The 241,983-nt window shown below is 44.3% G+C and overlaps 1 protein-coding gene and 1 pseudogene across 4 annotated transcripts; both read right to left on the reverse strand.

The window, feature by feature from the left end:
• Window positions 1–6,621: 6,621 nt before the first annotated feature.
• On the reverse strand, window positions 6,622–77,928 carry LOC142776217 (exonuclease mut-7 homolog; annotated as a pseudogene).
• A 130-nt stretch (window positions 77,929–78,058) lies between these two features.
• LOC119162132 (exonuclease mut-7 homolog) lies at window positions 78,059–229,547 on the reverse strand. 4 transcript variants are annotated; one of them, XM_075879471.1, is made up of 20 exons: window positions 229,198–229,510; window positions 221,619–221,849; window positions 214,085–214,276; window positions 200,979–201,032; window positions 200,778–200,917; window positions 200,607–200,704; window positions 200,411–200,484; window positions 200,292–200,330; window positions 193,952–194,115; window positions 183,791–183,932; window positions 183,661–183,722; window positions 182,850–182,986; window positions 182,670–182,770; window positions 163,814–163,982; window positions 162,666–162,820; window positions 153,101–153,142; window positions 110,619–110,813; window positions 97,854–97,907; window positions 97,560–97,691; window positions 78,059–78,627 (listed from the first exon to the last, which is right to left on the reverse strand). In XM_075879471.1, exons 2-20 carry the CDS (start codon window positions 221,829–221,831, stop codon window positions 78,277–78,279), a joined length of 2,514 nt encoding a protein of 837 aa, XP_075735586.1. In that variant the 5' UTR covers window positions 221,832–221,849; window positions 229,198–229,510; the 3' UTR covers window positions 78,059–78,276. The 4 variants fall into 4 exon arrangements, with proteins under 4 accessions (XP_075735586.1, XP_075735587.1, XP_075735588.1 ...); XM_075879472.1 differs by lacking the exon at window positions 153,101–153,142 and having other exon boundaries at window positions 229,198–229,511; XM_075879473.1 differs by lacking the exon at window positions 110,619–110,813 and having other exon boundaries at window positions 229,198–229,509.
• Window positions 229,548–241,983: the final 12,436 nt, after the last annotated feature.

Raw genomic sequence — 241,983 nt, forward strand, 5'->3', positions numbered from 1 at the left:
AACTGCACAGTAGTTAATATAAACTCATTCTGTGGGTGCATGTGTCCTGTTTTCTAGCATCCTTCTCGGTGTTTAATCAGCCACTTCCTGTGTCGAGCTGTGACACTGTTTCCTCAGCACTCGTCTTGTGCGCTTTTTACCAGTGTCCTTTGTGCTTGAGCGGCACGTTGCATGCAAGGAGTTGTTTGCCCTTCTTCGTGAGACTTTCCAATTTCTTGCTATCGCATTTACTGCTTCGCCCTCAGCACGAAAGTTCTTCTTTCACGAGCATTTTTGCAAAATGGGACCATGCGAGCCCACGCCCCAGTGCTGCTTCAGAAATGGAAAGCCTGACAGGTTGACACACCAATTTACTACATTTAGGAAATCCCGATGTCGATGCGCGAGTGCACTGCTCACGAAATTTGAGGATTTTCAAGGATGGCAAAACATTCCAGGACTTTTAGGGGCCTTGGAAAGGCATTTTTCAAATTCAAGGATTTTGAAGGGCCTGTAGGCACCCTGGAACATACCTGCCAAGTTCAAGGATTCTGAATCCGGGAGATTTCTGCAAAGGGGGGGGGGGGAGGGGCACCAACAAAAACCAAGGACAAAGAAACAAACAAACATTACAAAAAACAAAAAGGGGTGGGAGGGGGTTCTCAATTACAAGCGCCAACATCAGCGTTGCAGTCTTATAGTGACTAGGAGTAGCCGAACATATGAGAGTAGAGTTTTTCACTAAGGTGAGAGTCTCAAAAAGATCAACACAACTAGCAAAATCTGTTTCGGTCAAAACGACTCGCGTGTGTCTTCCTGGCACATGTGTGAACGGACGGGACAGTGCAGCTGGCTGCCGCAAAAGCGCGGGTCAAAGCTTTGATCACTACTAGATTTTTTGACAGCAACGCCAAAATGTGTCTGGCCCCTTTTTATTGTGATAGCTTTTATATGGACAGTCCAGGCTGTTTTTTTTTGCCGTCGTCACCGCCGTGATCCTTCACTGTATATGTATACGTATCTATATATACGAACACTCGAATAAAAAAAGCCGCCCACGCTTTGCGCCGGGTTCGTCGGGATGCGCCGATGCCTGCTTATCTCTCGCGTGTACTTTGCCCTATGGATGGGGGGGGGGGGGGTAGGGGGGTAGATGCCTGTGCGCGCACGCTTATCCTTTGGTGGGGGAATCATGTGTGCCTTCGCCTTTCACTGAAACATAAGCATTAGTTGCCAGGCCCACAAAGTAACTTTGGTCGCTGCACAGGCCCCTTTTGCGAAAACAGCGTGCTTTTCATACACAGTGAGGTATAACGACTGGGACACTTAATTTGTACTCATCGGTACCTGTGATCATAGCTAGGCATATTCACTCATGAGTACACTCACTCACACTGTGGGTATGAGTGTGAGTACTGATGAGTGGGAGTAGGAGTGAGTAGAACGTGAGTACTCATCAGTATGAATAAGACTTTCAGTGTGAGAAGAACTGAATATGAATGTGAGTGAGTACTCATGAGTGTGAGTAAGAGTGAGTATAAACGTGAATGGGTATTCTGAGTGTGAGCAGGAGTGAATATGAACGTGAGTGAGTACTCTGAGTGTGAGTAGGTGTGAGTAGGAACGTGAAAGAGTACACTGAGTGTGAGTAGGAGAGAGTATGAACTTGAGTGCGTATTGTGAGTGTGAGTATGAGTGAGTATGAACGTGAGTGAGTGTTGTGAGTGAGTAGGAGTGAGTACGAATTTGAGTGAGTACTCATGAGTGTGAGTAGAATCGAGTTTGAATGGGAGTGAGTACTCATCGTGTCAGTATCCGTGAGTATGAACGTGAGTGAGTATTCATGTGTGTGAGTAGGAATGAGTGTGAGTAGGAGCGAGTAATAACGTGACTACTCTTGAGTTTGAGTAGAAGCAAGTGTGAACGTGAGTGAGTACTTATAATTTTCTTCGTTCAGCGAACTGGGAGCGCAGAGAAAAACACAAAGGACGAAGCGAGGAACCACACAACACTTGTTGTGTGGTTCCTCGCTTCGTCCTTTGTGTTTTTCTCTGCGCTCCCAGTTCGCTGAACGAAGAAAATGAATTACCAACTGGCCCACATTTTGATCCTTTTGAGTACTTATAAGTGTGAGTAGGTAGAAGTGAGTTTGAACATGAGGGAGTACTCATGAATGTGAGTATTCATTAGTATCAATGTGAGTGAGTATTCATGAGTGTGATTAGCAGCGAGTGAGAGCTCATGAGTGTGAGTGTGAGTGAGTGCAGACGTGAGTGAGGGCCTATGATCTTGAGTAGGCGTCAGTACGAAAGTGAGTAACTACGAGTCCTAATTGAGGTGCACGAACAAATGTACGGAGACACCTGGACATGACGCACTGCGTCCAAATGTCTTCCTTTTGTACTTCAATTTTTCATGCACCTCAGTTAAAATGAATTACCAACTCGCCCAGCAGCCCGTTCTTGTCTATGAGTGTGAGTAGCCGTGAGTCCTGAACAATTAGTTTGAGTAGGCGTGAGTATGAACATAACTGTGAGTAGGCGTGAATACGAACATGAGTGAGTACTCATGAGTGCAAGTAGTCATGAGTATGAACATGAGTGAGGGTCTATGAGTGTGAGCTGGCGTGAGTATGAACATGAGTGAGGGCCTACACTGTGAGTAGTCATGAGTACGCAATGAGTGAGTACTCATCAGCGTGAGTAGTCATGAGTATGAACGTTAGTGAGGGCTTAGAGTGCGAGTTGGCGTGAGTTTGAACGTGAGTGGGTACTCATGAGTGTGAGTAGGAGTTAGAATGAACGTCAGCGAGTACTCTGAGTACGAGTACAATACCTGTCACACGTAGCACCATAAGTGCACTTTGAGCGAGTACACTTAGCCCCGAGTGTCATTTGCCCGAAGTCACACAAGCACGTTTAGTGTTACTCACTCTAAAGTACACCTGCCGAAAAGTGCATTCCCTAAGCTCACTTTACAGCGACGGCTGCGATGAAGTGTGTATCCCCGGTACCAGTGGCTTGTACAAAAAGACGCTGTTGCCTAAAGCAGCCCTCATACTATATTTAAACAATTGTCTTTGTTATAATGGATACTGTTATGTATAAAAACAAGTAATAAAATACAACAATAACCTCGCTACTTTCACCATCGGGCTGTTTGCGGCCATGTCTGCTAGGAGGATGCGGCAGCTCATTCACAGCAATGGCTGCACCCGTTGCGTTATTTACTTCCAGGTACACTTGCACATGTGTAGGTGAGTTGTTCTCTGTAGTCATTTAAGATGGCATGTGCCACGGGTCCTACTTCCACGAAGACAGTGTGGTCCGACGATGAGACACAGGGGCAAAAATTAACAAATATACGTTGTGCTGAATTCGTCAATCGCCAGTGCCATCACCTCCAAAGTACACTTCGCTTTCTCGTGTGGCAGTGAACCACCAATATGACACTTTGTGAGCGTAAGTACACTCGCTCAAAGTGCACTTAAGTTGCCACATGTGACAGGGGTATAAGTGAGTATGAACATGAGTGAGTATTCTGCGTGTGAGAAAGAGAGAGTATGAACGTGAGCGAGTACTCATGAGTGTGAGTATAAGTGTGAACGTGTGAATACTCATGAGTGTGAGTATAAGTGTGAACGTGAGTACTTATAGGTATGAGTAGGAGTGAATATGAACGTGAGTGAGTACTCTGCGTTTGAGAAAGAGGAAGTATGAACGTGAGTGAGTACTCATGAGTGTGAGTAGGAGTGAGTATGAACGTGAGTGAGTACTTTCAGTGTGAGAAGGAGTAGGAACTTGAGTGAGTACTCAGAGTGTAAGTAAGAGTACGAATATCCCCACTAATCACTTCCTAATCACTAATCACTTCCTAATCACTTCCTAAGCCCAACAAACATTTGAGTCCTAAGCCATGTTGCATGCTGTCATCCATCCAATTTTAATCTTGCAACAAACTGATATTCTAGATATGCAAACTGTGTGTGTGTGTGTGTGTGTGTGTGTGTGTGTGTGTGTGTGTGTGTGTGTGTGTGTGTGTGTGTGTTTGTGCGTGCGTGTGTGTGTGTGTGTGTGTGTGTGTGTGTGTGTGTGTGTGTGTGTAACTGGTACTCTAAAAAAATAAGCTCTGCAATTTTGATATGCCAAAGGCATATTCCAGTGGGAGACCATCAATTAATGCTAACCAACCAGGGTTCTTCAATGAATATCTAAACCTATGTACATAGGTGTTTTACCATACTGCATTGAACCAAATGTAGCCATTACAGCTCGGACTTTTAACTGCTAGCTTAGCATTTCAAGAGCTTAGCCGCTAGGCTACCACTGCAGGTCACGAAGAAGCTGCATTTCTCGAATAACACATTGACATGGTAGCACCTACATTAGATTGAAATTCGTTTACCTGATGGACAGACACACTTACATGGCTAGCAAAATGGCTAACCAGGACCAGCATTCATCATTTACCTGCTGGGCACAAGGTGGCAGTGGTGTTACCAGCTCAAATAACTGGAGGGAATAGCAAGATAAAAAAAAAGAAGAGAAGGGGAGGGCATAAGGGGGACAAACCATAAGGAGAGTGCATCGAGACCTTAGCATAATGACTCTAGAGTATAAAAATTGAGATATTCACTAGTGGAAAACAGATTTCCATTTATCTTCAATAGCTTAACACAGATCACATAGCCTCAAAGCAGCAGCAGCTTCTTGAAGCAATAAAAATATCACAGGCAAAAGCAGACTCAAGGCCATCTGGTGGGAGCCCTGCTGTATCTATTACTACCAGGCCCTGTGCTGTTAAAAAAGAGCTGAAACGGGTATCTATTTGAAGATTCACTGCATGTGGTTCACAGTCAGCTTTTGTCACATGCTTAGTAAACTCTATACATTCTTCAGACTACATGACTTTTCCTTGTGGATGATTGAGAGGTATGTTACTTTTAATAAAAAATTTCTTTATTAAATAAAATGAATCAAAAGAATGTCCCACAGATTTTGAATTCTCTAATATATTCCTGATTAGCATATACTGTCAGAAAAATACAAACAGCTGTGTATATCCTAGTACTTTTGATCATGCTTCATAACCTACCAAGAAAAAAAAGTAGTGCATTTACATTTCTATAGTCACGGTCCAGTTTACTGTTCTTCGTGGAACATGGAAACTGACGGCCAGAAAACAAGCAGTAGAACCAATCCAAAATGCAAATACCTTTGATTGATATGTGGCGATTTAACGTCCCAAAACCACCATATGATTATGAGAGACGCCGAAATGGAGGGCTCCGGAAATTTTGACCACCTGGGGTTCTTTAACAAGCACCCAAATCTGAGCACACAGGCCTACAACATGCCCCATCGGAAATGCAGCCACCACAGCCGGGATTCAAACCCGCGACCTGTGGGTCAGCAGCCGAGTACTTTAGCCACTAGACCATCGCGGCGGGGCCAAAATGATAATACTGCTTTCACAATTCATGCCGTCTTATAAAATGTAACACCAGCAGTCGCTCTCAGTGTGCACATTAGCATGTATGAAATTGGCACAGCCAACACCAGCTGCATTGTTCAGTGCATAAAAAAAGAAACATATGGTCACACAAACTATTGTGCTCACTATACAGAGCTGTAAATGATCCTACGCAATGAGCAGCTGTGTGCTTGAAACGTACAGCAATGCAGCCCAGCCTGCACCAATTGCTGCTTGCTACCATACACATGCCTCACCACCCTAACCTGAAGCAAGAATTGTTACGGAAGAGTTCGTCACCAAGCACAATGTTGTGCCTGAAACCCCGACAAAAAGCTCAGCAACATACTTTCACAGCAAACAACAGCTGTCCACACTATAACTGGCACCGATTCAATCCACTTTCCATCAATACATCGCAACCCTCCACAACACCCTCATTATGTTGCTGTTCCTAAAACCAAACAAAACAAAAAAACAATTGAGGAGAAACGAGTTTAGCAGTACTAATCATCCAACGAAGCACAAGTGAAAAGAATTTTCTCATAAATTGAAGGTAATGACATGCTAGTCAGCTCTTCCACCCTGAAGAGCTATGACAGATCACACGGCTGATGTGAATTGAAACAATGTGAAAAAATACTTGCAGCTGTTCACATTCAAAATGCATAGCTACCTAATGTTTCTCAAACTGCTTGCATTTATTTTTCACTTATTTGTATGTTTTTGTTTTTATGTTTCCCGTTGCTCCTGTTGCTTAGTGGCACACAGTGGCCGTATTGCTAGCAGAGTCTGCAACTACGCTTCACAAATGACTCTACTCGCAAGATAACTATTCAATGCATTGAATGCTGCACATTCACAAAATACTGGAAGGGACTTTTTTATATAATAATTTAGGCTGTAGATAAGAGAACTGTATGAATTTAATGCAAGTGAATGTGAAGATGAATGCTGATGGCAGCAACTAGCCACAAGTTTACAAGCGCTCACTTGGAAGACATGTCATTAAGGAAGAGTTCATAGTTCAACAAAGCATGCCTTTCCTTAAAGCAAGCTTTCATCTTCTAGAATGCAATGAAGGTTGGCCATTTCCTACACGTGCCTATTTCTTAACATCATCCTATACGTAAGCAGCATTGATTTGAGAATAAGAGCAAGAAAAACAGGTCAGTAGTGGAACAGTTTATTTCACATTATGTGCACAAAGTTATAACTGTGGATAGATGAAAGATGCAAATATATGTACCTGGAGAGGAAACTGAGATGGATCTCTCAAACCTGTGAGCCTAGTAGGCAGCTCAAAGGCACGACAAAGGAATGCACCAGGAGTCTACATGTAATCACAGCTACATTCCATCAGAACATCTAGGTGCTAATGAACAATTTTAACTCCCTAAAGACTTCTCAAATAACAACAAAACCATGAGCACCACCAAATTTTGTCACCCCTGTCACACAAACGCACACTGAAAACTTCGTAACATCCACTAGTTTATAGCACTATATATCACAATACTTCCAAGCAGCAACAAACAACTGACCAGCACATTAATGCTTCTGCTCAATGCGTGTTCTCAACAGTTAGGGTGCACATATTGAACACGAAAACTACAGCCTTGAAGGGGTATGCACTTCAATGTTAACAATGTACACAGGCATACTATCTAATGCTTCCCTCTAAAAAAATAGAGAGATGCATTGTCAACTTGAGCCTCCATTAGGCAACTCTAGCAGTCCACCTCTAAACAATGCTGATGACGAGTATTTGTACAATTAATATCAAGTGTATTAATGCAGCAAGAAACTACTGAAGATAATTGTTCATAAGAACAGTGCAAAAAACTTCAGGTTAAAGTAAGGCCCTTCAGACTGTAAGAAAATTGCTGTGTTCACCTAATGCCCCGTCAGAAGGGAAAAAACAAGACAGTGCCTGCAGTGCAGTGCAAATAATGGCAGAATTTCCTCGCACAAAACTATAAGGAATGTTACAATTGATCTACAAATATGTAACACTCCACACTATAAAGAGTTTTTTTTTTCGTGCCGACAACTACATTTAGTGCGCCAACATCATATTGACGCGAAGAACCCAACATCAACACGTACAGCAAAAAATAGAGTGTTCATTTAGCATTCATTCATCATAGGTGAGCTAAGAATTGCTACTAGGGCACAGTATGATCGAAGGGCAGAAGCCTTCACAAATACTCTTAAATTTGTACTCATCAGTGACACTTTGTTCTATTAGCCAAGTGTGTGTGAGAAAAAGTGAAAAGACCCAGCTTTTCATTCATGGCAGCATACAACGCAGCCCAGTAAATAACGAGGCTGCTTTTGTCAATTTTCAGGGTGAGAGGAGGCAAGTATTACTGCACACGCATGATAACAGAATTTTTAGTAAGTTCCATAGCAGCAATTTACATGCAAATCTGAGCTTGCATAATATGAGGAGTATATACACGCTGAACATTTTCTATTAAAAATAAATATTAGAACATAAGAAAAGCAGCGGACTTTACCCCAAAGCAACATACACTGACTTTATTAAACCCATTTCTCTGTCTGACCTGCATGTTTGAATCATGCCAGTCTAGTGTTGGCCAGCCATGCCAACTTAAACAGAAATTTAGATGTTCTTGAGATGTTTCACGTGGAACATACAACACAGAAAATCTAAGGAAAACACAGTCCAATGATTTTGCAGTGGAGTCCTCGCAGTAGCAGGCAAAAAAAATTCTAACGCTTGCCAGTCTTGGTTTTGAAACCATGTGTCCTGGGTACCTGAGATTTATACTTTTGTCGCCTGCGTCGGCGCGGATGAGCTCCTTCCTGAGCATCTTTCGCCTGTTCAAGAAGCTGCTCCATGTTGATGTTTCCATTATCAGCCCTCTTGCAAAGCTCTTCATAAACTTGAAGCAAGCAGAAAGCATCCAATACTGTATGGGAAGAAAAAAAGGTTCACGAGTTAAATTTTTGTAAAACTTTATAGGTGATAGAGTACATACCGTAAATACCCGCGTAAAATACGAGGTTTTTTCCAAATATTAGCGTTCTAAATTTCCGCTTCGTACTATGAGCGGATCCGAACGAAAGCTTGCTCAAAAAACAAAATTGTGCATGAAGTTTTGGTGTCGTAAATGCCGCATGGCTACAGCTCCGTTTTGTCTATGAGTGGCTACGGCTTGGCTTTTTATCTTCACGCCCTCGCGTGTTAAAAGTGAGCACGAGTGCCATTTCTCTCTTTGTTGTTGAGTGTTTTGGGCGCTTGGACAGCGGACGGGCGGACGTGTGTACCTCGTTGTTCTGTGCCTCACTTTGCAAAGGTGCAACATGCCAGGGCACTGAAACCAGTACTCGGCTGCATTCAAAAGAAAGGTCACCGCACCTGCCGAGGAAATTGGCAACAGTGCGGCCGGATGACAGTTTGGAGTCACCGAGGGAAGTGTCCATGGATGGCGACGACAGAAAGAAGCGCTTTTTGCGTGCAGCGGAAATCGAAAAAGCTTTCGTAAACCAAAGAAGGGGGCCTTCCCAGAGATTGAACTCTCACTGACAGAGTTCGTTCGACAGCAGCGAGCAGCGCACTTGCCAGTCAGCATGGAGCTGATGCAGATGAAAGCGAGGAAGCTGGTGAGAGAAAAGGGGATGTTGAGCTCGGACTTCAAAGCCAGCAAGCACAAGTGCCGAGCCGGATTTTCCCTGCGCCGGCGAACCTCCATTTCTCAGAAGCTCCTTGAAGCCTTTGAAAAGCTTCTTATATCATTTCAACGCCATGTGATTACGATGCGCCGCTCGCAGATCTTTCAGCTGGGACAAATGGGCAATGCTGATCAAACGCCACGCTATGCAAATGTATCGTGGACACTTGGGCAAACATCCCAGAGGACCTTGTGCGTCCATCCTTCAAGAAGTGCGGCATCTATAATGCCCTCAATGACACAGAAGACGAGCACCTAATGGACAATTTGTCCAACAAGGAAATGTCCGAGGAAAGCGCAGTTGAAGACGACAGCAATTGATATTGCGGATGTGTGCTCAATAAATGTGTTTTCGGTTATCTTCCTTACATCGTTTTATACGCGGGTACAAATTTTTTTTTCATTTCGCGCCTCTAAAATTTGGCCTCGTATTATATTCGGGTTCGTATTAGATGCAGGTATTTACGGTACTTCCAATGTACTGAGAGACTGGCCCACAATAACTTGCCACTCTCTAGCAAACAAAATAGCAATAATATTAGTGCACTTATCTGAGGGCACTTTAAAGGGGCACTGAAATTAATTTTCAAGCTCGAGGTATGCTTACCGAGCAATCAAATGAAGATATTTTTGATCAATATGGAATCACATTTTTCACCTGAATGTTATTCTACTGTGACACATTCAGTGTGGCGCATATCATCCTGAGCGACAATACACTACTAGTGGTGATGTCGATGATCTGAGTGTTTTTAATGTGGTGCCGACCGACGCCGCTGCCTAAAAACGCTCTCACTCTTCAAGCCTAATCTTTGTCACGCCACTTTGAATGATTTCATTGAATTACAAGACACAAGCAACCAAGAAAATTCAGGCAAATGGACAGACCATGACTCGACGAGCGCTCGTCAGTCCATGTGTCGGGAAACAGATGTGAGCTGAAGTTGAGTTGTTGACAACGACATTGACAGTCTTACTGACTGCCCTCAGTTTTCAAGACTTTTCAAGTGTTTTCCAGATTGGTAGACACTCTGAATTATTAACGATGCTAAAAAAGCACCCAAATGACAGCGCTCGAATTTTGCACTACAGAGTATGGGCAACGTCAAGTGAATTTTTTTTAAATTATGTTTGGTCGTACGTCACTGAATGGAACAACCCATATTGTCAAGGTCAGCCAATCGCCTGGATGGATATGTAATCATGAAATAGATTTCATGTTCAAGAAATGGAATAAAAAAAGAAAAAGGCTACAGTTATGCAAACTGAACTAGAAAACCTAATTCTCTGTTTGACTTGCATGTTTGGATCATGCCAGTCTAGTGTGGCCAGCCAGGTCAATTAAACAGAAAAGTAGATGGTCTTGAATCAAAGGTCCTGCAATCAATATATACTCACCAGCATATATAATCTGAGACAGTCTCAGTGGCCTGTTTTCCCAATCTGAGCATTGTTCATTCTTGTTCAGTGGAAGACCCAGAAGTGTATGGGTCAACTCTGACAAACCCTTGTATCCAGGCACTTTGGGCACCTTGGGTTCCATCAAGGATGGCCAATCACATCGTAACTAAATGGGAATTAAGGAGCAAGTTGAAGCAACAGCACTGGTATGCCTTTGCTTCCCAATACAAATAAGTGAAACTAACATTATTAAAATTATTATTATCATGATTTCCGAGAGATGGTTTAGTGGAGTTCTCTGAAAATTTTGATCACATGGAGTCAGTCGAGTATCATAGCCATTAGAGCATCGTGGTGGGTACAAATAACCATAACTAAAGCTAACACAGCTGGTAAAAAGCGAATTACGTGACAGGTCCAGTAGCTCAGATTAGTACTTTCCACAAACATTTCCAATAAAAAGAATATATTAAGCAACCTCTTATAAACACATACCATATCCATTTGCCATAGAATAAGAATCAGTTAAACATCTACAGTAAAAAATGTCTCAACAGTCCTATCAGGCATGAAAATACACACCATCTGTACCCCCGCAAATAGAAAACTCTGCAATCAAGCAACGAGACCATACTGGCTTGCCAAATGTGGATAAAAAAACTTGTGCTCTGCGTGCAGATTTCAGACAACATACCATAAAATGCAACAGTGCTCAGCTAAAACTGTTCACAGTCTAGCTCACGCTTCTGATCTGGGGAAGTTTCTCATGACGGCTTGTCACCATTCACCTAACCAGTCATACAGCTTAGGCTCCTGGATCTAACCAGCTCTCCGTCCGAACTGTTGTCTGCATTTATTGCATTCAAGTTACAATTTCTCGGCAACTGAGCTGGCAGCCACTTGCTTATGGTCACTATACCTGCATTACTTTATACACTGTTCATGTCTTAAAATACCTCTATCATGCCCTAATCTTTCAGCTATTGCCATTATCCACTAATGATAAAGAGAGATGACAAGCAACAGGAATTATACAGATAAAAATATTACACACCCGAAAAATAGCCGAATTTTTTATACCAGAACATGCCACATGTGTGTGTTTTCACACTGTCATCCTCCTCATTGTCTTTGTACTAGAGCCGTTTTACTACACTTGCACCCATTTCAAATCCACACTTATCACAGCTGAAAATAATCTTAACTTTCAGGTTCAGCTGCCAGTCCGATGCAGCCAGGCTTACAGTTCCCGTTAACTGCTCTACCAAACAGCCCAATGGGTCCAAGCCTGGAACCCCCAGAGTAAGAAACCCCCGCTCGTAACACCACCTCCAGTGCAGGAAAGCCCACACCCTACCAAGCTTCCTACTACTGTTTTACTGCGGAAACAAGCCTAGTTGGGCTTTTATGGCACATTCCCTACACTCACGCAGTAAGAAAGCGCTCAACGCCCACCATGGATTTTATGACTATCTAGTGAGCGCTGTTTGCCATTATGTACACTTTTCACCGCCATGAGCACAGAGCATAAGTTGCAGCTTTTAGACATCCTGCAATTCCCCTCCTATTGCCCAAGATGCACCTCAAGAAGGTGGGGGAGAGCTTCTGTTTAATATTGTAGCAACACCCTAGCTGATTTACTAAGGCTCCTGCCCGTACCCACACCTTCGATCCACGATAGTCTTGAATTCTTTTCAGTAAAATAAAAACTCTGGTAAGCTGGTATTGCTTCTTGATAACTTGGGGTGGCGCCGAAAATGCAGGAAACAAAAAGGAGGACGCATGACAACGCACTAAAGTTTATTCAGATAAAACCTTTAAAAGCAGTTAAACCAGATAAACACAAAAGAATCGACATACAAAAGATTAAAGATACAAGCACTCAGTGCAATAAGCTCGCACATTGTTCAAGAAATACTATCTTTGCCTCGTGCACATTAATAGATGGGTGACAAATGCAATATGGCCCCTCTCACCCACTACCGAAAGGCTCTATCTCCCTCTGAGTGCCACCGGTATATTTGTACATCACAGAAATCTTTGCTCATATAAAGGCTTGTAGTTGTCTTCTTTACATTGCTTGCAGTGAAATGCCAGATGCCTGAACAGCCTGCGAATCAAGGAACTGCTGCGCTCCCCAAGACGCACAATGAGGCACCTTCCAGTTTGCCTAGTACATATATGCCTGGGCAAAGGCGTCCTCATATGACCTTTTGCTTGTGTGCAGTTTTCCTTTTTTCGCACCACCCCAAGCCATCACGGACGTTCGAAAGTTCAAGCTGAGAGCTGGAACTTTAGAAACGAACTTTAGAGCTGGAACTGTGCTCTGGCTTTTCACAAGCTGGATAACAGAAATTCATAAATTACCCCACAAGAAACAGACATCGAACTCTGGCAAGAAATGCAATTTCATACTAGTACCCCTGACACATGTGGCAACTTAAGCGCACTTCGAGCGAGTACACTTCGCCACTAGTGTCATTTGCGTGCTGCCACACGCGCAAATGACATGCGCAAGTGACACGACAGCGTGCAAATTTGCAGCGCGCTGCCGCTACGAAGTGCACTTGCATCGTCGCTGCGAAGTACACTTGCCGGCAAATGTGTTACCCAAACTCACTTCACTGCAATGAAGTGTGTAGCCTCGGTACCTGTGGATTGCACAGAAATATGATGCTGCCTAAAGCGGCGCTCATACTATCTTTAAACCATTGTTTTAGTAATAAGGAATACTGCTGTATATTAAAGCAAGTCATAATACAGCAAAAAAGCTCACTACTTTTGCTCTCGAGCACTTTGCGGCCTCGTCCACCTGAAGGATGTGGCAGCACATGCTATGCAATGGCTCCATTCGACGTGTTTACTTCTTTGCACACTTGCACGTGTAGGCGAATCGTTCTCTGGTCATTTACGATGGCACGTGCCACTGGTGCTACTTTCACGAAGACTATGTCGTTTGCCGATGAGACACGGGCTCAAGAATAACAAATATATGTTGCCCTACAAATCCGCCGATTGCCACTGCCATCATTTCCAATGTACACTTCGTTTTCTTGTGCAGCAGCCAAACGCCAAAAAGACGCTTTGTGAGCGCAAGTACACCCGCTCAAAGTGCACTTAAGTTGCCACATGTGAGAGGGGTATAAGACCACTATCACATTGAATTGTAGCTGCTTACTGAAATAAGCCTTTTACTGACACTCTAAGCCTTTTTATTATCCTTCTTGCTAGCCATTATCCTTTCTGCTTTATGCTAGCCAGTAACGCGTGGATCAGCACCTAGCCAGCAGGCAATGGGTCGCAGAAGCTTGCTACGAACCTCTGGCATGGTCGTGCCAAGCACAGAGTAACACTACACTATTCATCACTATTCATGCACAATCTTAAGTATCTAGCTCTTTAGAACAGAATGAAATACATTTTTGTGAATAATAAATCGCAGATATCCCAGCAGACATCAACATCTAGCACCACAGCGAGCTGGTGCAGGAATTTCAACGTGTCATAGCCACCAGTTTCCATTTCTTGCCTCCTTTGGTGGTGTGAAAAAGTAATCTAGTAAATTAGAACAGAAACTACAGTAAACTTGAAGGGACCGCGATCATTTGTTCGTCTCATCATCTTAAGTATCTGGCTCTTTAGAATACAATGTAATAAATTTTTGTGAAAAAGGAATTACAGATATCCCAGCAGACATCAACATCTGGCACCACAGCGACTTCAACGTGTCATAGCCACCAGTTTCCATTTCTTACCCTTTTTGGTGCTGTGGAAAAGTAATCTAGTAAAATACAACACAAACTACAGTAAACTTGAAGGGACCACAATCAATTGTTCGTCTCATCAGAAGTGTCCCCAAAAACCCATATGTTTACATGCCAAGTAAGGCCAAATATGTTGTTTGTAAACCACTGAATTAAGTGTACTTTTTTTAATGGGGAGGAAAAGAACAAGAAAGTGCATTTATTGGCTCAGCCTGATAAAAACTGTGCTTTCAAGCAGAGTATTTTGACTAATCTAACTTATACTTTTGGTGGTGTGGAAAAGTAATCTAGTAAAATACCACAAAAACTACAGTAAACGTGAAGGAACCACGATAATTTTTTTGTCTTATCTGAAGTGCCCCCCAAAACAAATAAGCTATAAGCTAACATGCAAAGTAAACCCAAATATATTGCTTAAAAAATACTGAATTAAGTGTACTTATAATGGGGAGGAAAGGAATAAGAAAGAGCATTTATTTGCTAAGCCTGCTAAAAACCTTTCTTTCAAGCAGAGTATTTAGAGTAATCTAACTGCTCCTCGATTTCATGGGTTTGAAATAAATGTGCTCATGAGTAAATTACTATCACATTTTGACAATAAAGGTGTAGCAAAACCGTACTTTGATGGGTTAGAAAAAAGAAAAAGGGAGAGACAAGCACAATTTTCCTTTAAAGAATGGAAGATTTATTCTTTTAGATGTTCACCTTCTGAGGGGTTGTTTAATACCCGTGCCACACGGGCAGAAAAAATGGCATTTACCTCCTAATGCCTTCAGATCAAATGTCATTTGCCAAAATGTCATTCGTCACTTAATGCCATCGCCAGAACTCATTCAACTGAAAAATGCGTACTCTCAACAGCACAGCTGATGAAGTAATTGTACAAAACGACATTTGATTCGACTAGAAGAAAACTTTTTGCGTATTTTATTTACACTAATCACTTAAACTTATCCTTAAAAACTTATCTTCAGCTGGTAGACACTGTAAAATACATGCGACAGGCTTCATTTTTTTTTTTTTTAAGCTGTGGATATGACTAGCTTTGGCTTCAGTTGCTACACGGTCAGTTGCAACGTCGTAAAACAAAGTAACGAACGAAATCTAACGGAAGCGTAATATGCTTATTTATACATTTATTTATTATCTGATGTGTATGAAGCTTGTAAGCGCTTGTTAATTTTTTTATTGCTGCTCACCCAATGCTCACGAGGAAGGTGCTGCAATCGAAATCATCAAGTCAAATGTCATTTGCTTTGGGTGTGTAGCAGCGCTGCCGAAAAAAATTTCATTCGGGAGCTGAATGCCTTCGCTAACGAATGTCATTTTCTAGGCCCGTGTGGCACAGGCATTACTGGCTTTCTGGCACTTTGGATACGTCTCCATCGCATATCACTAACTTGACAAAGTCAACATACGCCAAATTGCTTATGAAAGTGTGCAAGCTTTTCTTTAAGGTTCGGATATTTTCTTATTTTCAGCCAGCAGTAACTTTTCCTAAACAACATGCAGCTGAACATCCTCGTTTACATTACTCCCGATCACAAGCCTCGGACGGACGGACGAATGGACGGACGGACACACGCACACACACACACACACACAGAAAAAAAGACCAACGCCGCTATATTTAAAGTGCAAAATGATCTTCCTTTCCCGTGCACTTTCATATCGAAATGGCACATCACAAATTGCTGCATTTAAGTGGGAACAGATACCACACGCACAGCCTCTATGCAAATTTATGCAAACTGACCATAACAAGTGCTCAGGAGCCACTGAGTGACGGCAATAATGCATCTGAGTCCTGTGATGGGAGTGCTAATGCTATATATGTGGTTTCCGTTTCATGTGATTATGATGTACCGACTACCGTACTTACTCGCATAATCAGCCCACTCACATAATAACCCCCCCTTGGTCCTTGAAAAATTGAAAAAAAATTTAATGTATTTGTTCATCATAATTTGGTATGATAGCCATGCCATTGACGATTAAAACGAACCATTATATCTCAAAATGACAATGCAGTAAAAGACAGTTTCGCAATCATGCTAAACAATTCCGAGCAGCGAGAGTACGGATGATGTCAATCAAAATTTTAAAGTAGCACCCTTCGAGACAAAGCGCCCTCAATTGAGAGAAACCTCATTGCTGATAGCGCCACGCAAGCAACGAGGCAGAAAAACAAAGCAAAAACAAAGCGCGCAGCAAAAAACCATGCAAAGGCCATGCAAAGTGCTATCGCACCGACCGCGCCAACGGAGCGTCGTGCCCCCACAAACCTCTACCGCAACGTTTGTGCACCACCATTTGACGCTGAGAGTTTGCTGTGGGGTTGTCATTGTGAACTCAGTAAAGACACCTGCTGTGCAGAGCGTGCTTGGCCGGTATGCTAGCCACATGGCTGTTTACAAAGAGCATGCGCTGGAGCATGGGAACCGAGCGGCTGAACAACACTTCGGCGTCGATCCGTGCGGTTTCGTTATGGGAGAAAACAAAAAGAGCTTCAGGCTACAAAAAAGATTTCTCCTGCATTTCACGGGCCAAAACAAGAAAAGCCACCATGCAAAAGTTTTGCTGTTATAACTCCTGTGACTATTTTAAACTGTGTAGTTAATAGCCCCAACTGTTCTGAAAAAAAGAAGGGGGGGGGGGGATTTCCTTACGGAAGTAAATATGGTATCTTTGTACCCATTATCACTCATTTGTTTGATTTTTTGCCCCACTTTTTTTTGTATTTTCCCCCTGTAGCCAAAGCCAAGCTCTTGTGTTCTGTTCTCTACTGTATTCCTGTTAGGAAACTGAAAAACACGAGGAGAATACGAAAGAACAAATGCTTTTGTTGCTTTCTTTGCTGATAAAGCCGGCCCTTTTTCCACCTACAAGCTAGGGATGGGGGAGATACCAGCTTCCTGCGCTGATATTTCTTTTCCACTTATCTCGCTTCCTCCTTTCACACTGCATTTCTTAGGATTTGCTTTGAGTAATTGTGCCAGGAAGCTTTTTTTTGTTTCCCCTTCTCTTGTTTACTTGAATGCCCCCACCCAGACTATAAATGTTCGTTGTGCAGAAAGTTCCGTCGTGGGTCGCTGTGAAGAGGCCTGTTTTGTGGTTAGTCTTAAGCAGACTTTTTTTGCATTGAGTCTATGGGAAACCAAACAAACACATTCATGTTGTTCGTCTTTAAGGGAGTTCACTGTATTTTGATCTGTACTGTCCCGTTAAGACTGTGCTGTATTTGAATCTGGGCTGAGCAGAGATACTTGAAAAAGTATTCCAGAACACAAACCCCGGCCACAACGGCTTGCTGCAAGCGGCTGCTAAACATGTGCCACAGGCGCACCCATGATTATCGTTCTCTTTTACCTATGATAGGTGTGGTCAAGGCCGCCACTCCCATAAGCCTTAGTTCTAGAAGAAAACATATGTGAAGAAAAAGATGTGGATGCTAGACTATGCCCCAAGTCAATGCGTACAATGCGTACAGAATTGTGTACAAAGCACCTCAAATGGTCAAGATCACACACATACATATATACAGTGACGAAAGTGGCATTTTGAATTTTGGAGCAGGTTACGGAGCAAAAAAAAATAATGCTTTGGAGCAGCCATAAGTGTTTTTGGAGCAGAAAAAAGTGCTAGTTTGAAGGAACTACTGATGTTTTTGGAGCAGATGGCAAAATTTTTCAAACAACTCCTGTAGTGTAAAGCATCATCTAAGTTTCTTATAAATATGAATACTAATCAAATATAATGCACATGCAATAATAACTTGAAGTTGCACAAAACAAATAATTAAGCAGACGAATGGTCAAATAACACGAAGTAAGAAGAGCTACCTATATTTTACCAATACTTGTGGTAGACATCATACAAAAGCAATAAAGCTGAGTGCCAAATTACAAAAGCAGCTATAGGAACCTGCAACTATTAACAAAAGAGCAGTTTAGAATCGGTATGAGTAGTGTATGTTATTTTTATATTTCCCTAAAACAGCCGGTCTTAAAATTTCTAAAGTGAAATAAGCTAAATGAGCTTACTTTAAATGCCAGTTCCTGAGATATAGTAAATGAGTTCAAAGCTGATAAAGTAGTAAATGTAATCAGTGACACATCAAAGTCATCACAGCAGCAGTTAGTAATTATTATAATGCTGAACTGATATCACCCACTATTAAAAATAATATGCTTGTCAGCTATATATATCCACAGTGTTAGTACAAGTCAGGTTGTTTGACTGATTGATATGTGGGGTTGAACGTCCCAAAACCACCATATGATTATGAGAGGCGCCATAGTGGAGAGCTCCGGAAATTTCGACCACCTGGGGTTCTTTATTGTGCACCCAAATCTGAGCACACGGGCCTACAACACTTCCGCCAACATCGAACATGCAGCCGCCGCAGCCTGGATTCGATCCCACGACCTGGAGGTCAGCAGCCGAGTATCTTAGCCACTAGACCACCGCAGCGGGGCCAAGTAGCATTGTCAATACGACAGTATACAGCCAGTGCTCATTTTTCTTTAGGCTTGCAGGATGGTCACGCGATTGAAGTTCACTGTTTTTTGTTTGCAGGTTTGGAGAAGTTACTGACAAAAATCACTGTTCGGAGCAGCACTTCCATCACTGTATATATATATATATATATATATATTTAACCTGAATATTAAGTAATGAAAAACCCTTCAGGATTAGTGAAAAATCCAAACCTATGAACCGCAAACACTGCTATGAACAGCTCAGCCAAATTTTGTAGACAAGTACGAAATGTAGAAAATACAAGTGAAACGCGAAGCTGCCAATCTCTTAAATGCCCTCTACATGCAGAGGCCCATCTTCACTCTTTCAGAAGCAGCTCATGTTGGCTTCATTGCATCATCAGAACAGGTTCCTGCTATTGACTGACAGTGTGCACACATTAAGAGCGACATTTGCATCGGTTGAACTTCTTGCCACAGGGTGTTGCCATGTGTCGACACTGCCTCTATATAACACTAAAATCGCACAGTAGCAACATTAGCACTTATCGAGATCACACAGAAAGTAGCAAATGCATTTCATGATGCACACTCAAGTTCATGACACGAGCTGACATAAGCTTCTTGCGTGTCTGCCATCCCTCACCATTGTAGCTACCAGCACACTAATTGCGACTATAGAAGAAAGTGCTTAAAGCATGTGACAAATCCTTGTAACGCCTCTTGTTCTTAACACACCAGAAAAAAATTTTCAGCAATCGGTTCACAATGCAATGTGCTCGTACTGAGGTAATTTGATGATCACTTTGAAAGGAGGTTAAAGACCTCCTTCACACTGATTCTCAAATAACCTAAGATTACACTACCAAGAAATTGGACAATACCCACTGGGCTCACAAACTGCGAGGCTGATGACAACAATGCAGAGGAAGGTGATCTTTTGATGCTCTTTAAGAGGCCCTGCAACACTTTTTGAGCATAGTCGAAAAATGCTGCCGATCGGTAGTAGAAGCTCTGGACAGCACGCGAGCCAAATATTATAGGGCAGCATGCGGCCTGGACTTCACAATAAATTATCAGTTAGCTAAATATTGCTTTCTCTTCTCTCGACAAATCATGCCATAAGACCAAAAACCACTCATAATAACCCCATCTATCAGCCATTGGCAGATTTGAACATGGCGCGCCCGGTCGTTACAGAAATCGCCGCGGGAAGCCGTCATTTGTCCACGCATGCGCACGGGATCGCAATGAAAAGCCACGTGTTCAAAGAAAAAAAAAGAAGGAAAAAAGTGCTCAAGGTCACGAGGCGCTCATGATGTTTTTTGATTGGTCTTCCCATCCCTCCCCGCTTAGCTTCCAGCGCTTTCTTTGGGACGAGAAAAGAGAGAATGCGAGTGGAGCATTAGACAAATCTTTAACTCCACTCGTACTTGACGGATCCTTAAAATATTTGCAGTGTTGAATTTGTGTGGCAATATCCTAGTGAATTAATTCCATGGTTACTGAAGAAAGTGTTTCAGGGCCCCTTCAGGTTACTTATCGAATTTGCTTCTGCATATAACGCAACCCTATTTGGCTGAGATAATTGCGAGAGCCTCATCTAAAGAATTTTTTTTAATGTAATATCTAAGTAGCATACACTAAACACTTTCCAAGAGCATACCACCCAATGCAGTCGTATTACATGGTATATTGTGCATTTAATGATCTGATATCGGTGCATCCTCACCTTTTCTGCAAAGCTGCACAGGTCCACAATATTCTGAACCTTCCCTTCTGGGAACTTGATGGTCTCAGCCAGCAACTTGAGGTCTTCAGCAATGCCAAAACCTAAACACGAGAAAGTTCAGATACTATAGAAAGGCACAGGCACTACACATGTTCACATTCAATACTATATATTGCTTACCTAGCTTCAGTATTTCATTTGATCCCAACACATCCGTGTACAACTGGCCCCATTGCTCTTCTGACAAGATTTCAGACAACTTCAGCATATCCAAGACAAACACATTGTCCCACACTGCCAACTGGATCAAGGACAGCCTAAGAAAGGTAAGTAGAATGAGTAAGCTTAAACACGCCGCCATAAAGCAGTGAGAACAAGCTTTGCAATATAAAAGGTCATGCCATATTCACTGGGTTACAGAAGCCAGCATTATGTAAGTTTCAATGCTGGTGACAATAAAGTTGTATTCCTCAGTTTCAATGAAGATGACAAAGCACTGCAATAAAATGTTTAACCAGTTCATATGCAAAAACTAATATTGCAGCAGTGGAGCACACAATCACAAGGCAGGACTTTTAAACAGCCGGAGGACCGATGCACCACAGCTGATGACCTCCGCGACTAAACAAATAGCCCCTGTTATGCCCTTGGCAATGTTCTCTGAAGGCAGGGTGAGATCACCAGCTGTCAGACTCAATTACGACCTGAAGTGCATGCACACTGGTGAAGGTTTACCTGCATCCGGCTTTGAGGAAGAAACACTGCACACTTTTAAAGCTGCTTACAACCATATAGCTCAAACCACTGATGAATAATACACACTATTTAATGGCAGTGATAAGAACGCACTGGTCTTCACAGTTGTGATGTTCATTTCAAAGCATTGCTTTCACAGGTTACTGGCAGTTTATGCAAAATTTCAAGATTCCATATTATAAAGCCTGAAAATCCACTTCGCCATACACTTCTTGAGTATATTGACAGTACAAACCTTGCAGGTGTCAGTCCCATAGTTGGCTTCCACACTGCATTAATGCCAACGACAATATACCTCTGCAAAATATACAACACACAAAGACTCAGATGAGCATACCAAACGAAATGAAAGTGCAGATGTTTACCTTAATAATCTCAATGCAATTTTCAAGGCCATCTGCGGTATCCACCATTTCCACATCCCAAAGCTCAAGCCTAAAAGGCAAGTATTTTGAGGGGTCATCTTGATCACGGTAAGAGTTCCAAGACTCTATCAATTCCTGCACCCTAGGAGGAGAAAAATGTATATATGTATATCAGAGAAAGTCTCAACCTGGGTGATGCTGGGCCACGTCTTACTTGTACTATGTCAAACAAATCGGTTAATGAAACTTGCAAGAAAGAGTAGTCTAGTCAGTTTAGAGCAACCATTGGAGCAGGCAAAAGTTTCTTTAGAACAGATTTACAGCAGAAGGAACTCAGTATCCGAGAAGGTATGGAACTGAGAGAAGTAGTGCTTTGGAGCAAATTTGGTTGGGAACTTGGAAATAACTTGGAGTAGCACAACAGAGAGCAGCCACCAATCTCAGCACAAAAGAATGTCATTTGCCAGTGAAGTCGCATGAATGCGATATGCTGGTTGGACTGGGTATTACATTCTTTTGCCCATCGACAATGACATTGACAGTTTAAATGACATTTCCTCACAGATACATGAGCACAGATGTTCACGTATCTCAATGTTATTCAGATTCAGATGAAATTCAGATGTTATTTACAGCTAATGGTGCATCTGTGTCTAAAAGGCCCAGTCTCAACTGTAGCGCCAAGAATACAGTTTCTACGCGCATTCGTCTGCCACCACAATATGCCAGTTTCATATTCAAAACACACAAAAAGTGCTATAACATGGACAAGCGCCAGCACTTTGTGTAGGATGCAAGGCAAGTGGGTATTTACGTTTAGCATACAGATATGAGACTTCTTAGGAATCATCACATAAACATTTGCACATCCAAATTTCATATACATACAACCTAGTCTATACCTGTAGTGGTTAAAGTGGATGTCTGTCATTTGTGGCAGCAGTCATACATTGGCTACATTGTTAATACTGTATGTAATAAAAAGTGCATTGGTGAAAGCAGAGAAAAGTGGGCTACTTGCGGCTATCCTGGAAAAACTGTTCATAGGTTTTGAATATTTCAGGTCATAAAATGCTCCACTGATGTGTAGGCAAGTGGAACAGCGAATTTAGGCAGTATTAGCACAACCTGCCCTTATATGAGTGCAGCGAGGCATGAACAGAATTATAGTAAAATTGTGCAGTTGCACCATTGCTGGGCTTGATGTCTCAAACCACCAGACAGGCTGACAGATGTCCTAGTGAAGGGAAAGATTGATTGATATGTGGGGTTTAACGTCCCAAAACCACCATATGATTATGAGAGACGCCGTAGTGGAGGGCTCCGGAAATTTAGACCACCTGGGGTTCTTTAACGTGCACCCAAATCTGAGCACACGGGCCTCCTTCATTTCCGCCTCCATCGGAAATGCAGCCGCCGCAGCCGGGATTCGAACCCGCGACCTGCGGATCAGCAGCCGAGTACTTTAGCCACTAGACCACCGTGGCGGGGCAAGTGAAGGGAAAGCTCAAGATAAGTTGTGCAACAGCCGAAATATAATTTGAGCAATTTTTGGAACAGCAAAATTTTAATGTTGAAGCACTAAAATTCAAACTTGAAGTAGGTCACCGAAAAAAAACGCCTTTTTTTATCACGAAAGATCAAATTTTGAGCAGTATAAAAAAAGGGTTAGATTTAGAAAAAAAATGTATGAACCATTAAACATCCTCTAAACCGTGGAGAGTGAACATGAGCACTACTATTTCAATAAAAGTATTGGAACCAACCCACCAAGCAAACAATGATAAAGTCCACAATAGCATTTTCCGCGCCTGTCAAATTCTTTGACAGACTCCAAGAATTCAAATGTAGATCCGCAGGTTGGCAACCTTAAAATTCAGGAAAGTTATCAAACTGAGGTGTAGGGGTGGCGAAAAAAACTGGCTCATTTTGTTAGTTTTTTTTAAGGCTGCAGAAATGTCCTACACTGCTTCAAATAATTGCTCGAAACCTTTAGATGTCAGTGATCATACCAGTGCTCGCAATTATGTTGCGTACACACACACACAAGTATTTGAACAAAATGTGCTGTGTCCCTTGACTTCACTCTAAAAAATCAGAGTTGAAAAAGCGTCTTTTTAACCCACAACACTAATCATCTGGCTTGCTTGACCTTTCTTTCTTGAAAACTCGGCGCTGGCCACTTTCCTATCAACAAAGCTATGTCATGCTGATAAAGCGCATGTTATTTGTGACCTGCAAGTGCCCGGTACACAGCAATAGTGCAAGCAAAGAAACGAAAGATAGATGTCGATTCTTGTTGTGGGACAAAAAGACTTCCTTTGTACTCGATATTTTCTTTTAGTGGAGTACTTAAAGCCCCTTCCAAATAATACACTTTTCAGCATGGCAGTGGTGTACTGTGAAGAAGGTGGCTCAAGCAACATGCATGGGTTAGCTCAAGCAACATTCTACATGGGTTAGAACAAGGCCAAAAAATTTACAAATCGCTATAGCATGTTATCATTACGAATAGCATTGTCATAAGCGGGAACTTCTTCATCGTTTTATTCATGATGGGGTTAGGTTTAGGGCACAATTTCACTGCTCTCTTGCAAGGCATGGTGACCAGATCAAGTAACAAGGGCGCGCACCTGTTGGCCTAGCGACGGAACCAGATATATATTGCCAAAACGGCGCAGCTTCAAGACTGAAAAATGTTTAATGTGCCGTTGCTATGGCAACCACCGCGGTAGCTAGCAACGCCAGCATTTGCAGCATGTAGAGTTTGTTAGCACGCGAGAAACGCGAAATACGCTTCTAGCTTTACTAGCTGCATTCGCTGACTAGGAAATTCATGTGTCCCGTGAAGCGTTCATGGTGCAGTCAGCGGGGACCCATGGGCGAATGGAGTTGTTAGTTTTTATCTGATCGATTGCGTCTCGAGAGAATCCTGACCTAATGAATACATATTGCATTATCGTTTTAAAGTTAGGGACCGTGTGCTTGGATTGGCAGATGAGGCCTAACTGCAGGTGGCCAACATGGCCTCCATTTATCGCTAAGTTAGTGCAGCTAAAAAATTATGAGGCTGGTCAGGCATTTTAGTGCAGCGTGGTGCAATTTCAGTAAATTTCATGGTTATGGCGCAGCTCGGCACCAAAATGTGGAATTGCGTCAAACTGTGGTAATTAGCAAAGCTGTTGCATGCCTGTAATTAAGCTTCAATCCTTTGGTATTCTATTAGTCAAACCTCATTAATATGTACCCATATTAAACATACTAACTGTTAAAATGTAGTTGAATCCCAAATCGAGTCCCATAGAGACTAGTGCGTTCACTGGCCGCTTAAGCCATAGTGGCTTGTTCTATGTCTACTGGCGCACAGGGATAACTTTTTCTGTTAATTGCCCTGCTGAACTTTACAATGCAACAATGTGCCGCAAACGGTTTTCTATCGTTTCAAGAAGTGCAGAGATTGGTCAATTATTAGGGAATATTTAAAATCCATAGCGCCATCCGTCGATTATGTAAGCTCGATCCACCATGTCCTGTTGGGCACGAAAATGAAACCATTCTCATATCACAGCCTTGATAATGCCAGGAACAAGTAGGAATAATTTTAATCAAATTTATCAGTTACTTAAACAAAAAAGAACATACCTATGCACATTTGCTTCGTCAACAAGATCGCTACCTTTGGAAGTAACCAGCACATGCAAAAGTGCCCTACAACCCCATTTCTTATTTCTCTGTGGAATATAATTGCTTGACTGCAACATGGCTACACTTACAGAACAATGTAGTAAGATATACACGTGTTTTAAAACAGACACCGACATCGCGCCCGCACCAGAGAGCATGGTTGTTTAACATAGCTTGTCGGTGCTGCAGATAGATGAAAGCAAGGACTCAATTATTGGCACATAAGCACATAAATCAGCAGAACCACAGATGCTGCTGAGTGTGTTTGTAGTAAATTTGTGCCACCACACGAGCCCCGATAGCAAAATTCACACATCCATTTCTTGGCAAGCTTCGCAAAGCAGTGTACAGCCACCTTCCGTGGGTTAAAAAACAGTCCACATGCCTCGCACGCCTCTTCTGCCCTTCACCTGATACCCTTCACTTTGATGTTTTTTCTTCTGCTTCCTTCGGTCAGCACGTGCTGCCAAGGAGCGCTCAGTTACCAAGCCATAGATGTTCTCTGGCCATACTATAGATGGAGCTATTTGTTTTGTATATTGTCGTACTCATTTTTCCGCTGATTGCAGACACTTATATGTTTGTATGCTGTTTGCAGTAGCATGCAATGCACAACAATGCACGCCTCCAGGACATGCAAAAGCAAGGAGCATATTTTAAAAGGATAAGTCAATGAATTTATTATTTGATATGTGGGGTTTACAGCCCCAAAACCACCTATGGTTATGAGAGATGCTGTAGAGGAGGGCTCCGGAAATTTCGACCACCTGGGGTTCTTTACCATGCAACCTAGTCTGAGCACACGGGCCTACAACATAAGATAAGTCAATGAACACACACACATAGCATTAAAAAGAAAACGGAAAGACAACGCTAAATCCACGCGATGGGTTATGAGTAAACGGCATTACAAACAACCAGTGTGTAATAAAACAGCGTTACATGGGACTCTTTCTTGGTATTGATGAATGCCACCGGACATACATCGTCAAAATGTAGTGGCACTGTCATCAGGCATTTGGTGGTTTGGTTTCGCGTGGCAGGCAAAAACCGCTGCCCCTACAGCAGTTGCTGCTGCGTTTTCGCTGGTGCGTATGCCGTTTGTCATTGTGCAAAAAAGAAAAAACTGACCAGCTGTCATGGTAATTTGGTGGGAAGGCGTAGGAAAGATAGAATTTGATTTTCCAGTTTTCCGTTTACGAAGACCGTCGTAAGAAATTAGCCACACCTACAAAACATGATGGAGAATTTGTCTTTCACGCCAGTTCTGTTTGTTTTAAGGGTACTTAGCAAAACGATCAGCTCAGCCAAGTGCGTCATTGTAGTGTGTCGCAACTAATTTTTTGGAATAAACCTGGTGTGGGGGCATAGCATGTACAATGTCGTTTTTCATGAAAGAGAACATGCGAGTGTGTGGCCTGCACTCTGCTGCCATTGCATATAGCGCTATCAACCAACTAAAAATAGCATGTTGGCTTTTGGCGTCATCTATATGAAAACAAACGAACGAGCCATGGCCGTTAGACAAGTGCTGCTAAATAACGTTCCCACGCCGGTCTGATAACGGGCGGTGCAGCCGAAAATGAATTCGCTTCCTTCAGACAGTTGATGGTGCTCTAGACTGCCCTTGCAGAGCGCAGGCCACGTGCTCAGGTGTTCCCTTTCATAAAGAACAACAGTGCACTTTTATCTCAAAACACGTTATCATTACGAATAGCATTGTCATAAGCGGGAACTTCTTCACGGTTTTCATAGCCAACAATGCTGCCGGGTTTTCATAGTCGAAATTGCTGCCGAAGTCTTAGGTGCTTTTCCCGACATTTTCACCTCTGTTGCAACTCGCAAAAAACAGCACCCGCGAAACTTGCCAAGTCTGTTTATAGGCTGTACGCATTTCATGGTCTCGTTTAGAATGTACAAAGGTAGCCGCAGACTTGACACTTACATAGCCACATTATTCACAGCATGCAGTTGAAGCACTATCGCAGCGGCATTCCATATAAGAGTGTTATGGAGATCACCATTTTCGTTTGTATAAGTAACTTGGTTGGCACACTTGCAATAAGCAAGCACTTAATGTAACGGTTCGTAACTATGTAAATTTTTTACTTCGCACAATTTCATACCGTACTAAAAGCCTTCAAAACTGCTAAACTGGGTCAGTTGTTCTAGCATCACTCTACAAAAACGTACACATGCAACCTAGACTGCTGCAACGTCAACAACATTTCACGTATGAGTCGCCTTTGCACCGTGAAGATACTTGACGTTTTGATTAGATTCTCGAAGCTAGAGCTCCCCATCGACATCGCTCGTATGTTCATTTCGAGTCCCCTATACAACCACTGTAACCACGGCAATTTCCTCTCTTGCAGGCTAATAAGACAGATTAGCCTGATTAGCCGCCACTTGTATACAAGCGGGAGGTGCCCCGACTCATGGTACCTAAAGGCAGCTTTTGCACCTGCTGTGCCAGCTGTCGTTTTATCATAGAGGGCGGTAGTGAGCTTGGACTGGCATGGCTGGGCGGAGCTAACATGCCGCGACTTCACTACAAGGGCTCCCCAGTATGTAGACATCACCTACAGCTGTTTACAAACATGGAATAAATAGGTCTATACAGCTGAAACTTGCTGTCACTATTTTTGTTTGGTTTGCAGCAATCCCTTCATGAACATGTCCATTCCTTGTTTATCTTGAAGGCATTTGGTGGTTGACACATGCTATTGACACATGCTATTGCGAAGGGGTGTAGACATACCAATAGGTCGAGGAATGCAGCAACGCGTTGCGCAAGTGACGCAGAAAAAAAAATTTCTATATCTGAAGTGCATTATAATCGTAGGAGAGAATACAATGGAGATGTATTGCTGCGCAAGGTCTTCTGAGGGACACTCCTTGAACGCCTACCTCATATCAGCAACAGACGCCACTAGAGAACTCATGCTTGGCTTTGAGAAGCGATGGGCCTTGCGCAGCTGCTGTCCGGATGAGTTCTGAAGCACCCAGAACTCCGATATTGCGTTCTTGTCAATTTGTAGCAACACAATCAAGTTTACTGACCGTACGGCGCTGGATGACGAAAGAAAAAGCCGTACTTTTAAGGTACGAAACTTTCGCCAACGAGAGTAGCTCAGTCTCTCTGTGGCCTATCCTTATGAAGACACTAGCAGACGATTGCGCAACAACACGCAAGAAAATATTGTGGACATGCCCACTGTTGCCACAGCACTAAGCATCATGATTATCCCCTATTCCGACTCTGCACAACTGCAGCGGCGCCTTTGTGGGTAATCATCGGGAAAGAACAAAGGCGTGTGCAGGATTGCACAATCATACAACGCGCACAATCATACACACACTGTACTATTCGAGAAGCTAGAAGGTGTTAAATAGGATATAATAGGGCTCAGTGAGGTTAGGAGGACAGATGAGGCCTATACGATGCTACAGAATGGGCACGTCCTTTGCTATCGGGGCTTGGCAGACAGAAGAGAGCTGCGAGTGGGGTTCCTAATTCACAGAAACATAGCTGGCAACATCGAGGAATACTATAGCATTAATGAAAGGGTGGTAGGTATCGTAATTAAACTGAATAAAATATACAAGATGAAGGTAGTACACGCTTACGCGCCTACATCCAGCCATGATGACGCTTCAGTTGAAAGCTTCTATGAAGACGTAGAATCGGCAATGAGTAAAGTAAAGACACAGTATACTATAGTGATGGGCGACTTTAATGCAAAGGTAGGGAAGAAGCAGGCTGGAGACCAGGCAATAGGAGATTATGGCATCGGTACTAGAAACGCCAGAGGAGAGCTACTAGTAGAATTCGCAGAACGCAATAATTTACGGATTTTGAATACCTTCTACCGAAAACGAGAAAACCGCAAGTGGACATGGAGGAGCCCTAATGGTGAAAATAAGCACGAAATAGACTTTATAATGAGTGCACACCCAGGAATCGTGCAGGATATGGAAGTGGTTGGCAAGGTACGATGCAGTGACCATATAATGGTACGGTCTCGAATTCGCCTAGACTTGAAGAACAAACGACAGAAACTGATACGCAAGAAGCCAATCAATGAGCTAGCACTGAGAGGGAAAGTACAGGAATTCAGAGTGTCGCTGCAGAACAGGTACTCGGCTCTTAGTGAGGAAACCAACCTTAGCGTAGATACAATTAATGATAATCTGACGAGTATAATTACGGAGTGTGCAGTGGAAGTTGGAGGCAGGGTAGTTAGACAGGACACTGGCAAGCTTTCCCAGGAAACGAAGAACCTAATTAAGAAGCGTCAAATCATGAAAGTGTCAAGTACAACAGACAAAATAGAACTGGCAGAGCTTCCGAAGTTTATTAATAGACGTAAGGTATGCGATGTAAGAAGGTATAACGTGGAGAGAATTGAACACGCTCTGAAAAACGGAGGAATCGTCAAAGCAGTGAAGAGGAAACTTGGGATAGGCAAAAGTCGGATGTATGCACTAAGGGACAAACAAGGCAAAATAACTACCAATATGGATAGGATAGTTAAAATAGCGGAGGAGTTTTACAGATATCTGTACAGTAGCCGAGACAACCACGACCTTAATACTATAAGAACTAGCAGTAACCCAGATGACACCCCACCAGTAACGATAGAAGAAATCAGAAAAGCTTTGGAGAACATGCAAAGAGGCAAAGCTGCTGGTGAGGATCAGGTAACATCAGATCTGCTGAAAGATGGAGGACAGATTTTGTTAGAAAAACTAGCCACCCTGTTTACGAGGTGTCTCCTGACAGGAAGAGTACCAGAGTCTTGGAAGAACGCTAACATCATCTTAATACATAAGAAAGAAGATGACAAGGACTTAAAGAATTACAGGCCGATCAGCTTGCTCTCTGTAGTATACAAGCTATTTACAAAGGTAATTGCTAACAGAGTAAAGAAAACATTAGAATTCGATCAACCAAAAGAACAAGCAGGATTTCGAACAGGCTACTCAACAATTGACCACATTCATACTATCAATCAGGTAATAGAGAAATGCTCAAAGTATAACCAACCACTATACATAGCCTTCATAGATTACGAGAAGGCTAGAGAAATGCTCAGAGTATAACCAACCACTATACATAGCCTTCATAGATTAAGAGAAAGCGTTTGATTCAGTAGAAATATCAGCCGTCATGCAGACACTGTGGAATCAGGGCGTAGATGAAGTGTATATAAACATTCTGGAAGAAATCTACAGGCGATCAACTGCTACCATAGTGCTTCATAAAGAAAGCAACAGAATACTAATCAAGAAGGGTGTAAGGCAGGGGGGACACAATCTCCCCAATGCTATTTACCGCATGCTTACAGGAGGTTTTCAGAAGCCTAGAATGGGAACAGTTAGGTATAAGAGTTAATGGAGAATACCTTAGTAACCTGCGCTTCGCCGATGACATTGCATTGCTGAGTAACTCAGGGGACGAAATGCAACTCATGATTACGGAGTTAGACAACGAGAGCAGAAAGGTGGGTCTTAAAATTAATCTGCAGAAAACGAAAGTAATGTACAACAACCTCGGAAAGGAGCAGTGCTTCGAGATAGGTAATAGTCCACTTGAAGTTGTAAAAGACTACGTCTACTTAGGGCGGGTAATAACCGCAGAGCCGAACCACGAGATTGAAGTAACAAGAAGAATAAGAATGGGGTGGAGCACATTCGGCAAGCACTCTCAAGTTATGACAGGTAGATTGCCACTATCCCTCAAGAGGAAGGTATATAACAGCTGTATCTTGCCGGTACTTAGCTACGGAGCAGAAACCTGGAGACTTACAAAGAGGGTTCAGCTTAAATTGAGGACGACGCAGCGAGCAATGGAAAAAAAATGGTAGGTGTAACCTTAAGAGACAAGAAGAGAGCAGAGGGGATTAGGCGACAAACGGGAGTTAAGGATATCATAGTTGAAATAAAGAAGAGGAAATGGACATGGGCCGGGCATGTAGCGCGTAGACAGGATAACCGCTGGTCATTAAGGATAACTAACTGGATTCCCAAAGAAGGGAAGCGGGTTAGGGGGAGACAGAAGGTTAGGTGGACAGATGAGATTAAGAAGTTTGCGAGTATAAATTGGCAGCAGCAAGCACAGGACCGGTTAACTGGCGGAACATGGGAGAGGTCTTTGTCCTGCAGTGGACGTAGTAAGGCTGATGATGATGATGATGATGATGATGATGACACACAACGCATTGGCAGAAACGAAAGCAGCTTGCTAGTGCGAAGTTGAACGTTGTGGGTCACGAACACTGAGAAACTTCGCTGTATTTTTGCTGGCACTGTTGCCCCATACTGCACGCTACTATCAGGGGAGGGCTCAAACACGTCTACATTTTCTGTCAGGACCACTGGAGCATCACAGTGAGTGCATCCCTTGCAAAAAGCTTGTCATCACTGTGTTAGCCCAACAAGCTACTCGCCACATATGTGCATGCTGAGTTGAAGTGGACGTATCCGACAGTAGGCGACACACCAGTCACAGCATATGTAGAGTAGGCAAAACACTGCACGCAACTAGCCAGTAGACATCGGCTGTCAGAGAACTGCATCACGTTAAAAATTTTTTTTAACATACACTTTTTGATACATATGCAGATCTTGGTATGCATGTATCGGGAACAGCCAATTATATCCATTCTGCCACAATCGGATGATGATAACGCCAAAGCATATTGATCTCTCCTTGTGGCGAAATATAGCACAATGCCGTTTTTGTGACCTCCACGATTAGCTACGGAAATGCGCCGTGGCCAATCGCGGAGTCCACACTATTTTACCATTTTTTTTATTGGAAATGACATCATTTTTCCTAAAATTTCAGGCAAGATTCGCAAAATCGAAAGCACAGTCGAAATTTATAATTTTTTTTGAAAAAATCAGAAGAGTTGGCAGGTATTCCACTGTGTCACTCACTGCATATCCCAGACCGCGCTGTATAGCTTCGAATGGTTTTAGACATCGCCACCGCATTCTATAGAACTCTTGTGCATGACACCAGAATATTTTCTGAACTTTGGCAAAAAGAAAGAAACAACTTTGAAAATGGCGCGGTAGGCAATATTTGCTGTGCCACTGTACTTATATTTCTTTGTTGGCGACGACGGCGCACATCAAAAGATGCGAATTTGTACTTTGTAACGCCGCATTCCCCGGCAGGTACGTATTAACGAGGTTTCACTACAATAGGTATTTAAGACATTTCCATTACAGAAAGTACACCTGTGTTCAAGCATTTTACCCCCATTGAAATGCAGCTACTGAGGCCATCAATCGAACCCACACTATTGAGCATAACAGTGCGACACTATCTCTATCACAGTAGACTCCCAGAAGAGAAAAATTCATTAGATGAAACTGCTGCTAAAATGAAGGAATTGTCTCGGATATTATTGCTTTCATACACAATTGCAACTCTCATGTTCATCTCTCAGTAAAGGAACTCTTGTGGAATAGAACATATTTTGCCGGAATCTGCTGGTTTTGTTTCCTGAGTATACTGTATACAGTTTGCACCTTCGCATTCAATTTACTCTCACATTACATAGTTGTTGTATTCCAAAATACCTCAGTCAACTGTATACACACGCTGCCAAGGACCAGCTGACCAATTGATTTACAATGATAGTGTGCCGATAAAAAATTGTATAGGAGAAAATACATTGAAAAGAATGCACGCCCAGGGGTGCAACAGCTAAGATAGAATTTGGAGCAATTTTTTGAGCAATTTTTGGAGCACTAAAATCTGAATTTGGAGCAGCTAACCAGGAAAAAAAATCTTTTTATCATGAAAGACCAAACTTGAAGCAGAAATAAAAAATAGTTCTATATATAGAATGAAAATGCACGTACAAAGCATTCAACACACCTAAATTGTGCAGAGTGAACATGAGCACTGCTTTTTCAATAAAAAGTGGTACTCTGAATTACCCCACTGAGCCACCAATGAAGTTCACAGTAGCATTTGCAATGCCTATCGAATTCAATGACAGATTCTGCAGATTCATATGTGGCTCTGGCAAGCTGGTGGCCTTAAAATTTGGAAGATTCCTAAAACCCAATAGGGGTGGCAAAAAAAATTGGTGCACATGAACTTTTTTTTCTAGAGCAGCAGAAATGTCATCCGCTGCTCCAAATGAGTGCCAGTAACTTTTATAAACGTCAGCGATCATACTAGTACTCAAAATTATGCAGTGCATACATGCATGAGTAATTGCACAAAATATGCTGTCCCATAACTAGCACTAACAGCCCTTCCCTAATCATATTACACCTTTCTGCAGAACACCAGTGTGTCCGCAATACGCCAGTGTACTGCGGCAAAGGTGGCTTAGGCAGCGATCTGCACGGGTCAGAACAAGGCCAAGCAATTGCTGAACCACTACACCAGCCTCCACTTTTTTTTCCTCTCACAGTGGGGTTAGGTTTAGGGTACATCTTCAACTGGCTCGCAAGGTGCATTTAACCAGATAAAGTAACAACAGCGCGCGCTCGTTGGCCCAGCGATGGCGTTGGGTATCTATTCTTGGGTGAACGCAACTTGAAGCCAGAAAATTTGTTGATGTGTTGTGACAACCATTGACAACCATTGACAACCATTGTGGTAGCTGGCAATGATGGCGTTAGCGGCCCTTCAGCTTTGTTCGTGCACGAAAACATGGCATACGTTCCCCACATGCCATAACCACGTTTGCCAACTCAAAAATTCATATTTCCTGCGATGAATTCATGGTTACAACACATTTTTCTTTGGCTTGAAGTTCTGTCGCCCAGCCGCTGTGGTAAGCCGATTGATGAGGGCGGGGCATTGCTTCTTAATCAAGTGTCCTCACCTAACGAGTATACAACTTACACCGTGATTTAATGTTACGGTCTGCCCACTTGGCTTGCTTAGTGATGCAAAGTGCAGGTGGCTAATGTGGTGTCTATTTTTTGTCGAAATTAGCGCAACTGAGAAAATTTTGAGGCTGCTTGAGCATTTCGGTGCAGCGCGGCACAGTTTCAGCAAATTTCATGGTTTTGGTGCAGCTCAGCGCAACAATGGAGAATAGTATCAATCGGGCGTAATTGGTGGAGCTATTGCACCTTCTGCATGCCAACAACAAGAAGGAATGGATTCCAAGCCACTAACTTCTCCGGTCCACACTGCATCATGAAGGATCGGATAGCTCGTGGCCATTGACGGTCAGGTACACAAAGCTTTACAGCAAAGTTGAGTGCACGTGCATAGTCGTTCACAAACAGCAATTCATTCAGGAGGTCACGCTGCAAACTGGAATTAGTGCCAACAACTTCCTGCAGAAAAAGAAATGAAACACCTGGTTGGAACCTTATTTTAAGAAAAAAGCAATTGGATACACTGGGTGCACGATTTCAAAAACATCCCATAGCAGACCTTTCAAATAAACAGCAGCCTGCATACACATACAGCTAAAGGGCCTTGCAGTACTTTCTGAGCAGAAAACACAGCCTAATTAGGTTGGAATATACGGCACTTCTTTTAAAAATACTGCAGCACGAAAAAAAACAAACTAAACAAGATGACTAAGATGAGCGCTCATCTTCCAAGAATGTTTACTTGGAATTACCACATATATGCACGCAGTTCAGCACAATACATCAACCTCAGCACATGCACAATCACCAGCTCTTTAATGAAAACTAGTGCAGCACAAACGCAACAATTCCAGTTTTTTAATCTGGAAGTGTTGTCACGGCATTAGTAAAGCCCCTCCACGTGTTTTCCACCAGCTAGATTCAGTAGCGCCAACTCCTTCTCCTCTCCCTTTACACCTGTCCTCTGACGAGCGGAAGCGGATGTGTCGCCATGATGTTTGCGCACGTTTTTCGGTTCATGACCAACCTCACAGCTAGCCTAAAGCCCCTTCACCGCGTCTACCTAGCTGGTGAAAAATGCATGGAGGGGCTTTAGGCTAGCCCTACCACGGATAGGGTGGAGGAAGGAAAGCTCACACCACTTGACATGCCCACCTCGCCTCATTCATGCTGTCCCACTGCTTGGCCATCGACCCCATCGGGCAGCTTCGTGCGCAGCAGCAAGGTGACATTCCTCGCGAGCTTAACTCGAGACAACACTTGTGGAACGAAGAAAATTTTGAACGAAAAAATTTTTGAATGAAGAAATTTTGAAGAACACTCTCACGTGTTCAGAAACAAGGTGGAAAGAAAAAAGTGGAAGGAAGTTGCTCAGTAACTGCCTTTCAGAAGCTCCAGAACTGGAGATAGTGGAACAATGCTTGGCGCTAGAGCTGGGTTCTCAAACAGAGAAGGGTAATAGATGGCAATATGGATAGGATTGCTGTTAGAGCAGTCAAGAGCCTGGTAGGTTTGCTGTGGCAGCTAGGGTGGTCGAGGGCTCTTCGTCTAAAATTATGCATTTGTTTAATTATGGTCAGGCAAAGAAAGATGCTCTCACGCATAAAGGCATTGTTTAAAGCGCCTGTCTAAAGGCGCAGGAAGGTAATGATTAATGTTTGGATGGAGCCCTTGCTGCGCGAACTCCGTTAAACGTCTGGTTGGTCTCAAGGGGGTTTTAGAGACGCGTAGAACCAAACAGGCGTCAGTGCGTCCTTAGTGCATCGGCTCTGTCCGCGAGGGACAACTTAATATCACTTGGCTTGGGACGCTGTAACATAAGCCTCAAGTCGAATGACCGGTTCACTTTGGAGAATGGATTTATACAGCTTTTAAATACTCAAGCAGTTTCTTTTTTTTTCTTCAAATGTGTTAGATAGAATTTCAGTTGCTATAGTCGTGTGTGCTCATTCACTGCTTTTGTGAAATTTATGGTTTATGAGACTACATAGACATCAAAGTATGGTGCACGTTGCTGCAGTGAAGTGTTGGTGACGTCCACTGAAGCGTGTGTGACGTGTGGTGTAGACTTGGTGATGTGCAGTGCGCTCTTGTCATCGAAAAGTTTTCGCACAGCAAAAATTCGAAAAGCAGGGGGCCGTTGTCAGGGATGACAAGAAAAACGGCGGAAAAAAAGATGCACGGCACGCAGACAAGAGATTGCAAGGCGGGCGCGTGCAGAGAAAGAACGTTGGTGCGGGTGACAGAAAAGACAGCGGATGTTCAATGCAGCCCGAGTCCTACCCCAGGACTGCAACACGTCGAGAGTCGCCCGAGTTTTCACCTCCGCAAGCTGCCGTCGTCGTGGATCTGGTCGTCCACCTGACAGGTGGTGTAGCTAGTAGCCGGAACAAGTCAGCATCACGCCGCCGACGCGTCTGCAAGCCTTGGCTTACAGACACCCGTCTGCCACGTCGATGGTGCACGGGCCAGAATGATGTGGGACGTGCCTGGAGTATCTACCGGCATCACTTCAATCCTTGGAAACGACGCCCGTGTTCTTCACCTCGGAGTGCCATATTTTACACCAGTGGAGACACCAGTACAACCGAACATCCAAGTATCGATCACATGCCAGTACCGACGGTCAGGGTGAGGAACGGTAGCGTGTAAGCGCAACCAATGCTCACCGCAAGCGGCTGACACTGGGAGTCGAGTTGAGCCGGTAGTTGACACGCGGGCGAGGATACATTAGAGGCGTACGTAGGTCCTGGCCATGCTAGAACTAGAATAGGACGTGTGCATTATTGTGGTTTGGGACACTATCGGTAACTTTATTCTTCTGTGTGTAATTATTTATGTCTGTGCGAGTGTGCAATGAAGGTCATGTTCTTGTGCCACACAGATTGTGTTCCCATTCATGTGTTCATTCCGCTGGCACAAACAAAACGAGCCGAGCGACTTCTTGACAAACATGGAAACATGCATTTTTCACGATGTTAGCGTGCTCTCTTGACCTCCCAAGTGAAAAGGTAAAGACTTGCGTAGGGCAATCCCTATGTGTACGGCCTGCTCTCATTCTCTGGGCGCACGCCCGCGAAAAGAAGGAAGAGCAAAGCTCATCTTGAAATTTTATCAATTTTCACGGCGCGTAGTGTTGTGAATTTCGGTAGATGTGATCGTGAGCGCCCGATTCATTGCACTCATCAGCTTAAAATTGTCAAACCTGGTGAGTGGCCCTTCAAGAGGAAATGAACAATGTGGGATGTAGTGAGATGAATGGGCCCGACCTTAAAAGTCGCCTTTTTGTTTGTGTAGATTTGATCAACGGCTTTTCCATACCGTTCCAGAAGGAAGATATTGATTACTAGGATTTTTTTTTGCTTTGCTTGATCAGCAATGGTCAAGCAGCAGATGCTTGACCATTTTTTTAGCCTGGGCACACTTTGTTTACCGCTACCTTGATAGAATGATCAAACATCCACCACTGCTATGTTAAGCATATTACTTTTGTTACAGGGCCACTACAGGTAAAAACGGCAAAAGCGCAGTTCCAGCCTGGCACTCTGTTGAGCCAAGTTCAAAGTTTCTTGGAATCGCACCCACCATGTCGTGAAAATGTGACAAAATGGGACCACCTGGCTTTAAAATAAGGTCACCTTCATATTTTTTCCCCCACAAAACTACATTTCAACAAGAATCTGGTTTCCCCTGAAGGCACCACCATGCATCCTTGCAGAATAATGAGAAAAATGGGGCCATTGGATGGCATGGTTGCTCAGGTGAAACAGGATCATGATTACTCCCACACAGTCCACCTCCGTGTGAATGAACCATGGGCACCTTGTTTCCTCAAGTGCCTCTCCTCTAGCAATAAATTATGCATAAAAAATGTAGGTGTGGGATTCTACCAAAGGCAAACGTTGGCTAATATTTTGGAATGGCGAGTACAATGTCACTACCTTTATGGGTTCAATCAGCATGCACTATTTTTCAATTCTAGCTGGCTTACTACTTAGGCAGAAGCTTGGGTGCACAAGTTCCTTTATTCCTAGAGCAGTTGAGACCCCACAAGCTACAGCAATAATCTAGTTAGCTAAAACACTTAAAATGAGTACAAGCAAGCTAAATTAGACAGAAACTGTCGACTGCTACAATCTTGGGCAACAGGGAATCATTGGGGCTGCTAAGTTATGCGCAGGTAACTGGCTACTAACCAACAAATAACCACTATCCTTCGATGTTCATCAGAATCTATATTTAACAAAACGACGCTTCATCACTCACAGGAGCAGTGAACTGTACACTTACACAAACCATCTCCCGCCAACTTCGTTCTGAGTAGTCATCCTGGAACCATAAGACTAATGCTTAGCCCACTGAACAGACAGAGAAGGCACTGATGTACTGGAATGATCAAACAGGCTCACCTCGATGTATTTCTTAAAAAACAAGTATCTCAGCGCATTCTTACTTCTCTTGTAATGAACATGAGGACAAGTTTCTGTGAAGGTAACAAGAAGCCATAAACAACACATCACTTACACAATTTCTCACAGCCAGAGAGAGCAAAAAAGCACAACGGTGGTAAAACAGAAAAAATGACCAAGTCCGTACTTACCACCAGGCAGACCATACTGCTTTAGCAGCCTTGATATGATTTTTTCCAATGTCTTAGGATGGTTCCTATCCCTGCTGATCATCTTCCCATTCAAGTTGCTGAAAAAAAAACTGTTTCAGGCCAAGATCAATACAATGCAAGTAATGAGAGCAGGTGAAATGTGACCTACCTTATTACACCATGAGCCAGATTCCCATCATGGTATAAATTGTCCAGGAATATCAATAATTCCTTCTGAAGCTCAGGTTGGCCTTCCAGGTAGCTCTCAAGCAAGGCCATTTTGTCCATGAGAAAAAGGGGAATTGGTATCTATACAGTGAAAACAGGTTCAGTAGAAAACAAACAACCAAATATGTATACAGTACTTACGTCTTCAAGGGTGAAGTATCCGTGCAGTTTCAGGCTATCAACAACAATGCTTGCCTGAAACAAAGGCATTTCGCCAACTTAAACCAAGTGCTTAAAACAAGGCCTCATTAAACTCAAGGGGTAACACAGCTTTCCACCATTACATAGCCCCAATTTTTTTTTAAATTACTTGAGGTGAATGTGAAAACATTATGTACTCCACAAAAAGGAAACTATGATGAGTGTCCAACATTCCATCCGGCATCATTCGATAATAACAAAACCCCCATGAGAAAGTTTCAGTGCGATTTGAGGCTCGCACCCAAACAAAAAACTGGCTTCACCCAATTCAAAAAGTGAGCTGACAAATGTTCCAAACCAACACGGTGCCCTTCAAAAATGAGCTCCATCCGGCACCAATACTGACTTGGCGCGATTTGTGTATCGTTGCAAATAAAGGGCACTGTCATCGCATCATCACACAGCCTGAGCACAAAGTACTCATGCGGTGTGACAATGCAATGCAAAACAAACGTCAGAATTCCAAGGATGTGAAGGAGTTACACGTGTAACCACTGCCTCCCGCATACCACGCCAGAGTGTTTAGGAACCTTCACGAATATTGTAGATTGTTCTGATAAAGCTTAAGCGCATAATGAGAACAGTACAGCTGATTTTAGAACCAGTACAGCTTATTTTAGAACTATCGCGGCCACCAACAATAAAGCTAGAACCTTCATTTCCACACATAAAATACAGACCCACCTTACCACAGATCGTATCACAGCACCTCTACCAGATGTCAAGTGGTTGTAACGGTTATGATGATGGCACTCAAACAACTAAACGCACTGATATGATTGATATGTAAAGTTTAACTTCCCCAAACCACCATATTATTATGAGAGACGCCGTAGTGGAGGGCTCTGGAAATTTCGACCGAAATCTGAGCACACAAGCCTACAGCATTTTCACATCTATCAAAAGTGCAGCTGCCAGAGCCATGATTCAAACGCACGACCTGCGGGTCAGCAGCCACGTACCTCAGCCACTAGACCACCGCGGCAAGCCAGAAACTAAACACAAAACTCTTTATTGGGCGAACCTGAGCCAAAAAACAAAATACAAGCAATACAGACTGTACCACAGTCTCCTCTACTTTAAAATGCCTGGCACATCGCCCACACTCCTTTTGTTCGCCTAGACCCACTGTGCTTTCCAGACTTTCTGCAAGGTGGCACCACCTCGACACTAAGGTAATCCATCACAGACAGACACTGTGCCAGTCGCTTGAAAGAGGTTTGAGTACGTGACTGTCAGTATCTTTTGCACTTATGGATAAGTCCCATACCTGCCATATATTTTAGGCAAAGTTTATGAACCTCTTTCTCCATAACTATATAAGCTACACTAATTAGTTTACTATCATTGGGATCGTGAGCTGTTCCTTTTCTTACTGAAGCACATTTGGGCCTGAAAATTGTAATGCACTTTTTTTGTAAATTTCTTACTTCAGATTTATATATCACTTCATAATAGCTATTAGATGTGTCGCAGAAGAGCAGTTTCTCACACAACAATAATTCTGCTTTGGCATATTTTGTAATAGGTTATCTAAACACGGGCCAAAATCTATGATTCTAGATACTGCCGTTGCTGAGAAAAAGGAACATAAGTACAAGGAAAGTATGTTCTGAGATATTCGCATTTTAAGTTGAAAATCTGCATTAAATGAAAAGCACGAGATTAACAGCAAATTGACGGACCCGTTCAACAAGCGCCAGCCAAATACTCATCACCAATATTTTTTTCTTTCCTTTTTGTGTCAAAACGTTTTGCCTGGCGAGCCTCCTTTATCCCCTGCTATGCAACCCTGTCAGTAAAGTACTGTCTAAGTACTGTCGACGCAGGTCAAAAGTGCATAGGCCGTGCACTTGCAGCGCCCTGGCAAAATTCCAAAAGAATTCAGCACATTCGCATGGGCTATAACGTCATAATTAAAGTGAGCACAGCAGAAAGAGTGCATACCGTATCTACTCACATAATTGGCGCACTCGCATAAGAGATGCACCCCTAGTTTGGTTGCATAAAATTAATTTTTTTTTATTCTGCGCATAATAGGTGCACCCCAAACTTGGTTGTGATCAGAAACGATTCTACCCCCCCGCAGTACAGTTGGAACGCGGTCCCCGTACCCTGAATAAAAAAGGCAAATCAACCAGCAAATGAAAAAATTCAAAGTGCAACAACCTAACCAATGTGTTTTTCAAAATAAAACATGAAAAAAAAGCGTCTATGAGCAAAAAAAAACGGTTGTTCCACCAACTACTGATACCCCCCAAGTCACCCCGCTCTTTGGAGGTCACGTGTACAATGCCGGGGGCTTGATCGCCATCACCACCATCAGAGAAAAAGAAAGAATTGCCATTTTTCAAGCAGTGTACGTATGTTGTGGTCGTGTATTCAACTTTGGTTCCACCATGGGAAAGTACTCAAGCTACATGGCTGGAAACTGGAGGCAGTGCTGTAAGCGCTGGAGCACGGCAACATGGCTCCAAGCATGCATTTCGGTGTTGGAGAAACCAGTATTCGGTACTGGAGGGATCGAGAAGAAAAACTTAAGGTGACGAAAAAAAACACGAAGCGCTTTCCGAGGTGCCAAGACCGGAAGGTATCCGAACGTCGAAGAGCAACTGGTCCGGCAGATACGAGAGCCATGACAAGACAGCTGCGCGGTGTCATTGGATATTGTAGATTGAGGCACACGCCCGAGCACAGCGCATCGAATAAAAAGAGTTCAAAGCCAGCTTTGGGGATGGACAACTCGTTTCATGAGGCGCCATGGCCTCGCACAGCGAAGGCAGACCACCTTGCCAGCGCTTGCCCGCAGCATATGTGGACAAACTGGTCAACTTCCACCGTTTCGTTGTAAAGCTCCGACAGCAGAAAGACTTCATTTTGTCCCAGATCGGCAACACTGATCAGACCCCTCATTGCTTTGATATGGCGCAGAGCACCAGTGTCTGGTACTGTTAAACGGCGATGCACCATAATGCTGGTGGTGACAGCAGATGGGCACAAGCTGCCGCCTTAAGTTATTTTAAACTGTAAGACGCTCCCAAAGGCAAATTTCCCTCAAGGCATCTACGTCAGGGTCCAGGAAAAAGGCTGGATGAGCGCGGAACTCATGGTGGATTGGGTGAAAACAGCCTGGGGTCGGCGGTCGGGTGGTCTGTTGTTCCCGTCCATGCTTGTCCTTGACAGTTTTCGGGGGCACCTAGTAGACCGCGTACGAGATAAGATAAAGGAGCTGCGCACAGATCTTACAGTGATTCCGGGCGGCCTCACATTGATACTGCAGCCTTTTGACGTGTCCTTAAATAAGCCTTTCAAGAACAATGTTCGAAGGCTGTACACCACCTGGATGGCTGGAGGACAACATCAGCTAACTCCATGTGGTAAGATTAAGAGGCTGCCTGTGGAAAGGCTGTGCACTGGATCGTGGAGGCGTGGCAGACGATCTACGACGAAGTCATCAGGAAAAGCTTCAAGAAGACAGGTATCTCGAGCACACTTGATGCGAGTCATTGATATGATATGTGAGGTTTAATGTCCCAAAACCACCATATGATTATGAGAGACGCCGTAGTGCAGGACTCCGGAAATTTCGACCACCTGGGGTTTTTTAACGTGCACCCAAATCTGAGCACACGGGCCTACAACATTTCCGCCTCCATTGGAAATGCAGCTGCCGCAGCCGGGATACTTGATGCGAGTCAGGATGACATGTTGTGGGGTGCGTATGATTCGGACACCAAAAACGAATCCCTGCTCTGCGAGGATGAATGTGTGCTCTCCTACTCTCGACTCCGAATAGATAAAAGGAGGAACACATCGGGCTTTTGTGTAAATAAATTTTACATGCGAGTGTGCAGTGGACGGCTCTCGCTTAATCATTAAAAGGTGTATAGGTATGTTTGTTTTATGCTGAATTAATTGGTAAACGATAAAGTCGCCTTTCACTTGAGAAATGTGCAGATTTAAAGGACGAGAACCAAGTCGAAAAAATTTTTGAAAATTTTACCCCTCCTGATTGGCGCACCCCTAACTTCGAGCCGGATTTTCCTAAAAGAAAGTGTGCCTAATATGTGAGTAAGTACAGTATTTACAATGTTTGGTGCCCAAGAAAAATGTGTTTTTTTTCTTTGTTTTTGAGCCTCTACTTTACGTTAAATGAACGCCTCTCAAATTCGTGTAATAAAATGCGGTTGGCTCACAAAAATGAAGGTCAGTCCATTCCAGGCGTTTTGCGAGCCAACCGCAACAGACTGACCTGACTTTTGTCTATGAGGACAGATCTCTCACACAAATTTCGATTTCCGGTAGATTTCATGGCAACCGTACAAACGGAAGAAACAGTTGAAATCTGGGAGTGTCCCGGACAGTGCGTGAGACTTAGCAGGTATGTCATGATAACACCAATACATACTGTTCTCTCCTGGTGGCGGAATATAACACAATGCCGTTTTTGTTGTTTCCGAAACTAGCTACTGCAATGCGTCATAGCCAATCGCGGAGGCCACGCTATTTTACCAATTTTATTTTATCGGAAATTAAATATTTTCTGTAAAGATTCAGACAAGATTTGTTTAAATCGTAAGTACAGTAAAAATTTGTATATTTTATGGGAAAATTGGACAAGTTGGCACCTGCCAGGCATCTCAAAGTAGAAAGAGGCAGTGGTTGTACATTGATAGAGGCAATCACAGCATCAGTAGTCAGTAATCTGATCAGTGCCGGTAAGGCATGTACCAGCGCTGATAAGGAATGTCTGCATTTATACAAGTGGCATTGAAGGTTACCGCAGTAGAGGCGCTGTAAAACTGCAAGAACAACAAATGAACTGAAGTGGAGTCTCAACATCATGCGTTATGCTTTAAAGGAGAGAAACTTTCTTCAGGCAGGCCAAGTCCATGTGTGCTCTATACATCAAGCTAAGGCCAAAATGCTATATTGCCTATGCCAACCACAGGAAAACCATGCACAGTAAATCATAAAGCAGGGGGGGAGGGGTCTAACTCTTATGAAGCATTCTTGCACGCACAACAGCTCACGCTTGCTCACCTCACTAAAACGCTTCCTGAGCAACAGATCTTGCCAATGTTTATGTACTTCACGCTGTTTTCTTCAAGCTTGTAGATATCACATACAAGAGGAATCAGATAGTGGTTTGTCTGCTTTAACACTGCCAGCAGAGCCAGACGCTTTATGTCATCAGTAAGGAAGGCAGCATACACCTCTTTGTGCTAACTCAGCTGAAAGTGAAAGAAAAATGTGTGAAAGTACAGCAAACTCTTTCAGACTATTTACACCACTCTTTTCACAGCCCGATACTTCCTAGTCATAATTATACAAAGCCATCTGAGATTACAGTAAAAAAATCGGACATTGAAGTTATTCAGCTGAAATGTCGTTTCCATTTCTCTGAACAGTCTACCTACAGAAGTGCGCCTAGCTGGCCTGGTTGGTACATGGTTAAAACTGAAACAGCGCTGGACGATCGTCACAAACGGTTCATCTGTCATTCTTTCACCATGCCGTGTCCATCACTGTTAACACCTAAGACCCCACGGTGACTACTATGTTGTCATTGAAACAAGGCCACATTATCTAGTTATAATTGCTTTATCACACTTCATGTAGTTAAAGGCCAAGCCCTATAGAGTTCCTGCAGATTTTTAAAAGAAAACTGCAGACTTAAAAAAAGCTTGGGAGAATATTACAGCAGTGCATACAAGTTAAATTTGATTACACACAGAGGATAGTATTTTCACTTATTCAGTGATGGTCCAGGCAGTTTAGCATTTAAAGCAATTAGTTAAAGAGAAGAAAGCATGTTTTGTAGTGCATTAAGAGAAGAACTCTTTTGGAGCAGGACATGCATAAGTTTTTGGTGAATGTTCTTTAAGTGCACGTACATGAAATGCAGTTGTAATGTTAATTAACATGGAGACAAAGACTACATTCAAAGCAGCCATTAATGAAGGTCTTAGCACGAATCCTGATATTTATAGATCGATATGTGGGGTTTAACGTCCCAAAACCACCATATGAATATGAGAGACGCCGTAGTGAAGGGCTCCGAAAATTTCGACCACCTGGGGTTCTTTAACGGGCACCCAAATCTGAGCACATGGGCCAACATTTCCGCCTCTATCGGAAATGCAGCCACCGCAGCCGGGATTCGATCCCACGACCTGGCGATCAGCTTTCGAGTACCTTAGCCACTAGACCACTGTGGCAGGGCTACAGTCCACTGCACTAACCTTGCGTGTGTTAGTGATTATGGTCTGAACATTTCGTCTTTTCTTCTTGCCTTCAAAATAAGCTTCTGCTGAGAGTGAGCGCCCGTCTCGTGTGCTTCTTCCTGTCTGTCGTCTTACTTACTCATGAGGGCCACACGAAATTCATCGTGAACAACGACCAACCAACCCGCTTCGCAAAAAGAAAAAAACACATGTTTCTAAGTATTTCTCACGGCGATGTCCTTGCAAAGCAAACATAAGTGTGCACAGGGTTACCCGTCAAGAAAAGGGGAGGGGGGCGTTTGTAAGGTTTGTTGCAGCGCCGCCCCCTTTGTATTGAGTGAATGCGGCAGGACTTTGCGTCCCCCTCCACTCCCCGTGTGCACGCCTATGAGAACAAACATTTTTAACGTTTGCGCCGACAACGAAAGCACTGAAAGCTGACATCGATACGTCACCAACAAGTGCATGCCCAAGGCCAAAAGTAAACGTATCAGTAGGTAAAAAACAAAACAAAATGGTGATGATCATTAATCTAGATGAGATCGGAGGACGAAGAAGGGGAGCTATGGAGATGAACTCTACCGTTATTTTTGAAGATGTCACCAACATTTTCAAAGTATGTTTGGCAATGAACTCCGCATACAGTTCCCACGTGTTCACTGACAGTATGGGCACCGCATACGCGGATGTCATTACCGTTTGGCAACACGTTTCCCTTGGGATTGCAAGTTCACTCGTCCGGTTTATACAAGGTCTGATCATTCTTACGAGGAAGGTGTTTCATGACGGTATCATTCGAGCAGCAACAGTTGACATTTATTCTAAAGGCAGAGCCGCGATTGCTGCTGTTGGCACTATCTTGACAGGAATCAGCAGTGCTGCACTCCAAATGCAAAAAGAGCGCTTTCTGGTGTTCACAATATCAGATCCAGTTAGCTGCCAGCCTTCATTTGTATGACATTACAATTTGTTTCTAAAGCATTCATCAATTGTTTGACCTTTGCAGTGAAACTGTTTTTAGGGGCAAAGCTCTTAGGGCATGGGTCTGTACATCCCACGGGATTTGTTCGTGATGTACATAGCCACCGGTTGCCCCATACCTGCTCTAGAGAGGGTATGTGCTACCGGTGGCGGTACTTGTATGTGGAACTAGATTATGGTACTTGTAGCTGATGATGCTTGTATGTGATAAAATTTAAACATAGTACAGTACAAGAATGCACCATTCATACTCGGTGATTTAAACGTTGATATCGCAGGCACGACCAATAATTGACTTATCCAACATGTGGCTTCTAGATATGCACTCACATAGCTGCCAAGTTCAAGGATTCTGAATCTGGGAGATTTCCACAACAGGGTGGAGTGGGGGGGGGGGACAATAAACAACATAGCATTAAAAACAAAAGGGGGTGAGAGGGGGGTGGGGATCGCAAACGCGACATTAGAGTCGCGGTCTTATCGTGGCTAGGAGTGGCCGAACACACGAGGGTAGAGTTTTTCATTAAGGTGAGAGTCTTAAAAGATCAACACAACTAGCAGAATCTATTTCAGTCAAAACACCTCGGGTGTGAATTCCTAGGACACAGGTGAACGGACAAGATGGCCCAGCTGGCTGTCGCACAAGCGCGGGTCGAAGCTTTGCTTACTGCTAGATTCTTTTGACAGGAACGCCAAAACACGTCTGGCCCCTTTTTATTGCAATGGCAATTATATGGACCGTCCAGGCTGTTTTTTTGCCGTCGCCACCGCCGCTGTCCTTAACCTTATATGTATACGTATCTATATATATGAACACTCAAAGAAAAAAATCCACCTGATGAGTGCTTATCTCACGTGTACTTTGCCCCATGGATGAATGAATGCCTGTGCGCGCACACTTATCTTTTGGTAGGGGAATCGTGTGCCTTCGGCTCTCTTACTAAAATAAAAGCGTTAGTTGCCGGGCCCACAAAGGTCACTTCGGTCTCTGCACAAGCACCTTTTGCGAAAAAAGCGCGCTTTTGGTACACAGCGAGGTATAGCAAGTGGGACACTTGTTAGTTTGTACTCATCTGCACCAGTGATTACGTGTCGTGCATCGTTTTTGTTCAAACAGCGCGTTACGTGTCGAGCGGTAAACGCAGTTAGTTCGCTCTCGTCTAGCGTGCACGTTTCAATCTGCTTGCTGTTCTCAGCGTTACATTCCAAGTTGTTGCTGTCACATTTATTGCTTCGCCCTTGCGGCAAAACTGCAACTTTTATTTTTTACGTATTTACTGCCTTTAACCTACCACCGCGTACCCTCGGAGCTCGCAGATCGCGTTGCCGGGACCGCGGTTTTGTGCGCGGTGGTTGCGGCAAACGGTAATTCATTTTACAATACCCATGCGCTTGGCTGCGCACACCCCTTCAAAACTAAGTCTTTTAATGTCATCTACAAGACCATCTGCCGCAGGTTTGTCCGCAGAGTTTGCGGATAGCAGCGTTGCTTTGACTGGTTGAGCGCACACTTTCGGGGTATTGACAGTTACGTCGTGGCCATACATGATCGTGCCAAGAGCGACCGCGGTTTCGTCCACGGCGGCTGTGGCAACGACAATCGCACGCACTGTAGTGCGCCTGTCAGACGCGTACATCCGAAGCTTCGAGTTATCTGCTCTCGGCCTTTTTTCAACGGTTTATGTACTAAAGTTCATATCACTCGCCGAAATTAGGAAATCTGTTCAGAACAATCGAATTGAGGCCCAATGAACATCGTAAAATTTGGCTGAATTCATATCTGCCGCGGTTTCGCATCGCTGAGATTATACTGTATGTCTACATAAACGCCTCTTAAACTCCTTTATGATAAAATGGGGTAGGTTCGAAAAGCCTGAAGCGGATTTAGCTGCTTTTTTGTCAATGCAGCCAGATGAGGCACAGAAATTTCGATTTCCGGGAGATTTTCATGACAACCGTACAACTGGAGAAAACTGTCAAAATCCGGGAGTCTCCCGACCAATCCGGGAGACTTGGCAGGTATGCACTCAGATGAATATTGTATGACCATATTGTATGAGGAAAAGAGAGAAAGCACTTGAAGCGGAAAATCTGCTCATACTTTGAAAAATTTTTTAATTTTTCCCACAGTTGATTCGAGAAGCAATAAGCATTTCTTAATAGAGCTATTTGATGCTTACCCAAAAAAAAAGTGTTTCTGGGCACCCTTTATGCAGTAAAATCTTTAGTAATTCAACACTCATTATTTGGAAAATCTGATCATTCAGACATATTCTCCGGCCCTGGCCAGCATATATATTGTTTGCTGGAATCAAACTTTTATTAGGTTGTAATTGACCACTACCTGACTTATTGGATGATCCTAGGAGAGCGCAACAAATAGGTGGCTCAAAAAAAGTGGCATTTGCAGACAATTGGAACACAGTGGAAAAGTCTGCACCACCATCATCACTATGAACTTTTGGTTGCCAGCTGGTAAATAGTGCAATAAAAACACTATATCTGCAAAAATATTGAGAACAAAGAAAATTCAGAATCTACATTTTAAAGGAAAATAACTCAGGAATAATATAAAAAACAAATATTGCACAAAACATTTCTATTCACATGGATGAACAAAATCAGAACCGAGGTACTGCTTTGTTGCTCAAGCCATGCGGCGAAGTATTGTTTTTCGTGAGACACAAGTGGACTCACACACATTTCAAAGTACATTTTTTGTTTTCTTAGGATACGAGCTTCCAGGTGTTCCAGTACAGATGGATGCCCCTGATGAGAATAATCCCTTCACAAATCAGATAACTAATAAACTTGGCTATTTCGTCTAGCGTAACCTCTTTCCATAAGCCACCTCGCTCCGCTAAGGTTGGCATTCCTATTTATGCATCCGAAAATTTTTAGCATTTTGCACATCATACTACAAAAAGAACAATATCACGCGCAGTTCTGCAATTATTCGCGCCGCTTCGTAGTCAGGGCCAAAATGTGCTTTGGGAACCTTCTTGTCGTTAGGAGAAGCTCTGCAGCTGGCACCAACACACCGCGCCCCAGCGAAGCGTGTACCTCGCACGTAACCAACGTAGCTATAAGATTGTGCACAAAGGTACACGAAGGCAGCTACACACTTGCGGCGAAAGAGACAACTTGAGCCCGTAAGCAAAACAAACCCATGAACGTCTGTCGATGTCCGAGGCTACCCAGAACATCATGTCCATAAAATATGAAGCTGACGTGTTCTCAACGTCGAACTCTAGGCTCGTCGTCACTCAGTTCAGGTGGGATTGCAAGACAGTTTAGAGTGGCGCGTGTGTTTTTCGGTGCTCATATGCACGCGTGACGATTACGCTATAGGAGTGACTACAGTCACTATATTCGACCCTGTGTCTGACATAACGATACAAGAAAAACCAAAGCTGCTGGAAACTGCATGAGAAGGCCATCTAGACACTTTAAATATTCAGCGGACTATCAAAAAAAATTTTCTAGAATAAATTTTCCTCGACTCCTAGCAACAGCTGTTAATTAAATACCTGGCAGAAATTTCTGGCAATTATTATTACTAAACACTATCAAATCACAAACTGACACTTTCATTCAATATTTGGCTAGCAAGGGTTCCTTTCACTACAGAACTTAGATGTCACTGCAGTATAATCACGAAGGGCATGCACTTTTTTTCAATTTCGCCAGCCTAGTCCACTTTTCCAACAATACAAGCACAGTGGTTTGTGCAAAGATCTGTCAAAAATCACTATGTTTTCCAAACGCGCAAACTTGAACAGATTCTGACAGCTGAGTGACTGGACTAACTACTAAAAAGTGCTGAGTGCACTGGAAGCAAACTTAACATGCCGAAATCGATAATGCGAAGCGTCGATCACTGGTGATGGATTCGAATAGGCGTGGTAACAAAAAGTTAAACTGTCTAAAAAGCACAGTGATGACCATTCATTCTACCAAGACAGACAAAGTTTAAATAAAGTAATAGAATCATACAAGAACAGCTTTCACATACCCATTCCTGGAACTCATTCATTATAGTGACGGCCAGTCCGTTCGGCCGATTCTTATGGAAGTCTGAGGCTGCTCGCATTAATGAAAATGCGCATTCAAAGCAATTTTGTGCTTTGTCAAAGTAGGTTTGCAAGACTTTTACGAAAGCTCCTGTCTTCCTATTCATGGCAGAATGCCAGAGCGATTCTAAACGCTCTGGCCACATTGGATCCATGGTTGCTGACCACTAAACCTGAAAGAAATGGAGAAAAAAAAAGCAACACATTTTATACAGACTTCAAACAAAGTTTAAAATAATTAAGGACTTTTAGTGCCTCGGGCTGTTTCGTGAGCACTGAGAGATGGGCAGAAAGCTTTCAAGTGGGCTGTAGTGCTCTCTCATACTTGACTGCTCTACCTTATATATATATATATATATATATATATATATATATATATATATATATATATATATATATATATATATATATACACGGCCGTAGTCCTTGGATCACGCGCGAAATACTCCATCTAAAACGCAAGATAAAACGCCTGTCACGCTCAAAAACACAACCATGTAGTGCTGCTCTGACGAGCCTCCGCGCCGAACTGCGCAACAAGATTAAAAGCTCCAAATTTCATTTCTTCAACGTAAAAATGCACAACTTTCTCACAACCAATCCAAGAAAATTTTGGATGCACCTCTCCGACAAAAAAGTGAAAGTGACAAAAATTAAAACCAAGGACGCGGACGTGACTGATGCCAGCTGCATTGCGACAACATTTAACGACTACTTCTCTTCTGTTTTTTTGCGAACGGGTGACACCCCTCCTGATTTCCACGCAAACAATCTCGAACTGCCAGACTTGATTATAACAGATGAAGGCATCTTGTCAGCTCTACTTCATCTTGACACAAAAAAAATCGGCTGGGCCGGATGAAATACCTAATGCTTTTCTTTATCGGTACGCCGAGTGGTGTTCCAAATACTTAGGCTTAATATTTAGGGAAAGCCTGTTACAAGGCGAAGTTCCAGTAGATTGGAAGAAGGGTAAATTGGTACCCATTCATAAATCAGGTGATAAATATGACGTGAAAAACTACCGCCCTATTTCGTTGTTATGTACAGCCGGCAAGGTTATGGAACACTTCTTTTTCAAACACTTAAGTTCATTTCTGGAGAGTAACCATTTTTTTTCCCAAATCAACACGGTTTCCGGCAAGGCTTTTCAACCACCACACAGTTAATTCACACTACTGATGACTTTCTAAATACACTTGACAAAGGCGGACAAATTGATGCGATTTTTTTAGACTTCAAAAAAGCTTTCGACCGAGTTTCCCATTCCCATTTGATGTTTAAAATTCGCCGAATCCTAACCAATGAAAGAATTTTTCGATGGCTTGATTGTTATCTATCCCACCGACACCAACACGTTCGGATAGCAGATAAAAAATCTTCTTCCGCTCCCGTGCATTCTGGGGTACCGCAGGGCTCTGTCCTAGGACCACTTTTATTTTTAGTTTATCTAAATGACATGTCCTCCGAATCTACTGTGCAGTGTCGTTTTTTCGCGGATGACTGCGTTGCGTACCTGCCCATTTAATCAAGAACAGATCACGCCACCCTAAATGAATACTTATCGGTTATTACAGCATGGTGTAACTCCTGGAAAAGGAGCCTCAACATAGCAAAGTGCGTCAAGATGACCATAACACGTAAAAAAAACCCTCGGAATTCACTTACATGTTAAACAACACTGCTATAACAACCTTTAACCAGTACAAATACCTTGGTCTGACAATCACTTCTAATTTGAGCTGGAAAACTCATATCGAAGGTATAACATCAGCAGCACTGCGGCGATTGTGGTTCTTAAAGCATCGCATGAGGCACTGCACCAGCAAAACAAAACTAGTCGCTTACACTACATTGGTACGCCCATTGTTGGAATATGCTGACGTTGTATGGGACCCTCACACGCAAACAGAAATATATTTACTAGAACGAGTCCAAAATAAATCCCTTCGGTTTATTTACCACGCGTACAGTAGACACTCTTCAGTCACTGAACTCCGTAATAGATCCGCTCTTCCCACGTTGGAGTCCCGTAGAAAGCTACATCGCTTAAAATTCCTTTATAACATAGTCAACGGACACTCAGGACTCGCCTTTAACACTTACATGCAGTAGAATACATCGCGAAAAACTCGGAACAATCATGATAACACCATAGTGGTGCCGCTTACAAAAACAGATTCTCGGCGATATTCATTCTTTCCACGAACTATTTCCGACTGGAATGAACTACGTCATGACGTCACCAGCATCGCAGCGCACGACGCATTCTTATCAACTGCCACTGCCTGTTTGTAGTAAAAGCTGTCTGGTCGTATGTGCAGATTTCAATTCTTCTAATGATGTTTTTTACACTTCGTGTTAGGAACAAAATTTGGATTGTATTTTCGATACCGCTCTTGTGTTGCTCCTGTAACCCGAGTATTCATGTTCCACGCAAACCTGTTATGTGGTGATTTTATTTCTGCGCCATGAAGTGTAGTGTTATATGTGGCTGCAAGTATGAAAGTTTGTATCACTCCTGCCTTGGCCACCAAGAGGTTGCTGGCAGTATGCAATATATATATATATATATATATATATATATATATATATATATATATATATATATATATATATATATATATATATACAGACACAAAGAAAGGAAGGTAAAGGAGATGCATGAAAACATTGAGATCAGAACTTAACAGAAAAAATACATGCTCTGAACGATTAGGCTGAATAAAGTGCTGCAGTTTAATTACATTAGAAAGATGCAGAACACTATTATACCAATGGCAGAAATGTATTGCACACGCATTAACATATCTGTAAATAATACAACTGAAAGTAAAAATGAACGTAATACCTAAGCACGATGTGTAACTATATGGTATAACCATAGTGATGCGGCTAGAAGACCTCTACAACATTCCACAAGAAAATGTAGCATGAGAAGGCGAGACTGATCAATTCGAAAACGCAAGTTTTTTTTTTTTTTCAAAATTGTATATTTTTCGTTTTCATTTGCTTTCAAAGGTTTAGTTTCTTTACTTTCATGACGAAAATCTCAATATGGTAATTAAACTTGAAGTAGGTTAAAATCTCCTACAAAGAGCCCAAGGTGGCTACTAAAAACTAAGACATTTTGTCTAAAGGTTCTTGGTAATTTTCTCTCGGCTGCTTGCTGTTGCATTTCGCATGAGGAGTTCACAAAAGCCAGATCATAAGAATAACCACGATTGCCAAGTTCTCATAATAGAAGAAATCATCTTAAAAATTTATATATTTCACATAGGTGCGCTTTCACTTTTACGTTTAAAATGCATTTTTCTCAAGATGCATTTTTGGGCAACTTCTCTAGTTTAGTGAAGTGAGGTATTGGGCTAGTTGGTTTTTCATTATTAGAAAACTGCTATACAATTACTGCGAAATACAAAGGTCGGAAGGAAACTTGAAACGAAATTTGGGAAGTCTTTCAGATATCGGACCAGGAAAGCGCATGTGTCAGTTCAAGCTCTATTTTTTTAAGCCCGACAGAAATCGAATTCATCAGAAGCCAGATACAGCAATTGTATCAGTCTACTCGAAAAAAAACTTTGAGTTATCGCCACATCTCAAAATTGTAATCATCGCACGTGCAGCAACTAAGGACACTTCAGCGAAATTGCCGCCTCGCCTACCCCCAATCTCTCATCGAAAACCGATCTTTTCCTTTCCAGAAAGCCTTCTTTCGTTAAAGCCTTTTTTTCAATAAATTCAGTTGACAGTTTGCACTTTTAGTGTTTGTTTTATGTCTTCTCCCCAACTTCATATTTTCCAGCAACTGTAGCTCTGTGTCATCATCTGTGTTTCGTCTGTTGTCATAGTTTTCTGCTGTAGTGTGCCAGAATCGTGTAACGAGCCTAAGTCACCACTATATTCACAGGCGTAACATGATGCGATTTATTGCAAGACAAGTGCATTATTGCAAATTGTTGAAAGATGCCCTGGCCCCACATAGGCCAAATAGAGGTTTATGATAGATGATATTGCAAAACTCGCAGGGCATTTTGATCCCACATTAAAGAATAAAGCATGTATACCACATTCAATTATAATAATTTCTGGGTTTACAAGGGCTAAAACAATGTGATTATGTGGAATGCCGTAGTAGAGGGCTCCAGAAATTTCAACCGCCTGGGGTCCCTTAACCCGTTCACTACCACGGACACCGAACCGATGTGTGCACTTGCAGTGGCAATCTTGCAAAAACCGGCAGATTGCCGGGCTTCTTAGCACTTTTCGAATCTATGAAGGGATCGCAGAATTTGACAAAATGCTTGGAAGCATTACCGATAGATGGCACCAGTTTGTGTTGATTGAAGTCCCTTTAGTGACTATCATTTTGTGGTTATAACAGTGGTGCCTAGTGGCTTAAAGTGGCTCACTTTCCCCACCCAGTTCCATTTAATCTTGTGGAAAGAACCCCTCTTCACGACAATGTGAAGTGTACAAGGCACAAGGAAAAAAAAAAACTTGAAGTATTATGAATTAATAAATAAAAGACCTCAATGACTTGCCAGCTTGGACTATTTGTTTTGATGATGTCAGTTGCCAGTGTACTTCAAGTTTTCCAAGAAGTATAGATAAGAAAAACGAGGTGAACATAGAGATACTGGTTGTCTACTTACGGAAGTTGTGAAAAAGAGACATCTCTATGCGCTTTAGGTTTCATGTGAGAGAAACACAACATAATCAATGACAACTAGCATAGTTCTTAATCTCCACTATGTTGATAATTCAGAACAAGGATGTCACAATACTTGCAAGGCATCTCTTGAGATAGTTCAATGATATACCATAATTAGGATTCTTGTAACACTCAAAATCAGGGATATTCTAATGCAAATTTTTGAAAACTAACAAAGTATAAATGAAAATTTTTAAAACAAACCTCAAATACAATGAAATAAAATACTTTCTGGAAACTTTTAAAATGAAAAAACACCATTTGCACAATCAACATGAAATGACATAAAGTCAAATCCTTTGAATGTTCCTGAGGTTGCATACCACGTTATGCATATTTTCAAGAACCAATGTACCATTGGGAAGAGGTGAGTATTTTCACATGTTCCTCACTTTTTGTACAGTGAAAATGGTCAGCTAGAGTCTCATGGCATCGTGACTATGCATTGTGACCCCGCATGACACCCCTGCGGTGCCAGTCTGTCATGATGTAGTGTGCACATTTTTACAAAAAAAAATAGAGCAAAATTGACTGACTAGGCACTACAGACCATTTCGCTGTTAACGAATATGTCTGGACAGCTTCCGAATTTGTGGGCTGGCGAAGCCTAGTAGCATCGGCGGGGAACACAAAGCTTATGGAGTAGCCCGCTCATGTGTGGCAAATTATTCTACCTATGTGTGGCCAAATATTTCAAATATATTTTATTTTAGCTTAAACAGAATGCTGCAAGTCATGGTCCTTCACCTCAGATACCTTCAGTTTATCCTAAAGTGGTTAAAAACTTTTTTTTTACTCGCACATTTCAGAAAACAAGATAAAGTGACCAGAAATGTCTTGAGAAGCCAACATATACTGCTACTATTGAAATGTTGAAACCAGCCAAAAAGGCGAATACAATTCAGACTATACAATGCAAACAATCATCATGCAATATAAAAAGTGTGTTAATAATTTCTGTAACCATGTTATTAAAAAAACAAAAGGTACCCACTAAATATAAATCATGATTTCTTAAAGTAGGAAAGTACCCACCGCATGTCTAAGGGAATATGTGCACCTATGTAGCTGAATACAATTCACATCGTACAACCCCTGCTGCGATTCCATTTTTCCGCCACGAAATGTCTGATTTGTTAAAGGGACGGCACGGAGGAAGGAAAGGTAGGAGAGGCCCAGACGTCACTCATTGTGAAGCCGCGATTATGGTGGCTAGAAGAGGGAGGTGGGAGCATCACTAGCTGCGGAGTGTAGCAACAGATCATGGCGGCAGCGGCGGCGCTGCTGTAGCTTTTTAGATCGGTCGGTGAAGGCGAGCGTCCTTGACGGCCAAACAGGCCAGGCGCTGCACGAGAAGGTATGCGCACTTTGCAGAGCTTGCGACCTCCATGTAATAACTGGAATGCAGCTGTGTGCACTAGCAATGGGGTGTTTTAAACGAAAATTTAAGCACGGAATGTATACCGAGATTAAGGCAACGAACTGCCTCTAATGGCATGCAAACATACGCGGTAGCACCCAAAAGGCAAGGCGGCGTACTCCACGATAAGACCGTGCGTATAAGTTCGAATACCATTTGAAACGTCGGTGTAAAACGATCATATGCTCACAATCGCAACGTTCAGTACCTCCCTTTACATTTCAATGCGTAACTTTTAACGATTTTATTATATTGTAGTTTTCGCAGCTGTTCACTTTTTCGATGAGTTTCGTGTCTGGTGAATTTTCTACACACCGAGTGACGTATATTCAATCAAGAAGATTTTAATAAAAATTGTATACATGCGCAATGTTCAGAGTATTAACAGCCTGCATCTTTATTTTTGTACATCGCCAATCTCATACAGCAAGCAGCTCTAAATTACAATCACATGAAAGCGCAACTCCACACATAATCACGTTACGCGACGAAGCTTCAAATAGTGCATTCGCTGCCGTCGCTTGCCCTCCCGTGCCTTGTTTTCCGCTTTTACAATGAAGTGCAGCCTTGTCATTGTATAAAACTTGACGAGCCTGTTAGTAACATCTCTGGAATGTTTTTCGCAGCCAAGATGAATTAGCCGGTTTCTTGTCAACGCAGAAATGAAGTCCATTATGCTATTTGCTTTAAGCTTGCTGAAGCTAAAGCAGCACGCGAATGAGTCTTCTATGTTTTCGATAAAAGCCTGCAGTTCATCAGATGGGTAGAGCAGCCCACCCCGGTCTACTTCTCTGATTAGGCAGGCATCTGCGGGCATATCAGAATCGCGTGGTCGGATAAGGGCTTTTGCACATTCGGGGCACTTGGTTTGGCTCAGCATCCTTCGGGCGACATATCCAGCAACGTAATGCATAACTCGGGAGTCGCTTTTTACCGAAACCATTGCGCAGTGATCTGTTGGGATGCCAGACGATTCAAGGATTTCATGTACTTCATTGAGACACCCTATGTCCATGAGCTCGTCAAGCTTCGTCTGGAACTCTCTCCGGTCTTTGTGGCTGCCATGTATGAGGCTCTTCAGCACTGATGGTGACACATTTTCGTTAGCAGGTGCCTTCGCCAAACTGCAGAACGACCGACAATTTGCCGAAAGCAGAAACTGGGTTGGCGTCGGGTGGTCGTTGCTTCCCGACATTTGCCGCAAGATTCCGAACACATTCTCCAGAGGATCCTGGCTTAGTCTTGATGTCAGCAAGTACTTGTAACCAAGCTCTTTTGTGAGATATTCGAAAATCGACATGGTGCTTTTCAGAGTAACGCGAAGCCCTTCTGCAGTACCCTGGCTGAAGAAGCCCACCTTTCCAACGTTTCCTTCTCACACATCTAGATATGCAATAAATTCCTCCACTTCAGCCAGGACTGGCGAGTTGGGACGCATGGCACCGCGGCTGCAGCGGGAAGTCATGGCTGCAATCAGCCTAGCCATTCTTCTGATAAATGACACTGTTGCATCACTAGAGCCAACGCCCAATACTCTCTCGATCTCTTCCTTATATGCATACAAACCCCTGACCATCTCATCACTGAAAAAAGTGAAGGCATAGTTCACTTTCATTTTTTCAAATCCGTTCGGATCGATGACGACTCTTGTGACACGAGGCATTGCTTTAAGCCGCACAATGTCCCTATTGTCACACTTCCATGCCTCTTTCACAACATCTATCCTGACCCTTCCTTCGGGCACCTGGAGACCCGTCGACACAATGCTGTTGCGGGCGCACTTCACAAGATGCGGAAAGTCTGATAAGAAGTGCAGACTTCTGCTGTGATCTGCAGGGTGCTTCACTTTGCAAACAACTGACTTTGAAGAACCCTTGATGCCAAATTGTCGCCACATACTCCTGTTCCAGGATGCACCATCTGTGGTCACAAAATCCACAAAAAGCCCAGACTTCTCGGCAGTTAGTGTTGCATCGACAATGATTTTTGCAAGCACATCTGCCTTGACATTTCCATGGGAGCCGAAAACCCCTAAGATTTGCTGAAAGTTGCCTGAAAATGGCTGGTACAATACTACTAGACCGTGATCACACGTTTGTGTGCTTTGATCTAGAGAAGTGTATTTGCCCAAGTCAACGAAACCTTCGATGAGTCCACTGCTTGTCACTTTGAGGCTCTCCGAGAGCTTCAGCTCGTCAATTAAGAGACCTCCGTGCCTGAGAAACTCATCTATACTTTTGGTTTTTTCTTCGATGGCAGCAAAAACATTATTATTGAACCCAAAGTTGCTCTTATAATTTCTCACGTACTTGTTCAAACAACTCTTGCTGGGCAAGACCATTATTTTATGCTTTTGAATATGCTCATACAGCTTTGGGCTTTTCGTGCACATTATAATGCAGTCCAGAAGCCATTCATCGCTGTACTTCATCCCCTGTGTTCCTTTCCTTTTCACTGCTTCAAAGCATGTTTGTAACTGCTGCCGCTGTTTCTCAGGCAGCTTAGACAGACTCTCCTGAAGGTTTGATTCAGAGAGGGCAGAATTACTTTGCTTCATTTTCGCAAGCATTTGCTTTACTTCACTGACTTTTGCCTTTTCTCGCCTCAACTGTCTTCCCCGCATAATTAGTTTCTTCGAAGCACGGTAACCAGTAGCCACTCTAGCTTTTCTCTTCTTATAGGATGCCTGGTTCAAAAGCAGTTTCCTTAGATACCTGCAGTGTATAGAAGGCCTTTGATCTTGAGACATGCCTGAGCAACTTTTGCTGTACAACTTGTTTCCATGCGTTCTGTATTTTGATTGATTGGAACTGTTAAGCCGCTCCAGTGGAATAGCACCTTGCTCAAAACCAGAGCACACAACCATCTCGTTGATGGAGTGGAGGAGGCTTTCCACAGCATTCACATCAAACACGTCCACTTTTTTTACAACTTTCCCTTGCACAAACACTACACAATGATAGCAAGTATCCTCAGCAGAGCACAACACCAGTTTCTTGAAGCGCGCACTATCACCATCTTGAGCACAAACAGTAAACGCAACAGCGTTCGGGGCATCCGCAAGTAGGCACATAGACCAGTATTTGCTTGGAAGCTTCTCACCTTTCATATGCTCCAGTTTTTCCACTGTACACGACGCGCCGGGAACACGTTCACCGTTCGTTGTCACATCTAAGGAAGAATCGTGCTCCATTGAAGGAAGTTCGTTTTCATTGTTCACTTTTCTTTTTTTGCCGAGCACTTCTCCTCTCGATGTCCGGGAGCTGCGCTTCTGAGGAAGCTTTTTAGAGAGATAACTCGGCGTGTTTGGGAAGATCGACGGTATTGCATCGTCGGTAAGGCATGGGCGGCCGCGAGGAATCTTCACAACTTCACCATTCACGATGTGGGTGTAATCTCTCACAATAAACCGTTGCTCGAAGTGTAACTCGCACAGGACTGCAGTTCGGTCGAGCAGTTTGTCACCACGTGGAACGTACCGCTGCCATGCTTTCAGCCGGTCCTCATCGTTCGGTGCGGTAAAAACAGACCTTTTTACACCTGCCTTTCGGGCTGAAACGTACCCGGTAGAGCATCCGGGCGCGAAGCAGCGAGTCTGGCGCTTCACTGGTTTAGCCATCACGATATGCCGTGCGAAGAGGCTTCAAAACTTTGAGCAAACGGAATGCGTGCTAACGCCAGCATTGGCCCGGCACGTATGCCCCGACATGTTTGTGGACGCTAAGTGTAGCGCGTGCGAACGTGAACTAGCCACCCTCCGCCACATCATGTGGGGCGGGTGTAACAGTGGTGGGCACAATGGGAATGGACAGTGCCAGGACGCCACGTATCCCGATGAGGTGGGAGCATAGATACGCTCCCAAGACTTAAACGCAAAACGAAGGGCCATCCAGCGGCTTGAGGAGGCCCTGGCAAAGCAGACGAGAAAGGGAACCAACGCCCCGGACAATGGGAGCGGAGGAGCCCGAGTATCAAATGCCTAGCCAGAGCACAACGTCCTCAAGATCTAGAGCCTGGGACTATAGGACTATTAGCTATAGTCTTTAGACAGGGAATACCCGCGCCCTGCGCGGCCGGTGACTTCCCGCACGACGGATGCACGAAAAATGTTGTTTCTCTCTCTCTCTCTCTCGAGCATCGTGCGAACAGTACGAACGCAAGCCGCGGAAACGCACGTGCTCCGCGTCGGCCCAGAAGGGCATCTGGATGGATGGATGGATGGATGGATATGGCTGTACCCTTTAGATCGGGCGGTGGCTAGCGCCACCAAGCCGTAATACCTAATGAACCAAAAACTATATTTTTTTCCTTAAAAAAAAAGAGTTTGAGGATTCGTACTTTGCAGTGAAGAGTTTAATTTTCACTCGTGCCTTGACTTTAGCCACCAATCAGATAACCTCCTTCTAGTTAAGTCTACCCGCTTAAAGTTTATTTTGCCCTCCCGGTCCCTAAACCCCAGTGCTTTGAAAAACTCTGCGCCATCATCCTGAACTATAGGGTGAAGCCCTTTACAGAACATTATCAAGTGTTCGGCAGTTTCTTCTTCCTCTCCACACGCACTGCATACTGTGTCTACCCCTTCGTATTTGGCCCGATATGTCTTGGTTCGTAGTACTCCCGTTCTGGCCTCAAACAGTAGAGAACTACCCCGAGTATTATCATAGATCCTTTCCTTGGCAATTTCCTGCTTAAATGTTCGATAGATCTCTAGTGCGGACTTCTTTATCATGCCCATTCTCCACATGTCAGTCTCCGTTTCCTTCACTTTCTTCTTAACCGATAGTTCTTTTTGGTTTGGCCACCTGCTGTTTTCTAAGTATTTACCAGTCAACTTCCTGGTTCGCTTCCTCCATTTTGTATCGATATTCTTCATGTACAAGTAGCTGAAAACCTTCCTAGCCCAACGCTCTTCCCCCATTTCTCTCAATCTCTTCTCAAATTTTATCTTGCTGCTAGCTTCCCTGCCCTCAAATGATGTCCATCCCATATCACCTTGTACTCCCTGATTTGGTGTATTCCCGTGAGCTCCTAAAGCAAGCCTACCTATTCCACGTTGCTTAATTTCTAATCTTGCTTGAACTTCTGATCTCATGCACAAGACCGCATTGCCGAACGTCAGCCCAGGAACCATGACCCCTTTCCATATTCCTCTCACAACATCATACCTATTGTAATTCCACAGTGCCCTATTTTTCATGACTGCTGCATTCCTGTTACCTTTAGTCGTCACGTATATTTCGTGTTCCCTCAGATACTCGGTCCCATTGCTTATCCATACACCCAGATATTTGTATTTATCTGTTATCTCTAGCGTGACCTCCTGTATTCTAAGCTCACTACCTTCGTTGTCATTGAAAATCATGACTGCTGATTTTTCCTTACTGAATCTAAAATCTAACCTATCTCCCTCATTACCGCAGATGTCCATCAATCTCTGCAAATCTTCCTTGTTGTTGGCCATTAGCACTATATCATCTGCGTACATTAATGCTGGTAGTGCCTGATCAATAAGTTTTCCTTGTTTGACTAAAGAGAGGTTGAAGCCCAGTCCACTTCCCTCTAATTTTGCCTCTAATCCTTGTAGGTACATCATGAATAATAAGGGTGACAGGGGGCACCCCTGCCTAAGCCCCCGTTTTACCTCTGCAGGCTTGGATACCTGCTTTTCCCACTTTATAACTACCTTGTTACCTTTATAGATACCCTTTAAAAGATTTATTTATTTATTTATTTATTTATTTCCAATACTGCTGCTCTCATCTGAGAGCGTAGCAGGAGGGCAATACAAAAAGTGCAATATATAAAACATAAAACATTTCAGGAACAATGAAATATCTAATAAATGTAAAAAAAGAGGTTACAATAAATATAAGGCAAGAACAAATAGCGTTTACCAAAATATATACAATGAATACATTTATCACACTATTGAGACAGGCCTGTAGTTATATCCTCTCTGTGTCGAGGATTAGTTGCTTGTGCCTTCAATTTTATTAACAAATTCCGAGAATGATTTGGTGTTTGTGATCGATGGATGTACTTGATTCCATTCCCTAATGGCAAGTGGAAAAAAAGAATGCTTGAAGGTTTCATTACTATATGAATATTCTGTTAGTATATTGGGATGCTGTTGGCGTGTAGGTCGGGTTTCGGAAAACGAAATGTACTTCGACACGTTTATCTTGAAACTGTTGTGAATTATCTGAAACAAGAATTTTAAGCGGGCTTCTTTCGCCCTTTCTAGCAGCGTTTTTAGATTGGATGCGTTTAAAAGGTAAGTTGGGGAGTCAGTGCGCCTGTACCTGTTGTGAATAAATCTTATCGCTTTTCTTTGCACTGCTTCCAGTTTCCTTATGTTAGTCTTTGTATGCGGGAACCAAACCACGTTGGCATATTCTAAAATCGGTCTTATAAATGTCTTATAGGCAAGCAGCTTTATTGGGGTGGGAGCTAGTTTTAGGCTTCTTTTAAGAAAAAATAACTTGCGTAGTGCTGCTGCGGAAACGTTATCTATGTGCTGGGTCCAGTTAAGGTCCGAAGTAAGCGTCACCCCTAAATATTTATGTTGGTTTACTTTAGGTAGCATGGTGCCGTCGACTGCATAGTTGAATATTGAGGGCTGTTTTCTTTTAGTTATTGTGATCACAGCGGATTTTTTTACGTTTATTGACATCTGCCATTGTTTACACCATTCGGATATTGTGTTTAGGGAGGCACTCAGCGCAAGGTGGTCTGTATGGCTATTGATTTCCTGATATATAACACAATCGTCAGCAAAAAGTTTTATGTTAGAGTCGATGTTTGTTGCAATGTCGTTGATATAGATTAAAAATAACAATGGTCCAAGAACTGATCCTTGTGGTACGCCTGATGATACAGAAACGGTTTTCGATGTAGCTTGTTCAAAGAATACGAATTGTTTTCGATTGAGCAAAAAGTCCTTAATCCAACTGGCGAATGAGGTGTTACCTAAGATGGCTTCCAATTTCGCAATTAATTTGTTATGGCAGACACTGTCAAATGCTTTTGAAAAATCTAATAGGACCATATCTGTTTGACTGCGGCGATTGAGGCTATGTGCAAGGTCATGTACAACTTCGGTCAATTGTGTAATAGTTGATAAACCGTTTCGAAATCCATGCTGGTTGGGAGAAAAAAAATGTATTTGTTCAAGGAAAGATGTGATGTGTTTAAAAATAACATGTTCTAGTAGTTTGCACGATGTACTTGTAAGAGATATAGGTCTATAGTTCGATACCAGGACTTTATCTCCGGATTTATGTATTGGTATGACTTTAGCTAATTTCCAGTCAGACGGTAATTTAGCGAGCTGCAAGGATTTCCTAAAAATTATTCCGAGATATTTACTACTCCATTCCGCGTACCTTTTAAGAAATTCGTTCGGAATGTTATCGGGACCACTAGATTTCCTGGGATCAATTTTCAATAAAAGATTCATGACACCGGCATCTGTAATGATTAGGTCATCGATGGTCGTGGTAATGCGCGAACTAATAGAGGGTACATTTTTATTTTCAGCTGTGAATACAGATTGAAAAAAGTTGTTAAATGACTCAGCTTTATCTTGTTTTTCTTTTGCAGATAGTTGTGTCACTGCCCCCTTTACACTGAAATGTTTCCAGAACCTGCGAGGGTTATTTGCAAGGAAACTCGGCAGAGTTACGTTAAAGTAATGATCTTTTGCCGCTTTGGTTTTATCTCGTAGATCAGTCTTAGCGTTCTGCAGTTTTAAAGTTATCGACTGGCTTTGGTTATTTTTTGCTGTTTTACGAAGACGATTCACGCGACGTTTTGAGTGAATAACTTCACGCGTGATCCATGGGTTTGACCTCTGCTGTTTTCTAGTTTTTTGGGGAACATACTTATCGATACAAAAAAATATAATTGATTTGAACTTAATCCATAGAGCGTCTATGTCACATGATGCGTCCGACGCGAGTTGTGAAAAGTTGGCAAACTCGTAGTCTAAGTGTGTTAGTATGCTGTTGTCGTCTGCTCTTTGAAAGTCAGCAATCACAGACACTTCGTCACGATTGATTTGGGTATTGCTAATAGGTAGAATGCATAGCGGTATATCGTGGTCCGAAATGCCTTCAATAATACTCGATTTAACGGCACTTATCGGGAAGTGTTGGCTGAGAAGGATAAGATCCAGGATGTTTTTAACGGCACCTTGTGTGCGCGTAGGCTCAGTTACGATTTGTTGAAGGTTAAAGGCAAGCATAATATCAAGGAGAGCTTCAGAGGCTGCTGACGAGTGATGCATAGTATTCCATTCTATGTCAGCAAGATTGAAATCACCCATCAGCAGTACTTTCGAATTTCTCACATTTTGATGCATGAATTCTTGAATGGCCGATATACTTTCATGACCCGATGACGGGCTCCGGTAAACACACCCAATGAACACAGTCCCTGAGTCACACGTGAGTTTACAAAAGATTGCTTCAGCTTCTAAATTGTGCGCCAAAACGTGGAAGGAAAAGCGATTCTTTATCAGCAGAGCAACACCACCCCCTCGCGTCAGACGGTCCTTGCGGATTACAGAATAACTTGGGGGAGCAATTTCAGAGTCGTACACGTCAGGGGTGAGCCATGTTTCAGTAATAGCCACAACATCAGGTTCATATTCAAGCAACAGATTTTCAAGAGCTTCGATTTTGTTTAGAATACTTCTAGCATTTATATTCAGTACAGTTATTTCTTTAATTTTGTGCCTTGACGAGTGTAAGGCCGCCCCTTCGTGTCGTCCTTTTTTTGACGAAGCAGAACTTTGTCATTTTTTTCGTTATTCCAAACGAAGGCTTGGCCATTAATATAGAGTTTGTCGAAGGCTAGTGACACCTTCTCGTGTTTCTGTCGATTTTCTTTTGCACTCTCCCAAAGCCTCTTTCTGACTTCCCGTATTTTACGCGAGAAGTCTTCACCAATGGACAAGCCAGAGTTTTTCAGTTTGTACCCATTTTTGAGTATTCCATTTTTTTGTCTAGAATCCAGCAGTTTGAAAATCACTGGTCTGACTTTATTTGTCTGTGCATTCCCTAATCGGTGTATACGTTCGATTGCAACTGGTTCAAGTTCCAGTTTTTCTTTAATAATACCTTCGTTTACGGCTTGTTCTAAGCTTTCACTTGTTTCTCCCTCCTGTTCAGCTAAGCCGTACACAATAAGGTTTGACCGGCGGCTTCGATTTTCAAGGTCATCTATTCTTTTTTGCAGTGTTTCAATTACCTGTTTCATGTTTAATATTTCACCGTGAGAAGCTTCGACTTTCTTTTCTAGTTCCGTTATTGCGTCAAGCTTTTTATCAATATCGGTCAGACGCTTCTCTTTTATCTCTTTTATGTCGGAAGCAATTTCCTTTATCTGTCTTGCGATTTGGGTTAGCTCAGGCCCAGGGTTTGTTTCAATATCGCCCCCAAGGAGCAATAATTTCTTCGCTAGGTCTATACATATTGACACAATTCCACAAAACTGCCGCGGGCACAGCAGCACAAGCAAGAAACGGTTGTCTGATCGAATACAAATTCCATGTTCCCTTCTCACCTGCACGATGAAGACGAAGGGGTTAAGCGTCCGCATTGCCTGAGTGCCGCTGTGCCCACAGCCTGCGTTGTTTGGTGCGGGCGCTTTTGTAGTCGTGGTTATCCGTGGTGGCGCTGCTTGTAGGTCGATTGCACTGGTTGCCTTGTAGTGACGCAACACAGATTCAACTGCCACGAAGAGCAGGATATCTGGTGCGTGTAGTGTCGGTGCGTTGAATGCCTGCGCAGTCCACGTGTCCGTGGTCAAGATGGCGTTTCCACCGCTGACAGAGAACAGCAAGTCCGGGAAGAGCTGCAGCATCTGCACGATGAAGACGAAGGGGTTAAGCGTCCGCATTGCCTGAGTGCCGCTGTGCCCACAGCCTGCGTTGTTTGGTGCGGGCGCTTTTGTAGTCGTGGTTATCCGTGGTGGCGCTGCTTGTAGGTCGATTGCACTGGTTGCCTTGTAGTGACGCAACACAGATTCAACTGCCACGAAGAGCAGGATATCTGGTGCGTGTAGTGTCGGTGCGTTGAATGCCTGCGCAGTCCACGTGTCCGTGGTCAAGATGGCGTTTCCACCGCTGACAGAGAACAGCAAGTCCGGGAAGAGCTGCAGCATCTGCACGATGAAGACGAAGGGGTTAAGCGTCCGCATTGCCTGAGTGCCGCTGTGCCCACCAGATTAGTGACTACATGTTCCACGCCTAGTGTGTCCAGTATTCCCCACAATTCCTCTTGAACCACGCTATCGTACGCTCCCTTGATATCCAAAAATGCTAGCCACAGGGGCCTGTGTTCCTTTTCTGCTATTTCGATGCACTGCGTCAGTGAGAACAGATTGTCTTCCAACCTCCTGTGTTTCCGAAACCTATTCTGCAGTTCCCCCAGCACCCCCTCATCCTCTATCCACGCCTGCAGTCTTTCCTTTATAATCTGCATCGCCAGCCTGTAGACCACTGATGTCACTGTTATAGGACGGTAGTTGTTTATGTCAGCTTTGTCCCCTTTTCCTTTATAGATCATGCTCATCCTGCTAAGTTTCCATCCATCGGGAACTTCACCATCGATTATTATTGTGCTCACTGCCTCTCTCAAAGCCTGCTTAGACTTCGGACCTAATGTCTTTATCAGCCTAATTGGAATGCCATCTGGGCCTGTTGATGTACTACTAGGAACCCTTTTCTCAGCCCTTTCCCACTCTTGTTGTGAAAATGGAGCCATTGCACCACTTGATTCGTCCTCGTCTATTGTGGTGCATAAAGTACTTCTTTGTTGAAATTTTTCTGTCACTTTTGTTCTTATATATTCAATAGCTTCGTCCCCTTCTAGCCTAGCACCTTGGGCTGTAGTTATAAATCTCTGCTCTAGGCTCGTCTCATTTCTTAGGGAGTTTAGATGGTTCCAAAATTTCGCAGCTGCCTTTCTATCTTTTTTATGTACTTCTGCCAGCCACTGAGCTCCCTTCCTTCTAATCTTTTCATTGATCAGAAGGGATGCATCCTTTCTACAGCTTAGAAAGGTTGCCCATTTTCTTTCAACATCATCTGTCGGTTCACCCCGCTGCTTAGCATGTCTGTGTTCCCTAGAGGCTTCCTGACGTTTTGCTATGGCTCTCTTAACTTCCTCATCCCACCAACTTTTGGGTTTGTGTCTTCTTTTCCGGGGTGAGTTGTCACGCATCTTAGCAAGCTCTAGCTCAAAGAGTCTAATTAGATTCGTGTATGTCCACACTGTCTTATTATCCTCCGTGATTACTTTCTCAATTTGTTTAGTGGCTATTTCAATTTGCCTTTCTGGATAAAAATTTTCCTGTAGTTGCTCATCTTGTCTCCTTCCCACTTTCACTCCTCTTCCAAAACTTAGCTTGATACGTTTGTGATCGCTACCCAGACTTCTGGAGCCACCTTCATCTATGTGCATTCCCCTGAGCTTATCATACATCCTATGTGACATCAGTGCATAATCTATCGTCGACTGAAGCCTTCCTACCTCCCATGTTATTTGCCCTACACACTTCTCGGTACTGTTGCAAATGATCAAATCAAGCCTTTCACACATATCCATGATCATTTTGCCTGTCGGGTCGGTATACCTATCTATATCTTCTATGTGCGCATTCATGTCTCCTAGTATAATTATCTCGCACTCTCTTCCTAACTTCTGAATGTCCTTTGATATACACTCTACCATTGTCTGGTTTTCCTCTCTGGCCTTTGCTCCCGTCCACAAGTACACGAAACCAAGGAGTGTCATTTGACGTGCCACTTTCCCTTTTAGCCATAAATGTTCCTTGCACTCCTGCTTGACCCTTTGCCAGTCTGTACTTTTATGAATGAATGCCCCAATACCACCCCCCTTTCTGCTGCCTTCTGTTCTATTACAATATTCCCACGCGTAGTCCGGATTGTTCGGAGGTTGTTCCATGTCCCTGAGATGTGTTTCTACAAAACCGTATACCATCGGCCTCTCTTCCCTTAGCTGTTCTTCTATCTCTTCCCACTTCAGCCTGTTCCTACCACCCTGCATGTTAATATACTCTATGTCTGAATTGGCTCGGCGCTCGTGGCTACGTCTATTTATGCCCCGGACTCTACCTATCTTAGATATTGGTGCCACATTGGAATCGTATCTGTCCATACCACCTGTCGAAGAGTCTCCCTGGTTGTTTTCCTCGTTACTAGCTATCCTGCACCCCGAAGGGCTCGCTTGCCCCCCAAAAAAGCTACTGCGCGTCCTGCAAGTCGCCAACCCACCTCATGACCTAGCCGCCCATCGAAGTGAATTCTGTCTCTAAAACGACAATCTAAAAAACGACACGCGCGCCACCGCTCGTCGGCATGAACAACTGACACCCTCTCCGCCAACCTCCGCAGCGCGCGATGCTCCCACCTCCCCCTTCTAGCCACCATGCCGCTAGAGTGTACTAGAAGCTTTTGAGTGGCGCGAGCAGCTGCCTGGGAGCGGCCGTTTCGGCGTGGAATGATGCGGTGGCGCTGGCGTCGACCAATCTTCCCGGGTGGATGGCTGGCAGGCGTTCCGCGTACGTGTTGGTACCTCTCTGTCGCGCGTAGTGTGAAGATGATCTCCCTCTTTTTTTTTTCTTATTCACATACCTCCCCTTTTTTGCGCAAATAAAGGTTATTCAACATTATTATTATTGAAGTTGCTGCTGACCGAACTGCAGCCCGAAGCAGCATAGCACATTGTACAATATAACGCGCGCGTTTTTTTTTATTTTTAAAGTGTACACATTTTAGACGAGAAACCAGCTGGCCGGTTCACACCGAAAGCGCCCCCCCTCCCCTCCCCCCCCCAAAAAAAGGATTATGCTGCACACAAAACGAACAACTCTTGGTCCATTCCACGTAAAACACCAAAGCTGGACTCAAATAAAAGGCTCGTTGCTTGTGGATGCGTGCACACACGACAAAAAAGTAGGCTTTATTGATATTATTTGAAGAACAGCAGAGTTTTTACAAACCTTCCTTTGGTTTTGAAATATGGGAATAGATTCATTGTTGTAGGACCCACAAAAATGCAAATACTTAATACTGCAGAAGAATGTCTTAAGTGAAACATAGTAGTGGAAGATTTTGAGAGTTTAAAAAACGCAACAACACTGCAAAGCAGAGTCGTAACTAATGATAATCATAATTGATAACATAAAAGTGCAAGGTTTACATATCTCTAAAACACTACATTTGCAATTAAGTAAATAGTAAAAAACGTCAAATATAGAGCCAGGATACAAAAGATAACATAAAACAAAGCAAACAGAACGGCAGAGTTTAGGTTGTCTTTCCAAAATACATTTAAATAAAAAAAGATGTTATCATCGAAAGATGGTTTGAAGGGACACTGAAGTGCAACAATAAATTGGCTTAGATCGATGAATTATGCACCGAGATCCCTAATGCTGCTAAATTTACCATCACAGGTTTAATACAAAAAGATTCAAGATCAAAGATTTATTTTGAGATTTCGCATCATTACTTGCACGTTCTCTCGCTTACGAGCCTCTTCTAGGAAAAATTGTTTTTTTTTGGTGTACTGTCAAAAAATTAAGAGTGTAAGAAAATATGCGCGAAAAATGACATCCTTTTTACGCCACTGTAGCAATTGATAGCCTACTCAACTTCAGGTGCTGCTGTGCGCTTTTGACACTGTAGAAGATTTCTCCTCTTGACTTCATTTGCGCGTGTAGATTGTGGGTAAGGTCCGATGGTGGCAAAAATGAAGTTTCTGCTGCTCCACAACAGAGTGGGACGCTTGCAACAAGCTGCAGAGCATCTGAGGCTTCTCAAACAGTTACTAAACTGGACTTGCTGATTAGTTTCTCTTGCACGAACGCTTCACATTGCACGCTTCCATTGTCTGCACAGGTGAAGTATACGGCTTGTTGAATGCAAAGTGCACGGGTGCTAGGATTCAGTGAGCACGCTACGTACGACACGCCGGCAAATCCAGGAAACTCGTGCAGCGCCCATGACTTTGATGGTAGGACAAGACCACGAAGGTCACTGAGAGTGACAACCGCGTCAGACTAGGGACTTCAGCTTGCCTCGTCAGCTTCGTCGCCATCTGCAGAAGTTGCACCGTTGGTATCCACAAGGAGCTGTGCAGGAGTGCTAATGCGTCGCGGTTTTCTGTTGTCATTCTCAGCCGGCACACACTGATGCCGCCGCTTTTTTCGGGTCCGCGGAGCCGGAGTTTTGAGCGTCAAATATGCAGGCGGATTGGGCAAGATCGTCGGGACTGCATCAGAGGCAAGTGTCGGCGTTCCCCTAGGAATTCGAACTTGAACACCATTGATAACATGTACGTAGTCTCTCACGATGAAATGCGGTTCGAAATGTAACTCGCACACAGCCCAATCGGCGTCAAGCGGCTTGTCAAGCCGATGGAGGTTCCGCTCCCAAAGAAGTCGTCGTTCTTCGTCTTTCGGGGCCTTAAAAAGCGATAACTTTCGACTTTATTGCACACGCGGGTATCCAGTTGTGCAACCTGGCGCGTAACAATGGTTTAGACGCTGCTTCTTCGTCATTTCGCGACTAAAACCGAGATGCCGGCCATGCCGCCGAGCCAGCCGAGTAAACCAAGTGGGAAGATTGGTCGATGGCAGTGCCGCCGCTACTTTCGCCGCAAGTTGGGGATGGAGAAAGCAAGGGGAGAGCGTTTCGGTCGCGCCACTCAAAAGTTCTAGTACACTCTAATACCGCGATGAAACCGGAAGTCGGCCATATTGACTGGGCGAATTCTCCTCTCTTGTTTACATCCGAATGTAAAGCAGAAGGTGCGACTCTCTCTCCGACTCGAAAAGCACGTGGGCTGCGAGGCGCGTGTGTCGTGACGATCCGAAACTAGTGGAACGGGGCTCATCACTCTGAGCCAGCAGGACACCTTCGGCGATATCATTTCGTCCGAGTAATAACAGGGAGTAACAGCTCGCCGACAACGAAGCAACTACAAGAGAACGCGCGCTAGATGCACTGACAACGGCGAGCGTTTTCACGTCATTAATTCAGCAACTGTACAGACAACACGATCGGTCGTGTGCCTTCTACGGTTGCATTCCGCCACGCGGCCGACGCAGCGTCCAGCCACTGTGTCCGTGTTCCGCGTGAAACTCGCCGGCGTCAGCATTCTGCAACCGTGGTAACTTTGAGCACGGTGCAAGTGACACTTGAACGCGGTTGCTGTTACGTTGAGATTACATGCAATGCTGGTGGAGAGTGTACGAAGCGGAACAGAAAAGGTGTTTTAATACGCACATGCAAGTTGTTACTGTACAATCACAACACGAAACTACTTATGTGCACATGGTCCTCACGGCGTCTTGCTGGGCTCAACAGCGCCGTCCGTTGTCACAAGCAGGAGCACTGCTCAACCGTCACTGACCTGCAAGGCGTTCGTCGTCATTCAGCTTTGTCATGCTGCCCAACGCAATTTCGCTGAACACCAACTGCTTCATCCGCCGCACGACACATGGATATGCACTTGTTCTACGCACTGTTGAAACCCCGCGATGGACAAAGGGATTTGTAAACGTTGCTAAGAGTAATGTAACAGCCAGGAGAACACTGCGTAACCAATAACGCGGCGCAGGCCACAGATATTGTCCGCCACGGCTTAGCACGAGACCTGGGGAGGCACACATTCCGCCGCCAGCCGCGGCCGCTCACTGCTAGACCATATCCACTGCGCAACACGTAACCATAACAACGCCGCCATTGTGCCTAGTGAATATGGCCGCCATGATGTCATTTCCGCCACACTTTTCACGCCCTGCTCCGGCTGGGCATGCCCTCTCCCACGGAGGAAGGAAAAGGTAAGGAGAGGCCCTGACGTCACTCGTTGTGAAGCCGCGATGAAGCCGGAAGTCGGCCATATTGAGTAGGCCAATTCTCCTCTCTTGTTTATATATGAATGCGAAGCAGAAGGCGCGACTCCTTCTCCGGCTCGGAAAGCACGTGGGCTGCGCAGCGCGTGTGTCGTGACGATCCGAAACTAATGGAACTGGGCTCATCACTCAGAGCCAGCGGGACACCTTCAGCGAAATCGCTTCGTCCGAGTAATAAACAAAGAGTAACAGCTCGCTGACAACGAAGCAACTACGAAAGAACGCGCGCTAGATGCACTGACAACGGCGAGTGCTTTCACGTCATTAATTCAGCAACTGTACAGACAACACGATCGGTCGTGCGCCTTCTACGGTTGCATTCCGCCACGCGACTGACGCAGCGTCCTGCCACTGTGTCCGTGTTCCGCGTGAAACTCACCTGCGTCAGCATTCTGCGGCCGTGGTGACTTTGAGCACGGTGCTAGTGACAGTTGAACGTGGTTGCTGTTACGTTGAGATTACATGCAATGCTGGTGGAGAGTGTACCAAGCGGAACAGAAAAGGTGTTTTAATACACACATGCAAGTTGTTACTGTACACACACAACACGAAACTACGTATGTGCACATGGTCCTCACGGCGTCTTGCTGGGCTCAACAGCGTCGTCCGTTGTCACAAGCAGGAGCACTGCTCAACCGTCACTGACCTGCAAGGCGTTCGTCGTCATTCAGCTTCGTCATGGTGCCCAACGCCATTTCGCTGAACACTAACTGCTTCATCCGCGTCATCCGCCGCACGACACATGGATATGCACTTGTTCTACGCACTGTTGAAACCCCGTGATGGACAAAGAGATTTGTAAACGTTGCTAAGAGTAATGTAACAGCCAGACGAACACTGCGTAACCAATAACGCGGCGCAGTGCACAGATATTGTCCGCCACGGCTCAGCACGAGACCTGGGGAGGCACACATTGCGCCACCAGCCGCGGCCGCTCACTGCTAGACCAGCTTCACTGCGCAACACGTAACCACAACAACGCCGCCATTGTGCCTACTGAATATGGCCGCCATGATGTCATTTCCGCCACATTTTTTACGCCCTGCGCCGGCTGGGCATGCCCTGCTCCTTACCTTTTTCCTTCCTCCATGCCCTCTCCTTACCTTTTTCCTTCCTCCGTGCGTTAGAGTGTACTAGAAGGGTAGAAGGGTAGTCGCGTATCTCAGCCGTTTGCAGGCAAGCGAACACACCGCCGGCAGCGTCACTGGGCGCCTATTTCAACACATGAAAAAAAAAACAAAATTGGTCTCTGGTGCAAACTAAAGCTGCCTCAACTCCATAGAATACAAATTCAAGTTCAACGTCCTTGCTTTAAAGCAAAATAGGTCTACCTGCGAAGATTTCTTGTCCTACCAATAGATTGTCAAGATTGACCACATTCGCTGTTGGGTGACGCTAGTGGTCACTTTTTTATCGACTTTCAACATCAAGTTAAAATTATTCTTTTCCTGGCACAAAAGCATGGTCGTCGCCGCCGATGAGATGATAAATCGTTTCATTTTTTCCACAATTAGAAAAATTTTTTTCCAGTGGTAGACAGTTTTCTTACGTAAATCTTTTGCGCAACATGATGCAGGCATTATCACACCCATCGTGTGTACTGCCATTATTGGCCGTGTCTTTTTAACTGCCCTTCTAAGTGTTCTAGAATGCAACCAAACAAAAGCATGCCTACAGAGGGTCTTTTTCCAAAAAGTTTCTAGCCCAGGCATTGGCTCTGTTGAATATTCAACAGCATGCAGAAGACCTCTGCTTAATCCCTGCTTGACCCCCCCCCCCTTTTCTCTCTCTCTCACTGCGTGCAATAGCCACAACGGACATCTACACCAACGTATTCGGTGGTTCTCAGCCTATCTGCACTGTGAAATCAGCCGCGTATAGTGCTCCGTCCAGACGGAAGCAAGTGCTGCAGCTAATACTCTATCCAAACTAAAGAAATTACCGAGAGTCCAGACGAATTTAAATAAAATGCAAAGCATTTTATTCAGTGCAGTATCCTCGCTTGCAGCACTGTGTTGCAGAACTGCAGTTCCTTAACGTCTAGTGGCATTGTGCTAAAGAGCAGGGTTCATGATGGCAATCGCCTAACGTCAGCGTATAAGATTCTTATAAGACCTTCTTGCAGGCTAGTTAATTGGTTTATATCGAATGGGTAGTATACTATGCAAGTAAAAAAAGAAACAACAGAGAGAGCAGACTTGAAGTCTACAGACCTTCCCGCAGTTGCAAGTCTACAGACCTTCCCGTCACTTATTTACTTCCTTCGTCCGTGCTTGGGCAGTACATTTCCTGTTAGTAAAATCGTATTGTGAGTTTTTTTATATAGGAAAACTTTAATAATATTATTGAATTACATCGGTAAATTCCGTCTCATGCCGAGGAAACACATTCGTCGCTATTAGAGACAATTTGGCCTAAATCTGAAGTACTCGACTCAGAATTTGAATCATTTTCGGATCTGTCTTGTCGCACATACTGCGACCCATCAGCAGCCATGGCGCACACCGTTGCCCACCCCGCATGTCGTTGGAAGGTGCACTATCAATGGATTGCACACATGTCTTGGAAGGATAGAGGCCAAGAATAAAGTAGGACACTGGCAAAATTATTTCTAGTGCACTCCGGACAAAACGCTTTGAGGGAGAGCTTATCCTAGGTCAGGACGGGAATAATACACTTGTAAGTCTCATTGACACCCCCCCCCCCCCCCCATACAAAAAAACGCGAATGAAACCCTACTATCACAATCATGAGCCCAACTATTTGGCAGCACGTGATGAAATCCTAAACCATGATGCCATTACATGCGGGAAAGCAGCACTGGGCGAAACGCTCACCTGGCATTTAAATCGATTCCCTTCGGACGGAACGCTGCTGGCAGCGTTTTTCTCTGTCAGGGCGGCACTTAAGCACTTATCTTTTCTCCCGGCAGGAATGCTAGTAGACACTATTGGCCATAACAAATTTGCGTAGTACATAGGTTCCTCGCAATGTGAAGTTCAGACAATTGTTACAACGCGGGAGCAGAACGACGACAAAGCGACAAGAACACAACGACGACGTCGTCCTGTTCTCGCGCTATAACAATCGTCATGTCATACCAACTAGCCGAAACCGCCACGCTTCTGTACCCGACAGAGATGCACTTAGGGTGCTAACGAAGGAACTGCGCCCTGTCCGGCCGTTCGCTACGTCAAGTCACATCAGTTTAGCGCTAGATACGCCGTTAAAGTTAAGTAATGTTCAGTATACCGAACCCAATGGTTCTCCCAATGAAGTGAATTTATCAACTTCAGCGTACTTTCATATTACGCCCCAAATTATAACGACAAATGATATTGAGTGCACTACTGAAAAAAACAGGATGCTAGCTCGAGTTTAGCAATGAAAACGAAATCCCTAGCAAAGGATTCAGACAAAACCTATACATACCGACGCACAAAACGGTAATCACCGAGTTCGTAATTTGTGAGTGTTATTCAGTGACAAAACACAAACGCGCTTTGGATGGTGCCGACTCCGTGAACAATCACCGTTTATCACGACAAAGGAAAAACACGCGTGCTGTTTCAGTAACCTGGGAGTCCAGACGCAAAATAACATTGACAGCTAATTACTGCAGCGAGCGAAAGGCTCAGAACGCTGACGATTTACAAATCGAGAAGGGTGGCTGCAGCCACTTGGTGGCCCATCGAAAAATCAAGTGTAGTGGCGGCAGCCACTCATTATTTTGAGTTCAGATGCAAAATATACCACTCGATGATTTCCACTCACCGTGCTCAAGAGAGGAAGTCAAGACACGCAGAACGCAGTCGAGCTGCTTACCGCGGGCGTCAACAACTGCCTTGGAAATCCGATAGCAACCTGCAGGTCGAATTCACACGTCGTCCGCCAAACCGCGACCTGACCGCTCTCTCGGCAGCTGGGGTGCGCACCGAACGGGCACCACCGAACTGACTGAACGGCCGGTGAAAATTACTCAAATCGAGCGCATGCATGCGACAGTGTCACAGCAATGCACGGGCGTGAGCGCCATTGGCTATTGAATAAACTATGACCAATGGCTGTGGAACAAGTGGATGCGCGAGTTTTGGAACAAAAAAAAAGAAAGAAAGAAGATGAAAATACCGGCTCAGTTCGCGCAGTATGGCGGACACCTGATATCGAAAGTAGAGCAATTAAACTGTCATTCGCGACTGAATAAAGTATGACCAATGGCTGTGGAACAAGCGGATGCGCGAGTTTCGGAACAAAAAAAAAGAAAGAAGACGAAAAAAGCCGACTCAGTTCACGCAGTATGGCGAAGACTTGATATCAAAAGTAGAGCAATTAAACTGTCATTGGCTACTGAATAAACTATGACCAATGGCTGTGGAACAAGTGGATGCGCGAGTTTTGGAACAAAAAAAGAAGAAAGAAAGAAGAGGAAAATACCGACTCAGTTCACACAGTATGGCGGACACCTGATATCGAAAGTAGAGCAAGTAAACTGTCATTGGCTACTGAATAAACTATGACAAACAAGTGAATGCTCGAGTTGTGCAACAAAAAACAAATGAAGAAGAGGAAAAATACCGACTATGCATTATATGAAGCGCGAAATGTCCTCAGTAATCTTCATTTATATAATCTCTATTATTCTAAATCTACACAATATTTATTAAAACCACTTAATTGATCCCCCACAGTGGGTATGCGCCACGGACAATAGGTGAACAACAACAGTTTGCGCAGTATGGCGTACAGCTGATATCGAAAGTAGACATTGATGAAACGGCGTGGTCAAGGTACGATGAAATAATTAAGTAGGGCCTAGACAATCGTATCTTGAGAAACTGTATTGGCATGTATGACCAGCAAAAATGCCATGTTTTCACCACAATAGAGATTTTTTAATGGACAGTGATTGGCATAGGTTGGCTAAATTTGCTGATGCTTTACTCTACTCTGCTAGGGACAGCTGAACCAAAACAAATTTATTATATCTTTTCGGTTTCTCGACATATCAAGCATGACTGCGAAGCTTAATCTCTTCCAGACTTGCGCGCGTTGCTAGGGAAACGCGATGAAAGAACCAATAACAAGAAAAAGAAGATAGAAAGATGTGGCAACAAAATGTACACCATTTTGTTGCCATAACATATGTTATAAGCCATTTTCCTTTGTTTACAATCAATAGAATTTTGTTGCCTTCATGTTTCTGAAAATGTGTGCTAGTATAGTTCGTAGGTCTCTATTGCAGCCATTCACCATTTGATGCCGATGAACACTGAGCCTACGAAGGTGAATTTTTAAAGCTTGCGATAAACATTTTTCATTGATGCTCTCTGAACAATGTGGGTTTTGATAAATGTAAAGTTCCTACTAGGAACTAACACATTGAGCACACATAACTTAGGCCTTTTCCCTTACCTTTCTGTGAAGTGTGACTAGCTACTATTTCTGAATCAATTTATCAGTCAATGCTGTGTGAGGCATTGCCTTTATTTTGACCCAATGGGATGTGCACTTTTGCCCCTTCATCTCTGGAGACACACTGAGAGGCATTCCCACAAACCCCAAAAACGAAATGCACGAAGTGACACCATCCATGACTATTGCATAGAAACTGCATGAGACACGACAAGCTGCTGTCCTCAGCGGGGAGTTCCGCCATTCTGACGACGACCGCCCGTCAGCAAGACTCAATCAGCGCAACTCTCAGGAACAGGCAGTGGCTCATCGAAGATCAGCTCTTTCAGCCACGACTGCTCTTTGAATCGGCCGTGGTGCGAGCCATCCCAGTAGACCTTGCCGCAGCCCACGCACACGTAGAACATCGACACGTGGGAAAGGTGCTCAAAGACGAGATCTTTGCACTTCACCAGCACGCCGTTGTCGAAACGACAAGAGATGAAATCGATTGAGCAGTCAGGTCCGTAGGAGCGCACCAGGGCCTTACCGCCGGCCACTGCCAGGCCCTCACCTCTAAGGGACGCCTGGAGCTGCCACATGTGTTCGGACGGCACAAGCGTGAAGTGGGACGCGTTGCACTCCTGCACAGAAGAGCATATCACAATGCCTGTACGTCTCTACAGAGTACGGCCATGATTTTCGTTGCCGGAGGGCAGTTTCTTTCTGCACACGCTATGAAGCGAGTTTCCAGCCTTCGCTGGTATACTAAGGCTATAAGTCGGCAAACTCACTCATGAGTCCACTCAAGCTCAGATCAAGTCGTGAGTCTGACTCTGTGTCTGGGTGAGCAATGCTCTGGTGATTGAGCTCAAGTGAGTCCAGTTAAAAAAATGATTCAATGTGCGTCAGAGTGAGCACGGATGAGAAAAAATTGGCTAGTCCGAGTACAAGTAAGCCTTAAGTGCAAAATATACAATTATTTAGTGAGTCTGAGTGAGCTCCACTTTCTTGACGACCTACGGTCCTATCAAGACAACTTCAGCTTAACTGTGGTACATAGCGCAAATTTGGAAAACCCAGATGAGAACATATAGTAGGAAAGAGCAGAAAGGTCGGGCGCGCTAAACTTCAACTACCAACCTTATGCCGGCCCGCGTTTATACTCTCACGTCTACTCACACATCCTTCAGCGCACAAACGTTCATACGTCAGCACAATATCTATTAATCAGAGGTGTGATTTACAGAGGAGGTGGAGGGGGTGCCTTGGTTTTCTATATTTTGTGTAAGTCGTGCGTTTCAATAAAGATGTCCATGATGAATTACAACAATTAATAATTCGTATTTGAAGATACGATGTCATAAGGTACTACGTAGAGCACCGATTATGTGAGATATTGGCATTAAACAGCACTAACACTGTGGTCGAAAGCCCAATGCCCTAGTGAGTCTACTCTACTCACTCAGACTTAGATTGAGCGGCGAGTCTTCATAGATGAGTCGAGCTGAGTATTATTGGGGTGAGCGTCAGTCCAAGTGCGTCAGCGGGGAAAACATTATAGCGAGACTATGTCCCAGAAAGTCCGCTTCAGGAAAATTTCTGTCAGACTGTGTCTTAGTGAGTCCGGTTCATAAGGTTTAGCGAGTACGAATCCGAAATAAAATGGTCGAAAAAGTTTCTGTGTGTCTGAGTGAATCCAAAGTGCAAAAATATTTCATGAGCCAGGTTGCGTGAGTTCGCAGGAGTAACGAGAAAATTGTACAGCGCAGTAGAGGACGAGAAGCCAACACAACATCTGCCTGAACGTAATTCACAATAATATATATATACTGCGAGCGTCGTACAGCGGTGAGATTGGACAGGAATCGAGTCTGGCGTAGATTTCATTTTTTTAATTTTTAATCTTTTTAAATGTTTTTAATAACTTCTAAATTTTAAAAATTCTCAATTTTTAACTGTAACTGTTATTTTTAAAATTGTATTATTATTATTATTAATCCTCGATATGCTCAACAAAGGTGCAAAATAGTTATCGGGGGAATGGACCAACCGAAAAAAATTTTTCATGTACTATTCGTATATGTACCTTTGTTGTGTGATTTTTATTTCTTTAATAATTTGTTAATACTTTTATCATATCTATTTCATTTTTGTGTTACTTCTTGTCTGTCTGAATTTCCCTGAGTTCCTGGATTTATGCACATATCTCTCGCACAATATCACCCATTCCATTACGTTTGTTATTATTTGTTTTATTTACACTATTCACCTTTCTTTATATTTTCTTTGCAATTCTGTTTAAATTATGTTAGCCCTTTTATCTGTAAATGGGAGAGCCCAACCATCAACAGCCCATTTCAACCACAGGCACTTCGGGGAGTGGTAGAAAAGGGCTGTAGACAAGCATACAGTGATATTGATGTGTGCCTTCCCGCTCTAGATGTCAGCTATATGTATATATATATATATATATATATATATATATATATATATATATATATATATATATGTGTGTGTGTGTGTGTGTGTGTGTGTGTGTGTGTGTGTGTGTGTGTGTGTGTGTGTGTGTGTATAAGGGAAAGAAGTGTATACCTAAGGGCTCGTTTTTCCGTGTGTTTTGACACAATATTATTGAGATCTAACAGACAGTAATGCCAAGGAATGTACAGGGGAAGTTATTAGAACCAATGGAACGTTAATAAGAAGAAAGAAAAGTGGGTGAAAAAATAACCAGCCGTGAGCAGGAATCGAGCCTACGACCTTCGAATAACGCGTTCGATGCTCTAACCACTGAGCTACCACAGCGGCCTTGCCATTCACTTTTTTAGTTTATATGTGAATTTAGAAGTAGGAGTGTCAGTCAGCGTTATCTATAGGCCAAGCGACGAGTGTGAAAACACTCTTTTATGCACATGTTTGGCATCACGTAGCACGTGAACTTATTACGAGCGGGCAGCTGATTAATAGTTCCTCGTATACAACCTAATGACACCAAGTCTGCCAGAACGAGACCCTCGTTTAATGAAATAAGGGAAAGAAGTGTATACCTAAGGGCTCGTTTTTCCGTGTTTTCACACAATATTAATGAGGTCTAACAGACAGTAAGCCAAAGAATATACAGGGGAAGTTATTAGAACCAATGGAATGTTAATAAGAAGAAAGAAAAGTGGGTGAAAAAATAACCAGCCGTGAGCAGGAATCGAACCGAATATATATATATATATATATATATATATATATATATATATATATATATATATATATATATATATATATATATACACGGGGAGTTTCAATAAGCTAACGCCTGTTGGGCTAACAATGCACAGAGCACGCAAGGATGCAGGACAACAGGGCAGCCCAGACACAGCACCCCTGAGGTACCTTTCTGTACTCGTGAAAATGCTCCGGGCGGTAAAGCAACATTCCGGTACCTGCTGTTATTAGATGGACATGTCACCGTGATAGGGCTTCAGGCGAGAAACGTGTACAATGTCAGTTCTGTATGCATCAGTCGGGTTCGTAGTACGAGAAATTTCATAGGTAACTGGTGTCGCTTGGCGCAGAATTCGGTAAGGCCCTACGTATCGCGATAAAACTTTCTCGCAGCAGCCGACAGGATGGGATAGGAGCCACAGTAGCACGGGAGAGCCCGGAGGAAAATAGACATCCCTATGTCGGCGGTCGTGGAGCGACTTTTGTGCTCTCTGGGACGATGAAGACTAGGCGCAGGCTACTGTGCGTGGGATGAGAGCACGGGAGATGGCATCTTGCGCGTACGAAGTGGTAGACGGAGAGTCGTGCGCAAAAAAAAATATCGAAAGATAGTAAGAGATCACGGCCAAATAGAATATAAAATAGTGAGTGGCCGGCAATTTCACGACACGAATTGCAGGCGAAAGTTACGAACGTGAGGGCAGTGTCCCAATCGGTGTGGTCCTCAGAAACGTACATTGCAAGCATGTCTGTCAGTGTGCGATTGAGGCATTCAGTAAGTCTGTTATTAGACAAAAAAAAAGAATCAGAAGCTGCAAGGGATATTTTGTCTCTTGCAGCTCTATCTATCAGATGTTCTACAGTCTGAGTATGGTAAGAAGTCGTAAATTTGTGCCGCGTAGCACAGGATCTAAGGAGGTCGTCAACCACACGAGACAGGAAGCAGCGGCCACGGTCCGTGAGGAGGTGAGAAGGAGCACCATGCTCAATGATTATGTTGTGGAGAAGAAAATCTGCGACGTCAGTAGTGTAGCTGGTCGGTAGCCCTCGAGTAATACCGAGTGGCATAATCCGTAGCTACTGCTATCCATTAGTTTCCCATTGCCGATGTTGGGAAACGAACTAACAAATCCAACCGCCCCCCTCCCCCTCCTCCCCCCGATGAAACTGCTCGGCTGGGACTTCCATAGGCTGAAGATGACCGGCGGGGAGAGACGTAGGCTTCTTCCGGCGCTGGCACAGGTCACACGCTGCAACGTAGCGGTGAACGGAACGATTAAGGCCCTTCGAGAATATCTGTCGGCAGACGCGGTGATAGGTACTGGAGGCACCTAAATGTCCAGAAGTTGGACGTTGTGAAGTTCTTGCAAAATGTCCTTGCGCAAATGACGTGGGACGACGAGCAAAAGTTCTGCGCCATCGGGCTACAAGTTGAGGTGGTACAAAACGCTGTCATGAAGCAAAAACAGGCTCAGTGAAGGGTTTTTATGGCCAGATTGAATACGGTCCATCATAGATAGCAGCGATGAATCTCAGCGTCGTTCGTCAGCCATGTGCAGAAAATCTGTTACGGCAAGGATGTTGCCATCGGCTTCCAACTCAGAAGAGTTGGGTGGAATGGCAGGGTGTCGAAATAAACAGTCGGCATCGCTGTGAAGCTTGCCGGACTTGTACGCTACCGATAACGCGTACTCCTGCAATCGCAATGACCATCGCCGGAGTCTTTCTGTAGGATCCTCAAGTGTTGACATCCAGCAGAGTGCATGGTGGTCTGTGATGACTGCGAACGGGCGTCCGTACAAGTATAAACGGAATTTTGCGATAGCCCAGACAAGAGCCAGGCACTCCCGCTCAGTAATTGAATAGTTTCTTTTTGATTGGGAAAGTAGGTGGCTAGCGTACGCTATGACACAGTTTGTCCCGTCTTGCATTTGAGCAAGTACTGCCTCTATGCCATGAACACTTGCGTCGGTGCGAAGCTTTGTTCGAGCGGCTGGGTCAAAAAGCCAACACAGGTCGTGTAAAAGTGCAGAAAGCAGCGATGCAAAAGAATGTTCTTGGTCTCAACACCAAGAAAAAGCCACGTTCTTTCTGTAGAGATTTGTGAGGGGCCGAGCAGTTTCGGCGAAGTTGCTGACGAAATGGCGTAAATACGAGCAGAGCCCCAAAAAGCTGTGGTCTTCTTGAGTGGAACGTGGGACCGGGAACTTGCGTACAGCACTGACTTTGTCAGGGTCATGTCGTACACCAGTACCTTCAGTAAGGTGGCCAAGTAGCTTTATCTGGCGACGTCCAAAGGTGCGTTTTGACGCGTTAAGCTGGAGGACAGCACAGCGAAAAACGTCAAGAATGGCCGACAGACGTGAAAGATGGCTTTCAATGGTTAGCGAGAAAACAATGACAACGTCTATATATCACAGGCACGACGACCATTTAAAACAGTGAAGGAGGGAGCCCATCATGCGATCAACAGTTGCAGGCGCATTGCACAACCCAAAAGGCATGCCTTTGTATTGATAATGCCGGTTGGGAGTAATGAATGCTGTATTTTTGCGATCGTGGTCATCGACTGAAATTTGCCAATATCCAGATCCTAGGCCCAGTGAAGAGAAGTACTTGGCACCATGGAGGCAGTCGAGTGCACCATCATTTCGAGGTAGAGGATCGACATCTTTCTTGGTTATTCAACTGAGATGGCGATAGTCGACACAGAAGTGCCAGGTGTTGTCCTTCTTTTTAAGAAGCACAACAGGTGATGCCCAAAGACTAGTTGAAGGCTCTAGTACGTCTTTGTCGAGCATCTTCTTTACCTTCTTCTGGATTATTTGGCGCTCTGGATGAGACACACGGTAAGGACACTTGTGAAGGAGACTGGCGTCACCAGTGTCCATACGGTGGATTACGATGCTCGTGTGGCCCAATGAACGGTCTTTGATATTGTCGCGGGTTATAAATTACAGGGAGGTTTGTTTAAAAACACAGACAGCGGGACTTGTAGAGACGCTCAGAGAAGGCCGCTAAGATTGTCATCTTCTTCACTCTGCTGCGCTGCGCCTCTCGAGCAAATCCGCGTTCTTCGTTGTCGTCGCTATATCGCCGCTAAATGCAGCTATGCACGCGGCATTACCCTCCCGCCAGAGTGAGCGTCGTCCCGACGCTCAACAGGTAGAGATGCGGCCAGCGAATGTTTACATCACTGAGGGTGGTAAAGTTTAATGCGGACCACGTGCACTGTCTCAGGCAGATGCTGGCGACATTTCGAACAGGAGGAGGCGTCGGGCACGACTTCGTACATCACGTCGTCAAGACGGCGCAAAACCTTGTAGGGTCCGAAGTAAAGGCGTAGGAGTTTCTCTGAGAGGCCTCGACGTCATACAGGAAACCGAACCCAGACTCTATCTCCTAGTTGATAAATGACGAATCGATGGCGAAGGTTGTACCGTTGGGCGTCAAGTTGCTGCTGGTTCATTATTCTGACGCGGGCAAGCTGCCTTGCTTCCTCGGCGCGCTCAGTGTAGTCTGCGGCGTCTGTCTCTGAATCATTGCAATCGTAAGGCAGCATGGCGTCAAGCATTGTCGTAACTTCTCTGCCATGAATTAGTGCGAACGGCGTCATTTTTTTGTTTCCTGGCGCGCCGTATTGTACGCGAATGTGATGTACGGCAATACTCGGTCCCAATTCTTGTGTTCTACGTCGACGTACATGCAAAGCATGTCAGCGATTGTCTTGTTAAGTCGTTCTGTAAGCCCATTCGTTTGTGGGTGGTAAGCTGTCGTCTTCCTATGCGCTGTGCCACTGAGCGTAAGCACAGTGCGCAAAAGCTCGGTTGTGAATGCGGTACCTTTGTCTGTTATGACGACAGCTGGAGCACCATGTCTCAGAACAATGTTCTCAATGAAGAACTGGGCCGCTTCAGCTGCAGTGCCACTCGCGATTGCCTTGGTCTCCGCGTATCGAGGGAGATAGTCCGTCGCCACTATAACCCATTTGTTGCCGCTGTCCGATGTTGGGAATGGGCCCAGCAGATCCATTCCGATTTGAGAAAACGGGGTTTCTGGCACGGGCACAGGATGTAATAGCCCAGCGGGTTTGACAGGTGGTACCTTGCGCCGCTGACAGTCAATGCATGTTCGGACGTAATGTTTAACCTCTGCTGCGATTCTTGGCCACGCGTGGCTGTCTCGTAGGGCTGGACTCGGGGCTTCTCACAGGGGTGCTGATCATGAGGTGGTAGTACCCAGCACCTCCACCAGTGTCGCGGGTTATAAATTACAGGGGGTTTATTTAAAAACACGGACAGTGGGACTTGTAGAGCCGGTCTCAGAGAAGGCCGCCAAGATTGTCATCTTCACTCTGCTGCGCTGCGCCTCTCGAGCAAATCTGCGTTCTTCGTTGTCGTCGCTATCTCGCCGCTAAATGCAGCTATGCACGCGGCAATATCACAAATGTCGAGGTAAGAAACTAGAAAACCGCGGAGCGCTTCAACTTGGGCCGGCGACAGGTCGTTAGAGATCATTTTGTCCAGGAAAGCTGTATTCTGCACGGCTGCCGCAAGTTCGGCTACGGTCTTGATGTCAGGAATGAAAGATGAAATTGTACATTGCTCCAGGGTGGAAAGTTCTGCTAAGGCAATACCTTGACAAATGACCTGGTTTGACACAAAGAAGTTGACGGCAGAAAGAAACGCCTTGTTGTCGCTAATCCTCACTACATTATGAGGAAGTGGGATGTTCCGAGAAAGGGTCAGGTATATGAGTGGAGCTGCCAGGTAGTCGCCATCAGGAACAGGTGAGAACAGCAACGTATAAAGGTACACAGCGACCTGAGGCGGTAATCGTAGACACTCCACGGACCATAGCCGTGTGCGAGTTACAGGAGGGACATCAGAGTACGAAGGCGATTCTAGCTGTAAAGTGCCGATTGAACAATCAATGAGGGCTGAGTGTATGATCAAGAAGTCCGTGCCAAGAATCACGTCGTGTGGGCAAGCGTCTAGAACAGCAAAAATTACTGAAATGTGAAGTCCGGCAAGAGTGACGCGGGCACTGCGCATACCAAGAACTGATGTTGGGCTGCCATCGGCTACTCGCACAGTCGAAGACATAGCAGGGGTAAGAACTTTCTTCAGGCGGGATGGAAGACGTGAGCTCATAACGGATATGTGGACACCGGTGTCTATTAGAGCTGTAACGGTCAAGCCGTCAATGAGAACACCAAGTAAATTTCGTCAGAAATTAGTGCTCGTTAGAGGTTTTTCGGTCCGAGTAGTCAATGCAGCACTACCTCCAGGAGCTGGATCTGTTAGTTTCCCGAGAACTGCCCAGAATACGCCGATGACGGAGAGCGATGGCGTCAAGGGGAGCGAGGCTAGCGACCACAAGGCGACGGCTAGCGGCTAGACGGGTTCTCTGGGCGACGACAACAGCGTAGGATGGTTAGCAGCGTAGCGTAGAACGGCTAGGTGAGAGGTCCTGAAGGTGGTCATCGGCAAAACGAGGTGGCGAATATTGCCCACGATCCTGTCGGTGGTCGCCTAGAAAACGTTGCCGGGAAGGCCATCTGTTGCGGCAGTAGCTAGAAATATGCCAACACAATAGCAAGAAAAGCATATCAGTCGATCATCTTGTGTGCGCCACTCTGATGAATTTCGGTATCTTGATGAGAACCGCGGGACCAACACGGCAGCAGCAATTGACAAGGGGGCCGTGTAGTAGTGAGCGTTATGAGCGATAGGATTTATTGGCTGGGGAGTGTGGCTGGAGTTTTGGGGAACCAGGACGCGCATGTTGGCAAACTTGTCACACAACGGCTTGAACAAGTGATATTGTGGCATGTGACCGCCCAACCCACAGTTCACCGATCAGCGCGGCAGCCACGACCACAGCAACGACACCAGACGAAGGTTCTTTGCGCCAACTGATAGTACAAGAAGAGGTCAAGAAGCTCGTTGCCAAACCGAATGACTGCGCAAGTGCCTCAGTAAGAGAAGTTGTGCGCCAGGAGATCAGGCAAGCGCTCTCGCTTTCTTTATGAACCGAGCACGAGCACCACCAGGGCAAGCTATGCAGACATAGTCCGCCGACAGCCAGCGAACGTGCTGTTACCGCATCAGTACCACCAGCAACATCCGCCGACAGCGCATTGGTACTACAGAGAAACTTCGACGCCCAGGCGGCCGCCACTTCGCAAAACTGACATCTGGCGTACCCCTGACCATAGGCCCCTGTGCTTTCATTGTGGGGAAGCAGGCCACATCGTTCGGTATTGCCCGTATCGCATCGCAGGGTACCAAGGGTTTCCTTTCACTATTCCTCGGCGCCATTTCAACGAAATATTTGACGTCGACACGAGTCTCGTGACCACGCGGGATGTTCCTCCTGGGGTTCGGTCGCGCTCACCCTCTCCGGGGCGTTATTCTCCATCCTCTAGACGGAGCACCACTGACATGCCAAGAGGGAGATCTCCTAGTCCACGCTGGGGAAACTAAAAGCAGCGACCTCAAGGGGGAAGGTTGCGAATTGTCGAAGTGCTGAAAATCCCCCAATATCGCCGAGAGAAGAGACACACATTATGAATAATTCGACGAAAGATGGGGTTGTTACTGCCGATGTTGCAATTACGATTGACGGACATGACGTCATAGCATTGGTCGACACTGGCGTGGACTTCTCAATAATGAGTCAGAGTCTGGCAGACAAGCTCATGAAGGTTAGAATTAAATGGACAGGACCGCAGATTAGAGGAGCTGGAGGGCAGCTACTCACACCTACTTGAAAGTGCACCGCAAGAATGAAGATAGGGGATGCATCCTTTGTCGCAACTTTCGGTATTCTTTCCGAGTGTTGCAAACAGGCAATCCTAGGGATGGATTTCTTGCGTGAATATGGTGCCATCATCAATATACCGGACGGTGTACTGACCTTTTCAGCAGATCAAAGCACAGCGCTACATCAAAAATCCCTGCGAGTCATCGACGATGTGATTGTACCTCTGTTATCGTGCCACTTTATTTCGGACACATGCAGCGCGCAGCATACTGGAGAAGGAATCGCTGAACAAGTATTGATGCTTCTACTCTCTCGCGGTGTCGCAATTGCCAGAAGTATCGTTGATGTCTCGGGCGGTGAAGTGGAGGTTCTGTTGACGAATTTTACAAATGAGCGATGACATTTTACACAAGGCACTACAGTTGCCTACTTCGACGAGATCACCGAAATCCGCAAGTGCTGTGTAGTATAACAGGACGAGCCGCAAGCCAGGTCAGCCCCACCACCTATTGACGTAAGCACGGATTTATCCCCAGTGTAGAGGCAGCATCTAGTAGATATTCTTCACCAGTTCAAAGACTATTTTTCATCGGCCTCGAGGGTCAGTCAAACGCCCCTCACAAATCACCGGATAATAACGAAGGAGACGGCAAGGCCAATACCACAAAACCCATACCGCGAAGCTCCGAAAGAGCGTGAATCGATCCAGGAACAAGTAAAGAAAATGCTCGATGATGACATCATCCAGCCGTCAAGAAGCCCTTGGGCATCGCCTGTAGTGCTGGGTAAAAGAAAGACGGAAGCTTGCGATTTTGTGTCGATTACCGCAAGCTGAACCATGTGGCAAAAAAAAAAAGATGTGTACCTATTACCGCGCAGCGATGATTCACTCGACAGGCTGAGGTATGCACGCTACTTCTCGTCAATTGACCTCAAAAGTACTTCTCGTCAATTGACCTCAAAAGTGGGCATTGGCAAATTGAGGTCGACGAGCGAGATAGAGAAAAAAGGCCTTTTGCAATGTCTGACGGGCTTTATGAATTTAAAGTCTTGCCCTTCAGATTGTGCTCAGCCCCCACAACATTTCAGAGACTAATGGATACCGTTCTGCCAGACCTTAAGTGGCAGACATGTCTGGTCTATCTGGACGACGTCATTGTTTTTTAAAAAAACATTTGAGGAACATCTCAGCAGGCTGCTGTCGGTATTCAGGGCAATAAGGTCTGCCGGCCTGACACTGAATCTCCAGAAGTGTCATTTCGGTTTCAAGGAGCTCAAACTTTTAGGCCGTGTGGTGAGCCATGAAGGTGTTCGACCTGATCCCGATAACATTGCAGCCGTCAGAAAATTTCCGGTGCCAACAGATAAGAAAGCGGTCAGGCGTTTCCTTGGCCTATTCGCATACTACCGAAGGTTTATTGAACAAGTTCGGAGACCGGGCGGTGTTCTGAAGCATCTGGGCGGTAAGTAAGTATCGTGTCAAGCGTAGAAGAGGGCTCACGTCCGTACAGTAGAAAAAAAGGTGAAAACCCAGTAGTTGCTTGCGTGGCCGTATTGTACGCATACGTCACGAAAGGGAGCACCAAGTCCCAATTAGAATGGTCGGAGGATATGTACATAGAGAGCATATCACCTAGCGTGCGGTTAAAGGGCTCCGTCAAACCGTTTGTCTATGGCTGACAGCTTGTAGTGGTGCGATGAATAATATTCACTCACTGAGAAGCTCCTGGACGACTTGCGATAAGAACGCACGCCCACAGTCGCTAAGCAGCTCACATGGTGCGCCATCGCGAAGGATAAAGCTACGCAAGATGAACAAGGCGACTCCACGAGCAGCAGCGGCTGGCAAAGTGGCGTTTTCAGCGTAACGGGTTAGATGGTCAACGGCCACAATAATCTAGCGATTTCCAGCAGGAGTACAAGGTAGTGGGCAGTAGAGGTCGATGCCGATTATATCAAATGGCCGAGCTGAACACGGCAATGGTTGTAATTCGCCAGAGGCATCACAAGTTGTTTTCTGTCACCGACACTCAGTGGAGGAACGTATGTACTTGCAAGCGTACGAGTACATTTCACGCCAGAAAAATCACTGGCGAAGCCAGTCGTTTGTTTTCAAAATGCCAGTATGAGCATTTTGAGGGTGTGCGTGGAAGTACGCGCACATGTTGGAGCACAAATGGCAAGGTATAACAAGAAGCCATTTCCTACAATCCGGCTAATGGTTGCGATGGTACAACATGGCATCCCGTATATCATAATGGGAAATTTGCCGACGTAGTGCACAAGGTAGATGCTGGCATGGAATCACCGAAGACGAGGAGAGAACGTCGATGAGCGGGACAATCCAAGGGTCCTTGCGTTGTTCCAAAGGCATGTCAGCGGTATCGATGCTGTCGATGGTAGCTTCGGCAAAGGAAACAGGTGCAACAGCTGAAGGAAGCGGCGAACGAGAAAAAGCATCTGCGTCGGTATGGTTGCGGCCTGAGCGGTAAATGACGTGAATATCAAATTCCTGCAAACGTAGCGCCCAATGTCTAAGCCGGCCCGAAGGATCCTTCAATGAACCGAGCCAACATAGTGAATGTTGATCTGTAACTACATCAAATGGCCGTCCGTATAAGTAAGGACGAAATTTGTGTAATGCCCAAACAATGGCCAAACATTCCTTTTCGGAAACCGAGTATTTGCGCTCTGCCTTGGTTAGGGTGCGACTGGCATACGTAACTACACACCCTGAGAAGCCAGGCTTGCGTTGAGCAAAGACAGCGCCAAGCCGTATGCCACTGGCATCCGTGTGCACCTCAGTTGGAGCAGTAGGGTCGAAGTGGCGTAAAATAGGTGGTGAAGTAAGTAGATGGCGTAATGTTGCAAAAGCATCATCGCATGCTGGCGACCAATCAGAGAGGTGTCCATTGCCAGTGATCAGCTGTGTCAGTGGTGCGATTATCGAAGCAAAGTTCTTCCCAAAGCGGAGAAAGTATGAGCCCAGTCTGACGAAGCTGCGAAGTGCTTTCACGGTCGTAGGCTTCGGGAACTCAGCGACTGAACGAAGCTTCTCTGGGTCTGGGAGGATGCCATGTTTTGAGACAACGTGGCCAAGTATTGTGAGCTTCCGAGCTCCAAAATGGCACTCCTTGATGTTTAGTTGAAGGCCTGCGCTCGTGAGACAGCTCAAGACTTCGCTGAGACGATGGAGGTGGCTGTCGAAATCAGGAAAGAAAACAACGACATCATCCAAGTAACATAGGCATGTCTTCCATTTTAGCCCATGCAAGACGCTATCCATTATCCTTTCAAATGTGGCTGGCACATTACAAAGGCCGAAGGGCATTACATTAGATTCGTATAGCCCATCGCGCGTCACAAAAGCAGTTTTTTGACGATCTGATGGTGCCATGGGGACCTGCCAATAACTGCACCGTAGGTCAACTGATGAGAAGAATTCAGCGCCTTGCAAGCAGTCCAGGGCCTCATCGATGCGTGGCAAAGGGTATACGTCTTTAAGTGTGACTTTGTTTACACGGTGGTAATAGACGCAAAAGCGAATCGAAGTATCTTTTTTTTTTCCTCACAAGTACCACAGGTAAAAGGCCAGGGACTGCTGGACAGCCGAATGACGCCACGTTGAAGCATGTCAGCCACTTGCTCGGTGATCACACGACGCTCAACAGGAGATACACGGTAGGGACGCTGTCACTGAGGCGCTTGGGAGCCGGTGTTAATGTGATGGACAACGGTGTGCGTTTGGCCTAAGGACGTCTGCTAGCAATCGAACGAACCGCGAAACCGGTGAAGAAGTTATAGAAGATTCTTGCGATGTGGTTCTTTAAGTTCGTCATCAATTGAGGGGCCAAAAAATCAATGTTTTCGTGAACAGGTGAACGGGCAGATGGCGTCAGTGCATCAAGCTGCAAATTAATTTCACCGTCAAGGCTGAAGATGGAGGAAATGTCTAAGTCTTGGAATGTTCCAATACATTCTTCGCGATGCAAGGTTGTGGGAGATGGCAAAGAATTTGTGACAAACTAGTAGCGCCCGCCGAAATATCTAGAACTGAAAACGGCAACGCGAGGCTCTTGCGACTTTGGAATGTTTGGGAAGGCGTAAACAACACTGCAGACTTAGACACATCGGCACAAGACACGGGAACAAAGGCTGCGCTAGTCGGTGGTATGTCGATGTCTTCAAACAGCTTGTTTAACGGAAGTTCCGGAGACGAGGCACACAACGCAGAGAGGGCCACTTCAGCACGAGCACAGTCGGTAACCGCATAATTACGAGATTGAAAATCCCAGCCGAGGATCACATCATGAGAACACGCCTGTAGCACAAGAAATTCAACGGTATACAAAACTTCTTGGATAACAACACAGGCTGTACAGGCAGCTGATGGTCGAATATGGTGAGCACTGGCAGTGCGGAGGGACAATCCCTTTGGCGACGTGGTAACCTTCTGAAGCAGGCGGCAAAGTTTTAAATCAATTACTGAAACGGCAGCACCAGTGTCCACAAGTGCAAGGGTACAATAACCATCCACAAAAACGTCGATGAGGTTTGTCAGAGAAATGCGAGGACTTGATTCTTTCGACGATGACGCAGTTCGTGGCTAGGGAACTGCGGCATCTAGTTTTCCGCGTCTGAAGGGCAGGGTCGACGGCGCATAGGTGACAGGGAGCGACGTCGGGGAGATGGAGATCGGTGACTGACTGAGGAAAGGAGGTCGGGTGAAGAGGATCCTTGCTGATGTGCCGTGTTGTCAAAGCGCCGAGAGTCATGCGACGATCTATGCATGGCATCGCTGTGAACGAGAGGGCGGCACAAGCGAGCCACATGTCCTGCATAACCGCAAGAATAGTAAATTGGGCGGTTGTCTGCGGTGCGCCACGGATTCAGAAACGCTGCCACTGGCCGGCTCAACGGAACTGGTGATGACCGAACAGGGACCGGTGAGGTAGCATATGTGGGCTGTCGAGGTGCTCTGGCTGCAATGACTTGCGCATACGTCAAGGGTGCGTCCTCCAGAGGTGGTGAACGAGCGAAAGGCAAAGCGTCAGCTATCTCATCTTGTATGACGTGCGTTATGGCCGGGGCCAGATGATCTGGGGCCAGAGGATGTGTTTGTGCTGGCTCGGGCGTGCTCGATAAAATGGAGAGCGCCGAGCGACCTTCTCACACACGAACTGCTTTATGCGAGCCAACATGTCGTTCTTTTCTCTGAGAGTCAAGGCCACAATCGAGTCACGTTGTTCCAGAGAGCGCCGTGTTTGGGCGCGTTGCTTGCGCGATTCGTCAAAACTCTGGCACAAGCTAACGAGATCAGCAATTGGTTTGTAGGTCCTTGGCTAACATGATTTGAAATGCGTCATCGCATATGCCTTCGAGGATTTGTTTGATTTTGTCGGCTTTGGGCATCGCTGGGTTTACCCGCTTGTACAAGTCAACAACGTCTTCAATGTAGCTGGTAAAGATCTCTCCTGGCTGTTGAGCATGCTCACGAAGTCGTTCTGCGCGGAATTTTCGCACAGCAGGGCGGTCGAAGACTTGCGAAAAGAAGGTCTTAAATGAATCCCAGCTGGCAATGTCGGCTTTGTGATTGCGCAACCAGAGACTAGCGACGCCGGACAAGCAAAAGCTTACATAGGTCAGCTTAGCCGCATCGTCCCAGTTGTTCGCTGTGCTCACAATGTGGTAAGTAGCCAGCCACTCTTCAACGTCTTGGCCGTCAGTGCCGCTGAAGATCAGTGGGTGATGCAGTGGCCACACGCCGGGACATATAGAGGCGGGAACTTGCGAGGTACCTTGGGTGGAGGGTTCTTCCGGCATCGCTGGCACTGGAGGTAACGTGCGACTTCGTCGTTCCAGATTCAAAGACTACCCCAGCACTTCCATCAAATTATAAGGGGTTTATTGACTAAAACCAACTGCCTGGTTCAAGGGACATAAGTCACTGTGACAAGCTCAGCTCTTCGTCGTAGTCGTCTTCTAGGTGCTCTGAATAAATACTGTCTCTCTCCCTCTTCCCCATAACAATATATATATATATATATATATATATAGAGAGAGAGAGAGAGAGAGAGAGAGCTGTGGTTACGAATAGAGGCCAGATTTTAGCCAAATATGCCTATTTTATTGCTTGCGTTCCTATCGTGCCACTTAGATGTATGAGCATAAATTAGAGGTTAAGAAGGACTATTCCATTATAGTGTCCATAAATGCTTATTTTCAAGATCGGCGCCTATATGTATAGTATTTAGGCTACAATGTTGTTTTCGATCGTGGTTTCTTACTGCTATTTATGTCACTGGGCAACACTGATATTTGTGAACCCTATGAGGTTCAAGCAAGTCTCTACCAGCTTTCTAAAAACAACCACTAGCAGCGGTGAAACAGTGCGCGGCGGCCACCATACGACCCAGCGCTGACATGGCGCGAGTGGTTGGAGGAAGAGAGGTTTCGGAGAGGAAAAAAAGTCATTTCTGCAGCCCTAAATGGGAGCTGTTTCAGAATCTGCACGAAAATGAGATAGAAGTAAACATGCGAGAAGGAGGGGTGCATGGCGTCCATGGACAAGGACGCGGCAAGCAGCTTCTAAAGACGGTTGACCAGCGTCTCGAAAAGACTTAAAGAGCCGCCATGAAGATCTGAATGTGGTGGTAGAAAGGAAGCAGGAGGTCCCCCAGTCGCTTCAAATCGTTCTTCTAGCACACGCGTCGACGCCCGTTTCAACCAGGTCAATGCCATGCGCACCATCCACTGCTGCTTTGCATCCCATCAGGGTTCCCTTCGGGAAGATGGTCCATATTTTTTGTTTGTAATTTACTTCCTAAGGGACCCCTCACCAGGCTACATAAGGAATTGTAGTTATGACACTGGAAGTTGTTGCGTGTCCAATGAAGAGCGTTGAACCACGACGATTTTTCAAATTAGTTCGTTACGAGCCCCGAAACCATGGTGCGAGGAGGCAAGCTTGAAACGCTTGCCGCTCACCCTGTGTAGTCATCGCAAGCCCAGTTCCTTCGCTGCCCTCTTCATAATTGGAGCAAAGAATCGTAGACGCATCAACACCCCATGCGCACGCCAGGTCACGTGCTCATGACGTGCCCATGTCCACCGTGATCGCCGATTTCTGAGGCTCTCCACTGCGCAAACGCTAGAGAAAAACACGAAAAGCGATGTCGGGGAATGGCGAGAGGAAGTACGCGTGCGAAACAGAGGTCGATTAGTGTGTAACATCTCGCTGAGGGTCGAGAATAAAAGGAAAACAAAACCACGCTCGTACTCTATTTGTGGGTTTTATTTGTCCGAGCTTTCATTCATCAGCTTAACAGATTACACGAAATGCACATGTCGACTCACCTAATTCTCGCAAGGTCCGTGCTACACTCTCAATCGGGTTCCACTTAAAGTGCTAGATAAGCAAGGAAACAGGACATATTTTTCTTTCATCTTCTTTTCATAATAAAGCCAGTATTTCACCAGGACCTGATTAATACTGCACAGCGAGTGATGTCCGAGCAGCAATGTCTCTGTACAAGAGCGACTTGAGAGTAGGATCATTCCTTGTACTGCATCAACCCCTCTACCATGGGGGGCGCGCCCACGAGAAAGCGGGCAAGCGGCGTTCAATGTGAAATTTCATGTCTTTCAGTGACGCGCATATCGTTACTAATTTTGACCGACGTGATCGTGAGAGCCTAAATTCAAACCTGGTGAGGAGCCTTTTAAAGTGTTCACCTACACGATAAATATAGACCCTACGTGATAGAATCTGCTAATACCAGGAATCCCTCTCTTCTGATCGTTTAGCGGTCTGGCTGTCTGTTCCTGTGTGGCCCTTCTCAACCACGACGAAAAGAAAGATACCCAGGTCATACTAGACAATAAAAGAAAAAACCATACTCTGCTCATCGTGCGGCAAATGCAGGGCTATGTTCAAGGCGCTCTTGTGCAATCATAAAAGGTGGCGCAGTTGCTTCCCATCGTTGATAAATGTTGCTCACGTCTTCGAATTTATTTCAATTTACGTAAAAATTTATTGTGCCTATATTTACGATTTTGTAGACCTAAAACAGTGTTTCACCTTCCTATTTTTGGCGCCTAAAACGCGATTTTTAGTGCGTAAAAATCCAGCCTCCAGTTATGAACTGGCTAGCCAAAAATATCTTACACTACTACCGATTGACAGCTATAAAATGAACAGGTGCGATAAATCGGCTGTTGATCAAAGAGATCAGACCACATATAATTGACTATACTAGGTATCTCACACAACTCAGGCCAGAGATTAAAGATATCCTGCGGAACTCGACCAAATGCGTGTTGCTGACAGTTGTATGTAGTAAGTCCATCTCCCTAGCAGCGCCCGTTTCCCATCATTACACACCGTTCAGTCGTCTTTATACCTTCGCAATAAACCTTAGTTTGCTGCGATCGTTCCGAGTTCATCACTTGAAGATTACGCAGATACACTGAGCACAGGCGTCCGATAGAAACACGACGACTCAGCCCACTACCTCGACCTCGCAGCAACCTGACATCAAAACCAGAAATAACATCTACCCTGGGTTTGCTTCGGAACTTCGAATGGCGCTCAGGGCCCTCCCAGTTGGCTCCAACGAGCGAAATTTATCTCTTGTGTCACTGCTCACCTTCGAGGCCATGGCTGAACAATTTCGCCTCTCCCTGGACGAACCTACTGCGCGTCGTCAGTTCTACTATGGCTCGTGTTAAAACGTGCACATCATTGTGCCCCGGCCTTCTTGATGGTAATCACAGTTGACTACGTGTGGCATACCAGTCTTCTTCTTGTGCGCGAGCGGCTCACAGTTGAATGCACTTTTTTTTTCTTTTACTTTTTCCTTGCCTCTTTTCTCTTCTCTCTTTAGTTCCGATTCCCCCATCCGCTGCGCAGAACTGTGGAGGTGCCCTCGTTTAAGAGAGGCAGTAACGGAACTGTGCTTATTTCTTCCTTTTTTTTCACTTTTCAAAGTCACTTCGAGAGGGGTCAAGAGTGCTCTGCGCCTCCTCCATTACCCACACTGGTCGCATCACCTAGCAGCACTTATAAGTGAATGCATTTTGTTTTAGACAGGTACAATATTGCCAGAATTAGCCTTGCGAAAAATTTGAAGTTTTAATGCAACAATGACATATATTCATTTGTTGAACCCCACTCAATCCACCATTTGCATGGCTACCCCTGCTAGTTTCCCCGTTTGGCCCCAAGACAAATGGGAAAACGACGCCACTAATAATACGGACTGTGCGTTAGACCTTTTTTTTAGAGTAAACGCAAACACCTTTACAACGAAACTGGTTACCACGGCTGTTACATTTGTATATATACTTGCAGCAGTCCATCGTATTGAGCAGCTCAGCTCTTGTGTGTTAGTTTTCGTGTCCGGTGTTTATTTATTTATTTTTGTTTATTTCTACTTTAACGCTTATTTACATCACCGGTGCAATTTCAAACCAACCAAGTCAAAGTTTGAGAATTCCCAGTCGTGAAAGGGTGTCGTTCGAAAAGGGCTGTCGCCGCTGTCACTCAATGAGACATATGAGCACGCTGTTAACATGACACGACACCTACCGTGCACCTGGTCAAGATGTCCTTTTCCTTGACTGCCACGTTGTAGAATTTGAGCACGTCCTTCATCTGTTCTCGAGCGGGAACCATGTTGTTCACACAAAAGCACTGATTCCGTGCGACGTACTGCTTCATCTGCCACACACAATACACAAGAAAAAGATACACAGAGAGGGTAAAGAAAAACACGAAAAGACATTAAATTATGACATCACACAAAAGCCGCATACCGGTAATGAAGAGGCGGGGAAAGAGAGAAAATAACGATAGAGGAGCAACGAGACAGCGGAGCCATACCTGTCTATACGGAGCACCACACGTGATGATCACTCGGCTTTCCTTCTGCGCGAGCTGAAAAACAAAAGAATGTTTGTTGGTCAATTACATTTTTGTAGCAAGAAGGAGTGAACGAAATCCATTTCATACTCCTTCGCCTCTCTGGATCAAATATTAAGTTTAGTCCAAAATGGTCGTTCAGCAAGCTTGTTGGTATATACACATACACGAAGTTATTCCAAACAGCACAGAAACCTTGGCACAGACGAAAATGCGCAGAGTGTGCCACCTAATCAGTGTCCCGTTTTAGCGCTCTTTGAAATAAAAAAAGAAACGTTTACTCATAATTATCACTATCGTACTGCTCGGCAGGTGGACTTCACCAAGCAAAGTACAAAGTCAATGACATATTTGGGTCGCGTGAGAGCCCACACGCAGAGCAGAAAAACACACGACACGACGGTGTTTCTTTACTCTGCGTTTGAGTTATTTCGCGGCTAAGATATGTGATTAGGAAAGTACCAGCTAGGCCTTCAGTACTATTAAAATGTACAGGGTCGACGTGAGCTAAAGGGAATACCTCTTTAATATTCAAGCCGGTAAAACTGGTGCGGTTGTACTAAATGACTAAGGAAATGACCTATTTACGACGGCTAATGATGGCATCCATAAACACAACCGTAAGTATCCGAAATATGCCTTGAAAATGTAGCTTTTATGAGGGCTTGAATACTGATAAAGAGGTGTTCGTGTAAGATGCGGATGACCCGGCACATCAGAACTAGACCATTACAGCTCCTATACAACTTCTCAGTCCCAAGTAGTTTACGTCATTAAAGGAACTAAAGTGTAATAACAATTTATGTCAGAGTGAAAGCTCAATCTATGACGTCTAAAACGGCAGTATTATCAAGCAGTGCCCTAGTTACCAAGAAATTAAGGTGAAAGCACGAGAACACATGCGCTACGATAGGACATTTGCACAATGATGCTGATTACGTCAGAGTACCGCCTATAATCAATCACTAGTAATCAAACTATCTGCACTGTATAAAAAAGCTTCCATGCATCAAGATACGTTATAAAACGCTGCTTGTTCATTTCTGTTTGATTCATAGAAAGTAGAACCGCTGAATATTCCTATGTGGAATGGCGCCAGTGGTTCAAAAGTTCAATTTTCGCCTGGTTATACTGGACAGGTCATGTGATCGAGCGGGGCCCAGTTTAACCTAAACACGACTGCCATATCGGAGCGAATGACAAGAAATTACCTCGCAGCTTTCAGCTACGGTGGCGCTGCCATATCGCAACTGGCTAAAACCAGGGGCTTTTAGCTTGTACGTATACTTCTTTACGTTACTGTGTTACCGGATACCGGATATAAACTGGGCTTGCGCTGGTCGGAACGTAAACCTTTACGTTTCCTGCCGGATGGGGTTTAAAAGTTTACGTTTCCTGCAATACAGGCTTTACGTTTCCCGCAATATATCACAAATACACCTTCGTTCGTAGAAACTCGTGGTATCTACATTGCAAGGACACGAGCCGTCGAGTTGAATAAAGCCGAAGTGCGAGCGCGAATAACTATTACACTATTTCAGCCGGATTATCAAAGCTAGAATGGCTGGGACATGGATGCCGTAAACGTGCGAACTGCCGACAAGCTGGGTAGGTGGCACTCTCTAGCAGGGCAAAACCACGAGATTCAAGGCCATGCAAGGTTGCGCAAGGTCGGTTGGTGCAGGCGCAGCTTGCAACGAGAGATAAGTTTTTCTTCATTTCTTTGTGTTTGTGAACACCATTATTATTTTTTTCTCCTAATCAATAATTAGCATTGCGAGTATTGTAGGTGTGGGACACGGGCAACGTTGTACTGACGTTGACCACGTGAACGGGGTAAACGGCTGTTTTGAAGAAGTTCGGGGCACCCAGTTAGTTGTTAAACAGCTAGAGCCGAACACAAAGGGGACCTAGTGAGAGGCTATTACCGAAATTGATTACGTTTGTGTGCGGTGTAGGCGGCAGCTTCAGAGAGTTGTCAAGGTAGGAGAGTTAACGGAGGCGGCTGGATAGCGGGATTAGGGATAAACGTAGGGCTGTCGGGCACTCGGTTCGATGGTCGGGCGGGCGATGGCTAAGGAGGCTAGAAAAACCACGAGCGAGAGTGAGCTGGTGCAGTGCGAAGAATGCAAGCACTGGTGCTACCTAGATGAGACAGCATTCACGAGTTTGGCCGACGCGCAGAAGGCGAGCTTCATGTGCAGGCTTTGGGAGGCACTGAAGGTGGCCGTGCAGCGCACGGAGGCTAGCATTGAGGGGCTTCAGGGGGAGCTTAGGGCGGAACGGCAGCAGAGGATAGAACTCCAAAAACAGCTCGGAGTGTCGCGTGAGCGGGAGGAGGCTATCGCCAGCCTATTAGAGCAAATGAAGGGCGACCTTCGAAAAGAACGGGAAGGGCGGACCCAGCTCGAGCAGCGGGTAAAGGAGCTAATGGCGCTTTGCCCCGGCCCCTAACGGTGTGACACGGAAGGCATGAGTAGCCGAGAAGGTTACAGGCGGGAAGGAACAGGTGAGAAGGAAGGTCAGGGGACCGCAGCGGCTGGCCACAGCATGGAGGCCCCGAGAACATACAGCTGGGTGGCGCGAAAGTCTTCGAACAGGGCAGGAACACAGGACAAACAGCAGAGAGAGAAACAGGTGAAGCAAACAGGGGTGCCATAACAAACAGGAAGCCAGCGATTGGAGCGTAGAAGGGTCCTGGTGGTGGGGGACTCTAATGTGGCCAGGGTTAGGGATGGCGTCTTCAAAACAGTGAAGGAAGATGGGAGAGTAAGGATGGAGGCCCAGTCAGGGAAGTGCATGGTGGATGCACTGGCCAAAGCTGAGGAGGTTGTAGAGGACCGCATGGAGGGCGAAAATCTCCTCATTATTCATGCTGGGCTCAATGATGTGTTGAAGGGCAAGGATCAGAACCTTCAAAGACAGTTAAAGGATGGGATGCGTAAGCTCCGAGAAGCCTCTAGGAGTGTGCATGTGACCATATGCACAGTCCCGGAGGTCTGGGGGCAGTCTCGTGGGATTGAAAAGAGGGTAGTGGAGCCCAACGGTGGGATCGAGGGTATGAGCCGGCAACTCGGCTACAGCACAATGGAGGTGAACCGAGACGTGTACGAGCCCGGCGCTCGCCCCTTTGCACAGGATGGCATTCACTACAGTGGTGCGACGGGCAGGATGATTGGTAATAAGATGGGTTGTCAAGCCACAGCTTTTTCAGGGTGGTACAGAGCGCTGAGGCCAACAGTGTAGCCGAAGACGGTTCTAAAGGGGCACAAATATTCGAGCTACATGGAGTCCGTGGGAGAAGAAATCGACGTAAGCACAAGGGTCGAGCTAAGTCAGACATAGGCTATATTAACATGCAGGGTGGCAGGAATAGGTTAAAGTGGGAAGAGATAGAAGAGCAGTTGAGGCAGTAGGAACTGATGGTATATGGGGTTGTGGAGACATCTTCGGGACATGGAGCAACCACCTTGCAATCCGGACTATGTATGGAAATATTGTAATAGAACAGAAGGCAGCAGAAAGGGGGGTGGTATTGGGGCATTCATTCATAAAAGTACAGACTGGCAAAGGGTTAAGCAGGAGTGCAAGGAACATTTATGGCTAAAAGGGAAAGTGGCAGGGCAAATGACACTCCTTAGTTTGGTGTACTTGTGGACGGGAGCAAAGGCCAAAAAGAAAAACCAGGCAATGGTAGAGTGTATATCAAAGGACGTTGAGGAATTAGGAGGAGAGTGCGAGATAATTATACTGGGAGATATGAATGCGCACGTATAAGATATAGATGGGTATACTGACTCAACAGGCAAAATGATCATATATATGTGTGAAAGGCTTGATTTGATCATTTGCAACAGTACAGAGAAGTGTGAAGGGCAAATAACATGGGAGGTAGGAAGGCTGCAGTCGACGATAGATTATGCACTGATGTCACATAGGAGGCATGATAAGCTCAGGGGAATGCACATAGATGAATGTGGCTCCAGAAGTCTGAGTAGTGATCACAAACGTATCAAGCTAAGTTTTAGAAGAGCAGTGAAAGTGGGAAGGAGACAAGATGAGCAACCACATGAAAATTTTCATTCAGAAAGGCAAATGCCAATTGCTATTAAACAAATTGAGAAAGTAATCACTGAGGATAATAAAACAGTGTGGGCATACACAAATCTAATTAGACTGTTTGAGCTAGAACTTGCTAAGGCACGTGACAAGTCACCCCGGAAAAGAAGACACAAGCCCAAAAGTTGGTGAGATGAGGAAGTTAAGAGAGCCATAGCAAAACATCAGGAAGTCTCTAGGGAACACAAACATGCTAAGCAACGTGGTGAACCAACAGATGATGTTGAAAGAAAATGGGAAATCTTTCTAAGCTGTAGAAAGGATGCATCCCCTCTGATCAATGAAAAGATTAGAAGAAAGGGAGCTCAGTGGCTGGCAGAAGTACATAAAAAATAGAAAGGCAGCTGCAAAATTTTGGAACCGTCTAAACTCCCTAAGAAATGAGACGAGCCTAGAGCAGAGGTTTACAACTACAGCTCAAGGTGCTATGCTAGAAGGGGACGAAGCTATTTAATATATAAGAACAAGGATGACAGAAAATTTTCAACAAAGAAGTGCCTTATGAACCACAATATACAGGAATGGATCAAGTGGCACAATGGTTCCATTTTCACAATGAGAGTGGGAAAGGGCTGAGAAGAGGGTTTGAAGTAGTACATCAACAGGCCCAGATGGCATTCCAATTATGCTGATAAAGACATTAGGTCCGAAGTCTAAGCAGGCTTTGAGAGAGGCAGTGAGCAAAATAATAATCAATGGTGAAGTTCCCGATGGATGGAAACTTAGCAGGATGAGCATGATCTATAAAGGAAAAGAGGGCAAAGCTGACATAAACAACTACCGTCCTATAACATTGACATAAATGGTCTACAAGCTGGCGATGCAGATTATAAAGGAAAGACTGCAGGCATGGATAGAGGATGAGGGGGTGCTGGGGGAACTGCAGAATGGGTTTCGGAAACACAGGAGGTTGGAAGACAATCTGTTCTCACTGACGCAGTGCATCGAAATAGCAGAAAAGGAGCACAGGCCCCAGTGGCTAGCATTTTTAGATATCAAGGGAGCGTATGATAGTGTAGTTCAAGAGGACTTGTGGGGAATACTGGACACACTAGGTGTGGAAGATGGAGTCACTAATCTCATTAAAGGAAATCTATAAAAGTGACAAGGTAATTAGTTATACAGAGGAAAAAACAGGTATCCAAGCCCACAGAGGTGAAAAGGGGGCTTAGGCAGAAGTGTCCTCTGTCACCCTTGTTATTCATGATGTACCTACAAGGATTAGAGGCCAAATTAGAGGGAAGTGAACTTGGCTTCAACCTCTCTTTTGTAAAACAAGAAAAACTAATTGATCAGGCACTACCAGCATCAATGTATGCAGATGATATAGTGCTAATGGCCGACAACAAGGAAGATTTGCAGAGATTGATGGACATCTGCAGTAATGAGGGAGATATATTAGATTAGATTAGATTAGATGGATTAGATAGATTAAAAAATTACACTTGGTAATGTTCTGTAAAGGGCTTCACCCTATAGTTCAGGATGATGGCACAGAGTTTTTCAAAGCACTGGGGTTTAGGGACAGGGAGGGCAAAATAGACTTTAAGTGGGTAGAATTAACTAGAAGAAGGTTGTCTGATTGGTGGCTAAAATCAAGGCGCGAGTGAAAATTAAACCCTTCAGTGCAAAGTTCCAGTCCTCAACCTTACTATTTAAAGGAAAAAAAAGATAAATCTAGTGGTTTGTTCACTAAATATTACGGCTAGGTGGTGTTAGCCGCCACCCGATCTAAAGGGTACAGCCACATCCATCCATCAGTCTATAGTGAACCAGGTAATCTGAAAATTGTTATTGCAGAAACATCGTGCATTGCACGAATGATACAAAAACCGCACAGCGGCGTTTTTACAAACTAGTTGCCTTTTTAATCATTTTCACCTCAAAAACATTACGCGTAAGCCATTGTGTTCATAACTGTGGTTGCACGAAGTGTCACAAAATGTCGACACCATCGTTGCAGTAGCCTTGTATTTTTCATTCTTTGCTCATACGAGGGTACTGTACGCAATAAAAGAATGTCTCGTGATTTTGCGAAAATGGTGATTCAATTCTATGTAAGTTAAAAGCAGTTTATATGCAGTTAGCATCACCATTTAAGGTTTGTGAAAACGTAAAGGTACACGCGTTTACGTACGTACGTAAACCTTTACGTATGAGGAGCTAAAAGGTTGAAAAGTATCTGTTCTGGTAAGATGGTAAATGCAAACCGGTTTCGGTAACACATTAACTTAAAGAAGTAGCCGTACAAGCTAAAACTCCCTACCGTGATGAGGTGATAGAACGAAAACGTGCCTGGCGACCACGTGCCAGCCGTGCTTCGTCGTCGTTCTGTCGCACAGTTCTTGCGCATGCGGGAACTGACGTACGATTGATTTTTGTTGGTGCAAGGTTGGAAAACCTTTCAGCTTCAATAATGGGCAAATAATAGAAGAGCAGGCACGTGTGCTGCAGGCTGCAATGCTCAAACTGCACCGTGAAAGGCGTCATAAGCGTGCTCGATTTTCTTTCCGGCTAGCGAAGGAAAAAGCCTTGTGCTATCAAACTGCACATCGTGAAACTTGTCACAATAAAAATGTGGTTACCAGCGTGTACTTGAAGTTGGCCAATACAAAAATAACGATATGATGTGTGATGAGATGCTGTATAAGGACTTCAGGAATCATTTTAATCATTTGGCGTTCTTCAAAGTGTTCTTAAATTTTAGCACATGGTTGTTCTTTTCCCCTATCGAAATTCCACCACCGTGGTCGGCAGTCCAGCCCATGCCATCGAACTCAGCAGCACTGCTCTTAGCGTGTTGTTCTACCATAATGGGTAATCCTCAGACACAACAGGTGAATGCCTTCTTCGTTTTTTTGGTGGGGAGGGGGTACATTAACACGCTAAATACAACTGTGCTTTCGCGAGTGAAAACACTTACCAGATCACCGCAACTGACACATGCGAGCAGCATGTTGGGCAGAGGCCGCCGCTGCCCGCGATCGAGCGCAAGCCTGTCTAGGGTGCTCAAATTTCAGCAACGTATGTTATTTATATTTCTAGTCTTATGCCTGCATTGAGATACACAAGCAGTTTTCTCCTCAACACCTATATGAATATCGAAGCGAAGTAAGCCGGTTGAGCGACGTCGCCTGCAGTGTCGAATGTTTACCTGCGAAATGCCCAAGCGTCGTGGTTCTCGATCTTGCTCAAAAGCTTGTAAGCTGGTGCTAGTTTGATTACGTGGCATATTGGAGCACCATTTTATAGAATTAAGCATTAGTTTGCGTAATGAAACAATGGTAACCAATCTTCGCAAGCATGAAACCGGTGAATGAAACCGGCATCCTTGGTCGAGTGATCGAAGTGGTAAAGAAACGACCGGTAGCGCAAGCAGTTCTACGTCACCTGTCACCCATGCTGTATACAGTAGCGCGATCGCTTAACTGAGCAGATGACAAAAATCTGCAGAGTTTGATGCATGCTGGATGCCCAATCTGGCAACGCAGTGCGACAGAACGTCACCGAACTGGCTGCTACACACGAGCGCATCGGACGTCGCATCCGGTTAAAGATCATCAACGTGTCTCACAGGGGCCCTGCGACAGTATTTGAGCATGTATTTTTCATTGGTTCTTCAGGTGCTCTGGAACCCGCCGATATCGTTGCGTAAATGGCAACGCGAAAATCCACTATTTTTGTTATGTGACGTGACGACAAACACTGTTCACTTTTGATTGGCTGGACGCGAGAAATATCGTGCAATATTCATGTGATGGTAGCTAGGCCTTACGAGTGAATGCTAAAAACACAAAACATCTTTTTTATACTTCCTCAGAAAGAAATCATTCATGTTTCGAAATGATGTATTGGGAGAACAACGAACACAACACAGCCTGCGAACGAGGCTACGGTACGCCAGCAAGCAACTAAACATGAAAAGACATGCCGCGTTTTTAGCGAGCCAACAATGCAACGGGCGGTGGGCGCCGGCATTGTCGTAGAACGAGTCTTGCATGCAAGCTGAGAAGTAACCCTACCCAAAGTGTATGTGTTTTTTACACAGTGTGACCGCGGAAGCGTCTTCTAAGGCTCTACTCGATGCACGTGGTTCATAAAAACCATGCTAACGACGCCGTCAAAAAGAGCGGTAGTGAGGTATTGTGTGAAGACCACCACAAGGTGACATTTCTGGAATGTCTTTATGAGACGCGCACTGTGACTGTAACCGGTCCTTGACGTCAGCAGGTCAGTGAAATGCGAAAGAGAACGCTTCTCCTCACTGTCTGCTCAAGTTTTGAACTTTGAGGACTCATAGCTTCACTGTCCGTGCACCAATTTCCAATAATCTTGTTGCGTTCATCTCAGTAGTCATCGCTACGTCTGTTTCGGTGCTAAATAGGGCTGTTCAAAAAGTGTCGCAGGGCCCCTTTAATGCACTCTAGCATGAACTGATTTCTTCATGGGAATTTCAATGCCACAAAAAATTATCCTAGCCGAAATCGGTGGCAACCACGCAGTGACAACACCTGTGACGAAGGCTTCGTGCATGCAGCATGATGCAGGGGATCACCAACGTTTTTAGATACTTATCAATAAACTTTGGGGGAATTCACCTCATCGACAGCCATTTTGGTTTTCTTGTGGCGCCCCCTATATTCACTGAAATTTGCGAGTTGTTCAATTACGGTTTCTAGACTTTCTAGGGACCATAATTCAATTCAATTGCCGTTGTTGCTGCTGTGGCCCCCGCAGCTTTCGCCCGGCCGCTACTAGTGTCGACGGCAGCGCAGTAAAGCCGGGCAACGTTGTGCACGGCAACAGTGACGTGAAACATTCCATGTGAAGCGGGAAATTTGAAGTGCGTTAACCCAATACAGACCACTGAAACATGAATTTATTTCAAAATAAGAACTTCCTTGGCACAAAAGTAACACTACGAGGTTTCTGAACCGCTATTTCAACATTCAACGTAGACTTAATAGTTGATTTTAGAGTCCCTTTAAGGCAGTTGTCATATCCAGTAGTTAGAGGTAATATAATAACCACAGCTCTCACTTGACCGACAAAAAATAATGGAAACACAGCAGCCGCTATATTACGTCAGACTGGAACAAACAAAGCTACGGAACAAAGCTACGGAACTAAGCGCATTGAAGCAGAGTTTTTTAGAAAAAAAACGATAAATAATCCGAAATAGACGAGAACGAAACACACGCTTATTCTTTGCGCGAGAAGCGTGCTGCTTATGCTCGTCTCTTCTAAAACACGAACAGGCGCAAAACGCTCTTTGGCCTTTCTGCACAGAAAAAGACAGTTAAGGAGACATGATAACGATCATCACGACAATCAATAATAATATTTATAATAATAATAATAATAATAATAATAATAAATGCTGCAATGGTTGCCCCCAAGTTTTATGCTGTAAACAGGCAAAGAAAAGATGGATATTTCAGTTTTCTTGCACCCAGCGCAAAAGAAAAAGATGCGCACCAAATGTTACATGCAAAAGAAGCGCGATCCGGTGGTGCAAGTGAGATTATTTGCAGCTTCACATTGAATAACAAAACAATGGCGCAAAGCGCTTTGGTGTCAAGTTTGTCACTTTCTAGCCTCAAGTTTGTAAGATAGTAGAGGTGTTCCTTGAGCGCTCACCGCACTCGGTTTCGATATCACCACTAAAATTCGATTATTATTATCCCAAGTTATGTGCAATTGTATTTGCGATTTATAAAAAGTGGAGATTCCATAAACTGTGACTGCCTACGACTTTCCCATATTTAAATACCTGCCCTCAAGTTCGAAATTAAGAAGTTAACAAAGAAGTTTTTACTAATTAACATTTAAAACAGTTCACTGTAACTTTGGCTGCGACTAAGTATTTCTGCCATGGCACATAAAGTACGGGTGGGAGGATGACAGGTGATTGTCATAGCAATTTTAAGAGTAACCTGTATCGTCTAACGAATACACCAAACAATAATTACTACGCTGGCACAGCCAGCATGCCTGTTTACAGTTCAGCTGTATTCAGGGCGCCCCAACTGGTAGCCAAATCGTTGACTATTTATTTTGATGCGAAGTAATCTTGGCGAATCAAATGCTTAAGCGTACCTGCCTTGTGATCGGGTATGTATCGCAATGTACACAGTATATTATGATGTCCGTGCTCGACAAAGATGAATGACATTGCTTGACACGAATGAACCATGTGGCGAGTTTCCGCGGCGCTGCGGTTTAACTGGTGTCACGGTGCGCTTTGTGCAGCTATGGTTAAAACAAATGCCAAATGAGAGCATCAGCCAGTAAGCCGAGTCATCACGCTAACAGGCACAGAAGTATCTACCACACTTGTCATTTTTGTGTGTGCGGGTGACAGAAAGAGAGAGCAGTGTTAGTCGAATGACTAACACAGAGAGAGGTAACAGGGTGATAGAGGTACTCCGGCTTTGCGCTCGGTGTTGTGGGTACTCGCATATATATCGACTTAAGAGGCCTATACGCTTACCCTCTCTACTTTCATCCCCATTGCTCCACACCACGTTCCCTTTTATAGGTTACGTGACAAGCACGCATCGCGTAATATGAATGACACGACACGAAACACGCCGGGCATGAATGCATGATATGAATTTTCTTTATTTATTTGTATGTAATTTGAACATACTTGAGGCTTTTCACGGCCCATGCAGGAGTGGAGACAAGAAGATACATACTAAGCATCGAAAGAAAATACATACCGGAAGACGAAGAAAGAAGATATAATGTAACAGCTCATAATTCAAAGTGGACACACTTTATTATGTTCATAAATGATTGAATGTTGTTACAGCACAAAATATTGTTGTCTAGTCTATTCCAATGATAGATAGCAATGATAGCTAACATATCATTCACGTCATATGAATGACGTGAATGATATGTCCCCGTGCTTGTTACTTATTCTACATAATTAATCATATGCGTGAGACCACGTATCCAAACAAATAATAAGACCAACACCCCATTATGCTGGCTTGCTCTAGTTACTGTTCGTTTACCCTTGACTAGTACTGGCTACTGCTCACGTAATGGAGGGCATGTTGGATATTTCCAGTAATACATATCATAGTAATAATTTAATAAATGCGTATTACTATGCTTGTACCAAGATTCCCTAACTGCTTCACCTACGACAATAACACTTGAAAAAATTAACAGGCACTTTTTCTACTTCTATATATTTTAATTAGGGAAACAGTAGACAAAAGTGATGTATATTACCTGCGCTTCCGCGCAGGTAATATATGCCTAAAGACACCGAACACTCTACAGTAAAAACGTCTGTTGCATAATAGTTGGATGCTGCTCTGGCCATTTTGAACGCAGCATTACACTAGAAAGAGGCACAATGCGTCTAAGTATACGTTGGCACGATCAGGGTGCCTTTACGTCGAAAGGTTTTATCAGTGCGCACGCCGGCTCCACGAGGATGCGCGTTGGGCAGTGTTATTCGGTGTCATCAAAGGAAACGAGAATGGCACGTTTTGAACTCTGACCGGCGCACATGCGACGGGTTCCTCCGAAGCTTTCCATCTTTCGCTGCGCTACGGCTAGGCATGCCCCACCCCTCCTTTTTTTTACCCCTCGTGTCTTTTCTCTACTCTCATATATTTCTTTTTTTCTTTTACCTTACTTTCTTTTCTTCACCTTCACCCTCCTTTCTATCTTATTTCCCACGTGAGTGTATACTAGTTAAGGTGTCCTCACTTGAGAGCATAGGTGGGCAAAAATATTGGAATTCACTCAGACTCACTTAAGATATATTCTGCTATGACAGCTCACACAGACTAATTTATTGAAACTTTCCCCACCCGAACTGACTCGGACTCAGACTCACCAACATATTGCTGGGCCGGACTCACTCAAGACTCACACTCACGGCTCGACCTGAGCCTGAGTAAGTCGACTCATGAGTCCGCTGGCACAAATTCAACTTTATCTGCCATAGTGTAAACAGTCATTGATACCAATACCAGTTCTAATATCTCTAATGCCAATATCAACGACAGTTATCATGCACTCCACACCCCTTCTTCTGACCTTTACGCTTACCCTAGAAAATCATTCCCTCCAAACGCTCAACTGTAACTCAACGCAGGAAAGGGCGCAGTGCGCGCCCTTTCCACAAAGAAAATGGCCTTGATGTATCCACTTTGTCGCTAAAAGGCCTACGTGACATATTTATGTGATTGCTTGTGCTGCCATAGGCTCATCTGTTGTTGTTTTTTTTTTTTTGCTGTCTTCTTCACTAACGGTATTTTTTTTCTTGGTGTTTAAAATGTTTTCACAATGCCCTGTTCATTATTTCTTACTGTGTTTGTTTACTGTTTTTGCTGTTCTGTTCATGCATTGCGTATTTGGCATGCTTTGAACTGCTGTAACCACTCAGTGTGTGAGGTGGCCAGGTTCCCCTCAAGCTGCTCAGTGCAGATTTTTTGCTTGGTCTCCTCGCAAACGTGTTGTACAATAAACTCGATTCAATTCAATAAAACAGCATTGTGACCATAACGTCGGGAAAAGTGCCGCTTGAGGGACCAGACCACACTGACCGGTACAATGCAGAAGGAACGCTGCACCCACCTTAACAGCCTGGTCACGCTCATCACCATGTCGGAGGATGACGGTGTCGATACCACAGAGCCTCAGGTAGCGGCCCAAACCCAGTACCATAGTGTCCACGATCACCCGGAACTCGCACGTGGCCAGCGGCTGGTCAGAGCGCACGAAGGGACGCTCATCCACACAGGTCATTTCGTCGCCCTCCTCAAAAAGACACTGAAGTGGAACCATCAATTTATACTGGGGAATTGCTCTTTCAAAACTGTACTGTTGTTAATTTCACCATTACAAGTCCATTAATAGAAAAGCAAATGAAGATCAGACTTTCACATCCCAATTTGGCACCGTAATCACTGAACATGAATGTCAGGTGAAATTATTGTTTTCATGCATCGTATTTCGGCCACGTTGGTTAAACAAAATTTGTTGAATTTGTACGTTAAGTGTTCTAACCTTCTAAGAGCAGAGGGCTATTTGCTTCATTTATACCGATTAAGAACGAAGTGGCCCCCACCAGAGGCCGTCAAAATTTATGACGTCAGAGCTAAGTGATGGCACCCCCACCTGCATCATCACTTTTTTGCAGGGCTAAGCATAGATACCTTGAACTTGTATCACTATGCGATACAAAGTATTCGAGCAAGTATTGTAGATAAAGATACACGATACTTTAAGAATGAATGTATCCGATACGATACTTCACAATTGTACTTTAATATACTTCGATAAATTTGTAAATTTGCCAATATATATCCATGCAATGATGCAGCAAATGCCTATGTACGAAAGTGTGTACTTGAGAGTGACCAACTTTGTTTATTTTAATGGGACATGTGTTTGAACCCCCAAAGACATGTCTTCATTGCTCAACATTGTTACGGTGAGAGATGTTTTTTGTACAGGGGGATGACGGATGGTCACAGAAAGAAGGCCTGGCCCAAAACGCAGTTGCTTCTTTTACCCCTTTCCCTCTTCAACGAAAGCCTCGTATCATTTCCCTCGTTGCAGACGATGCCCACTGGGCGAGTTAGTGTTGCGCCTGGCATGGCTTCAACCAGGCAACATGCATGACGTCAGTTTTCCTGGAGCGACGGCCAGGTGATGTGAGGCCTGATATAACGTACGTAACGCCGCTAAGGCGCGACAAAACGACGAAGGGACCTGTATAGCGGGCCAGAAACTTTTGATACAAGCCACGCTTGCGGTATGGAGCACACAGCCACACCATATATTCTTCGCTGTACGATACATGTCGATGTCGCTTATCGTAACGAGCCTTTGAACAGTCTTGGGCTGCGAAAGTCCGGAGACGCGCGATGCTCTGTGCCTCCTCTGCACAACAGCGCTGCAAGGGATGGGTTTTGTTGCTCCGAAAACGGGAGAATTGTGTCGAGGGTAGTACGAGGCTCACAGATGTAGGGAAAGTAGAATGGGCTAAAGCCGGTGGTCTCTTGTAGCGCAGTGTTGTAGGCGTAGGTCATAATTGGTAAAACTGCATGCCAGTTTTTATTCTTGGAATCAACGTACATAGAGAGCATGTTAATGAGCGTCCCGTTGACACACTCAGTCAGACCGTTGGTCCGTGCATGGTACGAAGTGGCGTGACGAAACTGGGAAGCAGACCAGCGAAGCAACTCTTCCACGACGTCGGCTACAAACTGCCGGCCACGGTCGCTGATTATGGCACAAGAGAACTTATAATCATATTAGGAAGTCGTATTAGGAAGTCAGATACGTTATCAGCTGTTGTGGCAGAAATCGATGCGGTTTCAGCATACCAAGCGAGGTGCTCAACACACACTATATTGCAGCGGTTTCCAATGATCGATTGTGAAAAAAGGCCCATCAAGTCAATAAAGACGACCTCAAAGGAAAAACATGGAAGCTATATGTGATGGAGAAATCCTTGCGGCGCATTTGTTGGAATCTTGTACCGTTTACAATGCTCACAACTGGTCACGTATTTAGATGTAGCCTGACGCATGCACGGCCAGTAGAAACGTTCCAGTTTGCGGGGATAGGTCTTGGGAAACCCCATATGTCCAGATGTTGGGGCGTCGTGCATAGCTTGCAGCGCGTTGGGTCACAAAGATTTAGGGACAACCAAAAGTAGGTGGGCCCCCTTTGCAGGAAAATTTTCCTTGTAGAGAATGTCGTCCTGCATGACGAATGGCCACTGGTGTGGCTTATCGACGGCAGATGAGAAAAAACAGCCAGACTATGGTCTTGACGTTGTTCTGTACGGAACGTTTCTAAATCTGGAAACCATGAGTCAAGAGCGGCCAGACAGTCGTCCAAAATGTCAGGGTCACATTCAGTAGTGGGAAGGGGAAGTTGCGAAGGGAGTCAGCGTCCGCGTGAAAGCGGTCACTCTTGAAGCCCTCATCAAAGTCATATTCTAGCAAATGGAGCACCCATCGTACAAGACGACCGGTTGGATATCGTAGACCAGGGAGCCAACAAAGTGAGTGGTGGTCTGTGACGATGGAGAATCGGCGGCCATGGTTGTACAGGCGAAACTTGTACTCGGCGAAGACAGCTGCCAGACATTCTTGCTCTGTAACAGTATAATTGCGCTCAGCTTTGCTCAAAGAACGGCTCGCATAGGCAATGGCATGTTCGGCGTCTTCGTGACGCTAATACTGCACCGATACCAATTCCACTGGCGTCACCGTGCACCTCAGTTGGGGCTGATGCATCGAAATGACGAAGAATAGGCCGAGAAGTGAGAAGTTTCAGTTGAGAAAGCGACTCACACTCTGTCGTTCACTTGAAGGGTGCATCTTTGTTGAGCAGATGAGTAAGATGCCCAGCAACGTCGGCGAAGCTAGGGATAAAACGCCGGAAATACGAACACAGGCCACCGCAGGTAGCACGCAGATACCTTTTTTCTGTAATTTTTAAATAAAATATTGGTCACATTTCTTGAAATACCCTGTATATGAGACCCGGGCCTAATACAGGCCTGTGTCAGGCGCGGTACCTACCCGAGCCCGGAGCTCATGGGCTCGAGCCCGCCCTGGTTCAACAATGCCTTACTCGGTCCCGCCCGGGCTCGTGCAGCGCTCTAGTGCTGAAAGAACAACTTGAAGCGAAAGTCGGTGTGGCGTTTACTCGCATAAACATTTGTTTGAAACGCAAAGAAAAGGGAGGTGCATTGGGTATCGTGTAAATTTCATCACAGATAAATAAGCCGAAAGAGTAGGCAGATTTAGTTCCACGTTCGTAGCAGCCATACGGACGCAGCCTGCTAACCATTTTGAATGACAGGCCGCATACGTACGGCTGCTGCGGACGCGTTGCGCATGGTGGAGAGAGTGAAGCGAGTGAGAAGTGTGTTGCGAGTGGGCGGAAGGGCCGGCAACTGCTGCGGGTGAGGGAGAGTGGTGTCAACGAGCAGCTGCGATTTGACCTACTTGGCACCGCTCGAGCACCGCTCAAGGGGGTTTGTGCAGGAGTATGGGACAGTGTTACACAGGCTGGTTAAAGAGCTGCTTTGCATCTAAAAAGACTTCCGGCAACTAACTACTTGTCTAATGACATACTTTAGCCGCAAAATATCACAAACACAGAGTAAAGAAACACACGACGAGCCGCTTGTGCTTGTCGTTGTGTGTTCCTTTACAGTGTGGTTGTAATATTTCGCGGCTAAGGTATGTCATTAAACCAGTACCAACTAGGCCAACAAGCAGTATTGATAACTACTCGTCAACGACGCCGCCCTGTCTTCCTTACACATGCAACGTAGGGGGCACGTATGCGTTCGGAGAAAATACCTCGAGGAAGATACGTAGGCCCGGTTGACGTTCAACCAGCAAGAAGCGCAGTCGTTGGTGTAACGAGTCCTGCATAGGCGGTGAGCATGAAGTGTCCCGTGCAACGTGTTGAAACGGCTGCAACACCGGGCACCCTCGTCGCCTACTAAGCTGGCGAGACCTACAGCGGCACCTTAAACTCTCCTATGTGTACTACGAGCTAGCCTGGTCAATTAAAAACTTTTTATCACGATTTTTTCGACTGTTATTTTATTATCCTCATCAGCCTGACAACGCCTACTGCAGGGCTAAGACCTTTCCCATGATCCGCCAATCAACCCAGTTTTGTGTTTTCTGCTGCGATGTTATACCTGCGAACTTTTAAATCTCATCGGCCCACCTAACTTTGTCTCCGCTACATCTCCCCTAATCTCTGGGAATCCAGTCAGTTTCATTTGATGACCAGCGATTATTCTGCCTGTGCTACGTGCCCGGTCTCTGGCCCATGTTCCTTTTTTCTTGATTTCAACTATGATATCCTTAACCCCGGTTTGTTACCTGACCCACCCTGCTCTCTTCTTGTCTCTTAAAGGGACACTAAAAGTCAAATAACAATTTACGTCAGAGTGAAAGCTCAATGTATGACAAAATCTAAAATGACAATATTATCAACTACAGTACCTTACTTACCGAGAAATTAAAGTAAATGCACGAAACGCAAGCGTCGCCGTAGGAGGTTTTCAAAATAATCCCGATGACATCAGACGGAGCGCCTACAACTAATCACTAGTATTCCATCTAACTGCCCTAAATAAAGAACGTTCCGTGCATAGAGAGACGCAATAAAATGCTGCTTGTTCGTTTCTGTTTAACTCATGGAAAAAAGAACTACAGGACGTAACTATGGGGAATGGCGCGAGCGGTTCCAAAATTCAATTTTTGCATGGTTACACTGAACAGGTGGTGCCACTTAGTGGGGCGCACTTGAAACAAAAGCGCCTGCAATCTCGAAGCCAATGGCGGGAAATTAATCAATGGCCGTTGCTGCTGCTGTGGATCCCGCTGCTTTCGGTCTGCTGCTACTAGCGCAGTAAAGCCGGCCAACGTTGTGCACGGCAACAGTGATGCGAGACAGTCCGGTCGGTCCGCTTCTTGAGGCGGGTAATTTGAAGTGCACTAACCTGATGCGGAGCCCCAAAAAAGTTACTTTATTTCAAAATAGGCCCTTCCTTGGCACAAAAGTAACACGAGGTTTCTGGACCGTGATTTCAACAATCAACGTCGACTTAATAGTTGACTTCAGTGTTTCTTTAAGGTTACACCTATAATTTTCTTTTCCATCGCTCGCTGCGTCGTCCTCAATTTAAACTAAACCCTTTATAAACCTCCAGGTTTCTGCTCTGTAGCTAAATACCGGCAATATGCAGCTGTTATATACCTTCCTCTGGAGGGTTAGTAGCAGATTAGCATTTATGATTTGAGAATGCTTGCAGAATGTGATCCAGTACAGCATCCTTATTTTTCTAGTTATTTCACTCTCATGGATCGGTTCCGCAGTTACTACCTGCCCTAAGTAGACATATTCCTTCACAACTTCCAGCGTATTTTCATCTATTGCAAAGTGCTGTTTTCTGCCGAGACTGTTGCACATTAGTTTAGTTTTATGCATATTAATTTTCACTCCTACTCTTCTGCTTTCCATGTCCAGTTCAGTAATCATGAGATGTAATTCGTCTCCCAAGTTACTCATCAAGGCAACGTCATCAGCGAATTGCAGGTTACTAATTAAGATACTCTCCATTTACTCATCCCCCAATGTTCCCAGTCTAGGGCCCTGAAAGCCTTCTGTATCCACGCGGTGAATAGCACTGGAGAGGTCGTGTCTCCCTGCCTTACACCCTTCTTTATTGGGATTTTGTCAATTTCTTTATGGAGAACTATGTTGGCTGTGGATACACTGTAGATTTATTACAGTACGCTTATTTAGGGTTCATCGATGTCCCGATTCCGTAGTGCCTGCATTACTGCTGATGTCTCGAATGAGTCAAACGCCTTCTCGTAATCTATGAAAGCTATGTATAGGGGTTGCCTGTATTCCACGCGTTTTTCGATTACCTAATTTTTTTATACCCAGCCTAAATATTCAGTTGTGTGCGCTGCGTCACACATAGAAACTTAGAAGCGCAAGCACGATGTCTTCGTAATTCTTTTTCTGTGCCTCGTTTGATTTCAATCATGTTGTGCTTTTAACATACCGCGTTGTGCATATACAGGGTGTTTCAAGAATAGTGTCCAATATTCTTTAAAAATCAGGAAAAGGCGCTATTTTCTCGCTGTCTAAGCAGATCCATTTTTTTGTAGCGGCGGGCATTTTAAGAAGGTTGAAAACAGCATTTAGAGCAGTAATTAGAAAATTTAAATAACTAACTTTTTCAATTAGCAACTTTTTCAATTTTCAGTTATGCAGCTAAGTCAAATGAGAGAATTAAATTCATTCATGCGAGGAACCTATTGTCACTTTGAGATTGCGTAAACGTGGCCTCTAGCAATAACTGCTACTTACTGGCATTATTTCAAGTTCTGCTGCGAAACCGAAACCAAATGACCGATGAGCACAACAAACTGACGACTACAATGACATCACTGTTGCAAAAAGCGGTTACAGGACTGCAGTTCTTCCCCTTTCATTAACACATGTGCGTCATGAGTGCTGTAATTGCACAGCACAGGCACACACACACTACGAAGACGTTTGATGGGTGATATCACAACACTTGCTCATTTCAGACGTCTCGAACGAATATGGCACTTGCACTTTTTCGCGTTTCGGTTTCACCGCAAAATTAAGGAGAATTTTATAATTCAAAGTTATTACTAGAGGCCACTTTTTCGAAATTTCAAAGCAATGAAAGGGTTCTTCGCATGAAGGACTTCAATGCTCCCATTTGACTTAACTGCCTAACTTCACTAATTAAAAAGTTAATTACTGTTAAATTTCTTAATTACTGTTTGAAATGATGTCTTAGACCCCCTTAAGATGGCTGCCCCTACAGAAAAAGCAACTGTGAAGACAGCGAACAAATAGCGCCTTTTATTGATTTGTAAAGAATATTGAACTTATTTCTTAAAACACCCTGTATACTTGTACATGTAATGTTCATTTAGAGCATAGTTTGTTTTGTAGCAGTTCTTTTGATCGCGTATGTTTGCTTTTTTGAGTTAAATTTTGTGAACTCCTACTATTTCCCTTGTTGTGTTTGTATGCTTGCTTGTATTTAACGAAATGTCATTGTCTGCTTTTACTTGGCCGTTTGGCCCCTCATTTTTGGGGGGTAGTTTTTCATCTTTTGTTGTGCGTTTACTTTGCGGCGTCTTTTTGTCTTTGCACATTCTGCTGTGCTCTCTATTTTAATGTCTGCTAGCATCAGTAGCTGAGGAGAACTGGGATAAACGAGCTCAACTGCTACACTGTCCGCACAGTCTGTGCGAGTTGTACTGACACGGCCTCGAGATAAAAAACAAAGTGCGGCCTGCTGCGTGGCATCACCGTCGATGAGCGAGCGCGTCTGGGCAAAGTTGACAGTTCCGGCCGCTTTTTTGGGGGAGGGCGCTGACGCTCCACCCATCGAAGCGGATATGACACTTCGTGTTTTAATGTGGTTGCGTGAGGAGTTGTGCGTGTACGTGTGCTCTTTTCTCGTGCTTATTTTGTGGGCGATAGTGTGTGGGGGCAGTTTGTCTCATGTATCTTTTGATCGAGTACAATTCTCTGGTGCACGCATGAGTGGCAGACGGCTTTTTAGTGGTACGACGCCGCGAAGCTGTTGTGTGCCGCTGAGCAGCTCGAATGCGGAAGAAGACCCTATATTGAAATACAACGTGTTACCCTGCGATCTAGAGCTTCAAGAAGCGTATCAGGATGTGTATTATTCGTAACAGAGCACTTATTTTTGTCACAAACTAGCGCTGAAGCAGACGCGCGCCATTGCCTCTAGACGACAGCATCAAATCACCGCGTCAAACGTTTCTGGTGTTTTCGCGGTGCTTTTCGGTGGGCCGATAAGTCAGCCCTTGAAATCTGCGCGACGATTGCTTCCCCATAAACGGAAGCAGTGAACCTTTTCATTTCACCTGCAATGGCTTCCCCATAAACGGAATTGGTGACTCTTTTCATTTCAGGTGAGTCAAAGGGGCAGTACTCGTGCACAGTATTGAGGCCAATGCTGCACAAATGATTGGCCCTCCTAGGGCAAACTGTTCACATATGTGGTGTGGTACGTACTCCTAATAACGATTCATAATCGAACCTGGTGTGTGCAGCTACGAAACGCGTTATTTACGGCTTACTCTGCCCCGTAGAAATGCGCGTGAAAGCGGTTCTTCTGGGAGAAGCGGCAGCGCCAGAGCGGGCGCGAGCTGAACTAGGCCCATCCCCTCATTTGGCGGCACACAGAAGGCTGCACCTGGTTTTCTTTTTTTTTTATCCAGCGGCCATGGTAGTGAAATTAATGGCGTCTCGACCGGCGAAAAGCTTGCCCAACTTTGAAAGAATTCAAAAGTCTTCTTCAGGACAGCACCGCTCGCACCCGAACTAACTGTTTGCGATTGCATTGTCCATTTCTAAATGTGATTTATAAAGCACACTGCTCTGATCCACTGTCTCTATAGGGGATCTTGCCTGCTGTGCCGCGAGTTTAAATAGGCTAGCGAAAAGACCCCCCCCCCCCCAATGCACTACGACAGGCGCCCTTACAAGGCTCTAGGAAGCTGCGCGCTTATTAGTTCGAGCGTGACGGTGCGTGATTTCGTCAGCAAACATGGCGGCGCCCACGACGATGCAGCAGCTAGCTGCCAGGCAAAACTAAATAAGCTCGCTGTATTCGCGGAGGCAATCTTGGTCGTAAAAAAAAATGCCCTCCGATCATTTGGAGGCACGCGAAGAAACTTGAGTGTGCCGAAAAACACTGTGAGCATGCCTCTATTGATGCTGCACTTTACTGCCGCCGGCAGAGTTGGTCCGTTTTCAATATTGTTATTATACTGACTGAGTCTGTATATTAACACTATGGTTTTCAACGACCGCAGGAGACTCGCAGAAGTGGACAGTCGTATCCATGGAGATTAGGAAGACGGCAAGATGCTGGTCTCGGTAAGTTCGTTTTTGCAGTTCCGAACAGAGCCATACAATGCTTGTTTATGAGACCGTGGGCGCAGTCAAGTTCGCAAACGATGCTCGGGCAGGCGCAGCTTCTGTTAATGCGCTACCCAGCGAGAGCATGACTATTCGCCCCGAGATCAGGCCATATAGGGGACAGCACCGTCACCGTGCTAGTGTGGATAGGCGGCCGGCGGCGCGTATGCAAATGGACGCAACGGCGCGTTTTCTGAGAGCTGTGAGCCGATGGTCGGCGAATAAAATGCGTTGTAATATATATGCCGTTCATTGCTTAACGGACGTACGAAGCTTACCGAACGCTACTTTCACTTGTGACAGAAACGCAGTCTGCCATTAAAAGGGATGTTCGCGCTTGGCGACTGTCTGCACTTTCGCAATGCAGTGTGTCACGTTTATTGCATTTTTATTTTAGGTGTTGAGCTTGTATCTCGTCTACTATGCACTGCTGAGCATGACTGAATTCATTATTCATGAACGCTTGTCATGAATACCAATCACCTAACCCCCCCCCCCCCCCAAAAAAAAAAGAAGAAAGAAATTCAATAGTTTGGGGCGATGAACACAAAAATACAGCGATTACTCACTCCGCCTTTTCATCTTAATCATTTCTTCATGGAATAAACGTAGGACAGTGGATAAGTTTATTCAGGAAAGCTACGCGACTTACAGCGCTTACGCGCGCTTTTCTTACTCTTATAACAAAATAAAATGGTCATAGTTCAGCCCGCAGCTTTCTTATATTGATTATCTGCATCAAAGTGATGTAGAGGTTCGAATAATTGATGGAACGAAGTTTTTTTTTTTTTCAGGCGAATGTGTGTCCACTTTTTCTATCTGTCTAGCACAACGCCACAAAAGCTCTCAAGATAATGTAAAAGAAAAAAGCAATGTTCTCCTTGAAATTCTACGTCATATGTGAGACGCCGTCTTCAATAATGTTGACAATCTGGCTTCTTTTAAGCGAACGCAAATCTAAGAACAAGGGTGAGGCCATTCATTAGAAAACTCCAACCAAAAATTGTATTACAGCGCTTGAGTCAGCGCTTGGCCTGGCTTTGAAACGTTGGTTTTCTGAATACAATTTTTGGTTGGAGTTTTCTAATTGCCTCATTCCTATTCCAATCAGGCAGACTTGTGCCAAGTGCTTACCTTTGAAAAGAACACGGGTCTGTCTGTATATATATATCGCCTAATGCTAAAATTGCACATGGCAACTCAAGTTTCATCAGCTCTTTGTTATTCAATTGAAGTACCGAAGTGTCAGAATTTACTATACAGCACTGTCATGAGACTAGGACTGTACAATACCAGGCTATCTCAAGCGCAATTAAGGCTCGTCGTATAACCGATAAGCAAGAATGCCACATTTTTTTAAGTAGATACCTAACAGCAATGCAAAACTTTAGTTTATCCCTCATTCGCTAAAACGCTGCATTCACACAATATTTATTATTGGCCATGTTTGGGGCGACGCCAAGTGCAGTTTACGATGGGCTTTGGCTAAAAAGCGGCAATTACACCGACATGATCCTGGCGAAGAGAGGCTACGACGAAGATACACATCAATCTCGCCAAGTGCTTGACCTCATCTTATTGCGGTACATATACTGTAGAGTGAGGCCAAATGCTTCTGTAAACAGTGCTAGGCAAACATACAAGCAGTTACTCTTGCGCTAACAGAGTGGGACCAACCGCCCTTTGAGCATGAGCACGACGTACACGCACGTGCTAGCCTATGTGGATAGCAGACAATGCCGGGAGCAATCTACACTAGGTGCGTTTCAGCCAGTGGCCACCAGGCGGCGTCACCACTCGATCTTGGGGCGCATTGCTGCTGTTGCACAGTGCCTTTAGTGCGCATAGACTTTAGTGGAATTAATGTAAAAAAAAGTCAACTGAGACCCACAGCTTTGAGCATTTGTAAAAAGCAATAAAATAATAAAAAAAGTATGCACAAGTTTATTGAGGCTTCACTGCGAAACTGTTGTGTATTTTGGTGACGGCATGTGTGAATCTTTACGATCTAGTGCCCAGTGTAAGCATCATGTATACAAATCACCACAGTTAGTGTTTTGAGCTTGCTTTCATTATGCATCAATTAATTGACAAATGTCCTGTGAATAGAGAGATAACCAGCTGCAGAAGTAGCGCTTAGTGTTCAAAATGCACCCTCCTCGGCATCCGATCCTTTTTTACAGACAATGCATGCTCGCGCAAGGCGAAAGAATTATGACAGTGTGCGGAGTGCACGTGACAGAGAATGCTACACTAGCTGTAGAGTTGTGAATTATCTGTTTCTATTAATCTGTTAATTTGCAGCACCTTGCTGAGAAATTACCTGGGCCCATTGCAACACTGCTAGTTCTGGCTCCATGCAAAAGAATAACATCATTGCACCTCAGGGTGACAGGTAATATCATGTGTTATTTATGCATATTATGCTAACATTATTACCGCAAATATACTCGAAGGCGTAACTAACAAAATGGTACAACGCTAAGCTGTTGGCCAGGGGCTGATCCAGCCACTCATTTAGTGGGGGGGGGGGGGGGGGATCGCTTAAATTAACACAGGAGAGCGAGGCGTGGTCATTACTTTTTTTGTTCTTACTAGCACCAAAACTCTATCATAGCACAAATACTGTTAATATGCACTCAAAGGGATCCCACTCATTTGTCCTAATAGGTGATAGCAGGTGGAGGGCGAGCACTGAAGAGAGGAGGAGGCGGTGCTCATAGGCTTAGGGGGGAGAATGGGGGACGATCCCCCTTACCACACCTCTCACCCCCCCCCCCCTCTACATCCGCCACTGCTGTTGACCCATATTTGTTATGCATTACATTGAAATTTTGATGGTCTTGGAAAAGTTCACATTTTTCTTTCAATGCATGCTGACCTTGGCCTATCGTACAAGTTGCTAACAGGTGGTATGTAAAGAGACTGCACATAATGCAGGGAAATAGCACTCTTTTTCTAGTCATTTCTAACTGATTTATTTTAATACCTCAGTCCTCACAGTTCGCCATGCAAGAAATCATTTGTCTTTTGCAACTGCTTAAGCTTGCTTCACTCCCACAGCACTTGTTTTCAAAGCTCCTGGGATGATAAGACGGTATACTGACCGCAAAATTTTCCTTTTTTTCTTGCGTAAAAAAAAAGGGCCCAGCCTACAAGGATCTATAAAATGTACTGCGAAGAGCAAGTGCACTCTGCAAAAGTAATTATGGCATGCATTTGAAAGCTAGTTTCCATTTCTACAGTGCCTTGATATCGTAACACAAGATGAGCTTCTCTACATATATGCTTTTGTGAGAAATCTTGAAACTCGCTCCACTGCCGACCCACAAGTAATTTACTTTTTGTGACGCTGAGTGGCCATTTTGGTACCTGATGTCTAGAGTTACTATATATGCTACCTTTAGGTACGTAAAGGTAGCATATTGTCACGACGTGATAATAACAGGATACAGGACGCAGGTGCGACCAGGAAAAACAAGGTCTGTATTGACAGAACAAAGGAACAGCCGCTTCGACGTCGTCTTTCTCGGAGCAAGCGTGGGTGCTGCCCACGCTCATCACTTTGTCGTCCTTTTGCCCGGCCTTTAGCCGTGACATTAGCCTCCCTTTCAAAAAAGCATCGTCCTGATGTTTTATAGTCAAAGTGGTTCGTACTCGCTGGAAACGCACGAGTTCATTCGAACAACGTGCACAACTTCTGGAGCACACCTTCGACACACACACAGTATGAGTGCACAGTATCAGGAACAACCTCATAAGTAATGTCACTGAGACGTCGTAGAACTTTATAGGGCCCGAAGTACCGTCTTAGGAGTTTTTCTAAGAGGCCACGGCACCGAATAGGAGTCCATATCCAAACTTTCTCTCCTGGCTCGAGTGAGACTAGTCGGTGACGAAGGTTGTACCATCTTGAATCGTAGTCCTGCTGGTGACTAATACGTAGGCGTGCAAGTTGTTGGGCTTCTTCGGCAAGCTGGGTGATATAATCAGCATCCGTCTCGACGTTTTCGTACTCATGTGGCAGCATAGCATCCAGCATAGTGGTGACTTCACGACCATAAAGAAGGCGGAATGGCGTTGTTTTTGTCGTTCCTTGATGAGCCGTGTTATAGGCGAACGTGACATACGGCAGGATCTCATCCCAGTTTTTGTGCTCCACATCGACGTACATGCAATGCATGTCCGCAAGTGTCTTGTTGAGACGCTCCGTAAGACAATTCGCTTGAGGATGATACACCGTTGTTCGCCGGTGGGATGTGCCACTAAGTCTTAAAACCGTCTGTAATAGTTCGGCTGCGAATGCAGTTCCCCTGTCAGTTATTACCACTTACGGAGCGCCATGCCTCAGCACCACATTCTCCATGAAAAATCGGGCTGCTTCACTTGCCGTGCTTTTCTCCAGAACCTTGGTTTCGGCGTAACGAGTGAGGTAGTCCGTGGCTACTATAATCCATCTGCGACCTGCCGATGAAGTGGAAAATGGGCCCAAAAGATCCATTCCGACTTGAGCAAATGGAGTAACAGGCACGTCAATAGAATGGAGGAGGCCTGCTGGTTTGACGGGTGGGACTTTTCTGCGCTGGCAATCAAGGCACGTCCGAACATAGTGTTGAACGGTCGCCGCCAGTCCTGGCCACTAGTATTTTTGCCTCACTCTGCACGGCGTGCGCGTGTAACCCAAGTGGCTGGATGTTGGTTCATCGTGGCAGGCCTGTAGTACTTCACTCCTTAGAGATGTTGCCACGACAAGTAAGTAGTCGTTTCCGTGTGACGTGAAGTTCATCTTATACAGGACGTCGATGCGCAAGCAAAATGATGAAAGCCCTCTTGCAACCAGTCTAGGTACAGCTGAAGTGTGACCCTCCAAAAAACGAAATATGGGTTCTAGTTCCGGGTCGTCTCGTTGCAGCTGTGCGACAGTAGCCGTGTTTACAACTCCGACAATGGCTGTATCTTCATCTTCTGCCGTTGCAAGTTCGTATGGGGCACGAGAAAGGCAATCGGCGTCTGCATGTCGCTTCCCCGATCTGTAGACCACCGTCATGTCAAATTCTTGAAGCTTCAGGCTTCAGCGCGCCAACCGTCCTAAAGGGTCTTTTAAATTTGTCAGCCAGCAGAGGGAGTGATGTTCGCTGACAACATTAAAAGGACGACCATACAGATATGGGTAGAATTTCATAACGGCCCACACTACGGCAAGGCACTCTTTTTCCGTGGTGGAATAATTTTCTTCCGCACGTAAAAGAGTTCTGCTCGCGTAAGCAATTACTCGTTCAGCGCCATCGCGTAAGCAATTACTCGTTCAGCGCCATCCTGACACTGCACGTGTACAGCTGCTAAGCCGACATTACTAGCGTCGTTGTGCACTGTTGTCGGGGCGTCATCATCAAAGTATGCGAGGACAGGTGGCTTCTGAAGGTGTTGCCACAGCTCGACGAATGATTTTCACTGCTCTTCATTCCATACGAATGTGACGTCTTCTCTAGTAAGGCGAGTCAACGATGAGGCAATGCACGAGGAGTTCTTAATAAAGCGTCGGTAGTACGCACACAGTCCCAAAAACCGTCTGATCGCCTTTTTGTCAGTTGACGCTGGAAAATTTGTAACGGCAGCTATTTTTTCAGGGTCAGGCCGCACACCTTCACTGCTGACAAGATGCCCCAGGAACAAAAGCACTTTGAAGCGAAGTGGCATTTTTCTGGCGTAAGTGTTAGTCCGGCAGAACGGATAGCTTGAAATACTGAGTGCACTCGCCTGACGTGTTCGTCCAATGTGGCAGAAAATACGGTGACGTCGTCTAAATACACTAAGCACATCTGCCACTTGAGGCCTGATAGTACGGTATCCACTAGCCGCTGAAACGTTGCCGGTGCTGAGCACAAGCCAAATAAAAGTACCTTAAATTCAAAAAGGCCATCAGGTGTAACGAAAGCTGTTTTCTCCCGGTCTCTTTCATCAACTTCTATGTGCTAATACCCACTCCTTAGATCCATCGACGAGAAATAACGCGCATGCCGTAGTCGATCGAGTGAATCGTCGATATGCGGAAGTGGGTAGACGTCTTTTTTTGTCGCCTGATTTAGCTTGCGGTAATACACGCAGAAACTTAAGGTCCCGTCCTTTTTCTTCACTAATACAAGCGGCGAAGCCCAAGGGCTTTTTGACGGCTGAATAACGTCATCTTCAAGCATCTGTCGCACCTGGTTTTCAATGGCTTCACGTTCCCGCGGAGCTACCCGGTACGGGTTTCGCCTGATGGGTCTGGTCATGTCATCCGTTACAATTCAATGTTTCGTCGGTGGAGTGTGATGGACCCTGGTCGTCAAAGAGAAACAATCTTCAAACTGGTTACTAAGCTGCAGGATACTTTGCTTCTGCGCCAGCAGCAAACTTGGGCCAATATGAACAGATAGAGGTACAGGGCGCAGATCAGTTGAATTATCTTTCTCAAGAGTTAGGCAGTCTGTCATCCCGGCGAGCTCTTCCATGTACGCGACTGCCATGCCCCTAGTCAGATGTCGGCTGTTGGGCTCGAACTTCGTGCGTTCCCCGAATACCTTATGTTACCCACTCAGCGGCCGGCGACCCCTCGCCAACAAGGAAGCAGGGCCACCGGAATGCGGGACGATGACTGTCTGCTGGCCACAAAGGACGCGACAACTCCCGTGCCGCTGTCGGGCTCAATTATGGCGCCTTACAGGAGACCAAGCCAGGCTGCAGGTGGCCGGTACACGTGGCCGGTACACGTGAAAGGTACACGTACGCGTCCGCCGGACAATCAGCGGAGGCGACGGCATTGGCGCAGGAGCCAGTTGTATTGATGGCCTGTCAACCCGGCATCGCGGGAATTTACTCGGAGGCGCTTTTCCACGACCTGGCAACACCCGTCATCGACCATTCCGGGAACCGGTGTGAAAGAAACCCGAGCGACGGCGGAGAACCGATGAGTGGGCAAGAGGCGGTGGGTCTTCGAGGTTGTGGCGAGGAGAGACACATCTGTGCGTTTTGATTGGACTATAAGAGTGGTGCGTTTTGATTGGACTGTAAGAGTGGTTGAATGGGGGGACAGGGGATAAAACCAGGGGTGCAGGGACAGTGAGGGAAGAAGAGAAACGAATAAACGTCTCTATATCCAGATGATGTCGGAGCGGTCATTTCCTCAAGGTGCCAGCAGATGAAAAGTTCTCGTCGTCGGCTTCCTTGGTGGCAGCAGCAAATGTCACGCAACAAGCGAGAGGCGAGTGGAAAGAACCAAACGGAACGTAACTTCGGCGTTCAGAGCTGAAGTTTGTAACAAGGACATGCGTGTGTCCGCATTTTATGCTCACAACGCCTCTTGCGATAGATAAACAATGGCTGAATAGCAGTGTTGGAATTTGCTCGGCGATGTTTTCAAAATTGCTCTGCGTGTCACATGTCACAGCCACGAGTGCACTCGACCGCGGCGAGATGGTCAGGTCTACGTCGCTGGTATGTACAGGGCTCATCCAAAACTTGTCCTGGGGCTATTCAGAACGTAACCATCTCTCAGGAATGTTGATAACGGTGCCATATTCACACAGGAAGTCCATGCCCAAAATCAGGTCTTTGCTGCACTCCGATAAAATTACGAAAGTAGCGACGAAATCTGAACTGCCGATATTAATTCGAGCGGTACATTTGCCCATCGGCATTACTAATTGACGCCCTGTGGTTCTTATGTTCGGGCCCGTCCATATTGTTCCGACTTTCTTTAGGCAGTCGGGGAGTTTACGGCTGATAATATAGAAGTACGCGCCAGTATCTACCAGCGCTGTTACTGGGCATCCGCCTATACAAATGTCTAGATGGGCGCTTACGATTTCCGTTGATGTCGGTGGCGTCGTATCGTCCTTGGTATCGTCCGTCGTACAATCCGTGGTATCATTCGTCGTATCATGTCATAGTGAAGATTTTGGGGGTGTGATAGCATCTCAACGGGCGGCAACATTCCCCCCAAAGGTCGCTACTGTTAGTTCCTGCACCTAACTGTGCTGCTGCGGCGAGTTAGGTGCAGGAGAAGGAGAGCGTGGTCGGCGATACGGCACATCAGGTTGCTGTGCTTGCGGGCTTGCACTGCTGTCACGGCAGTTATCGAAATAAGCACGAGGGGAGGTTTGTAGAAAGTTCTGATGTCTATGGTCACAGTATGGGCAAATGCGGAAAATGTGGCCGGCTTCTCTGCAATGGAAGCAAAGTGGTCGATGGTCGACGGTGCGCCACAAGTTCGTCTTACGAATGAATGGTCGACTGGTGGGCATTCTTTGCGACCAAGATGCAGATGTCGGTTGAGTGTACGTCGGCGAAGTTTGCATAGGTACGTTAGACTGTGGATACGGCAGAGGCGGATTGGAAGCTGGGGCCCACGGCTCGTTGTAAGTCCCTTGGCTGACGTCGCGATAAGCCAGTGGTGTCGAGTTGTACGCCACTGGAGGGTGTCAACGAACGACCGGTGCGTGGCTCACAGACCGCTGGTCTGAAAGCGATTCGGGCAGCGAAAATGCCTGGCAGAGTTCTTGCCACACAACTTCTGCAACGCAAGCCACGGTATTTTCTTACTAATAGCTTACTAATACTAATCAGTACTAATAGCTTAAGGCTATTTAGGATGGTAACCCTAAATATGTGTGTGTGGTTGTAATGATATTGTCACAAAGGCACAGGGACGCAGACACAAAAGCAGGGCGTTTACTTTCGTGACCAAAGGCCAATAGCACGAACACCAGAGCACGCGCCTACAGAACTACTTCGTTATCCTTCTCAGAGGTTGGCCACTATAGTTGCCAGCCTACCTTGCGTCAATTTCCCCTTTCAAGAGCGACCGTCCCGGTCGATTGACTAAGATGCTAGAGATGGTCATAAAAAAAGATGGTCACGTCAACAAAAAAAAAACAAGCTCACGCTGTTGTGAATAATAAAAAAAAGTTCGAAGTGTTCATAACTCGCGGGCGTGGTACGGTTTTATCCGTACTACATGGACTACTTCTGGACGTGGACGTCTTCGGTTTAAACTGGTATCCGAGCTTTGAGGAACTACCTCGTAATTCATGTCACTGAGGCAGCGCACAACTTCGTAAGGGCCAAAGTAGCGTCCCAATATGTTCTCCGATAGCCCACGATGACGAACTGGTGTCCACACCCATACATAGTCACCTGGTTGATAGTGGACGTTCCTTCGGCCTTGGTTGTAACGGCGAGCGTCGACATCTTGCTGCGTGCAAATGCGGTTCCATGCAAGCTGGCAGGCTTCCTCCGCTTTCTCACGAAGTTGTCAACGCTATGATTTCCGCTGGTGTCCTGGTCTACGGGGAGCATACCGTCTAACGGTGTTGTGACACGTCGGCCATAAACAAGCTCGAATGATGTTAGGTCTGTGGTCTCTTGCAGAGCGGTGTTACAAGCAAACGTGACGTACGGCAAAATTTCATTCCACAATTTGTGCTCTACATCAACATACATAGATAGCATGTCGGTCATTGTTTTGTTTAACCGCTCCGTCAAGCCGTTCGTTTGGGGATGATAAGCTGTTATTTTCCGGTGGTTAGTGTGCGTCAGCTTGGTGACTTGTCTCAATAACTCTGTCGTAAATGCTGCTCCGCGATCGGTTATGAGAACAGCAGGTACACCATGATGCAAAACATTGTCGTGGGCGAGGAATCTGGCGACTTCAACTGCAGTTCCACTAGGCACAGCTTTGGTTTCTGTATAGCGAGTCAGATAGTCGGTTGCGACGATAATCCACTTATTTTCTGAGGATGACGTAGGGAATGGACCAAGAAGATCCATTCCCACTTGCTGAAACGGTGCTCGAGGCGGATCTAAAGGTTGAAGGAAGCCAGCGGGCTTTGCGGGTAGAACTTTACGCCTCTGACAGTCACGGCAGGTGCGAACATAGCGCTGAACGGACGAATACAGGTGTTGCCAGTAGTACCTTTGTCGGATGCGCGCTAAAGTCCTAGCAAAGCCTAAGTGACCGGCAGAAGGATCGTCGTGGCACGCCTGCAAAACTTCCTCACGCAGTGCCGTTGGAATGGCAAGGAGGAAAGTTTCCTGGCTGCTCTCATGATTTCTCTTGTAGAGAACGTTGTTCCGCAGGCAATACGATGTTAATCCACGTGAGAGCCGGCGTGGGACGATAACATCTTCTCCTTGAAGATGCTGGATGCTGAAACAGACATGCTGAAACAGGGACATGCTGAAACTCATTGCTGAATTTCGTCAACAGGACTCGAGAACGTTTATTTTCTAACCGAACAAATCATCGGGCTATACAGATGTTTCGTTTGAGCAACAGCGGGATATTTGCCTCTGCAATACCTTCATAGTCATGGAATTCATAGAAAACGTCGCAGGTTACCAAGGTCAACACACTACTCTTTGGCGGTAACGTGAGGTCATCGTCGACAATTCTCAAAGCATTGACGTAACTGTCGTGAGGGTTGCGCGCTAAAGCGTGTGCCGTAGAAAACGTCACCTGCAACTCTTGCAAGTCAATCACGGCTCCGTTATCGTGCAAGAAGTTCAGTCCGAGAATCGGGTCCCTCGAGCAACTGGGCAGTATTACAAATTCTCCGAGATACGTAAATACGTGAATACTGACTCGTGCTGTGCACGATCCCACCGGAGTGAGAAGATGGCCTCCTGCCGTACGTATCTGTGACCCAGCCCACTGGGTAGAAACCTTCTTCAGCCTGCAGGCAAGACCCATGCTCATAACGGACGTGTCTGCTCCAGTGTCAATTAGTGCCATTACTTCTTCGTCGTCCACGGTTACCGCAATGTTTGATGTCACTACTCTTCGTACCACATTCAACTGCGTCTGTACATCTTTTTGCTGCCGTCGTAGTGGAGGATCTTCTGTAGAGTTAGCGTCAGCGGCCTCACCTTCGGAGGTCGCTGAACTCAGTTTTCCCGACTTGCAGGACTGAGTGAACGGCGTCTCGGAGCGCCGCGTGAATATGCTGGGCTCGGTGACCTGTAGCGAGCAGGCGACGACGAGCGGGGCTCGTGCGACCGATGTTTGATACTGCGTCGATTCGAGATCATCATCATCATGATCTCGAATTTCCAGCTCTCTATTTCCAGTGGTCGCTCGCCAGGTCGTGGACGAGGGGCATTAGGCAAGAATCCACGGAGACCCACACGGCGGTATGGATATGTTCGGTAGACGTGTCCGGCTTCCCCGCAGTGGAAACAAAGGGGCCTGTGGTCGGGTGTACGCCAGATGTCACTCTTCCTCGGTCGTGCTTCGGCGATCAACGGCGGGCTGCGAGGACGGAAGCCTACCTCCATTTGCCGAGCGCATCGCTCATTGGGGTAAAACATGCTGGGTGAACTGCACGACGGTGGACGTCGCACTGCTTCTGCATAGCTCATTTCGACTCATTGCCTCTGTTGTGGCGCCTCGGACTGTGGGGGAGCGTGAACGGCTTGCCGCAGCTCGGCGCGCACCATCTCCACAACGGAGAGCTGCTCTACAGGTGAAGCAGTCACCTGCATTTTTTGCAACTCCTCCTTGATGAGAGCTCTAATCAGCTCTCGCAACGCGCTGATGTCATTGCCGAGAGTGACAGAAGTGACCTCACTTAGATGTAAACCCCAGTTATACTGCCTGGCACGCTGTTGAAGGGCCCTCTCCACGGCAATGGCTTCCTCATGGAACTCCGCAAGTGTCGCAGGTGGGTTTTGAATCAGGCCGGCAAAAATCTCTTTAACACCACGCATTAAGTGACGGACTTTCTTGGATTCGGTCATAGAGGGCTCTGCACGCCTGAAAAGCCGATCAATGTCCTCTATGTACATCGTCACCCTTTCGTTAGGGCCTTGAATCCTTGCCTCTATAGCACGCTCCGCTGTCTCTTTCCTGTCCTCTCGGGCAAAGGCCTTAAGGAACTGCCGGTGAAACTCATCCCATGACGTAAGCGTTCCTTCGTGGTTCTCAAACCACGTTTTCGCGGAGTCCTCGAGAAAGCAGTACACATAGCGTAGCTTATGCTCTGGGGTCCAATCGTTGATGACGGCGACCCGGTCGAAATGCTCGAGCCAGTCGTCCGCATCTTCAAAAGCAGCTCCGTAAAATGTCTTCGGTGTCTTAGGCTGGTTGACAACCAGGTGCGCTGGTGCTGGCACGGTGACGTTAGGTGGTGTTTGGTTCATAGTCCTCTGACGTTCAGGCAGCAAACCGTGCTGTGGCCCAAGTCTCTGGAGACGACGGCTGGAACGTACGTGCACAGGGGTAAGCTCGGCTGAGCTACTTGATGGGCTTGCGTCAGGGGTGCTCTCTGGGGACCGTATCATCTACTGTACCCCGCACTTCTCCCTGAAAATGTCACAAAGGCACAGGGACGCAGGCACAAAAGCAGGGCGTTTACTTTCGTGACCAAAAATCAAAAGCACGAACACCAGAGCACGCGCCCACAGAACTACTTCGTTATCCTCCTCAGAGGTTGGCCACTATAGTTGCCAGCCTACCTTGCGTCAATATTATAATAATAATTGTTGAGGTTTTAATATTCCAAAACCACCATATGACTGAGAGAGACGCTGTACTGTAGGGCTCCGGAAAGCTTAACCACTTTGAGTTCTTTAACGTGCACCTAAGCACACAAGCCTCAAGCATTTTCGCCTCCACCGAAAATGCGGCCACCGCAGCTGGGATTCCATCCAGCGACCTGTGGGTCAGCAGCCGAGTGCCAATGTGTGTGTGTGTGTGGGGGGGTGAGGGGTGTTTGTGTATGTTCCCATCACCAAACACCCCAACTGACTGAGGAATAGTGCAGAGAAAACAAGGGACTAGCGACGCTTATCTCTCGTTTCCATGAATGCTAAATAATCACAGTGCACTTCGCTTGGTAGAAGTTTGTTATTTCCACACCGCTAATTAAACACACTACTCTGCTCATCTGTGCTCAGTATGTACCTTCACTTCACTTTATTTTTCTTAAAGACCTCGCAGGAGGTATTACATAAGGTGTGGGGTAAACATAATAGTGGCTACATACAAAACAGTGGTTACATACATTTACAAGATAGTGGCTACAATGCACGTACAGGATAGTGGCTACAATACATTTATTGAGACACACCAAGTTTTATTTTTTTAGAAAATGAGGATAAGCAGATGGTTTTGACGATATTGCGGGGCAGGCCGTTCCAGTCAGCTGATGAACGACAAAAGAAAGATTCAGGAAAAGTCGCAGTGTGGCTGGGGGGACGAGTAACTTGTAAATGGTGCACTGTGCGCAGAGATGTCCGCGGTGGCGGGGCCAGAATATATGGGGCATGATGAAGTGAGCTGTAGAAAAACTTGTGAAAAAGGATTAATGAATCGATGCGGCACCGGGACGATAGCGTGTTTAAGCCAGACTGAATTTTTAATCGTGATACCCTGGTATAATAAGAATATGATGATTGAATGAACCTTACTGCGTGGTTCTGAATGGCTTCTAGGGCTTTGATAAGGTATGTTTGATGAGGTGACCAGATGGGAGAAGCTTATTATAGCTTTGAGAGTACGAGTGACTTATATGCTAGAAGTTTTACATGATGTGGTGCATGGCGAAGATCGAATTTTAGGAATCGAAGGGTTTGGTTGGCCGAGGCCGTAACGCGTGTTATATGAGGTGACGAATTTAATTTATGTGAAAGGGTGATACCGAGGTACTTAAATGTACCTACTCTTTCTAATGAAGTGTTAGCAATAGTGTAGGGTGTGTATAAGGGCTGTAGGCGGCGAGTGAAACTTATTACCTTGCATTTGTTGAGGTTCAGGGTCATCAATCATTTATTGTATCAATCTTGAACATGTTAAGATCGTTAAAATCGTGTAAAAGAGAGTGATCGGCATTGTTAGTGATTGGACAGTAGATGACACAATCGCCAGCGAACATTCGGATTTGAGACGCAACATGTAGAGGGAGGTCATTAATATAAATAAGAAATAGCAGTGGATCCAAGACGCTACCTCGCGGGACGCCAGATGTTACAGGGAGGGGGCCGGAAATGAATTATTGACATGTACTGACTGTGATCGGCTAGTAAGGAATTCATCAATCCAATGGAAAATGTCAGGATGCAGGTTCAACTGTGAGAGTTTAAGTAATAACGGTTGGTGGGGTAACTTATCAAATGCTTTTGCATAATCTAGAAAAATGGCATCGACCTGTTTGTTAGTATCGAGGTTGATATGTAAGTCATGGATGAACATGGCACGTTGCGTTTCACATGAGAGGCCCTTGTGGAATCCATGTTGAGATGTGTGAAAAAAGTTGTTGGTGTCAAGAAACTGCATGATATGTGGGTAGATGATGTGCTTCATTATTTTCCAGGGTACACTGGTCAGGGAAATCGGTCGGTAGTTAAGAGGAGATGTTTTGATGCCCGATTTATAAATTGGAACGACCTGCGCTTCTTTCCAGGCGAGAAGGATGCTACCGAAAAAAAGATACTGCGAGAATATTAATCTGAGATAGGCTGTGCAGATGTTCTTGGTGTTTTTTAACACTTTTGGATTGATATCGGATCGATATCATCTGCCCCGGGTGCCGATGAAAGTTTAAGCTTTTCAATTATAGCTATTATTCCTTCCTCGCTGAAGTCCATTGCTGACATAACATCCTGGACAGGGGGTGGGGGTACAGGTAGAGGAGAATCAGGTTCAGTGATGAATACAGATGAAAAAGCAAGATTAAATACCTCGGCACATTCTTGTTCAGAAATCGTAATGTCATTATAGTCGGTAATGATAACAGCAGAAGGTGGCTTGGGATTCAGAATTTGCCAGAATTTTTCAGGGTTGCTTTCCAGTACACAAGGTAAGGTATCATAAAAGGAGTGCTTGTCACGACGCATAGCTGATAAGTAAACTTTCTCAGCTGCGTAATAATTTTCCCAGGCCACAGCACAATTTTTCTTCCTTGCCAAGCGGAAAAGGCGTTCTTTCTTATGTTCTAGAGATTTTAATTTTCTGATGAACCGAGGTTTGTTATGGTTGGCTTGTACCAATATAACTGGAATATGGTTAGTAGCAAGCTCAGTAAACTTTTGTTGGAAGATCAACCAGTTTTCTTGTAGTGTGTGGCAATAAAAACCGGTGCAAAAAGTCAGGTAATAAGCGATAAACTCGTTGTTTATGGCATCGTAGTTACCTTTAACATGTAAGCGTATAGTTTTATTCCACGATTCTTGTCTTGGCAAGGTAAAGCTGAAGACTGCGTGGATTATTTTATGGTCGTTAATTTCACGGAGGTAAGACATCGAAGAGAGGTTATCTGGGCTATTGGTTAGTATCAGATCTAAAATGCTGGCCGAATCCTGCGTGACGCGTGTTGGTTGCAACACAAGCTGACTTAAATTGAAGTTAAAGCAAAGATCGAGGAACTCCTTATCATTTTTGCTCAGTGACGAAGGCGGGTTTTCAGCCCAGTTTATGTGAGGGAAGTTAAAATCCCCGAAGAACAATACCTGAGCGTTAGTATATTTTGTCGTGAGTCTGTCCAGGACGCAGCTAAGCTTCACAGTAAAGCCTGTGTCAGTTCGCGGTAGGCGGTAGCATACAACAAGTAAGATGATATGAGGAGGGGAGCGAAAGAGTAGCCATATTATTTCAAGGTAACTGGGCATATGAACAATGACGCAAGGCAAGGTATTACTGACGGCAATGAGCACACCACCGCCTCTAGAGTTCTGGCGATCTTTGCAGAAAACCTGAAAGCTGGGTAGGTCATCCATGACCTCAGTGTCGGATACATCAGCAGTAAGCCATGTTTCAGTATGTATTAACAAATTACATCCAGATGAGAGAACAATATTAGATATGATGTCGCGTTTAGGAAGAAAACTCCATATATTAGTACAAATTGCTGAAATAGAAGTGCTTGAGCGCATTACTATCGGGCGCTGAGATGGCTGGCGGTGATGTAGCAATTGCTATCCGATTTCTTTAACACATTTCTCAGAGTCGCCGTACAAGTACTTCGTGGATCTTATAAACAGCGTTTTATAATGTAGAGAAAAGGCGACAGCTTTTTCCTTTGCAAATGCAAGAAGGTGTTTCCTGGCATTTTGTTCGGCGCGGGTGTAGTCCTAACCAATTCTGTAGTTACTGCCTTTTAGCTTGAATCCGTTAGACAGGATTTTTTCTTTGGTTTTGAAGCGAGCAAATTTCGCAATTATGGGGCGGCTATGGTTAGTAGAGTGGCGGCCAAGTCAATGCGCACGCTCAATATCCTCGGGAACGAACCACGGGTAAGCCTAGGTTATCTGAGCAAAAGCAAATAAGTTTTTCTTCTATCTGTGGGGCAGACTCTGAGGTGCCTGGGTAGGGAATACCGAAGAAGATTAGATTGTTGTGGCGGCTCTATTTTCTGCGCCATCGATCCGAGATTCTATGTCTGAGATTACACGGGTTGTCTCGGTGGCAGTAGATGTGATGGTTGCGACCTGTTGTTGCAGTGGTTCAATGTGTTGACAGTGGCTTTCAACGGTAGTCATTCTTCTGCTAAGTTTGGCTATAGTACTGTTAGTTTCGGCAAGTTCACTTTTTAGACCCCTCAGTTCGCCTATTAGCTGCGATCGCCCTGCTGACAGTTTTTTCAATTCAGCTAATATAGCATTAGATTCCGGGCTGGGGTTAGATTCAATGTCGCCCGACAGTAACAGCAAGGTATGCGAGACATCGATACACTCCTCGATAATCGATAATAAACGCTGGGGGCTCGGCAGCAGCACCAAAAACAAGTCGCTCGATTTCTTAGCGTAAAGACTCAAAGGCTGACTAACCTGCATATTGAAAAGTAGCAGTTTAGGCATCTGTCTCGTGGCACAACCGCCGAGCCCACAGGTTGGCGCGCCAGGGTGTTGTTCTTTTATAGTCGAGGTGGCGATTGGTGTCGCTGACATAGGCTTGTCCCAGGTGGCAACGGTTGCAAAATCCATGTCAGGTGGCACTGGCAGAAGTGCAAGAATAGTTAGATTATCACATGGAAGAGCATCCGAGATATGGCTAAAGGATGGTTGCACACAAGTTGGGAGTGCGTGCAAGATGGCCGTGGTAGCGGGCAGAGCTGCGCAGATCACTGCGAAGGCAAAGACGTGCATGTTGAAAAGTAGCAGTTTAAGCAACTGTCTCGTGGCACAACCGCCAAGCCCACAGGTTGGCGCGCCAGGGTGTTGTTCTTTTATAGTCAACATGGCGATTGATGTTGCTGACGTAGGCGTGTCCCAGGTGGAAACGGTTGCAAAATCCGTGTCAGGTGGCACTGGCAGAAGTGCAGGGATGGTTAGATTATCACATGGAAGAGCATCCGAGATATGGCTAAAGGATGGTTGCACACAAGTTGGGAGTGCGTGCGAGATAGCCGTGATAGCGGGCAGAGCTGCGCAGATAGATCACTGCGATGGCAAAAACCTGCATGTTGAAAAGTAGCAGTTTAGGCGACCGTCTTGAGCACAGCCACCGAGACCGAAGTGGGGAGGAGCAATTCACACTGCAAATCTACGCGCACGGTACAACTTGCTGCCTGAATGCGACGACGTGGGTAGCATAGGCACCGTGCTGCCCGCAACTAACCAGGCCATGATGATAGTCCACGAGACCGCTGCGTGTTTTCTACGAGAGTGTCGGTCGTTGCTCAGTATCAGATCGCGGCAGAGAAGCGCACATGTGTATCCCGGACAGCCGATCGTGTCCGTTCTGTTGCTGTCTTGGTCGCTGCATATTCCGAACCTTGTAATAGTTTCAAAATGCACCTTGGCATCACTGATCTTGTGAGCATGCTAGCCCAGTATGTTTTCCACACTTCGGCAAAAAGGAAGAAATTACTATGCTGCGTACTTTGAGCAACATCTGCCATGGTTGTTTATTGCTGGCGATGGCGAACATGAGAGCATGCTCATTTGTACTTCTAAACGCGCACTGCCGTTTAGTGCATGACTATGCCGTATTCCCGGATGGTACAAATTATCGAGGTTTCACTGTATTACTAGATGATTCACAATTACTCATATTGGTGCCACCACTTTAGCGGCAATACAGTGTACTGGAATATACTACAGTGGGGGAAAACCATGGCGATAAATGCGATGACACGAGCACCAGCCTGCTAATGAATTAACCGAATTACGTCATCGAGCACTGCATATCGCGCTGCATATTGATGCAGCCGCATCTTTTACGAAGCCAACGCTCACTGTTGCTCGGTCAACAATAATATTTGGCTAGATTTGGCAGTCGCACATTCAATAGACAATTATCGCGGAAATTCACGCTTATGCACAGCCTAGGGCAGCAGGCCCGATGGGTGCAGATTGGCGCATATGGCGCAGCACTTCCACCCCTAGTCGCTGCACCGAAAACAGGCGCCAGACAGCACGACGACTTTTTCATGGTGGAAATTCAAGCAGCCACGTTCTGAGGACGTTTACAATCATGCTGTTGCAGTAAACAGAACTGCCATGCAGCACGATGACTTGTTTGTCTCAATCTTGAAAGAAGGTGCGTTGCAGATCCTTGTGATACCTACTCGTCATAAGGTGCCACCAGCAGTGTGGAATCATTGCATCATCCTTGTGGGCCCGGTGGCACCCACATAGCACGACTGGTCTACCAGATGAGGTCTGAAGCCCCTAATGCCTGATCGAGAGCCGCGGCGACCATTTGCCCACCATACTTTATCTACCTCTTTCTTTGCTTGAGGTCTTTGGCACTCGTCGGCAACAAAACCAGTCTCGGGTCTCTCCTGCCCACACGAAACCCTATTCTGTAGATGCTGGTCTGGCGCCTTCGCGAAACCAATACTTATTTGAAACCGGTGGCCTCCAGCAATTATTCCCTAGACCAATAGGATGGCAAAAGTCAGATATGCAAGCAATTGGCGGACCTGAGACACATTCTGTGTGCTTGACCTCAGGTGTCTCTACACGGTTGCAAAATATACAATGATGAGCAGTGAGAGGCCATACTGTTAAGCTCTGATCCAGAAGAACATTTCTGAGCCATCCAGCTGGCCAAAAACGCCACCAGGACTTGAGCGCTACTGGCCGCCATTTAGGCAGGGACCCATGCCTCGAACCACTAGACCCCACAGGGTTATTTCTTTTAGCGGCGAAGCTCCTAAGGCCATTGGTCGTTCCCTCCTCTGTAATTGTAGTAGTAGAACAGTATACCCAAACAGTTGAATCACTTACAGAAGTGCGTAAATACAGAAATATCATTACGATGCAAGCACTTGCTTGATGTCTTTCTATTTGATAAATTTCAAATTTATGTCTAAAGCTTGCAAATTTACCTTGTATCTATGCTTTTTACAATATAGTCATCACATGCATGCTTTTGTTTCTTCTTTTTCTTTTTTTTACTGCTGCTTTTCTTCATATTCATTTTTTTGCATTGTAACAATACTTTTTTTGGTGGTCACATAATTCACTATTCACACGTATTCTAACCTGTTGACAGTGTGCATGCATGTATTTATATATATTTACAACAACAAAAAACGTTTGTACTACACATGTGCGCGCTGCTGCTGTTGCCTGGTTGCGGCCCCCTAGCCTCGTCAAGCTGTATGCTTACAGCTTTCTTGATAGGGTGGCCTTCAGTGCTTCTATCTCGACATGCTCTGCCATCTACAGCTACACACCACCACACGGCATTGTCCTCCATGGCCATGCGTAAATCAGTACAAACACAGGAGCGATGTATTTTGTGAATAGCGTGAGCAAACGATTGATATCTCTATGCGAAAGTGACAGGAAGGATGAAGGGGTATTGTCTCTGGAGTAGCTACAAGTTGGTACAGCAACCCTTTTTCCATTTCCATCAGTTCGTTAATAAATACATGTCATTGTAACAGTTTGTATGTCCATCTGGATTGCCTAATTGGTTTCATTCTCAGTACAACTAGAAAGTGTGATAAGAAACAATACCTGGATAAGCCAAGTGTTATTAATCTTTATAATTGAGAGCACGATTTTTTTAACAACGCTAAACTCCCTGTGCTTCCATTCCTTGGGTTCATTCTTTGAATTAGCCGCTTGTGCAGCTGTCGGTTCTTGTACCCAATGTTATGTCATCTCTATGCCTTGTGTTGTGATGTTGAAACACTTAAACGTGCTTACTTTTTCCACAACCTTATTTTCGCATGCAACTGTTCTGAAAAACAAGTAAAAATGTCACTAGACAGCAGGTTGCTGAACTGCAAATTTAAAACCATTTTGTTCTCTCCTCCCGCACTTAGAGGCTGCCCCCTGAAGCAATGTGGATCGGTGACCGGAGCTGAAATGCTGCTGGGTACTGCTACTTGGCTCAGTGTGGACAAGTACTGCAATGAAGACAGCATCTGCCTTTGTAGACTTTTTCTGGGGGGGGTTTAGTACACATAATTTCTCATTATGCTTCACAATAAACTGTTGTGCAACATCAGCTTTGCTAACATTTGAAAATGTAAAATGAACCCATTAATTACCGGACCGAACCTGCTCCTATTGAGACTTTTTCATTTTGAATAAAAAGAATAGCAAATAAAGTTTGTTGTGCTGGATGTTTTCACTTTTACTTGTCCTCAAACAAGCGAAATCCCTCCTGGTAAAGTCATCTGCAAGCACAGTGACACCACAGTACTGTCTGTCATCAGAGGTGAAAGCAAAGTCCAACCCACCTAAACTTTTCGAGTGCTGGGTGTACTTTCCACTGTGCAATGACTTCACTATCTAGTATGTTCATAAACCTTGAATTGACATGCTTTTTGCAGGTGATGAGACATTTTAAAAAATTAAAATTTTACAGGGTAAAGCATTCGGCCTGTCCTGTCAATTTATGTGCTGTGTTATGCTATGTAGGTCTTTAACAATAATGGTGTCTAAGGATTTCTGCTGTGCAATTATAAGGGCTCTTTACATCCTATTGTCAATTCGGAAAATGAAGGACCACAAACATGCCATTGTGAGAAGCATGGCACTGCTTCATTTTGACATTTGTTTTGAAACCTTCACACGTACACCATGCTCGACAGCTAGGAATGCAAGCTGCTCTAAGAATCAATGGGCTTTATCACATAGTCTGCATTAACAGTGGCACTTGTATACTGATCTCCTTCACCAAATGGTTTCACATTAATACAAAAAAAGATAGCTGTTAGTATTACATTTCATAATTTTGCAGCTATACATCTTCACATTTCTAAAAAATGAAATTTCAACTTTCTGGATGTATAGATGTAAACATCTCATGGAGAGATAAAAAATAATATTGCCACATAGTCATAATGTTGAAGACTGCAGTAGTTGGCGTGATTGAGACCAAACCTCTTATTTAAGCGAACCTTTGCCTGAAGAACAGAAAGTCAAACAACAAAATATACATAGTCTGCCCTGATAGCGGCAAACAGTGCGTCGGCCATTAATAATCTGACAAGCAGTACAGCGCGTCTGCTTTTAATAATGCGTTATCAAAAATTCCAGGGTTATTGCTGCTGGCTGTGTAAGCTCTAGACTCTTCGCGTCCTATCAACAAACTTAACAGTGTGATCTCAAGTTATCACGGAGCTTTTCAAACACTGCTGAACCACGTGCGCCAAGTGTTGCTAACAGTTTTTGCGAGTGAAACCAAATAAAACAAACACTGCAATATGCATGTACTCAGTTGTCAGGCTTGTCATTTATATGCTAAATTTATCCCAAGTAAAGAGATAATTTCATCCCCAAAAGGCGAAAAAACGTCTGAATGTGGTGTGTTGTGGTGCATGTGTTATTGCAGTGACAAATGTGTATAGCAATTCACATAGCTGTAGTAACAATATATGTGGACTTCACATTCCCCAAGCACTTCGCAATGACATGTAATTTTTTTCAATTTTAACACATCTTGTGACAGCCTTAATTAATCACTTCATATCCAGAATTTTCTGGCAAAAACAATTTTTTGCTTTTTTATGTTTCAGGACAATATCTAAATGTTGATGTGAGCTTTTGCAATAATTTTTTTGCCACAAAGCACCAAGAGTATGTAGGAATTTGACTCAACTTGAGCCAGAAAATGAATGCTTCCAAAGCTTCTCAGAAAATACATTTTATTGATACTAGCTATTATAATTTAGCCAGGTTGCCACTTGTGATTTAAGCTAGAATCGCTCCAATATATTGGCTCTCGCTACATTTTCTGTCTGGCATGTGCGGAATTGTAAAAGGTACTTTTTTTGTAATTTGCTGTGTTAATTCCATTTCTATCTCAGCAGAGCCAATTGTACTCCTGACCTTGTTTTTTTATACTTAATGCACAAATAGTGCAATAATAAACAAGTAAGTGCTTATGAACAACAGGCTCATGTTTAGTTACTGATGTAAGCTAAGAGTAAAAAGATGTGCTCTAAACTGATCCTTCTTCCTAATGAACGAGAAGATTCTGAGCAATTTTCACCAAATACACTTCCGTTTTTACTTCCATTTCATGTCATGAATTGGCATCACTTGTGGCCAGGTACGTTTTATTTTTTCCATTTACGTACCTTGAGGCAAGGGCAGGGGTGTGTTCAATGAGGAATCGGACACAGCACAAAAAAAAGCACTCGTGATGTTTAAAGATGCCCAATAACATTCACACAAAAAGATGGTGGGCTATTGGTGGCGACAACATTAATAGGGTTGTACAGATTTGAATTACGAATCAAATAGCATTTGCTAGTCGAATTGAACGATACATGTACGAAACATTGAATATTTTAAAAATATACGGCCCCTATGGGACAACTCTGAAGCAGCAAAACATGGCATCAGCTCAAGACCACAATAAATGCAGCCCAAGTATTGGAAACACTATTGATGGTATAACCATTACCAGATAAAGCATTTTTGCAGCAACCGCACTTTTACTCTGCTTTTACATATGGCGGCATTGAATCTCATTAATTATTTTCTGTCTCCATCATTGAATTTAGGGACTATGGCTGCATTCAGCTTCACGAATAAAAACATGCACATCTTTTGTTCACGTAAATTGTTCTTACAGATATAGCTTTCAACACTTGCTTTTTATATGCTCTTTGTGCCTGGGTATATGTTGTGATAATTTTGACTGTTTCAATAAATCTCTAGCTGCATGCATGATGTATAGTTTGAAATTGTTTAGATTTTATTCTGCCATTTATTTAAGATCTGGCAGCAGAGTTTCAATTTAAATAATTTAGTTGCTGCAGTGTTCAGACATACAGTTGAAAAGTACTTCGAAGGCTCTGGTCACTGCTGTATACAAGCTTACCACAATTCTCATAATCGTAGAACTATTTGGTGTCAATTCATGAATACCTAATTCAAACACACTGTTGTGGAGATATAGGATTATTTTAAAAATGTTTTCTTACTATTTGAAAACTACCAAAACAGTATTAGATTCATTTAAACATTCAATTTCATTATACCGCTATTAGATTCATATTGAATCCGCTTCGGCAATTCACTACTAGCAAACCCTTTGCTTGTGCACGTCTTTTGTAGTATGACAGTGCACGTGCTGTCAACGCTTCACCGCTCTACAGGCATGCATCGTGGTGAAGTAAAGAAAAAAAAACAGCTGGAGGCAGGCTAGTTATATGGAGTACATATAATAGATTTCAAAGTGCATTTGGCTTAGAGGAAATACGCTGTCACCCGCGTCCTTGTCTTCTAATCATAGTGTGTCCTCTTGCTCCTTATGTGAACGGAATTGCTTCACGTGTTTGTAAAGTGACACTACGACAATATTCGTTTGCAAATCTATCGAGGCACTGATACAGATATTCGAGCCTCTCATTTCGCATCGCTATCATAATAAGTAGCAGTGGCATTCACTACGAGTAGCCTAACACATGACGGAGTGAGTGCAAGCTGAGTGACGTGCGCGATATAGGAGCTCAAGTGGCCTGACACTGGCTCTTTGAGCTGCAAGAAAGGCTTATTGAGTTACGATTACTATTATATAGTTCGCACATGAACTTTTTACACCGTCATCTTCCATCTTTCACTGCATATCTGTGTCGACTTCAATGCTTTCAGCGATCATTGCAAATCGAGCAACGAGTCTTTCGGCAGCATCGATACAGGCGTGCACACAGCGTTTCTGTAGCACCTTGCAAGCACCAACTTCTTGATAGCGCCATTTTCTCATTCATCGTTGGCGGTTTGCCAGTACGCCTGCGAGCGTCAACCCTGTTCTCGCCTTCGCCGCGGCATCTGCATCAGCTGGGCTCCCGCCCGACGCACGATTTCTGCAGCGTCGTCGTGGGCAAAGCCATGTTTGCTGACGAAATCACGCACGAACCAGTGAGTGCGCACCTTTCGAGAGCCTTGTAAGGGCGCCTGGTGCAGTGCATTGTGGGGGAGTCTATCAGCTCGCCTTTGTAAACTCACTGCTGGCCCTGCCGGCACAGCCCCTTGTCGACATCACTGCGGCCTTCAGTGGCATCTTTTGCCGCAATGGGACTTTCAGCATCTAACACATTAGGTTCATTTGTAAACCTGTTGTTCACCTCATCAATGCTATCATTTTGGCCGGCTCCGAACGGTTTGGCACCTGTGGGCTCTGTTCACTTTTCATGCATAACATCAAGTGCTTCAAATTCACGCCGTCTTTTTGCAATTTCTTGGCCCAATTTGTCAAAATAATCAAGGTACTCTTGAACCAACTGGTTCGGGCAAGGGATGGTCGTGCTGCTGGGAATTTTAGAGCCTGAGTAGCGGTCCGACTGCGTTGTGAGCTGTCTTAATTTTAGACACTCTATTCTTATCTGAGACCATTCTCTTTCCCACTCCATCTCGCGCTGCAGATCTTCCATATACCACTTTTGCTCAGCATTATGCTACTCTTTCCGTCTTTCCTTCTTTTTTGACAAAATGAAACACAGTGTTCGTACAGGTTTCCAAGCGAAAATTCAAGGATATTCAAGGACTTTTCAAGACCTGTTCAAGTTTTTCAAAGACTCAAAAGTGGCAGACTAAGTTGGAATTTCTCACTCTAAAATTTTCAAAAATGGCTAATTTTATTGCCCTTACAATAAGTATATGGATATAAAAATTATAACAAAAACATGTACTCTTAATAACTTCTCGCATTCTCTCTCCATTAGGAAGAGGGCACGATGCCGTGTCAAAAAGTTACTCACTGGCGGGCTTCAACGCGTATGTGTGGTCAAGCTTAAAGGGGTGGTGCCACAATATTTGCGGCTTGCGCCCTCTTTGCTGCAAGCATTCATTGTAGCGCTAACAAGCACAATACATACAATAACATTCATTTATTCTCACTAATTAATTTATCGCCTTACTGATATGAACAATTTTCAGTTCCCGTTTGTGAGCACCGAGTTGGACAGGTACATAGCAGTGTAGGTGCCTAAGTCACGTATCACAAAGCTTTGCACTCGTCATACTAAGTATCGTCTGCTCTCGCACACATATGCCACAAAAGCACCTGCAAAAGAAACGCGCTGCTAGCTGCAGCAGCCTCGATGCTTTCCCAGTACATATGTAGTGGAAGACCAGAAGTCACTCACTTCACTGCAAATCTGATGTGACGTTACAACTTTCCTTGCCCTTCCTCTAGAGCTATGTCAGTGTTGAACGCGCTCATGATGCACCTCGATTAGGAGAATGAGCATTTAGGTATAGAGGAGACCCACACCGAGGGAGGCGCTGCGGAGCGTGGCGCTGTCAGTCAATGTGGGGAGAAAACTGGTTACTCGAGTGTTGGCCTCTCCGCTGTCCCATTCAACCTGCTTGAAAACGCGTTGCTTTGCTCGCACGCTGCTTGCGTTCTGCACGTGTTTTTGAGTCGCGCGTCGCCCGCGATTATGATGTATGCGCTCTGTCCGCATTTAATAGGATGCCGCAATTGAGGATTTTTTTTTTTCGTGGCAGCAATTTGGTAAAAGGGCAGCGAAGCAAGTTGTAGCAGACGACGCCGTCCTCGTCAGAGCGAAGTGCATTTCACAAGTGAAAGACGACGCTGTTTACGATGTTAGAGGTGAATAAAACTTTCTGTACATTCATAATTATATACCTGTTTTATTTGGTTTACTCTGTGTACTATGCACTATGTTTGTTACTGGATGCATGGGTAAGGCCGCTTCTCGTGCTTTAGGTTAAGCGGTTCTTGCGCTGTGACTGCTATTAGTTGGGATACCTTAATTTACTAGCACCCACCCAAGTTATCGTGCGGTATATACACAGCACTTCAAAAATAAATGGTCTATTTGGGGCTTCTTTCTGACCCACAACGAAAATTGACATCTGTCTTGCGTGTCTTTCCTTGTATTATCACTGTTCTCATCGCGGGTACCTTGAGTTCACGAACAGCGTGCGTACCATCATGGTGAGCGCCCAGCTTTCAGAGAAACTTTTTGGTGTGTGTCTAATCTGCAGGGGAAGAGCGCATTGCTATAAATGCATTTTATCTTGGTCGCGTATCAAAAATGCACCGTGTTGTTCGGGCTACTCCTGCACACTCAGTAACAACTAGTTCACTGTATCTGCCAACGGACGTGCAACAACGGCTAATGCATTTTTTTCTTTTTTTCATAGTTGTCCAAGCTTAACACCCGTAGTTTTGAATGCATTGTGCGCGTGCTAATTTTTATGAAAAAAATTGTTTACATACTTTTTTCGGCGCACTGCTTTAATCCATTCCTGTCGTCTGCTTGTTTCGTACCATCGGTTTGGGAATCTGTAGAATTTCACTGGTGGAGTCGACCTCTTCATGTTTGCATGGTTATTGTGACAGTTGACGACACAGCAATGTCACCCCCTTTTCTGGTGGGGTGACATCACGGAACGAGGGACGTTTCATGTGCAGCGCGTGCTTCGCAAATGCGTGAAAGCCAAAGGGAGCGGAAGGGTCGGAAGACTCTACTGTTGTGCGCTTTTTCTGGCAGGGGAAAGGCAAGCGCTGGCGTCGCCGGGCAAACTTGAGCGGGTCTCCCCTATACTTGGGAAGTGACTTGAATAATATTCTAAAGGATTCCCGAGTCCGACCATTCATGTGCAGTGTCCTTGCATATATAGAGAAAACCCACACAGTGCTAACTATTAGCACCGAGAAGTTGAAGTGGCACCGCCTGGTGGGAGGCTTGCACGACGTCAAGGCACGGACTCTTCAAATCTTGGTGTGGCGTGCGTATACATAACACTCGCTCATTTCGAAGGCCATTGCGCTGCCAGTGCTCATTTTCTTGCTTGTCTCGTGCTTAAAATGAATTACTAAAGCAGCATCAATGATAGTTCTGGTAAAACAACAAAAACTAAACTTTTTTTTTTTCGGTAGAATCGCAAGGGGTGCCTAGTGCTCCCGCGTACAAGCTTTGATGAGCTTTGTTATAGCGCCGCGCTGTTTACCTTGAAGATAGGTTCGATTATCGGCCACTGCAGCCGCCAGTCGGAGTGCAAGACGATGCATGTGCAGCGACAAGACGTTGCATGTGCAGCAAGACAATGCATGTGCAGCAGATTAAACAAAATACAAGGTGACCGCAATCACACTGCAGCAGCTTCGCAATATTGTCGCGCTTCTGAAACGTATACGACAGAGTACTTGCATTTGAGATTGCATTGTTCACAGGCAATTTCTTTAAAAAGAAGTAATTGTTTCGCTTCCACAGTTGATATCTGTATGGGACGCACCTAAGCAACTACTGGCCACGTTTTTTTTTGTTTTTGTTTTTTTCGCTCGCCCGAGAATACTGTCGCCCATTAGATCTTCTTGTGTGTAGTTGCTCATATTTAATCACGTTATTTAGCTTCATGTTTTTGGTAATAATTTCGGTACTACGTTTCACTAGAAAACCAAGTTGAGGTTAATTGCAGAAAATGCTACTAATTTTAGATAGTGTCTACATGCCACATCCTAGCAACTGTGCAGTCACGATTGTAAGTACCACTTTAGATAGCCACCTGGTGAATAAATTTTTCTCACCGCTGATTACCCCAGAACAGCATGAATCTGTATATGAACAATGACGTGCGAGACTAATCATTGCTTTATTGAGGAAAAGGACGTTTCATTATCACGTGGGCCATCAAGTTGAGTGCACCATCGAAACAGTCATTTCGACTTTCTGGCGTTTGTTTTTCAAACGATTGCTATCAGCAGTGCTCCTACGTGAAGTTACGTTTATGATGTGGTGGTAGATTGAGTCAACTGTTCGCGTAAATCAGGGTATGCGACTACATAATCCTGACGACTGATAAGAAGAAATCTGATTGATTTGTGAGGTTTAACGTCCCAAAACCACCATATGATTATGAAAGACGCCGTAGTGGAGGGCTCCGGAAATTTCGACCACCTGGGATTCTTTAACGTGCACCCAAACCTGAGCACACGGGCCTGATAAGAAGAAATCTATACATGAAATTCCGAGTATACAGACGTATTAGAGCTCCGGAAATCATTCTGTGGTTTACCGCGTTACTTTTTTTTCTAGTCAAGAGTCCGACGGAATCCCGTCTGGTCGGGGACATAGTGCAAAATAACAAAAATGCCGACCAAGGTGAAATATTTCACCTTGGTCGGCGTTTATGTTATTTTGCACTTTTTTTTTCTCGCTACAACAAGTGATTGTGTATGAAAGCCAGATCAATCTAAAGTCTCCTGTATCCCAAAGCAGATTTCTGTCTAATGAGCTACATTATCAGTGATGAAAGCGACATTTTGCTTTTTGGAGCAGATTCTGGAGCAGAAAAAATGGTGCTTTGGGGCAGTTTTAAGTGTCTTCGGAGCAGAATAAAATGCTGCAGCTTAGGGTTGCTAGTGGTATTTTCGGAGCAGATGCATGTTCTTAACGACTCCTGAAGTCTAAAGCATCACTTAAGCATTTAACAAATATTATATATTTATTGTTGAACATGTCGTATGCTAGTATGGAGCCAGTATACAAGCAGCATAGTTGGCATAAATTATGGGCGTGGGGGAGGGGTCAAGAGAGTCTGGACTTAAAATTTTGTTGTTAAGGCTGGGGAGAACACCCTTTGCAAGTGTCCCACTTGAGATTTAGCTTAATACCATGTGATATAATTTTGTTAACAGTTAAGTATAGCGCAAACAACATTTTAAAAGGCATTTCATCTTTCACTGTGTACCTGTGCTAAATGCCTCTCAGATGTGTAAACTAAGGAAATCGAAAAAATGTGAAAACGACACTGAATTGAACAATGAAATTGCTTGAGCTCAGACCCCATGCTCAGTTTTTAAAAGTATATTTGAAAGCATGATTTAATTCTTATATAAATAAAAATACAGTCCATATTAAAATACGAATTGACCACCATGGCCTGATATGTCACTCCCTTGCGATTTTTCTGGATTTACGCCACTGAGTAGCACACCAGGAAAATACTATATACAGCTTGTCTTTGGTTTCGCTTAGGCTCACTGTGTGGTCCCATGGTTCAACTTCCCTGTTTTTAGTTTGCCAACATACTTTCGGAGCAGGTTTGGAGCAGTTACTAGCAAATATTGCACTTTAGAGCAGCATGGAGCAGCATTTCTCTTTTGGAACAGTTTGGAGCCATTGGAGCAGCACTTCCGTCACTGCATTATTTGCAGAGGCAGACATAACTTGCACGTTAAATCGCCATCTTGCGAGTGAACTGAAAACGTCCTAATTTAATTAGTAATACTTCAACACAAATGTGTATTCGCAAGGCATATGCCAGGTTGTAATGAACTCAGACCCATTTAGCACGAATGTTTTTTTAGCATTCATTTCTTCAAGTACGCGCATGATGAAAACATCTAATGTCTCGCTGTCCTGCCCTTTCATTTTTAAAGTGAATCCATACTTTGTGCAGCCTAGTTAACTTTTAACAGCAATAAATACTTTTACTTTGTAGGTTTAGTGATGTACAAATCGTAATTTAGAAGAAATGAACACCGTATCGCTGAAGAGCGGGTACACGGCGAGCTCAGAAAGAAGCGACCATCGGCATGCGTCGGCGGCGGAGCAGGAGAGTCCTTGCCATGATGTCATTTCATCGTGACTGAAGCGACCCCAGTGTTCGTTCTCGGGACTAATAGCCTGAAAGTTTGATTTAAGAGCATTGGCTTGTGCACAGTTGACACTTGCAGCACATTGCTCAACAACTAACGAGTAACAAGTGTACAGTAGTTAATATAAACTCATTCTGTGGGTGCATGTGTGCCCTTTTCTAGCATCCTTCTTGATGTTTAATCAGCCGCTTCCAGTGTCGAGCTGTGACAGTTGTTCCTCAGCACTCGTCCTGTGCGCTTTTTACCTGCATCCTTTGTGCTTGAGCGGCACGTTGCATGCAAGGAGTTGCTTGCCCTTCTTCGTGATACTTTAAATTTCTTGCCATCGCATTTACTGCTTCGCCCTTAGCAGGAAAGTTTTCTTTCTTTCACGTGCATTTTTGCAAAATGAAACCATGCGAGCCCACGCCGCAGTGCTGCTTCAGAAAATGAAAGCCTGACAGGTCGACACACCAATTTACTACATTTAGGAAATCGCGATGTCGATGCGCGAGTGTACTGCTTTTAAAATTTGAGGATTTTCAAGGATGGCAAAACATTCCAGGACTTCTAAGGGCCTTGGAAATGCATTTTTCAAATTCAAGGGTTTTCAAGGGCCTGTAGACACCCTGGAACATACCTGCCAAGTTCAAGAATTCTGAATCCGGGAGATTTCCGCAATGGGGAAGGGGGGGGGGGGCACCAATAAAAACCAAGGACAAACAAACAAACAAAAAACATTGCAACAAACAAAAGGGGGTGGGAGGGGGTTCTCAATCGCAAGCGGCAACATCAGCGTTGCAACATCAGCGTTGCGTTCGGCTAGGAGTAGCCAAACACACGAGGGTAGAGTTTTTCACTAAGGTGAGAGTCTCAAAAAGATCAACATAACTAGCAAAATCTGTTTCAGTCAAAACGACTCTCGTGTGTTTTCCTGGCACACACGTGAACGGATGGGACAGCTGGCTGGCTGCTACATAAGCGCGGGTCAAAGCTTTGATCACTACTAGATTCTTTTGACAGGAACGCCAAAACACGTCTGGCCCCTTTTTGTTACGATAGCATTTATATGGACAGTCCAAGCCGTTTTTTTGCCGTCATCACTGCCGTCTTCTTTCACTGTATATGTATACGTATCTATATATATGAACGCTCAAAGAAAAAAAGCCGCCCGCGCTCGGTGCAGGGTTCGTAGCGATGCGCTGATGCCTGCTTATTTCTAACGTGTACTTTGCCCCATGGATGGGGAAGGGGTAGATGCTTGTGCGTGTGCGCTTATCTTTTGGTGAGGGAATCTTGTGTGCCTCCGGCTTCCACTGAAATGCAAGCATTAGTTGCCGGGCCCACAAAGGTGACTTTGGTCGCTCCACAGGCCCCTTTTGCGAAAACAGCACGCTTTTCATACACAGTGAGGTATAACAACTGGGACACTTGTTAATTTGTACTCATCGGTACCTGTGATCATAGCTCGGCATATTCACTCATGAGTACACTCACACACACACTGTGAGTATGAGTGTGAGTACTGATGAGTGTGAGTAGAACGTGAGTACTCACGAGTACGAGTAAGAGTGAGTATGAATGTGAGTGCTTTCAGAGAAGAAGTGAATATGAATGTGAATGAGTACTCATGAGTGTGAGTAGGAGTGAGTATGAACGTGAATGAGTATTCCGAGTGTGAGTAGGAGTGAGTATGAATGTGAGTACTCTGAGTGCGAGTAGGAGTATGAACTTGAGTGAGTATTCAGAGTGTAAGTAAGAGTCCAAATATCCTCACTAATCACTCGGGGAGATCCATAGCACATATTAATCACTAGCCCAAATTGCAACTTTCTTAGAAGTTAATGATGCAACCATGACATCAGATTAAAGACTGGACTACATTCTATCTAGGTTGTTTTCAACTCATTGCTTTAATGTTAGCTGAACTTAAGAATCTTTAATGTTAGCTGCCCCTAACAATCTCACGTTTCACGTATGTAGCTCTTTGAGCTACATACGTGAAAACGTGAGATGGAATAAATCAATGACATGCACTCTCAGTGGCGTAGGCAGAAATTTTTTCGAGGGTTGCACCTTTTTGGTCTGAAATGGGGGGCCACCCACGGAGATGTGGTCGAGTGTCATTTTGTGTTCTGTACACCACGGCGAAAAAATTTAGGGGGGTGGGGTGGGAGCATTGGCTCCGTGTGCCATTTCCTGTCCACACTACGGTCAACTGTGGCAAACAGTCTATAAAGCAGCTGCTGAATTTAGACATATGCCAAGCTACAGGTAACTGTAGAAGGGAGGGCATGGTAAAGAATTATTCACCATTACAAACGTGGCATAAGCAGAGCCTGATAGCAGTAGACAAAAAATGACTTTACCCAACCAGAGGCTTCAAGCCAGATGTTTAAAATGACCACACAGCTTAAGTCTCGCACATGCAGATTCGAATAAACATTGCAAAACAACTTGCGAAACAAACAGTTTTTTCAGCCCAACAAACATTTGAGTCTTTAGCCACGTAGCATGATGTCATCCATCTAATTTTAATCTTGCAACAAACTGATATTCTAGATATGCAAGCGTGTGTGTGCGTGTGTGCGCGCGCGTGCGCGCGCGTGCGCGCGGAGTTGCACGCGCGGAGTTGCACGCGCGGAGTTGCACGCGCGGAGTTGCACGCGCGGAGTTGCACGCGCGGAGTTGCACGCGCGGAGTTGCACGCGCGGAGTTGCACGCGCGGAGTTGCACGCGCGGAGTTGCACGCGCGGAGTTGCACGCGCGGAGTTGCACGCGCGGAGTTGCACGCGCGGAGTTGCACGCGCGGAGTTGCACGCGCGGAGTTGCACGCGCGGAGTTGCACGCGCGGAGTTGCACGCGCGGAGTTGCACGCGCGGAGTTGCACGCGCGGAGTTGCACGCGCGGAGTTGCACGCGCGGAGTTGCACGCGCGGAGTTGCACGCGCGGAGTTGCACGCGCGGAGTTGCACGCGCGGAGTTGCACGCGCGGAGTTGCACGCGCGGAGTTGCACGCGCGGAGTTGCACGCGCGGAGTTGCACGCGCGGAGTTGCACGCGCGGAGTTGCACGCGCGGAGTTGCACGCGCGGAGTTGCACGCGCGGAGTTGCACGCGCGGAGTTGCACGCGCGGAGTTGCACGCGCGGAGTTGCACGCGCGGAGTTGCACGCGCGGGCAACTGGTACTCTAAAAAAATAAGCTCTGCAATTTTTATATGCCAAAGGCATATCCCAGTGGGAGACCATGAATTAATGCTAACCGACCAGGGTAATTCAATGGTAATTCAATGAATACCTAAACCTATGTACACAGGTGTTTTACCATCCTGCATTGACCCAAATGTAGCCACCGCAGCTCGGACTTTTAACTGCTAGTTTAGCATTGCAAGAGCTTAGCCACTAGGCTACCACTGCAGGTCACGAAGAAGCTGCATTCCTCGAATAACACATTGACATGGTAGCACCTACAATGGATTGAAATTCGGAGTTTACCCGATGAACACACTTACATGACTAGCAAGCATTGGCTAACCAGGACCAGCATTCATCATTTACCTGCTGGGCACAAGGTGGCAGTGGTGTTTCCAGCTCAGGTAACTGGAGGGAATAGCAAGATGAAAAAAAGGAAGAGAAGGGGAGGGCAGAAGTGGGACAAACCATAAGGAGAGTGCATCGAGACCTTAGCATAATGACTCTAGAGTATAAAAATTGAGACATTCACTAGTAGAAAACAGGTTTACATTTATCTTCAATAGCTCAACACAGATCGCATAACCTCAAAGCAGCAGCAGCTACTTGAAGCAATAAAGACATCACAGGCAAAAACAGACTAAGGGCCGGAGCTCTGCTGTATCTATTACTACCAGGCCCTGTGCTGTTAAAAAAAAAGAGTTGAAACACGTATCTATTTGAAGATTCACTGCATGTGGTTCACAGTCTGCTTTTGTCACATGCTTAGTGAACTGTATACATTCTTTAGACTATATGACTTTTCCTTGTGGATGGTTGAGGGGTATGTTACTTTTAATAAATAAAATCTTACATTGCATAAAATGAACCAAAAGAATGTCCCACAGATTTCAAATTCTCTAATATATTCCTGATTAGCATATACTGTCAGAAAAATACAAATAGCTATGTATATCCTAGTACTTTTGATCATGCTTCATAACCTATCAAGAAAAAAAAAGTAGTGCATTTACATTTCTATAGTTACGGTCCAGTTTACTGTTCTTCTTGGAACTGGCAGCCAGGAAACAAGCAGTAGAACCAACCCAAAATGCTAATACCTTTGATTGATATGTGGCGTTTTAACATCCCAAAACCACCATATGATTATGAGAGACGCCGAAATGGAGGGCTTCGGAAATTTTGACCACCTGGGGTTCTTGCACCCAAATCTGAGCACACAGGCCTAAAACATTTTCGCTTCCATCAGAAATGCAGCCGCCGCAGCCAGGATTCAAACCCGCGACCTGCGGGTTGCGGATTCAAACCCGCGACCTGCGGGTCAGCAGCCGAGTACCTTAGCCACTAGACACCCGCGGCGGGGCCAAAATGCTAATACTGCTTTCACAATTCATGCCATCTTGTAAAATGTAACACCAGCAGTCGCTCTCAGTGTGCACATTAGGATGTATGAAATTGGCACAGCCGACACCAGCTGCATTGTTCAGTGCATAAAGGAGGAGACATATGGTCACACAAACTATTGTGCTCACTATACAGAGCTGTAAATGATCCTATGCAATGAGCAGCTGCGTGCTCGAAACGTACCGCAATACAGCCCAGCCTGCACCAATCGCTGCTTGTTATCATACACATGCCTCACCACCCTAACCTGAAGCAAGCATTGTTACTGCAAGAGTTCATCACCAAGAACAATGTTGTGCCTGAAACCGCGAAAACGCTCAGCAACATACATTCACTGCAAACAATAGCTCTCCACACTATAACTGGCACCAATTTAGTCCACTTTCCGTCAATACATTGTAACCCTCCACAACACTTTCATTATGTTGCTGTTCCTAAAACAAAAAAAAAAAACAATTGAGAAACGAGTTTAGCAGTACTAATCATCCAACGAAGCACAAGTAAGAAGAATTTTCTCATAAATTGCTCATAAATTCAGGGTGAAAGAGCTAGCCAGCTCTTCCACCCTGAAGACCTATGACAGATCACATGGCTGATGTAACGATGAAACAGGGTGAAAAAATACTGGCAGCTGTTCGCATTCAAAATGCATAGCTGCCTAATGTTTCACAAACTGAATGCATTTATTTTTCACTTATTTGTATGTTTTTGTTTTGTTGTTTGCTGTTGCTCCTGTTGCTTAGTGGCACACAGTGGCCGTATTGCTAGCCGAGTCTGCAACTAGCTTCACAAATGACGACTCGCAAGATAACTATTCAATGTATTGGATGCTGCACATTCACAAAATACTGGAAGGGGCTTCTTTATATAATAATATAGGCTGTAGATAAGAGAACTGTATGAATTTAATGCAAGTGAATGTGAAGATGAATGCTGATGACAGCAACTAGCCACAAGTTTACAAGCGCTCACTTGGAAGACAGGTCATTAAGGAAGAGTTCATAGTTCAACAAAGCATACCTTTCCTTAAAGCAAGCTCTCATCTTCTAGAATGCAATGCAGGTTGGCCATTTCTTACACGTGCCTATTTCTTAACATCCTCCTACACGTAAGCAGCACTGATTTGAGAATAAGAGCAAGAAAAACAGGTCTGTAGTGGAACAGTTTATTTCATTTTATGTGCACAAAATTATAACTGTGGATAGATGAAAGATGCAAATATATGTACCTGAGAGGAAACTGCAAATGGACTACTCAAACATGTGAGGCTAGTAGGCAGCTCAAAAGCACGAAAAAGGAATGCACCAGGAGTCTACAAGTAATCACAGCTACATTCCATCAGAACATCTAGGTATCGATGAACAATTTTACTTCCCAAAAGACTTCTCAAATAATAACAAAATCATGAGCACCACCAAACATTGCCACCCCTGTCACACAAACACACATTGAAAAACTCGGAACATCCACTAGTTTATAGCACTATATATCACAATACTTCCAAGCAGAAACAAACAACTGACCAGCACATTAATGCTTCTGCTCAATGCACATAACAGTTAGGGTGCACATAGTGAACACAAAAACTACAACCTTGCAGGGGTATGCACTTCAATGTTAACAATGTACAGGGGCATATCTAATGCTTCCCTCTAAAAAAATAGAGTATTTGGGAGTGTTTCTGCTACACAACAATATCACCATCTACTTTCCTCGCGTTATCACCACGGTTACGGTAGTTCATGGTCATAAACAGCACCTACGTTATCAGTGCAATATAGCCTTTTCGTGAGGAAAGTGGCCAGCGCCAGGTTTTGATGAAAAGAAACGAGAGCCAGTCAGATATTGTTGTGTAGCAGAAACATTCCCCACATATTCTATTTTTTTTTTTAGCATTGCCGTAGTCTACCTTTCAAACCAATCATGCACTATGAACAATGAGAACATCAGACAATCAATACTGCCTTTTAAACGACCTTGTATTTTTAATGAATATCAACTAGCAGACTTCCTTGCAAATCAGACAGAATGCAGTCACTATATCAGGTTCCCGAGCAAACTCTTCAACACTGAAACCAACAGCTATAATATTTTAATCTTCAACAAGCTAACAATATATATTCTCACTCAGCAGCTTAGTACATTAACTTCTGGGAGTTACTTGCGCACCCATCCCGTCTAGTACTTTTTGTGCTCGGCTCTTTGCACTGCCTTTTTAAAAAGCAAATTCGAAAGGTGTTCTGAACAGATGTACACCTTATATTCAAAAGGTGATATGTAGTGTGTAGAAGCAACAGCAATATTTTGATTTTAAGCTTCGCTGTTACAACTATAAAAGACATACAATGCCTCTTTCTAAGCTGACCTCCACTGGATATAATCAGACTCTAGGCACGCTACTGATCCCATACATTAGAAGAATAGGTGCATCAAGGGATTATCAAAATTTATTTTCCAAAAGAAGCCCCTTTAATTATTCAGCAAACAATGCTCTAGGATAGAAAACACAAATTGGTCATAGTCACGTTTAGTACTCAAGTCACTTGGGTCCCGGCAACAAACAATAAGTGTTTCGGTTGTGTGTGAAAACCAGTAGTGTTTTTAAATACAGAACTATATAATGAAATGTGATGAAGCACATCCCAACTGTACAGATGAATTGCTCAAATGAAATGATTTTAAAAACTGAACACTATTTTGCATCCCTGAAACAGATTACTGGTGTACAAATAAGTCGCACCTGCAGACATAGCAATGCAACTATTGCAACAACCAAGTTGACAAAATCAAGGGCGAGAAACATTCCTAAACACCTTTTAGTACTCAACACTATTTTCGCAAAGCCCTACCAAACGGATACTTTGAACATGCAAGTAATGGCTTTGAGATTTATGCCATAAATCCTCTAAATACACCAAGTTTTTAGGTGCTTTTATTAGCAAAATAGGTATCCTCACATTGAGTATATATAGCTCAAGGAAAACCATCGATACGTCAGTATACCGATGCAACGAGGTAAAGATCCAGTGAAACCATCAATTTCAATGAATGTTTTCTTGCCAGCTTTTCTTTCCAGCATGACCATTCAAATATATATTTGGCGACACTGCAGGTGCCTGCACATATTAGGACGAGTGTATACACTATAACAAGGGAAAAGAAACCGCCCTCGACCTTTCTTAGCTCCTTTACATAACTACTTAAAAATGTCGCAGGTTACCATAAACGAAGTCAGTCCTACTTAGCATCAAAGCCGAACTCAAGTTACCTGCTATTTTAGAAATCAACAATAACAAACTTCTGAGCCCAAAGTAAAACATGGACACTAAGAGCTCATTATGACAGGCAGAATTTGGTGCTTGCCATTAGGAACTAAAAGACCACGACTTCGTAGTAATTTCTCCCATTCGATTCCATGCCATGCTCTTGACTATCCACTTTCCATGTCCACATGATGACATTGACAGTGCAGGAGGAGTGTTGCTCTGACCACTGATGATGCAAAATAATAAGTAGCATTGGAAAAAAGCGATGCTACAATTTCACCGCCAAGGCCTTTTTTCCAAGTTTCTGCATCAATAGAAATTCTTAAATCTGGTTACCAGAAAAACAAGCATTGGGTCACACATATTCTACCCAATATTCCTCTACGGAATTAGATGAGTTTCCATACTTCTTCAAACCATTAATCAACTCAACCCCCTGCTTCCAATTCTAGGTGAACCCAACACAAAACCAAGAACAGTGAATACAAACTGCAGTCTTAATCCCTCCAGCACAAAAAAGTCATGCAAAATTTGTCTGTGCTTTATTTGTGCTTCCACACTTTCTCACCTAAAGGTCACAAATGCTATATTAAAATAAAAGCCTTATCAACATTTTACAAGAAGCACAACTACAAGTCTGTGAAGTCGAGTTAGAGTGGAAAATCCAGATTATTCTCTTTTGTCACTAATAGTAGACTTGCTATTTGACCCAAAACTTTGTTAACCTCTTACACTACGAGAAACGAGTGCACGCTCAAGACTACCATGTAACTAGCAGCAAATAACTGTAAAGTAACTGAATATCTTAAAACAACAATTCATCGGTTAGCAGCATCAAGTGCTGCAACATAAGTCCCCTAAAGGGGTACTGACACAAAATTTCACTGCCGAGATAGCCTACGGGGTCGATTCCCAAGAACATTTGTATATCATCTGCAAAATATCCACAGCGAATATAGCTTGCAATTTCTAACTAATTTTTAAGGTTGTGTGAGCCCTCGACATTATCGTGCCATTGCCACTCTCGAAGGGGACCCTTTGGGGACCCCTTACTCACTTCCCATCATCGCTCTGCAGTCAATACAAAGAGTTATGATGACGTCATAACCGCCCTTTTTCCTTTGCCGCGTTAGTTCCCGCAGTCTATACTTCTCAGCGGCTGGTTGCCGTGGTGCACGTTTTGAGAGTTTTCTGTTTGGCGACACTGCAGTCCCGTTGCCTATTCGAAACTTATTTTTGATGCAGACCGTGCGGAAGTGTGTCACAGTTCTGCGATCCGACACGGTCAAGAGTTGCACACACTAGGTGGTGACAGTTGCACCCAGCTTTTCGAGCTCTCTCAAATCGAAACTGAAGCTAGTCGATAATGAGGGGCCTGTAATTAATTATCTGTCGCGTGCTGCAGCAAAGGATGTTTCGTGTCATGACTAACAGGCCTCCGGCAACACATCGAAGCAGAAAAACGCGAGGCCAAAGTTTTTGTGTCGGTACCCCTTTACGATAAAAAAAAATGCAGTCAGCTCCACTTCGTAAACACAGTCGGAACGGCGAAGGTTGTGCTTGTTTTTCATCAGGCTATAGTGTACTCACATTTTTGAAATATATGGTGCTAAGCTTCAGCCTGTCTTGCGCGAACATTGCAGTTGGCTCAGCGACGACACCCCTGTTCTTGGGACAGCTCTTGCTGCGGCCAATGCTGAGCCCGGACATAAAAGCCTCGACTAAGAACAGATTCACCGTTAAAATTATCTACAGGTACTGCCAAAAACATTGGCTTACTTCTTTTACTGTCAAATGAAGCCAAAACTAGCTTTTCTGGGAAACAGCATACAAGTCTATGAAATATCAGAATGTTCAAGTCCCCCAGCACCCCAATAACTATATCATGAGTGAGTCGCCATATTGGGGTCCTAACCTTTGTAGTTTGTATCGTTAACTGAATTAGTGTTACGGTAAACAAATACATATGAAAACAGTTGAGTTAGTGCATACAATATTTCTTGGTCTAATCAATTCACATAGCGATATATATAAACAAGAAAATATTTGCTTAACAGTCCAAGATGGCGGCACCAAGCCCATGTACTTCAGTAATGTGCACCTGTGGCTTTTACGGATACAGTATAGACAATCCGGACATCTCCCTCAATGGCTGCAACAATTTCACAATCACTCTAGCTAAAGAAAAAATTCAGAATTATAAGTACCCACTAACATATGCCCAGACATTTCAGAGGCAAGAATTATTGCAGGTAAAACAAAAAAAAAAACATGATAAATGGTTACTCACAGCTGCTATTGGTTCAACCAACCTAAACAAAAAGCATCTGACAAGTGTCTGAAGAGTGAAGACAACTACCCTAAATGCGTGGGGATTAGGGGAATTCAAGCAACAAAAGGTGCCATTTCCCTGCAGCATTGTTATGTCAGCAAACTTAATCCAAGAAACAACATCACTCTGCAAATTACTACTACAATCTAGCAAAATTTTTCTGCAGCTCTTATTGAGACGCTGAAGAACATCATATACAAGCCTTTTGGCAGCACCAGTGCACATCAATAACAATTTGAGGTTACCAACTGCAAGTTTACATGAGACTGTTCACAAAACCAGAGCTACAGCATGGCTGGTCTACCATGACCATATTGCCAGTCCTTTCAGGCTCAAATCCAATATTAAATGCAAAGAAGCAAAAATTACTTGGAAGTTGTGGCCATTGACACATGCAGGCCAGACCACACTCCAAACGCGAGGCCAACTCTACGTACAGCATTAGCTGTGCGCATCTGTAGATGCAGTTTTAAGATGTAATAAACATGAAGCGTAGTACTGCATAAAGCAGTCTAGCACCGCCTAACTTGCCGAAGGACCTTCGCAACTTATTCTGCTCACCCACACAAGAGACATTATTAAGACATTGGCTCCTGCAGCCAGCAATTTGCCGGCCCCAATGGTGAGGCCAAAAGCCGATTATGTTATCCACTAATGCTCCCGGCTTTTTCAGAACACTGTCACACAAAAACCTTCCTATCACGACCTCACCAATGGACCTACAAGCCACCAAGTGGGCTAATTTTCCTCGTCAAATCTTGCCAAAAATATAAAAAAGGAATCCCTCAATGCTGTGCTTAGTTAGCAAGGCACATGGCAAGAAGTCCGTGAGCCAGTCGAAGTGTGAAAGATGTGAGGTTGCTTTTCACATGCCTATGTGCTTCCAAGTTTTTCACACACGATAATTGTACTGGAACAGCAGATGTAGTGACCCACACCGCCTCTGAACAAAAAAGTTATTCTGCAGAATACCAGGTGGGACCAGCCGCCAAGAGAGCAAAAGACAAGGGGTTAAGTTATGATGCAGATGATAATGTTGGCAGCACACTCGGTGCTTGTAATGTGAATACTCCCTCCACAAGTACCGACAGCCACTGCTGAACAAAAAGCGAGCCACTGATTGATGTGTTTCAACAAAGTCTGGTCTTGAACTTTATCACCCCACCAGTCCGCATATCTCATCATAACGGACATGGGAAGCCACACCAAACCAAGACATTTTCTGCCTCCTTCTTTCCACCGTCATCATCTGAATGGAACAACCTTTACCCACAGCATTTCCACCATTACCTGCCCGACCTTATCCTTGCAAAGTTTTGCACATTACCTGTCTCGCAAATAACATATATAATAAGCAGTCACCATTTTGTATAATTTCTCTACATCCCTCTTTATTTACACCCCCCAGAGGAGTCTAAGATAATAAAATGAAATCAAATTACAAGAATACTGTGCATGCTGCAGCATAGTCTACTTTTTTTAAATATGATGCCTTCTGTGAAGGTGAAAATGCACAGTTGGCACATGAGAAATTACTAGGGCACATGGATGTTTTCATTACTACTCAAACCTGGGAAGTGACCTCATCTGGTCTCACAGTAGCCAATTGAAATGGTTATAAGTGTCATGGTAAATTTCACCACTCCAAGCACTTTCATTGCACCCAAATGAATGCCTAATTGACTTCAGTCATTTTTAGTCATTAACTAGGGTTGTATTCACAACGCTATGCATGTATTTTGCAGTAATTTAATGAAACGATTGATGTTGGTGCACAGCTACAAATTAAAAAAATTAAAAAATGCATTGTTCTACTGCATTGTCATTTTGAGCCTCCATTAGGCAACTCTAGGAGTCCATCTCTAAACAATGATAATGACATGAGTATTTGTACAATACTCATGTCAATTTGTACAATCAATATCAAGTGAATTAATGCAGCCAAGACACTACTGAAGATATTAGTCCATAAGGACAGTGTAAAAAACTTCAGGTCAAAGTAAGGCCCTTCAGACTGTGAGGAAATCACTGTGTTCACCTAATGCCCCGTCAGAAGGGCAAAAACAAGACAGTGCCTGCAATGCAGTGTAAATAATGGCAGAATTTCCGTGTGCAAAACTGTAAGGAATGTTACAATTGAACTACAAATATGTAACACTCCACACTATGACGAGTTTTTTTTCCGTGCCGACAACTACTTTTAGTGCGCCAACATCATATTGACGCAAAGAACCCAACATCAACACGTACAACAAAAAATAGAGTGTTCATTTAGCACTTAATCATCATAGGTGAGCTAAGAATTGCTACTAGGGCACAGTATGATCCAAGGGCAGAAGCCTTCACAAATACTCTTAAATTTGTACTCATCAGTGACACTTTGTTCTATTAGCCAAGTGTACATGAGAAAAAGTGAAAAGACCCAGCTTTTCATTCATGGCAGCATACAACGCTGCCCAGTAAATAACGAGGCTGCTTTTGTCAATCTTCAGGGCGAGAGAAGGCAGGTATTACTGCACACGCGTGACAACAGAATTTTTAGTAAGTTCCATAGCATATATTTACATGCAAATCTGAGCTTGCATAATATGAGGAGTATATACACGCTGAACACTTTCTATTAAAAATAAATATTAGAACATAAGAAAAGCAGCAGACATCACCCCAAAGCAACATACACTGACTTTATTAAACCCATTTCTCTGTCTGACCTGCATGTTTGAATCATGCCAGTCTAGTGTTGGCCAGCCATGCCAACTTAAACATAAATGTAGATGCTCTTGAGATGTTTCACATAGAACATACGACACAGAAAAACGAAGGAAAACACAGTGCAATAATCTTGCAGTGGAGTCCTGGCAGTAGCAGGCGAAAAAAAAAAAAGCTAACGCTTGCCAGTGTTGGTTTTGCAACCATGTTGCCTGGGTACCTGAGATTTGTACTTCTGTGGCTTGCGTCGGGGCCGATGAGCTCCTTTCTGAGCATCTGTTGCCTCTTCAAGAAGCTGCCGCATGTTCATGTTTACAGCATCAGCCCTCTTGCAAAGCTCTTCATAAACTTCAAGCAAGCAAAAAGCATCCACTGCTGTATAGGAAGAAAAAAAGTTCACGAGTTAAATTTTTATAAAACCTCATGGGTGATAGAGTGCATACTTCCAATGTACTGAGAGACTGGCCGACAATAACTCGTCACTCTCTAGCAAACACAATAGAGACGACATTTGCGCATTTCCCAGAGGGCACTTTAAAGGGGCACTGAAATTAATTTTCAAGCTCGAGGTATGCTTACCGAACAATGAAATGAAGGTATTTTCGATCAATATTGAATCGCATTTTTCACCTGGATCTTATTCTACTGTGACACGTTCTGTGTGGCCCATATCATCCTGAGCGACAATACACTACTAGTAACGATGTGGACGATTTCAGTGTTTACTGTGGTGCCGACCGCCGCCGCTGCCTAAAAATGCTCTCACTCTTCAAGCCTAATCTTTGTGACGCCACTTTGAATTATTTCATAGAATTACAAGACACAAACAACCAAGGAAATAAAGGCAAAAGGACACAGCATGACTCAACGAGCGCTCGTCAGTCCATGTGTCGGGAAACAGATGCGAGCTGAAGTTGAGCTGTTGACAACGACATTGACAATCGTGAAAACTGAAGCAAGTCGGTACGACTTCTCCAGTGTTTTTTAGGTTGATAGACACTCTGAATGATTAACGTTGCTAAAAATTCAACCAAATAGCTGCGCTACAATTTCACACTCCAAAGTATGGGCAACATCAAGTGAATTTTTAAAAAATTATGTTTGGTCGTACGTCAGTGAATGGAACAACTCATATTGCCAAGGTCATCCAATCGCATGGATGAATATGTAACCGTGAAATAGATTTCATGTTCAAGAAAAGGAATAAAAAAAGAAAAAGGCTACAGTTATGCAAACTGAACTAGAAAACTTAATTCTCTGTTTGACTTGCATGTTTGGATCATGCCAGTCTAGTGTGGCCAGCCATGCCAATTAAACAGAAAAGTAGGTTCTCTTGAATCAAAGGTCCTGCAATCAATATATACTCACCAGCATATATCATCTGAGACAACCTCAGTGGCCTGTTTTCCCAATCTGAGCATTGTTCATTCTTGTTCAGTGGAAGGCCTAGAAGTGTACGGGTCAGCTCTGACAAACCCTTGTGTCCAGGCACTTTGGGCACCTTGGGTTCCATCAAGAATGGCCAATCACATCGCAACTAAATGGAAATGAAGGAGCAAGTTGAAGCAATAGCACCGATATCCCCTTGCTTTCCAATACAAATAAGTGAAACTAACATTAATAATATTAATATGATTTACGAGAGATGCTATAGTGGAGTGCTCCTAAAATTTTGATCACATGGGGTCAGTCTGGTATCATAGCCATTAGAGCACCGTGGTGGGTACAAATAACCATAACTAAAGCTAACACAGCTGGCAAGAAGCAAATTAGGCGACAGGTCCAGTAGCTCATATTAGTACTTTTCACAATCAATTGCAATAAATAGAATATATTAAGCAACCTGTTATAAACACATACCATATCCATTTGCCATAGAATAAGAATCAGTTAAACATCTACAGTAAAAAATGTTACAACAGTCCTATCAGGCATGAAAATACACACCACCTGTACCCCTTCAAATAGAAAACTCTGCAATCAAGCAACGAGACCATACTGGCTTGCCAAATGCGGATAAAAAAACTTGTGCTCTGCGTGCAGATTTTGGACAACATACCATAAAATGCAACAGTGCTCTGCTAAAACTGTTCACAGTCTAGCTCGTGCTTCTGATCTGGGGAAGTCTCTCATGACGGTTTGTCACCATCCACCTAACTAGTCATACAGCTTAGGCTCCTGAATCTAACCAGCTCTTTGTCCGAACTGTTGTCGGCATTTAATGCATTCAAGTTACAATTTTACGACAACTGAGCTGGCAGCTACTTGTTTTTGTCACTATACCTGCATTACTGCATACGCTGTTCATGTCTTAAATACCTGTATCATGCCTTATTCCAGCTATTGCCATTATACACCAATGCTAAAGGAAGATGGCAAGCAACAGGAATTATACAGATAAAAATATTAGACACCCAAAAAATAGCCGAATTTTTTATACCAAAACATGCCACATGTGTGCGTTTTCACACTGTCATCCTCCTCATTGTCTTTGCACAAGAGCCCTTTTACTACACTTGCACCCATTTTAAATGCACACTTATCACAGGTGAAGATAATCTTAATTTTCAGGTTCAGCTGCCAGTCCGATGCAGCCAGGCCTACAGTCCCCGTTAACTACTCTACCAAACAGCACAATGGGTCCAAGTCTGGAACCCCCCCGAGTAAGAAACCCCAGCTCGTAACACCACCTCCAGTGTAGGAAAGCCCACATCCTACCAAGCTTCCTACTGCTGTTTTTTACTGTGGAAACAAGCCTAGTTGGGCTTTTATGGCACATTCCCCACACTCACGCAGTAAGTAAACGTTCAACGCCCACCATGGATTTCATGACTATCTAGTGAGCGCTGTTTGCCATTATGTACACTTTTCACCGCCATGAGCACAGAGCATAAGTTGCAGCTTTTAGCCATCTGGACATCCTGCACTTCCCCTCCTATTGCCCATGATGCACCTCAAGAAGGTGGGGGAGAGCTTCCGATTATTATTGCAGCAACAACCTAGCTGACTTACTAAGCCTCCTGCCCATACCCACACCTTTGATCCACGAATAGTCCTGAATTTTTTCCAGTAAAATAAAAACTCGGGTAAGCTGGTGTTGGTTCATGATAACTTGGGGTGGCGCCGAAAATGCAGCACCCAAAAAAGGAGGACGCATGATAACGCGCTAAAGTTTATTCAGATAAAACCTTTCAAAAGCAGTTAAACACAAAAGAATCTACACACATAAGATTAAAGATACAAGCACTCAGCGCAATAAGCTCGCATATTGTTTAAGAAACACTATCTTTGCCTCTTGCACATTAATAGATGGGTGACAAGTGCACCCAGTGGGCACGGCGAGACGACAGCGACCATGTTGCTGACCACGAAGTTCTTCTTCGTTGTACAGGTTTCGCTGCTGACGGTTTACCGAGCACGAATGACACGTGCGCGCCGCCGGTTGGCACCATCTACCTCTCCGTGGCAGATCTGCATGTGCGGACGCCGATACTTACCTTCTGTATGGACGCTTCGACGCAGCGACAGTTGCGCATGTCCGTGACATCCGTGACCGAGGCTATAAAGCATCCACTGCAGCATTTCTTCGACAGTGGGCACGGCGAGACGACAGCGACCATGTTGCTGACCACGAAGTTCTTCTTCGTTGTACAGGTTTCGCTGCTGACGGTCACAAAATTACCGAGCACGAATGACACGTGCGCGCCGCCGGTTGGCCCCATCTACCTCTCCGTGGCAGATCTGCATGTGCGGACGCCGATACTGACCTTCTGTATGAATGTTCCGACGCAGCGACAGTTGCGCATGTCCGTGACATCAGCGACCGAGGCTATAAAGCATCCACTGCAGCATTTCTTCGACAGTGGGCACGGCGAGACGACAGCGACCATGTTGCTGACCACGAAGTTCTTCTTCGTTGTACAGGTTTCGCTGCTGACGGTCACAAAATTACCGAGCACGAATGACACGTGCGCGCCGCCGGTTGGCCCCATCTACCTCTCCGTGGCAGATCTGCATCTACCTCTCCGTGGCAGATCTGCATGTGCGGACGCCGATACTGACCTTCTGTATGAACGCTCCGACGCAGCGACAGTTGCGCATGTCCATGACATCAGCGACCGAGGCTATAAACCATCCTCTGCAGCATTTCTTCGACAGTGGGCACGGCGAGACGACAGCGACCATGTTGCTGACCACGAAGTTCTTCGTTGTATAGGTTAGCTACTCTGCTTCGAACATAAAAACTAGTGATAAAGTCATGTTAGTAGTTGTGGCGTGCCCAAGCACCTGTTTAAGTATTGCATATGAGTGCTATTGTGCATGCAAAATGTTACTCTGTGGTGACGTTGAGACAAACCCAGGACCCACGAACGCTGATTTATTACACAGTATTCTTCAGGGCCAAGCAGATATGAAGGCTGAAATACTGCTATTAAAATCGAACGAACAAATAATGAGCGACATGGACTTGCGATTTCGAGCAATTGAAGCCAAACTACAGGAATTTAAAGATAAATCACCGGAAGTTGCAGCTCTTGAATCCACTGCAGCTTCCTTTAAAACTGTGCTGTCATGGCAGAGCTCCAAGTTAACTGATCTCGAAGACCAAAGCCGTCGGGCAAACCTTATCATTCATGGTGTTTTCGAAAACACAAATGAAAATGACACCTGTCTTCGAACTGCTGTTGTAACCGATATATTCGAGAAAACATTGGGAGTGAAGTGCAAGTCCATAGCCCGCCTTCACCGTCTTGGCCGCCAAGGTAGTCGTAGGCCTGTCATAGCTTACTTTCAAGATTATCAGGAGAAACAAGAAGTCTTAAGGAATTCAAATAAATTGAAGGGCTCCAATATTTATGTGCAAAATGATTATAGCCAGTGCACACTGCGCAAGCGCCGCCTGCTTTGGGAAAGTGCAAAAGCTGAACGCGACAGCAGGAAACGGTTTACTCTTATTCACGAAAAGATCAAAATTGATGGCAAACTTTTTGGCTGGGATGAAGCCAAAAATGTGCGTGTAGCCCTTAATCCGCAAGCTACAGGTTCTGATTGACCCGCTCGATAGTGTGTGTCCAAAAGTTTGAGAGTGCTTAACGTAAACGCGCAAAGCCTGTCAAATAAAGTTGACAAGCTCGAGTACCTTCTACTCACCTACGACCCTCACATTACAATAATCACAGAAACCTGGCTGCACGAAGGTATAAATGATTCAGTACTAATTCCTCCGAGATATCAAATCTTCAGACGTGACCGGCCAACAAGAGGTGGTGGTGTAGCAATAGTTCTCAAAGATTGTATTAGTGCTCGGCCCCTTCAACAAATTCATGAGCACGAAAGTTTATTCCTTAAGGTAAGCTGCTGGGGCCATTACTTCACCGTATGTGCCATCTACAGACCACCCTCTTCAACACATGAATATCTGTCTAGACTATATGACCACATGTGCATGTTTAAAAATGATCGTCTGATTCTTGCAGAACTTGCCCAATGTTGACTGGCGCGTTCCATGCTCTGGCTCTGATGTAACGACGTTAAACCCTCTCGCTGACATTGCCTTGATGTGCGATCTTGTGCAAATTGTTAATGAGTGCACCAGAGAGGCTGAAAACACCCGTTCTACACTCGACCTAGTCTTTTTTAAATTCCGATGTATGCAAATACACGGTCTCTATTGAAGATGGCATTTCCGACCATAAAGCAGTATTTTTATCCATCAGTATTAGTGAAAACAAAGCACACCGACAAGAGACAGAACATGTCATTAAGGATTACTCGAAGGCGGATGACCAGGCCATTTTGGATTATTTGTGGTTCTTATGTGATAATCTTTCTGATGATGTGTCGATCGCCTGGAACGAAATAAAAACTGCGATACATTACTGCACTGATAAGTTTGTGCCAAGCAAACGGGTTAGGAAAAACCGAAATAACCCATGGATTACTAGAGATATCATACATTTGCACCGCAAGCTAGAACGAGCTAGAAAAAAGAAAAAAATACCCTGCAGACTTATCTCGTTGAAATCCCAGCTTGCAACTCGGCTAAGCGAAGCTAAGGCAAGATACTTCAACCACTCGCTTCCTAAGTTTTTGAAAACTAACCCGGATAGATTCTGGCGGTACTTGAGCGATCGGCACAAAAAACCGACCGAGATATCAGTAAATGGCTGTATTGTTAACGATCCAGTCAAAATTGCAAACCAATTCAATCGGTATTTTCACTCAGTATTCACTCAGGGAGATCATGCTGACACAAACATTATTTCTCTGTCTACTATATCTGCCGATTTCATAACTGTCGAAGGTGTCCTTTCACTGTTACTGAATGTTAAGACTAAATCTTCCGATGGTCCCGACGGCATACCTAATGCATTTTTGCAACGTTACGCCGAACCTATCGCGCATGTCTTCACCCATATTTTTCGTCTTTCGTTTCATAATTCAATTCTTCCCGATGATTGGCGTACGGCACGTGTTATTCCCGTATTTAAAAAAGGTGATCGCCTAAATGTTGAAAACTACCGGCCAATATCATTAACTTCCGGTCCTTGTAAACTTCTTGAGCATATCATCACGCATTACATAATGTCATTTCTTGAAGAAAACAGTATTTTGACTCCTTTCCAGCATGGTTTTAGGAAGGGCCTCTGGACTACCACTCAACTTGTCACCACAATTCACGACTTCGCAATGGCACTTGATAAGGGCGACCAAATAGACGCCATCTTCTTAGATTTTAGAAAAGCTTTCAACTGTGTTTGCCATAGTAAATTACTCACCAAACTTTCAAACATTGGCCTACCCATTACTGTAATTAATTGGATCCGCTCCTACCTTGCCAGCCGCAAACAGTTTGTCCAGGTCGAGGGCTGCTGCTCTGGGGTTCTACCTGTAACCTCGGGAGTTCCACAAGGCAGTGTCTTTGGCCCTGTCTTGTTTCTCATCTTTATCAATGACATCGTTTCATCAGTTGACACCTCCGCCACAAGCCTAAAGCTTTTTGCAGAGGACTGCATTCTTTACAAGCCAATTAAAAGTGAAAGGGACCAAGAGTGCTTGCAGAACAACCTAAATTCTCTCTCCGATTGGTGACATACCTGGTCGGTGGAGTTAAACATTAGTAAATCGGTCTATATGCGTATCTCAAATAAAATTACCCCTTTTGCATCACGCTACACCTTAAATAATAATCCGTTGATCGAAGTGAGCAATTTTAAATACTTGGGAGTCAATATTACCAATCGACTGTCGTGGAGTAACCGCATTGACGACGCTTCTTCCTCCGCCTCTAGAAAACTAGGGTTTCTTAGACACAAACTAAAAAACGCGCCAACTCAGATCAAACTTCTTGCATATAATACATTTATTCGACCCCGTCTAGAGTACGCATGCGTAGCCTGGGACCCGTATTTTAAAAAGAATGTTTATAAACTTGAAATGGTCCAGAGGAGAGCGGTAAGATTCATCTATATTGCCTATCACAATCTTGATTCACCTTCATCACTTATGGCTACTAACAACATTCCGTTCTTGAAACAGCGTAGAACTATCGCCAGACTCAAGTTTCTTTTCCTGCTTCGTAATGATCAGTTTAATATCGATCCCAGTAAATACATCTCTCCCTCTTCTTCCAAGAAAACCAGGCATGCTCAGAATCGTGATCTGACACCTTACTTTGCACGTACTAACCTTTTCAAACATTCCTTCTTTCCGAGAACCATTAACGAATGAAATGCACTGCCTTCAAATGTTTTTCCTGACCGTGGCATTCCCGACTTTGAAAACTACATGCATCTTTTTGTATAATCAACACTGTTAATATTTCAATGCTAGATTACCTCATCTTATTATTTCAACTGTGTAACTTTACTTTTTTGTGCTTGAAACTGTTTCTAAAAGTTTGTTCGCATTTTTTTTTTCTAGGTATGTATAACACTAAGCATCCTATTTAGTACGAATTGTTTTTCAGTAGCTTTGTGTATTCTAACTTGCTGTATAACTTGTTCGCTTTTTTCGCTATGCTCCTTTTTTGTGCCCCTCCTGCTTGGTCTACGGACTGCAGTATGTAATAAATAATAAAATAAAATAATAATGCAATATGGCCCCTCCCACCTAATACCGAAAGGCTCTATCTCCTTCTGAGCGCCACCGGTATTTTTGTATATCACAGAAATCTTCGCTCAAATAAAGGCTTGTAGTTGTCTTCTTTACATTGCTTGCAGTGCAACGCCAGATGCGTGAACAACCTGCGAATCAAGGAACTGCTGCGCTACCGAAGACGCACACTGAGGCACCTTCCAGTTTGCCCAGTACATATATGCCTGGGCAAACGCGTTCTCATATGACCTTTTGCTTGTGTGCAGTTTCTTTTATCGCACCACCCCAAGCAATCATGGACGTTCGAAAGTTCAAGCCGAGAGCTGTAACTTTAGAAACTCGAACTTTAGAGCTGGAACTGTGCTGTGGCTTTTCACAAGCCGGATTACAGAACCTCATAAATTACCCCACCAGGAATAGACATCGAACTCTGGCAAGAAATGCAATTTCATACTAGTACCCCTGACACAAGTGGCAACTTAAGCGCACTTCGAGCGAGTACACTTCGCCACTAGTGTCATTTGCGTGCTGTCACACGCGCAAATGACATGCGCAAGTGACACGACAGCGTGCAAATTTGCAGCGCGCTGCTGCTACGAAGTGCACTTGCATCGTCGCTGCGAAGTACACTTGCCGGCAAATGTGTTACCCAAACTCACTTCACTGCAATGAAGTGTGTAGCCTCGGTACCTGTGGATTGCACAGAAATATGATGCTGCCTAAAGCGGCGCTCATACTATCTTTAAACCATTGTTTTAGTAATAAGGAATACTGCTGTATATTAAAGCAAATCATAATACAGCAAAAAAGCTCGCTACTTTTGCTCTCGAGCAGTTTGCGGCCACTTCCACCTGAATGATGCGGCAGCACATGCTGTGCAATGACTCAATCCGACGTGTTGTTTACTTCCTTGCACACTTGCACGTGTAGGCGAATCGTTCTCTGATCATTTGCGATGGCATGTGCCACTGGTGCTACTTTCACGAAGACTATGTGGTCCGTCGATGAGACACGGGCGCAAGAATAACAAATATGTGTTGCCCTACAAATCCGCCGATTGCCACTGCCATAATTTCCAAATATACTTCGTTTTCTTGTGCAGCAGCCAAACGCCAAAAAGACACTTTGTGAGCGCAAGTACACCAGCTCAAAGTGCACTCAAGCTGCCACATGTGAGAATGGTATAAGACCACTATCACATTGAATTGCAGCTGCTTACTGAAATAAGCCTTTTACTGACACTCTAAGCCTTTTTATTATCCTTCCTGCTAGCCATTATCCTTCCTGCTTCACGCTAGCCAGTAACGCATGGATCAGCACCTAGCCTGCAGGCAATGGGTTGCAGAAGCTTGCTACGAACCTCTGGCATGGTCCTGCCAAGCACAGAGTAACACTAAACTATTCATCACTATTCATACACAATCTTAAGTATCTGGCTCTTTAGAACACAATGAAATAAATTTTTGTGAATAAGGAATTGCAGATATCCCAGCAGACATCAAAATCTGGCACCACAGCGAGCTGGTCCAGGAATTTCATATTGTCATAGCCACCAGTTTCCATTTCTTACCCGTTTTGGTGGTGTGGAAAAGTAATCTAGTAAATACAACAGACACTACAGTAAACTTGAAGGGACCGCGATCATTTGTTCGTCTCATCATCTTAAGTAATTGGCTCTTTAGAACACAATGTAATGAATTTTTGTGAATAAGGAATTGCAGATACCCCAGCAGACATCAACATCTGGCACCACAGTGAGCTGGTGCAGGAATTTCAACGTGTCATAGCCACCAGTTTCCATTTCTTACCGCTTTTGGTGGTGTGGAAAAGTAATCTAGTAAAATACATCAGACACTACAGTAAACTTGAAGGGACCGCGATCATTTGTTCGTCTCATCACCTTAAGTCATTGGCTCTTTAGGACACAATGTAATAAATTTTTGTGAATAAGGAATTGCAGATATCCCAGCAGACATCAACATCTGGCACCACAGCAACTTCAACAAGGCACAGCCACCAGTTTCCATTTACTTTTTTTCTTACTTTTTTTGGTGGTGCGGAAAAGTAATCTAGTAAAATACAACACAAACTACAGTAAACTTGAAGGAACCACGATCATCTGTTCGTCTCATCAGAAGTGCCCCCAAAAACCCATAAGTTAACATGCCAAGTAAGCCCAAATATGTTGTTTGAAAACCACTGAATTAAGTGTACTTTTTTTAATGGGGAGGAAAGGAATTGGCTCAGCCTGATAAAAACTGTGCTTTCAAGCAGAGTATTTCGACTAATCTAACTTATACTTTTGGTGGTGTAGAAAAGTAATCTAGTAAAATACAACAGAAACTACAGTAAACTTGAAGGAACCACGATCATTTGTTTGTCTTATCAGAAGTGCCCCCCAAAACAAATAAGCTAACATGCAAAGTAAACCCAAATATGTTGCTTAAAAAACACTGAATTAAGCATACTTATAATGAGGAGGAAAGGAATAAGACAGAGCATTTATTTGCTAAGCCTGGTAAAAACTTTCCTTTCAAGCAGAGTATTTAGAGTAATCAACTACTACTCAATTTCATGGGTTCAAAATAAATGTGCTCATGAGTAAATTACTGTCACATTTTGACAATAAAGCTGTAGCAAAACCGTACTTTGATGGGTTAGAAAAAAGAAAAAGAGAAAGACAAGCACAATTTTCCTTTAAAGAATGGAAGATTTATTCTTCTGGATGTTCACCTTCTGAGAGATTGTTTAATACCCGTGCCACACGGGCAGAAAAAATGGCATTTACCTCCTAATGCCTTCAGATCAAATGTCATTTTCCCAAATGCCATTCGTCACTTAAGGGGAGACACTGGTCTGAAATTTTTGTTTTAATTTTCAGTATTTCAAGCTGAAATTTTAATATAATATGTATTTTTCACAGCTGAAAACAAATATGCAATTAGCCTTTTGCTATCATTTTTATATTTCGAAATATTGACTGTTACATAAACATGCATTCTGCCCAGCCTTTTGACACCTTCCTCATAAAATATTGCTACAAATTTGATATGACAGCATTCCATGAAGGCCAGGGAGTGCAACAAAACCATAATTTTATTTTTAGCTTCATTGGTACCAGAGTTATGGCCTTAACAAGTACTCTCATTAGAAATCTGAAACTGTTGCTTAAGTTTGTAGCTAAATAAATCACTATTGTACATAAAAATATTACATTTTTTTGTTTTCTTGCACTAATCTGTGTATAAGCTTTCAAATGCTGCAAGAATTATCAAAATCCGACTGCTACATTAAAAGATACTGTGGGCAATGGCTTAGGGTGTGATGAAAAATGTTGTTTTAAGAAAACGAGAAAAGAAGTTTAGGAACATGCTGAGCACTTATATTTAACAAGAAAAGGTGTGAATCGGTGTATCAACCATGTTAGAAGCCACCAGGAATGTAGTCATCATTGTCCTTGGTGCACTTTCTTTTCATGGCATGCTTGAAGTTTTCAGCATGCTCATGCTTCTTCTCCGATGCCACTAGTCGGTGACTGTCCTTTTGTGAGCATCTTTCAGCCGCCACAACACTCTGCTGCAGGTGCAGCTCCTTGAATATGGCGGCATCTGCTCTCCCTTTGCCAGCGTTGAACCTTGCGACAGCTTCGGCCACAGCAGCTTCAACGGGGAAAGGCGCCGCGTGTTTGTTTTTGGACACGAGTGACCAGATGACAGAGTTCAGGCTCTCGTTTGAGTTCTGTGTTTTGCCTCGCTGACAACGCTCCAGCAATTTCTTGTCAGAGAGGCACGTGTAAATAGGCCACAAGGCATCAACCACATACTCCGGCAGGTTGTAGCGATGATTCGGAGGAGTCTCCTGCTTGGCAACAGCCTTGTTGTACTTGCACCATGACTCTTTACCAGTTGGGCAGTGAGAGTGCTGAGGGCTTGCATCAGTAGATGCTACGTGATAAAAGGTTGCCCAGACAGCATTATTCATGGCCTCAATGCTTCCTTGGTTGCTTTGTAAAGCCCATCCATAATATTGTCACGTGCTTGCTCAAGAAAGACGATGGCAGTTGTGCATGTGCCACGAAGGACTACAAAATGGACGAAAAATAAGAACTCGCTTGCGCATTCTAATTAAAAAGATCGACCTGCTTCTGATGTCTCGATCTCTGCGGCAAAACCTCTGTTTTGACGTGACACTGGTGGAGGTGCTCGAGCCTACAACCGGATGCAGGACAGTCTTGCTCGGACCCATTCACCTAGTCCACAGACCTAGCCCCTCGTCACAACTCCGGTGCACTGATTCAGTCGGCGCCTACTAGGCCTAAGTCCGGAGTCCGCACCTGTTCCGCCTCTAACCAGCATGGCAGCTCCTACCATATCCACGGTTACCATTACATCGCAGACCACTCTTCCCTTCCAGGCGACTCTTGAACATCCTCGCGTTCCTGAATTTTTCCATGGGGAAGAGTACGAGGATGTCGAGGACTGGCTCGAACAGTTCGAACGGGTCGCTGTATCTAACCACTGGAACGAACAGCACAAACTTGGCCGTGCATATTTCGCCCTGGAAGATAGCGCTCGCACGTGGTACGAGAACCATGAGGCTACTTTCCAATACGAGGCTACTTTCCAATCTCGGGAAGATTTCCGTCGAAAGCCCCTCGCCACATTTTCGAACACGGACCGACAAGATCGCGCACAGCAACTGATTGAGGCTCGCGTACAAAAACCCAACGAAACAGCCGCCATGTACACAGAGGAGGTGCGTCACCTAATGCAGGGTGTCAAAGAACCAGTGTTTGCGGGCCTCATACGAAATCCACCTACAACAGTAGATGAATTCATAAGATAGGCGACTGTCATCGAGCGCGCACTGCGACAACAATACCGACACTTTGACCGCCTGCCGAACCACACAGCAGTAAGTGCTGCAGCTGAGAACACTGCCGTATGTGAAAGTTCCCTGTGACAAATGATTAGAGAAATACTGCGTGAGGAACTTCGGGCCCTCTTCGTCCCCCCTACCCAGCCGCCTGTCGCATCTGTTGCCGAAATCGTCCGCCAGGAGTTGAGGCAAGCCGTTAAACCACCCGTGACAACTCCCGAGCCACATCCAGCGACCTACGCTGATACGGTCCGTCGTCCTCCACCGTCATTTGTGGTGACACCCTTCCAGCCACGACCCGCTGCCGTACCTTGGTGGCAACGGGATTTCATGAGACGACCACCAGTTCGCCGAACTGACTTGTGGCGCATGGCCGACCGTCGACCTATTTGCTTCCGCTGCGGAGAACCAGGTCACATTGCCCGCTATTGCCGTCTTAGCGATTCCAGGTTCGGGAACTTTTCTCGTCCCGCTTCTTTCCGCTCTGAAGACCGTCGTGCCAACGATGCCGATCAAGTGTCGACTGGCCAAGCAACTACACCGCGTCGCTGGCGATCTCCATCTACTGCGCGTCACCGTGACTTACCTCAGAGCTACGCGGACGTCACCAGAGGCCGTTCGCCTAGACCGCGCCAGGGAAACTAACTGCTGCGACCTCCGGGGGCAAGGTTGCCAATGGTCGAGACACCGAAAAGTTCCCCCTATCATCGCAAAAGGATATGACGACAACCACGACGAATACGACGACGAATACTAATGCCGGTGAAGTTGTACGTGCTGATTTTGGCATTTTCATTGACGGACATCACGTTACAGCACTGGTCGACACTGGCGCCGACTTCTCAATCATGCGACAAGAACTCGCCGACCGCCTTAGAAAGGTCAAGACACCGTGGACAGGTCCGCACATAAGGAGTGCTGGTGGTCTGCTGATGACTCCCACGGGTAAATGCACCACTCGATTTCGCATTGGGGATTCTAGCTTCGTGGCCACTTTCGTCCTGTTGCCAGACTGCTGTAAAGAGCTAATTCTGGGCATGGATTTTCTTCAAGATCATGACGCTGTTATCAAAATCCCTCAACGTATTGTGACGTTTTGCGCACATCCATGTGCCGTCAACAGCAGTGACGAACCACGTGGCTGTTTGCGAATAGCCAACGATGTGACCCTCCCACCGAGATCCTGCTGCCTTGTGTCGGTGTCCAGTGGGTGGCCGTGCTACAAAGAGGTGATAGCAGAGCACATAGTCACTCTTTTGTTCATGCAAGGCATTTCCATCGCGAGGGGCATCCTGGCGCTTACTGGTGTACAGGCAGAAGTGCTCCTCACAAACTTCAGCAACGAGTGCCGTCAAATTCAGAAGGGTACCGCCATCGCCTACTACGACGATTTAGACCAAGCCGGGGATCGTTTTGCTTTGCAACCAGATGACGCCACTGTCCCCGCCTCGACAACTTCGTCGGTGGACATCTGCTCCACGCTACCACCCTCTGATAGGAAGCGCCTGCTTGAACTTATACACCAATTCGAAGACTGCTTTTCAAGTACATCAAAGGTCCAGCGGACACCATTGACCAAGCACCGCATCATTACTGAAGACAACACGCTACCGATTCGGCAGAACCCCTACCGTGTGGCTCCGAAAAACGCGAGGAGATTTAGAAGCAAGTACAGAAGATGCTAGTAGATGACGTCATACAACCTTCGAAAAGTCCTTGGGCGTCCCCCGTGGTTTTGGTCAAGAAGAAAGACGGCAGCTTGCGTTTCTGTATTGATTATCGCAAGTTGAACCAAGTTACGAAGAAAGACGTACATCCACTGCCCCGCATAGACGATTCACTCGATCGGCTGCGTTATGCGCGCTACTTTTCTTCTACGGACCTCCGCAGCGGCTACTGGCAGATAGAAGTCGACGAGAGAGATCGTAAAAAAACGGCCTTTGTGACGCCTGATGGCCTTTACGAATTTAAGGTGCTTCCTTTTGGGTTGTGCTCGGCGCCAGCCACTTTTCAGCGTCTCATGGACACCATACTATCGGGCCTGAAGTGGCAAACATGCTTGGTCTATCTGGACGATGTTGTATTCTCAGCATCATTCGACGAACATCTCAGCCGTCTATTCACCGTACTCCAAGCCATACGCTCGGCCGGCCTGACGTTAAAACCAGAAAAATGTCATTTTGGTTTACACGAACTCAGCTTCCTAGGCCACGTCGTCAGTCACGAGGGTGCTCGACCTGACCCGGCCAAAATAGACGCGTAGCGCAATTTCCTGCACCCCGTGACAAAAAGGCTGCGAGACGCTTCTTAGGGTTGTGCACTTATTACCGGCGATTTATCGAGGACTTTTCGTCTATTGCGGCGCCATTGACACGACTGACACGTGAGGACGTCCCCTTCTTTTAGGGTGAACAGGAGCAAATGGCATTCAATGAACTACGACAACGCCTGCAAACACCTCCAATCCTGGCGCACTTCGACCAGGACGCCCCTACAGTACTTCACACTGACGCCAGCAATGTAGGTCTAGGTGCCGTTTTGGTGCAGTGGCAAGATGGCTGTGAAAAAGTGATAGCCTACGCCAGCAGAACTCTCTCTCGCACGGAGGAGAACTACTCGACCACCGAGAAGGAGTGTCTCGCCGTGGTGTGGGCAGTCATCAAATTTCGTCCGTATTTGTACGGCCGCTCCTTCAAGGTTGTTAGCGACCATCACTCTTTGTACTGGCTCACGAACCTTAAAGATCCATCTGGTCGTTTGGCGCGCTGGAGCCTAAGGCTTCAAGAGTTTGACATGACCATCGTCTATAAATCTGGGAAGAGGCACACCGACGCCGACTGTCTCTCACGGTCGCCAGTGGAAACTGTCGCTCCTGATGACGAAAGCATCGACGCGGCATTCTTGGGAGTTGTCAACACGGCCACTATTGCACGAGAGCAGCGCAGTGACCCTGAGCTGTTACCACTCATTGAATATTTAGAAGGACGACGTAAAGACGTGCTGCGGTTATTTACTAGAGGACTGCCATCTTTTTGCTTGCGAAACGATGTTCTTTATAAGAAAAACATCTCACCGACCGTTAACCCGCACTTGCTCGTCGTGCCTGCCTCTCTTCGAAAAGAAATTATGGAAGCGTGCCATGATGAAGCAACTTCTGGTCATCTAGGCTACACCCGAACATTGTGCCGACTACGATGCAAGTACTACTGCCCAAAGTTACCTGCTGCTGTTAACCATCACGTGCGAACTTGCACTGACTGCCAAAGATGCAAAGCGCCTCCCAGCAAGCCAGCTGGTCTTTTACATCCAGTCGAAGCACCAGAAAAGCCGTTCACCCAGATCCGAATGGATTTCCTGGGTCCCTTTCCAACTTCCACAAAAGGGAACAGATGGATTATTGTGGTCACTGATTACCTGTCCCGTTATGCGGAGACTAAAGCTATGCAGCGTGGCACAGCAGCAGAAGCCGCTCAATTCTTCATCGAAAACATCGTCCTTCAGCACGGCGCTCCGACAACAGTGATCACAGACAGAGGACCTGCCTTCACCGATGAGCTTTTGGAGTCTGTTCTCAGGCTCAGCGGTACAGCTCACCGGAGAACAACTGCATACCATCCGTAGACAAACGGACTGACGAAGCGCCTCAATAGGACCCTCACAAACATGACCAGTATGTACGTTGACACGGAACATAAAAACTGGGATCAGATATTGCCATACGTGACGTTTGCTTATAACACCGCTCGACAAGAAACCACTGGAATGACACTGTTCAGTCTGATCTAAGGTCGCGAAGTCACGACAACATTGGACGCCATGTTGCCGCATGAGTGTGACATCCATGTAGACGCTGAAGAATTCACTCAGCATGCTGAAGAAGCCAGACAGCTCGCGCGCGTGCACACATGTCATCAGCAGCATCAAGATGCACAATGCTATGACACCCGACACCAGTTTATTAGCTACACGCCAGGCGACAAAGTGTGGGTCTGGATTCCGATACGTCGACGTGGACTGTCTGAGAAACTGCTAAGACGGTACTTTGGTCCATACAGCGTCACGCGACGCTTGAACGACGTGAACTACGAAGTTGTTCCCAACACTGATTGCAGTTCAAAGCGCCAAAAGCATTTGCCCGAAGTCGTGCACGTTGTGCGTATGAAACCGTATTTATCGAGTTAATTAGTTCCCGGTTGCCGTTTTCGTACGACCACTTCATACGCCTGGTAGAGCACCTAAGTTGCGCATCGGGACGATGCTTCTTTCGGACGGAGGCAAATGACAATATGACGTGAGCTTTGTGACCAGCTCGCCTGTCAGTTTGCCCTTGCCGCCAAGGCTTGGCTTTCCTTCGGCTCTTTGTTTTTGCACGAGGTTTCGAAGTGCTGTGCCCATGCGCTTATGCACATGGTTGACACAGTCCTCTTTTTCTATTGGCACGAAGCCATATACCTGTGCCTCCTGCAGAATGTTGAAGGCCCGGCTGTCTCCATCACACAACATGGTTGTGTAGCGGAGCCCATGTCTCTCCAATGAGCGGCCAAATAACATTTGTGCTGCTTCCACCTCCATTTTTCCTGGCTTACTGGAGGTATTCTTTTGGCAAGTGTGACCAGCTAGCCACTCGGCATACCTTGGGTTGTCCTCCTTCGGCCCTAGCTGGCAGCCCAAACAAAAGTTCGATAGGACGACGAAGTCGAGCACATAACCCGTGAATATTTCAATCACGGTCCCTACACAAATATGGGATGAGTGACCCCTGGTCAGCCAAGTTCCATCAAAGGAAACGGCGATATTTCCAGGATTTTCATAGTTAAGTTCAGAATACACCGTTTTCACGGTGCTCACGCAGTCGTCAATAACGCGCGCAGCAGCCTTCTGCGCGGCAGGGTTCATTTTCAATTTCACATAATCCTGGTATGTCTTGGTGTGCAGGCCTCTCTGTGAAATGTTTAAGGCGGAAAAAATATCGTTGAGCGCAGTTTGCCCGTTTCCTGTGCTCATTGCCGCGCGAACCATGAGCACGTTAATTTCGAAGGGGCCGTGCGCTGCGTCCCCACCTGCTGTCGGCGAGCTCCATACGGTCCTCAGTTTACCCCACTCGTCACATGTGAGAACAAGTTTCGCGGCTATGCCATATTCGCGGCCTTCCTTGGAGATTCTGCCAGGCCCGCCACACACACCGCACTTCATACACTGAAGAAGTTCGTTGACCAACTCTAAGCTAACGACGGTGAACGGCGCACCAGGCGTTGCGGCTCCATCCGAGTCTCGAAAAAAAGACCGCTACCGTCACGCGATTGAAGTTAACTGTTTTCTGTTTGCCAGCTACGTCTTGGAGCAGGTTTAGAGCAGTTACTGACAAAAATCACTGTTTGAAGCAGCACTTTCATATCACTGTATGTATGTATGTGTATATGTGTGTATGTATGTGTATATATATATATATATATATATATATATATATATATATATATATATATATTTTTTTACCTGAATATTAAGCCATGAAAAACCCTTCAGGATTAGTGAAAAATCGAATCCTATCAACCGTAAACATTGCTATGAACAGCTCAGCCAAATTTTGTAGACAAGTACAATAAATATATATATATATATATATATATATATATATATATATATATATATATATATATATATATAGTGAGAGTAATAATTCAATGGGCCAGTTAGTCTTTGTGAAGGTATCGGATATGGCACGTGAGCGTTGTCAACAAGGATAAATATATTTATTTCCCAACAGTTTCGGAAGGGGTCCTCCCTTCATCAGGGGATGAGTTACACTGACATGAATTTCCAAACTTCGTTGCTGCCACGTCCCTCTCGCCTTGAAACATGTTTGCGAGAGTGAGAGGGAACTAGAAAAAAAAGGGGGGGAGAAAAAAAGAAAAAGAAAGAAAAGAAAGTAAAAAAGAGGAAAAAGAGAACCGCGGGGACAATCTTGGGTGGCCCGACACACGTCGAGAACTGAACAGCACGTGATAAGAAACGTATGTGGACGTACACGGACAGTTGGTTTCGTTCTCAGTGTTGACAGTGGTTCTTCCTCTTTTTTACTTTCTTTTCTTTCTTTTTCTTTTTTCTCCCCCCCTTTTTTTTCTAGTTCCCTCTCACTCTCGAAAACATGTTTCAAGGCGAGAGGGACGCAGCAACAAGGAAGTTTGGAAATTCATGTCAGTAAAACTCATCCCCTGATGAAGGGAGGACCCCTCCCGAAACTGTTGGGAAATAAATATATTTATCCTTGTTGACAACGCTCCCATTGTGCCATATCCCATATCTATATATATATATATATATATATATATATATATATATATATATATATATATATATATATATATATATATATATATATTACCTGAATATTAAGCCATGAAAAACCCTTCAGGAGGATTAGTGAAAAATCCAATCCTATGAACCGCAAACACTGCTATGAACAGCTCAGCCAAATTTTGTAGACAAGTACGAAATGTAGAAAATACAAGTGAAACGCGAAGCTGCCAATCTCTTAAATGCCCTCTACATGCAGAGACCCATCCTCACTCTTTCGGAAGCAGCTCGTGTTGGCTTCATTGCATCATTAGAACAGGTTCCTGCTATTGACCAACAGTGCGCACACATTAAGAACGACGTTTGCCTCAGTTGCACTTCTTGACACAGGGTGTTGCCACGTGTCGACACTGCCTCTATATAAGACTAAAATTGCACAGTAGCAACATTAGCACTTATCGAGATCACACAGAGAAGGAGCAAATGCATTTCATGATGCACACTTAAGTTCATGACATGAGCTGACATAAGATTCTTGGATGTCTGCCATCCCTCACGATTGTAGCTACCAGCCCACTAATTGCGACGATAGAAGAAAGTGCTTAAGGCATGTGACAAATCCTTGTAACGCCTCTTGTTCTTAACACAGCAGAAAAAATTTTCAGCGGCCGGTTCACAAGGCAATGTGCTCGTACTGACGTAATTTGATGATTACTTTGAAAAGAGGTTGAGGACCTTCTTCACACTAATTATTGAATAACCTAATATTACACTGCCAAGAAATTGGACAATACCCACTGGGCTCACAAACTGCGAGGCTGATGACAACAATGCAGAGGAAGGTGATCTTTTGATGCTTTTCAAGAGGCCCTGCAACACTGCAGCACACCACCCAATGCAGTAGTAATACATGGTATATTGTGCATTTAATGATCTGATATCAGTGCATCCTCACCTTTTCTGCAAAGCTGCACAGGTCCACAATATTCTGTACCTTCCCTCCTGGGAACTTGATGGTCTCAGCCAGCAACTTGAGATCTTCAGCAATGCCAAAACCTAAACATGAGAAAGTTCAGATACCATAGAAAGGCACAGGCACTACACATGTTCACATCCAATACTATATATTGCTTACCTAGCTTCAGTATTTCATTTGATCCCAACACATCCGTGTACAACTGGCCCCATTGCTCTTCTGACAGGATTTCAGACAACTTCAGCATATCCAAGACAAACACATTGTCCCACACTGCCAGCTGGACCAAGGACAGCCTAAAAAAGGTCAGTAGAATGAGTAAGCTTAAACACGCTGCCATAAAGCAGTGAGAAACAGCTTTGCAAGATAAAAGGTCATGCCAAATTCACAGTGTTACAGAAACCAGCATTATGTAAGTTTCAATGCAGGAGACAATAAAGTTGTATTCCTCAGTTTCAATGAAGATGACAAAGCACTGCAACAAAATGTTTAACCAGTTCATATGGAAAAACTAATATTGCAGCAGTGGAGCACACAATCACAATGCAGGACTTTTAAAAAGCCAAAGGACCGATGCGTGGCAGCCGATAACCTCCGCGACTAAACTCATAGCCCCTGTTATGCCCTTGGCAATGTTCTCTGAAGGCAGGTAAGGATCACCAGCTGTCAGACTCAATTACGACCTGGAGCGCACGCCCACAGGTGAAGGTTTGTGTGCATCCGGCTTTGAGGAAGAAACACTGCAGACCTTTAAAGCTGCTTACAACTATATAGCTCAAACCACTGACTGCTAATAAACACTATTTAATGGTAGTGATAAGAACACACTGCTCTCCACGATTGTCATGTTCATTTCAAAGCATTGCTTTAACAGGTTACTGGCAGTATTTGCGAAATCACATCATTCCATTATATAAAGCCTGAAAATCCACTTCACAATACACTTCTTGAGTATATTGACGATACAAACCTTGCAGGTGTCAGTCCCATAGTTGGCTTCCACTCTGCATCAATGCCAACGAGATTATAGTTCTGCAAAAAATACAATACACAAAGACTCAGATGAGCATACCAAACGAAATGAAAGTGCAGATGTTTACCTTGATAATCTCAATGCAATTTTCGAAGCCATCTGCGGTATCCACCATTTCCACATCACAAAGCTCAAGCCTAAAAGGCAAGTATTTTGAGGGGTCATCTTGATCACGGTAAGAGTTCCAAGACTCTATCAATTCCTGCACCCTAGGAGGAGAAAAATGCATATATGTATATCAGAGAAAGTCTCAACCTGGGTGATGCTGGGCCACGTATTACATGTACTATGTCAAACAAATCGGTTAATGGAACTTGCAAGAGTAGTCTAGTTAGTTTAGAGCAATCATTGGAGCAGGCAAAAAGTTGCTTTAGAGCAGATTTACAGCAGAAGGAACTCTGTCCCCGAGGAGGTATGGAGCTGAAAGAAGTAGTGCTTTGGAGCAGATTTGGTTGTGAACTTGGAAATAACTTGGAGTAGCACAACAGAGTGCAGCCACCAATCTCAGCACAAAAGAATGGCATATGCCAGTGAAGTCGCATGAATGTGATATGCTGGCTGGACATTGCATTCTTTTGCCCATCGACAATGACACTGACAGTTTAAATGGCATTTCCTCACAGATACATCAACACAGATGTTCATGTATCTCAGATGTTATTCAGATTCAGATGAAATTCAGATGTTATTTATAGCTAATGGTGCATCTGTATCTGAAAGGCCCATTCTCAACTGCAGCGCCAGGAATATAGTTTCATCGCGCATTCGTGTGCCACCACAATATGCCAGTTTCATATTCAAAACACACAACAAGCGCTTTAACATGGGCAAGCACCAGCACTTTGAGCAGGATGCAAGGCAAGCGGGCATTTACATTTAGCATACAGATGAGACTTCTTAGGAATCATCACATAAACATTTGCACATCCAAATTTCATATACATACAACCTAGTCTATACCTGTAGTGGTTAAAGTGGTTGTCTGTCCGTTGTGGCAGCAGCCATACATTGGCTACAATGTTTATATTGTATGTAATAAAGAAGTGCATAGTTGAAAGCTGAGAAGAGTGGGAAAACACACCAGCGCTTTAACATGGGCAAGCACCAGCACTTTGAGCAGGATGCAAGGCAAGCGGGCATTTACATTTAGCATATAGATGAGACTTCTTAGGAATCATCACAAACGTTTGCACATCCAAATTTCATATACATACAACCTAGTCTATACCTGTAGTGGTTAAAGTGGTTGTCTGTCAGTTGTGGCAGCAGCCATACATTGGCTACAATGTTTATATTGTATGTAATAAAGAAGTGCATAGTTGAAAGCTGAGAAGAGTGGGCTCCTTGCGGCTATCCCGAGAAAAACTGTTCGTACGTTTTGAATATTTGAGGTCATAAAATGCTCCATTGATGTGTAGGCAAGTGGAACAGCAAATTTTGGCAGTATTAGCACAAGCTGCACTTATATAAGTGCAGTGAGGCATGAACAGAATTATAGCGAAATTGCATAGTTGCACCATTGCTGGGCTTGATGTCTCAAACCACCAGACAGGCTGACAGATGTCATAGTGAAGGGAAAGCTCAAGATAAGTTTTGCAACAGCTGGAATAGAATTTGGACCAATTTTTGGAGCAGCAAAATTTTCCTGTTGAAGCATTAAAATTCAAACTTGAAGCAGGTCACCGAAAATAAAAAGGCCTTTTTTATCATGAAAGATCAAATTTGAGCAGTATAAAAAAAAAGGGCTTACATTTAGAAAAAAAAATTGTATGAACCATTAAACATCCTCTAAATCGTGGACAGTGAATTTGAACTACCCCACCGAGCGAAAAATGATAAAGTCCCCATTAGCATTTTCCACACCTGTCAAATCCTTTGACAGGCTCTGCGAATTCAAATGTGGATCCGTAAGCTGGCAACCTTAAAATTCGGGAAAGTTATCCAACTGAGGAGGAGGGGTGGTGAAAGATACTGGCTTATAATTTTGTTATTTTTTTTTTAAAGGCTGCAGAAATGTCCTACACTACTCCAAATATTTGCTCGAAACTGTTTAGACTTTAGTGATCATACCAGTGCTCGCAATTATGTTGCGTAAACACGCACGAGCATTTGAACAAAATGTGCTGTGTCCCTTGACTCCACTCCAAAAAATAGGAGTTGAAAAAGAGTTTTTATCCCACAACACTAATCATCTGGCTTTCTTGAGTTTCCTTTCTTGAAAACTCGGCGCTGGCCACTTTCCTATCAACAAAGCTATGTCATGCTGATAAAGCGCATGTTATTTGTGACCTGCAAGTGCCGGGCACGCAGCAATAGTGCAAGTAAAGGAACGATGGATAGATGTCGATTTTCGTTGTGCGACAAAAACACTCCCTTTGTACTCGATCTTTTCTTTTAGTGTAGTACTAAAAGCCCCTTTCAAATAATACACTTTTCTGCATGGCAGTGCTGTACTGTGGAGAAGGTGGCTCAAGCAACGCTCTGCATGGGTTAGCTCAAGCAACATTCTGCATGGGTTAGAACAAGGCCAAAAAATTTACAAATCGCTATAGCATGTTATCATTACGAATAGCATTGTCATAAGCGGGAACTTCTTCATGGTTTTATTCCTGATGGGGTTAGGTTTAGGGCACAAGTTCACTGCTCTCTTGCAAGGCATGGTCAACCAGATCAAGTAACAACGGCGCGCACCTGTTGGCCTAGCAACACAGATATATATATCGCCGAGACAGCGCAGCTTCAAGACTGAAAAATGTTTAATGTGTCGTTGCTATGGCAACCACCGTGGTAGCTATCAAAGCCCGCATTGGCAGCATGTGGAGTTTGTAAGCACGCGAAAAACGCTTCTAGCTTTACTAGCTGCATTCGCTGACTAGGAAATTCATGTGTGCAGCGAAGCGTTCATGCCTGTAGTCGGATGGGACCGATGGGCGAATGGCGTTGTAACTTTTATCTGATCGATTGCCTCTCGCGAGTGTCCTGACCTATTGAATACATATTGCATTATTGTTTTAAAGTTAGGGACCGTGTGCTTGGATTGGTAGATGATGCCTAACTACAGGTGGCCAACATGGCCTCCATTTATCGCTAAGTTAGCCCAACTAACAAAATTATGAGGCTGGTCAGGCATTTTAGTGCAGCATGGCACAATTTCAGTAAATTTCATAGTTATGGCGCAGCTCTGCACCAAAATGTGGAATTGCATCAAACTGGAACAATTACCATAGCTGCTGCATGCCTGTAAGTTTCAATCTTTTGGCATTCTATTAGTCAGACCTCGTTAATATGTACCCACATTAAACATACTAACTGTTAAAACGTTGTTGAATCCCAAATCGATTCCCATAGAGACAACTGCATTCACTGGTCGCTTAAGCCATAGTGGTTTGTTCTATGCCTACCGACGCACAGGGATAACATTTTTTGTTCATTGCACTGCTGAACTTCCAACGCCGCAATGTGCTGCAGCCGGTTTTTGTATCCTTTCAAGAAGTGCAGAGATTGGTCAATTAATAGGGAGTATTTAAAATGCATAGCGCCATCTGCAAATCACGTAAGCTCGATCCACCGTGTCCTGTTGGGCACGAAAACGAAACCATTCTCATATCACAGCCTTGACAATGCCGAAAACAAGTAGACTAATTTCAATAGAATTTGTCAGTTACTTGAACAAAAAAAAACATACCAGTCACACTTGCTTCGTCAACAAGATCGCCACCTTTGAAAGTAACCAGCACGTGCAGAAGTGCTCTACAACCTCATTTCTTATTTCTCCGTGGAATATAATTGCTTGACTGCAACATGGCTACACTTACAGAACAATGTAGTAAGATATATGCGCGTTGTAAAACAGATACCGACATTGCACCCACACAAGAGAGCATGGTTGTTTAACATAGCTTGTCGGTGTTGCAGATAGATGAAAGCAAGGACTCAATTATTGGCACATAAATCAGCAGCGTCACAGATGCTACTGCGTGTGTTTGTGGTAAATTTCTGCCACCACATGAGACCCGATAGCGAAATTCACACATCCATTTCTTGGCAAGCTTCGCAAAGCAGTCTATGGCCACCTTCTGTGGGCTGAAAAACATATTCCACACGCCTCGCACGCCTCTTCTGCCCTTCACCTGATACGCTTCGCTTGGATGTTTTTCTTCTGCTTTCTTCGGTCAGCACGCGCTGCGAACAAGGAGCGCTCATTTACGAGGCCATAGATGTTCTCTGATCATACTATAGATGGAGCTTTTTGTTTTGTATATTGTCGTACTCATTTTTCTGTTGATAGCAGACACTTATATGTTTGTATGCTGTTTGCAGTAGCATGCAATGCACAACAATGCACGCCTCCAGGACATGCAAAAGCAAGGAGCATATTTTAGAAGGATAAGTCAATGAATTGATTGATATATGGGGTTTACCATCCCAAAACCACCATATGATTATGAGAGACGTAGTGGAGGGCTCCGGAAATTTCGACCACCTGGTGTTCTTTAACGTGCACCCAAATCTGAGCACACGGGCCTACAACATAGGATAAGTCAATGAACACACACACACATAGTGTTAAAAAAAATCAGAACGACAACGCTAAATCCACGCGACGGGTTATGACTAAATGACATTACAAACAACCAGTCTGTAATAAAACAGTGTTACATGGGACTCTTTCTTGGTATTGACGAATTTCACCGGATATACGTCGTCTAAATGTAGTGGCACTGTCAACAGGCATTTGGTGGTTTGGTTTGACGTGGCAGGCAAAAGCCGCTGCGCCTACAGCAGTTGCTGCTGCGTTTTCGCTGGTGCGTATGCTGTTTGTCGTCGTGCAAAGAAGAAAAAACTGACCAACTGTCACGGTGATTTGGTGGAAGGACATTGGAAAGTTGGAATTTTATTTTCCAGTTTTCCGTTTACGAAGACAGTCTTAAGAAATTAGCCACACCTACAAAACATGATGGAGAATGTCTTTCATGCCGGTTCTGTTTGTTTTGAAGGTACTTAGCAAAACGATTAGCTCGGTCAAGTGTGTCATTGTAATGTGTCACAACTCATTTTTTGGAATAAACCTGGTGTGGGGGTATAGCATGTACGTTGTTTTTCATGAAAGAGAACACGCGAGTACATGGCCTGCACTCTGCTGCCATTGTCTATAGCGCTATCAACCAGCAGCATGTTGGCTTTTGGCGTTATCTATATGAAAACAAGCCCCGCCGCGGTGGTCTAGCGGCTAAGGTACTCGGCTGCTGACCCGCAGGTCGCGGGATCGAATCCCGGCTGCGGCGGCTGCATTTCCGATGGAGGCGGAAATGTTGTAGGCCCGTGTGCTCAGATTTGGGCGCACGTTAAATAACCCCAGGTGGTCAAAATTTCCCGAGCCCTCCACTACGGCGTCTCTCAATCATATATTGGTTTTGGGATGTTAAACCCCACAAGTTAATCAATCAATCAATTATATGAAAACAAAAGAACGAGTCATGGCCGTTGGACAAGTGCTGCTAGATAATGATCCCACTCCGGTCTGATAACGGGCCGTGCGGCCAAAAGTGAACTCGCTTCCTTCAGACAGTTGATGGTGCTTAGACTGCCCTTGCAGAGTGCAGGCCACGTGCTCATGTGTTCCCTTTCACAAAGAACGACAGTGCACTTTTGTCTCAAAGCACGTTATCATAGGATTGTCATATGCGAGAACTTCTTCACGGTTTTCATAGTCAACATTGCTGCTGATGTCTTAGGTGCTTTTCCCGACATTTTCACGTCTGTTGAAACTCGCAGAAAAACAGCCAAGTCTGTTTGCCAAGTCTGTTTGCCAAGTCTGTTTGCCAAGTCTGTTTACAGGCTGTACGCATTTCCTGGTCTCGTTTCAAATGTACAAAGGTAGCCGCAGACTTGACACATACATAACCACACTATTCACAGCATGCAGTTGAAGCATTATCGAAAGGGCATCCCATATGAAAGTGTTATGGAGATCACCATTTTGGTTGGTATAAGTAACTTGGTCGGCACACTTGTAATAAGCGAGCACTTAATGTAACGGTTCGTAACTATGTAAATTTTTACTCTGCACATTTGCATATCGTACTAAAAGCCTCTTAAATCGCTAAACTGGGTCAGTTGTTCTAGCATCACTCGACAAAAACGTACACATGCAACCTAGACTGCTGCAACATTAACAACATTTCACGAATGAGTCGCATTTGCATCATGAAGATACTAGACATTTCGATTAGATTCTCGAAGCTAGAGCTCCCCATCGACATCGCTCGTATGTTCATTTCAGAGTCCCCTTTCCAACCCCTGTAACCACTGCAATTTTCTCTGTTGCAGCCTGATAAGACAGATAAGCCTGATAAGCCACCACTTGTATACAAGCGGGAGGCGCCCGGACTCGTGGTACCCAGAGGCAGTTTTTGCACCTGCTGTGCCAGCTGTCGTGTGATCATAGAGGGCGGTAGTGAGCTTGGGCTGGCGTGGCTGGGCGGAGCTAACATGCCGCGACGTCACTACAAGGGCTCCGCAGTATGTAGACAGCGCCTACAGCTGTTCACAAACATGGAATAAATAGGTCTATACAGCTGAAACTTGCTGTCACTATTTTTGTTCGGTTTGCAGCACACCCCCTCATGAACACGTCCATTCCTTGTTTATTTTGAAGAATTATGACACATGCTATTGCGAAGGGGTGTAGACATACCAATAAGTCGAGGAATGCAGCAACACATTGCGCAAGTGAAGCATAAAAAAAACAATTTCGATATCAGAAGTGCATTATAATCGTAGGAGGGAATACAATGGAGCTGTATTGCTGCGCAAGGTCATCTGAGGGACACTTCTTGAACGCCTACCTCAGATCAGAAACAGACGCCACTAGAGAACTGATGCTTGGCTTTGAGAAGCGATGGGCCTTGCGCAGCTGCTGTCCGGATGAGTTCTGAAGCACACAGAACTCTGATATTGCGTTCTTGTCGATTTGTAGCAACACAATCAAGTTTAATGACCGTACGGCGCTGGATGACGAAAGAAAAAGCCGTACTTTTAAGGTACGATCGCCAACGAGAGTAGCTCAGCTTCTCTGTGGGCTATCCTTATGAAGACACTAGCAGACGATTGCGCAACAACACGCAAGAGAATATTGTGGACATGCCCACTGTTGCCACAGCACTAAGCATTATGAACATCCCCTATTCCGACTCCTCACGACTGCAGCGGCGCCTTTGTGCGTAATCATCGGGAAAGAACAAAGGCGCGTGCAGGATTGCACTATCACACACACAACGCGTTGGCAGTAACGAAAGCAGCTTGCTAGTGCGAAGTTGAACGTTGTGGGTCGCGAACACCAAGAAACATCGCTGTATATTTGCTGGCACTGTTGCCCCATACTGCACGCTACTATCAGGGGAGGGCTCAAACACGTCTACATCTGCTGTTAGGACCACTGGAGCATCACAGTGAGTGCATCCCTTGCAAAAAGCTTGTCATCGCTGTGTTAGCCCAACAGGCTACTCGCCACATATGTGCATTCTGAGTTGAAGTGGACGTATCTGACAGTAAGCGACACACCAGTCACAGTATGTGCAGAGTAGGCAAAACACTGCGCGCAACTAGCCAGTAGACCATGGGCTGTCTGAGAACTGCATCACGTTAAAAATTTTTTTTAAACTGACACTTTTTGGAAAGTACGCAGATTCCGGTATGCATGTATCGCGAACAGCCAATTATATCTACTCTCCCACAATCGGATGATGATAACGCCAATACATATTGTTCTCTCCTGGTGGCATAATTTAGCACAATGCCGTTTTTGTGACCTCCGCGACTATCTACAGCAATGCGCCGTAGCCAATCGCGAAGTCCACACTACTTTTATAATTTTTTTATTGGAAATAACATATTTTTCCTAAAATTTCAGGCACGATACATAAAACCGAACGCACAGTCAAAATTTGTAAACTTTACGAAAAAATCGGAAGAATTGGCAGGTATGCCACTGTATCACTCACTGCATATCCCGGACCGCGCTGTATAGCTTCAAAATTGTCCTAGACATCGCCACCACATTCTATCGAACTGTTGTGCAAGAGGGCCAGAATATTGTCTGAACTTTGGCAAAAAGAAAGAAATAACTTTGTGAAAGACACATTAGGCAATATTTGCTGTGCCACTGTACTTGTATTTGCTGGTGACGACGGCGCACATCAAAAGATGCGAATTTGTACTTTGTAATGCCGCATTCCCTGGCAGGTATGTATTAACGAGGTTTCGCTAGAACAGGTACTTAAGACATTTCCATTACAGAAAGTACACCTGTGTTCCTGCATTTTAACCCCATTGAAATGCAGCCACTAAGGCCATCAATCGAACCCACACTATTGAGCATAACAGAGCGACACTATCTCTATCACAATAGACTCCCAGTCAAGAAAAATTCATTAGACGAAACTGCTGCTTAAATGGAGCAGTTGTCTCCAATATTATTGCTTTCATACTTAATTGCTACTCCAATGTTCACCTCTCAATAAAGGAACTCTTGTGAAATGGAACATATTTTGCCGGATACTGCAGGTTTTGTTTCACGAGTATACTGTATACAGCTTGCACCTTTGCATTCAATTTACTCTCACATTACATGGTTCTTGTATTCCAAAATACCTCAGTCAACTGTATACACACGCTGCCAAGGATCGGTTGACCAATTCATTTATGATAGTGTGCCAATAAAAAATTTGATAAGAGAAAATACATTAAAAAACAATGCACACCCAGGGGTGTGCATTGTTTTTTGCCAGGTGCCAAGATAGAATTTGGAGCAATTTTTAGAGCACTAAAATCTGAATTTGATACAGGTAACAAGAGAAAAAAACTTTTTATCATGAAAGACCAAATTTGAAGCAGTATTAAAAATAGTTCTATATTTAAAATGAAAATGTATGCACAAGACATTCAAACCACCTAAATTGTGCAGAGTGAACATGAGCACTGCTTTTTCAATAAAAAGTGGTACTCTGAATTACCCCACTGAGCCACCAATGAAGTTCACAGTAGCATTTGCAATGCCTATCGAATTCAATGACAGATTCTGCAAATTCATATGTGGCTCTGGCAAGCTGGTGGCCTTAAAATTTGGGAGATTCCTAAAACCCAATAGGGGTGGCAAAAAAAAATCGGTGCACATGAACTTTTTTTTTCTAGAGCAGCAAAAATGTCATCCGCTGCTCCAAATGAGTGCCAGTAACTTTTATAAACGTCAGCGATCATACTAGTACTCAAAATTATGCAGTGCATACATGCATGAGTAATTGCACAAAATATGCTGTCCCATAACTAGCGCTAACAGCCCCTCCCAAATAATATTACACCTTTCCGCAGAACACCAGTGTGTCCGCGGAACGACAGTGTACTGTGGCAAAGGTAGCTTAGGCAGCAATCTGCACGGGTTAGAACAAGGCCAAGCAATTGTTGAACCACTACACCCGCCTCCACTTTTTTTTTCCTCTCACAGTGGGGTTAGGTTTAGGGTACATCATCGACTCACTCGCAAGGTGCATTCAACCAGATAAAGTAACAACAGCGCGCGCTCGTTGGCCCAGCGACGGTGCTGGGTATCTATTCCCGGGTGAATGCAACTTGAAGCCAGAAAAATTGTTTATGTGTTGTTATGGCAACCAATGTGGTAGCTTGCAATGATTGCGTTAGCAGCCGGTCAGTCTTGTTCGTGCATGGAAAATATGGCATACTTTCCTAGCATGCCATAACCACGTTTGCCAAATCAAAAATGCACATTTCTCGCGAAGCATTCATGGTTACAACAACACATTTTTCTTTGGCTTTAAGTTCTGTCACCCAGCCGCAGTGGTAAGCCGATCAATGAAGGCGTGGCATTGCTTCTTAATCTTATACTATATTAGTCTATCACGTCTCGCGAGTGTCCTCACCTAACGAGTATATAACTTACACCATGATTCAGGGTTACGGTCTGCCCGCTTGGTTTGAGACGCAAAGTGCAGGTGGCTAATATGGTGTCTATTTTTCGCCGACATTAGCGCAGCTGAGGAAATTTTGAGGCTGCTTGAGCATTTCGGTGGAGCGCGGCACAATTTCAGCAAATTTCATGGTTTTGGTGCAGCTCAGCGCAACAATGGGGAATAGTATCAATTGGGCGCAATTGGCGCAGCTGTTGCACCTCTGCATGCCAACAACAAGAAGGAATGGATTCCAAGCCACTAACTTCTCCGGTCCACACTGCCCCATGAAGGATCGTATAGCTCGTGGCCATTGACGGTCAGGTACACAAAGCTTTACAGCAAAGTTGAGTGCACTTTCATAGTCGTTCACCCACAGCAATTCATTCAGGAGGTCACGCTGCAAACTGGAATTAGTGCCAACAACTTCCTGCAAAAAAAAGAAATGAAACACCTTGTTGGAATCTTATTTTAAGAAAAAGGCAATTGGATACACTTGGGTGCACGATTTCAAAAACATCCTATAGCAGACCTTTCAAATAAACAGCAGCCTGCATACACATACAGCTAAAGGGCCTTGCAGTACTTTCCGAGCATAAAACACAGCCTAATTAGGTTGGAATATTCGGTACTTTTTTTTTAAATACTGCAGCGCAAAAAAACCAACTAAACAAGATTTATTTATTTATTTATTAGAATACCCTCAGGGCCCGTAGGGCATTACAGAGGGGGTGGGTACAAGATATATAACACACAAGAAAAAAAGACAAAATAAAGAAACAAGTATCAGATGCGCAAATCAGGAAGGCAACATAAGTCAACTAAAAATGTATAAGAATTCAAGCACATACAAGACAAAGATAGATAATGAAAACTGCGTATAGTTACAAGCATTGCTGAGAAATTGCAGTCTTGAATAACAAAGGGTCTGTTATTGATACAACGGAAGAGGGAAGGTGGTTCCAATCGGCGGCTGTTTTCGGTAAGAAGGCTGAAGACTGAAGAAGGTAAGAAGATGACTAAGATGAGCGCTCATCTTACAACGTTTATTTGGAATTAGCACATATATACGCGCTATTCAGTACAGTACATCATCCTCAGCACATGCAACAATCACAAGCTCTTTAATGAAAACTAATGAAGGCAGCACTAACGCAACGATTCCAGAGAGTGGAGATGCACTCAGATTACCCTATTTCTCGCATCACATGCATTTTGTTCCAGCTCAGGCGAGCAATCTTGACACTACACAATGGCTAGCTAGAAATCATGCTATGTATCTTCTTTCACATTGTCAAGCATGACAATGAAAATGGCTGAAAAAGAAGAAAGATGAAGAGCACACGGACAAGAGATTGCAAGGTGGGCACGTGCAGAGAAAGAAGGTCGCCGAGGACAACGGAGAAGATGGCGAATGTTCTAGGCAGCCTGGGTCCTGCCCCAGGACTGCAACGCGTTGCGAGCCGCCAGAGTTTTCGCCTCGGCGAGCTGCAGTCTTTGTGGCTCTGGTCGTCCAGCTGGCAGGTGATGTAGCGAGTGGCCGGGGCAGTCAGCGTAACGCCATCGACCCACCTGCGAGCAAAGGCTCGCAGACACCCGTCTGTCACGTCAACGGCGCATGGGCCAGAAGAACGCGAGACATGCCTGGAGTACCAGCCAGCACAAGTCCAACATCAGGGTACAACGCCAGTGTTCCTCACCTCGGAGCGCCGTATTTTACACCAGTGGGAACGCCAGTACTAACCACCATGCCAGTACCGATCACATGCCAGTACCGACAGACAGGGTGGGGGACGGTAGTGTGTAAATGCAACCAAGGCTCGCCGCAAGCGGCCGACACTGGGAGTCGAGTTGAGCCGGAAGTTGGCATGCAGGCGAGGATACATTAGAGACGCACGTAGGTCCTGGCCGCGCTAGAATCAGAATTGTACCTGTGAATGATGTTTTGAGAAACTGTTTATCGGTAGTTTTATTCTTCTGTGTGTAATTATTTGTGTATGTGCGTGTGTGCAATAAAGATTGTGTTCTTGTGCTACACATGCATTCATTTTACTGACTCAAACAAAAGAAGCACGGCAACATCTTGAGCATTTTGATGCTAGAAAGGCTCGAAAAAAACCTTATACAACTAGAAAATTAGAGGTCACAGCAGCGTTTTAAGCTGGCAAAAAATAAAGCTATTTAGTGGGATAACAAGGAGTGGAACCCAGACGCATATGTGCGTTCCACAAGCACTCTTTGCAAGACCAGGTTCCAGTCTTATAATCTGGAATCTTGTCACGGCGTTAGTAAAGCCCCTCCATGTGTTTTCCACCAGCTAGATTAATACCCCTGTCACACGGGCGCCCACAAACACCGTTAAACTTCCTCGACCTTATGACAAGGGAGATGCGGCCCGTGTCACACGGCCACCCTTAACGCAAACGAAGTTAAACGTTCGATGATCTCCCTTTGCAGCGGAACGAAGTACTCTCGTCCCCAGTATATGCAGGTCAGAAGAATGTTTTGAGCATTAAGTTGCCACAGTGAGAACAATAATACATCTTGGCAATATTAAACATTTTTTTGTTACAGTACTCATTCATTACATGTGTTTATATATATATACGCCCAACAGAGTGCAGCTACTCTCTACACCGATGCCCTCCACACCGTGCCTCGCTTGTCGGGCGCTGCCACTTAAAAATATTTCGTCCGTGCGTGCGGCTGTTGTCGCCGTGCTTACGTTTGCTTGTGGGAGGAATGACTGACAGCACTGCATCATCGTCCCCTGTTTTGACGGCTGCAGTGGTGATGCGACCCAATCTAATTCAAGGGTAATTTAAGGGCTAAAAAAACAACTAGTCGTCGAGCACGGCGCAATCGTAAACAAACATAGCGTTGGGCACAAGGTGGCCAGTGTCGCTGCCAGCATCTCTACATTTAGCGAATGCATTTTCATTTAAAATAAGATTTATTGCTATCTTTGATTCAGACCTACTTAATGATGTGTTTTTTTTCAACTGCATAACGAAGATTCCCCCTAAAAAAAAGCAACTAGAGATGGAATTAGGACACTTCTGCGAAAATCAACAGTGCCGGCAGAGCCTCCTCGCGAGAACTATTACAATCTTGTCATTGCTGTGTGACACTGCCACAACTACATCTACTTCGAACTCCCTGTGGAGATTTACATTAACGGAGTTTAACAGAGTTTGGTGGTGGCCGTGTGACAGAGGTATAAGTAGCGCCAACTCCTTTTCCTCTCCCTTTACACCTGTCCTCCGACGAGCAGAAGCGAATGTGTCGCCATGATGTTTGTGCACCTTTTTCGGTTCATGACCAACCTCACGGCTAGCCTAAAGCCCCTTCACCGTGTCTACCTAGCGGGTGAAAAACGCATGGAGGGGCTTTAGGCTAACCCTACCACAGATAGGGTGGAGGAAGGAAAGCTCACACCACTTGACACGCCCACCCTGCCTCATTCATGCTGTCCCAGTGCTTGGCCATCGACCCCATCGGGCAGCTTCATGCGCAGCAGCAAGGTGACATTCCTCGCGAGCTTAACTCGAGACAACACTTGTGGAACGAAGAAAATTTTGAACGAAAAAATTTTTGAATGAAGAAATTTTGAAGAACACTTTCACGTGTTCAGAAACAAGGTGGAAAGAAAAAAGTGGAAGGAAGTTGCTCAGTAACTGCCTTTCAGAAGCTCCAGAACTGGAGATAGTGGAACAATGCTTGGCACTAGAGCTGGGTTCTCAAACAGAGAAGGGTAATAGATGGCAATAGGAATAGGATTGCTGTTAGAGCAGTCAAGAGCCCGATAGGTTTCCTGTGGCAGCTATGGTTGTTGAGGGCTCTTCGTCTAAATATATGCATTTGTTTAATTATGGTCAGGCAAAGAAAAATGCTCTCACGCATAAAGGCAAAGGCATTGATCAAAGCGTCTGTCTAAAAGCGCAGGACGGCAATGATTAATGTTTGGATGGAGCCCTTGCTGCGCGAACTCCATTGAACGTCTGGTTGGTCTCAAGGGGGGTTTTAGAGACTCGTCGAACCAAACAGGCGTCAGTGCGTCCTTGGTGCATCGGCTCTGTCAGCGAGGGACAACTTAATATCACTTGGCTTCGGACGCTGTAACATAAGCCTAAAGTCGAATGACCGGTCGATTTTGGAGAATGGATTTCTACAGCTTTTCAATATTCAAGCAGTTTCTTTTTTTTTTTTTTTTTCAAATGTGTTATAGATGGAATTTCAGTTGGTATAGTTAAGTGTGATCATTCACTGCTTCTGTGAAATTCATGGTTTATGACACTACATAGACATCAAAGTATGGTGCACTTTGCTGCAATTAAGTGCTGGTGATGTCCACTGAAGCGTGTGTGACGTGTGGTGTAGACTTGGTGATGTGCAGTGCGGTCTTGTCATCGAAACGTTTTTGCACAGCAAAAACTCGAAAAGCGGAGGCTGTTGCCAGGGACGACAAGAAAAATGGCCGAAAATATATATATATATATATATATATATATATATATATATATATATATATATATATATATATATATATATATATATATATATATATATATATATATATATATATATATATATATATATATATGCACGACACACAGACAAAAGACAGCGGATGTTCAATGCAGCCAGAGGACTGCAACGCGTCGAGTCGCCCGAGTTTTCACCTCGGCGAGCTGCGGTCTTCGTGGCTCCTGTCGTCCACCTGGTGATTGTGTAGCGAGTAGGCGGAACAGGTCCGCATCACGCCGCCAACCTGTCTGCGAGCCTGGGTTCGCAGACACCCGTCTGCCACATCAATGGTTCACGGGCCAGAAGGACGTGGGACGTGCCTGGAGTACGTATCGGCACCAGTTCAACACCTGGAAACGACGCCCGTGTTCCTTACCTTGGAGCGCCGTATTTTACACCAATGGGGACGCCAGTACAAACGACCATGCCAGTATTGACAGACAGGGTGAGGGACGGTAGCGTGTAAGCGCAAACGCAAACGGCCGTTACTGGAAGTCGAGTTGAGCCGGTAGTTGACACGCGGGCGAGGATACATTAGTGATGCACGTAGGTCCTGGCCGTGCTAGAACTAGAATAGGACGTGCACATTATTGTGGTTTGGAACACTATCGGTAGCTTTATTCTTCTGTGTGTAATTATTTATGATTATGCGAGTGTGCAATGAAGGTCATGTTCTTGTGCCACACAGATTGTTCATTCCGCTGACTCAAACAAAACGAGCCGAGCGACATCTTGACACACATGCATTTTTCACATTGTTAGCATGCTCTCTTGACCTCCCAAGTGAAAAGGTAGAGACTTGCGTATGGCAATTCCTATGTGTACGTCCTGCTCTCATTCTCTGGGCGCACGCCCGCGAAAGGAAGAGAGAGCAGCGCTCATCTTGAAATTTTATCAATTTTCACGGCGCCTAATGTTGCGAATTTCGGCAGATGTGATCGTGAGCACCCGATGCATCGCACTCATCAGCTTAAAACTGTCAAACCTGGTGAGTGGCCCTTCAAGAGGAAACGGACAATGTGGGATTTAGTGACATGGATGGGCCCCGACTTTAAAAGTCGCTTTTTGTTTGTGTAGATTTGATCAACGGCTTTTCCGTAACGTTGCAGAAGGAAGATATTGATTACTAGGGTTGTTTTTTTTTGCTTTGCTTGATCAGCAATGGTCAAGCAGCAGATGCATAACCATTTTTTTAGCCTGGGCACACTTTGTTTACCGCTACCTTGATAGAATGGTCAAGCATCCACCACTGCCATGTTAAGCATATTACTGCTGTTACAGGGCCCCTACAGGTAAAAACCGCAAAAGAACAATTCCAGCCTGGCACTCTGTTGAGCCAAGTTCAAAGTTCCTTGGAATCGCACCCACCATTTCGTGAAAAATGTGACAAAATGGGACCACCTGGCTTTAAAATAAGGTCACCTTCATATTTTTCTTCCCCAAAAAACTCGATTTCAATGAGAATCTGGCTTCCCCTGAAGGCACCACCATGCCTAGGTCAGCATCCTTGCAGAATAATGAGAAATATAGGGCCATCGGATGGCATGGCTGCTCAGGTGAAACAGGATCATGATTACTCCCACACAGTCCACCTCCGTGTGAATGAACCATGGGCACCTTGTTTCCTGAATAGCCTCCCCGCTAGCAATGAATTATGAATTAAAAAATGTAGGTGCGAGATTCTACCAAAGGCAATCGTTAGCCAATATTTTGAAATGGCGAGTACAATGTCACTGACTTTATGGGTTCAATCAGCATGCTCTATTGTTCAATTCTAGCTGGCTTGCTACATAGGCCGAAGCTCGGGTACACAGTTCTTTCATTCCTAGAGCAGTCGAGACACCACAAGCTACAGCAATGATCTAGTTGGCCAAAACACTTAAAATGAGTACAAGCAAGCTAAATTAGATAGAAACTGTCGACTGCTACAATTTTGGGCAACAGGGAATCATTAGGGTTGCTAAATTATGCGCAGGGTACCTGGCTACTAACCAACCACTATCCTTCGATGTTCAACAGAATCTATATTTAACAAAATGTCGCATCATCACTCACAGGAGCAGTGAACTGTACACTTACACAAACCATCTCCCGCCAACCTGGTTCTGAGTAGTCATCCTGGAACCATAAGACTAATGCTTAGCCCACTGAACAGACACGGAAGGCACTGATGTGCTGGAATGATCCAACAGGCTCACCTCGATGTATTTCTTAAAAAACAAGTATCTCAGTGCATTCTTACTTCTCTTGTAATGAACATGAGGACAAGTTTCTGTGAAGGTAAGAAGAAGCCATAAACAACACATCACTTACACAATTTCTCACAGCCAGAGAGAGCAAAAAAGCACAACGGTAGTAAAAAAAAAAAAAAAAAAAGACCTAGTCCGTACTTACCACCAGGCAGACCATACTGCTTGAGCAGCCTTGATATGATTTTTTCCAATGTCTTAGGATGGTTCCTATCCCTGCTGATCATCTTCCCATTCAAGTTGCTGAAAAAAAAAAACTGTTTCAGGCCAAGACCAATACAATGCAAGTAATGAGAGCAGGTGAAATGTGACCTACCTTATTACACCATCAGCCAGATTCCCATCATGGTATAAATTGTCCAGGAATATCAATAATTCCTTCTGAAGCTTGGGTTGGCCTTCCAGGTAGCTCTCAAGCAAGGCCATTTTGTCCATGAGAAAAAGGGGAATTGGTATCTATACAGTGAAAAACAGGTTCAGTAGAAAACAAACAACCAAATATGTATACAGTACTTACGTCTTCAAGGGTGAAGTTTCCGTGCAGTTTCAGGCTAGCGACAACAGTGCTTGCCTGAAACAAAGGCATTTCGCCAACTTATAACAAGTGCTTAAAACAAGGTCTCATTAAACTCAAGGGGTAACACAGTTTTGCACCACCATTTTTTCTGAATTACCTGAGGTGAATGTGAAAACATTATGTACTCCACAAAAAGGAAACTATGGTGAGTGCCCAACATTCTATCCGTCATCATTCAATGGTAACAAAACCTCCTTGAGAAAGTTTCAGTGCGACTTGAGGCTCGCACACAAAAAAAAAAAAAAACTGGCTTTACCCAATTCAAAAAGTGAGCTGACAAATGTTCCAAACCAACACGGTGCCCTTCAAAAATGAGCTCCATCCGGCACCAATACCGACTTGATCCAATTTCAGTAGCGTTGCAAATAAAGGGCACTGTCATCGCATCATCACACAGCCTGAGCACAAAGTACTCATGCCGTGTGACAACACAATGCAAAACAGTCGTCAAAATTCCAAGGATGTGAACGAGTTACAAATGTAACCACTGCCTCCTGCATACCATGCCAGAGTGTTTAGGAACCTTCACGAATATTGTAGATTGTTCTGAAAAAGCTTGAGCGTATAATGAGAACAGTACAGCTTATTTTAGAATTATCGCGGCCACCAACAATAAAGCTAGAACCTTCATTTCATTTCCACACGTAAAATACAGACCCACCTTACCACTGATCGTATCACAGCACCTCTACCAGATGTCAAGTGGTTGTAACAGTTATGATGATGGTACTCAAATAATTAAAGCACTGATATGATTGATATATAAAGTTTAACATCCCCAAACCACCATATTATTATGACAGACACCGTAGTGGAGGGATCTGGAAATTTCGACCCAAATTTGAGCACACGAGCCTACAGCATTTCCACATCTATCAAAAATGCAGCTGCCAGATCCATGATTCAAACGCACAACCTGTGGGTCAGCAGCCGCGTACCTCAGCCACTAGACCACTGTGGCAAGCCAACAACTAAACACAAAACTTTTTATTGGGCGAGCCTGTGCCGAAGAAACAAAATACAAGCAATACACATTGTACCACCGTCTCCTCTACATTAAGATGCCTGGCACATCGCCCACGCTCCTTTTGTTTGCCTAGACCCACTGTGCTTTCCCGACTTTCCCCAAGGTTGCACCAACTCCTGAAACTAAGATACTCCATCACAGACAGTCGCTGTGCCAATCGCTTGAAAGAGATTTGAGTACGTGACTGTCAGTATCTTTTGCACTTAAGGGAACAGGGTAAGCCCCATACCTGCCATGTTTTTTAGGCAAAGTTTATGAACCTCTTTCTCCATAACTATATAAGCTATACTAATTAGGTAGTTTACTATCATTGTGATCGTGAGCTGTTCCTTATCTTACTGAATCACATTTAGCACTGAAAATTGTAATGCTCTTTTTTTGTAAATTTTTTACTTCAGATTTAATTATCACTTCATAATAGCTATTATATGTGTCACAGAAGAGCAGTTTCTCACACAACAACAATTCTGCTCCAGCATATTCTCTAATAGGTTATCTAAACACTGGCCAAAATCTATGGTTCTTGTTACTTCTGTTGCTGAGAAAAAAGAACATAAGTACAAGGAAAGTATGTTTTGAGATATTCGCATTTTAAGTTGAAAATCTGCATTAAATGAAAAGCACGAGATTAACAGCCAATTGACGGACCCGTTTAATAAGCACCAGCCAAATACTCATCACCAATATTTTTTTTTCCTTTTTGTGTCAAAACGTTTTGCCTGGCGAGCCTCCTTTGTCCCCTGCTATGCAACCCTGTCAGTAAAGTACTGGCTAAGTACTGTAGACGCAGGTCAAAAGTGCATAGGCCGTGCACTTAAATGCCCTGGCGAAATTCCAAAAGAGTTCAGCACATTCACATGGGCTATATTGTCATCATTAAAGTGAGCACAGCTGAAAGAGTGCATAATATTTACTTGCATAATTGGAGCACTCGCATAATAGATGCACCCCTAGTTTGGTTGCATAAAATTCAATTTTTTTTAATTTTGTGCATAATAGGTGCACCCCGATCTTGGCCGTATCAGAAACAATTCTACCCCCCAGCAGTACAGTTGGAATGCGGTCCCCGTACCCTGAAGAAAAAAAGGCAAATCAACAAGCAAATAAAAAAATTCAAAGTGAAACAACCTAACCTGATACCCCCCAAGTTACCCTGCTCCTTGGAGGTCACGTGTACAAGGCCGGGGGCTCGATCGCCATCTCCACCATCAGAGAAAAAGAAATAAACGCCATTTTTCAAGCAGTGTACGTATGTTGTGGTCGTGCATTCAACTTTGGTTCCACCATGGAGAAGTACTCAATCTACATGGCTGGAAACTGGAGGCAGTGCTGTATGCACTGGAGCACGGCAACAGGGCTGCAAGCATGCATTACGGTGTTGGAGAAACCAGCATTCAGTACTGGAGGGATCAAGAAGAAAAACTTAAGGCGACGAAGAAGACACGACGGGCTTTCCGCGGTGCCAAGACAGGCAGGTATCCGAAGGTTGAAGAGCAACTGGTCCGGCAAATACGAGAGCCATGACAAGACAGCTGCGCGGTGTCATTGAATATTGTAGATTGAGACATGCAGAATAGCCCGAGCACAGCGCATCGAAGGAAAAAGAGTTCAAAGCCAGCTGCGGATGGACAACTCGTTTTATGCGGCACCATGGCCTCGCACAGCGAAGGCAGACCACCTTGCCAGCGCTTGCCCGCAGCATATGTGGACAAACTGGTCGACTTCCACCGTTTCGTTGTAAATCTCCGACAGCAGAAAGACTAAAGGAGCTAAAGGAGCTGCGCACAGATGTTGCAGTGATTCCAGGCGGCCCCACATCGATACTGCAGCCTTTGGATGTGTTCTTAAATAAGCCTTTCAAGAACAATGAACAATGTTCGAAGGCTGTACACCACCTGGATGGCTGGAGGACAACATCAGCTAACTCCATGTGGTAAGATTAAGAGGCTGCCTGTGGAAACGCTGTGCACTTGGATCGTGGAAGCGTGGCAGGCGATCTCCGACGAAGTCGTCGGGAAAAGCTTCAAGAAGACAAGTATCTCGAGTGCACTGGATGCGAGTGAGGATGACATGTGGGGTGAGGATGATTCGGACACCAAAAACGAATCCCCGCTCTGCGAGAAAGAATGTGTGCTCTCCGACTCTTGACTCCGAATAGAGAAAAGAAGGAACACGTCGGACTTTTGTGTATAAATAAATTTTACGTGTGAGTGTGCAGTGGACGGCTCTCGCTTGTTCATTAATAGGTACATATGTATGTTTGTTTTATGCTGAATTAATTGGCAAATGATAAAGTCGCCTTTTACTTGAGAAATGTGCAGATTTAAAGGGCGAGAACCAAGTCGAAAAAAATTTTGAGAATTTTACCCGCCTGATTGGCGCACCCCTAAATTCGAGCCAGATTTTCTGAAAAGAAAGTGCGCCTATTATGCGAGTAAATACAGTATTTGCAATGTTTGGTGCCCAAGTAACCATGTTTTTTTTTTTTCTTTGTTTTTGGAACTCACTCCCACACCACAATTTAACAACTCATTATGGTTTGAGTTTTCCCATGGAGCAATTTAGCTACTTCCCGGATGAGCTACTTCCAGATAATTTTGCTTAACAGCCTCAATAACAGATGCTTGAAGGCATTCTTTATAAATGAATAGTTCGCCATTCGACTGGGCTTTGATCAATTAACACCAAGATTCGGTGTCCTTCAAGCAATTGAAAATTAAAGGCCATGGGATTGATTGGTAGCCTTTGATGCCATGTGAAAATATGTGGACCGGACAGCTTTGCGTATGTCCTTCAAGCTGGCTCTATTTCTTTTAATGGCCCAACGATAATAGTTTTGGTGCTTGCCAATAATGGCACTACTAAGACGTCCCAAACCAGACAAATTTTCCAAAAGAGAGCTTGATGCCCCTGCTTTCTTTCGTTTTCGCAGTTCTGGGCTCATTCTTTTCCGAATGTTCCTTCTATATGTGCTCCAGCTAGCAACCTAATATCTCCATATGGCTATGATGCTTGAACTGCAAGGAATCCCTTGCTGCGTAGAACAGGAACAAGGCAGCCTGCCGCTCAAGTTCTGAAATCTGTTATTTTTAGATTAAAAAAAAAATGAATCCTACCAAGACAAAAAAAGGCTGCAAATTTCCAATAATGCTAAAAGAAAAAAAATGATTCTTTTCAATATTTTCGCTTACTCTGTCCCCTTAAAAGCTTAGCAAAGATCAGCAGAGTGAAAACAGACAAGTTCTCAAGACAAAATGCAAAGAAAAAATAAACTATCAAACAATGTTAATTTACTACAGCCAAAATTCAAACTAAACATTCTCTACCAATAATAGTTGCGGTATGTTGAAGGTAACCAGTTATCACAAGATGGTAATAATTAATAAATTAAATATTTCCCTGCCCTTTGGTAGTCCAAGGGGAGGGGGAAATACTGTTCCACAAGGAAACCACTACTGCCCTATTTTGCCGTTATATACAGCCCTATTACTAAAATAAGTGACAAAAGTTGTATGACAAGCATTATTCGCTGCCCGAAAACCCCCGCTGCAGCCTCGCGTTGACGTGCTATGCAATGAAGATGAAGCAACCTTGTGGTTGTTCAGTTGGAAAATTTTTTTTTTTCTCCCTTAAAATTAAAAGTACTCTTGAAATTTTCTCCTTATGTAACTGACTAACTGCCCTATGCAACAATATAAGAGCCGTATTTTGACTTGGACCACTACATTGTAAAAATATAAAAATATATGAAGCAGGAAATGTAAATATTTTACTGGCAAAAAAATCTGTTCATATAAGAAACTGTAAACATGCAACATATTACAATTTTCGGCCAAAGCAAAAAAGGAAATTAGAAGAAAAAGAAAAATGAATAAACTATCATAGTCATGAAAGGGTAGTGCCTTGAGATTTGTGGAAAAAAATGTTCTGTAGTAATTACTACAACCAGTATTATTACATAAATCATTTAGCGTGACACAGTTTCACTTCGGTGCCCAAAGTTTGAAGTGCCCTCTAGGTAAGAAAAAACTTTTTTCGAGAATTATTACTCCTCAATAACAACTTCCCACATTCACATATGCCTGCACGATTTTTTTTCAGCACGATCCAAGATGGTAGAAAATTGACCGGGTACACTTTATATGGTGTGACCCATATTATATAAATGTGGGAAGAGAAGATGGCAATTGTATTGATTTTATTTTCCAATTGTTTCAACCAGTGGACTGGTCTTGGTCAAGGCTTACTCTTAATCTCTTCGTCATTTATGTCTTCATGAAGCACGTGAGCAATGCGAGCGCTAAGCGTTGAGCCTATCAGGATTTCGAGCTTGTGGTTTGCACTCTGTTATTTCCACTTGTGCAATTGGATACTCACAAAATCCAGTGAAACCACAAGTTTATAGCGTGCAATAATCATGCGAGACGAGAGGAAGAATGAGGGCACATGGCAAAGCAGGACAGAAAGCAATTTACAATTGATATTTCTCGTATATGGTCCATTGAAGAGTATGTGCCCTAATCATGTCACGTGAATCTCTAATCTGGCATCACAAAGAGCGCCAAAAAAACAAAAAACGACAGAAGAGAATAACACTCAATTGTTTATCATCAAAAACTGTTTTGGACTCCTTATATAGACAGGGCATGCAAACACGAACACAAGAGAAAAGTGAAGACGCTAGAAACGCCGCTATGAAACATCTTAAAGTTGTAGAAAGGTGAATTTATGTATTTCATGCGCAGATACCGCGCTCGGGTCAAAATAAGACAAACAGTGCTACGCCGCAGTTATTGAGCGTCGGCGGTGTGGCCTCTGTTCGAACTTCGGAGGCAGCACGAATAGTGTAGGCAAAAACAGGTGGCGGCGGCAGCACATAGCTCTACAGCATACCCAGCATTCTTTTATGTGTGTGTGCCTTATAGCCAGTCTATGTACATAATCTACATGTGTGCTTTTTACATGTATCTGTATATATAAGCACACATGAATATCTAGGAATTTCTCGACTGGGGCAGAAGCCTTCTAATCTACGTTCTTCACCTTGGCTACGCCAATGTCTGATAACATTATCTGCAGATATTCCATTAGTGCATGAGGCAGTATAATATGTCACCGTATGTCTCGGCTAATCAGGGCAGTCACTGTCTTTGTGGCAAGTAAACCCATTCATGGCAGGTATTTCTTTTGAACTAGCAGCTAATTTATCTGCTAGTTCGTTCTCATGGTAACTTTTGATTATCGTACACAAAGTTTCGCATCTGTAGGTACCTCATGCAAAAAAAAAGAAGAGAACAGTGGTTTAGCAACGAAATTTTGTAGTGTGAACATCACAAGAATGAGAAGAGTGATTAAAACAGGAGGAGAGCCAACTTTAAATTCAATTTTTTATCTTAAAAGTGGCATATATGTGTGTCCACACGTAGTACAGTTTTCTTACAGTGAATTGAAGCCTAAAATGTGGCGAGAAAATTCAGGTTTCAATACAGGGAGACAGGAAAAACAGTGACTTATGCACACTCTGAATGTTTAACTGCAAGGCATGCACGCACGGTGGCAAGGTGCAAGATAGTGTGAGAACACAGCACCGCGAGCATAAACAGAAGCGGGCTGGGCAGGTGATCGCCTGCCATACCTGCCGACCTGGCAACATAAAAATGGGTATAACCCCAGAGCGAGGAAGGGCGTGGGGGGCTACGAACTTTTTTTATTTGTAACTGTGATGAATTTGCCTTCAGCGACAAGCATAATCATGTTTTGCTGACATGAGTCAAATCAATGCGTTGAATTATTTCCCCCCATTTTTGGCACAAGAAGGAAATAGAAAACATCACAAAAAACAAGAGGGGGTGGGGGTCCTAATTGCAAGCACAAACATTGTTGTGGTGGTCTCATAATGAGGCGTATCCATCGACTGGGTAAGCACGTAGGAAAGCGGCCTGTAATAGTGTATCTGCTAGACTTTACAGAAAAGAAAGAGATAATGAAAAACGCAAGCAAACTGAAGGGCTCAGATATCTTTGTTAAGAACGATTACTCAAAATCAACGCTAAAAAAACGCTGTCTGCTCTGGCACAGCGCAAAGGCCAAGATAGAACAAGGGAAAAGAATCAACCTGATACACGATAAACTAAAGATCGATAAGGATATGTATTTTTGGAATTAGGTGCAAAATAGGCTGGAAAAAATTACCGGCTACAAGAACACCGCACCCCAACAGTCTAAAACCCGATGTAATGTGCATGCGCACAAGCAACTTCATCTACTTAATTTGAATGCCCGCAGTGTTATGAATAAAACCGAGCCCCTCGAAATCCTATTACTGCAGTACGATCCTCACATTACTGTTATAACTGAAACGTGGTTACATGAACAGGTAGTTGAATGATGGCGACATTTTTCCACCTTCCTATACGGCTTTTCGTAAAGACAGGCAATCAAGGGGAGGTGGTGTGGCCGTCCTGATCCAACAAAAATTTAATGCTGTCTTGTTGGATGATGTACCGGAACTTGAATGTATCTGTATTAAAGTAACTTTGTGGGGCCACTCATTCATCGTATGTGCATTATATTGACTGCCGGACTCAACTCTTGAACACCTATTAAAACTAAAGGAACACATGTCTAAATACCATGGCAACAAAGTTTTTTTGATTGGCGATTTCAATCTCCCCGGAGTAGAGTGGGAACGTTTTGAAACCTTTACAGCCAATATCAGCAATGCAAATGCAGTGTTTGACATCATGCTCGCACATAATTTGGTACAATTGGTTCATGAACCAACGCATTATCAGGGTACTGCTAAGTCTATCTTAGATCTGGTATTTAATCCCTGTGATTTCAGTACACATACCGTAGTAATTGATCAAGAGCTGTCTGATCACTACCTTGTGTCAGTTTCTATCCCTATGGTACTGCTTTCGGAAACTGCCAACTCGTCCTTTCATTGTGTGAAAGACTATACACGTGCCAATAATGCTTGCATTATCGAGCACCTAGAAACCTGTCTGATAGATTTTGTAGCTACCGATGTTTGTAGATTGTAGCTACCGATGTTTGTAGATTGTGGGACCAATTTAAACGCATATGCTTCTACTGTATCAAAAAATTTATACCGTCTAAACGTAAAAAGGTGCATAAACATACTCCCTAGATGACGAGAAGCATCATTCATCTCAAGTGTAAAGTTGAAAGATTAAAGAAAAAGCATGCTGACCCCAAAGATATAGCCGACGCTCTAGATAAGCTTGCACATGCCGTACACACCTCGAAGGAATACTACTTCAATACGTCACTCGCAAACTTCATAAAGAATGATCCAAAGAAGTTCTGGAACTATATTAGCGAAAAAAAGAAACCCATATCATAGGTGTTTGTCAATGGTATCTGATCAGGCTGCCATTGCTCAACACCTCAATAAGTATTTTCATGGTGTATTTTCAACTCCTAGTGCTTCCCCATCTGTCATAAATAAGAACAATGCTGCAAATGTAAACCTTATTTCTTATTCTGGTGTCGTTGCTATGTTGTTGAACTCAAAGACAGACTTCTTGCGGTACCGACAATATCCCCAACATATTTCTGCGTCGCTTTGCAGAGTCTGTTGCAAAATACTTAGTCATAATTTTTCGCGTCTCTCTGTTGTCAGTGGAATTGCCAGATGAGTGGAAGTCGGCACGAATTGTTCCTATATTCAAGAAAGGTGACCGTCTAGTACTACAAAATTATCGACCAATCTCCTTAACATCATGCTGTAAGCTTATAGAACACATAATAGCTCATAAATTAAATGAGTTCTTAGAAGAACGTTCAGTTTTAACAAATCATCAACATGGGTTTCGAAAAGGATTTTTTACAACAACACAATTGGTTACTATCGTTCATACCTTTGCAGCTTGTCTTGATGCTAACAGCCAAATTAATGTAATATTCTTAGCCTACAGTAAAGCATTCGACACTGTTCCACACGATAAACTAATTATAAAGCTTCGGCTAGTTGGCATGCCAGAATTATTTATCTCCTCGATCTCAGCTTATCTACTCATTCGCAACCAATATGTTCAGGTAGGAGAAAAACAATCGGGCTGCCTTCCGGTGACTTCTGGCATTCCGCAGGGGAGCGTACTAGGCCCCCTTCTGTTTCTGGTCTACATTAATGACATTGTCGATGTAATTAGCACACCGGTACAAATTCGTCTATTTGCTGACGATTGTGTTTTGTTTAGAGATGTAACCTGCATTAGTGACCAATGTGACCTTAATACTAACTTAGGCAATGTATCAAAATGGTGTGAACAATGGGGAATACTTCTTAATGCAAACAAATGTGTGTATCTCCCTATAACGAGCAAAAAAGCCCCATTAGACTACACATACAATTTAGCTGAAGCACCTTTACTATAAATACTTAGGCTTAACGTTAACAAGTACCTTATCCTGGAATTTGCACATAACATCTGCTCTGCCGCTTTCCATAAATTATGCCTTCTCCGCCACAAGCTCAAGACTGCTCCGCCTAGTGTTAAACTCCTCTCCTACTGTTCCTTAATTAGGCCTAAACTTGAGTACGCCTCCATAGTTCGGGATCCCCACACAAAAATTAATGTTCGAAACTTAGAAAGAATTTAAAGAAATGCAGTACGATTCATATATAGTAAATTTATGTCAACCGACTCCCCCACTGCGTTACTAACGGCAAATGGTATAGAACTACTAGGAATTCAAAGAAAAAAAAAGTCAACTACAGTTTCTTTCAGACATAGTAAACCACAGGCTATCCTTAGACACCGCACCATACGTATCCCCTTTGTTAAGCAGACCCACTTGGCACCACTATCCTCATTCTCTAACGCCAATCTTCTCAAGGACTGATACTTTTCGGTACTCCTTCTTCCCACAAACAATAGATGATTAGAATAAACTAACCGAAGCATTTCCTCAATGCCCTTGATCATTTGTGTAAATACTATTCTTCCATGACTTCCTTGAAATTGTATCATCACCTTACAGTGTAGTTCAATTGCAACTTTTTTTTAAAAGTCATAACCCCTCTGTCTTATATGCAAAGAAATTGTGTAAAAAACGCTTTGCAACCTTGTTTCATTCTGTTTAGTGTGTTTCATGTATGCTCACCCTGCTTGGATTTTTATCCGCAGTATTCTATAAATAAATAATAATGGCTTGTAGTGGGCGAACACACGAGGGTAGTGTTTCCTACTGATCTGAGAGCTTCAAAGGGGGAGCACAAATGCTCCTGAAATTTTGCGTCATCGAAACAACTAGCAAAAAAATCTATTTCTGTCCAAACAACTCGCATATGCCTTCACACGTGAACGGACGAGACTGCACAGCTGGCTGCCGTGAAAGCGCAAGTCAAAGCTTTGGCTTTGCTCGCTACTAGATTTTTTGGACAAGAATGCCACAACACTCATAGCCTTTTTTGCATCTTTACTGCCTTTAATCTACTTGTGCGTCAGCCATGTGCCCTCGGAGCTCGTAGATTGCTATTGCATTGCCGCCACCGTGGTTTTGTGCGTGACGGTTGCAAAAAATAGTAGTCTTGTTCTCAATCCACGTGCCTTCAAAACTAAGTCGTTTTATACTATGTATGATCGCAACTGCCGCGGTTTTGTCCACAGAGTTTGGGGAAAGCACCGTTGCTTTGAATACACTCAAACCTCGTTATAACATAACAGGATATAACAAAATAATTAATATATTGAAGTGAATAAAATTCCCTTTGAAATCTCCATTGAGAACCATGCATTTCAAACCTCACAACGAAGTAAAACTGATTAGTAAATGGGTATAACGAACTAAGTTAGACTATCAAATAGTCTATCAAAAAAGAACTGACTGTAGTGTGTTAAGTATATCATTTTCTGCGGAGTTTGATGGTCGTTCGGCACGGCTCTTTTAAAACTCTTGCGCAGACCTTACAGCTACGCCCCGCGCAGCCGGGAGAGCCGTCCTCCTCACACAGACAGTGGAGAGGATTGAGGAAGCTCTCAGCGGGTCACATGACTGAGAAGCGCCGCCACAGTGCAAAGCGATTTCCCTCTCAAGACGATAACGACTGCGTCTCTGCTGCTAGCTTCGCTGCTACGTTGCTGCTACCCTCTGCATGAGACACTGCGCTGTGCTCCCTACTGGGTTGCAGAAATTAGGTGCCTTTTTTTCCTCTTCTAACCACTACCAGCACCACTGTCTGCACAGAGAAAAGAGGACTCTCCGCGACACCTTTTTTTCCCTCTCTCTCCGCATGCGGCCTTGAAAGGAGAAGGGTCTCTACGTGCGGAAGTGAAACAAGGAGAAGCGTGGCACAGGCACGTCGCAGATCGGCATTTGAGAGAGAGCAAACAATCCGCCACAGTCTTTTCTTTCCTTTTCTTCCTTTACTTCTTAGCACGTTGAGAGGTGCCACCGCGAAATCTGGCATGGCGCTGAGAGCATTTTCGGAGCGCAGTATGTTCTAATTAACCGTCGCAAGTACTTGCGCATTCAAATTACAGGGCGTTTTCGCCAATTGGAATACACATAGCTTTGACGGGGACCTCAGCGCGAGTTCGAATAAATGAGATTCGACTCTGTTTATTTTCCGAGGCACGCGAGGTCGCGTTGCGGTACATCGGGCCACGAGGCGGTTTCCTTCTTTGCATGCTTATAGGTGTGCGCCCATCTGAACATGCATTGCCACAAACTATTCTAATAGATATAACAAAATTATGGCTCCCCTTCAACTTCGTTATCAAGAGGTTTGAGTGTAGTTGAGTGTTGGCCATGCGCACACTTTCGGAGTTTTCTTAGTAACGTCGTCGCTATACATATTCGTATCGAATGACTGCAGTTTCATCCACAGCAGTTGTGGCAATGAAAACAGCACAGACTGGAGAAGACAGTGTGTGTGCGCTGGTCTCGCGAATACTTCCGAAGCTTCGAGCACACTGCTCTCGATCGGCCTTCGTTACATGGCTTCGGTACTGATGTTCATACCCACGCCGCGATAAGAAAAAGTGTTTAGAACATTGTCAAATTTTGGCCTAATGGATAAATTGATTTGGCTGGGGCATTTCACGAATTGGTAGCTGCCGCGGTTTCACATCACTGAGCCTCTATTTTACATTTAGATGAACGCCTCCCAAATTCATGTAATAAAATGCGGTTGGCTCGCAAAAATGCAGGTCAGTCCGTTCCAGCCATTTTGCGAGCCAACTGCAACAGACTGACCTGCATTTTTGTCCATGATGCCAGATCTCTCACACAAATTTCGATTTCCGGTGGATTTCATGGCAACCGTACAAACGGAAGAAGCAGTCGAGATCCAAGAGGTGTCCCGAAATACGGGAGACTTGGCAGGTATGTGATGATGATAACACCAATACCTATTGTTCTCTCCTAGTGGCAGAATATAACGCAATGCCGTTTTTGTCGCTTCCGCAACTAGCTACGGCAATGCGCCATAGCCAATTGCAAAGGCCACGCTATTTTACCAATTTTATTTTTTTATCGGAAATTAAATATTTTCCGTAAAAATTCAGACAAGATTCGTTTAACTCGTAAGTGCAGTAAAAATTTGTTCACTTTATGGGAAAATCAGACAAGTTGACACATGCCAGGCATCTCGAAGTAGAAAGAGGCACTGGCTGTACATTGATAGAGGCGATCACAGCATCGGTAGTCAGTAATCTGATCTGTGCCGGTAAAGCATGTATCAGCGCTGATAAGGCATGTCTGCATTTATACAAGTGGCATTAAAGGTTACCGCAGTCAAGGCGCTGTAAAACTGCAACAAATGACCTAAAGTAGAGTCTCAACATCATGTGTTATGCCTTAAAGGGAAGAAACTTTCCTCAGGCAGGTCAAGTCCATGTGTGCTGTATACATCAAGCTAAGGCCAAAAGGCTATATTGCCTATGCCAACCACACGAAAACCGTGCACAGTAAATCATAAAGCAGGGGGGGGGGGGGATGTAACTCTTACGAAGCCTACTTGCACGCACAACAGCTCACACTTGCTCACCTCACTAAAACGCTTCCTGAGCAGCAGATTTTGCACAATGTCCATGTACTCCACACCGTTTTCTTCAAGCTTGTAGACATCACACACAAGGGCAATCAGAAAGGGTTTTGTCTGCTTTAACACTGCCAGCAGAGCCATGCGCTTTATGTCATCAGTAAGGAAGGCAGCGTACACCTCTTTGTGCTCACTCAGCTGAAAGTGAAAGAAAAACGTGCGAGAGTACAGTAAACTCTTTCAGACTATTTACACCTCTCTTTTCACAGCCCGATACTTCCTAGTCATAATTATACAAAGCCAACAGAGATTACAATAAAAAAATCGGACATTGAAGTTATTCAGCTGAAATGTCGTTTCCATTTCTCTGAAGAGTCTACCTACATAAGTGCGCCTAGCTGGCCTGGTTGGTACATGATTAAAAAACAGCGCTGGACGATCATCACGAACGGTTCATCTGTCATTCTTTCACCATGCCGTGTCCATCGCTGTTAACACCCAAGGCCCCACGGTGACTACTATGTTGTCATTGAAACAAGGCCACATTGTCTAGGTATAATTGCTATATCACACTTCATGTAGTTGAAGGCCAAGCCCTATAGAGTTCCTGCATATTCTTAAAAGAAAACTTCAGACTTAAAAAAAGCTTGGGAGAATATTACAGCAGTGCATACAAGTTAAATTTGATTACACACAGAGGATAGTATTTTCACTTATTCAGTGATGGTCCAGCCAGTTTAGCATTTGGAGTGATTAGCTGAAGGAAAAAAAGCATGGTTTGTAGCGCATTCGGAGAAGAACTGTTTTGGAGCAGGACATGTATAAATTTTCGGTTAATGTTCTTTACGTGCACGTACATAAAATGCAGTTGCAATCTAATTAACATGGAGACAAAGCCTACATTCAAAGCAGCCATTAATGAATGTCTTAGCACGAATCCTGATATTGATCGATAGATTGATATGTTGGGTTTAACGTCCCAAAACCACCATATGAATATGAGAGACGCCGTAGTGAAGGGCTCCGGAAATTTTGACCACCTGGGGTTCTTTAATGTGAACCCAAATCTGAGCACATGGGCCTACATTTCCGCCTCCATCGGAAATGCAGCCACCGCAGCCGGGATTCGATCCTGCGACCTGGCGATCAGCTGCTGGGTACCTTGGCCACTAGACCATCGCGGCGGGGCTACATTCCACTGCACTAATCTTGCATGTGTTAGTGATTATGGTCTGAACATTTCGTTGTTTCTTCTTGCCTTCAAAATAAACTTCTGCTAAGAGTGAGCGCCCGTCTCGTGTGCTTCTTGTCCGTCATCTTACTAGCGAGTGCCGCACGAAATTCATCGTGAACAGCGACCAACCAACTCGCTTTGCAAAAATAAAAAAAAAAAGCTACATTTTTTATGTATTTCTCACGGCGATGTCCTTGCAAAGCAAACATAACTGTGCCCAGTGTTAGCCATCAAAAAATTGGGAGGGGGGCGTTTGTAAGGTTTGTTGCAGCGCCGTCTCCTTCGTATTGAGTGAATGGGGCAGGACTTCGTGTCCCCCTACACTCCCCGTGTGCACGCCTATGAGAACAAACATTTTGAACGTTTGCGCCGACAACGAAAGCACTGAAAGCTGACATCGATACGTCGCCAACAAGTGCATGCCCAAGGCCAAAAGTAAACGTGTCAGTAGGTAAAAAAAAACGAAACGGTGATGATCACTTATCTAGATGAGATCCGAGGACGAAGAAGGGGAGCTATGGAGATGAACTCGGCCATTAGCTTTGAAGATGTCCCCAACATTTTAAAGTATGTTTGGCAATGAACTCCGCATACAGTTACCACGTGTTCACTGACAGTATGGGCACCGTACACGAGGATGTCATTACCGTTTGGCAACACGTTTCCCTTGGGGTTGCAAGTTCACTTGTCCGGTTTATACAAAGTCTGATCATTCTTACAAGGAAAGTGTTTCATGACTGTTCAAGCAGCAACAGTTGACATTTACTCTAAAAGCATAGATTCTGAATCTGGGAGATTCCCGCAACAGGGTGGGGTGGGGGGCGGAACATTAAAACAACAAACAAAAAACATAGCAAAAAACAAAAGGGGGTGAGAGGGGGGTCTGAATCCCTAACGGCAACATCAAGAGTCACGGTCTTATAGTGGCTAGGAGTGGCCAAACACACAAGGGTAGAGTTTTTGACTAAGGTGAGAGTCTCAAAGGATCAACACAAGTAGCAGAATCCATTTCAGTCAAAACAACTCGCGTGCATCTTCCTGGGACACAGGTGAACGCACGGGTTGGCGCAGCTGGCTGTCGCACAAGCCCGGGTCACAGCTTTGCTTACTGCTAGATTCTTTTGACAGGAACGCCAAAACACGTCTGGCCCCTTTTTATTGCGATAGCAATTATATGGACTGTCCAGGCTGTTTCTTTGCCGTCGCCACCGCCGCCGTCCTTAACCTTATATGCATACGTATCTATATACATGAGCACTCAAAGAAAAAATGCCACCTGATGCGTGCTTATCTCTCACGTGTACTTTGCCCCATGGATGGATGCCTGTGAGCGCGCACTCATCTTTTGGTGGGGGAATCGTGTGCCTTCGGCTTTTACTGAAACAAAAGCGTTAGTTGCAGGGCCCACAAAGGTCACTTCGGTCTCTGCACAGGCCGCTTTTGCGAAAACAGTGCGCTTTTCATACACAGCAAGGTATTACAACTGGGACACTTGTTAGTTTGTACTCATCTGCACCAGTGATTACGTATCGTGCATCGTTTTTGCTTAAACAGTGCGTTACATGTCGAGCGGTAAACGCTGTTAGTTCGCTCTCATTCAGCGAGTATAATTTTCGTGCGTCATTTGTGTGTGAACAGCGCACTGCACGTTTCAATCTGCTTGCCGTTCTCAGCATTACATTCCAAGTTGTTGCTGTCACATTTATTGCTTCTCCCTTGCGGCGAAACTGCAACTTTTATTTTTTATGTATTTACTTCCTTAATCTACCGCTGCGTGCCCTCGGAGCTCGCAGATCATGTCGCCGCGACTGCGGTTTTGTGCGCGGCAGTTATGGCAAATGGTAATTCATTTTACCATCCCCATGCGCTTGGCTGCACACACCCCTTCAAAACTAAGTCTTTTCATGTCATCTACAAGACCATCTGCCGCAGGTTTGTCCACAGAGTTCGCGGATAGCAGCGTTGCTTTGACTGGTTGAGCGCACACTTTCGGGGTATTCTCAGTTACGCCGTCACCATACCTGATCGTGCCAAGAGCAACCGCGGTTTCGTCCTCAGCAGTTGTGGCAACGACAATCGCATGCACTGTAGTGCTCTGGTCAAACGCGTACATCCGAAGCTTGGAGTACACTGCTCTCGGCCTTCTTTCGACAGTTTCCGTACTAACATTCGTATCACCCGCTGCGATTAGAAAACATGTTCGAAACATTTGAACTGAGGCCCAATGAACATAGTAAAATTTGGCTGGGAAACTTAAGAATTCACATCTGCCGTGGTTTCGTATCACTGAGATTATAGTGTACGTTCACATGAACGTTTCTTAAACTCATTTATGATAAAATGGGGTAGGTTCGAAAAGCCTGGAGCAGATTTAGCTGCTTTTTTGCCAATGCGGCCAGATCAGGCACAGAAATTTCGATTTCTGGGAGGTTTTCATGACAACCATACAACCGAAAAAAACTGTCAAAATCCTGGAGTCTTCCAGCCAATCCGGGAGACTTGGCAGGCATGCACTCGGATGTATATTGTATGACCATATGAAACCAACCACGTTCTGAGGAACGTGGTTGGTTTCATATGGTCATGCATTGATCTACTATTTGCAAATTTTCCACTGCAACCTATACAGGAACTGCTCACCCTTCATTTCACGGACCATAAAGCCGTCATAATGAAGGGACATCACAAGCCATCCATCATCTTTAAGAACAAATAAAAGTTGCTTTCTATATATACACACACAGTGTTTCTCATGATATCTTGCCACAATGATCGGCTGGGCGAATTACACGCAGCAAATTCACGCTTTTACCGATGATTCTCTCCGGAGCTTCGCCCACTCGTCATCAGTCAACCTGTGGATATGCTACGATTTTTGTCAATTGATGATAAGATTATCTGTTTTAACAGTATTTAGGGTGTGTGTGAGAGGAGTTCTTTTCTGTGAATGATTGCATGACGCAGTATTTACGGTAACTTTCCACTTATGTCATGTTGGTTTTGTGATCAAAACGTGCAACGAGCGCTTGAACGGTCGCGAGCGGCAGCTGTGCAACACATCGTGCCAGATGCACTCGAAATGAGAATTGAGGCTTAGCTTTATAATAGGCACACTGAAGAACAATGCACAGCATGATTGGGTTTTACTTTTTTTTGGCGAGAAATCAAACTTTCGTATGGACGAATCTTCATTTGCCTAAAGAGTTTTTACAGCAATCACTGCCGCTAGTTGTAGCCGCTTAGAAGCAATGGCTACGTTACGGTATACGAGGTGACTCGCAAACAAAAAAAAATCATTTTATGTGTTTTCACCAGTTACGCAAAAAATGAGAAACTATCAATGGCATGCTAAACTTTCAACACAGAAACGTGCAGCGGTACAAGCTTTGGTTAGGTGTCTCACTGATATTGATCCATTAGAGGGAATCGGCAGCATTATGAAAAATTTCTATATAGCAGTGATACTTGCAACCAAAGATATCTTTGGACCATAAACAGTCCGATGCCGTGTATACACGTGGACTTGACACAGTTTGCGCAAGCTTAACTTGAACATGCCCAGCAATGTTCAGAGACATGAAATTGTAGAAAAATGGTGCAGTTGGACCATCACTGCTTATTCCACGTACAGTTTCATTCTGCTTGAGGAAATTTGAAGTTCAAGAAAAGTCCTTAATGCTCTTGAGTTCTTTAGTCTGAAATTTTGCAGTCCCCCTTAAGCAGTCACGATTTTCCCACATTCACTATGTCAGTGGCTACTTCTGCCTTTCTTATATATCAATTTACCAAGCTTTTTAAATAAGTAACAATTCCTTCATGCATTTTTTTTTCAGCATGCATCCAACTGCCTCAATGATTGTGGTCGCGACACAGCTCTAGGCTCATTGTGGGGCCAGGGCAACATGATGTGTGAGAAAATTCATGCTGAGGACACACGACAAGCTCAGCTGATGAGTCAGTGAAAGGAAAGCAAAATGAATAGGACAAGACAGCAAAAAATGCAGCACCAAACCCAGGCAACACACCATATCGCTTGCTGTTCATGTTATGAAGCTAAATGCATGTACTGTGAAATCAAACCGTGCCTGCATGGCGGGAAGGTGTGAACTGGATAGCCCTTTCACCTTTCTTGAAGTTGTTACAATAGGTTGTATACCAAAAGGCACTACAAAAATACAAAAGCAACACGTGAACTGAAGCGGAGTCTCATGTTATGCCTTGGGAAACCAGAAACACAAAGTAATCATAAAATGACCACACTATTGTGTACATTGCTCCCAAATCCACTACTGCAAGCATTTTCCTAATCTGTAAAGTGCAAGAACAGTTAGAGGCTGTCATCGCCATCGCAGCATTTTCTCTTCTGTTGTCGCCGTGGGCACACTAGAAGATGTAGAGGGTATGGTGGCAAGAGGGCAAGGTTCTATCCTAAAGTCGCGCTGCCAAGCATTAAATACCTTGGACACTCCGCTGGCTTTCACCAACTTTCAAATAGCCGAATACGAAGAGATGTCTGCAAGGCCTCTAGTTCCCAAGGCATGTAGAAGAAAGCTAGCCTGTGCCCACAAGCGTATGTATGGTTTGACGAGTATATGCATTGGCAAGTGCTAGTGGTTGGTCTCGGTACAAAAAAAGTGACTGACACAAGCATGCAGTCCCTGAAAAAGTGCACTTGAGTGCAACAGCAGTTATCTTACAGCATGTCTAGAGGAAAAAACAAAAAATAATAAGAAGGCTATCAACTGAGACAATAATATAAAAGAAAACATTTTTTCATTTTCCTGACCCAACAGACACGTATAGATTTAATTAACTATGAGTGAGCGAGTGGCAAACTTTTTCTAATACGGACATGAAAAAAAAAAGGCAAAACACATCAAATCGAACATTGTCTGTTCTGAAGAAACTTAAAGAGGCCTTGTTAACTTTTTCAGCATTGTCAGAAAATGCTACTAAAGGCTTCTGAGAACACGCGAGCCAAACAATCTGCAGCACACGCCCTGAACTAAGTAATCTAGAAGTCACTCCCTCTTCCCACAACAAATGATGCCTTTACAAATCAGATATATAATGAACTTGGCTATTTTGTGTAGCGTCAGCTCTTTCCATAAGCCACCTCGCTCCGCTGAGGTTGGCATTCATTCCTATATGCATCCGAATATTTTTAGCATTTTGCATATCATATCACAAAAACAACAATATCGCCCGCAGTTCTGCAATTATTCGCGCTGCTTCGTAGTCTGGGCCAAAATGTGCTTTGGGAACCTTCTTGTCGTTAGGAGATGCTCTGCAGGCAGCACCAACACACCGCGCCCCAGCGAAGCGTGTACCTCGCACATAACCAGCGTAGCTATAAGATTGTGCACAAAGGTGGACGAAGGCAGCTACACACTTGCGGCGAAAGAGACAACTTGAGCCCGTAAGCAAAACAAACCCATGAACGTCTGTAGATGTCCGAGGCTACCCAAAACATCATCTCCATAAAATATGAAGCTGACGTGCTCTCATCCTCGAACTCTAAGCTCATCGTCACTCAGTTCAGGTGGGATTGCAAGACAGTTTAGAGTGGCGCATGTGTTTTTCGGTGCTCATATGCAAGCGTGACGACTACGCCATAGGAGCGACTAGTGTCACTATATTCGACCCTGTGTCTGACATAACGATACAAGAAAAACCGAAGCTGCTGGAAACTGCATGAGAAGGCCGACTAGACACTTTAAACATCTAGCGGACTATCGAAAAAAATTTTTCTAGAATAAATTTTCCCAGACTTCTAGCAACAGCTGTTTATTGAATAGCTGGCATAAATTTCTGGCAATTATTATTACTAAATACTATCAAATCACAAACCGACATTTTCGTTCGATATTTGGCTAGCAAAGGTTCCTTTCAATACAGAACTTAAATGTTACTGCAGTATAATCACAAGGGGCATGCACTTTTTAAAGGTTCACCAGCCTAGTCCACTCCTCCAACAATACAAGCACACTGGTTAGTGCAAAGGTCTGTCAAAAATCACTATGTTTCCCAAACACGCAAATTTGAACAGATTCTGAAAGCTGTGTGACTGGACTAACTATTAAAAAGTGCTGGGTGCACGAGAAACAAATTTGACATGCCGAAATCAACAATGCAAAGCGTCGATCACCGGTGATGGATTTGAATAGGCGTGGTAACAAAAGAGTTAAACTGCCTAAAAAGCACAGTGATGACAATTCATACTACCAAGACAGACAAAGTTTACGTAAATACTGCATTTAAGTTTAAGTAAAGCAATAGAATCATAGAATAACAGCTTTCACATACCCATTCCTGGAACACATTCATTATAGTGACGGCCAGACTGTTGGGCCGACTCTCATAGAAGTCTGACGTTGCACACATTAATAAAAATGCGCATTCAAAGCAATTTTGTGCTTTGTCAAAGTAGGTTTGCAAGACTTTCAAAAGAGCTCCTGTCTTCCTATTCCTGGCAGAATGCCAGAGCGATTCTAAATGTTCTGGCCGCATTGGATCCATGGTTGCCGACTGCCCCACCTGAAAGGAATGGAGAAAAAAAAATGCAACACATTTCATACAGACTTCAAACAAATTTAAAATAATCAAGGACTTTTAGTGCCTCGGGCTGTTTTGTGAGCACTGAGAGATAGGCAGAAAGCTTTCAAGTGGGCTGTGTGTATGTATGTATGTATATATATATATATATATACAGAGAAAAGAATGTAAAGAAGATGCATGAAAACATTGAGATCAGAACTTGACAGAAAAAATAAATGTACTAAACGATTAGGCTGAATAAAGTGCTGCAGTTTAAATAATTACATTAGAAAGATGTAGAACACTACTACACCAATGGCAGAAATGCAATGCACAACCATTAACATATCTTTAAATAATACAACTGAAAGTAAAAATGAACCTAATACCTAAGCACGATGTGTAACTATATGATATAACCATAGTGATGAGGCTAGAAGACCTCTACAACATTCCACGAGAAAAAGCAGCATAAGAAGGTGAGAAATTTCTTATAAAGAGCCCAAGGTGGCTACTAAAACTAAGAAGACATTTTGTCTAGAGTTTCCTAGTAATTTTCCCCCGGCTGCTTGCGGTTGCATTTCGCATGAGGAGTTCTCTAAAGCCAGATCATCAAAATAACCAGAATTGCCAAGCTCTCATAATAAAAGAAATCATCTTAAAAAAATGTATATTTTTCAAATAGGTGAGGTTTCTCTTATACGTTTAAAATGCATTTTTCGCAAGATCCATTTTTGGGCAACTTCTTGAGTTTAGCAAAGTGAGGTATTGGGCTAGTTGGTTTTTCATTATTAGAAAACCGCGATACAGTTACTGGGAAATACAAAGTTAGGAAGGAAACATGAAACAAAATTTGGGAAGTCATTCACATATCGGACCAGGAAAGCGCATGTGTCAGTTCAAGCTCTATCCTTTTAAGCCCGACATAAATCGAATTCATCAGAAGCCAGATAGAGCAATTGAAGCAGCATACTCAGAAAAAAACTGAGTTATCGCCATATCTCGTAATTGTAATCATCTCACGTGCAGCAACTAAGGACACTTCAGCAAGATTGCCGTCCCACCTACCCCCAATCCTTCATCGAAAAACCGATCTTTTCCTTTCCAGGAAGCCTTCTTTCTTCCTTTCCAGGAAGCCTTTTTTCGTTAAAGCCTTTTTTTCAATAAATTCAGTTGACAGTTTGCACTTTTAGTGTCCACTTCGTTTTATGTCTCCTCCCCAACTTCGTATTTTGCAGCAACTGTACCACAGTGTTTTAATCATTCTCGAGTTCAGACTTTCTAATACCTCTGAGAGCCTGATCGAGATGAAATTTCGACCACAAGTTCCTAAATATGTGAAGAAGCAAATATCTTGTTTAAAACTTGATATCGCCCATATAATTATTATGAACCTAAAGTAAGAAATAAGTATGGGCTGAGGATTCTAAAAAATCTATTTTTCTCGTCCATCAAAATGTCATACACACTTTTATGATAGTTATTTCATTATACACACTTTCGTGATAGCTACAAAAGTAGCTCGCTATTTCGGCAAGCAACATCAACTCAATATTTGCCTTTAGTGTCCCTTTAATGTGGAGCAATACTGGCTTGGAACCATAAATGCTTAGTGGCATAAAATGTTTGTCTGAAATGAACTCTACACATCTTCATGGCACAAAACAAAAACTGCAACTTACTATAAAACTAATTAAATATTTAAAATTAGCATAAAAGCATATACATACCGCAAAAGTTTTATAGGCCTTGACTACAAATTAACACTTTTTTTCTTTTCAAATCTCATCTTCCCTTGAGGAGATACTGTGTGAGAAAACATCATGGCTCTTCAGTACCAATGCCACCAGCACTTCAAAGTGTTTCGAAGCTGAAAAGCTTTAAACATCCCACGAACCCATGACAAAAGAGATGCTAATCATCCGAAGTGTGACAGGCTCACTCATAAAACTGCATAATATTTATGAAAATAATTATTAATAAAATTGAGGTCAATGCTTGAGTTGCCTCAACCCAGAGAACAAAACAGGTGGCAAGAAAGGTAAAGACAGCTCGTGAAATGCAAAAAAAAAAGATAGATGGTGTACACATCATGAAATTCATAGCCAGAGTTTAGACACACTGCAAAGCAAAACACACACGATGAACAGAACAAAATCAACGATGCATGCGCTGGGCTTTCAACAACTTTTATTGGGAAATTACACGTCTAATTATATTATCTAACGTAGACACCATTGCGTCAGACTGTATATGTACAATTTTTTCCAATAAAAGTAGTTGAAAGTTTAGTGCTCTGTGTCATCAGTGTTTCGTCTGTTATAGTTTTGTGCTGTAGTGTGCCAGAATCGTGTAATGAGCCTAAGTCACCACTATAATCATAGGCATAACATGGTGTGATATTCTGCAAGACAAGTGCATTATTCCAAATTGTTGAAAGGTGCCCTGGCCCCACATAGGTCAAATAGAGGTTTAGGATAGATGGTATTGCAAAACTCGCAGGGCATTTTGATTCCACATTAAAGAATAAAGCATGTATACCACATTCAATCATAATTATTTCTGGGGTTACAGGGGCCAAAACAATGTGATTATGTGGAACGCCGTAGTAGAGGGCTGCAGAAATTTCAACCGCCTGGGGTCCCTTATCCCGTTCACTACCACAGACACCGAACCGATGTGTGCACCAGCAGTGGCAATCTTGCAAAAACCGGCAGATTGCCGGGCTTCCTAGCACTTTTCGAATCTATGAAGGAATTGCAGAATTTGTCAAAGATGCTTAGAAGCATTACCAATAGATGGCTCTAGTTTGTGTTGGTTGAAGTCCCTTTAGCAACTATCATTTAGGGGTGCCATAACAGTGGTGCCTAGTGGCTTAAAGTGGCTCACTTTCCCCACCCGATTACATTTAATCTTGTGGAAGGAACCCCTCTTCACGACAATGTGAAGTGTGTAAGGCACAAGGGAAGAAAAACGCTTGAAGAATTATGAATTAATAAATAAAAGACCTCAATGACTTATCAGCTTCGACTATTTGTTTTGATGATGCCAGTTGCCAGTGTACTTCAAGTTTTCCAAGAAGAGTACAGATAAGCAAAACGAGGTGAACCTAGAGATACTGGTTGTCTACTTATGGAAGTTACCAAAAAGAGACATCTCTATACGCTTCGAGTTTCATGTGAGAGAAACACAGCATAATTGATGACAACTAGCACAGTTCTTAATCTCCACTATGCTGATAATTCAGAACAAATATGTCACAATACTTGCAAGGCATCTCTAGAGATAGTTCAATAGTACACCATAATTAGGATTCTTGTAACACTCAAAATAAGGGATATTCTAAGCAAATTTTTGAAAAGGAACAAAATATGAATGAAAATTTTTCAAAAGAAACCTCAAATACAATAAAATAAGATACTTCTTGAAAACTTTCAAAGTGAAAAAACACCATTTGCACAATCAACATGAAATGACAAATTCAAATCCTTTGAAAGTTCCTGAGGTTGCATACCACGTTAAGCATATTTTCAAGCACCAATGTACCATTTGGAAGAGGTGTGTATTTTCACATGTGCCTCACTTTTTGTACAGTGCAAATGGTCAGCTAGAGTCTCATAACATTGTGACTATGCATTGTGACCATGCATGAAACCCCTTCGGTGCCAGTCTGTCATGGTGTAGTCGGCGCATTTTTACAAAAAAAAAAAAACAGAGCAAAATTGACTGACTAGACATTACAAACCATTTCGCTGTTTACAAATATGTCTGGACAACTTCCAAATTTGTGTACTGGCGAAGCCTAGAAGCATCGGCGGGAAACACAAAGCTTATGGAGTAGCCCGCTCATTTTTAAACACTTTTCTGCCTATATGTGGCCAAATATATTTTTTTCTAGCCTAAACAGAACGCTGCCAGTCATGGTACTTCACCTCAGACGCCTTCAATTTATCTTAAAGCGCTTAAAGACCTTTTTTTTACTCACACATTTCAGAAAACAAGATTTCCGCTTTGGAGTAAGAGTGTGTGAAAGTGACCAGAAATGTCTTGAGAAGCCAACATATCCTACTACTATTGCAATGTTGAAACCAGCCAAAAAGGCGAATACAATTCCGACTATACAATGCAAACAATCATTATGCAAATTATATAGAAAGTGTGTTGATAATTTCTGTAACCATGTTATTAAAAAACAAAAGGTACCCACAAAATATAAATCATGATTTCTTAAAGTAGAAAAGTACCCACCGCATGTCTAAGAGAATATGTGCACTTGTTTAGCTGAATACAATTCACATCGTAAAACCCCTGCTGCGATTCCACTTTTCTGCCACGAGGAGGAGGAGGAATAAATGAGGAAGGACAGAGAGGTTAGCCAGAAATGTCTGATTTGTTAAAGAGACGGTCTGCCGTCCTTCATTGCTGTCCTGTTTTATGTCGCAATAAAAAGCGTACCCGGGGAAGTTTCTAACCTTGCAGCGGTTTTTCTGAAAAGTGCAAAAAAATTTTTTAAACAGTGTTTCTGTCCGGGTTATATCTCCTTCCATCGGTGGGATGAATGCCCACATCACTGGTCTGTGCCGGTAAAATCATGCAAGTCCAAAACTGTGTGGTTTTTGCAGACGTCATCAAGTTTGATTATTATTAAAACCTCAGTGGCCGTTCTAGGCACCCACACTTTTTTTTTTGTTCTCATTAGCGAAGACTGATGCCGTGGTCGCGTATCTCAGCCGTTCGCAGGCAAGTGAACACACCGCCGGCAGCGCCACCGGGCGCCTATTTCAACACATGAAAAACAAAAAAATTGTTCTGTGGTGCAAACTAAAGCTGCCTGAACTGCATAAAATACAAATTCAAGTTCAACGTCCTTATTTTAAAGAAAAATAAGTCTACCTGCGAAGACTTCTTCTCCTACCAATAGATTGTTAGGATTGACCACATTCGCTGTTGGGTGACGCTAGTGGTCACTTTTTATCGACTTTCAACATCAAGTTAAAATTATTCTTTTCCTGGCACAAAAGCATGGTCATTGCCGTCGATGAGATGAACAATCTTTTCATTTGTGCCACAATCAGAAAAATTTTTTCGAGCGGTAGACAGTCCCTTTAACGTAATTCTTTTGCGCAACATGATGCAGGCATCATCACACCCATCGTGTGTACTACCATTATTTGTCGGTGTCGTTTTACACTGCCCTTCTAAGTGTTCTAGAATGCAACCAAACAAAAGCATCCCTATAGAGGGTCTTTTTCCAAAAACGTTTCTAGCCCTGGCATGGCTCTGTTGAATATTCAACTGCATGCAGAAGACCTCTACTCAATCCCAGTTCGAACCCCCCCCCCCTTTTTTTTCTCTCTCACTGCGTGCAATAGCCACAACGGACAAATACACCACCGAATTCAGCTGTTCTCAGCCTATTTGCACTGTGAAATCAGCCGCGTATAGTGCTCCGTCCAGACGGAAGGAAGTGCTGCAACTAACATTCCATCCGAATGAAAGAAATTACCGAGAGTCCAGACGAATTTAAACGAAATGCAAAGCATTTTATTCAGTGCAGTATCCTCGCTTGCAGCACTGTGTTGCAGAACTGCAGTTCCTTAACGTCTAGTGGTGTTGTGTTAAAGAGCAGGGTTCATGATGGCAATCGCCTAACTTCAGCGCATAAGATTCTTATAAGACCTTCTTGCAGGCTAGTTAATTGGTTTATATCGAATGGGTAGCATACTATGCAAGCACAAAAAGAAACAACAAAGAGGGCAGACTTTCATCTGTTTCAAGTTGGAAGTCTACAGACCTTCCCGTCACTTATTTGCTTCCTTCGTTCATGCTTGGACAGTACATTTCTTGTTAGTAGATTCGTATTGCAAGGAGTTTTTTTATATAAGAAAACTTTCTTTAATAATATTATTGAATTACATCGGTAAATTCCGTCTCATGCCGAGGAAACACATTCGTCGCTATTAGAGACAATTTGGCCTAAATCTGAAGTAATCGCCTCAGAATTTGAATCGTTTTCGGATCTGTCTTGTCGCACATACTGCGACCTATCAGCAGCCATGGCGCACACCGTTGCCCACCCCGCATGTCGTTGGAAGGTGCACTATCAATGGATTGCACACATGTCTTGGAAGGATAGAGGCCAAGAACCAAGTAGGACACTGGCAAAATTATTTCTAGTGCACTCTGGACAAAACGCTTTGAGGGAGAGCTTATCCTAGGTCAGGACGGGAATAATACACTTGTAAGTCTCATTGACACCCTCCCCCCCATACAAAAAACGCGAATGAAACTCTACTATCACAATCACGAGCCCGACTATTTGGCAGCACGCGATGAAATCCTAAACAAACCATGATGCCATTACATGCGGGGAAGCAGCACTGGACGAAACGCTCACCTGGCATTTAAATTGATTCCCTCCGGACGGAACGCTGCTGGCAGCGTTTTGCTCTGTTAGGGCGGCACTTGAGCACTTATCTTTTTTCCCGCAGGAATGCTAGTAGAGACTATTGGCCATAAAAAATTTGCGTAGTACATAGGTTCCTCGCAATGTGAAGTTCAGACAATTGTTACAACGCGAGAGCAGAACGACGACAAAGCGACAAGAACACAACGACGACGTCGTCCTGTTCTCGCGCTATAACAATCGTCATGTCATACCAACTAGCCGAAACCGCCACGCTTCTGTACCCGACAGAGATGCACTTAGGGTGCTAACGAAGGAACTGCGCCCTGTCCGGCCGTTCGCTACGTCAAGTAACATCAGTTTGGCGCTAGATACGCCGTTAAAGTTAAACAATGCTCAGTATACCGAATCCAATGGTTCTCCCAATGAACTGAATTTATCAACTTCGGCATACTTTCATATTACGCCCCGAAATTGAACGACAAATGATATTGAGTGCACTACTGAAAAAAAAGGATGCTAGCTCGAGTTTGCTTAGCAATGAAGACGAAATCCCTAGCAAAGGATTCAGACAAAACCTATACATACCGACACACACAACGGTAATCAGCGAGTTCGTAATTTGTGAGCGTTATTCAGTAACAAAACACAAACGCGCTTTGGATGGTGCCGACTCCGTGAACAATCACCGTTTATCACGACAAAGGAAAAACACGCGTGCTGTTTTAGTACTCCGAGTAGTGACCTGGGAGTCCAGACGCAAAATAACATTGACAGCTAATTACTGCAGCGAGCGAAAGGCGCAAAACGCTGACGATTTACAAATCGAGAAGGGTGGCTGCAGCCACTTGGTAGCCCATCGAAAAATCAAGCGTAGTGGCGGCAGCCACTCATTATTTTGAGTTCAGACGCAAAATATACCACTCGATGATTTCCACTCACCGTGCTCAAGAGAGGAAGTCAAGACACGCAGAACGCAGTCGAGCTGCTCACCGCGGGCGTCAACAACTGCCTTGGAAATCCGTTGCAAACAGCAGATCGAATTCACACGTCACCCGCCAAACCGCGACCTGACCGCTATCTCGGCAGCTGGGGTGCGCACCGAACGGGCACCACCGAACTGACTGAATCAGACTGAACGGCCGGTGAAAATTACTCAAATCGAGCGCATGCACGCGACAGTGTCACAGCAATGCACGAGCGTGAGCGCCATTGGCGGCAAGGTTCCTTTTGGAATTGCATAAGTGGTTGTCAGACTGGAAGAATCAGTGTTGCCAGACTGCTGCTAAATTTGACTGCATTTTTTTGTAGTTGTGGTTTTTTTGTGAGAATTTGGTGCCATCCGCGGTGCCTTTCGCGAACGAGCGACGCTGGCCGTTTTAATTAACGGAATGAACCGCGCCTAGCAGTATTTGAGCGCGGCGCTGCTGTGCAATTAAGAGGCCAATTTAATTAACGGGATGAACCGCGCTTAGCAGAAGTCGGGCGCGGCGCTGCTGTGCAATTAAGAGGTTTTAATTAACAGAATGAACCGCGCCTAGCAGAAGTCGACGGCAGTAACGCGCGGTTTATTCCATTATTCTAAATCTACACAATATTTTATAAAACCACTCAATTCTTGGCCGATCCCCCACAGTGGGTATGCGCCACGGACAATAGGTGAACAACAACAACAGTTCGCGCAGTTTGGCGGACAGCTGATATCGAAAGTAGACTGATGAAACGGCATGGTCAAGGTACGATTAAATAATTAAGTAGGGCCTAGACAATCGTATCTTGAGAAACTGTATTGGCATGTATGACCAGCAAAAATGCCATGTTATAAACACAATAGGGATTTTTTTTAATGAACAGTGATTGGCATAGGTGGGCTAAGTTTGCTGATGCTTTACTCCACTCTGCTAGGGACAGCTGAACCAAAACACATTTATTATATCTTTTCGAGTTCTCCACATATCAAGCATGACCGTGAAGCTTGATCTTTTCCAGGCGTGTGCGCGTTGCTAGGGAAACGCGACGAAATAAACAATAACTAGAAAAAGAAGATAGAAAGATGTGGCAAAATGTGGCAACCAAATGTGCAATATTTTGTTGCCATAACATATGTTGTAAGCCATTTTCCTTTGTTTACAATCATCAGAATTTTGTTGCCTTCATATCTCTGAAAATGTGTGCTAGTATAATTCTTAGCTCTCTATCGCAGCCATTCGCCATTTGATGCCGATGAACACTGAGCCGATGAACAACGGTGCCGAACAATTTGATGCCGATGAACAACGGTGAATTTTTAAAGCTGGCGATAAACAATTTTGATTGATGCTCTCTGAACAATGTGGGTTTTGATAAATGTAGAGTTCCTACTAGGAACTAACACACTGAACACACCACCTTTCCTTCCTCCGTGGAACACACACACGACCTTCTATATAAACTTCCGACCTGCTCACCGGCGCGCTGCCTTACGGCGGCGCATGGGCACAGAACACCTACCCGGCATGGGCCTGAAAATTGATGTGTAGGGACTGAAAGTGCCACCAGATGCCGCAAGAACTTACCCACATAGCAGACGATGCGCCGTCGTTTACATTGAGCGCGCGGCGAAGTCCCCTCGCACTGGTGCGCGCGTTCATGTGTGCGTGTGTTTCTGCTTTTAAAGCGTGCGCTGATTGATTCACGGGGTTTAATATCTCGAGGCAACACGCTGGTCATAATGAGCACAGGAGTCGAGTGGAATTGATGTTGATCAGCCGACGGCGGCCAACAGGCGGTCGGGAACACGTACGTAGGCTGCAAAAACAAATAATAGGCTAAAAATGAAGTGGGGAATGCAACTGTTACATTTCTAACTTCGCTTCGTGGAGCCTAGAATCAACTGTGGAAAAGTAATTCATGGGTTGACGGTAAATCTTGAAACAGGAGTTTCCACACGGCAGTCTGCCCTGCTGGACCCACGCTGGCGCCTGTCTTCAGGACCAACTCGTTGCCGCTGCAAGAACTTCTGTTTCTAGACACACCATTCCCACGCTGTCCAGATGTGAATGGTGTGTGAGGAGCGATAATTGTAACCGTCAGGGTCAAGCAAACTTAAGGCGACGTAAACGTGCGGCCCTTGCACATGTCAAAGTTTTAGCAACGTAGCGGCTTGCCGTTACAACGAGAGCTCGCGCCAACAGTATCTTGAAAACGTCCACCATGTAAATTTAGTCAACGCGGTTACAGTCAGTTGAAACGTTGATGCGCCTTCAATAAAATTACCCCGTATCTTGCATCGGCGGGGCCACCACGCTTTCTCATGACTGCTGGTACGCCGTCTTGAGAGTGTATGCTTCATATAAAAGCATTACGAGACAAACCCAACTTAATCAGTTGCTCTCCTTATCATTTTATGTATTCCGACTATCCGCTTTGCAATATCACTTTCTTGATTCACGAAATTTTATATCTGCCAACAAGTTTTACAGTTTGCCAAACTATGTTAACCTGCAGTAATACCTACTATGCATGCACTGTTTCTGATCAAAGGGTGCATTTCCAAAGTTCTTCGTTGGCATCATGCACATAATGCATCCTGAAGGCCTGTTTGGCAATAATTTAGAAGATCGAAATTTTAATGCTGTTTACACATTCACCCTGGCAATTTACTAGACAAGTCCCATATATATTTCACTACTACACAAGTTCATAAATTCCATGCTTGGTGCTGAAGATACAAAAGTGGATTCCTCGGAAGCTACTGCCGGTACCTGTGCGAACTTTCCCACTGCAAGAAGCAGAATTAATAAGCAAGTTCAGAATTTAAATGAGTTTATTTCACTCAGCATACACTGAAACACCTGCATTTGGCAGGCACATTCTAGTTAACATTTCCAACTTTAAATGTGCAGCCATTATCAGTGATGGAATAGACATTCTGATTTTTGTGGCAGGAAAAAGGCTGTTCTGAAGTGGAACTTGGTGTGAGGGGGCAGATGGCAAGATATTTTATGCAACTTCTCGAGTTTAAAGCATCATTTAAAGGGGTGGCGACATCAAACTTAGAGGCTATATATAACAAGCCTGTCGTGGGTTTTCTCTGTATGCAAGGACACTCCACACGAAGGGTCGGACGCAACAAACGTTCAAAATATAGTTTAATTCACTTACAAAGTGTACCCAAATGCTCACTATTCCAATCACCCATCACTAGCGCGGCCGACACTGACGTCGTTCTCTAGGAAGGGCAACGAAGCACTTCCTAGAAAGTCGCCCGTTGGACTTGCAGTAAGTAACGCAGCAGTATACCATAGCAGAAAATGGTATTATACTGCTGCCGTCCCTTGACGATCTTGCCGACCATGTATAGCAACTGATTACACGGAACAGCTTCACAAAGGAGCCACTATCGCACGTAGCAAACTTCAGACTCTGTGTTGGCGGCGACTGGGAGCGTACGGAGAATGAAGTGGCCGCTAACACAATGGGGGTTAGTGGTGGCGCTACGGCGTGCTGTGGCCGTTTCGAGAACGAAAAAAAAAACTAAACAAGCAAAAGAAAATCTGGCGACATAGGGAGCAACGCCATGAGCAGGTCGGAAGTTTATATAGCAGTTCGTGAACACACATAATCTTCTTAGGCCTTCTCCACTACTGCAGAGATCGGCCATGAAAGGAACTTAGAAATAAAATAGTTTCACAACCATATACGTTTATGTAGGAGTGCTTTTTTTAAAGAACAAATTGGTAAAACACAGATTCAAATTAGCATAAATAAAGTAAAAAGAAAACAATGCCCGACAAGCAATATATAAGAGGGTTAAAAATAAAGTGAATGTATGCCTAAGCTTACGTCTCACGCGAGAAAACCACGATAACATCGACACGCTGTCACGCCGGGTGGAAGCACTAGAGCAAAAAGCCACCATAAAAGCTAAAACCAAAGCCAGAACAGTAGTTTCTGTGGATCCTACGGCAAATCTGCCTGGGCCACCAAATTCAATGTAATCATCATGGCTTCCACAACCCAAAACACGTTAGAAATTTGGCAGTGGAATTGCGCTAGCTTCGCGACCCGTAAAACCCCACTGCTGCAGTACATTAAAGCGCAACCCAAGAAGCCTCATGTAATATTACTGCAGGAGACCCTTTGTGATACTCTCACATTATCGGGTTACCACCCCATCTCACAACGAGGGGATACCAAGAGAGGTATAGCCACGCTGATTAGCAAGAAATTTGCTCACATAGTACATGAGGTATTACCCACCCGCAGCCGCCTGGAAGCGATACTCGTCGAACTCGTACCAAACCGTTTTTTAAAACAAAGCGTTTTTATCCTTAACGTTTACAGCTCCCCGTCAGACTACAGACAGTCCTTCCACGCGCTCTTAACTAAAGCCACAACGCTCGCGCGAAACTCTCCGCTTGTTATAGCAGGCGACTTCAATGCCCCCCACCCGTCATGGGGTTACCCCCAGGCAACGGCTAAAGGCACTAACCTCACGCGAGCAATTGACGACTTGTCCCTCACACTCATCACAGATCACCGATTCCCTACGAGACTTGGAACATCGGTACAACGCGACACTACGCCGGACTTGGTATTTACCCGTAACGTCACAGGCCACACCTGGACCAATACGCAGGAAAATCTGGGCAGCGATCACTTCATCATACGAACCGAACTACCCAACGCATCAGCCCCACCCCGTACATTCACGCTGACGGACTGGGATGCCTTCCGCACCCTCCGCAAAAACAACACAAAGGAATACAACACATTCATCGAACTACTCACCTCACTTCAGGAAGACATAGCCAAAACAACGAAAACAATACAAACAGAACTCGAGGTCCCGAGAATGGACCCACACCTCGCACATTTGCTCGAGGCAAAAGCGTCAATACTCGCGCGCTGGAAAACACAACGACTAAACAGACGCTTACGAAAACGTCTATCAATACTGAACCAAGACATTGCCAAATATTGCACGGAGCTCACACGACTCCAATGGCATGAACTCTGCTCGGCGGTCGACGGCCGCATGCGAACTGGGGGTAAATGGAACCTCCTAAAATACATGCTGGACGACTGCGAAACAAAAAACAACCAGAGTCATGCCATAGACCGGCTCCTACACTCGCACAAAAAGATGGGAGGAACAAACTCATCCTTTCTTGAAGAAATCTCCAAACGTCACCTCCCCTTAAACACAGCACAACCCACCGACTACCCAGAAATAGAATGCGAAACGATACCCGAACTCGACGAACCCTTCACGGAGTCAGAAATTCGGGAGGCATTACACAACCTCAACAGCAGATCAGCCCCCGGTCCTGACAAGGTAACCAACCGCCTGTTGCGAAATTTAGACGACCAAGCCATCACACTACTCACAAAAGACATTAATTACATGTGGGAAACTGGCCAGGTACCTGAACAATGGCGCACGGCCACGGTAATCCTTCTCTCAAAGCCAGGTAAACCACTCAACTTCGACAATCTACGCCCGATTTCCCTAACCTCATGCATAGGAAAAGCAGCTGAACATGTCATCCTAAATCGTGTATCGCGCTACATAGAGGATCACGAACTCTTTCCGTTCAACATGGTCGGGTTCCGTCCGCACCTTTCAACACAAGACGTCATGCTATTACTAAAGAAACAGATCTTCGACTCAAAAACGAGAGATGTTCGTGGCATTCTCGCCCTAGACCTCACTAAAGCATTCGACAGCGTCTCACACCGCTTTATACTGGAATCCATTGCCAGCCTTGGTCTCGGTAAAAGATTCCAGGCGTACATTCGTTCTTTTCTGCAAAATCGAACAGCTCAGCTGCATTTATCGCAACTTACATCCGATACTTACACATTAGGTTCCAACGGGACACCACAAGGGGCAGTCATTTCTCCACTCCTTTTTAACATAGTAATGAAGGGACTATCTGACAAACTCCGCGACATCCCAAACATAAACCATGCTATATACGCAGATGACATCACCATCTGGTGCCCAGGAGGCTCATTGGCGGAGTTGGAGCAAGCCCTTCAAACTGCTCTCGATACCACAGAAGCCTACTTAAAAAACACTGGACTTCATTTGTCGCCCACAAAATCAGAGTTGCTACTGTACCGGCAATCTCGCCAAGGCGTTCGTAACTTAACACCCTTAGGTGATCTACCCATAGCGCTACACGCCAAAGATGGGCAGCGAATACCCCGAGTGGACTCCATACGCATTCTCGGCCTCCTCGTCGAGGCCACTGGCTGTCATGCAAGAACAATTAAACATATCACAGCAAAAACAGAGAACATGCTCCGACTCATTCAGCGAGTCTCGGGTCGTAGACGAGGCCTTGGAGAGGCCAACCTTCTGCGCATATACCACGCGTTCCTAATGAGTCACATCAATTACGTCGCCTCTGCCCACAACTGGACGAAGGTAGAAAAGACGAAACTAAACACACTCATGCGCAAAAGCATTAAACAAGTCCTTGGTTTGCCTCAAAACACGAGCACTTCCCGTCTCGACCAACTAGGCATGCACAACGGCATCGATGAAGTGATCGAGGCCCAGACCACGGCCCAAGTGATCCGCCTCTCCTCCTCCAAGGCAGGCCGCCGACTTCTAAGCGAGGCCGGCATGTCCCCACACCCCTGCCTTGAACGCGCAGTAACCCTCCCCAGAGTTGTCCGAGCTACTTACATGGTAACCCCATTTCCGCGAAATGTCCACCCACAACACAATGAAGGCAGACGGCTGGCCCGCGCTCGCGCGATCCTAAACCGTACCGCCGCGAATCGCAACTCTACCGCATTCGTCGACGCAGCGCAATACGGTAACTCCTCCTCTTTCGCACTCGCGGTAGTAGATGGCGACGGAGCCCTACGCTCAGCCGCCTCGGTTAGGCTATCAACAAGCGCCATAGCCGAACAAGTTGCTATAGCTTTAGCGATGACCGACCCCTCACTCACTAATGTCTTCACAGACTCTCGCGCCGCCATTCGGGCTTACGAAACCGGCAACATCGCTCCAGAAGCAGCCCGCATTTTACAAACACGGAAATATACGGGCTCGCACTACCTCTCTTGGTTCCCTGCCCACATGGGCAAAGACGTTCACCCACAACAACCCAACCTCAACGAAATGGCTCATGATCGAGCACGAGAACTGACCCGCCGTGACGATCAATCAGCCACCGAAGAGCTGGGCCCAGACGTGCAGTTTAATGACCCACTACTCACCTTCCATGAAATTACCTCCCACTACCGACACAACAGAAGCCGATACCCTTTACCCCATTCAAAACTAGAACGCGCGCAAGAAGTAGCCTTTAGAATGTTACAAACGAGATCGTACCCATCACGGGGCCGACTCAGCCATTATAACTCAGACATAAATTCACAGTGCCCAGATTGCACAGAAGTGTACTGTTCACTCGCGCACATGCTCTGGCAATGTCCCGCGTTACCTCAGGGACCTCTCACCAGTGAGTCCGACTGGGAGGAGGCACTCAGGAGCCCCAATCTCCGAAACCAACTTAAGGCAGTCCAGAGGGCCCAAGAACTGGCGGAACGCCACCACGTTCCCGCCCCGACTCGGGCGTCGCCTACGGTAGCGGCTGCTAGGATGTCCCACGTGGGCACCCTGGTGGCTTAAACTCCTCAGGACCATATATTAAAGTTCTTGACTGATGTATGCCTAAGCCTAACATTCAATTTGTTTTGTTTAGCTTTTAGAAAATCGCATATGTGGCTTCTCAAACGTTCCTGTGATTAAGCCCTTCATTTTTATTTGCTCCCAAGGACCACCGGAAGGGATAAATTTAAACCCAATTGATGGAGAGGTTCTTAAATTAATTCCAACAGCCTCCTTTGATTTGCAAATAGCCTGCATGTTAAGAGGAAATGATGCGGAGATTCACTCTCTTTGCAGTCGAGGCATAACTGAACCAAGAGTTTCCTATAGTAAAAATTCAGTGGGAGGACTCAATTAGCCATCGAGTTTCCTAAATACACACCTTGGCATCATATTTTTGCTCTTCTAGAGGAGCACCATCAATTTTTCCAAGGCTGATTTCGATGAGAAAACTCAGCTGTTGCTAAGCGACACTTTTCAAAGTTATCTGATGAGGCAAATATTTCGAATCCTGCCAGGCCGATAAATGCTAGCGTCGACAATATAGATATTATGGGATAATTATATGTGAGACCATAGCAAATGCATCTGCATATTCCTTTATAGGGTTAAACCTGTAAGAGTACCTGGTACCCATACCATGAAACTGTATGCCCGTACCAATCGAATGAGCCGTAAATATTTTGGGGGAAGGGCATAAAACACTTCTAAAGCATTTGAAATACCTATTCGGTGCAGGTAATGAACAACAGACAGCTAGGCAGTCTGTAATAATGACGTACATCATCTGTTAAGGATAGAGACAGCTCCCATAATGCTAATTAAGACAAAAATAATTTAGCTTGATAAATAGGTGTTGTATCAAGTAAATTTGTGAATTGAAAAAGACCATGAATAAACAGTAAAAATGCGATTCCCACTCCTGACTTTTCTTCACAAACTGAAGCATTTCTTGCTATTACAGTCTTTAATTTTAATCTTGCCAGGTGGTCTTTCAAAATGGCATTTAGGTACCTACTGGGAAGATCTTTGCAATTCTTAGAAAATATATTGTGGAAAGCTATATTACTTGTTTGAATAGGTCTCATTGTACCAATACTTCACGAAGGTTAACTTGCAGTGTTTTCAAAAGCTTCTGTACAATAACTAGTGGGCACCTTAATCTAGACCACTGTTGGTTAAAAAAGGCCGTTGGCTCATTAATGAAAACATACTGCGATCTCCTCTGTGGGCCGGATGCATATATTTTTAAAACGGTGCGAGCTGTAACCTTCTGAGAAGAGAAGGCAGGCACGATTCTTTATATGCAATATTGTTTGCGACAAATTCAGGGAGGTCAAGACATAATCTTTATGGTTCGCATTTTAGAAGTACCAGTGGTCGAAGTTTGTAGGCGGGTGCTCCAGAAAACAAGACTGTGCCAAACTCTAGTATCAGGTGAATATACAGTATCATGAGAAGCACATCAAGACGTAAATCAGATCATTCACTGCCGAGTCTACAAAGCATCCCTAATGCCCATGCTCCTTTAGCTGCCATATTTTCTATATGCGGACTCCAATTTAGGTTTTCGGTATAAGTAATTCCTAAATACTTAACCAATTCCACCTGCGGGATAACCTTCTGTCTGTAAAGTACCAAAACCTGCACAGGAACACTTAACAGAAAACTGCTATTGCACTTTTACTGATTTTTAATGATATATTAATGCCATCCAACCACGTGTCCAGAACATTCATATAAAACTGTAGTTTCTGATACAGCATACGTATATCTGCTGCTGTAGCAAAAGATGTGATGTTGTCAGCGTATACATACACACCTGTATGTCACGTTGTGCAGAAATCATGCAAAGTAAAACATTAAATAATAATGGAGAATATACTGAACGTTGGGGGAAACATCTAGTTCGTTTATAATTTGAAAAAGACACACCAAATTGAGAGCGAAAAAATTCTCTGCCCTTTAAAAGGAATAAGCCCATGCAATGAAGTAATTTGGTAAACCTACGTGCGTGAGCAAACTTATTAGTTTAACAAGTTCAACACTGTCGTAAGCTTTAGCAATAGCTAGAGTTACTGCAACATGTTTCTTAGAACGAGCAAGTTTTGTTTCCTGCTTTGCAAACCAACATGGGCACACCAAATGGAGCAGCCACGCCTGAATCCAATTCGGCATGTGCTGAAAATAATTTTTTCTTCTAACCAGTTGTCTATCCTAATGTGTAGAATTCTGTCGCTTAGTTTTACCAAATTTGATGCGAGTGCAATATCCTAATGTAATCTAAAGTAAAGCAAGCTCTATGTTCTTTAATAAAGGAATTATTTTCGCGATTCTCCACTCAGGCAGAATCCACCACTTTTTAATGGAGTGTTTAACTATTGCAAGTAAGATTCTCGGGAGATACTTTATGTATTATATTTATCACCGATTAAGCTATGCCGTCAGGACCTGGAGCAGAATTGGGCAAGATTTTAACTATCGAACTGTCCTAATCCTGACACTATAACCTCTTCAAAGTGGTCGCTTTTAACAGGAGACTGTAAGTGGTATAAGGATGCAGCCGTGAAGCGACCTTCAAGTCCTTTAGCAATATTTTCCACAAAGCTAGACAGCTCAATTGGCATTGAAACTATCGCTTTGATGTTTACTGGTGATGAAAGCACTTTTTTCGCTTTGAGAAAGTTAAAGAGTGATTTCTTGTAGCCAGGCTTTGAAAGGAACTCGGAATATTGACTACTGTAACTATCCTTCACAGCGGCAGCTGTTCGCTTAAAACTGCAGCCGCGTATGTATAATCGCTCCAGATTCTAGGGCATTGGTTATATAGAGCAGTTTTCGCCATGCCGCTTTTCTTAACCTATAATGCCGTGAACAATCAGAGTTCCACAAATGATTTCAAGGGCCTTGTTTAGAGACCTGTACTGTGAATTTAGCTTTATTTAAAGAATGTTTTATAACAATATAATTCTTAACATTTCACTATTTTTATCTGTTTGTTTTGACAAAGCCACACGTAGTGTATTTTCAAATGTATTAAAATTGATGCGAGAAATTCACTGCCTAACTACCGAAGTCACGGGACATACAAGCTCAAACAATACCGGAAAATGGTCGCTATGGAAAGACTATGAAAAGTAAGATCTATCGCAGAATGAGACTGATTGCACACAAACTGTGGGGGTTCGCTGATTAATGCATATTAAAATATTTTTAGTTAACAAAATCCAACAAGTTCTTCCCACTCATATCTGTTCTGAAACCCCACAAAGTGTGATAAGGTTTACTAATAATATTTCTTTTCTGCAAGATGAAAGTATGTTATCTAAAACATAAGAATTTTGAACACCTGATGGAAAATAAGCATTTACTAAAAAAAGGGAAGGCATCCCAGACGAGAGGTGCCTAACGTTAAAATTTCACTTTCTAAATTAATTACTTGACTTGTATTTTTTACCCGATGCGCGATTTGTCAAGATATAAACATTGCTAAACCACCAGCTAGAGAGGGACAGTCGAAGCAAAATATGTGGTAGTTTTTAAGATGAAAGCTTTTTTATTTGGAAAGCCAAGTTTCTTGCAATACTATAACAACTGGAGAATGTTGATTACAGAGGTAATATAAATCAGTAGAGGCAAAAAACAACAACCGGCTATTCCACTGCAACATTTTTAATGCATTTATTTTGAAGATGTACTAGCAGCATTCACTGCGTTCTGCAATAAGCTATCTCTCAAAAAATTCTTTTTTGATGCCATTTCTTTCTGATACTTTTTATTTCTCCCCTTAGGACTCACTAGAAAACCTTGCTTTTCAGGCGACACCCGCAGTTTCATATTTCTTGAGTCGAATTCTATTTGCGAGTCCTGGGAACCTGAATCAGAGCTCCAATGCAAATGTTCAATGGGAATTATTCTACGGGTGCTGTCCGACAGGCCGGCTCTTGATGAATGTAACTCTTCAACAGGTGCTGTAATCATGTAGCTGGATTTTGAAGGCCCCGGTTCTAGTGATCCTGTATGTATACCTCCTTAGCTGAAGAAACTAGAGAGGTTGTATCTGAATGGTTAACATTCATCAGGGCTTGAGTTGTCTGTGCGTTTACTGATTGATTGATATGTGGGGTTTAACGTCCCAAAACCACTATATGATTATGAGAGACGCCGTAGTGGAGGGCTCCGGAAATTTAGACCACCTGGGGTTCTTTAACGTGCACCAAAATCTGAGCACACGGGCCTACAACATTTCCGCCTCCATCGGAAATGCAGCCGCCGCAGCCGGGATTCGAACCCGCGCCCTGCGGGTCAGCAGCCGAGTACCTTAGCCACTAGACCACCGCGGCGGGGCGTCTCTGTGCGTTTACTGTTTGAGCTAATGACTCCATCAGCATTACAAAATGATTTTTCAACAGCTTTGTAATTTTCTTCTCAACAGTCCAGGCTCTCATTTCTGAGAGTGATAAATTTGCAACATGATCATTACAGTTCATAACATCAGCGTACCCACGAGAGCGCTCTGTGATGGCAATTCGAGCTTGACGTCTGGAACGTTTTTGTTCAATTATTTCCATTATTTGGATCTCCTGAGCTCTTGCAGGGTAGCTACCATCATCAGCTAAGTGAGGGCCACCGCAGAGACAACAAAACCTTTCCTGAGCTGCACATTCATCAACATGCTGTTGTCATGCACATCTTTGACATCAGACTACTGATCTGCAACCCTTTACGCTGTGTCCAAACTACCAGCACTACATCCGCCATTTTATTCTAACTTCTCCCTTTACTTCCACTCTTGTTTCACTTCATTCTCTTTCGTGCACTTATAGCAAGCCGCCTCAATAAATATGTGTTGCTAGCATGGCTGACTCCTATTGAACATGTGTGCATGCTGTTAGCAAGTTTCCAAGCATCACTGTTGCACATAAGTCAGTTCAAATCGGATATAACATTCCCAGTGTCAAATGACATAAATTAGCTTCAAGTGATCCTCAATAACGTCAAAGACAAGGTTCAACTAGAGAGAGGCTCATGATAGATGAAATAACATAAATAAGAAATCTCTGTGACACAGCTTTCCAGTTGCTTACTGAAGTCACCAAAACAGTACTGGTGGG

This window comes from Rhipicephalus microplus, chromosome X, assembly GCF_043290135.1.
Source record: "Rhipicephalus microplus isolate Deutch F79 chromosome X, USDA_Rmic, whole genome shotgun sequence".
Classification (NCBI taxonomy): Eukaryota; Metazoa; Arthropoda; class Arachnida; order Ixodida; family Ixodidae; genus Rhipicephalus; species Rhipicephalus microplus.

Bases quoted from the DNA above. Each gene is read 5' to 3' on its own strand.
- LOC119162132 (XM_075879471.1), bottom strand. From the start codon at position 221,831: ATGGATCCAATGCGGCCAGAACATTTAGAATCGCTCTGGCATTCTGCC. The intron at 200,705-200,777 runs GTAGGTCACATT...TTTTTTTTTCAG, and splicing joins CTGGCTGATGGTGTAATAAG to CAACTTGAATGGGAAGATGA. The intron at 194,116-200,291 runs GTAAGTGTACAG...TTTTTTTTGCAG, and splicing joins GTTGGCGGGAGATGGTTTGT to GAAGTTGTTGGCACTAATTC.